A 288,358-nucleotide genomic window follows, 5' to 3' on the forward strand; every position below is an offset into this window, starting at 1 on the left:
GCCACTAGAGATTCTCCCGCGACCGAGAGACCCATTGACCCAGTGTCCTCCGGGTCAGGGGAGGGTTTGGCCGGCAGGGATGTCCTTGTCCCATCGCGCTTTAGCAACTCCTGTGTTGGGCCGGGCGCAGTGCACGCTGACACGGTTGCCAGGTGTACGGTGTTTCCTCCGACACATTGGTGCGGCTGGCTTCTGGGATAAGTGGGCATTGTGCCAAGAAGCAATGCGGCTTGGTTGGGTTGTGTTTCGGAGGACGCATGGCTTGACCTTCGCCTCTCAATTGGATACCACGAAATTGGGGAGAAAAAGGGGTAAAAGTAAAAAAATAATAATAATAATTTAAAAAGTGCATATTTTCAGATTTTTTTCCTTCCACCCACAGACCATTAAATCGAGAAAAGGAGGAAACCCGACGCCGTTGCAGCCTGAATGGAGGATGTGTTTCTGTACGAACCTGTCGCTAGGGGACACGAGTATATCACCGTCTGGGCACATTAAGTCTAGATGATAGTGGACAATAGCACCCACTAGCGGCTGTCCAGGCTACTTTTCCACCTGCAGTTATACTCCGCTTTCTTCTCTCTCCAGTATGGCTCCAGTTGTAGTACTGGTTTTGCTTGGGACAATGATCAGTGGATCCTGGGTGAGGTCTTCATGAGGCAATTTTCCACAATCTTTAACAGAGACCAGAACTGTGTGGGCTTGGCCCAGGCTGAATTGTTCTGATATTTCTTCATTTCTTTATTTTTGGGGATTTGTGTGTATTGTTTTGTATTGTTAGATATTACTGCACTGTTGGAGCTAGAAACACAAGCATTTCGCTGCACCTGCGATAACATCTGCTAAATATGTGGATGCTGACAACCACGCTGGTGCCCCAACACCACACTGAGACCATGCCTGTCTGCATCTGACTCTGAAAGATTCACCAGGACCGACCATCATTATTCCAGTTCTGTTTACATCTGAAGTGAACTGTAGACAGGTAATGAAAAGTGAACAAGCTCCACTACTGTGCGATTATTCCAATTATGCAAATAAAACAAAGTTAACCTGTATCAGATTTGTGATTTATTAAGTCTATTGTGCTGTTGTGAAAATGTGGTAGTTTGACTATTGACATGGGTTCTCGTTCAGATTAACCAGGTTGATTATGGGCCCATTCACAGTGTTAGACTGCATGTTCAGCTAAATCATTCACAATTACAGTCCACTAGATGGCATGAAAACCCATAGACTCACAAATACACTATATTATCGGCAGTCATTTCATTAAATCAGGAGGGGGCTTACAGAGAAAGGATGAGTCATCTTCTGAATTCAGTCTACATACACACACACAACTACATGCCAATCATTGAGCATCAGCAGGCACTGACTGCATGCACCATGCCATCTGTGCCTGCTCTAAATACAGTCATCTTAGATTCAGGTCGTTCTTACATTTCTGCTGCGGGTTGATTGGTTCTAATTATAAACTATGCTTGAATATCTACTAGCTGGAAATGTGTCATTACCACACCTCAATACTTCCTATTACTTAACTAATTGTGACAATACATATTGTACAGTATGTTACTGCAAGGCCGTAGACCTAGTTGAAGTAAAAATGTGCAGGGATCTTTACATTTGTCATACACTCTCATCCAGAGCGACTTACTGTAGTACATTTTCATACTGGTCCCCCATTGGATTTGAACCCACAACCCTGGCATTGAAAGAGCCATGCTCTACCAACTGAACCACATGGGACCTAAGCATCTAGCATCTGCTGACATATCACCCAGTTTAATCAAACCTGTCACTTCATTACAAAACCTGGATGATTTTGCTTTTGGTCAGCGTTGCTAAATCAGGGATTATGTCCCAAATGGCACCCTATTCCCTAACCAGAGGCAAATGGGCCCTCGTCAAAGGTAGTGCACTATATAGCCTTTTGGAATGAACCCAGGGTCTTTAGACTTCCCTCTCCAGTCCTCTTGAATCATTAATATAGTAGAAGTCTTCATTTACACTTTAGCAGTATTACATTAGCGGGTTCTGGCACACATGCCTTCATATTATAGAATCTAGATGGAAATATACCTTTACTTCCGCAGATATTGACACTTAATCCATAATGACATCGAGTACAGTAATTCAGATTGGTGATAAACACAAACCCACACAGAAAAACACTGTCCTTCCCTCAGTTTACCTGTAATTAAGTTACCTGTAAATGGCAAAAGGGATGTGATGGTGTGCACCTACAGCTACAAGACAGTGCCAAAGGTAAATGGTCCAAAAGAGGGAGAATAAAAAGCCTGCATCAAATGGTGCCTGAAGAAAGTAAACTGACTACTTCTCCAGTGAGCTGAGTTTTCACCTCAGTGATCCTGTGAGTTCTAACATTTCACCCCCTAGTGATCACAGTACATGTCATTAGGGTAATTTGCTGTAGAAAAAGAAGCCAGTGGAGTAGCATGCCATTTGGCCCCGTGAGCAGGCCTGAATATCATGCTTCACTAACACTGGACACTCGCGTCACAATATCGCAAGGAGGGCTGTAATAAAGCATCAATTCTAGGCGATCAGATATTGACAGTAGTGGGAAAAGTACCCATTTGTCATACTTGAGTAAAAGTAAAGATACCTTAATTAGAAAAGGACTCAAGTAAAAGTTAGTCACACAGTAAAATACTTGAGTAAGTTTTTGGTTTAAAAGTACATCTAATTGCTAAAATATACTTAAATATAAAAAGTAAAAGTAAATACTATAAATAATTTCAAATATTATATTAAGCAAACCTGAAAACATGATTTTCTTGATTTTTATTTGCGGATTGCCAGGGGCTCATTCATAAATTAAGAATTTTTATATGGGAGTAAAAAGTAGATATTTTCTTTATGAATGTAGTGGAGTCAAAGTAATCAAAAATATACATAGTAAAGTAGTAAAGTACAATAGTAAATAGTAAAGTACAGATAAACTACTTACCAAAAACACTCCATACACAGTCGCTAGTGAAAGTCTACACAACCCTTGCACAGTCTTCACATGTTGCTGCATGTTGCCCTAAGAGTTGTGCAAAATTGGAAGAATATGATTCCAAATTATTCACAGCTGTAAAGGCTGCTATAGGTGCTTCCACCAAGTATTACCTCTGGGGTGTTAGGACATACGCAATCAATACAACATTTTGTATTTCTTAGTCATTTGGAAAATGTTCTATAAATGTTCTATAATGTGGAGCACATTGTATAGATCGATAGGAAAAAAAATCACATTTAATCTGTTTTTTTTAATACAATTTTAAGGCAGAAAAATGTGAAGACTGTGCAAGGGGTGTGTAGACTTCAACTAGGCACTGTAATAAGTAATTCAAAGTATTTTTACTTAGTTATGTGTCTCTTGAGTGCTTCTTTCCAAGAAAAACACAGTATCATCACACTTCATGTTTTGGAAGTTTGAGGTTGTGAATACAGTTGACAGGTACAGTGGATGAACAGGAAGGCATTTGAGAGCATAGCAGAGAGATTCTGACAAAAGTCTGTCATTACAGATTAATGTCTTTGTACTTGACCCAACAATTCATAAGCAGTAAGTAGTAAGTAACACAGACGTACAGTAGGCAAACGCAGAACATCACAAGAAATGGCTACCACAAAGACACATAATACTTTTACATACGTATATAAACAGATAACAATTACTCAGCTGATTCCCTTTGTGAGTGTACAAGAGATTACACACCGGTTACGCTTTAAATATTTTAACCAATCATTGCTTGGTCAGAGATGATACATTTTTCTTCAGGAGATTATAATGCAGTCTTTATACAGAAGAGCCAGAGGTCCAATAGCTTCTACCAGAAATGACCATGTCAATTGTCAAATGTAAGGGTCTTCAAAGCATAACAAGATTATAGGTTATGATAATATTCTCATATAACATTATCTGTCTTTAATTTACAACTCCTCTGCTAGTATGCAAAAGCACATACAGTATCTTGCAACATCTTTATATAATAATGTATACTGTAGGGATACATACTATTAAACATCTGATTAATAGATAGTTAGATAATGTATATACACATACATATGAAACTATATGACCCTGAGCAGGCAGAAACATAGACATGAATGGATAGCTTAAGAAAGTCTTGCTTCTGAAAATGTTAGTGGCACATGTTTTGTTGTGTGTGTTCAGTAACTGCTTTACTGTGAGTTAATAATGGGCCTTTCAGCTTATACTATAGGTTTGAGTATTTGGTCTTAAGAGGTGGGAGTCTGTCTTCAGAGATGTCCCTCTATAACAGCAGCGCAGTAAGTTCCTCCATCAAGGTACTGAAATTACGATGGCACATGGTTTCATGTTAAGAGGGCCAGAGATTCTCAGGTTGAAAAGCAGTTAGTCAAGGTTAGGTAATATCTAATGAAGTGTGTTAAGAAACCCCCATAGCATACAACTGGACTGAGTGACTAAACAGAGGTTCAGGTACAAAACAAGAGCTCAAACTTCATTGAGCTCAAACCTGATTTTCAGCTGGGTAACATTAGCATCTGACTGCTTCTTGACCATTTTTTCTGAGCTCATGGTGCTGGCATAATATCAATGACTTTTGTTTATATTATACCTCCTACATCAGTCCTAAATCTTAGTTGTGTCTGTTTAGCAATACAAGAATGACAGCAGAATATCTGTTGTTCCAGTGCTAAGAGTTGTGTTTCCATCCCATGCTCAATTGTGGCAGGGGTGCTAGGTAAGCTAGCATATTAGCTGTACTACTGGCTGCTATTTCTACCATGTTTATAAGACAATCGCCCAGTCTGCATTTGTCCGTTTGCTTAGGGACTTGAACCCATGCCCAGAAGTACTCAGTGGATTTTCACAGCAACTCCCTTTGGTAGGACTAGGCCTGGCTGCTAACAAATATCCTTTCTGTCCCATTAGCATCCCCCCCAATAATGACTAAGTGACAGAGACTATTATTAGCCTGGTGATCCAGGCGTCACACACAGATGTATTGGAGCAATGTTGAGTCTATTCAATGCTGCTTCTGTTGGTTGCATAAATTCAGCTACAACTCATAACGTATTTGTGCCCCTTGTCACTGGAAAGAATCAACAATATTGGTATTCTAACACAAAGGGATGAAGCATTTGATGAACACATAGATTGCTACAGAATCAATTAGTGAGAATTAATCCTCATTTGGTTGAAAGTTATTGTTTTATAAAAAGACAAGATAGTGTAATCCCACTACGTAAAGCTACTTACCCTATTGAATTTCTACATATGGAAAATGGATAGCCTCCTCCTGCTTCATGAGCAAGTTACAGTCCTACTGAGGCAGCTGAGTCACCCATCCTCCACCCTCCCACCAGTGTTTTTATGTGGAAGATCCTCCAGTTGAACCGAAACACCATCTCACACAACAATAGGGGTGTCCGAGTACACAGAGCTCAGAGACCCTGCGTCTGACTTCCTTCTCTGTTCCTGCCTCCCTCTGTCCTCCTCCTGCCACTCCTCATCCTCCTCCCCACATGGGCTCAGTCGCCCATTCTGCTCCAGCAGGCCCTTTGGGTCCAGGTAGGTGACATGCCTGTTAAAGGGAGGCTTGTCAAAGGCACCCCCTTCACCTCCGCCCCCCTCCGGGCCTGTGTCCTCATGGGTGGGAGAGACGCTAAGGATGGAGGAGTGAAGGCTGTCCCCCGGGGCTCTCTTGTCCAGGCCCTGGCCCGGGCAGCAGATGCAGCTGCAGGGTGTGAGGTAGAGGTAGATGAGCACCATCATCGCACTGGCCAGACAGCCCACCAATGTGGTGTAGGCCGTCTTCATGCCCTCCTGCCCTCCAGCCTGAGTGGCGTTGTGCACTAACACAGTCACATACAGGGTCTCGTTGAAGGATTCCCCCACTGCGTAACAGGTGTAGATCCCAGAGTCCTCTAGTGTGATGGGGCCGACCTGCAGGCTTCCGTCGCTGAGGACCCTGGAACTCTGGTTACCAGAAGACAACTGCACATTGCCTGGAAGGACCCAGCTCTTCAGCATGTACCTCTGCCTAGTGTCACAGCCCAGTCTTATGAACTGCTCAAGGTAGGCCTCCTCGTCTAAAATGGTCACTGCGCTGCAATTCAGATGGACCTTGTTCAGCTCCAGGGTGAGTGCCTTCTCCTTCTGTGTGCCTGGGAGGAGGCAGGTGTGGTCGTCTCTGAAATCAGTGGCAGAGCTGAGCTCCTGGCGGTGCCAGCGGGCCAGCATGCTGTACAGCTCACAGCTGCAGGGCAGCGGGTTGTTGTGGAAGTAGAGGCCATTCTTTATCCAGGCAGGCAGGACCTGGAGCTCCTGTATGGGCAGCAGTTTGAGCCGATTGGTGGACACGTCCAACAGAGTGAGCTTCTCCAGCCGATTCCTCTCTTTGACCAGCTCCAGGGGGAAGCGTTGGATCTGGTTCTGACTGAGGTAGAGCTTTTGCAGGCTGTTGAGGCTGGAGAAGGCAGTGCGGTCAATCTGGGAGATGTAGTTGTTGTAAAGCAGAAGCACCTCCAGGTGCTCCAGGGGCTCGAAGATGAACTCCTCCAGAATTTTCAGGCCATTTGAGGAAAGGTCAAGGTACCGCAACCGTGTGACATATAGGAAGGCCTCGGAAGAGAGGAAGGTGAGGCCGTTGTGGCTGAGCAGGAGGCTGTGCAGCATGCTGAGCTTGACAGGGGTCCATTCAGCTTTCAGTTTACTGATTTGGTTGAAGCTAAGGTCCAGCACAGCAGTGTAGCGAGGAAAAGCCATGGGGATGCTGGTCAGGTTCATCTTGGAGCAGCTAACGATGTTGCTGGCGCACAAACAGGTTTTGTGGCAGGTGACAGATTTTGAGCTCGTTGTTGCTCCTGAAGGCAGTAGGAGACTCAGGACCAGAAAGGCAAAGAGCCCCTTAATAGACACTCCTTCTATGGCACAGCGGGAACCAAAGAGTTTGCCATCCACCATGTCAGGTGCAGGCATGGTAGAGGATGTTGAATGTATTTTTAGATAGGGAATCTTAGTCTTCACAATGCAGAATTTAGACTTCATATGACATACATCCTCAATCGGCCATGTGCTGAAAGAAAATATATTGGAGGTCAGCAGCACATTGCTTCCGTTTACCTTGATATTTGTAGTGTCCCCTGGCTAAAATTATGCCAACACCTAGCAATAACATAAAACAACCACATGACAGTCATAACTCACACACGTGGTCTGTCAAGCATAGTAAATGCGCTACTAAACAGTAATAGATGAGCAGAATATCTTCCATGCACTTTAACCATACGCACATGGTAGACTTACCAGGGTGCATTGCACCACAGGACCGCTACAAGTTCCCATAATGAGTTGAACTTCATGCGTCTCAGAACAGATCTCTAATTTCTACGCTTGTTTCATTCACTAACTCATGTTCGACATTGAATACACTGCCTACATTACATCCTACATGTCTAGCCACATTAGCCACAAAAAGCACTGCCGATATCCTATTGCTAAAGAGGAGAGTAGGCTATCTATTATTAATAAATCCAAAACAATTGAAATACTTTTCTATTAGCTGATGCCATGCAACATAGTTTTATTTTCAAAACCTATAGAAACGTTCAACATCCAGGTGACCTCTGCCTAAAATAAATGATCCACAAGCATTCTTTTACCTTCCGCTCCCTCTCAAGGCGTAAACTGAAGAAGATCAAAGGCGATATTAAGAAATGTCGCAGGTTTGTACAGCAAGTGGACCCAGGACGTCGATGCAAAATAGTAGCCTACCAATTGGCTATACTTCATATAATAAGAAAATGCAATTCGAAGTGATTCTTTAAGAGCGGAGTAGACCACAGCCTATGATGTCAAGCCTTCTATGTCGTATCAGAGAGAGCGAAGCAGCAGCCTTCTGCCGGATGAAGAGCCTTCTGATTGATTACTGGGAGGGCGCTCACGCGATGCACTATTACAAACACAGCACCGACCTCGAGTCAAGTCCGTTAGTTTCCACTCCAGTAGCTCAATGCAACATTTGTACGGATTATTATCATGGAAGGTAGAATAAAACGATTAAATACAGATTAGGATAAAGGGGTATTAAATTATATTTATTTTAGGTTATTTAATTCCCTTCAGACTGTAGGTCTAATAACAGGTACAACATTTACACAGGTGTGTATAAATGTGGCCCCATTGTACTATACCAGTCAGCCTATTTTGGCTTCTTAACTTCGAAAATAGGTATTGCAATATGATGAGAAAAAAAGGAATGTCAACTGAATCAGAATGATAATCTGAGCTAACCTATAGGCCAGGGATGGGCAACTGGCGGCCCGTGGGGTTGCATGCAATGCTTCATTTGTAAATTGGGAGGTGCCTGAACAAAACGTGAGCTGACCTGGGGGGCTCTGAGGTATCCGAACGAATGAAAAAAACACACAAAAAACATTTATAATAAAGCATTGCATGCATGTCATTGCTTTTGCGTGCTGACATAGAGCAGAAGAGTAGAATGGCTTGCAGGAGATGCACACATGGGGATGATTAATTTTGGCCTAGGGTCCTGGAAAATGTTTGCCTTATATAAACGCATTAAATGCAATTCTACACCATTTTAGATTACTGGAGACTTTGGCAGAATGTTTTTTAATACCTCACAAATTGAGAATCTGAGATGAATAAAAACGACCTTGTCTTGACTCCATCAATAGCCTTTGCCTAGGTGTGTGGAGACACATATTGTACAATATGAGGAGGAAATATAGTCCACTCATCCGCGATGGCCGATGCGCTCGTGCCAAAACCTTATCTCTCTCTTGTTTTACTTTGTAACGCATCGTTTTACTTTTCCAGATTAGTCTTCTCTTTTCAGCAGAATCCATTTGCTTTCAAACCTGTGTTTTCCGCGATGTTTGGCTATTTTAAATATTGCAAAAGGCCTGTTTTGGCTACATGCTGTTCACTGACAGATTTGCCGCGCGTTCCAGGCTGTAGGCATGCCTTGTGATTGGGCTACACACAATCTGCAGCTAGGTTATTTTAAAATAATATAAGCTATTGCTCCTCTGTAGCTAAATTATAGACCTACTCCTGGTGTAGTATTCTACATGATTTCATTTCTCAACAGACAGCAGTAATTCTATAACTTTGGCAAATATATTTCAATTTATCAAGGGTGCTGCGGAACCTCCAGCCCCCTTCCCGCATCTACACTCAGAAAAAAAGGTTACTGTGGCTGTCCCCATAAAATAACCCTTTTTGGTTCCAGGTAGAACCTTTTTTTGGTTCCAGGTAGAACCCTCTTTGGTTCCAGGTAGAACTTTTTGGGGTTTCATGTAGAACCCTCTGTGGAAAAGGTTCTACCTGGAACTAAAGGGGTTCTTCTATGGGGGCAGCTGAATAACCCTTTTTGGTTCTAGATAGAATCATACACTCTTAGAAAAAGGGTGCTAAGGAATAAATGACGAAGTGCAGCGCTGGAGAGAAGAGAATTACAGGAGCATGACTATCAAAGCAGAGAGATGGAGAGCGATCACAGAAAGCGAATCTCATACTAGTTCTGTGAGATACAGGCGCGCTTCTCTCTCTCACCACAGCATTGGCAACGCATTGATCTATACAGGCTAATGTTGCGCAAACCATAAAACCAGGCCGGCCCAGGACGAATCAAGTCTTAGAATATCAGGCACATTTTCACATTACGTTTTTTAGGGGGAAGGAGAATAACAGAGAAGGCAACTTGAATTAACTTTGATTTTATTATATATTTTACATTGCAAACAGGGACAATTATTTTTAATGCCAAAAGAGGTACTGATCCTGGCACATGGGTTCCGGAACAAAATGTGCCGGATCCTGTTCAGGCCGGATGTTGCTCGAATTAAGCACTAGCTGCATGTACCACCGTTTGAAGACCCTCGGATAAAAAAAAATAAAAAAATAGAAACCGAATAGTAGAATAAGGTGCAATTTCGAAATGTGGTTGTGCATCAGCAGTTTTTCTCTTATGTCAGTCACTAAACTATCCCATGTCAGCTAACAGTTTTATGATTGGTAAATTAGTCTAGCTGCCAGCTATTTCAATTGAGTAATTATCGTTGAATTACTGCTTGGGTGGCCCCCATTTATTTATGCAGCTAGTCTCATTTCAGACATCATATTAAAAACTGGGTACAGAGGCCCATCAAAGTTAATATTTCATATCTTCTCCCTCCTTTTGCTGTATGGATGTGAGAATCTTATATTTCCATAAATTGATGTCATTGTGGTGTTGTTCTATTGCTAACAGTGAAGGCTTCTGCATAAACCTTGTTAGATGAGTTGTCCTCATTAAAACTGAGGAAGCGCATTAGTAAGAGGATTGTGCTGCTCAGTTCAAAGCCTGAAGGATAACTACTGTTATATCTGTCCTCAGACCAGTGCTAATTTGATTATCAAATGACGCTTTTTCACATTCTGTGAGGTTCATAGCCAAAATGGGTCCTTGGAGGAGGTTTATCTCCATTGTACAGTGGGACATGCCCGTTTGTCTTAAGTGAAGAACACCTCAAAAAGAGTCCAATAAAAAAAGAGTTGTGCTTCCATTGCCTTTGAGATGAGACCTCCTCATTGTTAAATCCCCCTGAGCTCTCGCTGTCTGTATAGGAGCTGTCAAAGAGCAAGGTTATCACTATTATGATCCATTTGAACTGTAGATGCCCTGTATCAGGGGGAGTGATGTGTGTTGGTGAAGCAATATGTTGATTTAGGATTGCAAGGAGTGGAGTGTTTCACACAGAGGAATTACGGAGATTCACTGTTCATTGTTTAGCAGATTCAGAAGTGTGACATTAACCAAAGAGCCCTGGTTTAGACTGCATGCAGTTGGCACTCTACGTAGGATTATCCAGTACATTGCCCTGACTTTGGTAATTTACTATAGTGGGGATTTTTTTTATTTCATGTTGCTGAGAAAAAAGGTCTCACTTGAGATGAGTTGACCCTACCTCTCTGTTAACTCTCAGCTCACATGGCACAAAAGATGTCACTTGAGCTTTCAGAGTGAAGAATGATGGGAACAGTCTACAGGGCCGGTTGCCATGGAAGCCAAGGTCAGTGATGACTTTCTGCTGCAGAGGCATTGAGGAGTGAGAGCAGAAAGGTGTGTGTGTCATAGCGTGGAAAAGTGACAGATTCTAGGGTCTGGGCAGGAATAGTGAAGTAGAGGCAGACAACAAAAAACATAATTTATTTTTCCTTTATTTAACTAAGCAAGTCACTTAAGAACAAATTCTTATTTTCAATGATGGCCTAGCAACAGTGGGTTAACTTCCTTGTTCAGGAGCAGAACAACAGATTTGTACCTTGTCAGCTCGGGGATTCGATCTTGCAACCTTTCGGTTAATAGTCCAATGCTCTAACCACTAGGTTACGCTGCCGCCCCAAGGCATGATTTTCAATAGTCAAGTTTCAACACATCTTAATTCGTTTTCACAATTCAGTTAGAATGCTTCATTTCCATATACAATTTTCTCTTTACTTTTAACTCCATCGTTTCTCAGACTTAGTCATACAGCAAAATGTCCATTTGCTATGTGCTCTCATCAGACATTTCCCCATCATGCCTCTGGACTGCATCACTTCCTGTGAGAGGCCGACCTGGAACACAAAAACAGGGGGGTTTAAATACACAATTCAAAATCACATGATGCGTTAATCATCCAGTAGGAAGGCTTGACTGTTACACATGCAAAATAGTCACACCAATGACGTGTGTGTGTTTACTTGTGTGTAGCGCAGCGCAGTGCATCCACATGATATCTGTGTATATGTGGGTAATACTTATGTTATTGATTGTTAAAGGGAAGTATAATGCCAGGTGATGGGGATGTATCCAACAATAGACCATGGTGCTTCTTCTTCTTTCTCCTTCCTCTGTGAAACACATGTGGATTTGTGTATTGTTTCTCTCTTTGTGAATGCATACTACACATAGAAAGAGAGAAACTTGTGTGTACAATATCCACCATCCTGGTGCAGACTCACTCCCTCCCCCTACATGAAGCTTGATTCCTCCTCATCTCCAGTCACACATTACAGTACTCATCACATTATCCAAATATGACTCATGTATTATAGGGTGCATTCTAAATGATTAGTGTATTTCAGTCACCTCAATTTGATAATGGAAGTGGAGTAGTTGTCCATGTATATCACATTGACATTCTGGCTCAGAAAGGCTTTGAGGAGATGGCTGACATTTTCTTGGAGAACATGCTGAACTGTCAGTTCATCAGGACATTGCTAAGACACTTGAGTCTCTAGCCTTGTCATGGCCTGAAAGAAATGATTGGCTGGAAAAAGCCAACAGAGAGCGGTGGTTATTGATTACCTATGGTCACTTTGGATCACCTCAGTTAGGGTGTCTGTCTCTGCTCTTGAGTGAAGACTGTGGGTGGGTTAGTATGTTACATTGGACATACTACTGCACTCTATGGATGCCACGCCCAATAATAACCTGCTGTCGGTCCTTATAAGCTAAATAACACACACATTTTCAGTATGAGAATAGTAGAGATGTGCATCTTTCCTTTTCAAGACAATTTGATACATACACTATATATACACAAAGTATGTGGACACCCCTTCAAATTAGTGGATTTGGCTATTTCAGCCACACCCGTTGCTGACAGGTGTAAAAAAAAAAAAAATCAAGCACACAGCCATGCAATCTCCACAGACAAACATTGCAGCGATTTGGTTGAAAAAAGTTTCTTAAACTGAACGAAACAGGGATAAACATACCTGAATTTGTCCAATAGAAACTAACATTTGATTGTCTGTCACCTTGATTACTCAAAATTCTCTCGACCTGTACACCTACATTGTAAACTTAGGCTAGGGTGTAGCAACCTCATGATGGGTACAGGAAAAAATTGAGTATTGTGTAGTAGCCTAAACATATCTATGTTACATTGAGCTTAATGAATGGAAAATGAATGACAGTAAACCAATATGCTGTAATAGAAATTAGGCCATGTTCATAAAACATTTGTATCATCCTTCCTCATCTTAAACGGCACTGACCGCCACTGGGCTACAGATATTTCCTGGGGTTGTCGGCATGCAGAATTACTTGTAGATCAATGACTGTCAACTCAGTTACATGTAGTTCGACATTGAAGGAGAGTACACATCAGTGGTCACAAAAGATGAGAGGTATTTTCGGAAGATAGAAAGAATGTAATGAGCAAAACAAATTTTGTGAACCGGTGATTCTTAACGTTTGAATTGATTTTCTGACCGATGCATCGGTGCGGACTGATACACTTGTATCTTAAACATTTGAATCAGGGACTGATGAGTATCAGTGATTTGTTACATCCCTAGAATTGTATTGATTACTTGTCTTCCTAGCATCACACCCAAAGTGTTTATATGTGTGTGATGGAGTCATGATATGAATCAATCTGATATTATTGAATTTACCATTTGTCTGTTCCTGTTGACAAGGACTCTGCCAAGGCCAGTGGTTCCTGCTGCTCTGTTCTTGTCCCTTCAGTGAACCCTCAGAGTGGAGTGAGGTAAGACAGAGGAGGTATCAATCCATTCTGTGCCAAGCACCTATGCTTACACAAATATAGAATATATTGCAAGAGAATTCAACGATAAATTGGTTCACATGGAAAACTAAAGGCATAGAACCCATAAATTACTAAATAGGAAATACATGTATTTCCATGACAGCATTACAAATCAATGTTGGATTGACCAGTTTAGATATTTTCAAATACATGCAATTTAACAGTTTTATATCACAAAATGTTGATTTGAAATCTTTTGGGCATCAGATTAATCTCTATGGAATCCTATTTGAGTCAGAAAATGATATTCATATGGTAGGTTAGCTATACAAAACCTTGCAGAGAGCCTATGCATCTGACATGAATATATTCCCCTGTAATAATGGTATTTTTTGAATGATAATTATTGTGTTTTTTTCTGTTGTCTAATCTTGGTTTGTATGTGTTTGCATGCCCACATTGTGTGTGCTTTGTGAGTCTTCACATGTGGGAGGTATGTCTGTGTTGAGTACACACTGTTCTGAGCTTTAGGAGGAATCATTTATCACCCTCACTCTCATTACACAAGGTCCGCATTGCATTGTGGGAAGGAGTAGTGCCACATTTATTATAATTGAAAAGGAAGGGTTGGATCTCCTTGGGTTTACAAGTCTATGGAGTAGCCTAGGTTCTAACACATATCTGATTATAACACACATATGAGTATGTCAGGTACTGTGAAAGGTTTATACTCCTGTCTCATTGCGATATAATGTGTGCAGCGTATCCATTTTACATGAAACCCTGACCATCCCCCACTAACTGAGACACAACTCGGATGCAGCTGCAGCTCCCTGAGTATTAGCGTAAGATGTATGGCTCTTCTAATAGCAGTAATGAACCCTGACTGACTGTCAGTGGGGTAATACTAGGACTAGAGACCGGGACACAAAATGACCCTCTCTCTCTCCCTGTGTCACTGTCACATGGCAGTCACAATACATTGAGTTATTATACGGATAATGGTCATTAACAGGCTGACAAGGGAAAGGTAAATCTATCAATAACCTTTGGGACCTCTAGGAACCTCTACGCTGCTCATGACATACTCTGAAGTGGTTCATTAAACACAATACATTTTAATAGAACTTCCAAAATTAAAAAAATGCTGTGTAGAATGAATAAGATTGGGCATCAGTTTAGTCATCGGCTGGCCAGTTAGAGGAATCTGTGACCAAGGCTGTGGTTTGGAACAAAGAGTTACCCTAGTAATGGGATTCACCTCTTACTGTCACAACAACAGCCTGACAGCCAATGGGACATGGTGGTGTGTTATTTTGGAGGGGTATCAGGGAGAGGTGTCAGAGTGTTGATCCCATCCCATGGTTGGTTTTGGCAGCAGCCTTGAAGATCTAACGTTCTCTGGTAAGTGATGGATGAGACTGGCTGGGCTGGGGTGGTGGCGGTGAAGGAGGCAGGTGAACAGGGTGGTAATACATCTCCCTGCCTAGCACTCCATCAGCCAAATGAGAAGTGACTCAGATAACGGTGCTCTGCTGCTCACACACACATCCCTATTCAAAGGTATCAAGGTGTTTTAGCAGGAGATGGTATAAATGTTTGATTTAGGTACTATTATAGATGTAGATACTATTTCTGCAGTACCCTATCCATTATAAAATGGTATACAAAAAAGTTATGATTTATGGTTTTATATAATTGTATTACATTATAAAAATCAAATCAAATGTATTTATATAGCCCTTCGTACATCAGCTGATATCTCAAAGTGCTGTACAGAAACCCAGCCTAAAACCCCAAACAGCAAGCAATGCAGGTGTTGAAGCATGTTGGCTAGGAAAAACTCCATAGAAAGGCCAAAACCTAGGAAGAAACCTAGAGAGGAACCAGGCTATGAGGGGTGGCCAGTTCTCTTCTGGCTGTGCCGGGTGGAGATTATAACAGAACATGGCCAAGATGTTCAAATGTTCATAAATGACCAGCATGGTCAAATAATAGGTCTGGGACAGGCAGTACGTCCGGTGAACAGGTCAGGATTCCATATCCGCAGACAGAACAGTTGAAACTGGAGCAGCAGCACGGCCAGGTGGACTGGGGACAGCAAGGAGACATCATGCCAGGTAGTCCTGAGGCATGGTCCTAGGGCTCAGGTCCTCCGAGAGAGAGAAAGAAAGAGAGAAATAGAGAATTAGAGAGAGCATACTTTAATTCACACAGGACACCGGATAAGACAGGAGAAGTACTCCAGATATAACAAACTGACCCTAGCCCCCCGACACAAACTACTGCAGCATAAATACTGGAGGCTGAGACAGGAGGTTTCAGGATACACTATGGCCCCATCCGAGGATACCCCGGACAGGGCCAAACAGGAAGGATATAGCCCCACCCACTTTGCCAAAGCACAGCTCCCACACCACTAGAGGGATATCTTCAACCACCAACTTACCATCCTGAGACAAGGCCGAGTATAGCCCACAAAGATCTCTGCCACGGCACAACCCAGACAGGAAGATCACATCAGTGATCAGTGATTATATGCAATTACATCATATTTACAGTTGAAAGAAAGATGCATATGCAGAAACAAACCCCATACCTACTGTAAAATATGGTGGTGGAGTTTTGATGTTATGGGGCTATTTTGCTTCCACTGGTCCTGGGCCCTTGTTAAGGTCAACGTCATCATCAACTTTACCCAGTACCCAGACATTTTAGCCCAAAACTTGGTTGCCTCTAGCAGAAGGCTTTAAACTTGGCCGCAATTGGATCTTCCAGCAAGACAATTAACCTAAATGGTTAATTGACCCCAAAATCAACACCACTGACGGTCTGCGCTGGTCTTTTGGCATAGCGCGGCTCGCTGGACGTAAACATGGGCGGCCTCCCATGTCTCCTCCGCGCGCCTGAACCAGTCATCCACCGCAGGAGCCTCGGTCTGACCATGATGCCACGGTGCCAGAACCGGCTGGTACCCCAATACGCAATGAAACGGGGAGAGGTTAATGGAGGAATGATGAAGCAAATTCTGCACCATCTCGGCCCAGGGCACGAACGCCCCCCACTCCCCCAGCCGGTCTTGGCAATAGGACCGCAGAAACCTGCCCGCATCCTGGTTGCCTCTCTCTACCTACCCATTACTGTCGTGGGTGAAATCCCGAGGTGAGGCTGATCGAGACCCCCAGATGTTCCATGAACGCCTTCCAGACTCTCGACGTGAACTGGGGAACCCGATCAGACACTATATCCTCAATCACCCCGTAGTGCTTGAGGATATAGTGAGTAAACAGGGCTTCCACAGTCTGTAGGGCCGTAGGAAGACCGGGCAGAGGGAGGAGACGGCAGGACTTAGAGAAACGATCCACAAGACCAGGATCGTAGTGGTTCCCTGTGAAAGAGGAAGATCGGTTAAAAAATGCACTGACAAGTGTGAGCAAGGTCGTTGTGGAATGGGTAAGGGGTGTAGCTTACCTCTGGGCAGGTGTCTCGGAGCCTTACACACCGAGCAGGAGGGGAGCGGGCTCTGTACGCAATGCCTGCTCAATGTCCGCGTCCAGCTCACACACGACCGGCGCTCCCCGGCAAGATCCCGGGATTATGGCTCTGTTCGATGGCTCTGAACGAACTTTATTTAACTCTCTGCAAACTGGAAACGATTTATCCGGAGGCTGCATTCATTGTAGCTGGGGATTTTAACAAGGCTAATCTGAAAACAAGACTCCCTAAATTTTATCAGCATATCGATTGCGCAACCAGGGGTGGAAAGACCCTGGATCATTGTTACTCTAACTTCCGCGACGCATATAAGGCCCTGCCCCGCCCCCTTTCGGAAAAGCTGACCACGACTCCATTTTGTTGATCCCTGCCTACAGACAGAAACTAAAACAAGAAGCTCCCACGCTGAGGTCTGTCCAACGCTGGTCCGACCAAGCTGACTCCACACTCCAAGACTGCTTCCATCACGTGGACTGGGAGATGTTTCGTATTGCGTCAGACAACAGCATTGATGAATACGCTGATTCGGTGTGCGAGTTCATTAGAACGTGCGTTGAAGATGTCGTTCCCATAGCAACGATTAAAACATTCCCTAACCAGAAACCGTGGATTGATGGCAGCATTCGTGTGAAACTGAAGGCACGAACCACTGCTTTTAATCAGGGCAAGGTGTCTGGTAACCTGGCTGAATACAAACAGTGCAGCTATTCCCTCCGCAAGGCTATCAAACAAGCTAAGCGCCAGTACAGAGACAAAGTAGAATCTCAATTCAACGGCTCAGACACAAGAGGTATGTGGCAGGGTCTACAGTCAATCACGGACTACAGGAAGAAACCCAGCCCAGTCACGGACCAGGATGTCTTGCTCCCAGGCAGACTAAATAACTTTTTGCCCGCTTTGAGGACAATACAGTGCCACTGACACGGCCTGCAACGGAAACATGCGGTCTCTCCTTCACTGCAGCCGAAGTGAGTAAGACATTTAAACGTGTTAACCCTCGCAAGGCTGCAGGCCCAGACGGCATCCCCAGCCGCGCCTCAGAGCATGCGCAGACCAGCTGGCCGGTGTGTTTACGGACATATTCAATCAATCCCTATACCAGTCTGCTGTTCCCACATGCTTCAAGAGGGCCACCATTGTTCCTGTTCCCAAGAAAGCTAAGGTAACTGAGCTAAACGACTACCGCCCCGTAGCACTCACATCCGTCATCATGAAGTGCTTTGAGAGACTAGTCAAGGACCATATCACCTCCACCCTACCTGACACCCTTGACCCACTCCAATTTGCTTACCGCCCAAATAGGTCCACAGACGATGCAATCTCAACCACACTGCACACTGCCCTAACCCATCTGGACAAGAGGAATACCTATGTGAGAATGCTGTTCATCGACTACAGCTCGGCATTCAACACCATAGTACCCTCCAAGCTCGTCATCAAGCTCGAGACCCTGGGTCTCGACCCCGCCCTGTGCAACTGGGTACTGGACTTCCTGACGGGCCGCCCCCAGGTGGTGAGGGTAGGCAACAACATCTCCTCCCCGCTGATCCTCAACACTGGGGCCCCACAAGGGTGCGTTCTGAGCCCTCTCCTGTACTCCCTGTTCACCCACGACTGCGTGGCCATGCACGCCTCCAACTCAATCATCAAGTTTGCGGACGACACAACAGTGGTAGGCTTGATTACCAACAACGACGAGACGGCCTACAGGGAGGAGGTGAGGGCCCTCGGAGTGTGGTGTCAGGAAAATAACCTCACACTCAACGTCAACAAAACTAAGGAGATGATTGTGGACTTCAGGAAACAGCAGAGGGAACACCCCCATCCACATCGATGGAACAGTAGTGGAGAGGGTAGCAAGTTTTAAGTTCCTCGGCATACACATCACAGACAAACTGAATTGGTCCACTCACACAGACAGCATCGTGAGGAAGGCGCAGCAGCGCCTCTTCAACCTCAGGAGGCTGAAGAAATTCGGCTTGTCACCAAAAGCTTCTTCTAAACTTCTACAGATGCACAATCGAGAGCATCCTGGCGGGCTGTATCACCGCCTGGTATGGCAACTGCACCGCCCTCAACCGTAAGGCTCTCCAGAGGGTAGTGAGGTCTGCACAACGCATCACCGGGGGCAAACTACCTGCCCTCCAGGACACCTACACCACCCGATGCTACAGGAAGGCCATAAAGATCATCAAGGACATCAACCACCCGAGCCACTGCCTGTTCACCCCGCTGCCATCCAGAAGGCGAGGTCAGTACAGGTGCATCAAAGCTGGGACCGAGAGACTGAAAAACAGCTTCTATCTCAAGGCCATCAGACTGTTAAACAGCCACCACTAACATTGAGTGGCTACTGCCAACACACTGTCAATGACACTGACTCTACTCCAGCCACTTTAATCATGGGAATTGATGGGAAATGATGTAAATATATCACTAGCCACTTTAAACAATGCTACCTTATATAATGTTACTTACCCTACATTGTTCATCTCATATGCATACGTTGATACTGTACTCTATATCATCGACTGCATCCTTATGTAATACATGTATCACTAGCCACTTTAACTATGCCACTTGGTTTACATACTTATCTCATATGTATATACTGTACTCGATATCATCTACTGTATCTTGCCTATGCTGCTCTGTACCATCACTCATTCATATATCCTTATGTACATATTCTTTATCCCCTTACACTGTGTATGACAGTAGTTTTTTTTTTTGGAATTGTTAGTTAGATTACTTGCTCGTTATTACTGCATTGTCGGAACTAGAAGCACAAGCATTTCGCTACACTCGCATTAACATCTGCTAACCATGTGTATGTGACAAATAAAATTTGATTTGATTTGATTTGATTTGGTAGCCTGATCCATGGGCCACTCCTCTGTGTCATACAGCCGGGACAGTGCGTCTGCCTTCATATTCTGGGAACCTGGTCTGTAGGGCAAGGTAAACACAAAACGGGTAAAGAACGTGGCCCACCTTGCCCGACGAGGATTCAGTCTCCTCGCTGCCCGGATGTACTCCAGGTTGTGGTGGTCAGCCCAGATGAGGAAAGGGTGTTTAGCCCCCTCAAGCCAATGTCTCCATGCCTCCACGCTTTAACCACAGCCAACAGCTCCCGGTCCCCTACATCATAATTACGCTCCGCTGGGCTGAGCTTCTTCAAGAAGAAAGCACAGGGGCAGAGTTTACCTGCACTGCATGGCTCTTATCCCAGCCTCGGATGCGTCCACCTCCACTATGAACGGCCAAAGAGGGATCCGGATGGGCCAGCACGGGAGCCGAAGTAAACAGAGCTCTTAGCTGCTCAAAAGTCCTGTCCGCCTCAGCCTACCACTGCAAACATACAGGACCCCCCTTCAGCAGTGAGGTAATGGGAGCAGCCACCTGGCCAAAACCCCAAATGAATCTCCGGTAGTAATTGGCAAACCCTAAAAATTGCTGCACCTCCTTTACCGCGGTGGGAGTCGGCCAATTACGCACAGCTACAATGCGGTCACTCTCCATCTCCACCCCTGATGTGGAAATGCGATACTCTAGGAAGGAGACGCAAGGTCATGCTCCAACAGTCATCCAAGTACCCTGCGCACCAGGGACACATGCTTGGCGCCTGTAGCGGAGTATATCAGAATGTCATCGATATACACCACTACACCCTGCCCGTGCAGGTCCCTGAAAATCTTGTCTACAAAGGATTGGAAAACTGATGGAGCATTCATCAACCCGTACGGCATGAAGAGGTATTCATAATGCCCTGAGGTGGTACTAAACGCTGTCTTCCACTCGTCTCCCCCCCGGATACGCACCAGGTTATACGCACTCCTGAGATCCAGTTTCGTGAAGAAGCTCGCCCCATGCATTGACTCAATCGCCGTGGTGATAGAGGTAGCGGGTAACTATACCTCACTGTGATTTGATTGAGACCTCTATAGTCAATGCACGGGCGCAGACCTCCATCCTTCTTCTTCACAAAAAAGAAACTCGAGGAGGCGGGTGAAGTGGAGGACCAAATGTATGTAGGGTTTCAGAGACATATGTCTCCATAGCCACCGTCTCCGCTTGCGACAGGGGATACACGTGACTCCTGGGAAGCGCAGCGTCTGCCAGGAGATTTATCGCACAATCCCCCTATCAATGAGGTGGTAATTGAGTCGCAGAAGGCGAAAGCCAAATCGGCATATTCTGGGGGGAAGCGCACGGTGGAGACATGGTCTGGACTTTCCACCGTGGTTGCACCAATGGAAATCCCTACACACCTCCCCGAGCACTCTCGTGACCACCCCGTGAGAGCCCTCTGTTGCCAGGAAATGGTGGGGTTATGATGAGCCAACCAGGGAAGGCCTAGTACCATGGGAAACGCAGGACAGTCAATGAGGAAGAGACTGATTTTCTCCTCGTGACTCCCCTGCGTCTCCATGACCAGGGAGATGGAGGACTCCCTGATTACCCCGGACCCTAGTGGTCGACTATCCAGAGCGTGAACCGGGAAGGGTCTAACTACAGGAATGATGGGGATCCCTAAACCAAGGACTAACGCTCTGTCGATAAAATTCCCAGCTGTGCCTGAATCAATGAGCACCTTATGCTGGGAATGCGGGGAAAACTCAGGGAAACAAACATGTACAAACAGGTGGTCAAACAGAGGACTCTGGATGAGTGTGGTGCAGACTCACCTGGGGTGACGCCAGAGTGCCCTGCCTGTTGCCTCGACTCCCAGAGGGACCAACACGGCACCGACCGGCAGTATGCCCTCTGCGGCCACAGATGGTGCACGTGATGGCCCCTCCTCCAGCCTCCCTACGTGCAGCCCCCGACGGGTGAACTCCTTGAAGTGGTCCCCCTTCTGCCGACATGGCGTTTGCCCACTCCAGAGCTCTCCCCGAGAGGCATGAGACGAGGGCGGACACTTTCTCCCTTCCCGAGGGAGCTGGGTGAACAGTGGCCAGGTAGAGGTCCAGTTGTAACAGGAATCCCTGGCACTGTGCTGCCATCCTATCATACTCCCTGGGAAGGGAGAGACGCATCCCATTGGGACTGGCTCCAAATGGTACGGGTAGAGGTAACCCCGGTTGCGTTGGTCGAGACAGCCCATCTGATATAATAGAAATTCATATGATTTATATGATTAAGATAATGACTAAATTATTTATATGTTAAAGGTAATGTTAAGATAATGACAAAAAATATTCCACCCGGAAACCATATAATTGTATGAAATTTATTAGAATCATAAAACTATAATCTGATGATGTGTGTAGTTTTAGTCAGAATGAGAACAAGGACCTTTTGTTCCTTTTTAGTATGTAAGCAGGGTGCAAGTGGGAAACAAATGATAAGCTATCGACAGACATGTTGTACTACTGTGTTCCTTACAGGACATTCTGTCTCCACCCGTGGAGGGGAGAAACTGTTAGGCTTGCAGAAAATTATGAAACATTTAGCAGACTAAACAATGTATCTGTGTAGTGGAAAAACGCCGACTGTCTGAGCAAGGTGTAGCTTAAGATTTGAACTTGTTTGTGTGTGTTATAAAGACTATGTTTGCATTTTTGATTTTAGAGTTCTCTCGTGAATAAACATTTTGACTATTGTAAGCTGGGACTCTTGTTTGTTTCATTCAACCAGAATCTTACAAACTCTGGGTTGCAGACTGAGTAGATTAATTGAAGTTGATGAACATTGATAAAGAAATTCTCATAACACCATCTCAGTATGGAGCTCGGTTCACAATGCATGTAGACCTATCATCTCATCATGGTAAATGTTTTTCTTGTGACAGCTAGGCCTACATTTGCTACAGTAATATAAGGACTGAATGCGTGTCTAATTTACCCGTCTCCATCTGGGTTTCGGGGTCACCGTATTTTTTAAATTTACTGCGGCTGCAGAGCTTTAAAAACAGCTGATCACTCGAATATCATTGCTTTAAATTGGTGCATGTGCACTCTCGCAGTCTCTCTCTCCATCAACTCCAGTCAATTTGCATCCAAAATACGTAGATAATCCTGTTCTAGTTTGATATATAGCCCTATATATAGATGTCCTAGTCTACCTCTTTCAGGTAATAAATTCAATGCAGTATTAGCCTTATATTTAGCTAATTAATGGTTATGTATAATAAGCTTCTAATTTATAGCCTCCATCTCTTGCGCAATAAGCACACACCTGTGCTCCACTACCCTCTCTCCTTAAAAAAAAACACTTCTTAACTCTTGGAGTCCCATGCACAAAAAGCTAGACTAGAATAGCTTGCTGGACATTATTTTGTTTTGCATTTCTTATACCAAAAGATTAGTCAAAGAGGGATGCAAGCTCTTGTTTGCTGAACGTTAAATACAGCAGCCAATATAACTCACGGGTAGTTTGAAAGAAGAGCAAACGTGCGATGCCGGTAGGCTATAGCAGTTATTTATGTAGACCTATAACCATTCAATCTTTGTGAGGAGAAGTGAAAGCCTTGTGCATTTAATTCTATTCCTATATTATTCAATGATGTCATTAGAATGATGAAGATAAGGACAACAAAACTTATTTCATTTAACTGTTGAAAGCGAGGAAGGAATGAAGCAACAATAGCGATTGAAAGCGGAGGTAGGCTAACATATTCTGAAAAGGTGTATATATACACTGCTCAAAAGAATAAAGGGAACACTTAAACAACACAATGTAACTCCAAGTCAATCACACTTCTGTGAAATCAAACTGTCCACTTTGGAAGCAACACTGATTAACAATAAATGCCACATGCTGTTGTGCAAATGGAATAGGCAACAGGTGGAAATTATAGGCAATTAGCAAGACACCCCCAATAAAGGAGTGGTTCTGCAGGTGGTGACCACAGACCACTTCTCAGTTCCTATGCTTCCTGGCTGATGTTTTGGTCACTTTTGAATGCTGGCGGTGCTTTCACTCTAGTGGTAGCATGAGATGGAGTCTACAACCCACACAAGTGGCTCAGGTAGTGCAGCTCATCCAGGATGGCACATCAATGCGAGCTGTGGCAAGAAGGTTTGCTGTGTCTGTCAGCGTAGCGTCCAGAGCATGGAGGCGCTACCAGGAGACAGGTCAATACATCAGGAGACGTGGAGGAGGCCGTAGGAGGGCAACAACCCAGCAGCTGGACCGCTACCTCCGCCTTTGTGCAAGGAGGAGCAGGAGAAGCACTGCCAGAGCCCTGCAAAATGACCTCCAGCAGGCCACAAATGTGCATGTGTCTGCTCAAATGGTCAGAAACAGACTCCATGAGGGTGGTATGAAGCTAGCCAGCTAACTAGCTACTAGCTAGTAGTCAGCTAACCACTGCTAGCGGTCATCAGCTAACCTCTAGCTCTGAAACACTTGCCAGTTTGCACATCTCGATTCAAACCAGAGCATACCGGAATTATTTTCTCTCCATATCCCCGGATTCCTACCGCAAGCTCTGAACCTTTTCACCTGGATCATTGCAGCTAGCTAGCTGCAATCCGAGTTCCCACTCCTGGCTAACATCTCTGTTCTGAAGCAAGCACCAATTAGCCTGGAGCTATCCCATGCTAGGTCCATGCCAGCTTAACTACTCAGTGGACCCCTATGATCACTCGACTACGCATGCCTCTCCCTAATGCCAATATGCCTTGTCCATTGCTGTTCTGGTTAGTGATTATTGTCTTATTTCACTGTAGAGCCTCTAGCTCTGCTCAATATGCCTTAGCTAACCCTTCAGTTCCACCTCCCACACTGCGGTGACATCACCTGGTTTAAATGATGTTTCTAGAGACAATATCTCTCTCATCGTCACGTTATGCCTAGGTTTACCTCCACTGTATTCACATCCTACCATACCTTTGTCTGTACATTATGCCTTGAATCTATTCTATCGCGCCCAGAAACCTGCTCTTTTTACTGTCTGTTCTGAAGTTAATGGCCTTTAGCTGTATCCTTATCCTACTCCTCCTCTGTTCCTCTGGTGATGTTGAGGTTAATCCAGGCCCAGCAGTGCCTAGCTCCACTCCCATTCCCCAGGCGCTAATTTGTTGACTTCTGTAACCGTTAAAAGCCTTGGTTTCATGCATGTTACCATTAGAAGCCTCCTCCCTAAGTTTGTTTTATTCACTGCCTTAGCACACTCTGCCAACCCGGATGTCCTATCCGTGAATCCTGGCTTAGGAAAGCCGCCAAAAACCCAGAAATTTCCATCCCAAACTACAACATTTCCCGACAAGATAGAACTGACAAAGGGGGCGGAGTGGCAATCTACTGCAGAGATAGCCTGCAGAGTTCTGTCATACTATCCAGGTCTGTGCCCAAACAACTCGAGCTTCTACGTCTAAAAATCCACCTGTCCAGAAACAAGTCTCTCACCGTTGCCGCTTGCTACAGACCACCCTCTGCCCCCAGCTGTGCCCTGGACACCATATGCAAATTGATTGCCCCCCCCATCTATCTTCAGAGCTCGTGCTGCTAGGTGACCTAAACGCAAATCAAATCAAATCAAATCAAATTTTATTTGTCACATACACATGGTTAACAGATGTTAATGCGAGTGTAGCGAAATGCTTGTGCTTTTAGTTCCGACAATGCAGTAATAACCAACAAGTAATCTAACTAACAATTCCAAAACTACTGTCTTATACACAGTGTAAGGGGATAAAGAATATGTACATAAGGATATATGAATGAGTGATGGTACAGAGCAGCATAGGCAAGATACAGTAGATGGTATCGAGTACAGTATATACATATGAGATGAGTATGTAAACAAAGTGGCATAGTTAAAGTGGCTAGTGATACATGTATTACATAAGGATGCAGTCGATGATATAGAGTACAGTATTTACGTATGCGTATGAGATGAATAATGTAGGGTAAGTAACATTATATAAGGTAGCATTGTTTAAAGTGGCTAGTGATATATTTACATCATTTCCCATCAATTCCCATTATTAAAGTGGCTGGAGTTGAGTCAGTGTCAGTGTCAGTGTGTTGGCAGCAGCCACTCAATGTTAGTGGTGGCTGTTTAACAGTCTGATGGCCTTGAGATAGAAGCTGTTTTTCAGTCTCTCGGTCCCAGCTTTGATGCACCTGTACTGACCTCGCCTTCTGGATGATAGCGGGGTGAACAGGCAGTGGCTCGGGTGGTTGATGTCCTTGATGATCTTTGTGGCCTTCCTGTAACATCGGGTGGTGTAGGTGTCCTGGAGTGCAGGTAGTTTGCCCCCGGTGATGCGTTGTGCAGACCTCACTACCCTCTGGAGAGCCTTACGGTTGAGGGCGGAGCAGTTGCCGTACCAGGCGGTGATACAGCCCGCCAGGATGCTCTCGATTGTGCATCTGTAGAAGTTTGTGAGTGCTTTTGGTGACAAGCCGAATTTCTTCAGCCTCCTGAGGTTGAAGAGGCGCTGCTGCGCCTTTTTCACGATGCTGTCTGTGTGAGTGGACCAATTCAGTTTGTCTGTGATGTGTATGCCGAGGAACTTAAAACTTGCTACCCTCTCCACTACTGTTCCATCGATGTGGATGGGGGTGTTCCCTCTGCTGTTTCCTGAAGTCCACAATCATCTCCTTAGTTTTGTTGACGTTGAGTGTGAGGTTATTTTCCTGACACCACACTCCGAGGGCCCTCACCTCCTCCCTGTAGGCCGTCTCGTCGTTGTTGGTAATCAAGCCTACCACTGTTGTGTCGTCCGCAAACTTGATGATTGAGTTGGAGGCGTGCGTGGCCACGCAGTCGTGGATGAACAGGGAGTACAGGAGAGGGCTCAGAACGCACCCTTGTGGGGCCCCAGTGTTGAGGATCAGCGGGGAGGAGATGTTGTTGCCTACCCTCACCACCTGGGGGCGGCCCGTCAGGAAGTCCAGTACCCAGTTGCACAGGGCAGGGTCGAGACCCAGGGTCTCGAGCTTGATGACGAGCTTGGAGGGTACTATGGTGTTGAATGCCGAGCTGTAGTCGATGAACAGCATTCTCACATAGGTATTCCTCTTGTCCAGATGGGTTAGGGCAGTGTGCAGTGTGGCTGAGATTGCATCGTCTGTGGACCTATTTGGGCGGTAAGCAAATTGGAGTGGGTCTAGGGTGTCAGGTAGGGTGCAGGTGATATGGTCCTTGACTAGTCTCTCAAAGCACTTCATGATGACGGAAGTGAGTGCTACGGGGCGGTAGTCGTTTAGCTCAGTTACCTTAGCTTTCTTGGGAACAGGAACAATGGTGGCCCTCTTGAAGCATGTGGGAACAGCAGACTGGTATAGGGATTGATTGAATATGTCCGTAAACACACCGGCCAGCTGGTCTGCGCATGCTCTGAGGGCGCGGCTGGGGATGCCGTCTGGGCCTGCAGCCTTGCGAGGGTTAACACGTTTAAATGTCTTACTCACCTCGGCTGAGTAACTGGGACATGCTTAACACCCCGGCCATCCTACAATCTAAGATTGATTCCCTCAATCTCACACAAATGATCAATGAACCTACCAGGTACAACCCCAAATCCGAAAACACGGGCACCCTCATAGATATCATCCTAACCAACTTGCCCTCCAAATACACCTCTGCTGTCTTCAACCAAGATCTCAGCGATCACTGCCTCATTGCCTGCATTCGTAATGGGTCTGCGGTCAAACGACCACCCCTCATCACTGTCAAACGCTCCCTAAAACACTTCAGCGAGCAGGCCTTTCTAATCGAACTGGCCTGGGTATCCTGGGAGGATATTGACCTCATCCGGTCAGTAGAGGATGCCTGGTTAATCTTTAAAAGTGCCTTCCTCACCATCTTAAATAAGCATGCTCCATTCAATTTTTTTTTAAACAGGAACAGATATAGCCCTTGGTTCACTCCAGACCTGACTGCCCTTGACCAGCACAAAAACATCCTGTGGCGTACTGCATTACCATCAAATAGCCCCCGTGATATGCAACTTTTCAGGGAAGTTAGGAACCAATATACACAGGCAGTTAGGAAAGCAAAGGCTAGCTTTTTCAAATGGAAATTTGCATCCTGTAGCACAAACTCCAAAAAGTTCTGGGACACTGTAAAGTCCATGGAGAATAAGAGCACCTCCTCGCAGCTGCCCACTGCACTGAGGCTAGGAAACACTGTCACCACCGATAAATCCACGATAATTGAACATTTCAATAAGCATTTTTCTACGGCTGGCCATGCTTTCACCTGGCTACCCCTACCCCGGGCAACTGCCCTGCACCCCCCACAGCAACTCGCCCAAGCCTCGCCATTTCTCCTTCACCCAAATCCAGATAGCTGATGTTCTTAAAGAGCTGCAAAATCAGGACCACTACAAATCAGCAGGACTAGACAATCTGGAACCTCTCTTTCTAAAATGATCTGCCGAAATTGTTACAAACCCTATTACTAGCCCGTTCAACCTCCCTTTGTATCGTCTGAGATCCCCAAAGATTGGAAAGCTGCTGCGGTCATCCCCCTCTTCAAAGGGGGAGACACTCTAGACCCAAACTGCTACAGACCCATATCTATCCTACCCTGCCATTCTAAGGTCTTTGAAAGCCAAGTTAACAAACAGATCACTGACCACATTGAATCCCACCGTACCTTCTCCGCTATGCAATCTGGATTCCGAGCAGGTCATGGGTGCACCTCAGTCACGCTCAAGGTCCTAAGCGATATTATAACCGCCATAGATAAGAGCCAATACTGTGCAACTGTATTCATCGACCTGGCCAAGGCTTCTGACTCTGTCAAGCACCACATTCTTATTTGGCAGACTCAACAGCCTTGGTTTCTCGAATGACTGCATCGCCTGGTTCACCAACTACTCCTCTGATAGAGTTGTGTTAGTGTGTCAAATCTGAGGGCCTGTTGTCCGGACCTCTGGCAGTCTCTATGGGGGTGCCACAGGGTTCAATTCTCAGGCCGTCTCTCTTCTCTGTATACATCAATGATGTCGCTCTTGTTGCTGGTGATTCCCTGATCCACCTCTACGCAGACGACACCATTCTGTATACTTCTGGCCCTTCTTTGGACACTGTGCTAACTAACCCCCAGACGAGCTTCAATGCCATACAACTCTCCTTTCATGGCCTCCAACAGCTCTTAAATGCAAGTAAAACTAAATGCATGTCTTCAACCGATCGCTGCCTGCACCTGCGCGCCTGTCCAGCATCACTACTCTGGACGGTTCTGACCTAGAATATGTGGACAACTACAAATACTTAGGTGTCTGGTTAGACTATAAACTCTCCTTCCAGACCCACATTAGCATCTCCAATCCAAAATTAAATCTAGAACTGGCTTCCTATTTCACAACAAAGCATCCTTCACTCATGCTGCCAAACATACCCTCGTAAAACTTGACCATCCTACCGATCCTCGACTTCGGCGATGTCATTTCCAAAATAGCTTCCAACACTCTACTCAACAAATTGGATGCAATCTATCACAGTGCAGTCCATTTTGTCACCAAAGTCCCATATACTACCCACCACTGCGACCTGTACGCTCTCGTTGGCTGGCCCTCGCTTCATACTCGTCACCAAACCCACTGGCTCCAGGTCATCTACAAGTCTTTGCTAGGTAAAGCAGTTCACTGGTCACCATAGCAGCACCCACCCGTAGCACGCGCTCCAGCAGGTATCTTTCACGGGTCACCCCCAAAGCCAATTCTTCCTTTGGCTGCCTTTCCTTCCAGTTCTCTGCTGCCAATGACTGGAACGAACTACAAAAATCGCTGGAGCTGGAGACTCATATCTCCCTCACTAACTACAAGCACCACCTGTCAGAGCAGCTCACATATCATTGCAACTGTACATAGCCCATCTGTAAATAGCACATCCAACTACCTCATCCTCATACTGTATTTATTTATTTATATAGCTCCTTTGCACCCCAGTATCTCTACTTGCACATTCATCTTCTGCACATCTATCACTCCAGTGTTTAATTGCTATATAGTAATTACCTCGCCGCTATGGCCTATTTTATTGCCTACCTCCCTTTTCTTACCTCATTTGCACACACTGTATATATACTTTTTTTTCCTACTGCATTATTGACTGTATGTTTGTTTATTCCATGTGTAACTCTGTGTTGTTGTATTTGTCCAACTGCTTTGCTTTATTTTGGCCAGGTCACCGTTGTAAATGAGAACTTGATCTCAACTAGCCTACCTGGTTAAATAAAGGTGAAATAAAATTAAATTAAACAGCTTGGAAAATTCCAGAAAATTATGTCATGGCTTTAGAAGCTTCTGATAGATTTACATTCTGTAAATACAGATTAAGTATAGAACCATGCATTTCAATAAAGTGGAATATTTTGATGATGGTGGATTTATGGCTGGAAACCTGTGCTGTTTTAGGTGAACAGAACATTGAGCCAAATCCAAACCAGTATGTATGATAAGTCTATACTGTAGTCACATCATTTGAGTTAATTGGAGGTGTAATTGTGGATATATTTCAAAGCCTACCTTGAAACTCAGTGCATCTTTGCTTGACATCATGGGAAATTCCAAAGAAATCAGCCATGACCACAGAAAAAAAATTGTAGACCTCCACAAGTCTGGTTCATCCTTGGGAGCAATTTCCAAACACCTGAAGGTACCACGTTCATCTGTACAAACAATATTACGCAAGTATAAACACCATGGGACCATGCAGCCGTCATACCGCTCAGGAAGGAGACGCGTTCTGTTTCTTAGAGATGAATGTGCTTTGGTGCCAAAGGTCCCAGAACAACAGCAAACAACCTTGTGAAGATGCTGGAGGAAACAAGTACAAAAGTATCTATATCCACAGTAAAACAAGTCCTATATCGACATAACCTGAAAGGCTGCTCAGCAAGGAAGAAGCCACGGCTCCAAAACCGCCATGAAAAGCCAGACTACGGTTTGCAACTGCACATGGGGACAAAGATTGTACTTTTTGGAGAAATGTTCTCTGGTCTGATGAAACAAAAATAGAACTGTTTGGCCATAATGAACATCGTTATGCTTGGAGGAAAAATGGTTAGGCTTGCAAGCCCAAGAACACCATCCCAACCGTGAAGCACAGGGGTGGCAGCATCATGTTGTGGGGGTGCTTTGCTGCAGGAGGGACTGGTGCACTTCACAAAATAGATGGCATCATGAGGGAGTTAAATGATATGTATATTGAAGCAACATCTCAAGACATCAGTCAGGAAGTTAAAGCTTGGTCACAAATGGGTCTTCTAAATGGACAATGACCCCAAGCATACTTCCAAAGTTGTGGCAAAATGGCTTAAGGACAACAAAGACAAGGTATTGGAGTGGCCATCACAAAGCCCTGACCTCAATCCTATAGAAAATTTGTGGGCAGAACTGACAAAGCATTGGCGAGCAAGGAGGCCTGTAAACCTGCTTCAGTTACACCAGCTCTGTCATGAGGAACATGCCAAAATTCACCCAACTTATTGTGGGAAGCTTGTGGAAGGCTACCCGAAACGTTTCACCCAAGTTAAACAATTTAAAGGCAATACTACCAAATACTAATTGAGGGTATTTAAACTTCTGACTCACTGTGATGAAATAAATAATTCTCTCTACTACGATTCTGACATTTCACATTCTTAAAATAAAGTGGTGACCCTAACTGACCTAAGACAAGGAATTTTTACTAGGATTAAATGTCAAGAATTGTGAAAAACTGAGTTTAAATGTATTTGGCTAAGGTGTATGTACTGTATTTGTTGAAGCAGCACCCATCATTACTGTAGTACGGTCTGTAAAGATGAGGCAGCTGTTTATCGTTGTCTCTGATTGGGGACCATATTTAGGTAGCCATATTCCATGGGTATTTCGTGGGTTATTATCTGTGTAGTTGCCTGTTTCAGCACTCGTTGTATGTAGCGGCACATTCGCTTTGTTGTTTTGTATAGTTTGTGAAATGTTCTTTGTTCATTAAAAGAAGAATGTATTCTAATCACGCTGCACTTTGGTCTCCTCTATACAATGAACGTGACACAGGTAGCTGTTACTCTTTCCAAGGTCAAGACCGAACTTAATTTATTGATAAATCACAGAGCAGAATTTGCCACCCATCGAGTTAGACTCGACCATTATTTTCAGCAAGCTATGTAGTAATAATGATAAATTAGCTCATATAGCAACTATTGAATTTGAATCAGGGGAATTACTATCAGAACCCAAATGTCTCAAATTCTCCCGCTTCTATAAAGAACTGTACACCTCCAGTGCTTAATCCGTATATTGGGAGATGCGGGAACAAAAAAGTGAGCCGAGAGGGGGCTGACCTGGGGGGCTCTGAGGTACCGGAACACATGTAAAAAATTAAATCACCTTTATTATAAAGCAATGCATGCTTATCATCGCTTTGCGTGCTGGAGAGTAGTTGAGAGCCTCTTGCAGAAGATGCACACATAGGAGAAAAAAAATTAAGCCTAGGATCTGGGAGAAATGTTACCTTTTATAAACGCATTTCATGCAATTCTACATAATTTTAGATGACTGGAGACTTCAGCATAATCTTTTTTAATACCTCACAAATTGGAGAATCTGAGATCAATAAAAACGACATTGTCTTGAATCCATCAATAGCCTAGGCCTAGGTTTGTGGAGTCACACATCAAATCAAATCAAATCAAATTTTATTTGTAGAATTATAAGGAGGAAATTATAGTCCTAATAAAGCTTTCCAGTTTCACTGACTCACCCAATGATGTGCAGCTCACTCACCCTCGATGGCCGATGTGCTTGTGCCAAAAGAAAATGCTCTCTTGTTTTACTTTGTAAAACAATTCTCCTTGTGATTGGGCTTCACACAATTTGCAGCTAGGCTATTCAAAAATGAAATAAGCTATTGATCCTCTGTAGCTAAATTATAGACCTACTCCTGGTGTAGTATTCTGAATTACTTAATTTCTTTCTGAACAGACAGCAGTAATTTGATAACTTTGGCAAATGTATTTCAATTTATCAGAGGTGCTGCGGCACCTCTAGCATCCTTCCGCTTGCTACACTCAGAAAAAAGGGTTCCAAAAAGGTTCTTCATTTGTCCCCAATGGAGAACATTTCTGGATTCCATGTAGAACCCTCTTTGGAAAGGGTTCTACCTGGAACCAAAAAAGGGTTCTCCTATGGGGACAACCGAACAATGCTTTTTGGTTCTAGATAGCACCTTTTTTTTTATCTAAGTATGAATCTAAAGGAAATAAATTATGAAGTGCATGCAGGAGAGATGAGAATTGCAGGAGCATGTCCATCAGAGCAGAGAGAGAGATCATATAAAGTGACTCTCATTCTAGTTCTGTGAGAGATACAGGCGCACACTTCTCTTTCTCGCCACAGCAATGGTCACAAATTGGCTCTATACAGGCTATAATGTTGAACAAACCATAAACCCGGGCCGGCCCAACACGAATCAATTTTTAGAACATCAGGCACGTTTTCACATTACGTTTATTAGGGGGCAGGATAATTAGAGAAGGAAACTTGAATTAGCTATGATTTTATTATAATGTTACATTGAAAATGTTGACAATTATTTTTCATGCCAAGAGGTACTGATCCTGGCAAATGGGTTCCCGAAAAAAACAGTCTGAAATTGTACGGTGCCGGATCCTGTTCCGGCAGGATCAGGCTCAAATTAAACACTGTACCCTCTGATTGTAAATCCACCACAAGCCAGACTAAGTCCTTTCTAAAATAATTAAGAACTCTTCTCTCAACAAAGATGCTACCTCGCTGGGAGCCCAAATCTCTCTCAATGAACTCAAATGGGCATTGGATTGCATGAATAAAGGCAAATCACCTGTATGGGATGGTATTCCTCATGTTTCATGAACTGAAATAAAAAATCCACTAAATTTTCCATACGCCCAAGAAGCTTTTCTCTAAAATGTTGTGCATTTTTCAATTGCCAAGATAATACATCCACCTGAAAAGTGTGGCATGTCAAGAAGCTGATAAAACAGCATGATCATTACACAGGTGCACCTTGTGCTAAGGACAATAAAAGGCCACTCTAAAATGTGTAGTTTTGTCACACAACACAACCACAGATGTCTCAAGTTGAGGGAGCGTGCAATTGGCATGCTGACTGCAGGATTGTTGCCAGAGAATTGAATGTTCTCTACCAATGTTTTTGAGAATTTGGCAGTACGTCCAATCGGCCTCACAACCGCAGACCACGTGTAACCACACCAGCCCAGGACCTCCACATCCGACCTCTTCACCTGCGGGATTGTCACCCGGACAGCTGATGAAACTGAGGAGTATTTCTGTCTGTAATAAAGCCCTTTGTGGGGAAAAACTAATTCTGATTGTCTGTGCCTGGCTCCCCAGTAGTCGGGGCCTGGCTCACAAGTGGGTGGGCCTAAAAGCCCTCCCAGGCCCACCCATGGCTGCAACCCTGCCCAGTCATGTCAAATCCATAGATTAGGGACTAATTAATTAATTTAAATTGACTGATTTCCTTATATGAACTGCAACTCAGTAAAATCTTTTAAATTATTGGTTCTTGCATTTATTTTTGTTCAGTACAAAATGTTGGAATCATTTAAGTCAACTATTACTCTAAATTATTAACACAGCCATTCACAAAGTTTCATTGTAGAGAGATGTGAATAAGGCAACTGTAACGGTTTTCTTCCGTCGAAGGAGAGGCGGACCAAAATGCAGCGTGATTGTTATTCATGTTTTTTAATGAAGAAAACTATACATGAATAAACTAACAAAAACAATAAATGTGAGGAAACCTAAACAGCCTATCTGGTGACAACAAACACAAAGACAGGAACAATCACCCACAAAACACTCAAAGAATATGGCTGCCTAAATATGGTTCCCAATCAGAGACAACGATAAACACCTGCCTCTGATTGAGAGCCACTCCAGACAGCCATAAACTATGCTAGATACCCCCACTAAGCCACAAACCCAATACCTAACAAAACCCCAAGACAAAACACACCACAATAAACCCATGTCACACCCTGGCCTGACCAAAATAATAAAGAAAACACAAAATACTAAGACCAGGGCGTGACAGCAACTCATTTCACTTTTATTAAAATAAGGTCAGGATGCCACCTAGTGTTCTCACTCTTTGATAAACATATGTTAAACTGTTTTCCAAAATGTTGTCATCCTGTCTCGAAACTTACTTACCCAAATTAGTCTACTCTGGACAAAAGCAGGTTTGTTCAAAAACCTTTATCCTCAGATAACCTCCGACTATTACATATCTTAAATGCTTCATCAGAACCAACAGCTCATTGGGCTCTTATCTCTCAGTGCAGAAAAGGTTTTGGTAGACCAGAATGGACATATCTCTGGTCTGTCTTGGAACGTATGAGAATTGGCTCCAATTTCATTAATATGATTAAAATGCTATATGCCAATCCCTCAGCCAAAATTATAACAGGCAATATCTGCTCTGTTCCCTTCAGAATCACTAGAAGCAGAAGACAAGGCGATCCAATTTCGCCTTTGCTATTTTATTATCCATAGATCCCCTGGTCCAGGCAATTCGTCAATCGATTTCCCTACTGAGCACTTCATCTCATTATACGCAGACAATATTTTACAATATCTATACAATTAATCTCAAACGCATTGAAGATCATAGATAGATTCAGCTTCATCACAAATTACAGCCCTACTGCCTCTCACTACCCTGGTGGAGGACTCCATCTCTACTTATGGAATCCCAATTGTAAATACTGTGGAGTAAATATGTTTCCTTCCTTAGATAAAACCATTGACCGAAACTTTAATAGAACACTGAAATCAATGCAAACCGACCTCAGATGGAATAATATCCCAGTTGCTTTAACAGGCATATCTTTTGTCAAAATGAATATGTAGTTCAATGCTTCCCATGGCTCCCCCCATCTGGCTATCGGGATAAGATTCACAGTGTTGTTTAAAAATGTAAACTCAGCAAAAAAAGAAACATCCCTTTTTCAGGACCTTCTTTCAAAGATAATTAATAAAAATACAAATAACTTCACAGATCTCACTGTAAAGGGTTTAAAGTCGGTTTTCCATGCTTGTTCAATGAACCATAAACAATTAATGAACATGCACCTGTGGAACGGTCGAAGATAGGGCTGACTACTGCCCCCTTTGGAGGAATTGCGTGCCCATAGTAAACAGAAAAAAAATCTATCAAAAATTGCTAATATATGCATATAATAATTATTATTGAATATAAAACACTCTAAAGCTTCTAAAACCGTTCAAATTATGTCTCTATGTAAAGCAGAACTCTCAGGGCAGCCATTCTCCCAAATTCTCTCTTGGCAACAGAAAAGTTGCGACAACTTGGACGTCATCGCCCCCACCCTTCCCAACCAGCTACAGATCTGGGAACAGTTTCTATCTCTTCAGCGCGATGTCCCCTTTCAGTGGGGCCTGCCATTGTGAGAATCGCCCGCTCCCTCGAGTTTTGGCGGGCTGAAACCTCCGGGTCACGCGAAAATACATGCACTTTCATGCGCACGTCGTGTCCGGAGCTCTCTTTGTTCCAAGATTCACCAAACGATGTAGGTTTGTCTGTTCACGCTAAGGATTGTTTTCTATGTTTAAAACATGCTAAAGCTCGATTCTGCACTTAGTTTGACCAGTTTAGTCGACATATAATATGTAATTTTGAAGTTTTGATGCGCATCCACTAGAATTTTGCCTGCATTTCGACCGGAATTTGTCGTGTTTGATAACCTAAAGACACAGACTTGAAAACCAAACGCAGTTTTGGTAAGTATAACTCCTTCCACGTCTTCTGATCGAAGAACATCAAAGGTAAGGGAATATTTATGTGTTAATTATGGGTTTCTGTGGACTCCGAGATAGAGGAGACATAATGCTAATTTCTGAGCGCCGTCTCATATTATAGCCTAGTGAACGAATTCTGTAACGTTAAAAATAAATGTAACACAGCGGTTGCATTAAGAAGAAGTGTATCTTTCTAACTATATGTAGAACATGTATATTTAGTCAAAGTTTATGATGTGTATTGCTTGTTATCTGACGTTAGCTCCGGCAGATATCATCATTTCTCCGGACATTTGAGTAGCATTTTTTGAACATGGCGTCATTGTAAACAGAGATTTATGGATATAAATTGCATATTATTGAAAAGAACATAAATGTACTGTGTAACATGTCCTATTACTGTCAACTGATGAAGATTTTCAAAAGGTTAGTGAATTATTTTTCTTTTAATCCTGCGGTTGTTGATTGCATATTTTGTTCAACGTGGCTAATTCAAATTAGCTGTGTCTTTGGTGGTGGTTTGACATAAATATGTGCTATGTTTTCGCCGTAAAACATTTTAGAAATCTGACTTGCTGGCTAGATGAACAAGGTGTTTATCTTTCATTTGAGCTATTGGACTTGTTAATGTGTGGAGGTTAAATATTTCTAAGAATATTTTTGCGTTCCATGCGCCACGTCCCAGTTAACGTCGGAAGGGATCGTTCCCAAATGGGAACCCTAACCCGTTCGTTAAGACACTAACAGCTTACAGACGGTAGGCAATTAAGGTCACAGTTATGGAAACTTAGGACACTTAGGACATGAAAGAGGCCTTTCTACTGACTCTGAAAAACACCAACGGAAAAGTGCCCAGGGTCCCTGCTCATCTGCGTGAAAGTGCCTTAAGCATGCTGCAAGGAAGCATGAGGACTTGCAATAAATTGCAATGTCCACACTGTGACGCCTAAGACAGCGCTACAGGGAGACAGGACGGACAGCTTATCATCCTCGCAGTGGCAGACAACGTGTAACAACAGCTGCACAGGATCGGTACATCCGAACGTCACACCTGCGGGACAGGTACAGGATGGGAACAACAACTGCTCTAGTTACACCAGGAATGCACAATCCCTCCATCAGTGCTCAAGACTGTCCGCAATAGGTTGAGAGATTCTGGATTGAGGGCTTGTAGGCCTGTTGTAAGGCAGGTCCTCACCAGACATCACCGGCAACAACGTCGCCTATGGGAACAAACCCACCGTCGCTGGACCAGACAGGACTTGCAAAAGGTGCATTTCACTGACGAGTCGTGGTTTTGTCTCACAGGGGGTGATGGTCGGATTCGCGTTTATCGTTGAAGGAATGAGCGTTACACCGAGGCCTGTACTCTGGAGCGGGATCGAGGTGGAGGGTCCAGCATCATCTGACTGAGCTTGTTGTCATTGCAGGCAATCTCAGCGCTGTGCGTTACAGGGAAGACATCCTCCTCCCTCATGTGGTCCCCTTCCTGCAGGCTCATCCTGACATGACCCTCCAGCATGACAATGCCACCAGCCATACTGCTCGTTCTGTGCATGATTTCCTGCAAGACAGGAATGTCAGTGTTCTACCATGGCCAGCACAGAGCCCGGATCTCAATCCCATTGAGCACAACTGGGACCTGTTGGATCAGAGGGTGAGGTCTAGGGCCATTCCTCCCAGAAATGTCAAGGGAACTTGCAGGTGCCTTGGTGGAAGAGTGGGGTAACATCTCACAGCAAGAACTGGCAAATCTGTTGCAGTCCATGAGGAGATGCACTGCAGTACTTAATGCAGCTGGTGGCCACACCAGATAAAAAAAAAAAACATTACCTTATTTTACTAGGCAAGTCAGTTAAGAACAAATTCTTATTTTCAATGACGGCCTAGGAACAGTGGGTTAACTGCCTTTTCAGGGGCAGAACGACAGATTTGTACTTTGTCAGCTCTGGGATTCGAACTTGCAACCTTTCGGTTACTAGTCCAACGCTCTAACCACTAGGCTACCCTGCCACCCCATCCTGGCTGTTACTTGTGATTTTGACCCCCCTTTGTTCAGGGACACATTATTCCATTTCTGTTAGTCACATGTCTGTGGAACTTGTTCAGTTTATGTTTCAGTTGTTGAATCTTGTTATGTTCATACAAATATTTACACATGTTAAGTTTGCTGAAAATAAATGCAGTTGACAGTGAGAGAACGTTTCTTTTTTTTTGCTGAGTTCATATGACAAGTTAAACGATCCTGGATAAAATGAGTGGGAAAGACGTAAGAGGGCTATCCACACCAAACTTTAAATTGGCATTAGCATTTCGCCCCATCCTAAATTGGTTTAGACGTTATTCTTCTGCCACCTGGCTGAGTAGAGAGGGAAATATAATCTTCACTGATATCCCTTAAACAATGTATACTTACTAGTAGAAGTTATGACAGAATTATCAACAGTGAGAATGAATGGTGCTAGTCATGGAACAATTGAGGCGTGGACAAATATACAGTGCCTTCATAGTATTCACACCCCTTGACTTCTTCTACATTTTGTTGCATTGGAGTGTATTCGTCGTCAGAAGAAGAGGAATCATCGGACCAAAGGACTTTCCTAAGTGGGCATCCTTTCTATTGGAACTGAACACTATAACAAAAATAACAAAGCGAATATCGGAAACTGAAACAGTTCTGTAAGGTACTAAACATAAATTAACTACCCACAAAACATAGATGGGAAAAAGCTACCTAAGTATAGTTCCCAATCAGAGACAACGATAGTCAGCTGTCCCTGATTGAGAACCATATCCAGCCAATGCAAAAAAAATACAAAACATAGAAAAAGGAACATAGAATGCCCACCCAAATCACACCCTGACCAAACCAAAATAGAGACATAAAAAGCTCTCTAAGGTCAGGGCGTGACAGTACCCACAACATATAGGCTTGTCCACGAGCACGATATTGAATATTTTGGCTAAGGTCTTATCAAAAATATTTTATTTACACCATCCCAGCAGCTCAAAAGACTCAGGATGGAAGTACATTTTCTTAGAAATATAACTTTGCTCTGTGCTTCTCCGAGCATGCAATTCGTAGCCTATAGCCTATGGATGAATTGATTGAGACCACACTATATAGCCTACAAGCGCACTTGATATTGCGCGTCCAGCGGAGAAGATGAGGGGCGGAAACAAATTTTAAAACACAAAAAAATATTGAATTTCATCAGTTACATGACCCTCCCCTGGACTAGATTAAACATTTCTAAAACCTCCCCCTGACTGAAATGTAAAAAACATGACCCTCCCCCATTTTCCTCCTTATCCCCGTTATGTAAATTTCGAACCATCCCTAATGAGCCGCCTTAAGTCTCTGTCATGCTCTCTTTGTTATCGAATGGACCCACGCACCCAAGTCAACATGGGAATGAGATTCCATTTAGGGCAACCAGACACCCAAACTGCCAGCTACACATAGACATTTGGATTGGCCAATTATGGGACAACTTAATTGGGATGCCCACTTAGGAAAGTCCTCGCCAATGACTGCCTTTGATATAGGAGAGATCAGGTAACACTCAAGGAATGAATCTGTCAATCATTTGTTTACCCAGTAGAATACAAAGCCTGCTGCTTGCAATTCTCTTATGACATAGTCAAACATACTGGTTGTACAACAGCCTTTTTTCTTGGACAACATATGTATGATAAGTGTACTAGAACTGACTTTGTCTGACCTCATCTGTGTTAAAATAAGAGACCTAATTATAAACACAGTGGTAAAACCAGCTCATAAAACATAAGTAGCTGTTGAAAGGCAAGAAAATGGTTTGATTATATGGCCACACAGTCTTCATGCTCTGACCTAACCCTTTTGAATGCTGTTTTACATTTGTTCAGAATACATCATATTCTGTCATCAGACACTGTATGGAACCTTCTATGGAAGTTGATATGTGATATGTAAGAGCCAGACTCTGATTTCCTTCCTCCTTGACCTTCTCCTCCTCTTTCTCCCAGAGAGAGAGAGTAGATCCATTCTAACTATATTAGTTTGTCAATTAGGATAAATGCAACACTTATTTCCTTTCCTGCCTCTTGTTATAGTGCTCTTGAGTCTTGTGTCCGGAAATTCTTTATTGTCCTGTTTGGTCACACTGAAGAAAGAGCATCTGTTCTTTTCATGGGAATTCAAAATGTTTCTAAGAAAAATATCTGAGAAGAGATCAAAGCATCTCTCTCTCGATTAGCTTTATTGGCATGACGTAACAATATACATATTGCCAAAGCTCTCTCTCTCTCTCTCAACAAAACAAATACTCTTGTATTACAATGCACTTTTTCAATTGTTTAGTAATTCATAAATCACATCTTACAGTCTAAACAAGCCAGGAAGCTGTCACTGGCCCCTTTGTGTGCGTGTTGTTCACAGCATCCCGGTAATGTTATTGGAAAACACAAAAGAGAGTTTATGGAGGAAATGACTCCTTGAGTGCTTTTTGTTAATTTGTAAGGTTATGTTCAGTGCAGTAATTGGTCTTCCTGGCAGATTTTTGCTGTGTGTGAGAGAAAGGGAGAGCATTCTTAGGTGAGTTTGTGTGTTGGGCTTTTGAGGGCGGCAGGTAGGCAAAGAGCATTGGGCCAGTAGAGGGTTGGGCGGTTAGCATTGGGCCAGTAACCAAAAGATTGCTGGTTCGAATACACCAGCTGACAAGGTGAAAATCTGTTGATGTGCCCTTTAAAAAATAAAAAAAAGATTTAACTAGGCAAGAACAAATTCTTATTACAATGACAGCCTACCCCAGCCAACACTCACCCAATTATGTGCCACCCTATGAGAATCCCAATCACAGCCAGATGTGATGCAACTTGGATTTGAACCAGGTACTGTTGTGACACCTCTTGCACTGAGATGCAATGCCTTAGACCGCTGAACCACTCAGGTACCCTTAAGCAAGGCACTTAACCATAATTTGACCCAGGGGCGCCGTACTACTATGGCTGACCCTGTAAAACAACACATTTCACTGTACCAGAATGTGACAAAAAAAAAAATGAAACATCTAAGACTGTAATACCATTCTCCTGTAATAGGCAAAGTTAACAGCTTCTGTAGAGTTATAAGACACTGCCACCCCCTGGTCATTCACATGAAGACTTGAAGTGTAACAATCTACATCTAGGCGAATTTAATGAATAAGGATTTTATCAGTCAATTATTGTTATTTCAGTAGGCCACAAAGGCCACGGCAATGGAACACAAAGGCCACGGCAATGGAACACAAAGGGCAAGGCAATGGAACACAAAGGCCACGGCAATGGAACACAAAGGCCACGGCAATGGGACAGGACACAAAGGCCACGGCAATGGGACACAAAGGCCAATGGAACACAAAGGCAATGGAACACAAAGGGCAAGGCAATGGAACACAAAGGGCAAGGCAATGAAACACAAAGGGCAAGGCAATGGAACACAAAGGTCAAGGCAATGGAACACAAAGGGCAAGGCAATGGAACACAAAGGCAAGGCAAGGCAATGGAACACAAAGGGCAAGGCAATGAAACACAAAGGGCAAGGCAATGGAACACAAAGGTCAAGGCAATGGAACACAAAGGGCAAGGCAATGGAACACAAAGGGCAAGGCAATGAAACACAAAGGTCAAGGCAATGGAACACAAAGGCCAAGGCAATGGAACACAAAGGGCAAGGCAATGGAACACAAAGGGCAAGGCAATGGAACACAAAGGGCAAGGCAATGGAACACAAAGGGCAAGGCAATGGAACACAAAGGGCAAGGCAATGGAACACAAAGGGCAAGGCAATGGAACACAAAGGGCAAGGCAATGGAACACAAGGCACCTCGATGCGACACTTTAGCCATCCATCCTTTGAGCATTTCAGCATGCAATCATTCTCTCAGTGAATGTTGCTCAATAGCATGTCTATAGGCTAACCATTCCCATAGCACCACCACTACTAAACACTACCACATTATTCTAAATATTTAATTCTTGCCAGATTGATGAATACAGCCATAGCAAAACGGCTGTCAGCTCAAGAGGTTTTAACAGTTCAGGTGTCTAGTATCCACCCAGGCTGAATATCAGCTCTGCCTTTAACACTTTCATCAACCCTCATTTGGTATTAGTGCTTGGTTGATGGTTTGAAGGGTTGTGTGTGTGTGGTGACAAAGTCTTGGTCAACAGTGAGGTAAGACCCCCTTTGTCCCTGACTCCCTGGCAATTCACATCACAGAGCCTTTATCTTTAACTACTTCAAAGGACCACCATTTTATTTGTGGTCTACCATGGGGGTGGTGGAACAGGTCAAGTGATATGTGTACATGTTGGTGTGCAAGAAAAAGTATCTGTTCATGTGTCTCTGTCCATATAGTGTTTCTGTATGTTTCACCAGTACAGTTTATACACTGAGTGTACAAAATATAAGGAACACCTGCCTGTTCTATAACAGACTGACCAGGTGAAAGCTATGATCCCTTACTGATGTCACCTCTTAAATCCACTTCAAATCAGTGTAGATGAAGGGAAGGAGACCGGTTAAAGAAGGATTTTTAAGCCTTGAGAAAATTGAGACGTGGAATGTGTATAGTGTGCCATTCAGAGGGTGAATGGGCAAGGCAAAAGATTGAAGTGCCTTTTGAAAGAGGTATTGTGGTAGATGCGAGGCACACTGGTTTGAGTGTGTCAAGAACTGCAGCGCTGCTGGGTTTTTCACACTCAACAGTTTCCTGTGTGTATGAAGAATGTTCCACCAACCAAAGGACATCCAGATAACTTGAAACAACTGTGGGACGCATTGGAGTCAACATGGACCAGCATCTCTATGGAATGTTGTTGACACCAGTAATTATGCTGCAATAGTTCATGTGTCGGTGGGCTAGGGTCAGTCTGTTGTATCTGGAGAATTTCTCCTGTCTAATCCGGTGTCCTGTGTGAATTTAAGTATGCTCCATCTAATTCTCTCTCTCTCTTCTCTCAGAGGACATGCGCCCTAGGACCATACCCATGCCTGATGACTCCTTGCTGTCCCCAGTCCACCTGGTCATGCTGCTCCTCCAGTTTCAACTGTTCTGCCTGCGGCTATGGAACCCTGACCTGTTCACCGGACGTGTTACCTTGTCCCAGACCTACTGTTTTCGACTCTCTCACTACCGTGCCTGCTGTCTGAATGATCGGCTGTGAAAAGTCAACTGACATTTACTCCTGAGGTGCTGACCTGTTGCACCCTCTACAACCACTGTGATTATTATTATTATTTGACCCGAACGTTTGAACATCTTGGCCATGTACTGTTATAATCTCCACCAGACACAGCCAGAAGAGGACTGGCCACCCCTCAGAGCCTGGTTCCTCTCTAGGTTTCTTCCTAGGTTCCTGCCTTTCTAGGGAGTTTTTCCTAGCAACCGTGTTTCTACATCTGCATTGCTTGCTGTTTGGGGTTTTAGGCTGAGTTTCTGTATAACACTTTGTGACAGGGCTTGATAAATTCATTTGATTGACTGATTGACCTTGTAGTGTGTCCATGCCCCAACAAATTAAGGGGGCAACCCAATATTAGGAAGGGGTTCCTAATGTTTTGTACACTAAATGTGTATACACTGTCATGACGTTGGCCTCTTTGGGTATAGCAAGCCCCATCCCCCTCTCCCTGCCTCCCCCTTTCCTCCTTCAACCAGGTTGCTGTGGTCAGAAAGACGTTGTAAATTCCTGAGGATAGCCTCATGTACACACAGTATAGAGAGAGTAAATTTTCATAGAGAACAAAGCAATTCCTTCCACCTCACATAATTTGGGTTATGAACAAATTTCATGTTCCGGAGAAAGTATAAAAGATCGGTAAAGAATCCAGCTACGAACTGGTTCGTTTGACACAACTTGGGGAAGCTCATGGGAGACGGTGTGGCCACATTACCATAACTCCGTTTATATAATAGCCTCTGATATGAGGTTTACATCTAATTGTTGTATAAGATGAATGAGTGAGTATGATACCGTTTGTAAAATTGTGTAATATGATTTTGGACTGTTTAATGAAGGAAAACTCCAATCCCCTTTTTGAGTTAACTAAATCAGAGGACCGCCCCAGTTAGGGTCAGACATCCTGGGACAGCCCTTTTCTGCCTTCCGAATAAAACCACCAGTCGGGTTTTCGATCAGCAGACCGAGCTTACCTCAATTACGAGATGGCTAAAGGTTGCAGACCATGTTTCTCTCAATCACGGGAGTACAAAGGTTGTAGACCATTGCTGAATCTTTTAACCATACCATGTGGTTAAACTCTTACACTATCGATACTGACAGAATAAGAACAAGTCTTTGATATGAATTACTAGTCTGCAGCTAGGAATTCGGTATCATTGAACGCGAAGAACGACAACTGCCAAAACATTCATTCTATAACAAATGAATGAATGTCACGCTGAACTATCCCCTATAACCACGACGGAGAGAGACAGACAATTCTACAAAAGAAACACAAACTTTTCACCAGGGATCAAGACGACACACTGAGCGTAAATATTTATATATATATTGATTGCAATTGTTCCGGAATGAGTGAGCGTTCATGTGTAAAGGATTAGCATTTCAATTGATAAAATTATCACTCTGTAGTGACTTCTTAGTTGACCCCAACTTCCCCTTTTGTCTAACAAGCCGCCATGCCGGTTTAGCCCACTAGGGCACATTCTCCTATCATTACATTTAACTTGTTTGTTTATGCATTTCTGTGAATTACTTAGTTAGTAATAAATAAATGATTTAAGACAATTAATGTATGGATGACTCATAGTGAAGACTGGGTTAGTGCAGATAACCAACAATTTACGACGTTTGGAATGAGACTAACGTGAGGTAAAGTAAAAAAATCATTAATTCGAAGACTAATTGATCAGATAAAATATCTGAAAAGTTCTTTTAGGAAATAATAACTTTAATCTGAATATTTTTCCTTGGTGCCCCAACTTCCAAGTAATTACGGTTACATGATTAATCAGTATAATCGCACGGTTACATGATTAATCAGTATAATCACATAATACTAATTACAGAGAATCTTTGATAAAAACTATAAGTCTTCAGTTAATGATAGTAAAGACACACACACACACACAGGGTATTCGGAAACTATTCAGACCCGTTGACTTTTTCCACATTTTTTTACGTTTCAGCCTTATTCTAAAATTCATAAAATTGTTTTATTTCACTCTTCAATCTACACACAATACCCCATAATGACGAAGCAAAAACGTATTTTTATTTATAAAAATGTAAAACAAAAATATCAGATTTCATAAGTATTCAGACACTTCACTCAGTACTTTGCTGAAGCACCTTTGACAGCAATTACAGCCTTGAGTCTTCTTAGGTATAACACTACCAGCCTGATACACCTGTATTTGGGGCGTTTCTCCTATTCTTCTCTGCAGATCCTCTCAAACTCTGTCAGGTTGGAGGGGGAGCATCGCTGCACAGCTATTTTCAGGTCTCTCCAGAGATTCTGGCTAAGCCACTCATGGATGTTCAGAGACATGTCCCAAAGCCACTCCTGCGTTGTCTTGGCTTTGTGCTTAGGGTCGGTGTCCTGTTGCAAGGTGAACTTTTGCTCCAGTCTGAGGTCCTGAACACTCTGGAACAGGTTTTCATCAAGGATCTTCTCTGTTCATCTTTCCCTTGATCCTGACTAGTCTCCCAGTCCCTGCTGCTGAACAACATCCCCACAGCATGATGCTGACACCACCATGCTTCACTGTAGGGATGGTGCCAGGTTTCCTCCAGAAGTGACGCTTGGCATTCAGGCCAAAGAGTTCAATCTTGGTTTCATCTTGTTTCTCATGGTCAGAGAGTCCTTTAGATGCCTTTTGGCAAATTCCAAGCGGTCTGTCATGTGCCTTTTACTGAGGAGTGGCTTCTGTCTGGCCACTCTACCATAAAGGCCTGATTGGTGGAGTGCTGCTGAGATGGTTGTCCTTCTGGAATGCTCTCCCATCTCCAGAGAGGAACTCTAGAGCTCTATCAGAGGGACCATCGGGTTGTTGGTCACCTACCTGACGAAGGGCCTTCTCCCCCGATTGCTCAGTTTGGCCGGGCGGCTAGCTCTAGGAAGAGTCTTGGTGGTTCCAAACTTCTTCCATTTAATAATGATGAATTCCACTGTGTTCTTGGGAACCTTCAATGCTGCAGACATGTTTTGGTATCCTTCCCCAGATCTGTGCCTCAACACAATCCTGTCTCTGAGCTCTACGAACAATTAATTTGACCTCATGTCTTGGTTTTTGCTCTGACATTTACTGTCAACTGTGGGAACTTATATAGACAGGTGTCTGCCTTTCCAAATAATTTCCATTCAATTGAATTTACCAAAGGTGGACTCCAATCAAGTTGTAGAAACATCTCAAGGATGATCAGTGGAAACCGGATGCACCTGAGCTCAATTTCGAGTGTCTTAGCAAAGGGTCTGAATACCTATGTAAATAAGGTACTTTTGTTTTTTATTGTTAAGCCCTATTTGGTAAAAGCCCAAGTCCGTATTATTGGAAGAACAGATCAAATAAGCAAAGATAAATGACAGTCCATCATTACTTTTAAGACATGAAGGTCAGTCAATACGGAAAATGTAAAGAACTTTTGAAGTTTCTTCAAGTGCAGTCTCAAAAACCAACAAACGCTATGATGAAACTGGGTCTCATGAGGACCACCACAGGAAAGGAAGACCCAGAGTTACCTCTGCTGCAGAGGATACGTTAATTTAGAGTTAACTGCACCTCAGATTGCAGCCCCAAATAAATGCTCCACAGAGTTCAAGTAACAGACACATCTCAACATCAACTGTTCAGAGGAGACTACATGAATCAGGCATTCATGGTCGAATTGCTGCAAAGAAACCACCACTAATGGACACTAATAAGAAGAAGAGACTTTCTTGGGCCATGAAACATGAGCAATGGACATTAGAACGGTGGAAATCTGTGCTTTAGTCTGATGAGTCCAAAATTGAGATTTTTGGTTCCAACCTCTGTGTCTTCGTGAGACGCAGAGTAGGTGAACGGATGATCTCCACATGTGTGGTTCCCACCGTGAAGCATGGAGGAGGAGTTGTGATGGTGTGGGGCTGCTTTGCTGGTGATACTGTCTGTGATTTATTTAGAATTCAAGGCACTGTCTAGTATGCTTCAAAGCCCTTTTGAGATCATCAAACAATGTTTGAGAGATGAGCGATTATTGTTGGACCTGAATCAATTAGCGCATGACAAGTTAAGTAGTCTTCCAGGACTGTTTCCAGGTATGGGCGTTTAGATTTGTGTTTAGTGGACATATTCCCCACGAAGTGGAGTGGTCGTTCGACGTGATGTGTCATTTCTGTTCGAGGTGAAAGCAGATCGACTTTTAGGGATTTTGAGTGGCTTGGCTTTAGCGAAGCGTTTGACCTTTTTCTTCGCAACCTTTGTATAAGAATCTATAGATAAAGCTTGTGGGCTTGTTTCTTGATCAAGCAGGCCCTGGATAGGGTCTCGAGTGAGAGCGGGAGAAATTAGAATTTTAACGTCCTTGCTATGGATGTTACTTCCTGCAGACCTGGTGTCGGGTAATTCCCCGTCTAGTTATCTTTTACCCTTCTCTCCAAAATTTCTCTCTTTAGTTCTTCACGTAGTGGAACTTCTGGAGAACATTGGTCTATGTTTTGATCGTCCTTCAACCCTTTGTTACCCTTGTGACCTGACTTTTTGTGGGTTGGGTGAAGGAACGTAGCGAACAGGTCGATGGTAGCAGTAATCATTTTGATGGCGACGTACTTTACAGTTATTTAGACCGTGGAGGTTATTGGAATCGTGGTTTCGTGGTAGAAACCATTGTTGTGAGTCATCTCTCAACTCTCCAATACCTGATAATGCACCCTCTAACTGGAGTGAGTGCTCCTGGTCAAACTTCAAAACCGAGTGGCCAGGGCTCTTAGCGTTGTCAACGTTTGATGCCTCAAAAGCTGTGCTTGCAAGCTCTCTGAGTTGTAAGATAGGCAAGTCAACATGGCTGCAGGGCCCAAGTAGGTAATGAAGGTGGGATACTTGTTCGACAGAAACATTTGTTTAAATGGTAACAGCTCTTCCATTCCTGTTTCAGTGAGTAGGCCAAAGTAACCTGAACGAAGCCTATAATAGTAAGCTTGTGGGTGTTCGTTCAAAGTATTCCGCGCCAAGCAGGCGGAGAGCATGAGCTTCCTCCTGTGGGGAAATTGGGGCCGAAAGGCCAAGAGGAGAAGCCAAGCTTTGGCTTTGTTGGTCACGAGGCACCATATTACTCAGTGCCAAATGGCCAAGAGGAGAAGACTGAGGGACACATGAGGGAGGCAAAGTCTGAAACCTATTGTCTTCACTCCTTTGAGTGCCGGGCTCTGGTTGCTTGGTTGGGTAGTCACGCTGTAGCACGTGATCGTTCTGTAATTCCACCAGATTGTACATAAGGGTGGTCTTCTGCTGTATTGCAGAGTCCACTGGACACGTGAGTGTCGCACTCGCTTCTTTCGGTCTCAAACTTATCTATCATTGTCACGACTTCCACCGAAGGTGGCTCCTCTCCCTGTTCGGGCGGTGCTCGGCGGTCGTCGTCACCGGTCTACTAGCTGCCACCGATTCCTTTTCCCTTTTCTGTTGGTTTTGTCTTGATTGTTTTCACGTGTACATTATTTGTTGTTAATTCGGGGCTATTTAAGCCTTCAGGGCCCGCCTGCTTTTGTGTGGGCTTATTTCCTTTCTGTCAGTGGATGTTTGTTTTGTTCCTATACGGATTGTTTACTGTCCCGTTTTTGTGGTCATTGTGCCTGTTGTTTTGGCTTGACCCAGCTTGGAATAAATACGTCTCATTTGGAAACTTTGCTCTCTGCGCCTGACTCCACACCCACCACTCCTAGCTATCATGACAATCATGGTTTGCAGGTAGAGGTCTTGAGAGATTCAGTGATGAGATTTCCTCCGCTTGCTTAGAAATCAATATTTCCATCTTCATCACTTGAGTTCTTGAGTTCTGCTGGTCTGTCATCCAACTTAGTCATTGTGTTCATTAACTGATCGTTTTTGGTCTGCAGCATGTTGAGTAGAACATTGTTACTTTGAGTAGTGTTCAACAAAACTGCATGCATGTTATCAAGTTGAGCGCACCTGTTTGTAGATAACTCGTCAGATTTATCTAGTTTGGCGTGGACATCATCATATTTAGTTTTGGCTAAATTGAGTTGTTCCTGCAGCATACGATTTTGTTCCTGTAGAAGATGATTTTGTTGAAGAGTTTGTGTTTGTTCATCGTCATAAGTTTTTGCAATTACATTTAATTGTTCAGCTTTCAAATGCAGTTCCATAGCTAGCAGAATTTTTCCCTTTTCTGCATTTGTCTTTGGTTTCCTGGTTCTCTCCACCTGTTCCTTTCTGTCTACCGTTACCTGCTCGTGCTTCAGCTGTGCACTGCGGTATTGGACCAATGCCAATCTCGGATGGTAAGACATCAGGGCTAGACTGGAGAGAACCTTTACGAGGCCTGCACCCTATGGTTGATTTTGGAGAGCGTTGCTGCCTTCTTTTATTCCACTAATGGCATAATTAAGGTTGGTATTGCTGCTGAGGTCAGAGATCAATCCATTTATGGGTGGAGGTTCACTAATTAGCGGGAGAGTGGGAACTACCCCCTCTGATAGCTTGCACATTATTAGAACATTTGAAAGGAAAAATGTTTTTCCTAATTTTCCAAAGTTTGGTTTTGGAATGTGTTGGAAGCTGCAAAGACGATTTTAATCTATTTATAAACATTAAATGAATCCTCAATACTGTACCAGTAATGTGGGAGTTGGACATGAATGAATTTGCAAAAGCAAATGATAATGATTAATCATAACTGGATAGGCTATCTGGGAATTAAACTTTACTTAACCTGGGAAGTTGGTTCATCTAGGTTACTATAGCAAAGTTTAAAATGTCTCATTTAACTGGAAGAACCTAGAAAGATATGTTCGACAATTTAACTTATTCATTTGAATGAGACGATGATATCCAAGCAATTGGGATTGTTTGGATTATCATACAAGTAGTTTAAATGTTAGAGTACATTCACCACTAGGTTCACTTCTCCCTAAGGCCGAAGCCACATGGGATTCCAGCTAGAAGCGGGACTTCCGTCATTACTGGGGTTTACTGAATGTGCTTTGCAAAAGTAGATTTTACTGATTTGATATATTTTAATGATAAATCAAACCTGTATAGGCTGTTTGGGAATTCAACTTTAAATGAACCTGAACCTTGTTGATCTAGGTTAATGTGAAAAGTTTAAATTGTCACAATGTATAAAACCAAATCAATTTGGATATTATTTAAAAGATCCACTTGAAAGGTAAATCTGGCAATTTCATTTGTTAGTTCAATTGAATGAGACATCGATATCCAATCAATTGATTGGCTGGATATCCTAAATAAACCTTGTTGAACGTGATCCACATTTGTGTGGCACCTAATTCTTTTTTTTCAGGAAATGTACTGGCGATTCTTCACCACGAGGGGGTCACTGATAGCAGAAAGCTGAAATCAAATGGAAGTGCAAAGGGCAGGACATCCGTTGCACAAGGCGGAGGAATTTCAACGTAACACAGGAAAAAGAAAATGCAGTTTTCCCATTGTTAGCTGTAGCATCTAGTGCTAAGCTAGTCCTACTTTGTACAGATATCTCCCTTCCAAGCACAAAATAGGGTCCCCTTCACCATGGAAAGGAGGGTTTTACCAGTGACGTCTCACATTAACCCATTCGGCATACTTTGCTAGCATTATGTTGACCGGAGCGACACGGTACATAAATACAGATACTCCTGTGGCCTACGCACACTGGCTTAGCGTGGTAGGCACACAGAACTTTGGCTCGGTCACCGAAGAGATCTCTTTCATTTCTAAAATTACTGGCTCTATGCCCTTGCTCTAGAAATGCATATTGACCGACAGAAATAGTACCGTTTGGCCTAACGGACTAAATCTGGAATTTACAACTCATTGCTCTGAAGCTAACAACACATTACTGGAAGCTTGCTCAAATGGAAACACACACAACCAATATCTATATACAATGCAGTCTGTTTTGTTTGTACAATACTGTTATTCCAAACGTCACAAATGGTTGGTTATCTGCACGAACCCAGCCTTTACTATGAATCATCCATACACCAATTGTCTTAATAATTTATTTACTAACTAAATCAATAATCACAGAAATGCATGAACAAACAACAGTAGATATTGTTACAAGGAAATGATATGGGAGGTTCCCTAGTGGGCTAAGCCGATATGACAGCTTGGTGAACAAAGGGAAGTGGATGTGGACTGAGAAGGGCGGGAAAGACGAAAGGAGTCACTACACAGTTGATAATTATATTAATTGAAATGCTAATCCTTTGCACATGAACGCTCACTCATTCGGGAATAATTGCAATCAATATATATTTATGCCCAGTGTGTTGTCGTGATCTTTGTTGGAATCGTCAGTCCTTCTGTTGGAGAGTCAATTCATCATAGTCTCTCTCTCTGCTTCCCTGAAGATCAAATTATTTTGTGGTTAGAATGGATACTTCAGAGGACCATTCCGAAATGTTCTCATAAAATAAATGTTTCGGCGGTTGTCGGTCTTCGCATGCCAGGTTGACATCATTTCTAGCCGTAGACTAGTGATTCGTATCTAAGATTTGCTCTTATTCTGTAGGGATCGATAGTCTGAGTTTAACCATTTCCAGCCGTGTAACCAATGCTCCACGTGGTATGGTTAGGAATTCAACAACCATTACAACCTTAGCTTATACTGAGGTTTTTGTGGTGCAAACTCAACCTGTGCCCCTTCGGTGTCCATCGAGGAACGTGTGGTCTAAAGAGGATTTCCTCAGGAGGGGCTTTTATTCGTAAAGATCATGTCTGTGCTCACGGGGGCAGGCCCATGACTCAGTTAAACTTTAAAGGGAATACAATTCTCTTAAGGGTTTAACATCACCTTACATCACCTTACATAATTTCACAAATAGTTTCATCTTTACTCATTCATTTTATACAAGAATTAGATGCAAAGCCCATAATTTAGAAATGTACATATTCAGAGATATAGTTTGTGTGTGTTTCCTGTTCTCTCTGAGGTCACAAAATGAAACCCACTCGTCATACCCATCCCTTAAGTGTCCACGAACAAATCCCACCTTCTCACAAGTTAACCTTTTGTATCAAATTTATATTTGGGGGATTTAGGAGTTCGCCATGTGAAATCCTTTGTTCTCTCTAAGTGTCTCTCTTTCTGTATGGCCAGAGGGAGAGAGTCTCTGCCCGGAATTTACGACCTGAGATAACAGAACCTGGGTGTAGGAGAGAGAGAGAGGTGGATGCCACGATCTATACCCAGAAAGGGCCACGTCATGACAGCACACTTAACCAGCATGGCTACCACAGCATTCTGCAGCGATACCCCATCCCATCTGGTTTGCACTTCGTGGGACTATCATTTGTTTTTCAACAAGACAATGATACAACACACCTCCAGGGTGTGTAAGGGCTTTTTGACCAAGAAGGAGAGTGATGGAGTGCTGCATCAGATGATCTGGCCTCCACAATAACCTGAACTCTACCCAAATGAGATGGTTTGGGATGAGTTGGACTGCAGAGTGAAGGAAAAGCAGCCAACAAGTGCTCAGAACATGTGGGAACTCCTTCAAGACTGTTGGAAAAGCATTCCAGTTGAAGCTGGTTGAGAGAATTCCAAGAGTGTGCAAAGCTGTCATCAAGGCAAAGGGTGGCTACTTTGAAGAACCTCAAATATATTTAGATTTAACACTTTTTTGGTTACTACATGACTCCATATGTGTTATTTCATACTTTTGATGTCTTCTCTATTATTCTACAATGTAGAAAATAGTAAAAATAAAGAAAAACCAAACTTTTGACTGGTACTGTATATATACACACTACCGTTCAAAAGTTTGGGGACACTTAGAAATGTCCTTGTTTTTTAAAGAAAAGCAAATGTTTTGTCCATTAAAATAACATCAAATTGATCAGAAATACAGTGTAGACATTGTTAATTTTGTAAATTACTATTGTAGCTGGAAACGACTGATTTTTAATGGAATATCTACATAGGCGTACAGAGGCCCATTATCAGCAACCATATCTCCTGTGTTCCAATGGCACGTTGTGTTAGCCTTTTAAAATTATTAACTTGGATTAGCTAATTGATCATTAGAAACAGCTGACAACTGTTCTGATTAAATAAGAAATAAAACTGGCCTTGAGACTAGTTGAGCATCTGGAGCATCAGCATTTGTGGGTTCGATTACAGGCTCAAAATGGCCAGAAACATGTAACTTTCTTCTAAAACTCATCAGTCTATTCTTGTTCTGAGAAATGAAGGCTATTGCATGCGAGAAATTGACAAGAAACTGAAGATTTCGTACAACGCGCTGTACTCCCTTCACAGAACAGCGCAAACTGGCCCTAACCAGAATAGAAAGAGGAGTGTGAGGCCCTGGTGCACAACTGAGCAAGAGGACAAGTACATTAGAGTGTCTAGTTTGAGAACAGACGCCTCACAAGTCCTCAACTGGCAGCTTCATTAAATAGTACCCGCAAAACACCAGTCTCAACATCAACAGTGAAGAGGCGACTCCAGGATGCTGGCCTGTTGTTTTAAATGGACCAACAAAAAAAGCTTTTCTTTCAAAAACAAGGACATTTCTAAGTGACCCCAAACTTTTGAATGGTAGTATATATATATGCTTGCGTGAACAAAAAGCTGGTTCACGTTTTTTTGCATGCATGAGTAGCCCTGTATGTTACATTCATGTTTGAATGTGTTTTTTTGTTTGTGCAAGTAATTGTGTTTTGGTATAAGTAATTGTGTTTTGGTATAAGTAATTGTGTTTTGGTATAAGTAATTGTGTTTTGGTATAAGTAATTGTGTTTTGGTATAAGTAATTGTGTTTTGGTATAAGTAATTGTGTTTTGGTATAAGTAATTGCAAGATTGTATTTATGAACGCAGTTGATATTTGTGTGTGCGTATTTATGGCTGGTTATTATTGTCTGTGGGGGCAGTGGGGTTAGCACGCTGGCCGTAGCTATTTCTGACTGGGAATGTGAAGTCTATTTTCAAGGTTGTCATGGAAACCATTGTATTTGCAGTGGCAGTGATTGGTGCTGCCAGGCGAGCAAGAATCTGCTATTTCTGTCATGAGTCAACACCTGACACACACACGCGCATGTACAAATGTGCACACTCATGTGCATGTACACGCATGCACGCATGCACACATGCACAGACACACACAATCACACACACACACTTTATCTTCCTCACACACCTTTCTAGAACAGCCTTATTTTTTAAATCTCTCTCTCCATCTTCTCTTCCAATAGTATTAGAAATGGCCATAAAGCCTGTGTCACTACTGTGAAACCGTATCTCTGCAGCATAGTGCTGTTGGTGTGGTGAGAGGACACAGTGTCTGTATCTGTGCTCTGGTCCAGCCTGGCTTGTTTTGTGTTTAGAGTGATGACATGATGAAAGTCGTTCAACAGGAAGAGAGACGGGTGCAACCATCATCAGATGATTAGATCACATAATTATGTTAGCATCGGGTTATGATGACAATGCAGAACATTATGATGCATTTCCATTCTGTTGTCATCAGAGGATACAAGGCTGAGCATTATCTGGCCTTTCAAGTATTCCCATATGAAATGTAAAAGTAATATCAATTGATTTCAATATGATCCGACCTTTGCTAGCAATAGACTGGTGTCATCAGTGCCATGATTGTACCAGCCAGAGAACAAATTCAAATTTAGGGGAGTTGAAAACTGGGGTGCGAATTATATAAATGCTAATGTGCATGAATGACCATCTGCATCCTTTAAACGCAAATGAAAAGCACTTAAAACCCAGCAGCAGCTGTAGACATAGCATTGAGAAATATTGCCTGGCAGGGTCTCCATTTCATTGTCTCCCATAGACAGTGGAGTGGAGATGATCTGGCAGTGCAATGAGAGGGAGTGTTTATGAAAACGTCCATCAGCCACTGTCTTCCTCATTTCAGCGAAGATCACCGTGGCAACTTGAGACTAATGCTGCTGTGTTATCCCAGTATGATGGTCTGGGTGGAATGGGTGCTGATGCCTTAACTGAGGACCTGAGCTAATTAATGCCTCTTTGTCTCAGTTGAAACCAGCATGTGAGAGGAATCAGAGATTGTTATTGGTAGATGGAGTACAACATTTAACTTATTTATTTCCTTTCTGGCTTCTGACTTGTTTATTGATTGGTTTAACAAATAAATGTATATGTTATTGTGTGCTGGTCTCCTGTTAACCTTGCTCTCTCCATTAGGAAAGTTATTTGTGATGGCTCATCTCTACTTCCATTAGCTTGTAAGAAAGCGTAGATTTGCTCAAATGTGAAGAAATGCTGGATGACAGACAAGGCGAAGACAACTGTAATTTGAGGATTTAACAGACAGAAACCTGTGCACAAGTGAGAGTGGTGTTATACTCAGAAGAGTTTGCAACAATCTGCCCCTCCAAGGCTAGGAAGCTTATTAAATACCATCCTATCACTGTTCGTTCTCCAAGTACCTGGGCACTGGTCAAAACATTAATCGTGGTTGTTGTCGAGACTACTTGGGTCAGTGTGAATCGTATATATTAGCCATATCTACCATTTCAAACCACAAGTGGCTAAATGTACAGACTTGGGGGGGGGTCATTGGACTTGGGGGGAGTACCAGGTTCCACTTTATGGTGATCTTCACACTGATTCCTTTTCCCTCTGTAATTATTGAAACATTTATTCACAAGACAGGTTGAGTAAATGTTTATGGGGCATGTGGGTATGTGCCATAGAGGTGTGTTTGAATGGGATTGACAACCCATGAGAGAGGTGACACAACAAAGGGTCACCTGGAGGTCAAGAGGTCAAAGACTCTGGGCTAAGTTTTCTTTCCATTCTTTGTGTAATGGAGCGTTTATGGAAAAAAAAAAATCACATTTTTATTTTGTCCTGAGAAACAAAACAAAAAACCCAACATCTACATAAGCCATTCTGTTTTTCTCTATTTATCTCCATTAATTTAACATTTAACCCTCTGTATGCAAAATAAAAATGATAGCCAAACATCAGGGGCAGTAAGACCCAGCAGAGAGAGTGGCTCTGGTCCTATGCCTGTGCCTCTGCCTCCCTCTCCATCTCTGCAGTCACTGTGTGTGAGTGTGCAAGAGAGAGGGAGAGAGTGAGTTTATATGTGTGTGAGTGTGCGGTTTACATTAGCAAGTAGAGGGAGACAACATTTGCTCCTTTTCTTTTTTCTCTCTCTCATCCCCTTAAATCTATCACTGTCAACACAGCTGCCCTCATCCGGAAAATAACCGAAAGACGAGGCAAAGGCAGAGGAGGAGAAGAAGAGCAGTCTGATAAAGAAGGGGAGTGCCATAGCAGCAGTCAGCACCATACACAACGCATGCGGCTGACTGATGTCTATCCTGCATCCCAGCACTGGGAGCTAACCAACCAGCTTAATATCCTTAAAGAGCAGAGCAGAACAGACAGCAGACTACATCATCTCAAAACCTGCCCTGATCCAGGTACACTGTGGGTTTCTGTCTCTCTCTCTGTCTCTCTCTCCGTCCCTCTCTCTCTTTATTTGTAGTTCTATCTTCCTCCTCTAGTCCTCCTTGAATGTAGAATATATTATGTGATCCAGTCTTGATACTGTAACATGGTGTTGTAATGTTGGGCATGGGTTGGTCCCTTTAGACTGGGAATGTAATAGATGTGTTGTCCCAATATGCACTTGCAGAGTACACAGCACTGGAAAAGGGTGCCTTTAGAATGACACTCAATCCTATGTATTCCTGCCCTTTCCCTTCTTCTTCCTCCTCCTCTTTATCCTCGTCCTTCCCATCCTCCTCATCCCCCACTCCAATACAATGATAATTGATTTTCTTCCATACTCTGGGACTCTTTTTTTCTCAACAATATCACATACAGTTTAGGCCTATGTCTGGTCTTGATATGTGCTGTAGGTCTGGTCTTGATATGTGCTATAGGTCTGGTCTTGATATGTGCTGTAGTTCTGGTCTTGATATGTGCTGTAGGTCTGGTCTTGATATGTGCTGTAGGTCTGCTAGCACATATCAAGACCAGACCTAGGCCTAAACTGTATGTGATATTGTTAAGAAAAAAGAGCCCCAGGGTACGGAAGAAAAGCAATTATCATTGTATTGGAGTGGGGGATGAGGAGGATGGGAAGGAAGAGGATAAAGAGGAGGAGGAAGAAGATGAGATACATGAGATACTGTGTCAGGAAGTACGACTGTGCTAAATGGATACAATCAGAATTATTAGGCTACAACTCAACGTAACCACAAACTTAGAAGACAACCAGAATAACAAGAATATTAAATTCATGAATCAAATCAAAGTGTATTGGTCGGTTTTAGTAGCAGGTTTCATAGATGAGGGCTGTGGGTGTGGCCAAAGTTGACAGGTGTGCTTGAGTTGAGTCTGTCACTCAACAGTCAAAGTGGGGGTATTGCACAATGAGGGACTTCAATTAAGTGCACCGGGCTATGGCCCGTGACGTGAATGGGCTAAAGCGGTGAGGGAGGAATGCCCTTCTCAAATCTAACAGTAATCTGTGCTGCTCTGCTATGTTGGCAACAAGGCAGGCAGCACGCTGCATCATTCAGAAACATTTTCAATTAAATGTATGTTTTAAAATTCAAACAAATTTTCATTGGGAAAGCTGATAAAGCTTTATTATCAAAGCAATCACCCTTGCATGTGAAAACACAGAATCCTATTAATTACTCCACATGCTTAACCTAGGCCTACATCACTTTTGTTTTGAGCCAACTTCGCCGTCGGCCCACACGGGGCACCTGACTCAAGCCCAGGAGGCAGCCCGGTTCCAAAATGAATGCAATTAACGCTAACCCGGTTCAACCGGGGCAGGCCTGGGGCATTAATCAAATAAAAATAGTGCACTTTTCTGACAATGGAAGACTCTAATGCACCATCATATGTTGCTGTATAAATCGATTGGAACTCCCACTGGGAGGTTTATTTGGGGAAAATAGTGTTCATAAAACACTACAGGGACAATGTGGCTTGACACTAAACAGGAGCCATAAAGCCATGGGTGTGGTTTACTCTCTTATTCAATCTCAAAATGTTGCATAGTGGTTCAATTTACACAATACACACAGTCCTCAACATGTTGAAAACACATTGCAAAATGTCCTCTCCTTTCATCAGGAATTAATTAGGAATTAGTCCCTTCAAACACTGGTTATGGATTAATGTATTGCCTTTGGATTAGTTTCCCACAGATTTGAGTTGATAAGAATTTTACAAACTGTCACCCTAATGAATTAATCTTAAAATAATACTGGTTGCCATAGAGCTCTGACAGAGTTTGTGTTAGGATTATCTCATAAAACCATGTCCATCTGCAGAAAAACAGTGACATTGTTCTATTGTCCGGTGTCAGCCATTGTGAATTGCAGTAGCTAATGTCCTTCATCCTACTTCTCTGTTCCTAGGAGAAGGCCTGCATTTCTGAGGAGGTTATTAAGGGAGGTTGAGCATTCCCAGGATGACCCAGGCTCACAGGCCCCTTTTACAGAGCTGCTGTTATCTGACCTCCTCCCAGACTGGGCCTCTGGTTCCTGGCCCTGCTCCCTGGCTGTGAAGGATGGGTGATGGGCCTGTGATTGACACCCTCTGTCTACCTTGTCCCGCCATCCGATGGAGCCGTTGTGGAACTCCTCCCTCCCCTTCTCACAGCCCATGCCCAACACCTCAGCCTCTGAGTCACCTGAGAGCGGGGCTTTGTCCCAGTCACTAGCACTGCTCGCCATGCTGCTCATGGACCTGCTGGCCGTGGTGGGCAACGGGGCCGTAATGGCTGTCATCGCCAAGGCCCCACAGCTCCGTAAGTTTGCCTTTGTCTTCCACCTGTGCCTGGTGGACCTGCTGGCAGCCCTGGTGCTGATGCCCCTGGGCATGCTCTCAGGCAGGGCCTTCTTTGGCGAAGCCCTGTGCCGGAGCTACCTCTTCCTCAGTGTGTGCCTGGTCACCGCCGCCATCCTCTCCATCTCAGCCATCAACGTGGAGCGCTACTACTACATCATCCACCCCATGCGCTACGAGGTGAAGATGACCCTGGGCCTGGTGGCCTCAGTCCTGGTGGGGATATGGGTCAAAGCCCTGGCCATGTCAGCCCTGCCGCTGCTGGCCTGGGCCTTACAGGGCGGGAGGACTCCTTTTCTGGAAGGTGTTGGAGTTGGGGGAGGGGGTGAGGGTGTCCCCTCACCCCCAGCTCAGAGTCACAGGCGCTGCTCCTTGCACTGGACGGGGGGTGGGTCGAACCGCATGGCCTTCATGGTCCTGTTCACGTTGGTGTACTTTCTGTGCCCGCTGCTGGTCATCCTGGTGGTGTACTGCAGTATGTTCAAGGTGGCGCGGGTTGCGGCAATGCATCATGGGCCTCTGCCCACCTGGATGGACACGCCCCGCCGCCGGCGCTCCGAGTCGCTCAGCAGCCGCTCCACCATGGTGACCAGCTCAGGAACAGGCACGGGGACAGGGGTGGGGCGCGACACCCCTCACCGCACATTCGGAGGGGGCAAGGCGGCAGCAGTTTTAGCAGCAGTGGGAGGACAGTTCCTGTGCTGCTGGTTGCCCTACTTCTCCTTCCATCTGTACTCAGCTCTGGCCTCTAGCCCTCCAGCCACGCTGGGCCCCCTGGAGGAGGTCGTCACGTGGATCGGCTACTTCTGCTTCACCTCCAACCCTTTCTTCTATGGTTGTCTGAACCGGCAGATCCGTGAGGAGCTTGGCAAGCATGTGCCTTGCCTGTTCCGCCGGGCGACAGAAGAGGAGGACCGACTGCCCAGCCGTGAGGGATCCATAGAGGAGAATTTCCTGCAGTTCCTCCAGGGCACTGGCTGCAACCTAGATCCCCAGGACTCCCACAGCACCTCCAGCCCCAAGGGAGAGACCTGCCGGCCCCTGGCCCAGCCCCCTCAACCCATTCCCATCGACTTCCGCATCCCAGGACAGATTGCAGAGGAGACCTCAGAATTCCTTGAGCATCACCAGATTAAAAACAACCATATCCTATCAGACAGTTAGGTTTTTGTATTTATTTGATGTAAAAACCAACACAAAAAGTTACTTGGATAACAATTACCACAGTAACATAACCACTCTGGTTTACGTCACAGAGTATTACTATACAATGTTTTGATATTTTCTTTTTGATTATATTATTCTTAAAACTCAAAAGTTGTGCAATGGGAAATTGACTGAGATTTTTGTGGAGTCTGTATTGTCCTGGATCACTTTTTGCAGCTTCACTTTCCATTCTGTAAATGCTGTAATGTTATGGAATTGATCTTCTTTGAGTAATGTTTCCATTGGAATCATTTGCTGGGAAAGGGTCGAGGCATTTTTGGGAGAAAGACAAAATGGCACAGCTGTAGCTGCAGGGAACAGGCTAATATTGCCAGTGATGCCAATATTGGTGTTGTTTGTTAGAATGAGTTTTAAAGATGTAATTCTTTACATACATTTTTTCCCTCACAACGCATTGATAGGGCCAGTATGTTATTAATACAGATATCTCAGTAACACTTTATTTGGATAGTCCATTTGTAGCTCTACAGACTATATACAGACTATCAGTAACATTTAAAGTAGCTATCTACTAACCCTAACTCTTATCCTAACCCTTAGCCTAACCTTAAACCTTATTCTACACCTAACCCTAACCATATCCTTAGCAAGCAGTTGCTTATCAACAGATAGTTTGTTGATAGTGTGACCAGACTATCCAAATAAAGTGTGACCATTATCTCTTCTGAGAATTTCCTTTTGGATTTCAAACCAAACAAGCCCTTGAGCAAAGAGGATATAGATTACTTTCCTTCTATTAGCATACCTTAAACCATATCAGGATCTATGACTTTCAGAAGGCATCCACAAATAATGTATCTAATATTTAATACTGGCAGATCAATTACTTTTTGAGGAACTGATTTATGACAGCTTATTTATGTAAGCTGCAGAACAAAGACACCAATGTTGGAGTGCAGGAAGTCATGTTTGAAAATATGAAGTTTTCCTAATCCCTTTACCTCTGTAAAATATCATGACACGGATGTATAGTAGACAGTGAGTGAGTGGTCACCATGTCTCTACGATAAAGATAAGTTGTGCCTTTTAGAGATGATGACAGAGCTACTGTACCGTAATTGTGCCCTGGTTCTGAAGAGGATGGTAGGGTAGGGTATGAAGTAAGAAGTACCATGGATCAGCCACCTGTTGTTGATAGGTAAACCTCTGGGCAGATACCCCCTCTATCTGGTGCTTTTCCTGAACACATCATCTGTGTTTTCCCATAAGCAGACCAGGTTTGTTGTGACCACAGTGAGGATGTAGGCAATCTTTTCTTAACTCCTCCTAAACTACTTCTGGTCTGTCAGAAAAGTACATTTATGTATCATCTATCTACCATTTAGATAGTACAGTACCCCTCAAATTGACATGGGAAGGTGTTCAGTACATTGGCAGACATTCAGTTAAGGCAGGAGTATTTTTGTTAACTGATGCACTACATTACATTTCTATACAATTAAGATTTTGACAGATGTCGTTCTACAAATGTAGCTGTGTTTTATGTTTGACTTAAAAAACTAATAGTGAGTTCAACTTAAGCATTTAATTATTGCAAATTATTTATTATTATTAGGTATTATTGATTACTGTATCTTTTGTGATTAATTAACAAAAGACAATGGTGTATTCAAATGGTATACAGTAACTGTCTTTTCAGTGTGTGTTGATTAGCTGTGGAGCAACAGTTTGGAGAATGTAATAAACCTAATTATATTTAACAGTCCTGCTCCTCAGGGTTCTCTACCTCAGATACAAGATTGATTTCATTTGAAGGTCAGCACGCAATGTACCGATAGAAAAGATATTGTGTAAGTCATGCCACATATTTTTTACTCTATGCTCCCTGGGTTGCTTTCCTTCTGCAGCTGGACAAGGCTTTGTCTGAGAGGCTTGATATGACGCCTGCTTTACGTCTGCTCTCTCTGGTGTCACATTGTGAGGGAATTTAGAGTCGTTTGAGTTGTCCAGAACAGTACTGGACACTTTGAGGTATCATCAGCCCTGTGAAACCATAGATGGTTAACGCAAGAGTACAAAATTAAACATTTTCTTTCTGGCTTCTGACTCATTTATAGATTGTTTTAACAAATAAATGTATGACATCTTTCTATTTGGTACTTTATGTTTGAATGTGTGCAGGTCTACTGTTAACCTCATCTCTATTTTCATTAGCTTGTTAGGAATCATAGATCTATGTGATGAAATGCTGGATGAAAGACAAGATGAAGATGATTGTAATTTTAGAGGATTTAACAGACCTGTGCACAAGTGAGAGTGGTGTGATACATAGAAGAGCTCACAACAATCTGCCCCTCCAAGGCCAGGAAGCTTATTAAATACCATCCTATCTCTGTTCGTTCTCTAAACATTGATCAAGGTTGCTGTTGAGACTACTTGGGTCAGTGTGAATTGTATATAAGCCATCTCTGTCATTTGGGAGTCACCTGCAGTACCGGGATTTACTTTATGGTAACTCCTAACCTCAGAGAGGTCACTAAGGGGCTGAGTTCAGACTTAAAGTGGGCCCAGGAATGTCATTCTTAACAAGCTGCTGGGTGGAGGGATACTTGGATCGCTCTGTTCCACCCACTCGCTCATCTTTTTCTATACTGTATATGGTTGGTGCCCCTCATTGCTTTGATATACCATTGAAAGAGGGGGAGATATGCAGTTAAAATACTCTAACCTCGGGGCAACATTTCAACTTCAAAGCCAGTAATCTGACCTTCAGGTAAAAGAAAACAGAAAAACAGTCACAAAGGGCACGACGGATACGTTCACATTTCACTCATTATATTTTGAGAGTGATGGATAGACAGTGTGGAGGACAGGGTTTACCAGCATCAAATAAAGAGTAGAGTGAACTTCAATGGATAAATCTGATTCTATTGGAAGAAGTGTAATACTATGCATGAGATGCCCTGGAGTTTTTTTTTACCACTGTCTTGCTGCTGTGTGAACATACTACATTTATGTTGAAAGGCCTCGCATCACACCTCATCCTCAGCAAAGGGCCTCAGTCAACCCACCCCCAGCTTCTCCTGGCTCTGCCATTCCCATGGCAACATATAACCACTGACATTTCTCAGTAGTGGGGGTGGTGGGAGGAGCTTCTCCTGTTGGAATCGTTCACAAGACCTGATCTTTTCACAACCACCAATGGCTAGAGTTCTACATGAAAGCACATTCAGGTTTTGTTGGTTACAATTGTCATTAGTTGTTTGCACTGTACGCACAGTAGTAAGCATAATGAATGTTCAAAAAATAGTAAACGAGTCCAGCTACCCACATGAAAAAATGCTACAGTTTACTACAGAATTCTATAGTAAACTGTAGTATACTATACTACTTACTATAGAATATCGTAGAACAGTTGAAGTCGGAAGTTTACATACACTTATGTCATGACGTTGGCCTGGGGAAAGGGTTATGACAGTCATAAATACCTCTTCCCCTCTTTTTCCTCTCTCTAACCTACTGATGTTACATTTGCAAAACCCTTGGTTAACATAGAGATTCTGGGAACATCAGAAGCTGGGGGGAAATGAACTATATTCTGGTAATCCGACCAACTGAACATATGCGGTGGTACTTAATGAATATGATGTCAGTTCGGTTGTCATCTGAGACATTGTCATCAATGATAAGATGACATAAAATTGGAACGGAAATGGCACCACACCAAACTGGAAGTCTTCCGACTGGCTTGGAAAGACAGTACCTTGCAGTATCGAAGAGCCCTTACTGCTGCTCGATCATCCTATTTTTCCAACTTAATTGAGGAAAATAAGAACAATCCAAAATGTATTTTTGATACTGTCACAAAGCTAACTAAAAAGCAGCATTCCCCAAGTGAGGATGGCTTTCTCTTCAGCAGTAATACATTAATGAACTTCTTTGAGGAAAAGATCATGATTATTAGAAAGCAAATTACGGACTCCTCTTTAAATCTGCGTATTCTTTCAAAGCTCAGCTGTCCTGAGTCTGCACAACTCTACCAGGACCTAGGATCAAGAGAGACACTCAAGTGTCTTAGTACTATATCCCTTGACACAATGATGAAAATAATCATGGCCTCTAAACCTTCAAGCTGCATACTGGACCGTATTACAACTAAACTACTAAAAGAGCTGCTTCCTGTGCTTGACCCTCAAATGTTGAACATAATAAACGTCTCTCTATCCACCGGATGTGTACCAAACTCACTAAAAGTGGCAGTAATAAAGCCTCTCTTGAAAAAGCCTAACCATGACCCAGAAAATATAAAACACTATTGGCCTATATCGAATCTTCCATTCCTAGAAAAGGCTGTTGCGCAGCAACTCACTGCCTTCTTGAAGACAAACAACATATACGAAATGCTTCAGTCTGGTTTTAGACCCCATCATAGCACTGAGACTGCACTTGTGAAGGTGGTAAATGACCTTTTAATGGCATCAGACCGAGGCTCTGCATTTGTCCTCGTGCTCCTAGACCTTAGTGCTGCTTTTGACACCATCGATCACCACATTCTTTTGGACAGATTGGAAAACTTCTGGCCTGGTTTAGATCTTATCTGTTGGAAAGATATCAGTTTGTCTCTGTGAACGGCTTGTCCTCTGACAAATCAAATGTAAATTTCGATGTTCCTCAAGGTTCCGTTTTAGGACCACTATTGTTTTCACTATCTATTTTACCTCTTGGGGATGTCATTCAAAAACATAACGTTAACTTTCACTGTTATGCGGATGACACACAGCTGTACATTTCAATGAAACATGGTGAAGCCCAAAAATTGCCCTCACTAGAAGCCTGTGTTTCAGACATAAGGAAGTGGATGGCTGCAAACGTTCTACTTTTAAACTCGGACAAAACAGAGATGATTGTTCTAGGTCCCAAGAAACAAAGAGATCTTCTGTTGAATCTGACAATTAATCTTAATGGTTGTACAGTCGTCTCAAATAAAACTGTGAAAGACCTCGGCGTTACTTTGGACCCTGATCTCTCTTTTGACGAACATATCAAGACTGTTTCAAGGACAGCTTTTTTCCATCTACGTAACATTGCAAAAATCTGAAACTTTCTGTCCAAAAATGACGCAGAAAAATTAAGCCATGCTTTTGTTACTTCTAGGTTAGACTACTGCAATGCTCTACTTTCCGGCTACCCGGATAATGCACTAAATAAACTTCAGTTAGTGCTAAATACGGCTGCTAGAATCCTGACTAGAGCCAAAAAATTTGATAATATTACTCCAGTGCTAGCCTCCCTACACTGGCTTCCTGTCAAGGCAAGGCCTGATTTCAAGGTTTTACTGCTAACCTACAAAGCATTACATGAGCTTGCTCCTACCTATCTCTCTGATTTGGTCCTACCATACATACCTACACGTACACTACGGTCACAAGACGCAGGCCTCCTAATTGTCCCTCGAATTTCTAAGCAAACAGCTGGAGGCAGGGCTTTCTCCTATAGAGCTACATTTTTATGGAATGGTCTGCCTACCCATGTGAGAGACGCAAACTCGGTCTCAACCTTTAAGTCTTTACTGAAGACTCATCTCATCAGTGGGTCATTTGATTGACTGTAGTCTGGCCCAGGAGTGTGAAGGTGAACAGAAAGCCTCTGGAGCCACGAACCGCCCTTGCGGTCTTTGCCTGGCCGGTTCCCCTCTCTCCACTGGGATTCTCTGCCTTAAACCCTATTACAGGGGCTGAGTCACTGGCTTACCGGTGCTCTTTCATGCCGTCCCTAGGAGGGGTGCGTCACTTGAGTGGGTTGAGTCTCTGACGTGATCTTCCTGTCTGGGTTGACGCCCCCCCTTGGGTTGTGCCGTGGCGGAGATCTTTGTGGGCTATACTCTGCCTTGTCTCAGGATGGTAAGTTGGTGGTTGAAGATATCCCTCTAGTGGTGTGGGGGCTGTGATTTGGCAAAGTGGGTGGGGTTATGTCCTTTCTGTTTGGCCCTGTCCGGGGGTATTATCGGATGGGGCCACAGTGTCTCCTGACCCATGATGACTCCTTGCTGTCCCCAGTCCACCTGGCCGTGCTGCTGCTCCAGTTTCAACTGTTCTGCCTGCGGCTATGGAATCCTGACCTGTTCACCGGACGTGCTACCTGTCCCAGACCTATTATTTGACCATGCTGGTCATTTATGAACATTTGAACATCTTGGCCATGTTCTGTTACAGCCAGAAGAGGACTGGCCACCCCTCATAGCCTAGTTCCTCTCTAGGTTTCTTCCTAGGTTTTGGCCTTTCTAGGGAGTTTTTCCTAGCCAACGTGCTTCAACACCTGCATTGCTTGCTGTTTGGGGTTTTAGGCTGGGTTTCTGTACAGCACTTTGAGATATCAGCTGATGTACGAAGGGCTATATCAATAAATTTGATTTGATCAACTCTACAGTGGAAAGTCTACACATCAGAGTTATCGGATTCACATGGAATTGTTGTTTAATTTAATTGTTTGAATATGAAATTATTTTTGATGGGATGAAATGTGACTTTAGCTTCTAAAATGTGAGATTTGGGTTTTCATAAGATAGGGCTCTGCTCAATCAGTGGCCTGCCCCTGTGAAGGGACATGGGCTATTAAACTTTTCAAACACGCCCTCCTATATAAGCCCTTGACGACAATATAACCTCCTGTTCCAAGGACGAAAGGACGACGGTCCAATGTCAGAATGGTTCAGATAATAACTACAGAACGAAGCCTACATCAGCGTGAGCTTTGGTTGCGAATGGTATGAACTTTGAACTCTTATTCACTACAGAAGTGATACCTCCTAGCCGTTGATTTAGCAACAGCCGCTGCAAATGAGGGTTAGGAAGGAACAGACAGAGTATCCCGTCTACCACACAACGACGTAACTACAACGTATTCAATTTACCAGCAGAGACATTCTTCAAAGGACAAAGGACTCGGTTGGGCAACACGGCCTTCCGTCTACCTTCCGTCTAACCTACCGAAGCGTAGGTCAGAGTAAATATTTATTGCATTTTCCTTTTCCAAATGGGCAGTAATTTTGAATGCATAAGATACTGTATTTACGATAGCACAGCTTCGCCCTTTGTTCCTCAGTCTTCCCGCTCTTTCACTCAAACCCAGCCCTTTTTCTTTTGTGTAACCAGCTGTCATATCCGTTCCACCCGCAAGGGACATTTACCTTTATGACGTAATTTGTAATCAAGTTATGATTTAAATATGTGTATGTGTAATTCTGTGTGATTAGTTAGGTATTTAGTAAATAAATAATTAAACCCAATTTTGTATTGCTGATTCAACTTGTTAGCCAGGGTTCGTGCAGATAACTAAGAATTTACAACTTTCAGATGAGACTGAATTAAGAGGACGATTAATATTGACTGCTATTGATGTAAAATATTACTAGGTCTTTAAGAGTTTATTTGGAAGATAACAGCTCTATAAATATTATTTTGTGGTGCCCAACTCTCTAGTTAATTACATTTACATGATTAGCTCAATGAGGTAATATTAATTACAGAGAAATTATTTTATAGAATAGCATGTCATATCACTTAATCCGGCATAGCCAAAGACACGACATTTAGGTTGGAGTCATTAAAACTTGTTTTTCAACCACTCCACAAACTTCTTTTTAACAAACTATAGTTTTGGCAAGTCGGTTAGGACATCTAGTTTTTGCAATTGTTTACAGAGATGATTTCACTTACAATTCACTGTATCACAATTCCAGTGGGTCAGAAGTTTACATACACTAAGTTGACTGTACCTTTAAACAGCTTGGAAAAATCCAGAAAATTATGTCATGGCTTTAGAAGCTTCTGATAGGCTAATTGACATAATTTGAGTCAATTGGAGGTGTACCTGTGGATGTATTACAAGGCCTACCTTCAAACTCAGTGCCTCTTTGCTTGACATCATGGGAAAATCAAAAGATATCAGCCAAGACCTCAGAAAAAAAATTGTAGACCTCCACAAGTCTGGTTCATTCTTTAGAACAATTTCCAAATACCTTAAGGTACCACGTTCATCTGTACAAACAATAGTAAGTATAAACACCATGGGACCGCGCAGCAGTCATACCACTCAGAAATGAGACACGTTCTGTCTCCTAGAGATGAACGTACTTTGGTGCAAAAAGTGCAAATCAATCCCAGAACAACAGCAAAGGACCTTGTGAAGATGCTGGAGGAAACAGGTACAAAAGCATCAATATCCACAGTAAAACGAGTTCTATATTGACATAACCTGAAAGGCCGCTCAGCAAGGAAGAAGCCATTGCTCCAAAACTTCACCAAATAGATGGTGTCATGAGGAAGTAAAATTATGTGGATATATTGAAGCAACATCTCAAGACACCAGTCAGGAAGTTAAAGCTTGGTCACAAATGAGTCTTCCAAATGGACAATGACCCCAAGCATACTTCCAAAGCTGTGGAAAAATGGCTTAAGGACAACAAAGTCAAGGTATTGGAGTGGTTATCACAAAGCCCTGACCTCAATCCTATAGAAAATGTGTGGGCAGAACTGAAAAAGCGTGGGCGAGCAAGGAGGCCTACAAACCTGACTCAGTTACACCAGCTTTGTCAGGTGGAATGGACTAAAATTCACCCAACTTATTATGGGAAGCTTGTGGAAGGCTACCCGAAACATTTGACCCAAGTTAAACAATGGAAAGGCAATGCTACCTAATGCTAATTGAGTGTATGTAAACTTCTGACCCACTGGGAATGTGATGAAATAAATAAAAGCTGAAATAAATAATTCTCTCTACTATGATTCTGACATTTCACATTCTTAAAATAAAGTGGTGATCCTAACTGACCTAAGACAGGGGATTTGTACTAGGATTAAATGTCAGGAATTGTGAAAAACTGAGTTTAAATGTAGTTGGCTAAGGTGTATGTAAACTTCTGACTTCAACTGTATACTGTAGAATACTATAGTAAATACTACAGCATTATCCGCACAAAAAACACTGTAGTAAATACTACAGTAATATATAAAAAACACTAATGTCCACAAACACCACGCTTTTTAAACTATAATAAAATCTACAGTATTTAGTTTTCATATGCCCTACCCAATCTCCTCCCCCAAATCACAGTTTGTTCCACCCATAAGTGAGAAACCTACATGCCAAGTATACACCATTTATTGTGTTCCCTACAGGTTATAGAAAAGAGTAGATCTGAACTATCCATTCAGACCCCAGTCCTACCTACAGGTTATGGAAAATGTGCTCTTTTAGTATTTCTACAGAATGTTCCGTGAAAGAGAAAGCCTCCACTTCTATGTCAAGGATTAGAAAACAAAAACACTATAGTAAATACTACAGTAATGTCTGCAAAAAACACTACAGTAAATACTACAGTATACTACAGTGCTCAGAAAAACTACAGTAAATACTACAGTAAACTACAGTCCTCAAAAAACACTACAGTAAATACTACAGTATAGTACAGTCTGCAAAAACACTATACTAATTACTATAGTATATACTACAGTTCTTTTACTACATTATTTCTACTATAGTTAACTGTAAATACTGCATTATATACTACAGAGGGGTTGGGTGCTATGTGTTAGTTTTAAGCGTTTTTTTAGGGACCCCTGAAAACTCGAAATTCTCCTAGACCCCCTGGTTGAGAATCACTATAATCAATTACTGATAGATATTAACTTCATTTCCCATTAGCCCGGCAATTATTTTCCTCAATTTCCGCGTCACGTGTCTCTGAAAGTAAACATATTTTGCTCTTCTGCGTTATTGTAGGACCAGACAAGTTAGAACAGTTAACAGACAATAGTATTTAGAAGTGTGTGAGTATTTTGAGTCACTGTCAAGGGTGTTTAGATTGTAGCTATTTATTTTTAGTGAAGTTATAACTCAGCTCTCTAGCTCAATTTTTACACAGCCAACGCAACGCGGAAATAACATACAGGTAGTAACGTTATAAAGTGAAGTTTCTAGCTAGCCAATTAAGTTAATATAGTAACTAATGTTAACTACTTAATTTCTTCGTATCAATTTCTTGCTCTTCTATCAAAAGTATTCGGCTTCCTCCATGTGCATAGAAAAAGCTAACAAATATTTGTATGGTTAATGTGCTAGTTTCCCGGCCAACGCCTTTCTCCCTTCCTTTTTTCTCATGCTCGTCGTCGCACACATTTCGTTTGAAAATGTGTCGTAGTTGACAGAATTCTGCGTCAAGCGCTTGACAGACACAGCAATACAATTTTGTAGAATTAGGGATGACATTCATTCTTTTTACTGAACACCTTCGTTTTTTCCATTTGGTCGGCTTGTCAAAAGCCAGGTAGATTATAAGAGACATTTTCATAGGTTTTACCTGCTGGGATCAAAATGGGTTGCACACTAAGTGCCGAAGATAAAGCTGCCATGGAGAGGAGTAAAAATATTGATCGGAATCTGAGAGAAGCTGGCGAAAAGGCATCAAGTGAAGTCAAACTGTTGCTTCTAGGTGAGTGTTCATATGTGACTGACATTCGCAGCTAGTATATCAATTATATGAGATCTGGAGAGTGTCTGTCTAACTGATCGAATTACTGTTATGTATGGCTCATGACTAGCTTTCGAAAACTCTTCTGTATTTAGGGTTTGAGGTTACATTCGGCCACATTTGGCTCCGTGTGAACTACAATTCCGACGCTATGTTTTAACATGTTGAAAAGTCAATCATCGGTTTTCGAGACATATGCTTTGCCCCTTATCGTTCATATCAGCGAGATCAGCACACATTTGTTTGAGCTAATTATCGCAGGTGGCCACCTATGGCTTTCATAAACAAGAGATGTAACATGTAGATATGGCCGTGTGGGAACACATTGTTTTAAACTTTTTTTCCCCTGGTTTTTGAAAATTATTTCTCGCTAATTAATAAAAATATACTCCTTATGTTTCCAAAAACATACTGCAAGTGTTAATGTTTAGAGCAAGCGTCTCGCTAATTTTAAAAATATGTTCCTTATGTTTCCAAAAACATACCGCAAGTGTTAATGTTTAGAGCAAGCGTCTGGGCTCTTAACAAAACACCCCCAGTCAGAAGATACTATGGTCAATAGGCGCTAAAGCAGTTAGTCATGAGCCTACCCTGTTCATAGATGCTACCTGGCAATGGTTATGGTGGAACCTACTTTACTCAAATGAAAGCTGTCATTACAATTCAGTCTTCCACAGACTGCATTAAAAAAACACTTTAGCGTTCATGCTTATGATGTAGCCTGATGTTTTCCCCTAGATTCTCAGGGCAGGTGCAAAGGCCCCAAAACAGTAGGGGGTTGTAGAACTGTCACAGATGGAATCAGCTGGTTCTGAGCTCTGACTGTGCATGTTTGTTGTTGTAAATCTACACATTTTAGTAGAGCTAAGGATTTGAAACTTCTCCTGATCTTATGTCTCCTTTCTTTGCCTCTAAACATTCCACTTCAAGGTGCTGGAGAGTCTGGGAAAAGCACAATTGTAAAGCAGATGAAGTGAGTACACGTTTCAACCGTTTTGTGCACACCCAAAAGAAAATAAGAAACTAGCATTCTGTTTACACCTTTTGACCGATTTAGGAACCCATGTGAAGTGCTGTATCAGCTATGAGCCTTTGCGATATGTTATCTATGTCACGAGGCCTAGATTAGATGTTGACCGCAAGCACCAGTAAGATGCGCATGTTAACCTTCTCTTCCTGCCCCCAGAATTATCCATGAGGACGGGTACACACAGGAGGAGTGCAGCCAGTACAGAGTGGTGGTTTACAGCAACACCATCCAGTCCATCATCGCCATCATCAGAGCTATGGGCAGGCTGGGCATAGACTTTGGGGACACAGCACGATCAGTGAGTCAGCTTGAAGATTATTTTACATTCCAGTGCTCTTAATTAGTTTAGTAGATTATGTTAGATTCATTTACTATTGTTTCCTTGTAAAATGCCATAGTAAGTGTTGTTTCTATTTATGTTGTTATGACTACAAGGAAGTACATATTTCACAAGAACAGTGTACAGAATTATCTACTGGCTGCAGTGACATTTTGTTCCAAATTGTATTCATCACATGCGTCGTAAAAAAATCAGGCGTGGACTAACACTGAAATGCTTACTTACAGGCCCTTCCAAACAATGCAGAGAGAAACAATAGAAAAGTAAAACGCGTAATAATACATACACAGTGAGTAATGGCTATATACAATGAGTACCAGTACCGAGTCGATATGTAGGGGTACGAGGTAATCGAAGTGTGTGTGTGTGTGTGTGTGTGTACATATATGTGTGTGTATGTATGTGTACTAGGCATATAATGACAGATGGTAAACAGTTAGCAGTAGTGTATGTGATGAGTCCCAAAAAATTGTGCAAAAAAGGCTCAATGCCGATTGTCCGGGTAGCTATTTGGTTAACTATTTAGCAGTCTTATGGCTTTGGGGTAGAAGCTTTTCAGGATCCTGTTTGTTCTAAACATGGGGCATTGGTACCGCTTACCATGCGGTAGCAGAGGACAACAGTCTAGGAACAACATCTATGGTCAGCATGTGAAGTAAATCACTTGAAACCTGACTGCACCGAACATGTTGATTTGGGAATAGGGTTGGGCAGTATACAGTATCCCGGTGTATTTTGAAATGCCATCAGTAAAAGAAAAATGTATATACATTTGAAAATTAGTACTTTGTTCAATAAATACCTTCTGTCAACTTGTGCACTAGGTAATGAATAAAGCAGACCGTGTTAATAATTTTGCCTGTTAGATTATTTTTCATTATTAAGTTTACTGGTACTAGTTTCACAAAACATATGTTTGAGCCAGTTACATGTGTTTGTTTACAAAGAAACACAACTCGCAAAATGGGCGCTTCACAAGGGTACTGTCACTCTGGTAGTGCATCTTAAGTGAGGTGATCAAGTTGCAATTGTGTGAAATTCACTACTGTTGTTTCCCAGCTATATATCGTATAACTATTAAGTTAACTATCAAATTGTGCCAAATAAATTGTCCCCAGTTGGGTTTAGCTAAGTGGCTAATGTTAGCTTGCAAGCTCAAGCTTCTTGGTAGCTGCAGCAGAGACAATCCCCTCCTGGATTAAGATCCCTGCTGTTTAATATTTATTTTGTGCGTGCTGCAAACTATGTTTTGAGAGGCTTTGAGATACTGGGTTTTCTTGGTAGTAAATGTTTCCATGAGCTTGTTAGCATTTACCAAGCATCCACTATGGGGATTCCTTAGTACTTGTTAGCATTCTGGTAAATTATGATTTTTGTGGGGGGGATAGCACCCCCTGTGTGCACTACCAGTAATACCATATATTCCAGGACAGCGCAGGCACAGTATGGAAAACTGGATTCTGCCCAACCCTATTTGGGATTGACGTTTTTCTGTTGTCATACTGTGTTTCCACGATAGACGAGCGTTGTTGTTTCCTGTTGGTAACTGTGGTTTTATTTGTTTTGCTGTGTCTCCAGGATGATGCCCGCCAGCTTTTTGCCTTGGCCAGCTCTGCAGAGGAAGGGGTCATGACCCCTGAACTGGCTGGGGTCATCAAGAGGTTATGGCAGGACGGAGGGGTCCAGATCTGCTTTGGCAGGTCTAGAGAATACCAGCTTAACGACTCCGCCTCATAGTAAGAGCATTACAAATCTCTGCTCTAACACAACTTGAATCAAATATTATAACGACTAGAGAACCATTATGACTGATTGGAGGAATATTGGTTATCCTCAAACATGAGAAGCGAGACTGTAATCCAAGTGACTGTAATTCATCCAAGGTTAGGGAAATCCTGATCTGAAAATAATATTTGAGTTCTAGAAAATCATTGGAAATAGGGAGAAGTGTAATGAACTTGTACCTAAGGTCTTATGTGACATGTTAATCAGGAGGCTGCGGCCTGGACTAATTTCGTATACATTGAACTGTTTTTCTGTTTTCCACTGCCTCTGTTGGGAGCTTGCTTTTCAAAAAAATGCACTGTACTATCAACAGGCTACAGATTGAGTATTTATTAGATTCCCCATTAGCTGCTGACTCTTCCTGGGGTCCAAACAGGAATTAAACAATAGCCTACATCATAAATAAAATAGTACATCAAACTAGACATTGCATTATACATACAGTATGTACATTGCTCCATTACTTCAAATTTACATTATAAAATGTACAATACAACAATACACTATTACAGTGTGTGGGTGTGTGAAGAGTAAGGCTGGCACAATGACCGTATTATGGATGAAGACCGTAATGAAAATATAAACGCCAGAACTGTTTAACACTTGAATCTCTGGTGTTAGAATCGAGGCTAACGAGCAGTCATTACAGTGTAATAAATACATTTAATATACAGTGCATTCCGAAAGTACCCCTTGACTTTTTCCACATTTTGTTACGGCCTTATTCTAAGAAAGCCGTTCGGCATGTACTTGGTGTCCACGTCAAACCAAAACTTAATTCCAAACTTGTCGGGTTTACTCGCAATGTATTGCGCAAAGCAACAAGCCTTTGTTGTGAACAATTGTTAATCAACAGGGATCTTCTCTCCTGGTTTGCAATGCTGTTCTATACAAACGTCAGATACCATGTCAAATTTGTCTGTTTTCAGATTTCTCGTTTCTGTGTCATCAAAACGGAGGTAACGCATGATCTCTCTGAAGCGATCATGTTACATGATTTGCTGATGTTTTTGCTTGAGCTGTATGGCCTGCTCTCTGATGACATTTTGTGCTGATAATCGGCCCGTAGCTTGTTCTTCCAATGTTGGGAGAATGGGTGGGGGAGGAGGGTCAATGGGGGGGGGCCATAAAACAAATTACATGCCCTCCGAAAACTTGTTATAGCTCCAGTTCTGTATGTGATATTATGATTCTAACAACGGCAGTGTGTTATTTAGGAAAAGTGAAGGATGGAGGCTTGACTGAGTGATTTAATTTAATTAATAAGCAGTCAAAATGACTGCTTTAGCAGATCTAGTGTTAAGTATAATTTAGATTTTTTTTTTTTTTTTAAACGAACAGCTGACTGAAAAGAGGGTGGCCGGGCATTCGTGTGGTTGAGTCCGTTTCTGCGGTAACGTGGACTCTAACAACGTGACTAAACTTTGTTGCTCCTTGCTGAAACAAGCAAGATGTAGAACACTAAGGTAACCTGCCTAAATTGTAGAACACTAAGGCAACCCGTAGAACTCATGTCCGTAGCCATGGAGTACCTTGAAAGGCTGGTAATGGCTCACATTAATACCATTATCCCAGAAACCCTAGACACACTCACTCCAATTTGCATACTTCCCAAACAGATCCACAGATGATGCAATCTCTATTGCACTCCACACTGCCCTTTCCCACCTGGACAAAAGGAACACCTACGTGAGAATACTATTCATTGACTACAGCTCCGTGTTCAACACCTTAGTGCCCTCAAAGCTCATCACTAAGCTAAAGATCCTGGGACTAAACACCAACTGGATCCTGGACTTCCTGACAGACCGCATCTAGGTGGTAAGGGTAGTTAACAACACATCCTTGATTCAAGTTCCTTGGTGTCCACATCACCAACAAGTTCTCTTGATCCAAACACATCAAGACAGTTGTGAAGACAAAGGCTATTCCCCCTGAGGAATCTAAAAAGATTTGGCATGGGTCCTCAGATCCTCAAAAGTTCTACAGCTGCAACATCAAGAGCATCCTGATGGGTTGCATCACTGCCTGGTATGGCAGCAACTGCTTGGCCTCCGACCAGAGGGTAGTGCGTACGGCAGGTACATCACTTTGGCTAATCTGCCTGCCATCCAGGACCTCTACACCAGATGATGTCAGAGGAAGGCCCTAAAAATTGTCAAAGACCCCAGCCACCCCAGTCAGACTGTTCTCTCTACTACCGCATGGCAAGCCATAACGGAGCGCCAAGTCTAGGACCAAAAGGCTTCTCAACAGCTTTTACCCCCAAGTCATAAGACTCCTGAACTTCTAATAAGATGGCTACCCAGACTATTTGCATTGTTACCCTATGCATTGCTACCCTATGTTTATCATATATGCATAGTCACTTTAACCATACATTCATGTACGTACTACCTCAATTAGCCTGACTAACTGGTGACCCCGCACATTGACTACCCAGACTATCTGCATTGTGCACCACCACCCACCAACCCCTCTTTTACGCTACTGCTACTCTCTGCTCAATTAGCCCGACTAACCGGTGCCTGTATATAGCCTCGCTACTATTATAGCCTCACTACTGCTATTTTTCACTCTTTTTACTATTGTTTTTTTATTTCTTTACTTATCTATTGTTCACCTAATACCTTTTTTTTTTTTTTTTAACGTAAATGTCATTGTTGGTTAGAGCCTGTAAGTAAGCATTTCACTGTAAGGTCTACTACACCTGTAGAATTTTGCGCATGTCAGCATCAGCACATGTAACGGATGTGAAACGCTAGCTTAGTTAGCGGTGGTGCGCGCTAAATAGTGTTTCAATCGGTGATGTCACTTGCTCTGAGACCTTGAAGTAGTAGTTCCCCTTGCTCTGCAAGGCTTTTGTGGAGCGATGAGTAACGATGCTTCGAGGGTGACTGTTGTTGATATGTGCAGAGGGTCCCTGGTTCGCGCCCGGGTATGGACGAGGAGACGGTCTAAAGTTATACTGTTACACACACATAGAAATAGAATGATGGCAGCACATGCATATTTTTTGCTTTTATATACAGTACCAGTCAAAGTTTGGACACCTACTCATTCAAGGGTTTTTCTTTTCTTTTTACTATTTTCAACATTGTAGAGTAATAGTGAAGACATCAAAACCTTGAACGAACACATATGGAATCATGTAGTAAGCAAAAAAAGTGTTAAACAAATCAAAATACATTTTATTTTTGAGATGCTTCTAAGTAGCCACACTTGGCCTTGATGACAGCTATGCACACTCTTGGCATTCTCTCAACCAGCTTTTTTGGAACCAAAAATCTCAAATTTGGACTCCTCAGACCAAAGGGCAGATTTCCACTGGTCTAATGTCCGTTGTTCATGTTTCTTGGCCCAAGCAAATCTCTTCTTCTTATTGGTGTCGTTTAGTAGTTTTTTGTTGTTGCAGTAATTCGGCCATGAAGGCCTGACTCACGCAGTCTTGAGCTGTTCTTGCCATAATATGGACTTGGACTATTACCACCCCTACCTTGTCACAAATGTGTTATTTTTATAGCGTTGATGTCTTCACTATTCTATAATGTAGAAAATCTGTAAAAAATAAAGAAAAACCATTGAATGAGTAGGTGTGTCTAAGCTTTTGACTGGTACTGTGTGTAATATATAGATATATTATTTAAAACATATTTTATTGCACAGGAGACACCTGTCTGAATTGTGCCCGTCTCAGTGGACTAATCCATTGAGGAGGCTGCTGGAATGCCATGGTCCAAGAAGGGAGTGTGGCTAAGATGCACAAGGAACGTCTCTCTCCATAATGCTCTCTGTCCCGCCATTTCGTGTGCATTCGTTGTTTTGTAACTTCATTGTGTGAATTGTTTGCCCTTTGATTGTTGCTGTCTATCAATTCCCCATTTACATATATCACCAGTAGTAGCCTACATTTACCGTTAATTTTGATAATTTCTAATCTACAATGTTTGTTTGGTTATGGTCACTTCTGTTTAATGCATTCAATATTATTAATTGTTTACCGTTCATTGTCAGAGTGGACACGATTGCAGAGCACACACGTGTGAGAAAGTTTGTTTATTTCATTCTATTTACGAGTTTTGACTTATTTAAATCAAATTATTTTGGTTATTTAGCATACTTTTATATATTTGTATTTATTTTTTGTGAATGACTATTTCCTCAATGTATTTAAAATATTTCCCGCTCTCTCTCCCTTTCGATAACCACTCGGCATGAAAGGGAAAGGTTTTAATGATCTGATCCAGTGGAAATATAATAAATACTTGATTACTTCTTATTTGCACAAATAGCACTACAGTTTGGTCTGTCCTGAACTCACTGGCACCTGAATTTTGTACATTTTCACCCCAAATTCTCATTACCGAAATGCCTCTCAGGTCATTTGAATAGGTTTTTCTAAGTAAAATGTAATTTATTTCTATAAAATGCAAAATGTCCATAAATCAAAACATTTATACCAATTGAAGTTTACATTAAACTATAATATTTATTACGTTAAGTGTCTAACACACTTCTCATTACCGCATATTTTTTTTGGTCCGTTTCAGTGATGATATCTTTCATTTCAGCAAATTATAATAAGCTAATTCTAACATATAGTCAATGGGTTTGCTGTGCTGGTAACTTTATTTACTAGTACCACTCCTTAATCTATTGTATAGCATTTTTGTTAAACATCCGTTATTTGATTTAAATAGGGGTTGTCAAGAAATATGAGTGTATAAACACCATTTTTAATTAAGGCCACAATCTGGAGTTTGATTCAGCAAAGCGCAACCCGCCATCCAGGCTGTATCACATCCTCGCTGTGATTGAGAATCCCATAGGGCAGCGCACAATTGGCCCAGCCTCGTCTGGGGTAGGTCGTCATTGTAAATAAGAATTTGTTCTTAACTGACCAGCCGAGTTAACTAAAAAATGAATGTACTTTAAAGGAGGTCAAAATGGGGGATGTCGTGTACCTGTACCTTTTGTTATGACAAGCCTAAGTAAGTTTAGGAGTAAAAATTTGCATAACAAGTCACATAAGTTGCATGGACTCTGTGCGCAATAGTGTTCAACATGACTACCTCATCTCTGTACCCAACATATACAATTATCTCTAAGGTCCCTCAGTTGAGGAGTGAATTTCAAGTACAGATTCAACCAAAAAAGACCAGGGAGGTTTTCCAATGCCTTGCAAAGAAGGGCACCTATTGGTAGATGGGTAAAAATAAAAAAGCAGACATTGAATATCCCTTTGAGTATGGTGAAGTTATTAATTACACTTTGGATGGTGTATCAATACATCCAGTCACTACAAAAATACAGGCATCCGGAGAGGAAGGAAATAACCCCGGGATTTCACCATGAGACCAATTGTGACTTTAAAACAGAGTTTAATGGCAGTGATTGGAGAATTGAGAATAGATCAACAACATTGTAGTTACTCCACAATACGAACCTAATTGTCAGTGAAAATAATTTAAGGCTGTACAAAATAAAAATATTTCAAAACATTCATCCTGTTTGCAACAAGGCACTAAAGTAATACTGCAAAAATGTGGCAACGCAATTCACTTTTTTTCTTGAATAATAACTGAATGGAGCTAAGCACAGACAAAATCCTAGAGGAAAACATTTCCACTAGAAACTGGGAGATGAATTCACCTTTCAGCAGGACAATAGTCTAAAACACAAGGCCATATCTACACTGAAGTTGCTTACCAAGAAGACAGTGAATGTTACTGAGTGGCAGAGTTACAATGACTTAAATCTTCTTGAAATCCATGGTAAGACCTGAAAAATGCTTATCTCGCAATGATGAAAACAACCAATTTGACAGAGCTTGAATAATTTTGAAAAGAATAATGGGCAAATGTTGCCCAATCCAGGTGTGGAAAGCTCTTAGAGACTTACCCAGAAAGAATCACAGCTGTAATCACTGCTAACGGTGATTCTAACAAGTATTGACTCAGGGGGTTGAATACTTTCTAATCAAGATAGTTCCTTTCGCAAGTGTTCAGACCCCTTGACTTTTTCCACATTTAGTTACGTTACAGCCTTATTCTAAAATGTGTGATTTAAAAATAAAAAAAATCCATCCACATACAATACCCCATAATGACAAAGCAAAAACAGGTTTCTAGAAATCTCTATTAAAAATGAACAGAAATACCTTATTTACTTAAGTATTCAGACCCTTTTCTGTGAGATTTGACATTGCGCTCAGATGCATCCTGTTTCCATTGATTATCCTTGATGTTTCTACAACTTATATTGATTGGACATGATTTGAAAGGCACACACCTGTCTATTATAAGGTCCCACAGTTGACCGTGCATGTCGGAACAAAAACCAAGCCATGGAAGTGGAAGGAAGTGTCCGTAGAGCTACGAGACAGGATTGTGTCAACGGATCTGGGGAAGCGTACCAAAACATTTCTGCAGGCACCTAAAGGGCTCTGACCATGAGAAACAAGATCCTCTGGTCTGATGAAACCAAGATTGAACTCTTTGGGCTGAATGCCAAGTGTCACGCCTGGAGGAAACCTGGCACCATCCCTACGGTGAAGCATGGTGGTGGCAGCATCATGCTGTGGGGATTTTCTTTAGCAGCAGGGACTGGGATTCTAGTCAGGATCGAGGGAAAGATGAATGGAGCAAAGTACAGAGATCCTTGACGAAAACCTGCTCCAGTGCTTAGGACCTCAGACTGGGGTGAAGGTTTACCTTCCAACAGGACAACAACCCTAAGCATACAGCCAAGACAACGCAGGAGAGGCTTCGGGACGTCTCTGAATGTACTTGAGTGGCCCAGCCAGATCCAGGAAATTAACCCGATCGAACATCTTTGGAGAGACTTGAAAATAGCTGTGCAGCACCGCTCCCCATCCAACCTGACAGAGCTTCAGAGGATCTGCAGAGAATAACTGGAGAAACTCCCCAAATACAGGTGTGCCAAGCTTGTAGCATCATACTCAAGGCTGTAATTGCTGAGTAAAGGGTCTGAATAGTTATGTCATATTTCAGTTATTTAATACATTTCAACATTTTTCTAAAAACCTGTTTTTCTTTGTCATTATGTGGTATTCTGTGTAAATTAATGATCTTTATTTATTTAAAAAAAACATTTTTTAGAATAAGGCTGTAATGTAACAGTGGAAATAGTTAAGGGGTCTGAATACTTTTCAAATGCACTGTGTTCGTGTTTTATTTTACAAATGTTAGATTTTTTTTCTTCCACTTTGACATGAGAGTATTTGGTGTAAACAATAAAAAAAAAAAAAAATTAAATTCATTTTCATCCCAGTTTGTAACACAACAAAATGTGGAAAAAGACAAGGGGTGTGAATACTTTCTGAAGAAACTGTATTTAGAAGTTTTAGGCATATCATGTTGTGCCATTTGCCTGTAGAATCCCATTCAATTTAGAAATGCATCTAAAATACATTAGAACCGCACATCCATGTCCTAATACATCAATATTACCTGTAAATTCCTAAATTCCTTTTTTTAAAAGTCACATTTTTATGTTGAAGTGACTTGTGAAAATACATGCACGTAATTACAGTACTTATCCTAAAATAATGGTTTATGCAAGTCATTTGGGATTGACAAATGAAAGTTTGATGTTTTGGAATACTGAATCTCTAATAGAGCTCAGTACAGTTTTTGAATGGTAAACTAGGAAACACTCATTACCCAAACATGCATTCTCCCAAACCTGCTTTTCTGTAATGCACCAATATTTTGGAAATATTAGGAAAAATAAAATGTTTGCGTTTTGTAATTTTTGCTTAATCTGAGAGTGTGCCTTTTTTGTTATTTTATCCAAATATGTGTACATAAAAATAACACAAGTAATTATTACCAAAAAACAATATTCAGGAAAGGTTGTATTATGAGAAATTACTAAGTACATGTTAAGTGTCATGTTTAACTCAGGCCTTTTCATTAAGTTAGCGATGTTAAAACGTATTAGAAAGAGATTTGTTTTACCTTTTTGAACTTAACGATAATTCTTGCTAGGGTAGTTGTGGAAATTGTGGTAAAATGCATAATACATGTGCAATAAACATAACAATGATTATGAAATAGATACATACAGATCCTAATCTTAGTGATCCAAGAGGAATTATGGTGGAAAATATTTTGTCAATTTCTTTTGGGTCAAGTGTCAGTTTTGTGAGAATTGCCCATATGATTACTCTGAGTTTGTTTTGGGAATAGTTTTCTTTGTTTACTTTGTATTCCTCCCATATTGGCTTAATTTGTTCACTTGCATTGTTGTTCACATCCATGGTTGATCCAAAACCAGAACTTCTATTACATGTGTTAGCTCATCAATTTGAAATGGCATTATCCAACAATTGGTAACTAGTAGTGTATGTAAGTCATTTATGTTAAGTCAGTTTCCTTTTCTTTCTCTTCAGTTACCTGAATGACCTGGACAGGATATCCCAGCAGAACTACGTGCCCACGCAGCAGGATGTCCTGCGCACCAGAGTCAAGACCACCGGCATTGTGGAGACACACTTCACATTCAAGGACCTCTACTTCAAGTCAGTAAGCTGTTAACACAGCACTCCGTGCGCCGACTTATACTAATAATACCTGAGGACCATTGTCCCTACAGTTAGTGATTCACTAATGTAGAAAATCGCAAAGCTGTCTGTACAACACCCTAGTGACCACAATTTACTGAAAAAGTGTTGTCTTTCTCTCTCCCACTCATTCCTTTTTTTATGTCCTCTTCTCTCAATTCCTCATGTTATTTCTCTCTGTCTGAATCTCCGTGGCTGCAGGATGTTTGATGTGGGGGGTCAGAGGTCCGAGAGGAAGAAGTGGATCCACTGCTTCGAGGGAGTCACAGCCATCATCTTCTGTGTTGCGCTCAGTGACTATGACCTGGTGTTGGCTGAGGATGAGGAGATGGTGAGTGGGACAGGGCATAAACTCTAGATCTATAGTCCTGTGGTAATGACATGATACTCTTTATCAAAAGAGATTGCCCACACGCTGACCCTAACACTGCTCATCTCTCCACAGAACCGTATGCATGAGAGCATGAAGCTGTTTGACTCCATCTGCAACAACAAGTGGTTCACGGGCACCTCAGTCATCCTCTTTCTCAACAAGAAGGATCTGTTTGAGGACAAGATCCAGAAGAGCCCCCTCACTATCTGCTACCCAGAGTACTCCGGTACATCTTTAACTCTTTACACTCATTGGAATTGGCCTGTATGGATAGGGATACATTTAAATGTTTCTTACAGAAGAAATATGAAAAGCCTATGCACAACCATTTAAACAATTGAAAGGAAACAGTTTGTAGATTATGGAAAAATTATTAGACTAAAGGTAGGGACACAACAGTTTACCTGACACAAGACTGAATTCTAACAAGCCGCTGTTGATTTGATGTGCGTTATACATTTTCTGTACTTTTCGCCACATTTGTGGATAAGAAATCTGAAAATACTCTGGGTACATTCAGTAACATGATAAGAATATTCCTGGAAAATGTGGGGTAGATGCAACACAAAACAAAAATACAATTGTTTGAGTGAGAGGACTAACTGGTGACTCCAAGTGGCTACACAACTCTCCAGAGTGTGCACAGTTAAGTAATTCGAGTTGTGGCTGAAAGACGACATGAATAACATACAGCTGGCGGGTTATACACTGTATCGGCAGGATAGAACCACATCCTCTGATAAGGCAGGTGGTGACAGTCTATGTATATTTGTAAACAACAGCTGGTGCATGATATCTAAGGAAGTCTCGGTTTTGCTCACCTGAGGTAGAGTGTCTTATGATAAGCTGTAGACCACACTATCTACCTAGAGTTTTCATCTATATTCTTCGTAGCTATCTATGTACCACCACAAACCGATGCTGGCAATAAGATTGCACTCAATGAGCTGTATACGGCCATAAGCTAACAGGAAATGCTCATCCAGAGGCGGCGCTCCTAGTGGCCAGGGACTTTAACGCAGGGAAACTTTTATATCCGTTTTACCTCATTTCTACCAGCATGTTAAATGTGCAACCAGAGGGGAAAAAACTCTAGACCACCTTTACTGAACACACAGGGATGCTTACAAAGCTCTCCCTCACCCTCCATTTGGCAAATCTGACCATAATTCTATCCTCCAGGTTCTTGCTTACAAGCAAAAGCTGAAGCACTAGTGACTCGGTCAATAAAAAAGTGGTCAGATGCTAAGCTACAGGACTATTTTGCTAGCACAGACTGTAATAGGTTCCTGGATTCTTCAGATGGCATTGAGGAGTACACCACATCATTCACTGGCTTTGTCAATAAGGGCATCGATGACATTGTCCCCACAGTGACTGTACGTACATACCCCAACCAGAATCCATGGATTACAGGCAACATCCGCACTGAGCTAAAGGGTAGATCTGCCGCTTTCCAGGAGCAGGACTCGAACCAGGAAGCTTATAAGAAATCCCGCTATGCCCTTCGACGAACCATCAAGCAGGCAAAGCATAAATACAGGACTACGATCGAATCAAACGACACCGGTTCCGACTCTCATCGGGTGTGTCAGGGCTTGCAAACTATTAGACTACAAAGGGAAGCACAGCCACGAGCTTCCCAGTGACACGAGCCTACCAGACAAGCTAAATGACTTCTATGCTCGCTTTGTGGCAAGTAACACTGAAACATGCATGAGCACATCAGCTGTTCTGGACGACGTGAGTAAGACCTTCAAACACGTCAACATTCACAAGGCCTGATGGATTACTAGGACGTGTACTCCGAGCATGCGCTGACCAACTGACAAGTGTCTTCACTGACATTTTCAACCTCTCCCTGTCTGAGTCTGTAATTCCAACATGTTTCAAGCAGACCACCATAGTCCTTGTGCCGAAGATCACTAAGGTAACCTGCCTAAATGACTATCTACCTGTAGCACTCATGTCTGTAGCCATGAGTGCTTTGAAAGGCTGGTCATAGCTCACATCAACACCATCATCCCAGAAACCCTAGACTCACTCCAATTTGCATACCGCCCCAACAGATCTACAGGTGACGCAATCTCTATTGCACTCTACACTGCTCTTTCCCACCTGGACAAAAGGAACACCTATGTGAGAATGCTGTTCTTTGACTACAGCTCAGCGTTCAACACCATAGTGCCCTCAAAGCTCATCACAAAGCTTAACACCCTGGGACTAAACACCGGGCTGCTCCCAGGTGGTACGGGTAGGTAACAACACATCCGCCACGCTGATCCTCAACATGGGGGCCCCTCATGGGTGCGTGCTCAGTTCCCTCCTGTACTCCATATTTACTCATGACTGCATGGCCAGGCACAACTCCCAACACCAGCATTAAGTTTGCCGATGACACAGCAGTGGTAGGCCTGATCACTGACGACGACGAGACAGCTTATAGAGAGGAGGTCAAAGACCTGGCCGTGTGGTGCCAGGACAACAACCTCTCTCTCAAGGTGATCAAGACAAAGGAGATAATTGTGGACTACAGGAAAAGGAGGACCCGAGCATGCCCCGATTCTCATTAACGGGGCTGTAGTGGAGCAGTTTGAGCACTTCAAGTACCTTGGTGTCCACATCAACAAGCTATCTTGGTCCAAGCACGCCAAGACAGTTGTGAAGAGGGCACGACAAAGCCTTTTCCCCCTCGGGAAACTAAAGAAATTTGGCATGGGTCCTCAAATCCTCAAAAGGTTCTACAGCTGCTCCATCAAGAGCATCCTAACTGGTTGCATCACTGCCTGGTATGGCAACTGCTCGGGCTCCAACTGCAATGCACTACAGAGGGGAGTGCGTACGGCCCAGTACGTCACTGGGGCTAAGCTTCCTGCCATCCAGGACCTCTGTACCAGGCGGTGTCAGAGGGAGGCCCTAAAAATTTCCAAAGACTCCAGGCACCCTAGTCATGGACTGTTCTCTCTGCTACCGCACGGCAAGCGGTACCGGAGCACCAAGTCTATTTACAAAATGCTTCTTAACAGCTTCTACCCCAAGCCAGAAGACTCCTGAACAGCTAATCAAATGGCTACCCAGACTATTTGCCTTGCACCCCCCTCTTTTACACTGATGTAACTCCCTTTTTATTATCCATGCACATTCACATCAACTGTTTGTACATGTCGGTAGAGTTAGTCAGAAGTTTACATACACCTTAGTCAAATACATTTAAACTCAGTTTTTCACAATTCCTGACATTTACTCCTAGTAAAAATTCTTAGGTCTTAGGTCAGTTAGGATCACCACTTTATTTTAAGAATGTAAAATATCAGAATAGAGAATGTTTTATTTCGCTCATCACATTCCCAGTGGGTCAGAAGTTTACATACACTCAATTAGTATTTGGCAGCATTGCCTTGGGTCAAACGTTTTGGGGAGCATTCCACATGTTTCCCACAATATGTTGGATAATTCTGTCCCATTCCTCTTGACAGAGCTGGTGTAACGGAGTCAGGTTTGTAGGCCTCCTTGCTCGCCCATGCTTTTTCAGTTCTGCCCACACATTTTCTATAGGATTGAGGTCAGGACTTTGATGGCCACTCCTATACCTTGACTTTGTTGTCCTTAAGCCATTTTGTCACAACTTTGGAAGTATGCTTGGGGTCATTGTCCATTTGGAAGACCCATTTGTGACCAAGCTGTAACTTCCTGACTGACTGTTGCTTCAATATAGCCACATCATTTTTACCTCTTCATGATGCCATCTATTTTGTGAAGTGCACCAGTCCCTCCTGCAGCAAAGCACCCCCACAACATGATGCTGCCACCCCCGTGCTTTACGGTTGGGATGGTGTTCTTCGGCTTGCAAGCCTCCCCCTTTTTCCCCCAAACATAACGATGGTCATTATGGCCAAACAGTTCTATTTTTGTTTCAACAGACCAGAGGACATTTCTCTAAAAAGTACAATATTTGTTCCCATGTGCAGTTGCAAACCGTAGTCTGGCTTTTATATGGCTGGTTTGCAGCAGTGGCTTCTTCCTTGCTGAGCGGCCTTTCACTTTATGTCAATATAGGACTAGTTTTGCTGTGGATATAGTGTAGCGAATTGCTTGTGCTTCTAGTTCCGACAATGCAGTAATAACCAACGAGTAACCTAACAATTCCACAACTACTTCCTTATCCACACAAGTGTAAGGGGATAAAGAATATGTTTATAAAGATATATTTATGAGTGATGGCACGGCATAGGCAAGATGCAGTAGATGGTATCAAGTACAGTATATACATATGAGATGAGTAATATAGGGTATGTAAACATTTATATTATATTAAGTGGCATTGTTTAAAGTGGCTAGTGATACATTTTGAATTGATACATCAATTCCCTTATTAAAGTGGCTGGAGTTGAGTCAGTATGTTGGCAGCAGCCACTCAATGTTAGTGGTGGCTGTTTAACAGTCTGATGGCCTTGCGATAGATGCTGTTTTTCAGTCTCTCGGTCCCTGCTTTGATGCACCTGTACTGACCTCGCCTTCTGGATGATAGCGGGGTGAACAGGCAGTGGCTCGGGTGGTTGTTGTCCTTGATGATCTTTATGGCCTTCCTGTGACATCGGGTGGTGTAGGTGTCCTGGAGGTCCAGTAGTTTGCCCCTGGTGATGCATTGTGCAGACCTCACTACCCTCTGGAGAGCCTTACGGTGTGGGCGGAGCAGTTGCTGTACCAGGCGGTGATACAGCTTGACAGGATGCTCTCGATTGTGCATCTGTAGAAGTTTGTGAGTGCTTTTTGGACAAGCCAAATTTCTTCAGCCTCCTGAGGTTGAAGAGGCGCTGCTGCGCCTTCTTCACCACGCTGCCTGTGTGGGTGGACCAATTCAGTTTGTCCGTGATGTGTACGCCGAGGAACTTAACTTACAAACCTCTCCACTACTGTCCCGTCGATGTGGATAGGGGGGTGCTCCCTCTGCTGTTTCCTGAAGTCCACTATCATCTCCTTTGTTTTGTTGACGTTGAGTGTGAGGTTATTTTCCTGACACCACACTCCGAGGGCCCTCACCTACTCCCTGTAGGCCGTCTCGTCGTTGTTGGTAATCAAGCCTACCAATGTAGTGTCGTCCACAAACTTGATGATTTGAGTTGGAGGCGTGCATGGCCACGCAGTCGTGGGTGAACAGGGAGTACAGGAGAGGGCTCAGAACGCACCCTTGTGGGGCCGCAGTGTTGAGGATCAGCGGGGTGGAGATGTTGTTACCTACCCTCACCACCTGGGGGCGGCCCGTCAGGAAGTCCAGTACCCAGTTGCACAGGGTGGGGTCGAGACCCAGGGTCTCGAGCTCGATGACGAGTTTGGAGGGTAATATGGTGTTAAATGCTGAGCTGTAGTCGATGAACAGCATTCTCACATAGGTATTCCTCTTGTCCAGATGGGTTAGGGCAGTGTGCAGTGTGGTTGCGATGGCCTCGTCTGTGGACCTATTGGGGCGGTAAGCAAATTGGAGTGGGTCTAGGGTGTCCGGTAGGGTGGAGGTGATATGGTCCTTGACTAGTCTCTGAAAGCACTTCATGATGATGGAAGTGAGTGCTACGGGGCGGTAGTCATTTAGCTCAGTTACCTTAGCTTTCTTTGGAACAGGAACAATGGTGGCCCTCTTGAAGCATGTGGGAACAGCAGACTGGGATAAGGATTGATTGAATATGTCCGTAAACACACCAGCCAGCTGGTTTGCGCGTGCTCTGAGGACGCGGCTGGGGATGCCGTCTGTGCCTGCAGCCTTGCGAGGGTTAACGCGTTTAAATGTTTTACTCATGTCGGTTGCAGTGAAGGAGAGTCCGCATGTTTTGGTAGCGGGCCGTGTCAGTGGCACTGTATTGTCCTCAAAGCGAGCAGAAAAGTTATTTAGTCTGTCTGGGAGCAAGACATCCTGGTCCGTGACAGGGCTGGTTTTCTTTTTGTGATCCATGATTGACTGTAGACCCTGCCACATACCTCTTGTACTTCCGGCGCCGACAGAGATGGCCACCTCGCTTCGCGTTTTTTTTTTTACGTGTTATTTCTTACATTGGTACCCCAGGTAATCTTCGGTTTCATTACATACAGTCGGGAGGAACTACTGAATATAAGAGCAACGTCAACTCACCATCATTACGTCCAGAAATATAACTTCCCCGAAGCGGATCCTGTGTTCTGCCTTCAACCCAGGACAATGGATCGGATCCCAGCCGGCGACCCAAAACAACGACGTCGTAAAAGGGGCAAACGAAGCTGTCTTCTGGTCAGGCCCCGGAGACGGGCACATCGCACACCTCTCCCTAGCATACTACTCGCCAATGTCCAGTCTCTTGACAACAAGGTTGATGAAATCTGAGCAAGGGTAGCATTCCAGAGAGAGATCTGAGACTAACGTTCTTTGCTTCACGGAAACATGGCTCACTCGAGAGACCCTATCGGAGTCGGTGCAGCCAGCTGGTTTCTTCACGCATCGCGCCGACAGAAACAAGCATCTTTCTGGTATGCCTTATGATTAACGAGACATGGTGTGAACATAACTATATACAGGAAATCAAGTCCTTCTGTTCACCTGACTTCGAATTCCTCACAATCAAATGTCAACCGCATTATCTACCAAGGGAATTCTCTTAGATTATAATCACAGCCGTATATATTCCCCCCCAAGCAGACACATTGATGACCCTGAACAAACTTTATTTGACACTATGTAAACTGGAAACCACATATCCTGAGGCTGCATTCATTGTAGCTGGGGATTTTATCAAGGCTAATCTGAAAACAAGACTCCCTAAATTCTATCAGCATATCGATTGCGCAACCAGAGCTGGTAAAACCCTGGATCATTGTTATTCTAACTTCCGCGGCGCATATAAGGCCCTCCCGCGCCCCCCTTTCGGAAAAGCTGACCACGACTCCATTTTGTAGCGTCCAGCCTACAGACAGAGACTAAAACAAGAAGCTCCCGCGCTCAGGTCTGTTCAACGTTGGTCCGACCAATCTGAATCCACGCTTCAAGACTGCTTCGATCACGTGGATTGGGATATGTTCCGCATTGCGTCCAACAACAACATTGACGAATACGCTGATTCGGTGAGCGAGTTCATTAGAAAGTGCATTGACGATGTTCTACCCACAGCAACGATTAAAACGTTCTCAAACCAGAAATCGTGGATTGATGGCAGCATCCGCGCGAAACTGAAACTGCTTTTAACCAGGGCAAGGTGACCGGAAACATGACCGAATACAAACAGTGTAGCTATTCCCTCCGCAAGGCAATCAAACAAGCTAAGCGTCAGTATAGAGACAAAGTAGAGTCACAATTCAATCAGAGGCACTGAGTTTGAAGGTAGGCCTTGAAATGCATCCACAGGTACACCTCAAATTATGTCAATTAGCCTATCAGAATCTTCTAAAGCCATGACATAATTTCCTGACATTTTTCCTAGCTGTTTAAAGTCAACTTGTATGTGAACTTCTGACCCACTGGAATTGTGATACATTGAATTATAAGTGAAATAATCTGTCTGTAAACAATTGTAGGAAAAATGATGTGTCAATCACAAAGTAGATGTCCTAACCGACTTACCAAAAACTATAGTTTGTTAACAAGAACTTTGGAGTGGTTGAAAAACGAGTTTTATTGACACCAACCTAAGTGAATGTAAACTTCTGACTTCAACTGTTTTACCTCAATTACCCCCGACTAACTGTTGCCCCCTGCACATTGACTCTGTACCGGTTCCCCCTTTATATAGCCTCGCTATTGCTATTTTACTGCTGCTCATTAAATATTTTATACTTATTTTTATTTATCTATTTTTTTTACTTACCACGCATTTTTCTTAAGTACATTGTTGGTTAAAGGCTTGTAAGTAAGCATTTCACTGTAAGGTCTACACTTGTTGTATTTGGTGCATGTGACAAGTAACATTTGATTTTCAAAGCACTTTTATGACTCAAAGAAGAGTTCAACTAAGGTGTTTTTTTAAATTTTAGATATCCTAGCTATGCAGTTGAGGAACTAGAGCAAGCACACTTGTAGTTTTTATTTGGAACACATCCCTGCATCCCCGCCATAACACAATTACTGTTGTTTATGCAACCCAAAAACGGTCCATTATGAATCACAACGGTGCTCAAGTTCACAACGGCTGTCAGTCAAAACCTATACAGCACTGTGAAGCACAGTCTGAGCTCTGACGTCATGTTTAGCCTGTTACTGTGCAGCCACTGCGTACCAATTTTAAGACACTTATCAGTACCAAAATCTTCCATTTTCCATTTGTGTACGAGTGTAAAGGGCTCCTAATACAGACTTTGACATTTCAGAGATATAGAGGTGGATATTTAGGAATCAGCATCCTATAAAACAGCACAAAGCACAATTTCCTGTGGGATTGTTATAGTAACCGCAGTGCATTTGCACACAGTGGATTCTTGTTTGGGATGTCTGAGTAATGAGTTCTACCTCTATTATGAAATATTAGCTTGTGCAATATGGGAGGAGCTTCATGGCACACTTTGCTGAAGCAGAATATTTGAGTTTAGCAAGTTTAGTCTATAGTAGGAAATGACTAGTTTGTTCAAAGCAATGTATAAATTAAGTCACACATATATTGCATGTCCTTGTGAGAATAATTGCATAAATTATATTGAATACATATTCCCCTCTGCTCTAGGTTCAAACGTATTCAAAGAGGCGTCAACCTACATTCAGTGTCAGTTTGAGGACTTGAACAAGCGTAAGGATACAAAGGAGATCTACACCCATTTCACTTGTGCTACTGACACTAAGAACGTGCAGTTTGTCTTTGACTCTGTCACTGACGTCATCATTAAAGCCAACCTGAAGGAGGTCGGCTTGTACTGAGACTCCTGCACCATCATCTGTCTTGTCATCATCGGGGCTGGAGTGTTTAGGAATCACACATTTACAGGTGTAAATCAATCATTGCCTTATTGACAGTTAGACCATATACAGGATGGGTTTTTAGACCATAAACTGTTACCATAATGTATGAATCCTTGGATATTTCAAAACAAGATTACATGGAGCACTTATGTGGTTTTGGTTTTCTATCTTTTTGCTGTTATGGATGCCTTAGCTATGGACTGATTTCAAATGTATTAATTACATTGTAAATGTTGAATAAGGGATCACAACTATTATGCATTTTCTGAGTTTTGACAACTTATCTTTATAACTGTATACACTGAGGGTACAAAACATTAGGAGCACCTTCCTAATATTGAGGTGCACCCCCTTTTGAGTGTCATCCCAAGCGGGGTATTGGGTTAAGTTTTCAACCAGCAATAATCACACCTCAGATGGACTTCATAGGGGATGTCCTTTAAGTGATGGACCATTCTTGATACACACAGGAAACTGTTGAGTGTGAAAAACCCAGCAGTGTTGCAGTTCTTGGCACACTACTACCATACCCTGTTCAAAGGCACTTAAATATTTTGTCTTGCCCATTCACCCTCTGAATGGCACACATACACAATCCATTTCTCAATTGTCTCAAGGCTTAAAAATCCTTCTCTAACCTGTCTCCTCACCTTCATCTACACTGATTTGAAGTGGATTAAACAAGTGATCAATAAGCGATCATAGCATTCACCTGGTCAGTCTGTCATGGAAAGAGTGGATGTTCCTAGTGTTTTGTACACTTAGTGTAAATGGTCATTGCTCAACCTAAATTGTTGTTGTGGAATTGTGTCCACAAGTGTTAATCAGTATTCTCGTGGGGATTTTAATGTGCTGAATTCTGATTGTTTTAATATATCACCATTCAGATTGTTACATAACACTGAAGTATTATACTAGCTCTTAGCGGACAGTAAGACATCACTTGATGTTTTAAAACCACTTTGAAAGAAAAAGCGTTTTTTAATGGTTGCCTTAACTTGTATTATGTTATTTTGGATAGAACTATTTTGTATAAAGATAATTATGGCCTTTAGCTGAAGACAATGACCTTAATATAAGCTAAAAGTATTTGCCTGGAAGCCATTTTAAATGTTCCTCCTTTTGAAAACATGCTTTTTTTTATTTTACCAGGTGAGTTGACTGAAAATATCTTCTTATTTATAGCAAAGGCCTGGGGAAAGTTACAGAAGTCCAGAGGACATATGAATATTTAAAAAAAAATCCCTCATTATGTCGATCGCAAAAGTTGTTTTGTTGAGATCACGAGAAACTATATAAATAGGAGTAGACGTATTGAATAACAGTATGACTGGGGTGGCAGAGCCCACAGTGGATCAGCGCATACGTTTTTATTGATTGCTACGCTAAGGGATGGTACATTTAATACTAACCTCATGCTTTCATTTGTGTTTTGAGCTCATTATCCGTTTATAAGTTAGCTTGATAACATTCTATGTTACCTTGAGCTAAAAGCTCATGTGGCAGCTAAGCCCTCATGGTGCGTTTAAGCCCTGAACGATGCCTGACGGGCACCTCTGTCTCCCAGGTTGTATGCCACATCAAAGACCACAGCCAATCGCATGCAAGCAACAACGCAGCGAATTTGGCTAGTCTTGTGAGCGAGTTAGCTAGGTAGTCTTGTTATCTATGCTGGTTGTTAGCTTGCATAACTGATGTGTATTGTAAGGGCCACTTTGTTTTATGGGTAATATTTACATTTACAGAGTGGGTGAGCTCTAATCCTGACAGGCTGATCAGATTAAAAAGTAGCCTCAGTCTGAAACATCAGGATGCTGCCTTGTAGGTTGTTTCATAGGTAAAACTCCTTCTGTTTCATAGGTGAAGCTCCTTGCCGGCAGATTAGCAATTGGTGCATTATGCATATGATCAAGAGTGGGTGCACTCTATTCCTGGCCAGCCGATAAAATTCAGTAGTAGTGTCTGAGGCTGATCAGTCAGGATGCTGCCTTGTAGGCTGTCTGCAAGGAACCATACATATGAAACCGCCTACAAGGCAGCATCCTGATTTATCAGCCTCTAAGGCTGAAATTGAATATGATCAGCCTGTCATGAATAGACATCACTCACTGTAAATGTTATATTAATTTACCTTTTTATAATTATACACATCAGTTATGCGATATAACAAGTTAGCTAGCTAGCTAATAGGACTACCTAGCTACCTAGCTAACTAGCGAGCTCACAAGACTAGCCTAGTTAGTTGCGTTGTTCCTTGCATGAGATTGGCTGTGGTCTTCGGGGCAGCGCGCAGCCTGGGAGCTTAAATGCCCCGCATTACCTTCAACCCAGACACAGGGCTCCTTGATTAGGGGGCTATCGTGCATCTGCACATATGAATGGATGATGTGTGCTACTTTTGGTGATCTCGACAAAACAACTTTTGTTATGTAGAAATCATGAGATAAATACATAAGTCATGATCTCGGCATAAGGATGGAATTGTATTTTTATTCATATGTCCTCTGGGCTTCTGTAGAAAGTTACAAAAAACATTAATAAAAATACATAGTTAACCTACAAAATATATAAGCAAGCAAAAAACAATTGCTAAATGGACGTTTGAACAGTTGTCTAAATTGAACACACTGAATGTTCCTTCTTGCATTAAAATGGAATGTGGCCCAAACTTGTCTTTTAATTATTCAATAGTGTCAATTACAATCAAGATTGTAAAAGACTTGACTTATTATACCAGTAATTATCATATAGTGTCATAGAAATGTTTGTTTGCATTGTATATCTCCACAAGGTTATATGAGTCAGTGGTTGACAACACTACCTGCAATGGGGGTTATGTCATACAACACACATTTAAGTCTTAGGCCTAACAAAGTTAATTTATTGTTTAACAGATGCCCTGTTTCACATTTCATCCCCAAACATTTTTTTGATGGGACAATTGAGCTCCCGAGTGCTGCAGCGGTCTAAGGCACTGTATCTCAGTGCTAAATGCATCACTACAGTCCCTGGTTCGAATCCAGGCTGTATCACATCCGGCCGTGATTGGGAGTCCCACAGGGTGGCGCACAATTAGCCCAGCGTCGTCCGGGTTTGGCCGGGGTAGGGGAGGGTTTGGCCGGGGTAGGCCGTCGTTGTAAATAATAATTTCTTAACTGACTTGCCTAGTTAAATAAAGGTTAAATACATTTAAAATTGTGATTTCATATGAATTTAATATTTTAAATTATTCACTTTGCCCTTGTAGTATTCGGTTCGGTTGAATTCGGTTGAAGCGTGGTTAATCAAAGTAATCATTTGTAAATCGCAAACAGTTCCTTTTGGATTATGTGCTTGACTTGGACAGGAGCTCACCGGAGCTGAGCTGAGTACCAGCACCTCAAATGTTCTAATGCTTGAGCTCTTGTTCGTCTTTATAGAATTTTAGTTCAAAAGTATTGTAGGTATCCTGCACCTAAATGGTAACAGTCCAAGTCGAGTATTCATTATGTGGCTACAAAACTTAACATCAATGTAGTTCAATAGAGGGGGACCCTAACCAGGACTCAAACTGTGGTCCCTGTGAGTGTGAATTTCAAAACCATTATACAAAAAGGCAAAAATGTCTTGGTAAGGTGTTTGTATTAATGTTGTTTAGTTTTTTTTTACAAGGGGTTGAAATTTTATTTTACATGTTCATATTTTTATTTGCTCGCTCACCTCACATTTAAAAAAAAAAGTATTCCTTTAAACAGTAAATCAACTTTGTATGACCTAAAGGTCACATCACATATCTTTGTAAAAAAAAATACAAAGAATGATGACATGCGGAAATGGCAGTTGCTATGTATACATTTTTATTTTGAATGTTTATCTTTCACAAGACCGGTCAGTTACAGGTTCATTTGTCAGTAGTCAAAATGGAATATACATGCACATCACTAAACATGTCACTGATGTTGAACATTTTCATAACGTATTCGAATATTAATGTTTAAGGTCCCCTATTTACAAAATACATTGCTAACTTGTTTTGATGGTACTTTTTTCTTAAATTTCAGCTATTTGAACTCGCTGATTGAAATTAGCTGAATAACTTTTTACTGTGTTACATCTGGTGCGAAACAGTAAGCATATCCAAACAGAACTAGATATAAACATTAAAAATCATTGGGCAAGAACAGTGTAATTGGAAAGGACTTCACTCTGACCATGTTGAGTAAGATGGATCACTTCAAAATGTATCCTTTCGTAAGTTTATCAATTGGATTCCATGAGCAGCTTTCTACACTTTCTTCAACACAAACCATTTAAGAGCCAGAAATAACCCCAGAATATCTAATAAAGTACCTATATCAAACGTGTTCATTCGGTTGTTCTGACTTCTGATCCACATTTCCATCTAAAGGACATCATCCACATTGTCTCCGTGAGGAACATGTTGCCATCTTTGTTCGATTTGTTGGACATGTATGTTGACTCCCTTTGGAGTAAGTTTGGGGCTGTTTTCTTAGTATTTGCCTTCATTACCCATAATTTAGGGTGTTAGGAATGAAGGGATAGTGTAGAATTGAAGAGTCTTATGACATTACAAAGTCTTCTGTTGTGCCTTCTGTTCCTACTGCTCAACTTCAACATGAATCCAAGTGAAGGGAAGAGGGGAAAAATACAATCTGTGAGGAAGAAAGTTTTTTTTAATTAGGCAAAAAAAAGAACATAAAAGAATAAGATGCTGAATTCCAAATTGAACCTACCCTTGAGGCACTTTAAATCTGAAAAGATTGGATGGGTGTATCCATCATGGTGAAAATTTCACCTAGTCTGAGGCAAGTCTATTATCTGATTTGTCCAAATCTAGTAGAAGTGTCTGTACAGGCTAGGCGTCGATTTGGAATTCAAGAACCAACGCAATAACTACTGTACCTCTTTGTGTATCTGCTTAGAACAGACCGCAAGATTTTAGGTTCTCTTTGATAATGATGTCTGTCACAGCTCCGAACACAATCTCCACGTTCTTTGTATCCGTGGCGCAGGTCAAGTGGGAATAGATTTCTTTGACACCCTTCTTCATGTTCAGCTCCTCAAACTGCTTCTTGATGTAGTCACTGGCATCATCATATGTGTTGGGGCCTAGTGGTAGAGAAAGCGGGCAGCTTATAAAGTGGTTCTCATTTGTTTAAAATTGTAGGTGATGAAATTGACAGTACCTATTCTGTTTATCTTGCTGCTACATCATATTGCAGTAGAAGAGACAGAACGTTTCCATCATTCCTGCTCGTGGGAAATCGTACTATGCTGTTTTTACTTGTGGTTACTCTTACCATCGTAGTCTGGGAAGCAGATGCTGAGGTGGACCTTTTTGATCTTCTCTTCAAAAAGATCCTTCTTGTTGAGGAAGAGCACAATGGAGGTGGTGGCGAAGAACCTGTGGTTGCAGATACTGTTGAACAAGTGGAGAGACTCATGCATACGGTTCTGTGGAGAAGTGTACGAAAGTTAGGTTAAGTGCCAACAATCTCTGTTTCATCAATCCTCCCTCAGGCTGGATTAGTATAATAACTACTCTAAACCAAAGACATGATCTTGCTTCCTATTTTGGGCCTTTGACTATCACACAAACACAACTCTACATGTCTTCTGTGCTTGAACTGGGGTGGTGGTATCAGGCATAGGACTGTGACGCAATCATAATGTTCAGTCATCTGAGCTATGTCCTTAGGGACTTTAACATGTGATGGGATAGTAGAGTTATGTAACCTTGTGACTGAATAATCCATTGTTTACTTCAAAGTCAGACTGGAGAAAATACTCTTCAGTTAGAATCAGAAATCATGATGCTCTTTCAATCTTACCAAATGCATCACAGCATAAAAAAGAGAACTGGAAGTAAACAGTACAAAAGTACAGAATTTGGGCATAAAAGGCCACAACTGTTACAAACTAATGGACCTTTCAGAGGTCAACTGTAGAACCAAACCCACCACTTCATCGTCCTCTACGAGCACCATGTCATAAGCACTGAGGGCTCCGCAGAAGATGATGCAGGTTACACCCTCGAAACAATGGATCCACTTCTTTCTCTCCGACCGCTGGCCGCCCACATCAAACATCCTATCAGAAGAGAGGTTAAAGAAGTGAGATGTTAACATCTGACTGTACAGACTTAACCGGTGATTGTGCAAAATCAAACCCAAGATCAAAGGGAATTAACACACTACAAGGATGTATGGGAGATCCACTATTGGCCGCTTGTGGTCTCCCATGCTTGGCAAACCTTCCCTCACCTGAAATGCAGCTCTTTGCAGGAGAACTGCTCCTCGATGATACCGGTTGTCTTGACTCGAGAACGCAGCACGTCCTGCTCATTGGGCAGGTAATCAGACTTTGTGATTCTGTCCAATTCTCCAAGGTAGCTGTTTAGCGAGATTTCAGTTTAGCATACATCCACACCCCCAGACCCACATAATCACTCTCACACGTACCAGCAAAGATATGACTGTCATAACAGACTATAACAGTTGCTGTGACACTCACTAGCCAGCAGAGTCATTGAGCTGATACTCGGCTGCTCTCTCGAAGGAGGCCTGGACACCACTGTCACTCCACAGCCTCTTGATGACATCAGCCAGCTCAGGGGGCATGGAGCCCTCTTCAATGGAGTCTGACAGGTTGGACAGCTTCTGCCCGTCTTCCTGCACCATGAAGTCAAATGGTGAGTTTTACCGCTACTAAAACTTAAATTTCCTTCCATTCTAAAGTAGCTAATTCACTAAGCTAACAATGTATTGTTGTTCTTTCTATTGGAATAACATGCAATTACCAAAACTTCTGCTGGTGTGTCAATGTCTATCAGTGTGTGTCATTGTCTGTTTGGAGGATCAGAAGAGGTTAAAGATGCAGAGTGGGACTCACACTTCCTTTTGGTGATCCAAAGTCAATGGACAGCATCTCCATGCCTCTGATGATGGCCAGAGCAGACTGCAGGATGTTACCATAGATGATCGCCCTGAACTCCAATTGTTCTTCTTTGGTATAACCACCTTGATGGAGAATTCTACCCAACATAAGAGGAAGAAAACAGTTGGGTTGTAATTACAGTTTCAAATACAACTGACATTATGCACTCCCCTACGTATTTATTTGGATAGTGAAGATAACTTTTCATTTGGCTCTACTCCAGCATTTTGGATTTGATATCAAATGTTTTATATGAGGTGACAGTACAGAATGTCACTTTTTAATTGAGAGTATATTCATACATATCTGGTTTACAGTAAAGAAATGAAAGCATGTTATGTATCTAGTCCTTCCATTTGATGGTATTTGGACAAATTCACTTATATTGACCACATGAAACTTGTGACTTTACAAACTTGTTGGATACATTTGCAGTTTGTTTTGGTTGTGTTTTGGATTGTTGTGCCCAAAAGCAATGAATGGTAAATAATGTATCGTGTCATTTTGGAGTCACTTTTATTGTAAATAAGAATATAATATGTTTCTAAACACTTCTACATTAATGTGATTGCTACTATGATTACGCACAATCATGAATGATGAGTGAATAATGATGAGTGAAAAAGAAGCATAAATATTATTCCCCACCAAAAATATGAACCTTACCTGTTATTGGTAATGGCAAGAGGTATGTTTTGGTGGCATGATATTTGTGCATCTGTAACTCTGACACACAACCAAAACAACCAAACTGCAAATGCAAGTTTGTAGTCACAAGCTTAATGTAGTCATTGCGTGCTAGGAATATGGGACCAAATGCTAAACTTTTGACTAAATGCGATACACTATAAGTGAATTTGTCCAAATACACTACATGACCAAAGCTGGTCAAACATCTCATTCCAAAATCATGGGCATTAATATGGAGTTGGTCCCCCTCCCCTTTGCTGCCACAACAGCATCCACTCTTCTGGGAAGGTTTTTCCACTAGATGTTGGAACATTGCTGCGGGGACTTCAATTCAGCCACAAGAGCATTAGTGAGGTCAGGCACTGATATGGGGGGATTAGGCCTGGCTTGCAGTTGGCATTCCAATTCATCCCAAAGGTGTTCAATGAGGTTGAGGTCAGGGCTCTGTGCAGGCCAGTCAAGTTTTTCCACACCGATCTTGACAAACCATTTCTGTATGGACCTCGCCTTGTGCACAGGGGCATTGTCATGCTGAAAGACGAAAGGGCCTTCCCCAACTGTTGCCTCAAAGTTGGAAGCACAAAATCGTCTAGAATGTCATTGTATGCTACAGCGTTAAGATTTTCCTTCACTGGATCTAAAGGGCCTACCCCAAACCATAAAAAACAGCCTCAGACCATTATTCCTCCTCCACCAAACTTTACAGTTGGCACTATGCATTCGGACAGGTAGCGTCTCCTGGCATCTGCCAAACCAAGATCTGTTTGCCGGACTGCAAGATGGTGACGCGGGATTCATCACTCCAGAGAACGCGTATCCACCATTCCCCAGACCTGAATCCAATTGAGCACATCTGGGACATCATGTCTCGCTCCATCCACCAACGCCACGTTGCACCACAGACTATCCAGGAGTTGGCGGATGCTTTAGTCCAGGTCTGGGAGGAGATCCCTCAGGAGACCATCCGCCACCTCATCAGGAGCATGCCCAGGCGTTGTAGGGAGGGCATACAGGCACGTGGAGGCCACACACACTACTGAGCCTTATTTTGACTTGTTTTAAGGACATTACATCAAAGTTGGATCAGACTGTAGTGTGGTTTTCCACTTTAATTTTGAGTGTGACTCCAAATCCAGACCTCCATGGGTTGATAAATTTGATTTCCATTGAGAATTTTTGTGTGATTTTGTTGTCAGCACATTCAACTATGTAAAGAAAAAAGTATTTAATAAGAATATTTCATTCATTCAGATCTAGGATGTGTTATTTTAGTGTTCCCTTTATTTTTTTGAGCAGTGTTCTGTAAGGGTACATGTCAATTGCAGCCACCACAATCTATTATATTATGGTTAATTCTGTTGTGATTATGAGCTATTAACTTAGTCCATCTTGTTGAACACCCAGTTTACACCTTTTAGAATGATGTTACAGTATTTGGACAAGGTTGCCTGCATGTGATTGAGGAGGAATGAGAGATACAATGCATTTGTTTTGTTATACTCACTTCATCTGCTTAACAATTGTGCTCTTCCCAGACTCACCAGCACCTGGTGAAACAAATGAAGAAGTAGATATGTTACAAGGGCTTTCCCATGTTGGGGCGGCAGGGTAGCCTAGTGGTTAGAGCGTTGGACTAGTAACCGGAAGGTTGCAAGTTCAAACCCCCAAGCACAATCTGTTGTTCTGCCCCTGAACAGGCAGTTAACCCACTGTTCCTAAGCCGTCATTGAAAATAAGAATTTGTTCTTAAATGACTTGCCTAGTTAAATAAAGGTTTAAAAAAATAAAAAAACATACAAACACATCATCATCATTCACCCTGTAGTTGGTTAAAGGGAACCCAAGGGCCGAAACATAGCATGAGCATAATGATGGCACATAGTGAAAGAGGAACGTCAGCAGTTGCCCCTCCCCTCCACTGCCACAGATCCAGTGCTTTTAGACACACGACATGACAAGCATTCAGTGGTGTTGCAAAAGTGACAGTTACAGTTCTTTCACATCCGTTCTATCATGATCTTCTGTTTTGTGTTTAGCTTTGTTTCTGCATGTTGTTGTTGCATTTGTACCATTGCATATCCTATAGGACATTTCCCATCACACACTACACTAACAGCTTAGCCCATTTCTCTGCATGAACTGTAACAACACACTTAGTTGGGGGGGAATAGGAACAGAGTAAACAAGTTCTGGGCCGTAGGGCAGACTTAGATGAGCAGTGAATTTTAATGTAATAATACCAGTAAGCAAATTTCACTCTGGGTTTTTAACAAACGAGATTGTCACCACATGCTGATTTGTTGTTCCACACGCCACCACAAGGGGGCCATCTAAGATTCCTGACTATTTTGAATTGGGCGTATGAAAGGGTTTATGGCTAATGTGATTGACATCTGTCCCAATGGTTTAGCAGAGGCCAGTGACCTTATTAGCTCAGGCCTAAATGGAGGGATTTGAGAGGCCTTGGGTAAGGAGGCCTGAGGTTGAAAAGCCTCTCAGAGGATTGTCCGATAAGCGAAGACGTCACTGCTCTGTCTTCTTGACCTCATGTCAGTTATCACAACTGTTTAATTTCTGCAGGATGGTTGGTTTTCCTCTACACTCTGTTGCTGATTCTTCTAAGACTTATATGTAGGTAAAGGTTTAAGGTATTAACCAGATGTCTCCCAGTAGGCAAAATTATGTTGAAAAGACGTATTCTCCAGACGTTGAAGTTTGGTACATTTTAGGTTCTGAACAAAGGATAGGCAACTTTGATGGGGGTGGGGGACGCCAGGAAAACTCCTCATGAGGAGCCGCAGTGGCTCGCGGGTCTGTGTACCAGCATTCATACCCACACATGCAGTCAGAGCCAGCCCTATAGCCTTTTGGGGGCACTAAGTGGAATTTTGTTCCCTCTCCACCTTGTGAGCAAAACATTTTAGTGGACCCCCTCTTGACAGTGTAGGGACAAAACTGAGTTAATTTCCTGCAATTCTACACATTTTGCCATGGGGCATTGAACATGTTACAATTTTAAAGCAAGTTTGCTGCAATTCTACACAGTTTGCCATGGGGTGGAGATATATTTTTGCAGTTTTACAGCATTTATTTTGCAATTATACATGTTGCCATAGGGTGGAGAGCCATTTTTCCATTTTTTAAAATATTATATCTGAGTGAAAGTGACTAACAAAATCAATGAGGCCCCGTCGGTCGGTAATTCGACTGAGTGACTCTCCGTGACTGACATAACAATAGGAAGACTGATGCACAACCAAATTTTGAAATTGCATCTGTATTCTACTATTAGGGCGCCAGGTAGCCTAGCGGTTAGAGAGTTGGGACAGTAACAGAAAGGTCGCTGGTTTGAATACGAGAGGTGAAAAATCTATGTGCCTTTGAGCAATGCTCCAGGGGTGCAGTACTACTATGGCTGACCCTTTAAAACAACGCATTTTACTGCACCTATCCAATATATGTGACAATAAAACAGCCGGTTGCCCATCCTTTAAATAAAAGGTGAAAATATGTTTTTTCCTGATGTTGAAATCAGGTTAATTTTCGGTTCTTAATGAAAAGTTGAAAAGTTTAGACACACCGATTCATTCTAGGGTTTTTCTTTATTTGTACTATTTTCTACATTGTAGAATAATAGTGAAGACATTAAAACTATGAAATAACACATATGGAATCATGTGGTAACCAAAAAAGTGTTAAACAAATAAAAATATATCTTATATTTGAGAGTCTTCAAAGTAGCCACCCTTTGCCTTGATGACAGCTTTGCAACACTCTTGGCATTCTCTCAACCAGCTTCATGAGGTAGTCACTTGGAATGCATTTCAATTAACAGGTGTGCCTTGTTGAAATTTTATTTGTGGAATTTCTTTCTTTCTTATTGCATTTGAGCCAATCAGTTGTGTTGTGCCAATGTAGGGGTGGTATACGGAAGATAGCCCTATTTGGTAAAAGACCAAGTCCATATTATGGCAAGAACAGCTCAAAAAAATCAAAGAGAAACGACAGACCATCATTACTTTAAAAGTTGAAGTTCAGTCAATCCGGAAAATGTCCAAAACTTTGCAGTCGCAAAAACCATAAAGTGCTGTGATGAAACTGGATCTCATGAGGACCACCACAGGAAAGGAAGACCCAGAGTTACCTCTGCTGCAGAGGATAAGTTAATTAGAGTTACCAGCCTCAGAAATTGCAGACCAAATAAATGTTTCACAGAGTTCAAGTAACAGACACATCTCAACATCAACTGTTCAGAGGAGACTGCGTGAATCAGGCCTTCATGGTCGAATTGCTGCAATGAAACCACTACTAAAGGGCAATGGACATTAAACCGGTGGAAATCTGTCCTTTTGGTCTGATGAGTCCAAATTTGAGATTTTTGGTTCCAACCGCCGTGTCTTTGTGAGACGCAGAGTAGGTGAATAGATGATCTCCACATGTGTGGTTCCCACTGTGAAGCATGGAGGAGGAGGTGTGATGGTGTGGAGGTGCTTTTCTGGTGACACTGTCTGTGATTTATTTAGAATTCAAGGCACACTTAACCACCATGGCTGCGACAGCATTCTGCTGCGATACGCCATGCCATCTGGTTTACACTTATTGGGACAATCATTTATTTTTCAACAGGACAGTGACCCAACACACTCCTCCAGGCTGTGTAAGGGCTATTTGACCAAGAAGGAGAGTGATGGAGTGCTGCATCAGATGACCTGGCCTCCACAATCACCCAACCTCAACCCAATTGAGATGGTTTGGTATGAGTTGCACCGCAGAGTGAAGGAACAAGTGCTCACCATATGTGGGAACTCCTTCAAGACTGTTGGAAATGCATTCTTCATGAAGCTGGTTGAGAGAATGTCAATAATGTGCAAAGCTGTCATCAAGGCAAAGGGTGGCTACTTTGAAGAATCTAAAATCTAAAATATATTTTGATTTGTTGAACACTTTTTTGGTTACTACATGAATGTTATTTCATAGTTTTGATGTCTTCACTATTATTTACAATGTAGGAAATTTACAATGACAAATGTCCACTGCACAATGAAGTAAGCATTACATCACAATAATTATTTTAAAATCCATAAAGGAAAGAGGAGCCAACTGAAGATCAAAAGCTTTAAAACTGGCAACGACGATGTTCAAAGTTAGTCTGGCTAAGACCTAACTCTCAAGTCCTCCTGTATGGTTCTTTTGATGTTGTCAGCACAATGTGTCGATAATGAAAGGTGGCTGTACTTTTACTGATTGGCTCTCCTTTGTGTCTTTCTCACAAACAACCACAGTCACACACTGCCCCTGAGCTCCACCCCCTTCTATTACAACATTTGGATTTTCAACAAAAAAACATTCGAGAGAACCAATCAAACCCGGCACAGATTTTCTGAACAAATATTGCATTAACAAATATTAATGTGTGTCACAACTCTTCCTGCGCTGTGAGTGACATGGGTCAAGTCAGCCAGGCTAGTTCAAAGTAGTCCAAACTATGGAATTATCCAACAGACCACTTCAACTACAATAACATTCTTAGCAACAGTTACAGATATTTTTTTGTTGTCGTTATGATTGTGATATGTTGTTGTTTATCTACCTTGGTTGAATGCACTCTGCATATGAGCGTCTGCTGAATGGCCAAAATGTAAAAACAAACACTTGCAGACATTGCTGGGTATTATTCTAATAAACTCTGCACCCAAACAAATACAAATGTGAAATCTGAACAGATAGATGTTTAGGTTATGTTTCAGAAGCTTGAACAGCCCAGTACAGCAAAGTAGCGTACAGTATGGTACAGGACAGTCGTTTTATTCAGTAGAGTACGGTAAAGTAGGGCACAATGCAGTACAGTTTAATTCAGTATAGTACAGTTTAGTTCAGTAGAGTACATTAGAGTAGAGCGCATTATACTGTATTTTGCTGTTCTGAACTTTACTGAACTTTACTGTACTTCACTCTACTGTGCTCTTCTGTACTGAACTTTTATTTTCTGTTCTGTAATGTACTGTGCTCTACTGTACTGTGTTGTCCAAACTTGTGAAATTTGGTTAAGATTCAGTCCAGTCCGACGTTGAAATCAAGGCTGTTCGGACCACACAAAGTAAAAGACTGCCGGTCCGGACAGGACCAAAACAAGATGTTCCAAAAACGTGTGTCGGTCCGTGCTTAAGGGGCTGTCTCTGCAACACGTCTCCACTAATCCATGCTTTATTTGTGCCAAATGGCTGTAAGCAATTGCCTCTCTGATTTCATAGTTGTTTTGATGGTCTCTTGAGGTTCCATGTTTCCCAAAAAGCCAAATATATTTTCGTCCTGTAAAAACACTTCACCACCAATTACGTTTTAAAACTGCTTTAGATAAACAGAGACCTAGTTTAAACTCATACCTAACTCTTGAATCCCTACCTCCCGATGAAAGAAAAGACTATAATGAGCTGACACAGAAATAAACTGTTGGCCTAATAATACTGTAAATACTAATCTGTCATTGATACCTGAAGCATCTCTCAACTTCAGCTTAGAACCAGAAGATGGCACCGTGTATCAGATAAAGTGGCTCACCCATGAAGCTACAGAAAATGTCCTTCTGCCAAGGCAATGTTCAATTGCTTATTTATTTTTAAGCAAGAGTTGAGTAGTCACTGTTCTTGCACCCAAGACACACATCATACACTAAGCTCTGACAGCAAATGTTGTTGAATATGACAAAAGTAATACAGATGTTTCACATTTCATTCAAAATACAGAACAACTCTGTGTTTAGTAATTGTTACTCCATAGTTCTGCCAGAGAGTTGGCTGTGTTGCATCTGTGTTGTGTTCTGCAGGAGCAACAGGAGACATGAGTTTTGATGGCATTAAATTGCTGTTTTTCATCCACAGAACCTCAACTCACAATGTTATGGTTGCAGTACTGCCACCTGGATTGTGGGTCAGTCACTTCACAGGACTTCACTTTTGCAATGTGTCAATATTTGACCAATTGCTTCAGCTGCCACTGTATCTCATTTGTTTACTTTAAAATGTGGACCATGGCCCCTATTTACTGTTAGTGAGGGGTGTAGACAGGGGTTATGGTGTATAGGATGTAACATCTGCATCTTTGATCTGTTGTAAACTCAGGTGGATGTTCTGGCTCCATTATTGTAAATGCATGATCTATGGCCCAGATAGTAATTGGCTCTTGTAATTTATCCTAATGAGCTTTGTTGCTGCTAGCTCTGGTTACTCTGATGGTTGACCCAACTGAGTTTCTATGGAAGTCCTCTGTTGACTCTATAGTCTGCAACCTTTTAGTGGCTTGGTACTTGTTGTATTTGGCTCCTCAGAATTGCAGTATTGATCTTTTTGGCCCTTGTCAATTAGCTTGGCCCTTACTTTTTTGTCTCTGTGACATTATTAATTAGCATTTGATTATGCATTTTGCATGGTGGGGCCATGTTGTAACCCAGTGCTAGAGAAATGATTACAGGGAGTCTAAGTGGCAGGAAAGAAAGCATAATTGGGTTACCATGATCCTATGAGAAAAGCTTACTAAATCCTGCCCCTGAACTCTCACAAAGCTTTTTATAACCAGAGCTCATGACACGTATCTACGGCTCATTGTTTTACATACTCTATTGAAAAAATGCATCTGATATGTCAACATTCATAACCTTGGCCACTTATACAGAAATATATAAATATATAAGCCTGGTTTCATAACCTATGAAGACAACATAGGGCTCTTCCAATCCTTTCAGAACCAAACATTAACACTAATCTGATTCCCTGCTAGGTAGTGCTCCATATTTTACACTTTCCAGACCTTTCTCAGAATCAAAATGTATTTTGATGTCACTAATATAGAAATATACTTACAACTTCCCTTCTAGTAGCCTAGTTATGAATCAACACGTTCCATTTCAGGGGAACTTACTCACCTATTAACTTTATTGCTGCTGAGAAACATTAAATTATCCCATACACCCTATACCACAGTAACGACTGTCATACAGATTATGTCGGTATGAGAGAACTTGTTGTTTCAGTCAATAGAAATGGTATTGCCTTTTACTATGTTGTTTTTTTTACACCTCTGACCTCACAAGCTCATGATTTCTCATCTCAGTCTTGAGGTAACAGCAGCAGCCACTCTGGGCTTATCTGACTTAATGTAAGCTACTTTCAGCTTGACATGTTTATCTGTTTGCATCCATTATAGTGACATGGGTCATGTTGAATGTGCAAATATAGTAAATGTGCAAAGACAGAACACCAATACAGTATATAACAGATTATGAACTACTCTAATAACTTTTACTGTTAAACTCTTTTCATATATACCGGAGACTTAGATACAATGTCAGGATCAAATGCTAGAGTCCTGATTGAATAGCCCGTTTTTGAATGTACCATTTCAGCATTGGCAAGTTTCCACAAGTCTGGAAGTGTTACACAAATGGAAACGCGTATTACATTTATCCAAATTCTGATCATTTCAGAGGTGCTTCCACAAGAGCCTCTATTTAGCTACTGAAAATGTTCCAGAATGTCCTTGAGAAAAGAGCTCCACCGATCAAGTGACCATATCAAAGTGTTAAAGACTTCACAACAACTATGTCAACTTCACCAGTGAATATTCACAACTGTTGTCATTAGTGTAACCTACCAATGCCAATCTTATATTATGCTTATGCTCATAAAGGTTTGCTATGGCTGATGCTTAAGCTACAGGTTGGTATGGCTGCCTCATCGCAAAAACTCAAATGTTTACATAATGTAAACTTAAACTTATTTGTAACTTTTATTGCTGTGAAATTTCCAATACAATGCCCCCCAACTCCGACAAGAAAAAAAAAGGTGTGACTATTTCTCCAAAAACAGGGCACATACTGTAGTTGCAGACTTTCTCATCTCCAACCAATATCTTTTTTTCCCAGTTTTTTAAAGAAGATTATGCTTATCCTAAGCGTTTGCATCAGACACTGTTCAGGTTTATATGCTAACAGACCATAAGCCAGTTGAGTGTTCCATTCTACTTTTCTGCACTTTCAGACGAAGCCCCACAAGCACAACAGCTCCTTACCAAGCAGCAGAAGCTTGACTGTCTTGGCTTCTTTGTCCGCATCCTCCGCCAGCTGCTTTTCCAGCTCCTTGGACTTTGCGGCTAATGCCTTGTCTTCGACACTTCCTCCGGCTCCCATTTTTTACTTTTTTTTATCACTCTTTCAAGCCAAGATCCTGTGTGGTACGGAAATGCGGCCGGCCGCTCCCGGCGTCTGAGGGGTGCACTGGGAGACCGGGACAGAGGGAGGCAGAGGTGGGGGCTGGGAACAGGGGATCCTGGCCTCAGTCCGTGGTTGGTGACTGGAGGAAGAGGGCACCGGAGATGTATACTGACACACAGTCAGACAATCACTGCTTGGGGACTAAGGGAAGCTGTCCTCTCTGGTGTTAGCCCTCCCTAATTCCCCTACGCTAAACCTGACATCTTGCCGTCAGGTTGGGATTGGGTAGGGCTTTTTCTGGCGTTCCCATGGGAACCGTTAGATCCAATTAGGATGAAGCAGAGGGCAAAAGTGAAGGTTAAAAATGGCAAACTCCATTGGATTTAGAAAGAGATGGGTGGATTAGAAATAGAGAACATATGGATGTTCCAAGTTGACTTCCTCTTGCACAATTTAGCTCGCCCAGCTTCTGTCAAGTATGACTCAAAAATAGATGGTGTCAGGTGTTCTTTTTGTTCCATGGCCAGTGACAATTGGCATGCAAATCTGAGCCATGAAAATACGTTATTTGTCACTTTGTGATTTGACTGTGAAGGCCGTGTGATCATAAGGCATTTCTACAATGTGAGACCTTAGCTTTGTGACTATGCTGGTTAAGGATGGAGAGTTTAACAGGCATCAGGTCTCGTTTCCTGGCACGGGTTGAGTGATCCGTTGAGGATAGAACGCATTAAACAACAGTGTTGCCTTTCTGGTCAAGCTCTACCACTTACAATAAATCATACGTCACTGGCCTTTTGCACTCAGATGAGGAGAGAGACAATGTGAACAGAGGGAGATTTCACTCATCTCAGAAAACTGTGTCATGGGTCAGCACAGAGATTTACTGTACTCAGCAGTGTGTCTTCTGTGCACAGTGCCTTCTGTGCTTGCATGTGCCTAATTGATAGATCTGTTCTTTATAGATCTATTTTGTCAGGAATTTTCATCTCCAATAACTTTGCATGTAGTGAACTCCAAAGTGGATTACCTCTGCGACAAAACAAAAGAGCCATGAACAGCTAGCTACTGTTTGACTGGGCTTGGTTGTAACAGAGTAACAAAGGCCATTCTAATGTAAAAATGCTTCATACACCTGATATAGCGTTTCATACTTTATGTGAACAAACTCAAATGGAGTGGCGCTGTAGTTGTGGTTAACCAACTAGGTAGGTGGCTCTAACTGTGCTGAATATAGACAAAAATCCAGACATTGGCCCTTCCACCTGCAGATACTATGAGATTGCTCAACGTGCAGTGAAAGAGAGAAAAAGAAAGAAAGAGAGATTGGTCTCATGGCTAGAACCGGGTTGCTAATTAGGGCATCCTCCAATTCCGTTGTCCCTTTCTAATTCTGACCCTTCGATCTTTGACTATATGCTACCTACTTTATCATGGGATTGGCCTGGTGTAGCTGATCTGTTGACAAGATTATCCAGAGGCCCCTGTTAAATCTTGGGCCACAGCTTAGGCCAGCAGATGGCCACTTACTGTGAGAGGGGCGCTGGTTGAGAGATGCTGGGGTGTGCAGTGCAGTGCTGGTGGTACAGTAGCAGGGAACAAGTGTAATGATACTAGTCCACCCCTCTTTCAGAATAGCTCTTCCCTCTCTGCTCACCTGAGTGACTAGTCGGCCAGTCAGACCCTTGAAAGTAAGTAGGAAGTAAGAGGGTGATTGGATAAATGCACATCCAACTGTCCCCAGAACACTGTTCAGTATGAACTACTTGAGTTAATCTGAGAGTGACTGAGGTTGACACCCTAGACAAGTTTTAAATATGTTCATTCACATCTCATCCAACTCTTGGATGAAAAAAGTGTGTCACTATGTGCAGGCTACAACATATATAGACTATAAATAGACAATATTTTGTGTGTGTCTTTCTGCCCTACTTGTCTGAGTGGGAGAAATGCCTGGGAAAGTATTACAGAGCCTTTAAGTGAGTGAAGAAGTGTGGATGAATAAACTTTCTTACTATTCTAGCCTCAGGATTCTGGCCTCATTCTGTGCAATATGAATTACTGTTCATCTGAGGGCGTTTGAGGTGGATTGAGGTGCAGCGATGTCATCCATTGGCAGCTTTATATCTGGCACACCTGACTTGTGGTTGTGTATTCTACATCACTATGAACTTTTTTTTTTCTTCTCGTAAGTTTTTCTTCTTCTTTTTTTTTTACCCCGTTGTCTCCCCAATTTCATGGTATCCAATTGGTAGTTACAGTCTTGTCTCATTGCTGCAACTCCCGTACAGACTCGTGAGAGGAGAAGGTTGAGTGTCTTGCGTCCTCCGAAACGCAACCCAACCAAGAAGCACTGCTTCTTGACACAATGCCCACTTAACCAGGAAGCCAGCCACACCACTGTGTCAGAGGAAACACCGTACACCTGGCGACCGTGTCAGCGTGCACTGCACCCGGCCCGCAACAGGAGTCGCTAGTGCGCGATGGGACAAGGACATCTATGCCGGCCAAACCCTCCCCTAACCCGGACGACGCTGGGTTAATTGTGCGCCGCCCCATGGGTCTCCCGGTCGCGGCCGGCTGCGACAGAGCCTGGACTCAAACCAAGAATCTCTAGTGGCACAGCTAGCACTGTGATGCAGTGCCTTAGACCACTGTGCCACTCGGGAGGCCCACTATGAACATTTTAAGATATTTTGGGGCATACTGCAATTATATTTTATCCAGGTATGGTCATGCGAAATTGTCCAAGACCCCATTGAGGTGTTTGGCAGGCATATTGGGAAAGTCTTCTGTGGGTTAATGAGTGAATTCTGTGATGACCCTGTATCTACAATTTTTTTTAAAGCCCTGTTCTAGCTGTTTGTGTGAAATCTGGTGCCTCTATCATCAAAGTTACAATCCAAAAACAGCTGCCCCATGACATGGAATTTTATGGCTAAGCTTCCAACATTCTAATGTCAATGGCACAATATGGATAATTTTTAAACAATAGTTGTAGCTGATGCTTTGAAAATTGATTATACATTTGGAAAGTATTCAAACCACTTCACTTTTTCCACATGTTGTTACATTACAGCCTTATTCTTTTTTTATTTTTTACCCCTTTTCTCTCCAATTTCGATCTTGTCTCATCGCTGCAACTACTCAACGGCCTCAGGATGCGGAGGTCGAGTTAATCGATATGAGACATGACCCGCAAAACCGCGCTTCTTAACACCTGCCCGCTTAACCCGGAAGCCAGCCGTACCAATATGTCGGAGGAAACACTGTTCAACTTACAACACAGGTCAGCCTGCAGGCGCCCGGCCCGCCACAAGCAGTCGCTAGAGCACGATGATCCAAGTAAAGCCCCCCCAGCCAACGCAGGAGTGGCTTCGGGACAAGTCTCTGAATGTCCTTGAGTGGCCCAGCCAGAGCCCGGATTTGAACCCGATCAAACATCTCTGGAGAGACCTGACAGAGCTTGAGAGGATCTGCAGAGAAGAATGGGAGAAACCCCCCAAATACAGGTGTGCCAAGCTAGTAGCGTCATACCCAAGAAGACTCATGGGTGTAATCGCTGCCAAAGGTGCTTCAACAAATTACTGAGTAAAGAGTCAGAATACTTATGTAAATGTGATATTTCCTTTTTTATTTTCTTTATATAAATTGAGGGAAAAAACGATTGAATCTATTTTAGAATAAGGCTGTAATTTAACAAAATGTGGAAAATGTATAGGTGTCTGAAAACTTTCCGAATGCACTGTATTATATATAACATGAAAACTAATGTCATAACCTTTCAGAACCACTTGTCAAACAAAGTTTAAAATGTATCAGCATTTTTGTTTTAAAGCCACGGACTACTAGTAGGACTACTTGACTTCTGACCTGTGCACAACTAATTAACACGGCCCCTTTAAAACTTTCTCCACTTTTTTCTGTATGTGATTTATTTTATTTTATTTTACATGACGTCAAAACCGCTAATACATTTGCCAGTCAAAAGTGCAGCCAAATGGTAATGTGTGCAGTCTTCAGTCACACACGAAACAAACAAAAACACACATCTTATTGTTTAGTTAACATAGCTATCTGATATGAGATATACATTCGGTGGGGGAAATATATTTACTCAAGAAAATAGATGTGTCTATAGCTAGACAATAAATTCACATTTCTGGATATTTCCACATTCTCTTATGACTGGTCAGTTGGAGCTAACAAAACTAGCTCGCTAGCAAGCTAAGTTAGTTACCAGTGAGAAGTTGTTAGAAGGCTGTACTTCGGACGTCTGAGAAAAACAACAACTGTCAGCTACAGTAAGGTTACCAGTTGTTTCCTAGGGCAAGGCAAGCTACAGCGACTATCTGTATCACCTCTTCGAGCTAAGACTGGGGTCGCAACAATGGCAGGTGGTAAGTAGATAGCTAGCTAAACCAGTGTTTTTCTAACCACGTGTTGATGTCAGAACTTTCATGACCAATCCTCTTGAGTTATTTGGTATGTGACTTAATGTATTGTGGCTAGCTAAACAATGTAAAATACACAGTTCGTTATTTTCATGAGTACAGTAGTAGCTAAGTTAGCTTATAAATGTAAAAGATCTAGAGAGCCACATTGGACAGAACATAAGCTGTGAACGTTATTTGTTAATCAAATGTGTGGCACACTTAGCTACCTGGACAGCGCAGGACAGTTGGTTTATTACATGATTGTAGCGTTTCTATACTGTCAGTATTTGACTTCAGCAGTACCAAGCCATCACATATTGAAGTTGCATTGTTTCAGTAAAAGCGTTAATGCAGTGCACCCATATCAGTAATTGAGGATTTTTATGAGAGTTGATTTTTATGTAGTGACTAGACTGTTATGCATGGATATGTACACTGATACACAATGACAGTAGCAACTCATATTGAACGTTTAGCTACAAACGCTAGTGTAACAGTGGAAAAACACTGCCGACTTTGCACTCAGTCTGTCTATCATCTCTAGGCCTCAGTGTTATGTCACTGGTACAAGGGAGGTGAAATTCACTTATTTTCAGGAAAAGGGGGGCCGTAATTTTACATGACTGACTCAGGGTGAGGAGGATCATTTTCGGGGAGGAGTGATTGAAGGGTGAAGGGGTGTGCAGCTTTGCAAACAAATCTGCAATACCCTGAGCTTTGCAGAAAAAAAAACAAGAAGAGCCAGCAGTCTGGTCTCATTTTTAGTACTAGGGTGTCCAGGAAGGAAGCCTGACAGGCAGAGCCTGAAACAAAAGCACAGAAGAATGAGTAAGAACCTGAGGAATTTCCCAACAACAATCCTGCCATTCTTGGGGTAAGGGCTGTAAGATTGCGTTGCCATCATTTGTCTTGGTTGCCTGTCATAGACTTGGGGCTTTTTGGTAAAGTTTTGTTTTCCCTGGGAAAAAATATGTAGGCCTCAATTTTTAGTGGTGCAGCTGCACCACAGGGAAGGCAAGAAGTCAGTCCTTAAACTTCTTATGGCTGGAGGCAGTATTGAGTAGCTTGGATGAATAAGGTGCCCAGAGTAAACTGCCTGCTACTCAGTCCCAGTTGCTAATATATGCATATTATTAGTATATTAAAAACATACAGAAAACATTCTGGAGTTTCTAAAACTGTTTGAATGCTGTCTGTGAGTATAACAGAACTCATATGGTAGGCAAAAACCTGAGAAAAAAAATCCAACCAGGAAGTGGGAAGGAATTCTCTGGTTGGAACATTATTGAAGATTTATGTTAAAAACATCCTAAAGATTGATTCTATACATCGTTTGACATGTTTCTACAGACTGTAACGGAACTTTTTGACATTTCGTCTGCTCCTAGTGAACGCACTTCGTGAGTTTAGATTTGTTTATTAATTAAGAGTATTTCTGTAAATTTATGTGGCTCTCTGTAAAATCACCGGATGTTTTTGGAACTACTGGACATAACGTGCCAATGACTTGACTTCCGGCGCCGACAGAGATGGCCGCCTCGCTTCGCGTTCCTAGGAAACTATGCAGTTTTTTGTTTTTTTACGTGTTATTTCTTACACTAGTACCCCAGGTCATCTTAGGTTTCTTTACATACAGCCGACAAGAACTACTGAATATAAGATCAGCGTCAACTCGCCATCAGTACGACCAAGAATATGTTTTTCGCGATGCGGATCCTGAGTTCTGCCTTACAACCAGTGTAACCGAGTGGATCACATGCAGCGACCAAAAAAAAAAAACGACTCAGAAAAAGAGGGAAACGAAGCGGTCTTCTGGTCAGACTCCGGAGACGGGCACATCGTGCACCACTCCCCAGCATTCTTCTTGCCAATGTCCAGTCTCTTGACAACAAGGTTGATGAAATCCGAGCAAGGGTAGCATTCCAGAGGGACATCAGAGACTGTAACGTTCTCTGCTTCACGGAAACATGGCTCACTGGAGAGACGCAATCCGAAGCGGTGCAGCCAGCGGGTTTCTCCACGCATCGCGCCGACAGAAACAAACATCTCTCTGGTAAGAAGACGGGCGGGGGCGTATGCCTTATGGCCAACGTGACATGGTGTGATGAAGGAAACATACAGGAACTCAAATCCTTCTGTTCACCTGATTTAGAATTCCTCACAATCAAATGTAGACCGCATTATCTACCAAGAGAATTCTCTTCGATTATAATCACAGCCGTATATATCCCCCAAGCAGACACATCGATGGCTCTGAACGAACTTTATTTAACTCTCTGCAAACTGGAAACGATTTATCCGGAGGCTGCATTCATTGTAGCTGGGGATTTTAACAAGGCTAATCTGAAAACAAGACTCCCTAAATTTTATCAGCATATTGATTGCGCAACCAGGGGTGGAAAGACCCTGGATCATTGTTACTCTAACTTCCGCGACGCATATAAGGCCCTGCCCCGCCCCCTTTCGGAAAAGCTGACCACGACTCCATTTTGTTGATCCCTGCCTACAGACAGAAACTAAAACAAGAAGCTCCCACGCTGAGGTCTGTCCAACGCTGGTCCGACCAAGCTGACTCCACACTCCAAGACTGCTTCCATCACGTGGACTGGGAGATGTTTCGTATTGCGTCAGACAACAACATTGACGAATACGCTGATACGGTGTGCGAGTTCATTAGAACGTGCGTTGAAGATGTCGTTCCCATAGCAACGATTAAAACATTCCCTAACCAGAAACCGTGGATTGATGGCAGCATTCGTGTGAAACTGAAGGCACAAACCACTGCTTTTAATCAGGGCAAGGTGTCTGGTAACATGACTGAATACAAACAGTGCAGCTATTCCCTCCGCAAGGCTATCAAACAAGCTAAGCGCCAGTACAGAGACAAAGTAGAATCTTAATTCAACGGCTCAGACACAAGAGGTATGTGGCAGGGTCTACAATCAATCACGGACTACAGGAAGAAACCCAGCCCAGTCACGGACCAGGATGTCTTGCTCCCAGGCAGACTAAATAACTTTTTGCCCGCTTTGAGGACAATACAGTGCCACTGACACGGCCTGCAACGGAATCATGCGGTCTCTCCTTCACTGCAGCCGAAGTGAGTAAGACATTTAAACGTGTTAACCCTCGCAAGGCTGCAGGCCCAGACGGCATCCCCAGCCGCGCCCTCAGAGCATGCGCAGACCAGCTGGCCGGTGTGTTTACGGACATATTCAACCAATCCCTATACCAGTCTGCTGTTCCCACATGCTTCAAGAGGGCCACCATTGTTCCTGTTCCCAAGAAAGCTAAGGTAACTGAGCTAAACGACTACCGCCCGTAGCACTCACATCCGTCATCATGAAGTGCTTTGAGAGACTAGTCAAGGACCATATCACCTCCACCCTACCTGACACCCTTGACCCACTCCAATTTGCTTACCGCCCAAATAGGTCCACAGACGATGCAATCTCAACCACACTGCACACTGCCCTAACCCATCTGGACAAGAGGAATACCTATGTGAGAATGCTGTTCATCGACTACAGCTCGGCATTCAACACCATAGTACCCTCCAAGCTCGTCATCAAGCTCGAGACCCTGGGTCTCGACCCCGCCCTGTGCAACTGGGTACTGGACTTCCTGACGGGCCGCCCCCAGGTGGTGAGGGTAGGCAACAACATCTCCTCCCCGCTGATCCTCAACACTGGGGCCCCACAAGGGTGCGTTCTGAGCCCCTCCTGTACTCCCTGTTCACCCACGACTGCGTGGCCATGCACGCCTCCAACTCAATCATCAAGTTTGCGGACGACACAACAGTGGTAGGCTTGATTACCAACAACGACGAGACGGCCTACAGGGAGGAGGTGAGGGCCCTCGGAGTGTGGTGTCAGGAAAATAACCTCACACTCAACGTCAACAAAACTAAGGAGATGATTGTGGACTTCAGGAAACAGCAGAGGGAACACCCCCCATCCACATCGATGGAACAGTAGTGGAGAGGGTAGCAAGTTTTAAGTTCCTCGGCATACACATCACAGACAAACTGAATTGGTCCACTCACACAGACAGCATCGTGAGGAAGGCGCAGCAGCGCCTCTTCAACCTCAGGAGGCTGAAGAAATTCGGCTTGTCACCAAAAGCACTCACAAACTTCTACAGATGCACAATCGAGAGCATCCTGGCGGGCTGTATCACCGCCTGGTATGGCAACTGCACCGCCCTCAACCGTAAGGCTCTCCAGAGGGTAGTGAGGTCTGCACAACGCATCACCGGGGGCAAACTACCTGCCCTCCAGGACACCTACACCACCCGATGCTACAGGAAGGCCATAAAGATCATCAAGGACATCAACCACCCGAGCCACTGCCTGTTCACCCCGCTGTCATCCAGAAGGCGAGGTCAGTACAGGTGCATCAAAGCTGGGACCGAGAGACTGAAAAACAGCTTCTATCTCAAGGCCATCAGACTGTTAAACAGCCACCACTAACATTGAGTGGCTACTGCCAACACACTGTCAATGACACTGACTCTACTCCAGCCACTTTAATCATGGGAATTGATGGGAAATTATGTAAATATATCACTAGCCACTTTAAACAATGCTACCTTATATAATGTTACTTACCCTACATTGTTCATCTCATATGCATACGTTGATACTGTACTCTATATCATCGACTGCATCCTTATGTAATACATGTATCACTAGCCACTTTAACTATGCCACTTGGTTTACATACTTATCTCATATGTATATACTGTACTCGATATCATCTACTGTATCTTGCCTATGCTGCTCTGTACCATCACTCATTCATATATCCTTATGTACATATTCTTTATCCCCTTACACTGTGTATAAGACAGTAGTTTTTTTTTGGAATTGTTAGTTAGATTACTTGCTCGTTATTACTGCATTGTCGGAACTAGAAGCACAAGCATTTCGCTACACTCGCATTAACATCTGCTAACCATGTGTATGTGACAAATAAAATTTGATTTGATTTGATTTGATTTTGAATGTATACTGAGATTTTTTTATATAAATATGAACTTTATCGAACAAAACATACATGTATTGTGTAACATGAAGTCCTATGAGTGTCATCTGATAAAGATCATCAAAGGTTAGTGGTTTATTTTATCTCTATTTCTGATTTTTGTGACTCCTCTCTTTGGCTGGAAAAATGGCTATGTTTTTCTGTGACTTGGGTCTGACCTAGCATAATAGTTTGTGGTGCTTTCGACCGTAAAGCCTATTTGAGATCGGACACTGTGGTGGGATTAACAAGAAGTGTATCTTTAAAGTGGTGTGAAATACTTCGATGTTTGAGGAATTTTAATTTTGGATTTCTGTTGTTCTGAATTTGGCGCCCTGCACTTTCACTGGCTGTTGTCATATCAATCCCGGTAGCGGGAGCTCAGCCCTAAGAAGTAAAACAGTTTTTTAAAAATGGGTCAGATTTATTGGAATTTTGCAGACAGCCTGCAGTAGTTGTTTTTGTCTTCCACTGAAACTAACCTTTTTGCCACACAGTCTGAATGATATTTTTATATATATTTTACAGTTGTATTGACAAGTGACTGTAAAATTATAGATTGTCACATACATTTATACAAACCTGATGAATTTTGTGTATTAGTTTAGGTGTCAGCAATTGCGTGTCAAGTCCAAAATGTCTATCAGAGGTAAAGCTTGCATCAAAGTTGGTAAAGATGTGGGATACTGATATTCACTGAAGAACGTTATGTCCTTTGATGTAGTTGTGTCTTCATACCACTAGATGGTGGTCTTTACTTAGTATTCCCTCAGTGTCTCATTACCTCAGTTCCAGTGAAATGCTTACCTACGGTCCTTTCCCAACAATGCAGAGTTAAAGATCAAATATATAAATAAATTGTGACACGAGGAATAAATAATTAGGCTGTCAAACAATTAAAACAATGAATATTTAATGGCATGGCTGACCTTGTAAAACAACACATTTCACTGCACCTATCCGGTGTATGTGACAGTAAAACATGATTATTAATCCCCCAAAAATAGTTGCTCAAATGTTGCCCTAAAGAAAGATTTTTCAATATAAAAAGCAGTACATTGAGTTACAGGTATATTATGCTTTGACTGTAAGGGCCAAAAACACAAAATGATTTACATCAGAATGTTTTAATAGCATTTTCACCATAAACAACACAAAAGTCACTATAACATACAGCTGTAAATGCTCCTAATGTTTAAGTAGGCCTACTCCCTCCTATCAATGTTCTTAAGTTTAACACTTGTACACACACACACACACACACACACACACACACACACACACACACACACACACACACACACACACACACACACACACACACACACACACACACACACACACACACACACACACACACACACACACACACACACACACACACACACACACACACTTTAAGTACTGTTAAAGCTTCAGGTGTTCTAGATGAGTGTGCAAAGAGCTAGCTCTATGGATACAAATAACTTTTAAACTTGTCCAACAATGTTATGAAAACACTGTAACTATATGTGCTGTTCAGATAACTTTATACACATAGGCTTACACACTCTCCCTCCCTCCCACACCCTCTCTCTCTCTCACTTACACCCGCTCTCACACACACACACACAATCATACACACCCCACTCTTTTATTTGTATTTTTTAGGGGATAGATCAGCTTTAATATTGCAGATAGATTGTAGCTTCCATCATAAACACCCCACTCTTGCATATGCAGCCTACATTTGAAGCATCTTTGAGTAGCCTATTCCATTTCAGCATCTTTGAGTAGCCTATTCCAAACACTTGTCAAGTTACCAGGTTGCTAGCTAGCTATAACTTTGACATCCCTAGTGAATACACAATGAATAAATAATAACAATAACGAGTAAAAAGTACATAGTCGATGGAGTACCAGTAACGAGTCGATGTACAGGGGTACGAGGTAATTGAGGTATCTATCAAATTGTATACAATTTTATGTCATATTTTTGGGGCCTTCCTCTGACACTGAGCTAAACGACTACCGCCCCGTAGCACTCACTTCCGTCATCATGAAGTGCTTTGAGAGACTAGTCAAGGACCATATCACCTCCACCCTACCTGACACCCTAGACCCACCTCAATTTGCTTACCGCCCAAATAGGTCCACAGACGATGCAATCTCAACCACACTGCACACTGCACTAACCCATCTGGACAAGAGGAATACCTATGTGAGAATGCTGTTCATCGACTACAGCTCGGCATTTAACACCATAGTACCCTCCAAGCTCGTCATCAAGCTCGAGACCCTGGGTCTCGACCCCGCCCTGTGCAACTGGGTACTGGACTTCCTGACGGGCCGCCCCCAGGTGGTGAGGGTAGGCAACAACATCTCCACCCCGCTGATCCTCAACACTGGGGCCCCACAAGGGTGCTTTCGGAGCCCTCTCCTGTACTCCCTGTTCACCCACGACTGCATGGCCACGCACGCCTCCAACTCAATCATCAAGTTTGCGGACGACACAACAGTGGTAGGCTTGATTACCAACAACGACGAGACGGCCTACAGGGAGGAGGTGAGGGCCCTCGGAGTGTGGTGTCAGGAAAATAACCTCACACTCAACGTCAACAAAACTAAGGAGATGATTGTGGACTTCAGGAAACAGCAGAGGGAACACCCCCCTATCCACAGCGATGGAACAGTAGTGGAGAGGGTAGCAAGTTTTAAGTTCCTCGGCATACACATCACAGACAAACTGAATTGGTCCACCCACACAGACAGCATCGTGAAGAAGGCGCAGCAGCGCCTCTTCAACCTCAGGAGGCTGAAGAAATTTGGCTTGTCACCAAAAGCACTCACAAACTTCTACAGATGCACAATCGAGAGCATCCTGGCGGGCTGTATCACTGCCTGGTACGGCAACTGCTCCTCCCACAACCATAAGGCTCTCCAGAGGGTAGTGAGGTCTGCACAACGCATCACCGGGGGCAAACTACCTGCCCTCCAGGACACCTACACCACCCGATGTTACAGGAAGGCCATAAAGATCATCAAGGACAATAACCACCCGAGCCACTGCCTGTTCACCCCGCTATCATCCAGAAGGCGAGGTCAGTACAGGTGCATCAAAGCTGGGACCGAGAGACTGAAAAACAGCTTCTATCTCAAGGCCATCAGACTGTTAAACAGCCACCACTAACATTGAGTGGCTGCTGCCAACACACTGACTCCACTCCAGCCACTTTAATAATGGGAATTGATGGGAAATTATGAAAAATATATCACTAGCCACTTTAAACAATGCTACCTAATATAATGTTTACATACCCTACATTATTCATCTCATATGTATACGTATATACTGTACTCTATATCATCTCCTGCATCTTTATGTAATACATGTATCACTAGCCACTTTAACTATGCCACTTTGTTTACATACTCATCTCATATGTATATACTGTACTCGATACCATCTACTGTATCTTGCCTATGCCGCTCTGTACCATCACTCATTCATATATCTTTATGTACATATTCTTTATCCCCTTACACTTGTGTGTATAAGACAGTAGTTTTGGAATTGTTAGTTAGATTACTTGTTGGTTATTACTGCATTGTCGGAACTAGAAGCACAAGCATTTCGCTACACTCACATTAACATCTGCTTACCATGTGTATGTGACAAATAAAATTTGATTTGATTTGACACCACATGGTATAGAGATCCTGGATGGCAGGGAGCTCGTTCGCACTACCCTCTATAACGCCTTGCGGTCGGATGTCAAGCAGTTGCCATACCAAGCGTTGATGCAGCCCGTCAAGATGCTCTCAATGGTTCAGCTGTATAACGTTTTTGAGCATCTGAGGGCCCATGCCAAATCTTTTAAGCCTCCTGAGGGGGAAGAGGCGTTGTCGTGCCTTCTTCACGACTGTGTTGATGTGTCTGGACCATGTTGATTCCTAAGTGATGTGGACACCAAGGTACTTGAAGCTCTCGATCCGCTCCATTACAGCCCTGTCGAGGTGGATGGGGGTGTGCCCTCCATTTCCTGTAGTCCACAATCAGCTTCTATGTCTTGTTGAGGGAGAGTTGCGAGGTTAACAAAAGACTCCACTATGCAAGTTACCATTTGAATAGAATGTTAATGATGTCACTGTGACAACTGTTGATAGATGTAGCTGCTAAATTTTCTCTGGCTATCTACTCCAATTATAGAGCACTCTCGTCTGCGTGTGCCAGAGCGCAGAATAACTGACAAATTTACGAACACTCAACACCCGTTGAATATGGCCGGTGTCAGTAAACATTGACATTTAAAAAAAGAATTGTTGCCAGCAGCACAGTTGCAGTCACCAACACTCTAGATAAAATAAAAAAACAGCCTAACCAGCTCTGTTAGGGCGAGTACAATGTTCAGAGTAAGCTGTTCTCTCATTTGTGTCTGGAAGTAAGCTAGGCAATGTTAGCCAGTTAGCTTGGGTGCTTGACTGCTGTTAGGACAGAACGCTCAGATCAACCCTTAGAGATAGGTGGAGCTAATGCTTAAGAGGGTGTGAATGATGCTGAAGGGGTATAGGCAAAGAAGAGCTCTCCAGTAGGTGTACCAAAAAATTCAAAAGCCATTTTCTCAAAAGTGAGGTTACAAGTTTATCAACTTTCAAAGTATAATTACTTTCCCATTGTTCCTCAACTCTAGTGTATGATATGCCGTTTTCTTCTGTCTCAACTTTTATCCAATGTAAAAAACACAATTTCAAATTTTGCTACATATGACCGTATCGAGCTGGTCGGTCACATACAGTGGGGCAAAAGAGTATTTAGTCAGCCACCAATTGTGCAAGTTCTCCCACTTAAAAAGATGAGAGAGGCCTGTAATTTTCATCATAGGTACACTTCAACTATGACAGACAAAATTAGAAAAAAAAATCCAGAAAATCACATTGTAGGATTTTTAATGAATTTATTTGCAAATTATGGTGGAAAATAAGCATTTGGTCAATAACAAAAGTTTCTCAATACTTTGTTATATACCCTTTGTTGGCAATGACAGAGGTCAAACGTTTTCTGTAAGTCTTCACAAGGTTTTCACACACTGTTGCTGGTATTTTGGCCCATTCCTCCATGTAGATCTCCTCTAAAGCAGTGATGTTTTGGGGCTGTTGCTGGGCAACACGGACTTTCAACTCCTTCCAAAGATTTTCTATGGTTTTTTAAAAATATATTTTTTATTTCACCTTTATTTAACCAGGTAGGCTAGTTGAGAACAAGTTCTCATTTGCAACTGCGACCTGGCCAAGATAAAGCATAGCAGTGTGAACAGACAACAACACAGAGTTACACATGGAGTAAACAATTAACAAGTCAATAACACAAAACATTGTGTGCAAAAGGCATGAGGAGGTAGGCGAATAATTACAATTTTGCAGATTAACACTGGAGTGATAAATGATCAGATGGTCATGTACAGGTAGAGATATTGGTGTGCAAAAGAGCAGAAAAGTAAATAAATATAAACAGTATGGGGAATAGGTAGGTAAAATTGGGTGGGCTATTTACCGATAGACTATGTACAGCTGCAGCGATCGGTTAGCTGCTCAGATAGCAGATGTTTGAAGTTGGTGAGGGAGATAAAAGTCTCCAACTTCAGCGATTTTTGCAATTCGTTACAGTCACAGGCAGCAGAGAACTGGAACGAAAGGCGGCCAAATGAGGTGTTGGCTTTAGGGATGATCAGTGAGATACACCTGCTGGAGCGCGTGCTACGGGTGGGTGTTGCCATCGTGACCAGGGAACTGAGATAAGGTGGAGCTTTACCTAGCATGGACTTGTGCCAGTGGGTCTGGCGACTAATATGTAGCGAGGGCCAGCCTACTAGAGCATACAGGTCGCAGTGGTGGGTGGTATAAGGTGCTTTAGTAACAAAACGGATGGCACTGTGATAAACTGCATCCAGTTTGCTGAGTAGAGTGTTGGAAGCTATTTTATAGATGACATCGCCGAAGTCGAGGATCGGAAGGATAGTCAGTTTTACAAGGGTAAGTTTGGCGGCGTGAGAGAAGGAGGCTTTGTTGCGGAATAGAAAGCTGACTCTAGATTTGATTTTAGATTGGAGATGTTTGATATGAGTCTGGAAGGAGAGTTTACAGTCTAGCCAGACACCTAGGTACTTATAGATGTCCACATATTCTAGGTTGGAACCATCTAGGGTGGAGATGCTAGTCGGGCGTGCGGGTGCAGGCAGCGAACGGTTGAAAAGTATGCATTTGGTTTTACTAGCGTTTAAGAGCAGTTGGAGGCCACGGAAGGACTGTTGTATGGCATTGAAGCTCGTTTGGAGGTTAGATAGCACAGTGTCCAAGGACGGGCCGGAAGTATACAGAATGGTGTCGTCTGCGTAGAGGTGGATCAGGGAATCGCCCGCAGCAAGAGCAACATCATTGATATATACAGAGAAAAGAGTCGGCCTGAGAATTGAACCCTGTGGCACCCCCATAGGTTGAGATCTGGAGACTGGCTAGGCCACTCCAGGACCTTGAAATGCTTCTTACGAAGCCACTCCTTCATTGCTTCACATACACATGGTTAGCAGATGTTAATGCGAGTGTAGCGAAATGCTTGTGCTTCTAGTTCCGACAATGCAGTAATAACGAACAAGTAATCTAACTAACAATTCCAAAAAAAAAAAAAACTACTGTCTTATACACAGTGTAAGGGGATAAAGAATATGTACATAAGGATATATGAATGAGTGATGGTACAGAGCAGCATAGGCAAGATACAGTAGATGATATCGAGTACAGTATATACATATGAGATGAGTATGTAAACCAAGTGGCATAGTTAAAGTGGCTAGTGATACATGTATTACATAAGGATGCAGTCGATGATATAGAGTACAGTATCTACGTATGCATATGAGATTAATAATGTAGGGTAAGTAACATTATATAAGGTAGCATTGTTTAAAGTGGCTAGTGATATATTTACATCATTTCCCATCAATTCCCATGATTAAAGTGGCTGGAGTAGAGTCAGTTTCATTGACAGTGTGTTGGCAGCAGCCACTCAATGTTAGTGGTGGCTGTTTAACAGTCTGATGGCCTTGAGATAGAAGCTGTTTTTCAGTCTCTCGGTCCCAGCTTTGATGCACCTGTACTGACCTCGCCTTCTGGATGACAGCGGGGTGAACAGGCAGTGGCTCGGGTGGTTGATGTCCTTGATGATCTTTATGGCCTTCCTGTAGCATCGGGTGGTGTAGGTGTCCTGGAGGGCAGGTAGTTTGCCCCCGGTGATGCGTTGTGCAGACCTCACTACCCTCTGGAGAGCCTTACGGTTGAGGGCGGTGCAGTTGCCATACCAGGCGGTGATACAGCCCGCCAGGATGCTCTCGATTGTGCATCTGTAGAAGTTTGTGAGTGCTTTTGGTGACAAGCCGAATTTCTTCAGCCTCCTGAGGTTGAAGAGGCGCTGCTGCGCCTTCCTCACGATGCTGTCTGTGTGGGTGGACCAATTCAGTTTGTCTGTGATGTGTATGCCGAGGAACTTAAAACTTGCTACCCTCTCCACTACTGTTCCATCGATGTGGATGGGGGTGTTCCCTCTGCTGTTTCCTGAAGTCCACAATCATCTCCTTAGTTTTGTTGACGTTGAGTGTGAGGTTATTTTCCTGACACCACACTCCGAGGGCCCTCACCTCCTCCCTGTAGGCCGTCTCGTCGTTGTTGGTAATCAAGCCTACCACTGTTGTGTCGTCCGCAAACTTGATGATTGAGTTGGAGGCGTGCGTGGCCACGCAGTCGTGGGTGAACAGGGAGTACAGGAGAGGGCTCAGAACGCACCCTTGTGGGGCCCCAGTGTTGAGGATCAGCGGGGAGGAGATGTTGTTGCCTACCCTCACCACCTGGGGGCGGCCCGTCAGGAAGTCCAGTACCCAGTTGCACAGGGCGGGGTTGAGACCCAGGGTCTCGAGCTTGATGACGAGCTTGGAGGGTACTATGGTGTTGAATGCCGAGCTGTAGTCGATGAACAGCATTCTCACATAGGTATTCCTCTTGTCCAGATGGGTTAGGGCAGTGTGCAGTGTGGTTGAGATTGCATCGTCTGTGGACCTATTTGGGCGGTAAGCAAATTGAAGTGGGTCAAGGGTGTCAGGTAGGGTGGAGGTTATATGGTCCTTGACTAGTCTCTCAAAGCACTTCATGATGACGGATGTGAGTGCTACGGGGCGGTAGTCGTTTAGCTCAGTTACCTTAGCTTTCTTGGGAACAGGAACAATGGTGGCCCTCTTGAAGCATGTGGGAACAGCAGACTGGTATAGGGATTGGTTGAATATGTCCGTAAACACACCGGCCAGCTGGTCTGCGCATGCTCTGAGGGCGCGGCTGGGGATGCCGTCTGGGCCTGCAGCCTTGCGAGGGTTAACACGTTTAAATGTCTTACTCACCTCGGCTGCAGTGAAGGAGAGACCGCATGTTTTCGTTGCAGGCCGTGTCAGTGGCACTGTATTGTCCTCAAAGCGGGCAAAAAGTTATTTAGTCTGCCTGGGAGCAAGACATCCTGGTCCGTGACTGGGCTGGGTTTCTTCCTGTAGTCCGTGATTGACTGTAGACCCTGCCACATGCCTCTTGTGTCTGAGCCGTTGAATTGAGATTCTACTTTGTCTCTGTACTGGCGCTTAGCTTGTTTGATAGCCTTGCGGAGGGAATAGCTGCACTGTTTGTATTCAGTCATGTTACCAGACACCTTGCCCTGATTAAAAGCAGTGGTTCGCGCCTTCAGTTCCACACGAATGCTGCCATCAATCCACGGTTTCTGGTTAGGGAATGTTTTAATCGTTGCTATGGGAACGACATCTTCAACGCACGTTCTAATGAACTCGCACACCGAATCAGCGTATTTGTCAATGTTGTTGTCTGACGCAATACGAAACATCTCCCAGTCCACGTGATGGAAGCAGTCTTGGAGTGTGGAGTCAGCTTGGTCGGACCAGCGTTAGACAGACCTCAGCGTGGGAGCTTCTTGTTTTAGTTTCTGTCTGTAGGCAGGGATCAACAAAATGGAGTCGTGGTCAGCTTTTCCGAAAGGGGGGCGGGGCAGGGCCTTATATGCGTCGCGGAAGTTAGAGTAACAATGATCCAGGGTCTTTCCACCCCTGGTTGCGCAATCGATATGCTGATAAAATTTAGGGAGTCTTGTTTTCAGATTAGCCTTGTTAAAATCCCCAGCTACAATGAATGCAGCCTCCGGATAAATCGTTTCCAGTTTGCAGAGAGTTAAATAAAGTTCGTTCAGAGCCATCGATGTGTCTGCTTGGGGGGGGATATATACGGCTGTGATTATAATCGAAGAGAATTCTCTTGGTAGATAATGCGGTCTACATTTGATTGTGAGGAATTCTAAATCAGGTGAACAGAAGGATTTGAGTTCCTGTATGTTTCTTTCATCACACCATGTCACGTTGGCCATAAGGCATACGCCCCCGCCCCTCTCATTTTGTCTGTCATAGTTGAAGTGTACCTATGATGACAATTACAGGCCTCTCTCATCTTTTTAAGTGGGAGAACTTGCACAATTGGTGGCTGACTAAATACTTTTTGCCCCACTGTATGGCCCTGCTGACAGCTGGTGATTTATGACCTTGTGTTGAAGGGGAGAGAGGCTGATAAGATCTCAACTGGGGATTTGGCTGACTGAGGGCCCGTTTGACATAGAAACATCAAAATATTAATAACCTTCCACCTATGAGGCCACTAGAGGGTACTTTTGGTCACTGAATGCAGGAAAATACAAGGTCGTGCACGACCTTGGCTACAAATAGCCAATGTCGTGCACGAGCAATGAGGATGATTTCAATTGGTATTTATGGTGTGCTTTTTCTGCAAAGTTTTTTTGAAATCTGACACAGCGTTTGCATTAAGGAGAAGTCTCTTTAATTCTGTGAATAACACTTGTTTCTTTATCAGTGTTTATTTTGAGTATTTCTGTAAATTGATGTGGCTCTCTGCAAAATCACCGGATGTTTTGGAAGCAAAACATTACTGAACGTAACGCGCCAATGTAAACTGAGATTTTTGGATATAAATATGCACTTTATCGAACAAAACATACATGTAATGTGTAACATGATGTCCCTTGAGTGTCATCTGATGAAGATCATAAAAGGTTAGTGATTAATTTTATCTATATTTCTGCTTTTTGTGAAGCTCCTCTCTTTGGCTGGAAAAATGGCTGTGTGTGTTTTTGTGACTTGGCTCTGACCTAACATAATCATATGTTGTGCTTTCGCTGTAAAGCATTTTTGAAATCGGACACGATGGGTAGATTAACAAGAAGTGTATTTTTAATTTGGTGTATTGCAGTTGTTAATGTGTGAAAGTTACATATTTCTAAAAAATATTTTTGAATTTTGGGCGCTGCCTTTTCAGCGGAATGTTGTCCGAGGGGTGCAGCTAGCGGAACCCCTAGCCATAAGAAGTGTTTAATTAACAGGTCAACATTCACAAAGCCATGGGGCCAGACGGATTACCAGGATGTGTACTCAAAGCATGCGTGGACCAACTGGCAAGTGTCATTCTCAAAACCTTTGGCCACACCTGTATATACAGTGTATGTGGATACCCCTTCAAATGAGTGGATTTGGCTATTTCAGCCACACCTGTTGCTGACAGGTGTATACAATTGAGCACACAGCCATTCAATCTCCATAGACAAATATTGGCAGTAGAACAGTAGAATGGCCTTACTGAAGAGCTCAGTTACTTTCAATGTGGCACTTCCATAGGATGCCAACTTTCCAACAAGTCAGTTTGTAAAATTTCTTCCCAAATTTTTGCAACTGAAAGTGCTATTATTGTGAAGTGGAAAAGTTTAGGAGCAACAACGGCTCAGCCGCGAAGTGGTAGGCCACACAAGCTTACAGAACTGAACCGCAGAGTGCTGAAGCCCGTAGTGCGTAAAAATCGTCTGTCCTCGGTTGCAACACTACTGAGTTCCAAACTGCCTCTGGAAGCAACGTCAGCAGAAGAACTGTTCATCCGGAGCTTCGTGAAATGGGTTTCCATGGCCGAGCAGCTGCACACAAGCCTAAGATCACCATACCCAATGCCAAGCTTAGGCTGGAGTAGTGTAAAACTCGCCACCGTTGGACTCTGGAGCAGTGGAAACGCATTCTCTGGAGTGACGAATGTGACGACCCTCCCACTCTGTCTGCCGTATTCTCCCTTTGTTCTTGTTTCCTTATTAGGATGCCGGTGGGCGGGGTTGGGAGGGTCGTCGGCTACATGGGAAACACCTGGGCCCGTTGTGTCCCAGGATAAATACACCACTTCCCCATTCATGGAAGATACTCTCTCCATGCAGACACCTTTATAGATTTTGTTGTGTATCTTGGTGGTTTTTGGTTGTTTGCTTTGGCACCGTTCAACACCCTGCATTATCACATTCATGCATGCAAAACACTCACTTACACTACTGATTACACACACACACCATTGTATATTGTACTTTACTTTATTTAATAAATATATGTTTTATTACTCCTTATCTCCACGTTGTCTCCCTTTTGTTACGGGCTTTGAGCCGGTTCGTGACAAGTTGGGGCTCATCCGGGATCTTTGAACATATTGGTTTGGGAGAACGTGGAGGTGATGTTAAATTCTGTACGTGTTTGGTTTGCATATTTTGTTTGTTTGAGTTTGATAGGCCCAGTATTGGTTGCCTTTGTTGTTTGGTTTGTGTGTTGCATTGGAGAGAGTATAATGGTTAGTTTCCAGGCCCTGCCCAGCCTGGAAACTCTTGTTCTACTTGCTGTTGGGACATTGGTCTGAGGATGTGAGTAAATCGGCTGTGTACCTTGGTGGGAGATTTGGGTAGGGTAGTAGAACTTGTTACCCAGAGCTATAGCCTTTTTCCCCTGATAGGCTTAGCGACGTGTTTCATTTTTGGAATACAGTGGGGAGAACAAGTATTTGATACACTGCCGATTCTGCAGGTTTTCCTACTTATAAAGCATGTAGAGGTCTGTCATTTTTATCATAGGTACACTTCAACTGTGAGAGACGGAATCTAAAACAAAAATCCAGAAAATCACATTGTATGATTTTTAAGTAATTAATTTGCATTTTATTGCATGACATAAGTATTTGATCACCTACCAACCAGTAACAATTCCGGCTCTCACAGACCTGTTAGTTTGTCTTTAAGAAGCCCTCCTGTTCTCCACTCATTACCTGTATTAACTGCATCTGTGACTATGTGACTATGAATCGTTGGGAAGTGACTATGAATCGTTGGGAGTTGTTGTAAAAATTAAGAAGGACCCTGATGTTCTTTTCGTTGGAGTTTGTAGCTGATGCGGTCTCTTTTGTGCCCTGTTCCTGAATGTTTACGTGACTGACCATTGTTTGGTGTTGTCATGTCCTATCTTTCCTGTCTGTTCCCTCCTACACTACTGATTACTGATTATACACACACCATTGTATATTGTACTTAGTTTACTTATTTAATAAATATATGTTTTGTTACTCCTTATCTCCACGTTGTCTCCCTTTTGTTACGGGCTTTGAGCCGGTTCGTGACATGAATCACTCTTCTCCATCTGGCAGTTCGATGGACGAATAATGGTCTGGGGCTGTTTTTCATAGTTCGGGCTAGGCCCCTTAGTTCCAGTGAAGGGAAATCTTAATACAATGACATTCTAGACTATTCTGTGCTTCCAACTTTTTGGCAACAGTTTGAGGAAGACCCTTCCCTGTTTCTGCAAGACAATGCCCCCGTGCACAAAGCGAGGTCCATACAGAAATAGTTTGTCTAGATCGGTGTGGAAGAACTTGACTGGCCTGCACAGATTCCTGACCTCAACTCCATTGAACACCTTTGGCATGAAATGGAACACCGACTGCGAGTCAGGCCAATCGCCGAACATCAGTGCCAACCTCACTAATGCTTTTGTGGTTGAATGTAAGCATGTCCCCGCAGCAATGCACTGACATGGAAAAATTCTGTTCCCAAAGTAAACAGCCTATTTCTCAGGACCAGATGCTAGAATACGCATATAATTGACAGATTAGGATAGACAACATCTAAAGTTTCCAAAACTGTCAAAATATTGTCTGTGAGTATAACAGAACTGATATTGCAGGCAAAACCCTGAGGAAAATCCAATCAGGAAGTGCCTCTTATTTTGAAACCCTTCTGTTCCTATGCACGCCTATCCTCCATTTAAAGGGATGTCAACCAGATTCCTTTTTCTATGGCTTCCCTAAGGTGTCAACAGTCTTTAGACATAGTTTCAGGCTTTTATTTTGAAAAATGAGCGTGAAAGATCACATTGCGTAAGTGGATAGGTGGGGGCTCTCAGAGAGATTTTTTGCACTACAGAGTAAAGCGGCCATGGTTCCTCCCGCTGTTATTGGAAAAACCTACACACTCGTTGATATATTATCGAATATTTATTTTAAAAACTACCAGAGGAATGATTATAAAAAACGTTTGACATGTTTCTGTGGACATTATGGAGACTATTTGGAATTTCCGTCTGCGTTGTCGTGACCGCTCTTTCCTGTGGATTTCTGAACATAACGCGACAAACAAACGGAGGTATTTTGGGTATAAAAATAATCTTTATGGAACAAAAGGAACATTTCTTGTGTAACTGGGAGTCTCGTGAGTGAAAACATCCAAAGATCATCAAAGGTAAACGGTTCATTTGATTGCTTTTCTGATTTTCGTGACCAAGCTTCCTGATGCTAAGTGTACATAATGCTATGCTGGGCTATCGATAAACTTACACAAACGCTTGGATTGCTTTCACTGTAAAGCATAATTTCAAAATCTGAGACGACAGGTGGATTAACAAAAGGCTAAGCTGTGTTTTGCAATATTGCACTTGTGATTTCATGAATATGAATATTTTTTAGTCATATTATTTGACTGTTGCGCTATTCAGCGGTTTCTGACGAAAATGATCCCGCGACAGGGATGGGTAGCGTCAAGAAGTTTTAAAGATGTGTGGGTTTTTGGTAACGGAATTACAAGGCACAGGGCAATATTTCTTAAATTTACAGAAGGAATATAATTTGATATTATTGGCACCTGTCTTTTCTTCAACGTTATAGTTTAATGTATTTCTAATACCTTTTAAGATTTTTTCTGGTAGATGTTGTCTAAGATTCCTTTTCTATCTGTTTGACCAGAAATCAAAGCCTTTGTTTATTCCTCATTTTTAGGATATAAAATGATTGAAAGATTTATATCAGTACCAAAGAAAGTTTGGATTCATCTACTCATTCTAGGGGTTTTCTTTATTTTTTACTATTTTCTACATTGTAGAATAATAGTGAAGACATCAAAACTATGAAATAACACATTAATCCTGTGTTAAACAAATTAAAATAATATTTTATATTTGAAATTCTTCAAAGTAGCCACCCGTTGACGACATATTTGCACACTCTTGGCATTCTCTCAACCATCTTCACCTGGAATGCTTTTCCAACAGTCTTGAAGGAGTTCCCACATATGCTGAGCTCTTGTTGGCTGCTTTTCCTTCACTCTGCGGTCCAACTCATCCCAAACCATCTCAATTGGGTTGAGGTCGGGTGATTGTGGACGCAGGTCATCTGATGCAGAACTCCATCACTCTCAATCTTGGTCAAATAGGTCTTACACAGCCTGGAGTGTGTTGGGTAATTGTCCTGTTGAAAAACAAATGACAGTCCCACTAAGCGCAAACCAGCTGGGATGGCGTATCGCTTTGGTAGCCATACTGGTTGTATGGGCCTTGAATTCTAAATAAATCACAGTGTCACCAGCAAAGCACCATCACACCTTCTCCTCCATGCTTCACGGTGGGAACCACACATGCAGAGATCATCTGTTCACCTACTCTACATCTCACAAAGACACAGCGGTTGGAACCAAAAATCTCAAATTTGGACTCACCGGACCGAAGGACAGATTTCCACTGGTCTAATGTCCATTGTTCATGTTTCTTGACCCAAGCAAGTCTCTTCTTCTTATTGGTGTGCTTTAGTAGTGGTTTCTTTACATCAGTTCGACCATGAAGTCCTGACTCACGCAGTCTCTTCTGAACAGTTGATGTTGAGATATGTCTGTGACTTGAACTCTGTGAAGCATTTATTTGGGCTGCAATTTCTGAGGCTCATAAGTCCAATGAACTTATCCTCTGCAGCAGAGGTAACTCTGGGTCTTCCTTTCCTGTGGTGGTCCTCATGAGAGCCAGTTTCATCATAGCGCTTGATGCGACTGCACTTTAAGAAACTTTCAAAGTTCTTGAAATGTTCCGTATTGACTGACCTTGATGTCTTAAAATAATGATGGACTGTCGTTACTCTTTGTTTATTTGAGCTGTTCTTTCCATAATATGGACTTTGTCTTTTACCAAATAGGGCTATCTTCTGTATACCACCCCTACCTTGTCACAACACAACTGATTGGATCAAACGCATGAAGAAGGAAAGAAATGCTACAAATGAACTTTTAACAAGGCACACCTGTTAATTGAAATTCATTCCAGGTAACTACCTCATGAAGCTGGTTGAGAGAATGCCAAGCGTGTGCAAAGTTGTCATTAAGGCACAGGTTGGCTACTTTGATTTGTTTAACACTTTTTTTGTTTCTACGTGATTCCATATGTGTTATTTCATAGTTTTGATGTCTTCACTGTTATTTTACAATGTAGAAAATTGGAATGCTAGCGGAACCCCTCCACAAGATTCCGCTGAAAAGGCACCGCGCGAAATTCCCAAAAATATTTTTCAGAAATATGTAACTTTCACACATTAACAAATGCAATAGAGCAAATGAAAGATAAACATCTTGTTAATCTACCCATCGTTTCCGATTTAAAAAATGCTTTACAGCGAAAGCACAACATATGATTATGTTAGGTCAGAGCCAAGTCACAAAAACACACACAGCCATTTTTCCAGCCACAGAGAGGAGTCACAAACAGCAGAAATATAGATCAAATTAATCACTAACCTTTGATGATCTTCATCAGATGACACTCATAGGACATCATGTTACACAATACATGTATGTTTTGTTCGGTAATGTGCATATTTATATCCAAAAATCTCAGTTTACATTGGCACGTTACGTGCAGTAATGTTTTAATTCCAAAACATCTGGTGATTTTGCAGATGCAACTGTTATTCACAGAATTAAAGATAGACTTCTCCTCAATGCAACCGCTGTGTCAGATTTCAAAAAAACTTTACTGAAAAAGCATAATCTGAGAACGGCGCTCAGAACCCAAAACAGCCAGAGGAATATCTGCCATTTTGGAGTCAACAGAAGTTAGAAATTACACCATAAATATTCACTTACCTTTGATGATCTTCATCAGAAGGCACTCCCAGGAATCCCAGTTCGACAATAAATGACTGATTTGTTCCAGAAAGTCCATCATTTATGTCCAAATAGCCACTTGTTGTTAGCGTGTTCAGCCCAGTAATCCATCTTCATGAGGCGCAGGCACTTCGTCCAGACAAAAAATCTAAAAGTTCCGTTACAGACCTTTAGAAACATGTCAAACTATGTAATCAATCTTTAGGATGTTTTTAACATAAAACATCAATAATGTTCCAAGAAAAGCACTGGAACGAGAGGTGACTCTGTCGGGAGCGAGCGTTATGAGACCAAGGCACTCTGCTAGACCACTGACTCAAAGAGGTCTCATGAGCCCCACCTTTATAGTAGAATCCTCATTCAAGTTTTTAAAGATGGTTGACATCTAGTGGAAGCCGTAGGAAGTGCAACTTGATCCATATCTCAATGTGTATTCGGTAGGCCAAGCTTTGAAAAACTACAAACCTCAGATGTCCCACTTCCTGGTTGGAATTGTCTCAGGTTTTCGCCTGCCATATGAGTTCTGTTATACTCACAGACATCATTCAAACAGTTATTTTCTATCCAATACTAAGAATAATATGCATATATTGGCATCTGGGACAGAGTAGGAGGCAGTTCACTCTGGGCCCCTATCCCAAAAGAGTTTACCAGGTAGGCCAGTTGAGAACATGTTCTCATATACAACTGCAACCTGGCCAAGATAAAGCAAAGCAGTGCGACACGAACAACGCAGAGTTACACATGGGATAAACAAATGTACCATCAATAACACAATAGACAAATCTACATACAGTGTGTGCAAATGTAGTAAGATTAGCGAGGTACAGTAAGGCAATAAATAGGCCATTGTGGCAAAATAATTACAATTTAGCATTAACACTGGAGTGATAGATGTGTAAGTAGAGATACTGGGGTGCAAAGGAGCAAAAAAATAAATAACAATATGGGGATGAGGTAGTTGGGTGGGCTATTTACACATGGGTTGTGTACAGGTGCAATGATCGGTAAGCTGCTCTGACAGCTGATGCTTGAAGTTAGTGAGAGAGATAAGTCTCCAACTTCAGTGATTTTTGCAATTCGTTCCAGTCATTGGCAGCAGAGAACTGGAAGGAAAGGCGGCCAAAGTAGGAGTTGGCTTTGGGGATGACCATTGAAATATACCTGCTGGAGCACGTGCCACGGGTGGGTATTGCTATGGTGACCAGTGAGCTGAGATAAGGTGGGGCTTTACCTAGCAAAGGCTTATAGATGACCTGGAACCAGTGGGTTTGGTGACGAATATGAAGCGAGGGCCAGCCAACGAGAGCATACAGGTTGCAGTGGTGGGTAGTATATGGGGCTTTGGTGACAAAACGGATGGCACTGTGATAGACTACATCCAGTGTTGGAGGCTATTTTATAAATTACATCGCCGAAGTCAAGGAGGGGTAGGATAGTCAGTTTTACGAGGGTATGTTTGGCAGCATGAGTGAAGGATGCTTTGTTGCGAAATATGAAGCTGATTCTAGATTCCATTTTGGATTGGAGATGCTTAATGTGAGTCTGGAAGGAGAGGTTACAGTCTAACCAGACACCTACTGATTTGTAGTTGTGTGAATTCAGACACGTAGGTATTTGTATCTGTGTGAATTACTCAGTCTTGTGTATCTTATTGCTGATAGTTATTTGGTTACAATATTGGTTGATGTTGACATCAACATTTTCTGTAAACTACATTACATTATCCATTTTTCTCTGGCACTGGAATGAGGTAATACGTCTTTCATTGCTTGCACGTCTCAGTAGCTTGCAGGACACGGGACATGAGGGTGATTTGGTACTAGATCACAGTTTGTTGACATGGCAGGAAGTTTGGAGCATGTCATGGACTGCTGAGTTGGCCTGCCTGCCTGGGAAAGGTATCTGGCTTCTGCTCTGTTGTCACAGGATATTTATAATCCATAATTTTGGGCATGCAGAATTTTCCAGGAAAGCAGCTTGTGAGCCCACTAGTCTGCTTATAAGCACTCTGTGCTGGATGCTCCTACATCACCTTTAATGATCTAATTTGTCTTCCAGCTGTGTCCTCCATTAATTTTTGGGGTGATTTGTTAACAACTGATCTACAGTGCTTGACTTGGGATGAAAGAAGTGCAGCAGTTGTCTTTTTCCAAGTCTGTCCATTAGACTATGTTCACTGAAATTCATGAATGACATTATTCTTTAAAGACAAGGGCTGGTCGGTATTACGAATTTTAGAATATACTGGTATAGATGCACGGACCAGTTTGGGTTTTTACTTTATCTTCTGTAACAGTATTTGAATGTTTGGTTTGTTGAATGTGATATGGCGTCTGTAATGTCCATTTTTATCGTGTCATTTTGTGTTTCTTACGTCTGCAAACAGCTAGTTTTTCTTTTCTTAGGGCGTAAATTGGGTGTAAATCTTGTTAGCCGCTAATGGTTAGCCGTTGGTGCTAATTACTAATGAGGCTGCAATGAAAACTAATGGGACTGTAGCAACTGTGTTGGAATCAAAATCTGGGGTGTGAATTACATTCTATTCAAGCGTTGATTGACATGGTAATGGCCCGATAGTATTGGAGAAAAGTTGAAAACACGGATTCTGTTAAATTGTGACGTGTCATGACGTAACGTACAGTACGCATAGTGCAACTCATTCTGTGTCCTACAGCCTTTCTCCACCAGGTGTGCACTTCTCTCGCAGATTATAAACAAGAAAGGGACAGGGTAAGGGGGGGATATCTAGTCAATTGTACAACTGAATGCATTCATCACTGCAAGCCATCATGACTGTCAAAAGCCGTGACAGCCGCTGTTTACTTTTGAAGATAACTTTAGCTCCGCCCTAAAAAACTGATTTCAAATTCAACACAAACCTTCAAATAGGAATGTAATGACACATTATATAAACTCAATATAGTGTTTTTTTAAAACATTTTATAGTGTGACGACCCTCCCACTCTGTCTGCCGTATTCTCTCTCTGTTATTTCCTTATTAGGATGCTGGTGGGCGGAGTTGGGAGGGTCGTCAGCTACATGGGAAACACCTGGGCCCGGTGTCTCCCAGGATAAATACACCACTTCCCCATTCATGGAGGAGACTCTCTCCATGCAGACACCTTTATGGATTTTGTTATGTTCTTGGTGGTTTTTGAGTTGTTTTGTTACGGGCTTTGAGCCGGTTCGTGACAATAGGTGATAAGTTGGACAGGTCGGGTGAAAAAATCTGTTTCCCACATGGTTTATCTCCCCTTTCTCTATCACGCAGCAGGTTTTTTTTTCCCACCCGCCATTTTTAAAAAGCCCAGACGGAGCTCATTGCCTTCTTGACTCATGCAGAGACGGGCAGCATGAATGTCTCGTCATTGATTTTGCTGGAAAGGGGAGACATTGTGCTTTACAATCAGAGGTTGACCGATAAATCGGAATGGCCGATTAATTAGGACCGATTTCAAGTTTTCATAACAATCGGAAATCTGTATATTTGGGACACCGAGTTGGCCGATTAAAACAAAATAAGTTTTTTTTACACCTTTATTTATCCTTTATTTAACTTGGCAAGTCAGTTAAGAACACATTCTTATTTTCAATGACGGCCTAGGAACGGGGTTAACTGCCTTGTTCAGGGGCAGAATGACAGATTTTTACCTTGTCAGCTTGGGGATTCAATCTTGCAACCTTACAGTTAACTTTTCCAACGCTCTAACCACCTGATTACATTGCACTCCACGAGGAGACTGCCTGTTACGCGAATGCAGTAAGCCAAGGTAAGTTGCTAGCTAGCATTAAACTTATCTTATAAAAAAACAACCAATCAATCATAATCACTAGTTAACTACACATGGTTGATGATATTACTAGTTTATATGCAATGCATGTCCTGCGTTGCATATAATCGATGCGGTGCGTATTCTCGATAAAGGACTGTCTTGCTCCAATGTGTACCTAACCATAAACATCAATGCCTTTCTTAAAATCAATACACAGAAGTATGTATTTTTAAACCTGCATATTTTGCTAAAAGAAATCCATGTTAGCAGGCAATATTAACCAGGTGAAATTGTGTCACTTCTCTTGCGTTCATTGCATGCAGAGTCAGTGAGTGTATATGCAACAGTTTGGGCTGCCTAATTTGCCAGAACTTTATGTAATTATGACATAACATTGAAGGTTGTGCAATGTAACAGGAATATTTAGACTTATGGATGCCACCCGTTAGATAAAATACGGAAAGGTTCCGTATTTCACTGAAAGAATAAACATCTTGTTTTCGAGATGATAGTTTCCGGATTCGACCATGTTAATGACCTAAGGCTCGTATTTCCGTGTGTTATTATGTTATAACTAAGTCTATGATTTGATAGAGCAGTCTGACTGAGCGATGGTAGGCACCAGCAGGCTCGTAAGCATTCATTCAAACAGCACTTTCATGCGTTTTGCCAGCAGATCTTCGCTGTGCTTCAAGCATTGAGCTGTTTATGACTTCAAGACTATCAACTCCCGAGATTAGGCCCGAGATTAACCGATTTGAAATGGCTAGCTAGCGGGGTGCACACTAATAGCGTTTCAAACGTCTCTCGCTCTGAGACTTGGAGTGGTTGTTCCCCTTGCACTGCAAGGGCCGTGGCTCTTGTGGAGCGATGGGTAACGCTGCTTTGAGGGTGGTTGTTGTCAATGTGTTCCTGGTTCGAGCCCAGGTAGGGGCGAGGAGAGGGACGGAAGCTATACTGTGCCTATAAGAACATCCAATAGTCAAAGGTATATGAAATACAAATCGTATAGAGAGAAATTGTCCTATAATTCCTATAATAACTACAACCTAAAACTTCTTACCTGGGAATATTGAAGACTCCTGTTAAAAGGAACCACCAGCTTACATATGTTCTCATGTTCTGAGCAAGGAACTTAAACGTTAGCTTTTTTACATGGCACATATTTCACTTTTACTTTCTTCTCCAACACTTTGTTTTTGCATTATTTAAACCAAATCGAACATTTATTTGAGGCTAAATTGATTTTATTGATGTATTATATTAAGTTAAAATAAGTGTTCATTCAGTATTGTTGTAATTGCCATTATTACAAATATATCGTTTTTTTGTATCGGCTGATTAATCGGTAGCAGATTTTTTTGGCCCTCCAATAATCGGTATCGGCGTTGAAAAATCATAATCGGTCGACCTCTATTTACAATGGTATTCATATTACAGTTGACCTGGAAATATTACGTTTTTTGGACGCTAACATAAGGTCAATTGTATTTTACAGCGCAATGTACATAAGTGCATTAGCTAACTATAGCTAGCTAATAAATGTACTGAGTCAGAGCAAACGTAATTAGCTATACAGCCTGATAATACCAGTGATGGTGTAGACCTAAATCAGCATGTTGTTTGTGCAATAGTATCTTCTAAATCAGTATGTGAAGCAAGAATATGTTAGCTACATGAAGATGTTAAGAGAACATTCAATGTAGCCAAAGATTATAGGGTCGCCTAGGAATCCGTTATCAACACTTTGGTTTTTACACTGCCACAATAACTCCTCCCTGGCATTTTTATTAATTGTCATGTCAAACAACAATGTATTCAAAGTGCCCACTATTATATTCTAACTATAGAATTAGAATAATAATTATATTTCCATGATTCCAACAGTTCACCCAAGTGTTTTGCTCTAAATCGCAAGTCAAATCGCAATTGCAACAGTTGGTTAAAAATAAGGCCTAGATTATTTGCCCATATCGTGCAGCCCAATGTGGAAGTGTGGAAATGATCTGAAATGAGTGCAAGAAATGCAGAAATGTATAAAAATACTGAAAATGATTTTGGGTTGAATTGAACAATATAAAATTCAGAATGGAGAAAGACCAGTTGAAATCACTTAGAATGTACAGTGCATTAGGAAAGTATTCAGAGTCCTTTAATTTTTTCCACATGTTGTTACTTTACAGCCTAATTCAAAAAATGTATAATTGTTTTTTCCCCTCATCAATCTACACACAATACTCAATGGTGATATATTACATTTACATATGTATGCAGACCCTTCACACAGTACTTTGTTGAAGCACCTTTGGTAGCGATTTCTGCCTCGAATCTTCTTCGGTATGACTCTACAAGCTTGGCACACCTGTATTTGGGGAGTTTCTCAGATTCTTTTCTGCAGATCCTCTCAAGCTCTGCCAGGTTTGATGGGGAGCGTTGCTGTACAGCTATTTTCTGGTCTCTCCAGAAATGTTTGATCTGGTTCAAGTCCAGGCTCTGGCTGGGCCGCTCAAGGACATTCAGAGACTTGTCCCAAAGCCACTCCTGCGTTGTCTTGGCTGTGTGCTTATGGTCGTTGTCCTGTTGGAAGGTGAACGTTCCACCCCAGTCTGAGGTCCTGAGCACTCTGGAGCAGGTTTTCATCAAGGATCTATCTGTACTTTGCACTGTTCATCTTTCCCTTGATTCAAACTAGTCTCCCAGTCCCTGTCGCTGAAAAACATCCCCACAACATGATGCTGCCAACACCATGCTTCACCGTAGGGATGGTGCCAGGTTTTCTCTAGACGTGACACTTAGCATTCAGGCCAAAAAGTCCTTTAGGTGCCTTTTGGCAAACTCAAATCAAAATCAAATCAAATCAAATTTTATTTGTCACATACACATGGTTAGCAGATGTTAATGCGAGTGTAGCGAAATGCTTGTGCTTCTAGTTCCGACAATGCAGTAATAACGAGCAAGTAATCTAACTAACAATTCCAAAAAAAAAAAAACTACTGTCTTATACACAGTGTAAGGGGATAAAGAATATGTACATAAGGATATATGAATGAGTGATGGTACAGAGCAGCATAGGCAAGATACAGTAGATGATATCGAGTACAGTATATACATATGAGATAAGTATGTAAACCAAGTGGCATAGTTAAAGTGGCTAGTGATACATGTATTACATAAGGATGCAGTCGATGATATAGAGTACAGTATCAACGTATGCATATGAGATGAACAATGTAGGGTAAGTAACATTATATAAGGTAGCATTGTTTAAAGTGGCTAGTGATATATTTACATAATTTCCCATCAATTCCCATGATTAAAGTGGCTGGAGTAGAGTCAGTGTCATTGACAGTGTGTTGGCAGTAGCCACTCAATGTTTGTGGTGGCTGTTTAACAGTCTGATGGCCTTGAGATAGAAGCTGTTTTTCAGTCTCTCGGTCCCAGCTTTGATGCACCTGTACTGACCTCGCCTTCTGGATGACAGCGGGGTGAACAGGCAGTGGCTCGGGTGGTTGATGTCCTTGATGATCTTTATGGCCTTCCTGTAGCATCGGGTGGTGTAGGTGTCCTGGAGGGCAGGTAGTTTGCCCCCGGTGATGCGTTGTGCAGACCTCACTACCCTCTGGAGAGCCTTACGGTTGAGGGCGGTGCAGTTGCCATACCAGGCGGTGATACAGCCCGCCAGGATGCTCTCGATTGTGCATCTGTAGAAGTTTGTGAGTGCTTTTGGTGACAAGCCGAATTTCTTCAGCCTCCTGAGGTTGAAGAGGCGCTGCTGCGCCTTCCTCACGATGCTGTCTGTGTGAGTGGACCAATTCAGTTTGTCTGTGATGTGTATGCCGAGGAACTTAAAACTTGCTACCCTCTCCACTACTGTTCCATCGATGTGGATGGGGGTGTTCCCTCTGCTGTTTCCTGAAGTCCACAATCATCTCCTTAGTTTTGTTGACGTTGAGTGTGAGGTTATTTTCCTGACACCACACTCCGAGGGCCCTCACCTCCTCCCTGTAGGCCGTCTCGTCGTTGTTGGTAATCAAGCCTACCACTGTTGTGTCGTCCGCAAACTTGATGATTGAGTTGGAGGCGTGCGTGGCCACGCAGTCGTGGGTGAACAGGGAGTACAGGAGGGGGCTCAGAACGCACCCTTGTGGGGCCCCAGTGTTGAGGATCAGCGGGGAGGAGATGTTGTTGCCTACCCTCACCACCTGGGGGCGGCCCGTCAGGAAGTCCAGTACCCAGTTGCACAGGGCGGGGTCGAGACCCAGGGTCTCGAGCTTGATGACGAGCTTGGAGGGTACTATGGTGTTGAATGCCGAGCTGTAGTCGATGAACAGCATTCTCACATAGGTATTCCTCTTGTCCAGATGGGTTAGGGCAGTGTGCAGTGTGGTTGAGATTGCATCGTCTGTGGACCTATTTGGGCGGTAAGCAAATTGGAGTGGGTCAAGGGTGTCAGGTAGGGTGGAGGTGATATGGTCCTTGACTAGTCTCTCAAAGCACTTCATGATGACGGATGTGAGTGCTACGGGCGGTAGTCGTTTAGCTCAGTTACCTTAGCTTTCTTGGGAACAGGAACAATGGTGGCCCTCTTGAAGCATGTGGGAACAGCAGACTGGTATAGGGATTGGTTGAATATGTCCGTAAACACACCGGCCAGCTGGTCTGCGCATGCTCTGAGGGCGCGGCTGGGGATGCCGTCTGGGCCTGCAGCCTTGCGAGGGTTAACACGTTTAAATGTCTTACTCACTTCGGCTGCAGTGAAGGAGAGACCGCATGATTCCGTTGCAGGCCGTGTCAGTGGCACTGTATTGTCCTCAAAGCGGGCAAAAAAGTTATTTAGTCTGCCTGGGAGCAAGACATCCTGGTCCGAGACTGGGCTGGGTTTCTTCCTGTAGTCCGTGATTGACTGTAGACCCTGCCACATACCTCTTGTGTCTGAGCCGTTGAATTGAGATTCTACTTTGTCTCTGTACTGGCGCTTAGCTTGTTTGATAGCCTTGCGGAGGGAATAGCTGCACTGTTTGTATTCAGTCATGTTACCAGACACCTTGCCCTGATTAAAAGCAGTGGTTCGTGCCTTCAGTTTCACACGAATGCTGCCATCAATCCACGGTTTCTGGTTAGGGAATGTTTTAATCGTTGCTATGGGAACGACATCTTCAACGCACGTTCTAATGAACTCGCACACCGTATCAGCGTATTCGTCAATGTTGTTGTCTGACGCAATACGAAACATCTCCCAGTCCACGTGATGGAAGCAGTCTTGGAGTGTGGAGTCAGCTTGGTCGGACCAGCGTTGGACAGACCTCAGCGTGGGAGCTTCTTGTTTTAGTTTCTGTCTGTAGGCAGGGATCAACAAAATGGAGTCGTGGTCAGCTTTTCCGAAAGGGGGCGGGGCAGGGCCTTATATGCGTCGCGGAAGTTAGAGTAACAATGATCCAGGGTCTTTCCACCCCTGGTTGCGCAATCAATATGCTGATAAAATTTAGGGAGTCTTGTTTTCAGATTAGCCTTGTTAAAATCCCCAGCTACAATGAATGCAGCCTCCGGATAAATCGTTTCCAGTTTGCAGAGAGTTAAATAAAGTTCGTTCAGAGCCATCGATGTGTCTGCTTGGGGGATATATACGGCTGTGATTATAATCGAAGAGAATTCTCTTGGTAGATAATGCGGTCTACATTTGATTGTGAGGAATTCTAAATCAGGTGAACAGAAGGATTTGAGTTCCTGTATGTTTCCTTCATCACACCATGTCACGTTGGCCATAAGGCATACGCCCCCGCCCGTCTTCTTACCAGAGAGATGTTTGTTTCTGTCGGCGCGATGCGTGGAGAAACCCGCTGGCTGCACCGCTTCGGATTGCGTCTCTCCAGTGAGCCATGTTTCCGTGAAGCAGAGAACGTTACAGTCTCTGATGTCCCTCTGGAATGCTACCCTTGCTTGGATTTCATCAACCTTGTTGTCAAGAGACTGGACATTGGCAAGAAGAAACTCCAAGCCGGCTGTCATGTATCTTTTACTGAGAAGTGGCTTGTGTCTGGCCACTCTACCATACATGCCTGATTGGTGGAGTGCTGCAGAGATGGTTGTCCTTCTGGAAAGTTCTCCCATCTCCCCAGAGGAACTCTGGAGCTCTGTCAGAGTGACCATCGGGTCCTTGGTCACCTCCCTGACCAAGGCCCTTCTCCCCCGATTGCGCAGTTTGGGCTGGTGGCAAATTCTAGGAAGAGTTTTGGTGGTTCCAGATCTCTTCAATTTAAGAATGATGGAGGCCACTGTGTTCTTGGGGACTTTCAATGCTGTAGACATTTTTTGGTACCCTTCCCCAGATCTGTGCCTCGACACAATCCTGTCTCAGAGCTCTACGGACAATTTTTTTCTACCTCATGGCTTGGTTTTTGCTCTGACGTGCACTGTCAACCGTGGGACCTTATATAAACAGGTGTGTGCCTTTCCAAATCATATCCAATCAATTGAATTTACCACAGGTGGACTCCGATCAAGTTGAAGAAACATCTCAAGGATGATCAGTGGAAACAGGATGTATCTGAGCTCAATCTTGAGTCTCATAGCAAAGGGTCTGAATACTTGTAAATAAGGTATTTCTGTTTTAAGTTGGTAATAAATGTGCAAAGATTTCTAAAAGCTTGTTTTCGCTTCGTCATTATGGAATATTGTGTGCAGATTGCGGAAAAACATTTATTTAATCCATTTCAGAATCAGTCTGTAATGTAACAACGTGGAGAAAAGGGAAGCGGTCTGAATACTTTCTGATATCACTGTTTGTGTTGCCACCCTAGAGTCCCACACTACTCATAAATCAAATTTATAACTATTTTTATTATTCAAAAACATAAATACCGTCATACCATCCAATTGTTTTAAAATACTGTGATATTTTGGCCATATTGCCCATCCCTAATAGAGACCTTTTAAGGGTTCATACACATTTTCAATGACTTTTCTATGACTTTTAACCACATTTTCATTACTATTATTATAACCTACATGACAAGGTAAGTATTATTGACACTGCGAGGCTGCTGTATGGTCCTATTTAGGCTGCTGTCTGGACCTACCATCTGCTGTTGTGCCCTTGACCCAACACAAAGTAGACCGCACTGTTCATCACATGTTGTTAACATGTGGTCAACCCTCCATCTGGAGAGCTCCTGGGTGTCCAGACTTGGCTTTTGAAGCACCTAAGTCTGCTTATAAAGGTCCTGATGAGCACCTGATGTTTAGGCTACAATGTGGTTAGACCAGGGCTTGAACAAAAGCCTGCACAACCTGTAGCTATCTTGGAGGATGGTTGCTAGACTTGATATGAAAGCTTGCACAATTACAACCAATTACTTTTGGTTTTATGAAATGATTCCCTCTTTCAATAAATCAGGGATCAAATGGACAAGGAAAGGTAGGTTACTTCAAAGCAAGGTATCTAACCAGACATGTTTATATATTAGGCTCAAATAATCATATTTCAGCGGAGATCTATGCACAGCAAGTTATTTGTCGATTAGGCTATTCTTAGAATATTTTTTACGTTGTCGCAAATGCAGGGCTACTGTTTAATAGTGGGTAATCCCAGTTTTCCAACGATGCATATGTATTTAGGCTATCTACAGTGCCGGTGAAAAGGCGACAACAACATTAATGCTTAGTTAGATAGTTAACTTGTGTCAGTTATCTTGCAAGCAGTTGTGTAAAAATACTTGAAAGTACACTTTAAGTAGTTTTTTGGGGTGTCTGTAATTTACTTTACTATGGGGCCTCCCGAATGGTGCAGTGGTCTAAGGCACTTCAACGCTGTGCCACGAGTGATTCTGGGTTTGAGCCCAGGATCTGTCGCAGCCAGCCACGACCGGGAGAAAGACCCATGGGCCGGCACACAATTGGCCCAGCGTCGTCCGGGTTAGGGGAGGGTTTAGCCGGTAGGGATGTCCTTGGCCCATCGTACTGAAGCAACTCCTGTGGTAAGCCGGGCACAGTGCACGCTGACACAGTCGCCAGGTGTACAGTACTCCGACACATTGATGTGGCTGTCTTCCTGGTTAAATAGGCATTGTGTCCCGAGTCCATACGGGACTTGCAGCAATGAGACAAGACTGTAACTACCAATCGGATACCACGAAAAAGGGGGTAAAAAAATTATATAATAATTTACTATAAATATTTTTGTTGTTGAAAATGATCAGGTCTTGTTTGCTTAATATAAAGAATTTTTAATTGTTTATACTTGTACTTTTACTTTTGAAACTTAATTATATTTTAGCAATAACATTTACTTATGATACTTAAGTATATTTAAAACCAAATGCTTTTAGACTTTTACTCAAGTAGAATTTTACTGGGTGACTTTCACTTTTACTTTAGTCATTTTCTATTAAGGTATATTTACTTTTGCTCATGACAGTTGGGTACTTTTTCCACCACTGCTCGCAAGTTTTATTTTGAATTGGTGATCTAGTTCGTCTGTCTGTCATTATCTTATACCTGCTGCTGAAATGTCACGCTCTCTCTCCTCAGGCAACGGCCCACTGGCACACACGCAGCACACACAGACACACACTGAAGTGTCATTCCGATGATGGCTGATATGTAGATTTTTAAGTGATTGATAATATTTAAGTGTGCCTTCATGAATTACATTGACCAAAAATATGAAACTAATTTCCATAACTTTTCATGACCTTTACAAACCCTCACTTGACCACTTGGAACAGCGCATCATGCTTATTCAGACTGATGAATGTCCACTCTTTATTGCTATTCAATGCAGATTCCGCCTTCATTCCGCTTTGATCAAACTTTATTACCTCGGTGTGTGAAAACTAGGACAGCGATAGGCTACTTTGTTTTATAGATGAGCCAGTACGCAATTCCCCAAAAATTAGAAGTGCCTGAACTCCGCTTCGGCCCAAGTCGAGCACTGCCGATCTAAGATATTTGTCATCGATTTCTATTTTTAGAAGACCGGAAAAACGTTCTGTCGTGTGCTCTCGTTGGTGCTGCTGTCCTGTACTATGTTTGCTGTGGTGTAGTTGTGTGTCTCACTCAGGGCCTGCTGCCTATCACACTTACTGCGCTGAAAACTGAACTGCAATGCCCTCCTCCACTGTTGTCTTTCTCCGCATTGGCTCTCGGCAGCTCGTTCCACGGTTGCTGAGGCAACCGAGGAGGATGCGGCCCAGCATGGCAGGGCGAAGCCTTGGGCTACTTTGTGTCCGGGCCCCGTGTTGCCTGACCTGGGGCTAGGTGGGGGGAGGAGCCAGCCATGCAGATGGGTTTCCACAGGCCCTGCATGGGCCTTGCCGTCCAGCTGCAACAAAAGCCCCCCCTAATGTTAAAGCTAGCGCCAGCGTCACAGCTGCGCCTCTCTGCCTCTGCCGGCTGTTCTGCAGCTCTGCCTCACTCTGCTTTGGCTGTCACAGGAGCACAGGCAGCAAGATGTCATCCTCCTCCAGCGAGGGCCAAGGGAAGCCCAAATCCCCACTGCGCAAGAGGGGGAGTCTGCAAAGCACCACCAGCCCTGGTGAGTGGAGGGGTGAGGGTGCAGTGTGGTCCCAGAGAGGGGAGTAAGGGAAAGCGGGGGTTAAACAGGAGGAGTTGGAGGTGTGGATTCGCATTTGGAGTCGAACGGACACATATGCTAGTGCAGTGGTGTGAAGGCACTCAATGTTATTACAGTAGAATGGGAAAGATAAAGAAAAACTGTGGAAATATGAATTTTCCTTCTCTGGTAGTCCAGTTTTTGGGGGGATTAATTTGTTGATTAGGCCTATTACCTAATGGGAGTTTTGCATGCACTTTCAATTGTCCTTTATTTCACTGACTGTGTGAAGAGGATGTTGGACTGTAAAAGGGATTTTTTTCTTTCTACATTTTTCTCCCATTTGAAAGCAACCATGCTTAGTAAATGCATGGTTAATCATGGAATATGGTTTGTTTGATTGTTTCTAATAGTCCAATCAAGGTTGTTAATTCACCAACAGCTAATCATTTTGATCTACAGCAGGAGGTCAACAACATTTTCTTTTATCAGAGCTTTAAAGCCAGAATCCTTATTGATGAAACTGCCATGCAATATTACAACAACAAAGAAGTTACTGCAAACGACAAACTCTGTTTTTTCCCCTCAGACATCATTGCTTGTGCTATCGAACAGCAGAAAATGTACTGCACAGTGGAGGCTGCTGAGGGGAGAATGGCTCATAATAATGGCTAGAACGGAGTGAATGGAATGGCATCAAACACATGTATTTGATACCATTCCACTAGTTCCGTTCCAGCCATTACCACGAGCCCGTTCTCCCTAATTAAGGAGCCACTAACATCCTGTGGCACTGCCATTTTTTTTACCATGAAGCTCCTCATCTCTGCTTCTTCAACAAAACAAAAACAATATATTTGAGATATTCGACAAATCAAATCAAATCAAATCAAATTTTATTTGTCACATACACATGGTTAGCAGATGTTAATGCGAGTGTAGCGAAATGCTTGTGCTTCTAGTTCCGACAATGCAGTAATAACGAGCAAGTAATCTAACTAACAATTCCAAAAAAAACTACTGTCATACACAGTGTAAGGGGATAAAGAATATGTACATAAGGATATATGAATGAGTGATGGTACAGAGCAGCATAGGCAAGATACAGTAGATGATATCGAGTACAGTATATACATATGAGATAAGTATGTAAACCAAGTGGCATAGTTAAAGTGGCTAGTGATACATGTATTACATAAGGATGCAGTCGATGATATAGAGTACAGTATCAACGTATGCATATGAGATGAACAATGTAGGGTAAGTAACATTATATAAGGTAGCATTGTTTAAAGTGGCTAGTGATATATTTACATAATTTCCCATCGATTCCCATGATTAAAGTGGCTGGAGTAGAGTCAGTGTCATTGACAGTGTGTTGGCAGTAGCCACTCAATGTTAGTGGTGGCTGTTTAACAGTCTGATGGCCTTGAGATAGAAGCTGTTTTTCAGTCTCTCGGTCCTAGCTTTGATGCACCTGTACTGACCTCGCCTTCTGGATGGCAGCGGGGTGAACAGGCAGTGGCTCGGGTGGTTGATGTCCTTGATGATCTTTATGGCCTTCCTGTAGCATCGGGTGGTGTAGGTGTCCTGGAGGGCAGGTAGTTTGCCCCCGGTGATGCGTTGTGCAGACCTCACTACCCTCTGGAGAGCCTTACGGTTGAGGGCGGTGCAGTTGCCATACCAGGCGGTGATACAGCCCGCCAGGATGCTCTCGATTGTGCATCTGTAGAAGTTTGTGAGTGCTTTTGGTGACAAGCCGAATTTCTTCAGCCTCCTGAGGTTGAAGAGGCGCTGCTGCGCCTTCCTCACGATGCTGTCTGTGTGAGTGGACCAATTCAGTTTGTCTGTGATGTGTATGCCGAGGAACTTAAAACTTGCTACCCTCTCCACTACTGTTCCATCGATGTGGATGGGGGTGTTCCCTCTGCTGTTTCCTGAAGTCCACAATCATCTCCTTAGTTTTGTTGACGTTGAGTGTGAGGTTATTTTCCTGACACCACACTCCGAGGGCCCTCACCTCCTCCCTGTAGGCCGTCTCGTCGTTGTTGGTAATCAAGCCTACCACTGTTGTGTCGTCCGCAAACTTGATGATTGAGTTGGAGGCGTGCATGGCCACGCAGTCGTGGGTGAACAGGGAGTACAGGAGAGGGCTCAGAACGCACCCTTGTGGGGCCCCAGTGTTGAGGATCAGCGGGGAGGAGATGTTGTTGCCTACCCTCACCACCTGGGGGCGGCCCGTCAGGAAGTCCAGTACCCAGTTGCACAGGGCGGGGTCGAGACCCAGGGTCTCGAGCTTGATGACGAGCTTGGAGGGTACTATGGTGTTGAATGCCGAGCTGTAGTCGATGAACAGCATTCTCACATAGGTATTCCTCTTGTCCAGATGGGTTAGGGCAGTGTGCAGTGTGGTTGAGATTGCATCGTCTGTGGACCTATTTGGGCGGTAAGCAAATTGGAGTGGGTCAAGGGTGTCAGGTAGGGTGGAGGTGATATGGTCCTTGACTAGTCTCTCAAAGCACTTCATGATGACGGATGTGAGTGCTACGGGCGGTAGTCGTTTAGCTCAGTTACCTTAGCTTTCTTGGGAACAGGAACAATGGTGGCCCTCTTGAAGCATGTGGGAACAGCAGACTGGTATAGGGATTGATTGAATATGTCCGTAAACACACCGGCCAGCTGGTCTGCGCATGCTCTGAGGGCGCGGCTGGGGATGCCGTCTGGGCCTGCAGCCTTGCGAGGGTTAACACGTTTAAATGTCTTACTCACTTCGGCTGCAGTGAAGGAGAGACCGCATGTTTCCGTTGCAGGCCGTGTCAGTGGCACTGTATTGTCCTCAAAGCGGGCAAAAAAGTTATTTAGTCTGCCTGGGAGCAAGACATCCTGGTCCGTGACTGGGCTGGGTTTCTTCCTGTAGTCCGTGATTGACTGTAGACCCTGCCACATACCTCTTGTGTCTGAGCCGTTGAATTGAGATTCTACTTTGTCTCTGTACTGGCGCTTAGCTTGTTTGATAGCCTTGCGGAGGGAATAGCTGCACTGTTTGTATTCAGCCATGTTACCAGACACCTTGCCCTGATTAAAAGCAGTGGTTCGTGCCTTCAGTTTCACACGAATGCTGCCATCAATCCACGGTTTCTGGTTAGGGAATGTTTTAATCGTTGCTATGGGAACGACATCTTCAACGCACGTTCTAATGAACTCGCACACCGTATCAGCGTATTCGTCAATGTTGTTGTCTGACGCAATACGAAACATCTCCCAGTCCACGTGATGGAAGCAGTCTTGGAGTGTGGAGTCAGCTTGGTCGGACCAGCGTTGGACAGACCTCAGCGTGGGAGCTTCTTGTTTTAGTTTCTGTCTGTAGGCAGGGATCAACAAAATGGAGTCGTGGTCAGCTTTTCCGAAAGGGGGCGGGGCAGGGCCTTATATGCGTCGCGGAAGTTAGAGTAACAATGATCCAGGGTCTTTCCACCCCTGGTTGCGCAATCGATATGCTGATAAAATTTAGGGAGTCTTGTTTTCAGATTAGCCTTGTTAAAATCCCCAGCTACAATGAATGCAGCCTCCGGATAAATCGTTTCCAGTTTGCAGAGAGTTAAATAAAGTTTGTTCAGAGCCATCGATGTGTCTGCTTGGGGGGATATATACGGCTGTGATTATAATCGAAGAGAATTCTCTTGGTAGATAATGCGGTCTACATTTGATTGTGAGGAATTCTAAATCAGGTGAACAGAAGGATTTGAGTTCCTGTATGTTTCTTTCATCACACCATGTCACGTTGGCCATAAGACATACGCCCCCGCCCCTCTTCTTACCAGAAAGATGTTTGTTTCTGTCGGCGCGATGCGTGGAGAAACCCGCTGGCTGCACCGCTACGGATTGCGTCTCTCCAGTTAGCCATGTTTCCGTGAAGCAGAGAACGTTACAGTCTCTGATGTCCCTCTGGAATGCTACCCTTGCTCGGATTTCATCAACCTTGTTGTCAAGAGACTGGACATTGGCAAGAAGAATGCTAGGGAGTGGTGCACGGTGTGCCCGTCTCCGGAGTCTGACCAGAAGACCGCTTCGTTTCCCTCTTTTTCTGAGTCGTTTTTTTTTTTTTCCGCTGCATGTGATCCACTCGGTTACACTGGTTGTAAGGCAGAACACAGGATCCGCGTCGCGAAAAACATATTCTTGGTCGTACTGATGGTGAGTTGACGCTGATCTTATATTCAGTAGTTCTTGTCGGCTGTATGTAAAGAAACCTAAGATGACCTGGGGTACTAGTGTAAGAAATAACACGTAAAAAAACAAAAAACTGCATAGTTTCCTAGGAACGCGAAGCGAGGCGGCCATCTCTGTCGGCGCCGGAAGTAGCATGTGTCCACAAGCATGTGTCCATATGCTTTTGATCGTATAGTGTATTTTTCCCATTTCAGTTTTGGCCTTTGGAACTGTGAAAGATAGTATCAGCTGAGAACGTTTGAGGAGCACGTTTGAGAAGCACAGATAAGTAAGCAATAGTCAAGTTTTGCATCGGTCAAAACTCATGTCAAATTGAATCACTCACTCCTCTCTGTGTGGCCAGTATGGTTTATTAGAGGACAGCCTGGCTGGAAATGGGACAGAACAACTTCCAGCCTCTCCATATCTCCCCCAGTGGGCTTGGATAGGGCACAGCAACAGGGCCCATTTATTTCCTATGGCCAAGCCATGCTATGTCACACATACAGGGGAATTTTTATGTAGAAGAACTGAGAAGCGCAGACATTCTACTCCAAAATGAATGGAAAATATAGCTGCAAGCAGCCATGCTGAGCTTCAAGCGTTGGCCCCATAGCGCCACCATCAGGACAAATTCCACACATTTCCCTAGGATGAGCTACTTCTGTACTACTTGCCAAATATCAGAACTCCACATCGAACAGATCATGCAATATGCTTTTAATGTATTTTGGACCAATCTTGACAGTGTTTGGAACATGTGTACCAAGTAGGGTTTGGTGATATTACGATAGTATTGGATATCGAAGATGATTGGCAGCCATCGTCAATGGTGACGACATCGTGATGTGACAGACGATGTATAGCCTATTTCAATGTGCCTGGCACATTGCAGTAAAGAGCTGACTGGGCATCCCACAGCAGGGCCATGCCAAGTGGCCTATTCCTTTGCTTTAGCCTACAAAACCTATTTCAATACATATGTTGTAACCAATTTGCAGAATGTGTGACGATGTAGACAGAGCTAAGATTTTCACCAAAGAAGCGCAAAATATCCAGTGAGGAAATATGTTAGATTCCCCCTCAATGTCAACAGAATCTGGGCCATATAGCCAAAGCCCATTTAGATGTTTTTTAGACCGGACACTCCGGTGTCTAATTATTTTTAAAAAACAAATGTTGTATTTTCTCTCCATTTTATATGAATACGACTTCAGTTTTTATACATGCTGGCTTTCTCCCACCGCACTACTTCCTGATCAAACAATGAATTCATCTAACAGAGTTCTCAGAATGTTTTAAGTTGTTTGTGAATAACCTAAAAACATGATAGGCCTAAGTTAATAATGACAAAGGTAGAACAAACAATAGCAAGATATGAAAATATAACGAGTAGTGAGATGTTAGCTTTCAAAGTTTGCATTTTCAATCACTTGTTATTGCGCCACCATATGGCCAATTGGCATGGCATTGCATGAAAGGGTGTGGCCACAGAGTTTCTAAACCGAGAGGGGCAACATCACAAGACTTCCAGGAACGCTTGCGAAACAGACAAAGCAGACCAGTTTGGGGTTTGAGAAGTCAATGAGAGAAGTGAAAGTAATTCCTTAGTTGTTAATTTTCTCAGAATCTGAAGGCACAACCTAGATTCAAACCAGTGTCTTAAGTAGTTGAACATGTTATTACTCCAACTTTGTGAAAGTGACAAACTGACACATTTTCGTCAAAAACACCATTAGATCGAATGAGTGCCTTTGATGGCCTACACATGCGCAGTTCGGAGCAAGACGTCTGTTAGACCTGATGACCACAAGCTTATCTAGTTATCGCTTACGAGTGTGATCGGGATTTCTATTGGAGAAGTGGTTTCTCCCTATCTTCATACTGTACTGTCTTTGGTGTGGCCCTTGGCCCTTGCACCCTCCTACGCCTTACCATCTCATTGGAATTTGCATATAAAAAAGAACATTGGCGGAACCGGAATAATAATAACCAATGCCAACAAATACATAGATGGGAACCAATATACACAGGCAGTTAGGAAAGCAACTTGCCCAAACCTCCCCCATTTCTCCTTCACCAAAATCCAGATAGCTGATGTTCTGAAAGAGTAGCAAAATCTGAACCACTACAAATCAGCTGGGCTAGACAATCTGGACCCTCTCTTTCTAAAAGTATCCGCCGCAATTGTTGCAACCCCTATTACTATCCAGTTCAACCTCTCTTTCGTATCGTCTGAGATCCCCAAAGATTGGAAAGCTGCCACGGTCATCCCCCTCTTCAAAGGGAGAGACACTCTAGATCCACACTGCTACAGACCTATATCTATCCTACCCTGCCTTTCTAAGGTCTTCGAAAGCCAAGTTAACAAACAGATCACTGACCATTTAGAATCCCACTGTACCTTCTCCGCTATGCAATCTGGTTTCCAAGCTGGTCATGGGTGCACCTCAGCCACGCTCAAGGTCCTAAACGATATTATAACCTCCATCGATAAAAGACAATACTGTGCAGCCGTATTCATCGACCTGGCCAAGGCTTTCGACACTGTCAATCACCACATTCTTATCGGCAGACTCAACAGCCTTGGTTTCTCAAATGACTGCCTTGCCTGGTTCACCAACTACTTCTCAGAGTTCAGTGTGTCAAATCGGAGGGCCTATTGCTGGACCTCTGGCAGTCTCCATGGGGGTGCCACAGGGTTCAATTCTCGGGCCGACTCTCTTCTCTGTATACATCAATGATGTCGCTCTTGCTGCTGGTGATTCTCTGATCCACCTCTACGCAGACGACATCATTCTGTATACTTCTGGCCTTTCTTTGGACACTGTATTAACTAACCTCCATATGAGCGTCAATGCCATACAACACTCCTTCCGTTGCCTCCAACTGCTCTTAAATGATCACTGCCCGCCTGTCCAGCATCACTACTCTGGACGGTTCTGACTTATGTGGACAATTACAAATAGCTAGGTGTCTGGTTAGACTGTAAACTCTCCTTCCAGACTCACATTAAGCATCTCCAATCCAAAATGTAATCTAGAATTGGCTTCCTATTTCGCAACAAAGCATCCTTCACTCATGCTGCCAAACATACCCTCGTAAAACTAACTATCCAACCGATCTTTGACTTCGGCGATGTCATTTACAAAATAGCCTCCAACACTCTAGTCAGCAAATTGGATGCAGTCTATCCGTTTTGTCACCAAAGCCCCAATCACTGCGACCTGTATGCTCTCGTTGGCTGGCCCTCGCTTCATATTCGCCGCCAAACCCACTGGCTCCAGGTCATCTATAAGTCTTTGCTAGGCCTTATCTCAGCTCACTGGTCACCATAACAGCACCCACCCGTGGCACTCGCTCCAGCAGGTATATTTCACTGGTCACCCCCAAAGCCTATTCCTCATTTGGCTGCCTTTCCTTCCAGTTCTCTGTTGCCAATGACTGGAACGAATGGCAAAAATCACTGAAGCTGGAGACTCATATCTCCCTCGCTAACTTTAAGCATCAGCTGTCAGAGCAGCTCACAGATCACTGCACCTGTACTTAGCCCATCTTTAAATAGCCCATCCAACTACCTCATCCCCATATTGTTATTATAAAAAATAAAAAATCCTTTGCACCCCAGTATCTCTAGTTGCACATTCCTCTTCTGCACATATTTCACTCCAGTGTTAAATTGCTAAATCGTAATTACTTCGCCACTATGGCCTATTTATTGCCTTACCTCCCTAATCTTAACTCATTTGCACACACTCTATATAGATTTTTTTCAATTGTGTTATTGACTGTACGTTTATTTATTCCATGTGTAACTCTGTGTTGCTGTGTGTGTCGCACTGCTTTGCTTTATCATGGCCAGGTCGCAGTTGTAAATGAGAACTTGTTCTCAACTGGCCTACCTGGTTAAATAAAGGTGAAATTAAAAAATAAAATAAAAAATACAATAGGTTTTCACCCAGCTTGGCTGCTTGAACCTCTAATAAAATTAAGCTGGCGCCATCTAAAATATAATTTTCACCTCCAGAAATGAGCCCAATGACATATTGGTCAAATTATTTGTAAAATGTATTTTAACATATTGGACCATGCATATAGCCTATGCATGGTCCATATTATCAGGTACACTATTATCAATAAGCATTCTCACTTGTAGCCCAACTGATGCAGCATAGTCACTATAAATAAATACACTGAAGCATGGGGTTGTCCATTTGCATGTAGCCTATTGGGCTAATCATTATCTAGATCCCAAATGTGATCTTTTAACTAGTGAGCATCCTATTGGTACATTTTATGTCCACCAAAAAACACAGTGAATATAATGTTGGCCTACCTGTTAGGGTAACTTGGGGTAAACCGCCACCTGGGTAACACACCCCCTGCCTGTACTTCTCACAGTAACCACTTCATGTCACCATTTCCCCCCCAACATTTTGGTTAACACTAATCTTGCTCAACTAAAAATATCCAAGAAATGTAAGTCACTACCCTAAAAAGATTCTGAAGTATGGTCGTGTTTTAACGTAAGTTACCCTACAATTGACGTGTTAGATTTAGCTCCACCCTCCGCTAGGCACTCACAGCGAATTGCAAAGCGGTAAAGTAACTAACCATGCCACTGGTAAAAACTCAGGGTTTCAAAATCGTGCAGTTTACGCATATTTAGGAGTTTAGAAATAAATAATGGAAAGCTGGGATCCCCCTCTTTTTAACAAAGACCATTAAAACTGCTGTTGTCCCCATGAATGCAATAATTTCTGTGCATTAACTGCTTGTCAGAATGCATGTTTCCCTCCCTATGGCACTCTTTACTTGAATGCGCCTCGAGAGGAATATTTTAGATAAAGTATTCTACTATGGGGTTGTCTGATTTTTCTAGTCATTACTTGTTTTGTTTGCAGAGGAAAAGTAAATGTGGACTGTTGTAGCATCTTGAAAATGTGCCTCGGTTGAAATATTTGTTAATGTTCCATATTGTGGGTGCGTGGCGGCAAGAATTTGTTCTTAACTGACTTGCCTAGTTACTATACCGGAGTATGCAGTGTACACAAGGGGTGCTATTTAAAAAAAAAAAAGTTTTAAAAAAGGATTTAAAAAAAGTTGAGTATGTAGAAGGGTTCTTGATCCAGGAGGGGATTGATTGTCTCTGCTGTAACCAAGAAGCTTAATCTTAAAAGCTATCTACTTAGTTAGCAAGTAATCAAACCAAATGCATTGCTGGAGCCCTGAGCTGGAGATAATTTATTTGGCGCATCACAGATAGTTAACTAATCTACGATAAGTTAGCTTTATGGTGCCCCAAACTAAAAATGTATAGTTTTATTTTTTGTTGTTGACAGTATTGAAAATCATACTGTCGGTAATTCAAAATTCCCCAGGATACAGTATATGTTATACCGCCTAAGCCTACAGTACATGACACCAACTTCATTGTTATTGAGTGAAATTGAGTTAAATTTCATATGTTAAGTTTCAAATTGATCAGTACTTGGTAGGCATTTTAAAGCAGTGAAGCATGGTTATCTACACACAACATAAAGAGTGAAGTCAGCACTAAGCCAGCACTTACAGTAGCCTACACAGAATCTCTGTGCCAAGAACCCTGGCCAGTTAAACAATTAACAACTCATACTGCTGTGTGTGTGCTGTTGTCACCAGAGCATCTATTTTCCCCAGCCTCTGAATGTACCATCCTATTAGCCAGCATGAATGTTGGATGGCTGGAGAGATGCAGCCAGGTCAGTGGATCACAGAGGCAGTAACTCACAAGGAAACTCAGGCTGTGGTGTGTGCGCACTGTGCTGAGGTAGCCTGTCTCTGCTGCAGTAATAAATAACTTAGAGCTCTCTCCTCCAGTGCAGTCATTTAAGTCCCCTTGATTAGCCGCTTGGCTGAGCCCTTTCCCACCCTCTGCCATAGGAGGCACATCCACCCATTTTAGAGCTTCACACACCAAATAACTGTCATGGTGAAGGGAGGTACACACAGCATCTAGTGAGGGAGATCTTAACTGCCAAATTACTACAATAAAGGATGCACACATGCAGTTGGATCTTAAACAGTTTTAGGTGCCAATTGATTGTTGTGGAAAACACACAGAATGTTACTTTATAGGCCACACTCTGGCCCCCCTATTATGCTTTGCAAGATGTCATTATTTAAGTGCTTTTTTGTTTGATACAAATATTCACAGGCGTACTCATGTTTTTTTTGTAGCTAGGCTGAAATTATTGGATAAGATTTGTTCTGATGGTAAAGCCCTTCTGCTGTTTACATGTAGTTTTTCTATGTCTCATGAATCCCTAGCCTACATACTGCCTTAATGCAGCTGCCTTCTACTGGGGCCTCATCAGACCACTGCAGCACATGACGCCAGCAGATTTCTGCATTCAACCAATAAATATACTGTATGAAATGATTTACAGTGCATTCGAAGAGTATTCAGACCCTTTTTCCACATATTGTTTAGTTATAGCCTTATTCTAAAATTGACTAAATTGCTTTTTTCCCTTAGCAATCTACACACAGTACCCCATAATGACAATGCAAATACAGGTTTTTAGAGATGATTGCACATGTATTAAAAATGAAACTGATATCACATTTACATTTGCTCTGTTCATCTTTCCCTCGATCCTGAGTAGTCTCCCAATCCCTGCCACTGAAAAACATCCCCACAGCATGATGCTGCCAACACTATGCTTCACCATAGGGATGGGGCCAGGTTTCCTCACAATCCAGCTATTTTCGGGTCTCTCCAGAAATGTTTGATCTGGTTCAAGTCCAGGCTCTGGCTGGGCCACTCAAGGACATTCAGAGACGTCGTTGTCCTTTTGGAAGGTGAACCTTCACCCCAGTCTGAGGTCCTGAGCGCTCTGGAGCAGGTTTTCATCAAGGATCTATCTGTACTTTTCACTGTTCATCTTTCCCTTGATTCTAACTAGTCTCCCAGTCCCTGCCGCTGAAAAACATCCCCATAACATGATGCTGCCAACACCATGCTTCACCGTAGGGATGGTGCCAGGTTTTCTCTAGACGTGAAGCTTGGCATTCAGGCCAAAAAGACCTTTAGTTGCCTTTTGGCAAACTCCAAGCCGGCTGTCATGTACCTTTTACTGAGAAGTGGCTTGTGTCTGGCCACTCTACCATAAATGCCTGATTGGTGGAGTGCTGCAGAGATGGTTGTCCTTCTGGAAAGTTCTCCCATCTCCCCAGAGGAACTCTGGAGCTCTGTCAGAGTGACCATCGGGTCCTTGTTCACCTCCCTGACCAAGGCCCTTCTACCCCGATTGCTCCGTTTGGCTGGCGGCAAATTCTAGGAAGAGTTTTGGTGGTTCCAGACCTCTTCAATTTTAGAGTGATGGAGGCCACTGTGTTATTGGGGACCTTCAATGCTGCAGAAATGTTTTGGTACCCTTCCCCAGATCTGTGCCTTAACACAATCCTGTCTCGGAGTTCTACAGACAATTCTTTTGAACTCATGGCTTGGTTTTTTGCTCTGACATGCACTGTCAACTGTGGGACCTTATATAGACAGGTGTGTGCTTTTACAAATCATGTACAATCAATTGAATTTACCACAGGTAGACTCCAATCAAGTTGTAGAAACTTCTCAAAGATGATCAATGGAAACAGGATGTATCTGAGCTCAATTTTGAGTCTCATAGCAAAGGGTCTGAATACTTATGTAAATAAGGTAATACATTTGCAAAGATTTCTAAAAACCTATTTTGTCATTATGGGCTATTGTGTGCAGATTGATGAGGAATAAGGCTGTAACGTAACAAAATGTAGAAAATTGGAAGGGGTCTGAATACTTTCCGAATGCGCTGTGTATAATGTCCTACCGTATTTCCCCAGGGGGCTGGGGGAAAAACACTCCAGCATATCATTACTCTCCCCCTGTTGTCATACACTTCCAGCTTTTTAAAAGCAGTTGTGGGATCGAATTAGGATTTTTATTTGGATGGTTTTTGCTTTTGTCATCTCCGGTTCCATTGTTTTAATGTTCACATTAAAAACACACTAGCCTAATTCTCATCGTACTATGGTTTTAAATATTAAAATCTGTTGTTGTTACATAACGTCCCAACACCTCATTTTTGTTAGGCTTATAGTGACCAGTTTATGGTAGGTTTTAATGATTAGTGTTAGCCTAACTAACCATCACTAAGCAAACCCTTGGTTATTAGTAGAGCTGTTGGTGTCCCTTTCTCCTCTCCCTGGCCCTCTGGTCTCCATACTGTAGTGTACCGTACAGTATAACAGCTTGTTTTTCACCCCATGGACTTTAACCTACTACAAGGATGTGCCCCTCTCTCCTATCTCAGTAAGAAAGGAAGGATAGAAACGTGATTGGAGAATCAGGGAGTGACTCCCACTTTTAACTCCTCTGCATATATGCCAGTGTGTGTTTGTGTAACTGCACGCACATGTTTTCCACTCCTGTTGAAAAGTGACATAGTAAGTGACAGTTTTTTATTGCCACGGAGAGGCACTGTAGCGCAGTCTTCGTTGTGACTTAACAGTTTAGTTTGTGCAGTTTCTTACCCTAGCTATCGAGAACTTTCTGTCTCTCACGATTGGAGCAGTGCTGTTGTGACAAAGGGTCTTCCACAAAGAGATAAGGTAGGACAAACATTATTATATATTTTTCCTAACAAAGCAACACATAGGCTATCTATGATACGTTAATTCATGATGGAATCTTGAACTGTAATATAGTTTGCCCTGGCTTGACATCATCAATGTGTTTGCTGTCATGGGACTGATCCTTTGTGCATGTTCAAATCATCTATAAGTGGCTTTGTTAAGCTTCACAATCAATTGTATAGACTTATGGATGATATGGACATGATGTGCGAAAAATGCTTATCAGTCCAATGACTTGAATGGTATTGTGGCACAAATATTCATGAACCCCTTGAGTGATTGGTTGAGCCTTCTTTAGTGTGTGACGTCGCTCTGAGCCCTTACCAAAACACAAAACATGGCAGACAATTTCTCTTGCCTAGTCGGTTCTGAAACCCCCTTTTGCCGTCAGAAAAGCCACAATTCGTCAGGGCATGGACTCTACAAGGTGTCGAAAGCGCTCCACAGGGATGCTGGCAAATGTTAACAGCTAATGCTTCCCACAGTTGGCTGGATGTCCTTTGGGTGGTGGACCATTCTTGATCACACAGGAAACTGTTGAGCGTGAAAAACCCAGCAGCAATGCAGTTCTTGACACAAACCGGTGTGCCTGGCACTTACTACCATACCCCATTTAAAGGTATTTTGTCTTGCCCAGTCACCCTCTGAATGGGACACATACACAATCCATGTCTCAATTGTCTCAAGGCTTAAAAATCATTCTTTAACCTGTCTCCTCCCTTTCATCTACACTGATTGAAGTGGATTAAACAAGTGACATCAATAAGGGGACATAGCTTTCACCTGGAATCACCTGGTCAGTCTATGTCATGGAAAGAGGTGTCCTTAATGTTTTGTAATCTTCAGAAATGACTTTGTCCAAACAACAAAATAACTAGATCTTTACAATTATGGTGAAACTTCGAGGATTTATTTGAATAAGTTGGTTGAAATCTTCCTAGAGTTGACACAGTGTTGACGAAATGCTGAATTTTGGCACTTTAGCAAGCCTTTATTTATATTTAAAAAATCAGATTTATTGAATTATTGATGTGGTATAAATTAAAAGGCACTTAATTTAATTAAAATTCAATATTGGTGCATAATTTCCACTTAAAATATCAAAGGGACACAAAAGACACCCTTTTCGTGGAATGACCCATTTACCCCCTCACAATAGAAGTGTACAATAGAATTGGGACATTTGTTAACTTACAATGTCCTGTACATCAACTCACTTACTCAATCACTTTTCCACCTATTCACTCACTCTTGCACACTGGCTCACACAGGGGTGAGATATCACGTTTACTGCTCCTCACTCAGCTCACTGAGTAAACTGAACATTCCTGCAAGCCAAGGGCAGTTGTGGTCAGGGTCATATATCAGATACCCACTGTGTGGAGAGTCAGATTCTCTATAATACAGGTCAGGACTCTGTGAATGTGTATATTTACGGTACATGAGTGACAATTAAAAGCATTAGGTGTTGTTTCCTGTTTGTGTCGCCTTCCAATGTGTGTTTGTGTCCCTATACTGCTGTACTGTGCTATCTGCCAACAGCACAGCCTCTAAATCAGTGCCCAGCCAGTGCTGCCAAGACTGAGCTGCCTCATAAACACCATCCATCATTGGAGAGGCTCTGAAAGACCGCAGATGAGTGAGTTGGGGGGTTAGACGGGGGTCAAGGGACACCTCTCTAGGCCCTCCTAGTCGAGATAAGGAGTTGTTTACAGCCCCTCTCTCTGATCTCAGACACACTCAGGAATGACCCTGCCGCCAGCTCAAGGTGGCCGGCTGAGCTGAATGGTTTAATATCCTGAGTTAAGAGCTATGGCGCAGTGTACGTTATGTGTAATGCGACACTGGGCTGGGTTCTCTCTTTGCTATATTCAGATGCTGTGAGAGCTGGGCTAATTAGCATTAGTGGCTGGTGAGTGGTGGAGTGAGGGCTGGATCATAAGAGATGGGAGGGAGAAGAGGAGCAGGGACTCTTGGGTAGCCTGGGACAGTAAGCGTGTGATTTTAGGGGAAGCGTAGACGGTAGGGGTGTAACGGTTCACCAAACCCATGGTTTGCTATGTATTGCGGTTTTGGGTTCACAGTTCGGTTTCGGTACAGCGGGAAAATTAAATGCCATTCCAATGTTCAGCATTCACATTGTTCAGCATTGTCTTTTGTAACCGGATTCTTATGTTGGGGCTCTCAAGTTTCCCCTCTAATGCTGCGTTTGTAACCATGTGGGAGGTGGGAATTTACCGGTTGTGAAGTCGTAAATACCAGTTCAAAGGAAATTTTATTGGTCACATATAGAGGTCGACCGATTATGATTTTTAACACCGATACCGATTATTGGAGGACCAAAAAAAAGCCGATACCGATTAATTGCCCAATTTACAATTAAAATAAATGTATTTGTAAAATGACCATTACAACAATAATGAATGAACACTTATTTTAACTTAATATAATACATCAATAAAATCAATTTAGCCTCAAATAAATAATGAAACATGTTCAATTTGGTTTAAATAATGCAAAAACAAAGTGTTGGAGAAGAAAGTAAAAGTGCAATATGTGCCATGTAAGAAAGCTAATGTTTAAGTTCCTTGCTCAGAACATGAGAACATATGAAAGCTGGTGGTTCCTTTTAACATGAGTCTTCAATATTCCCAGGTAAGAAGTTTTAGGTTGTAGTTATTATAGGAATTATTGGACTATTTCTCTCTATACCATTTGTATTTCATTAACCTTTGACTATTGGATGTTCTTATAGGCACTTTAGTATTGCCAGTGTAACAGTATAGGTTCCGTCCCTCTCCTCGCTCCTCCCTGGGTTCGAAATGTAAAGAAATCGGCTGATTAATTGGTATCGGCTTTTTTGGTCCTCCAATAATTGGTATCGGTGTTGAAAAATCATAATCGGTCGACCTATAATTCTTAATATAATCTTGTCTTTACATATACTAAATAATGTGTTGAATTTGTTTTGATTTAGAATAGACCATTATCATGCACCTGTCTCGAAACGGGGAAAAAAATATATGTCATCTATGCACTTAAATAGCAAATGGAGGACGCTTTTCCTGTGGTTCATTTTCATGCCAGCCAGGTAAGCTATACTCCTGTTGTAATGCGAAGCAATGTGCTTAATATTAGGAATGTTGAGATATAAATATAATAGGCCTAGCCTATAGAAAGCTGATAGGATCCTCCTCTTTTTAATAGAAGCCAACACTCTGTTTTCTCATGCAATTGCATAGCCTATAGAAATGTTGCGCAACATGAGCTCATGGCTCTCATTAAGTGTTTGATTCGATTTTCAATTACATTTGCATTGATGTCAGAGTGATTAGAGGGACAATAGAGTGCAGATTACCAGGGAGTTAGCAAATTTGGCCATCTGCAGCATCAGAGCTTGGAGAAGCCTTATTACCGTAACTAAACGGCCATGTGGAATTTGACTGCCTTCATGACTCGTGACCGCCCGTGTGGCGGGAATACAGTCACCGTAAGAGCCCCAATCACATACATATATTTAGCAGATGTTATTGTGGGTGAAGTGAAATGCTTGTGCTTAAGAGCTAGAAGCAGAGCTGTCATGTCTGTGGGCACCATCTTGCTCAAACCCAGGATGCATTGATGTGATTTGAAATCGTTTAGAAATGCTGATTGGCTAATGGTGAACAATATGTAAACTAAAAGTACAGCTATCATGCTTGTAAGCAAATTATAGAGCTAAAAAAACACGTGAATAGATCATCTTTTGTTTTTGCATTTAACTGCCGAAAATGCTGTTGTACAAGCCATTTCCATAATAGGGGATGTCAGAGGTCACCATGTGGGAGAAGTGGGTGCTCAGGATGAGAGACGAGTTTCCCACTAGTAATTACAAGTTTGAGGTAGGGCTGGGCGATATGGCCTAAAAGTAATATATTTTTTAATATCCATTTTTTCAGAGGTTTGGACAATTCACAATATATATTAAAGTTAGTGAGGGAGATTACATACACTTAGGTTGGAGTCATTAAAACTTGTTTTTCAACCACTCCACAAATTTCTTGTTAACAAACAATAGTTTTGGTAAGTTGGTTAGGACATCTACTTCGTGCATGACACAAGTCATTTTTCCAACAATTGTTTACAGACAGATTATTTCACTTATAATTCACTGTATCATGGCTGTTGACCGGGTATGGGTAGCCAGGTGGAAAGCATGGCCAGCCATAGAAAAATGCTTATTGAAATTGTCAATTATCGTGGATTTATCGGTGGTGAAAGTGTTTCCTAGCCTCAGTGCAGTGGGTAGCTGGGAGGAGGTGCTCTTATTCTCCATGGACTTTACAGTGTCCCAGAACTTTTTGGAGTTTTTGCTACAGGATGCACATTTCTGTTGAAAAAGCTAGCCTTAGCTTTCCTAACTGCCTGTGTATATTGGTTCCTAACTTCCCTGAAAAGTTTCATATCGCGGGGGCTATTCGATGCTAATGCAGTACTCCACAGGATGTTTTTGTGCTGGTGAAGGGCAATCAGGTCTGGAGTGAACCAAGGGCTATATCTGTTCCTGTTTCAAATGGTTTTTTTAACGGGGCATGCTTATTTAAGATGGTGAGCAAAGCACTTTTAAAGAATAACCAGGCATCCTCTCCTGACAGAATGATAAGGCTGTAACGTAACAAAATGTGATGAATATTCTTTCGAACGCACTGTACGCAAGAATCGGAATGCATGATTTGCCATCAGTACTTGAAAACTTGTGAATAAAACAGTAAATACATTATGCTCTGTACATGCATACGATATGCTACAATAGAAACGACAACACAATATACAGAAAATAAGGCAGGCACTTAATAGGAATGCACAAGTTAATATTTGTTAGGAGAACAATAATGAAGGCAATGCGAGCGCCAGCCAGAAAATGTGCCAGGGAGAAAAGTTTGTGCAAGAGTGTGCAAATGCTTGGGCTCTCGTCGGAGAGAGAAGTTTTGTCCTGCTCAGTAAAGCCTTGAACATAAATTGTCCGCAACAGTGGTATGGGCTACTTCTATGTGAATTAATGAGGAGGTGGAACATACCTCAATTCAAACTGTTGTTAGAAAATAGAACTTGTTAGAAAATAATTTGAATATTGACAAGTTGAAACATAGCCTATAGATAATCAGCAGGCAATATACTGTACACAGACACCATTTTTGATTCCACTAAATTATGCAAAATTATCTTATGGACCGATAAGCATGACCAGTCAAATGTATTTACATCCACTGGTGTTTCCATCAATGAATAGGCTAGAAAGCATTATTTTGCAATGGGAGTTTTTTGTCTTCTGGACAATTGGATCACGTCAATTTTATTTATCGGCTTTCCTATTTATTTATTTTCGGACAAAAGCCAGGTATTACCGGCTAACGGAAACCCTTTGTCAAATATGTCAAATATACACTGGAGTTGCTTACCAAGACGACATTGAATGTTCCCGAGGGGCCTAGTTACAGTTTTGACCTATATCAGCTTGAAAGTATATGGCAAGACTTGAAAATGGCTGTCTAGCAATGATCACCAACCAACTTGACAGATCTTGAAGAATTGTATATATTATACAATCCATGTGTGCAAAACTCTTAGACTTACCCAGAAAGACTCACAGCTATAATCGCTGCCAATGGTGATTCTGACAATGTATCGACTCAGGCGGTTGATACTTATCTAATCAAGACATAGTGTTTTATTTTTTATGAATTTTGTACAAAATGTTCTTCCACTTGGACATTAGAGTATTTTGTGTAGATTGTTGACAAAAAAATTACAATTAAATCAATTTTAAATGACACTTTGTAACACAACAAAATGTAGAAAAAGATCAAGGGTTGTGAATACTTTCTGAAGGCAATGTACAGTGCCTTGCGAAAGTATTCGGCCCCCTTGAACTTTGCGACCTTTTGCCACGTCAGGCTTCAAACATAAAGATATAAAACTGTATTTTTTGTGAAGAATCAACAACAAGTGGGACACAATCATGAAGTGGAACGACATTTATTGGATATTTCAAAAAAAATTAACAAAACAAAAACTGAAAAATTGGGCGTGCAAAATTATTCAGCCCCTTTACTTTCAGTGCAGCAAACTCTCTCCAGAAGTTCAGTGAGGATCTCTGAATGATCCAATGTTGACCTAAATGACTAATGATGATAAATACAATCCACCTGTGTGTAATCAAGTCTCCGTATAAATGCACCTGCACTGTGATAGTCTCAGAGGTCCGTTAAAAGCGCAGAGAGCATCATGAAGAACAAGGAACACACCAGGCAGGTCTGAGATACTGTTGCGAAGGAGTTTAAAGCTGGATTTGGATACAAAAAGATTTCCCAAGCTTTAAACATCCCAAGGAGCACTGTGCAAGCGATAATATTGAAATGGAAGGAGTATCAGACCACTGCAAATCTACCAAGACCTGGCCGTCCCTCTAAACTTTCAGCTCATACAAGGAGAAGACTGATCAGAGATGCAGCCAAGAGGCCCATGATCACTCTGGATGAACTGCAGAGATCTACAGCTGAGGTGGGAGACTCTGTCCATAGGACAACAATCAGTCATATATTGCACAAATCTGGCCTTTATGGAAGAGTGGCAAGAAGAAAGCCATTTCTTAAAGATATCCATAAAAAGTGTAGTTTAAAGTTTGCCACAAGCCACCTGGGAGACACACCAAACATGTGGAAGAAGGTGCTCTGGTCAGATGAAACCAAAATTGAACTTTTTGGCAACAATGCAAAATGTTATGTTTGGCGTAAAAGCAACACAGCTCATCACCCTGAACACACCATCCCCACTGTCAAACATGGTGGTGGCAGCATCATGGTTTGTGCCTGCTTTTCTTCAGCAGGGACAGGGAAGATGGTTAAAATTGATGGGAAGATGGATGGAGCCAAATACAGGACCATTCTGGAAGAAAACCTGATGGAGTCTGCAAAAGACCTGAGACTGGGACGGAGATTTGTCTTCCAACAAGACAATGATCCAAAACATAAAGCAAAATCTACAATGGAATGGTTCAAAAATAAACATATCCAGGTGTTAGAATGGCCAAGTCAAAGTCCAGACCTGAATCCAATCGAGAATCTGTGGAAAGAACTGAAAACTGCTGTTCACAAATGCTCTCCATCCAACCTCACTGAGCTCGAGCTGTTTTGCAAGGAGGAATGGGAAAAAATTTCAGTCTCTCGATGTGCAAAACTGATAGAGACATACCCCAAGCGACTTACAGCTGTAATCGCAGCAAAAGGTGGCGCTACAAAGTATTAACTTAAGGGGGCTGAATAATTTTGCACGCCCAATTTTTCAGTTTTTGATTTGTTAAAAAAGTTTGAAATATCCAATAAATGTCGTTCCACTTCATGATTGTGTCCCACTTGTTGTTGATTCTTCACAAAAAAATACAGTTTTATATCTTTATGTTTGAAGCCTGAAATGTGGCAAAAGGTCGCAAAGTTCAAGGGGGCCGAATACTTTCGCAAGGCACTGTATGTACACTACATGAACAAAAGTATGTGGACACTTGCTAGTCGAACATCTCATTCCAAAGTCATGTGCATGAATATGGAGTTGGTCCCCCCCTTTGCTGCCATAACAGCCTCCACTCTTCTAGGAAGGCTTTCCACTAGATATATGTTGGAACATTGCTGCGGGGACTTGCTTCCATTCAGCCACAAGAGTATTAGTGAGGTCAGGCACTAATGTTGGGGAGCGATTAGGCCTGACTCGTAGTCAGCGTTCCAATTCATCCCAAAGGTGTTCAATGAGGTTGAGGTCAGGGCTCTGCAGACCAGTCAAGTTCTTCCACACTGATCCCGACAAACCATTTTCCTTGCTTCCTCGCTTTGTGCACGAGGAGGCTGAAGAAATTCGGCTTGTCACCAAAAGCACTCACAAACTTCTACAGATGCACAATCGAGAGCATCCTGGCGGGCTGTATCACCGCCTGGTATGGCAACTGCACCGCCCTCAACCGTAAGGCTCTCCAGAGGGTAGTGAGGTCTGCACAACGCATCACCGGGGGCAAACTACCTGCCCTCCAGGACACCTACACCACCCGATGCTACAGGAAGGCCATAAAGATCATCAAGGACATCAACCACCCGAGCCACTGCCTGTTCACCCCGCTGTCATCCAGAAGGCGAGGTCAGTACAGGTGCATCAAAGCTGGGACCGAGAGACTGAAAAACAGCTTCTATCTCAAGGCCATCAGACTGTTAAACAGCCACCACTAACATTGAGTGGCTACTGCCAACACACTGTCAATGACACTGACTCTACTCCAGCCACTTTAATCATGGGAATTGATAGGAAATGATGTAAATATATCACTAGCCACTTTAAACAATGCTACCTTATATAATGTTACTTACCCTACATTATTCATCTCTATGCATACGTAGATACTGTACTCTATATCATCGACTGCATCCTTATGTAATACATGTATCACTAGCCACTTTAACTATGCCACTTGGTTTACATACTCATCTCATATGTATATACTGTACTCGATATCATCTACTGTATCTTGCCTATGCTGCTCTGTACCATCACTCATTCATATATCCTTATGTACATATTCTTTATCCCCTTACACTGTGTATAAGACAGTAGTTTTTTTTTTTGGAATTGTTAGTTAGATTACTTGTTCGTTATTACTGCATTGTCGGAACTAGAAGCACAAGCATTTCGCTACACTCGCATTAACATCTGCTAACCATGTGTATGTGACAAATAAAATTTGATTTGATTTGATTTGAGGGAATTGTCATGCTGAAACAGCGAAGGGCCTTTCCCAAACTGTTGCCACAAAGTTGGAAGGACAGAATAGTCTAGAATGTCATTGTATTCTGTAGCATTTAGATTTCCCAAACTGGAATTAAGGGGCCTAGTCCAAACCATGAAAAACAACCCCAGACCATTAATTCCTCCACACAAATTTACTCTTGGCACTACGCATTTGGGTAGGTAGCGTTCTCTTGGCATCCGCCAAACCCAGATTCGTCCATCGGCCTGCCAGATGGTGAAGCGCGATTCATCATTCCAGAGAATGCGTTTCCACTGCTCCATAGTCCAATGGCGGTGAGCTTTACACTACTCCAGCTGACGCTTTGCATTGCGCATTGTGATCTTAGGCTTGTGTGCTGCTGCTCGGCCATGGAAACCCATTTCATGACGCTCCTAATGAACAGTTCCTGTGCTGACGTTGCTTCCAGAGGTAGTTTGGAGTGTTGCAACCGAGGACAGACCATTTTTTATGCTACGCACTTCAGCATTCGGCGATCCCGTTCTGTGAGCTTGTGTGGCCTACCACTACGAGGCTGAGCCGTTGTTGTTCCTAGAAGTTTCCAATTCACAATAACAGCACTTACAGTTGACCAGGGCAGCTCTAGCAGGGCAGAAATTTGACAAACGGACTTGTTTGAAAGGTGGCATCCTATGACGGTGCCACGTTAAAAGTTACTGAGCTCTTCCGTGAGGCCATTCTACTGTCAGTGTTTGTCTATAGAGATTGCATGAATGTGTGCTAGATTATATACACCTATCAGCAACGGGTGTGGCTTAAGCCAAATCCACTCATTTGAAGGGGTGTCCACATACTTTTTGTGTGTATATACAGTAACAGTCAAAAGTTTGGACCCACCTACTCATTCAAGGGTTTTTCTTTATTTTTACTATTTTCGACATTGTAGAATAATAGTTGACGACATCAAAACTATGAAATAACATATGGAATAATGTAGTAAGCTAAAATATGTTAAACAAATCAATATATACAGTTGAAGTCGGAAGTTTACATACACTTTTGCCAAATACAGTTAAACTCAGTTTTTCACAATTCCGGACATTTAATCCTAGGAAAAATTCCCTGTTTTAGGTCAATTAGGAATGGAATCATGTAGTCACCAAAAAAGTGTTAAACATATTTTAGATTCTTCAAAGTAGCCACCCTTTGCCTCAATGACAGCTTTGCACACTCTTGGTATTCTCTCAACCAGCTTCATGAGGAATGCTTTTCCAACAGTCTTGAAGGTGTTTCCACATATGCTGAGCACTCGTTGGCTGTCTTTCCTTCACTCTGGGGTCCAGGTCATCTGATGCAGCACTCCATCACTCTCCTTCTTGGTCAAATAACCCTTACACAGCCTCGAGGTGTGTGTCGGTTCATTGTCCTGTTGAATAATAAATGATAGTCTCACTAAGCGCAAACCAGATGGATTGGCGTATCGATGCAGAATGCTGTGATAGCCATGCTGGTTAAGTGCCTTGAATTCTAAATAAATCCCAGACAGTGTCACCAGCAAAGCACCATCACACCTCCTCCTCAATTCTTCACGGTGGGAACCACACATGCGGAGATCATCCGTTCACCTACTCTGCGTCTCACAAAGACACGGCGGTTGGAACCAAAAATCCAAAGGACAGTTTTCCACCGGTCTAATGTCCATTGTTTGTGTTTCTTGGCCCAAGGAAGTCTTTTCTTATTTTTTTTGTCCTTTAGTAGTGGTTTCTTTGCAGCAATTCAACCATGAAGGCCTGATTCACGCAGTCTTCTCTGAACAGTTGATGCATCTGTGACTTGAACTCTATGAAGCATTGGTGACGCGCCACCTGGATTTGGACTTATGTAGCAAAATTTGACATTGTGTTTTTTACATTGGATAGATGTAGAGAATTAGATCTACAAAATGGTATATTATACACTGCATTTTTGAGGAACAATGGGAAAGTAAATTCTGATTTGGTAGTTGATGAACTTGTAAACTCAATTATTGAGAAAATAGCCTTTGAATGTTTTGCTATCTAGTGAAGAGCTCCTCTTTGTCTACACCCATTCAGCATCATTCACAACCTCTTAAGCTTTAGCCCCACCCATCTCGTTTTGAGCGCACACTTGACACTCTGGCCGATGATTTGCTTACCTTTGGATAACATGAAAACTGCCTTACAGCTCTGCTGGCAACAATTTCATTGCACTTTTTTGCCGATGTTTACTGACACCACCATATTCAACGGGTGTTGTACACTAGCTTAAGACATGTAGCTAGCTAGATAGATAAACAATTAACCTAGCTAGGTAAACAACGTGTAAGGTCACCCACGTCAGGTAACGTTAGTTAAAGAGCCAGCCAGCTAACGTTAGCTAGTTAAACAACAATGAACATAGTACCAAATCATGTCGTTACTACCCTGCATGAATCTGCTGGGAGCTAACCAACCAGATTCAATGTTAGCTAGCTAACATTAGGCTCTAACTAGCAATGCAAACGGCACTGGGATACGAATAATAACGTCATACACGTAACGTTATCCAGGGAGCCAGCCAGCTAATGTTAGCTAGCTAGCTAACGATACACTTTAGCTTGAAATGAAACCACTTTCTTTCAAAATTAGAAATGTGTAATATCTGAAAATGTAGCTAGCTAGACTATCTTATGTTTATACGTCATCATGCTTGATGGACGCATCTCCCTGTTACAGATGCCATGCCACGGTTGTCCTTAGTTTAAAGATGTAATCCAGAGACAGATGTTTTCTCCATCTCTTTAGCTATCATACTCTAATTCCACTGATTTCAAAACTCTATCCTCCAGAAAGTGGAGAGTAACACTTATGCAGCTCCACTACACGATACATAAAAAAAACTGCATTCGAATTGATTACCAACACAGACTGACCAGCTCAAATAGTCAGAAGCCGTCTATATGGCGGATCAATCCAAACTCCTCTCTCGGCATGTCCAGCCCATCCATTATTTCAGCCAAACATGTCTAGTGGAAATGTTGCTGTCTTTTTCTGAGGCTAAACCAACTAGGCTTGTAATTTAACAATTTGTGTTGTATTTACAGACAATAACAAACGTGTATGCTAAGGCACATGAAAGTTCACATGTTCCAGAAGTCATTTCTGCCAAAAAAACAAATTTTGATGCAAATTTTTTTTAATGTACAAATACCTCTCCTGTGAAGTAGTGACGCATGACATATGCCTAGTTTCCTGAAACGAGTCACAAATATGATCACATGAACAGCATGTGGGGTGGCAGGTAGCCTAGTGGTTAGAGCGTTGGGCCAGTAACTGAAGGGTTGCTGGATCGTAATCCCCGAGCTGACAAGGCAAAAAAAATCTGTCGTTCTGCCCCTGAACAAGGCAGTTAACTCTACAGGATTGGTTGGTCCCCTACGGGACGGTTGAGCTAACATAGGCTAATGCGATTAGCATGAGGTTGTAAGTAACAGAACATTTCCTAGGACATAGACATATCTGATATTGGCAGAAAGCTTAAATTTTTGTTAATCTAACTGCTCTGCCCAATTTACAGTAGCTATTACAGTAAAATAATACAATGCTATTGTTTGAGGGGAATGCACAGTTATGAACTTGACAAGTTATTAATAAACCAATTAGGCACTTTTGGGTAGTCTTGATACAAAATGTTGAACATAAATGCAATGGTTCATTGGATCAGTCCAACACTTTGCATTGCACATACCCAGCTGCCATCTAGACCTGACCTAAAATAAATAATGGATTTATTGTGATGTTGTATATTCAATTAATTTAGACTTTTAAAAAATGTAGATGTTTCAAAGGTGCGCATCAGCGGCTTGTATATGTGGAGGCCTGGAGATGCTAAACGTGTTCATGTAAATTGCAGTCAATTATTGTGAGACTGACAATCTTTTGCATGACAATAACTGGCTGTCAAAATGTCATGATCGCCACAGCCCTACTCACGACTTGCTTTAATTTCAGGTTTGATCATAGAAGCATTGGGAGTAACATAAGACCATAGTAGCCTATACAGTTTTATATATTTTATGATGCCTCTTGCACTGAGATGCAGTGTCATAGACCACTCCTGCCACTCGGGAGCCCACAGTTGGATGCTACTATTAAATGTTTTGAAATCCTGTCTTCGAAAAAGCTGAAGGATCTTGACAGGCACACCTTGGCAAGGAGTCATTTCAATATTTCATGTGTAGGACAGAAGTGAAGATTTTCTGTCAGGCAAGCCCTCCGTCATTCCTTTGTTGCGCAAGCCCCCATCCCCCCTGTCCATACTGATTGGCTCATCAATAAGTGAACAAGCCCCAGAGCAGGAGGTTTTCTCCTCTGTGTCTCACTCTTCCTTTCTTTCATTTCACTCACTCTCTTTCCATTTTTCTTAATGATATTGCCTTTGCTATCCTCCTCACTGTTATTTTTGCTTATTCTCTCTTTGTACTCTGTTCCTTGTCTCTGCCGCTCTCTTTTGAGTTATTACTCTCAGTAATGTGACATTATGTAGGCCTATTGTCAACAGTGACAGTAAAACTAACAACTAACATGCCCTGTGTATACTATCTTCATGAAATCCAGCCACTAAAGGCCTGCCCTATCACTCAACCATCATGAAGCTACTTTCTTTGACCATGTTTATTTTCAGTGGGATGAGATGGGATGCTTTGCTTGCTAGTGCTTACTCTCTTTTTGCATAAATACTGTGTTTCCTTCTGCTATGGCGCATTTTCTGCACCAATAATTAACAAGGATTTATGGAGATGTGGTTTTGTTGGCCCAGCTCTATTGCATCACAAGCTACGCCCTCTAACCACACAGCGAGAGGGGCGTATTGTATCCCCGTATCCTGTGGGCTCCCAATGTCACGTGCCGAGGATGTACGTCATAGGAAAGTTTGGAAGACCAGTACTGTGTGTGTGTGTGTGTGTGTGTGTCTGAAAGTTTGAGGAAAGGCATATCTAGGTCAGCTTTCCTTTTCACACTTTGCACATCTGGTGCATTCTGGAGTAGGGATTTCAGTGGAGGGTTGTGAAGGGGTTGGGTGAAGAATCCTGTTTTAGTTTAGAAAAAGGACAATTTCTAGTATTGTCAACTTTGTCAGATCTTCACACAGATGACAATCATCAAGCCCTCAATGTCCTATCTCGTAGTGTGTCATAGCTCTTAAAATGGGTTTCTCAGACAATGTTTTTCTCTTGTATCAAGAGTAATTTAATAAAATTGAGTAATCGGTTGACTTAGCAACCTGTGTGAAACCAATCTCCCAGTAATCAGATTTATATTGCATTACAGAACACAAGCCAGATTAGGGTCACCCTACCTGTGTTACCCCCATAAGAACTGAAAAAACAGTACCTTGTAATGCTATGATTTCACTTGGAAAGGCCCATCACTGCCTTTTAGGGATGTCGTTTTACGACGACATGATTCAGTGCTTCAGTGTGTGTCAGTGTGACATAGACCTGGAGGAAACAGTAAGAGTTTGGGTTCTGGCAGGACAGAACATGACTCAAGCCAGTTATTGTAGGTTAGCTCAACTTTTGTGCAATTATATGTATTTATACTTGCAGGTTTTGCACAAAAAACAGGAACTGTCCGGAACCCCAGACCCTTGTCTAGACGTGTTGTTTGTCTGGTCTGTGCCTGTGTCTCTCTGCTTAGGTCTATATGCTTATCTGTGGGGATTGTGTGTGTGTGTAGGGCAGGGGGGTCAAACTCATTCCCTGGAGGGCATAGTGTCTGCAGGTTTTCTATTCAATTAAGCCCTAGACAACCAGGTGTGGGGGAGTTCCTTACTAATTAGTGACCTTAATTCATCAATCAAGTACAAGGGAGGAGCAAAAACCTGCAGACACTCGGCCCTCTTTGGAATGAGCTTGACACACGTGCATTAGGAGGCCCACCCACGGTGCTCAGAATGACAGGAATCACATTTAGATTGTGATAATGCATCTTAACAGATCATGTAACTCATGTAATGAAGCAGCCAATAAAACTTCATTTTCAAACATTTGCCAAAATGCAATACCTGGGAAAACACCATTCAAAACAGCGCACCTGATAGTGGTTCCATATGTGGCAGAGATGAAAATCTCTGGTAGAAACTTAGAAAGAAGGGAATCTAAAGATGCAACAACTATTATCGGTTTCAAAATGGATGTTTTCAGAATGGATACTGCCTCATGCTCACATTGTAAAGTGATGGGTGACACACTGATAGCCTGTTGCCTGCACTTGAATAGGGAATAGGAAGTGAGCTTCAATTACCAGTTGAGAAGAAAAAAAAATAGCAGCTCTTTTCAATCGTGCACCAAAATAGTTAACATGCGATTGCATTTCGAATCCTTATGAATGGGCTTATAAAAGCACGTTTTACTCCAGCAGCAACCAGCTGAGGAGCTGCAGGAGAACTCCTGATCAAAATTGTCTATGTATGCTGTGCGCGTGTGATAGTTGTGTTGGATAAATAAGATACATGATGACTAATGAAAATACACACAGGCCATTTTAATTTCACTAAATTCAGCCAATTAACCTATGGACCGATTAGCATGACAGTCAGATATATTTACATCGACTGGTATTTCCATCAATGAATAAAAAGCATTCTTTTGCGATCAGATTTTGGCCTGCTACAGTTTTATTTATCGGCTTTTCATTTTTTAATCGGCCAAAAGCCGTTAAATAGAATCCCTGGTGTGTGTGTGACCTTGTGTCTTCCTTCTCTGCTATGAGTGGAATTTCCCTCTGTTGTCATTTTCACTCCCGTCACTTAGTCCTTAGCTTCTCATTATAACAAGATTCACTACATGCTTATACTCTTAGCCTTGCCTAAAGACAGGTCAGATAATAAAGGGGTGAGAATAGAAAGACTCCTACAGAGTTCCAGCAGTGTTCTAGGGAGGGATGACCCAGCCTGAAACAGGCTTCCCTTTAACAGCAGTCATGTGAGGAAGGAAGCAAGAAATACCCACTTCCCCCTGCCTGCTGGCCTGCCTGGCTCCTTACAGGCTGCATTAGAGCAGAGGGCTGTCTGCTGTCATGGATGACAGGTTACATACTGGTGTACTAGTGTACTCACTCCTATCCCATCATATATACTGTAGACCACTGTGTAGAGTAAGCTACAGTACCAGTCAAAGTTTTGGACACACCTACTCATTCAAGGGTTTTTCTTTATTTGTACTATTTTTGACATTGTAGAATAATAGTGACAACATCAAAACTATGAAATACCACATATGGAATCATGTAGTAACCAAAAATATGTTAAACAACTCAATATATATATTAGATTTTAGATTCTTCTAAGTAGCCACCCTTTGCCTTTTGAGTTCCCACCTATGCTGAGCAGTTGTTGGCTGCTTTTCCTTCACTCTGCGGTCCAACTCATCCCAAACCATCTCATTTGGGTTGAGGTCAGGTGATTGTAGAGGCCAGGTCATCTGATGCATCACTCTCCTTGGTCAAATAGCCCTTACACACCCTGGAGTTGTGTTTTGGATCATTATCCTGATTTAAATAAATGATAGTCCCACTAAACACAAACCAGGTGGGATGGCATATCGCTGCAGAATGCTTTGGTAGCCATGCTGGTTAAGTGTGCCTTGAATTCTAAATACATCATTGACAGTGTCACCATCACACCTCCTCCTCCTCCATGCTTCACGGTGGGAACCACATATGCAGAGATAATCTGTTCACTTACTCTGCGTCTCAGAAAGACACGGCGGACTCAGACATTTGGACTCATCAGACCAAAGGATAGATTTCCACCGGTCTAATGTCCATTGTCCGTGTTTCATGGCCCGAGCAAGGCTCTTCATCTTATTGGTGTCCTTTAGTAGTGGTTTCTTTTCAGCAATTCGACCATGAAGTCCTGATTCACGCAGTCTCCTCTGAACAGTTGATGTTGAGATGTGTCTGTTACTTGAACTAATTTATTGAAGCATTTATTTGGGCTGCAATCTGAGGTGCATTTAACTCTAATGAACTTATCCTCTGCAGCAGAGGTAACTCTGGGTCTTCCTTTCTTGTGGTAGTCGTTGTGAGAGCCAGTTTCATCATAGCGCTTGATGGTTTTTGCGACTGCACTTGAAGAAACTTTCAAAGTTCTTCAAATGTTCCATATTGACTGACCTTCATGTCTTAAAGTAATGATGGTCTGTCTTTTCTCTTTGCTTATTTCAGCTGTTCTTGCCATAATATGTTTTTTTACCAAAGAGGGCTATCTTCTGTATACCGCCTCTACCTTGTCACAGCACATCTAATTGGCTCAGACGCATTCAGAAGGAAAAAAAGCTGTCATCAAGGCAAAGGGTAGCTACTTTGACGAATCTCAAATATAAAACATATTTTGATTTGGTTAACACTTTTTTGGTTACCACATTATTCCATGTATTCCATGTGTGCTAACAAATCTAAATTGTATCCGTAAAGTTCATAAAAACATGTCAAACAATGTAGATATAGTGTAGATATCTTTACTATTATTCTGCAATGTAGAAAATAGTAAAAAATAAAGAAAACCCTTGAATTAGTAGGTGTGTCCAAACTTTTGACTGGTACTGTATATAGAAATTCTAAAAGGTGTTCACTGTTCACATTTGCAGAATCTTAAATATAAGCTATGTACACATTCTGGCACTATAGGCTACTTTCTATTCATGCAGACTAAACCAAATACTCATGAATGTAAAGAACACAAAAAAACAAACTACGTTCATATAATTTAGGCTACATATGAACACACAGCATGCGGTAATGCTGTGATGAGTATGGGGAGGGAGATAAACTGAAGAGGAGGAGAGAAGGAGTGGTGAGAGAAACCCATCCTTCTCCATTTTACAGCACAATGAAGTGGTGCAGCCCGTCTCCCACCCCTTTACGCCACGTGGTACGATCCAGACCAGTGTCGGAGGTATTTAAATCCTGGAGCCTGAAGCTTGTGCTGTTCGTGTACAGAAAACCGGCCTAATCCAGGAAGCAGCACAGACACAGAGAGGGGGGGAAGCAGAGGAAAAACATACTCAGTGCAAAACGTGACCGAGTGGGAAAAAGAGACCGTGATAAGAGGATCAGAGAGCGAGAGAAGACACAGTGAATCCCGCTGCTGCAGCATATGTGAGGGTGAGGGCACTCTGTCGCTCTCTGTCATCACTCTCTCTCCACGTCTTCTGTGTCGGCGGGGGAGGGAGCAGCGGCCGTCCTGTCCCGGGCCTGGTGGCATGTCCCAGCATCCCACAGGAGCTCACGCAAGCCCACCACACGCACCTCCACCACGACCGTGAGGTACTGTAACCGCAACCAGTCTTGTGTTCATGTTCCCTCAGAGTGATGATGTAGCCAGCTATGTTATCCTTAGTGGATAACATGGCCATGTTGTTAGTGTGCTAGTTGTGTGTTGGAGTCAGTTTCTATATTGTACCTTGCTCCACTACTTCTGAGACAGGAGCGGGATATACACACATACACATTGAAAACACAACACACATGGAGGCACCATCAGTCGATAGAGCAGGAAACTGCCCGGCCGGTCTATCGCTAGTATTGCCGGTCTCAGTCTCTCGACTGGGGTGACGCTGTGTGTGACTCCACAGGGCTGTATGTGTTTTGGTGAGGGGGTAGATCTCCTAAGAGAGAATTTTGCCTGTGTGTGATGACAGCTGATATTCTTTGACGTGAGTAAAGTTGCAATGACCTTTCAAAAGTCCTCCATTCATGTAACGCTCGTCGTTGGTGGAAGGAAGAGTGGACCAAAGCACAGCGTGGAAAGTGTTCATTATATTTACTTTCAAGAAACACTTAAACAAAAATAACAAATTCGAAAACGAAAGCGAACAGTTCCTTCAGGCACAGACACTAAACAGAAAATAACACCCCACAAAACCCAAATGGAAAATCACAACTTATATATGATCCCCAATCAGAGACAACGATAGACAGCTGCCTCTGATTGGGAACCACAGTCGAAAAAAACAACAAAGAAATAGAAAACACAGATTTTCCCACCCGAGTAACATCCTGACCTAACCAAACATAGAGAATAAATAAGGATCTCTAAGGTCAGGGCGTGACAATTCAGCACAGTTTAAAACGTTCACTTTTACAGGCAGTTCAAACTCAGTGTGTGTGATGTCACAGCCTATGGCTAGCGATGTAGCCCTAAACTTGAATAGCAAGAAATGTAAATGACAAAACATTTGATGTTTGTTTACCACAATCTTCCTAGTTATGATTGTCTTCCTTGCACGGGTTTGAATCCAGCCCATTGGTCTTTCAGCACACTTTTCGTCTCTATACCTCTCTATATCCTATCCAATGAAGAAAAAATACATAAAGAGAGGACATGTTGGTGGCATGTGCAGAAACGTGAGAGGGCCAATGGTGGCTAACTCAGGCATTCATCACTGGTCCTTTTTACCTGAACAGCCTTCAGGGTCTTTCCTAACGCTGTAGAAAATAGTCCATACTGTAGCAGGAAAGCTTGAGGAATTCTGGTGACTTTGGTGCGAATCAGATTGCCATGTTTTGTTTTCCAGCTGAGATAATATGCACTATATATACAAAAGTATGTGTACTCTCTTTCAAATTAGTGGATTTGGCTATTTCAGCCACACCCGTTGCTGACAAGTGTATAAAACTGAGCAAACAGCCAAGCAATATCCATAGACAAACATTGGAGGTTTGAGCTCAGTGACTTTCAATGTGGCAGCGAAATAACAGCGCAATGTCAAATACAGCCTAGTCAAATAATTAACATCCAATCACATTAACCGTTACTCTCTCGCGGGAATTCCACCAACGATCCGTATGTAGCCAAACGTAGCTGCTGCTCATTCTGTTTGCTCGAAAATTGATAAATGGTTAAAAAAAAGTAAGGCCCGCGTCCATAGAAACACTTACCAGTTCTACTGGTAATACTGCTACTTCCAGCAGTACTATACCTGCACCTGTCGACGACACAAGTTGTTCTGCTTCCACGAGCACATCCAATGCTAGCATCAGTAATTATACATTTATTGTTAGTCCAGCTAGCATGGACACTGACAGTTGTGAATCTGGTGCTGCCGATGAGCTACTGCCCTTACCCGTGAAAGCACCGAACAACAGACAGGGACTTTGGACCATCAAAGAGGCGCAAATATAATGAGAACTACATTGATTTGGGGTTCACTTATATTGGGAGTTGTGCCTTTCCTCAGCCACAGTGTGTTACATGTGCAAAAGTACTATCTCACAACTTGATGAAACCTTCACTCTTGCACATACAGTACATTTAGAAACTAAACATGCCAATTTGAAAAATAAGCCACAGGAGTTTTTTGAGCGAGAATTAAGACGACTTACGAGTAGTAAGACACGTTTAAAAGCAACAGATACCATTAATACGAAGGGGCTAGAAGAGTCTTATATGGTGAGCTACCGAGTGGCTAGGACAGGCAAGCCCTATACTATTGTGGAGGACTTCATTCTTCCTGCTACCGCAGATATGGCTGGCGCAATGCTGGGGGAAAAAGCCCCAAAAACTATACAGACAATGCCTCCATCAAACAACACTGTTTCACGACGCTTCATTGACATCAATCAAATGTATTTATAAAGCCCTTTTACATCAGCCGATGTCACGAAGTGCTATACAGAAAGCCAGCCTAAAACCCCAAACAGCAAGCAAGGCAGATGTAGAAGCATGGTGGCTAGGAAAAACTCCCTAGAAAGGCAGGAACCTTGGAAGAAACCTAGAGAGGAACCAAGCTCTGAGGGGTGGCCAGTCCTCTTCTGGCTGTGCTGGGTGGAGATTATAACTTTAAATGGCCAAGATGTTCAAACATTCATAGATGACCAGCAGGGTCAAATAATAATAATCACAGTGGTTGTAGAAGTTGCAACCTCAGGAGTCAGTTGGCTTTTCATAGCATTCAGAGTTAGAGACAGCAGGTGCGGTAGAGAGAGAGAGAGAGAGAGAGAGAGAGTCGAAAACTGCATGTCCGGGACAAGGTAGCACATCCGTTGAACAGGTCAGGGTTCCATAGCCGCAAGCAGAACAGTTGAATCTGGAGCAGCAGCACGACCAGGTGGACTGGAGACAGCAAGGAGTCATCAAGCCAGGTAGTCCTGACGCATGGTCCTAGGGCTCAGGTCCACCGAGAGAAGCGAGAGAGAGAATTAGATAGAGCATACTTAAATTCACCCAGGACACCGGATAAGACAGGAGAAATGCTCCAGATATAACAAACTGACCCTAGCCTCCCGACACATTAAACTATTGCAGCATAATTACTGGAGGCTGAGACAGGAGGGGTCTTGGGACACTGTGGCCCTGTCCGACTATTTCCCTGAACAGGGCCAACCAGGCAGGATATAACCCCACCCACTTTGCCAAAGCACAGCCCCCACACCACTAGAGGGATATCTTCAACCACCAACTTACTACCCTGAGACAAAGATTTCCCCCACGGCACGACCCCGAGCGGGGCGCCAACCCGGACAGGAAGATTATGTCAGAGACTCAACTAGACGTCGACCGATTTATGATGTTTCAACGCCATGCTTCACAGTAGGTATGGTGTTCTTTGGATGCAACTCAGCATTCTTTGTCCTCCAAACACGACGAGTTGAGTTTTTACCAAAAAGTTATATATTTTTTTCATCTGACCATATGACATTCTCCCAATCTTCTTCTGGATCATCCAAATGCTCTCAAGCAAACTTCAGATGGGCCTGGACACGTACTGGCTTAAGCAGGGGGATAAGTTTGGCACTGCAGGATTTGAGTCCCTGGCGGCGTAGTGTGTTACTGATGGTAGGCTTTGTTACTTTGGTCCCAGCTCTCTGCAGGTCATTCACTAGGTCCCCCAGTGTGGTTCTGGGATTTTTGCTCACCGTTCTTGTGATCATTTTGACCCCATGGGGTGAGATCTTGCGTGGAGCACCAGATCGAGGGAGATTATCAGTGGTCTTGTACATCTTCCATTTCCTAATAATTGCTCCCACAGTTGATTTCTTCAAACCAAGCTGCTTACCTATTGCAGATTCAGTCTTCCCAGCCTGGTGCAGGTCTACAATTTTGTTTCTGCTGTCCTTTGACAGCTCTTTGATCTTGGCCATAGTGGAGTTTGGAGTGTGACTGTTTGTGGACAGGTGTCTTTTATACTGATAACAAGTTCAAACAGGTGCCATTAATACAGGTAACGAGTGGAGGACAGAGGAGCCTCTTAAAGAAGAAGTTACAGGTCTGTGAGAGCCAGAAATCTTGCTTGTTTGTAGGTGACCAAATACTTATTTTCCACCATAATTTGCAAATAAATTCATTAAAAATCCTACAATGTGATTTTCTGGATTTTTTTCTAATTTTGTCTGTCATAGTTGAAGTGTACCTATGATGAAAATTACAGGCCTTTCTCATCTTTTTAAGTGGGAGAACTTGCACAATTGGTGGCTGACTAAATACCTTTTTGCCCCACTGTATATCCACATAATTTTCCTCCCTCACGATGCCATCTATTTTATGTAGTGCACCAGACCCTCCTGCAGCAAAGCACCACCACAACATGATGCTGCCACCATGTGCTTCACGGTTGGGATGGTGTTCTTTGGCTTGCAAGCCTCCCCCTTTTTCCTCCAAACATAACAATGGTCATTATGGCCAAACAGTTTGATTTCTGTTTCATCAGACCAGAGGACATTTCTCCAAAAAGTACGATCTTTGTCCCCATGTGCAGTTGCAAACAGTAGTCTGGCTTTTTTATGGTGGTTTGGAGCAGAAGCTTCTTCCTTGCTGAGTAGCCTTCAGGTTATGTCGATATAGGACTCGTTTTACTGTGGATATAGATACCTTTGTACTGGTTTATTCCAGCATCTTCACAAGGTCCTTTGCTGTTGTTCTGGGATTGATTTGCACTTTTCCCACCGAAGTGCGTTCATCTCTAGGAGACAGAATGTGTCTCCTTCCTGAGCGGTATGACGGCTGCGCGGTTCCATGGTGTGTATATTTGCTTGTTAGGTCTGTATTGTTTGTACAGATGAGCATGGTACCTTCAGGCATTTGGAAATGTGTATTTCAAGGTACACCTTGAAAAGGTACACCTTGAAATACATCCACAGGTAAACCTCCAATTGACTCAAATTATGTCAATTAGCCTATCGGAAGCTTCTAATGCCATGACATAATTTTCTGGAATTTTCCAAGCAGATTAAAAGCACAGTCAACTTAGTGTATGTAAACTGCTGACCCGCTGGTATTGTGATACAGTGAATTATAAGTGAAATAATCTGTCTATAAACAATTGCTGTAAAAATGACATGCACAAAGTAAATGTTGTTACCGACTTGCCAAAGCTATAGTTTGTTTACAAGAAATGTGTGGAGTGGTTGAAAAATGAGTTTTACTGACTCCAACTTAAGTGTATTTACATGTCTGACTTCAACTGTATGTCAAGTAGAGGCACTATGGGCTCAAGTACATCTGCCTCTCCAGGCACCCATATTGGTAGGATATGTGTATATACCTCCTAGTTCTAAGGTGTCCTATCTGGATGACTTATGCACAGGGTTTGACCAGGCCACAGATAGTAACAAGAGATCTATTTATCTTGGGTGATTTTAATATAAATTGGAAGGATCATAATAATTCAAGTAGAACTAAATTAATGAGATATGCCGAGAGCTGTGGTTTGAAACAAATGGTTAAGGACACTAGTAGATCATCAACTAAGTTCGGTCACCGTTCGGATACAGTGGTTTGCGAAAGTATTCACCTCGCTTGACATTTTTCCTATTTTGTTACCTTACAACCTGGAATTAAAATACATTTTTGGGGGGGTTGGATCATTTGATTTACACAGCATGCCTACCACTTTGAAGATGAAAAATATTGTTTTTATTGTGAAACAAACTCGAAATAAGACAAAAAAAACTGAACTTGAGCTTGCATAACTATTCACCCCCTCAAAATCAATACTTTGTAGAGCCACCTTTTGCAGCAATTACAGCTGCAAGTCTCTTTGGGTATGTCTCTATAAGCTTGGCACATCTAGCCACTGGGATCTTTGCCCATTCTTCAAGGCAAAACTTCTCCAGCTCCTTTAAGTTGGATGGGTTCTGCTGGTGTACAGCAATCTTTAAGTCATACCACAGATTCTCAATTGGATTGAGGTCTGGGCTTTGACTAGGTCATTCAAAGACATTTAAATGTTTCCCCTTAACCACTCGAGTTTTGCTTTAGCAGTATGCTTAGGGTCATTGTCCTGCTGAACCTCCGTCCCAGTCTCAAATCTCTGGAAGACTGAAACAGGTTTACCTGAAGAATTTCCCTGTATTTCGCGCAATCATTCATTCCTTCAATTCTGACCAGTGTCCCAGTCCCTGCCAATGGAAAAACATCTCCACAGGATGATGCTGCCACCACCATGCTTCACTGTGGGGATGGTGTTCTTGGGGTGATGAGAGGTGTTGGGTTTGCGCCAGACATAGCGTTTTCCTTGATGGCCAAAAAGCTCAATTTTAGTCTCATCTGACCAGAGTACCTTCTTCCATATGTTTGGGGAGTCTCTCGTATGCCTTTTGGTGAACACCAAACATGTTTGCTTATTTTTTTCTGGACACTCTTCTGTAAAGCCCAGCTCTGTGGAGTGTACGTCTTCAAGTGGTCCTATGGTCAGATACTCCAATAGCCGCGGTGGAGCTTTGCAGCTCCTTCAGTGTTATCTTTGGTCTCTTTGTTGCCTCTCTGATTAAATGCCCTCTTTGCCTGGTCCATGAGTTTTGGTGGTCGGCCCTCTCTTGGCAGGTTTGCTGTGGTGCCATATTCTTTCCATTTTTTAATAAGGATTTAGTGGTGCTCCGTGGGACGTTCAAAGTTTCAGATATTTTTTTGTAACCTGTTTGGAGAGCTCCTTGGCCTTTATAGTGCCACTTGCTTGGTGGTGCCCCTTGCTTAGTGGTGTTGCAGACTCTAGGGCCTTTCAGAAGAGGTGTGTGTGTGTGTGTGTATATATATATATGTATATACATACTGAGATCATGTGACAGATCATGTGACACTTAGATTGCACACAGCTGGATTTATTTAACTAATTATGTGACTTCTGAAGGTAATTGGTTGCACCAGATCTTATTTAGGGGCTTCATAGCAGGGGGGGTGAATAGATTTGCACACACCACTTTTCCGTTTTTTATTTAGTATAATTTTTTGAAACAAGTAATTTCCACTTCACCAATTTTGACTTTTTAGTGTATGTCCATTACATGAAATCCAAATAAAAATCCATTTAAATGGCAGGTTGTAATGCAACAAAATAGGAAAAACGCCAAGGGAGATGAATACTTTTGCAAGGCACTGTACGTGCATTGATCTGATCTCCTGTAATATACCATTGTAATGCTTAAAAGCCAGATCAATGCTAGTGGGCTGGACAGACCATAGTATTGTGACCATAACCATGAACACTAAGGTTACAAAGAAACCCCCAAGGATTGTGGTCAAGAGACATTTTAAAACATTTAATCATAAGCAGTTTCAAAATTATTTGGCTGTTGTACCCTGGGAGCTGATTTATCTAGAGGATGATTTAAATCACGCTACAGAATGTTTTATTGATTTACTCACTGGGGTAATGGACCATCATGCCCCAGCAAGAAAGAGTACAGGTGGGGCTTGTCCATCACCATGGATTGATGATGAACTGGGTGAGGCATTTTCTCAAAGAAATATGTCAAAAGTCTTAGCAGCCAAATATGAACTAGAAATTGATTAACAGAATTATAGAACACTATGTAATTATGCAGTTAAATCAAATCGTAAGAAGAAAATTATTTTACAAAAATGCTTTTATTGATTGTAACAATGATTCAATAAATTTATGGAATAGTGTACATCTATCTTGGTACATCTATCTCATCATGCCCATCTAGTGTGGAGGTTGATGGGAGAACAATAACAAAACCAGCTGATATTGCCTTTTTTTTACGAAGAAAAGTATTTTACTGAGAGATCATGTAAACACCCATTCTTCCAAACAAGCTAATTGTCCAATGGATTGATGATTATATTATGAGCAAAATAAACTGGTGTCAGTAGAGGTGTTAAACCTATTGAAGTCATTACCCAATGGCAAATCTAAATGTTATGAGCTAATGGACAATTTTTTACTTCACTATGCTGCTCCCCAGATTGCAGCTCCTCTGAAATACATATTTAATTGGTCACTGGAAAAGGGAAAATTTCCAAATGTATGGAAGCATGGGTTGGAGTCATTAAAACTTGTTTTTCAACCTCTCTACAAATTTCTTGGTAACAAACTATAGTTTTGGCAAGTCTGTTAGGACATCTGCTTTGTGCATGACACAAGTAATTTTTCAAACAATTGTTTACAGACAGATTATTTCACTTATAATTCACTGTATCACAATTCCAGTGGGTCAGAAGTTGACATACACTAAGTTGACTGTGCCTTTTAAACAGCTTGGAATATTCCAGGAAATGTCATGGCTTTAGAAGCTTCCGATAGGCTAATTGATATCATTTGAGTCATTTGGAGGTGTACCTGTGGATGTATTTCAAGACCTACCTTCAAACTCAGTGCCTCTTGGCTTCACATTATGGGAAAATCTAAATAAATCAGCCAAGACCTCGGAAAATTGTAGACCTCCACAAGTCTGGTTCATCCTTGGGAGCAATTTCCAAACGCCTGAAGGTACCACGTTTATCTGTACAAACAATGATACGCAAGTATAAACACCATGGGACCACGCAGCCATCATGCTGCTCAGGAAGGAGACGCGTTCTGTCTCCTGGAGATTTTCTTTTCTTTATTTAACCAGTTAGGCTAGTTGAGAACAAGTTCTCATTTGCAACTGCGACCTGGCCAAGATAAAGCGTATCAATTCGACACATACAACAACCCGGAGTTACACATGGAATAAACAAAACATACAGTCAATAATACAGTAGAATAAAATAAAAGGTCTATATACAGTGAGTGCAAATGAGGTAAGTTTAAGGAAATAAATAGGCCATGGTGGCGAAGTAATTACAATATAGCAATTAAACACTGGAATGGTAGATCGGCAGAAGATGAATGTGCAGGTAGAGATACTGGGGTGCAAAGGAGCAAAATAAATAAATACCAGTATGGGGATGAGGTAGGTAGATAGATGGGCTATGTACAGGTGCAGTGATCTGTAAGCTGCTCTGACAGCTGGTGCTTAAAGCTAGTGAGGGAGATGTGAGTCTCCAGCTTCAGAGATTTTTGCAATTCGTTCCAGTCATGGGCAGCAGAGAACTGGAAATGAATGAGATGAAAGTGCTTTGGTGCGAAAAGTGCAAATCAATCCTAGAACAACAGCAAAGGACCTTGAGAAGATGCTGGAGGAAACAGGTACAAAGGTATCTATATCCACAGTAAAACGAGTCCTATATCGACATAACCTGAAAGGCCGCTCAGCAAGGAAGAAGCCACTGCTCCAAAAGCGCCATAAAAAAGCAAGACTACTGTTTGCAACTGCACAATGGGGACAAAGATCATATTTTTTGGAAAAATGTCCTCTGGTCTGATGAAACAGAAATAGAACTGTTTGGCCATAATGACCATCGTTATGTTTGGAGGAAAAAGGGGGAGGCTTGCAATCCGAAGAATACCATCCCAACTGTGAAGTACGGGGGTGGCATCATGTTGTGGGGGTGCTTTGCTGCAGGAGGGACTGGTGCACTTCATAAAATAGATGGCGTCATGAGGGAGGAAAATTATGTGGATATGTTGAAGCAACATCTTAAGTCATGAGTCAGAAAGTTAAAGCTTGGTCACAAATGGGTCTTCCAAATGGACAATGACCCCAAACATACTTCCAAAGTTGTGCAAAATGGCTTAAGGACAACAAAGTCAAGGTATTGAAGTGGCCATCACACAGCCCTGACCTCAATCATATAGAAGATTTGTGGGCAGAACTGAAAAGTGTGTGCGAGCAAAGAGGCTTACAAACCTGACTCAGTTACACCAGCTCTGTCAGGAGGAATGGGCCAAAATTCACCCAACTTATTGTGGGAAGCTTGTGGAAGGCTACTCAAAATGTTTGACCCGAGTTAAACAATTTAAAGGCAATGCTGCCAAATATTAATTGAGTGTATGTAAACTTCTGACCCACTGGGAATGTGATGAAAGAAATTAAATCTTAAATAAATCTTTCTCTCTACTATTATTCTGACATTTCACATTTTTAAAATAAAGTGGTGATCCTAACTGACCTAAGACAGGGAATATTTACTCAGATTAAATGTCAGGAATTGTGAAAAACTTCCGACTTCAACTGTATATCAATTGGTCGTTTTCTTTCACTCATGCTTTAAACTGTGGAATATCAACAGTTACAGCAAACTCTATAAGTAGATCTGGGAAATATCAGGGAGTGGGTTTTCAGGAACAAACTTGTTTTGAACGCCAAGAAAATCAAGGTTATGTTGGTCTGTTCCACCAGGAAAAGGCCAACACAGCATGGGGATGCAATTAAGTATGGGGGGGAGTACAAATTGAGGAAGTGGCAGAAACCAAACTACTTGGGGTTACACCTAGACAATTGTTTATCATGGTCATTTCAAATAACTCATCTATGTAAAAAAAAAAAAAAAAAAAAAAAAAAAAATTAAATGCATGCATGATCAGAAGGATAGCTAAATATTTACTGGGAAAGCATTAATTGAGAGTCAGGGGAAATACTGTTCTGTGGTCTGGGGACATGCATCAGCAAGGGAAATTAGGAGGCTGCAGATTGCACAGAACAAAGCAGCAATGATTGTTTTAAGGTGATGTGATTATTATGTTGTAGTCATGCACACTGCTCTTAGTTGGTCATCATTCATCATTCAAAGACAATTGAAAAAATATGCTTATTTTATTTCACAATGTACACCATTTAAAACGGCTTAACTCCATTCACATCAGTATTCAGTTGGTAAGAGACAGACATCCAGTCAATAGTAGGAATAGATTGTTCACCATCTGTGTTATCCCAGCAGAAAAGAGAAATAGGCAAAATAACATTTTGATTCAGAGCAATAAAGAAATAGAATCATTTTTCTGAGCAAACCAGAAACCTTTCAATATATACATTCAATCAATACTTTAGAACCTTTTAAATATAAAAAATTGGAAGTTGTGCAGGACTATGGCAGATGAAGGAAGTAAACTATCATTTCAGATTGTTAAAGTATTTATCTGGTCAATATGTCAGTGTATTATGCCTGTTGTGTGTAACAGTGTTATATGTGATTTGTATTATAAATTGGATTTTAATGTTTAAGGACATTTGGAAGATTAGTCCAAATGAGGACTAAAAGAGATCCTAATAAAATAAAATCCTCTTGCGTTGTGAATGAATTAGATGAGGGTATCTGAATTTACAGTCATATCACTGTTTATTCTGTGCATCATACTTTTTACTAGGACTATATCGTAGTTTGCATGAAGCACAGTAGTCTATTTTTCTGCTTTCTGAGATCACTATAGCTCCTTTAAAACTAGCCCCTCTCTGTTCTTATCCAGAACAACCACTAACTAGGCTTTAAGCTGCTGTATAGTGTTGTAATATGGGTGACCCTGATTTAGAACACACAACTCCTATCCTCTGGGCCACTGTGTCTGCAGTCTGCACTAGTTTTATTACACCATTACTTTGTAGTAGCCCACCACCCCAGTGATGTACAGTGCATTCGGAATGTATTCAGACCCCTTGACTTTTTCCACATTTTGTTACATTATAGCTATCACGAGTTACTAAGAGTGGAAGGTAGGAGTCAGGCGCAGAGAGCAGAGGGTTCAATAATAGATTATTTATTTCTCTGGCACAAAAAAGGGTCACGCCAAACACACAGGGCAAAAACGATCCGGAGAAAAAATACATCCACAACCGACAGCGAACACAAAATAATCACCCACAAACCTAAGCGGGCCTAACAGGCTTAAATAGACCAGAAATCAAGAAACACAAAAGAAACAGGTGCAACTAATAAGACTTAACCAACAGACAAGGGAAAAGGGATCGGTGGCGGCTAGTAGACCGGCGACGACGACCGCCGAGCGCCGCCCGAACAGGCAGGGGAGCCACCTTCGGCGGGAGTCGTGACAACAGCCTTATTCTAAAATGGATAAAATAAAATAAAAATCCCAATCTACACGCAATACCCCATAATGACGAAGCGAAAATAAGTTGAGATTTTTTTCTGAGGTCTTGGCTGATTTATTTGGATTTTCTCATGAAGTCAAGCAAAGAGGCACTGAGTTTGAAGGTAGGCCTTGAAATACATCCACAGGTACACCTCCAATTGACTCAAATGATGTCAATTAGCCTATCAGAAGCTTCTAAAGCCATGGCATGATTTTCTGGAATTTTCCAAGCTGGTTAAAGGCACAGTCAACATAGTGTATGTAAACTTCTGACTCACTGGAATTGTGATACAGTGAATTATAAGTGAAATAATCTGTCTGTAAACAATTGTTGGAAAAAGTTACTTGTCATGCACAAAGTAGATGTCCTAACCGACGTTCCAAAACTAGTTTGTTAACAAGAAATTTGTGGAGTTGTTGAAAAACAAGTTTTAATGACTCCAACCTAAGTGTATGTAAACTTCCGACTTCAACTGTATATATACCTTATTTACATAAGTATTCAGACCCTTTGCTATGAGACTCGAAATTTAGCTTATGTGCATCCTGTTTCCGTTGATCATCCTTGAGATGGTTCTACAACTTGAGTCCACCTGCGGCTCACACCTTTCTAAATGAGGTCCCACAGTTGACAGTGCATGTCAGAGCAGCAACTAAGCCATGAGGTCGAAGGAATTGTCCGTAGAGCTCTGAGACAGGATTGTGTAGAGGCACAGATCTGGGGAAGGGTACCAAAAATTGTCTGCAGCATTGAAGATCCCAAAGAACACAGTGGCCTCCATAATTCTTTAATGGAAGAGGTTTGGAACCATCAAGACTCTTCCCAGAGCTGGCCGGCTGGCCAAACTGAGCAATCGGGGGAGAAGGGCCTTGGTCACGGATGTGACCAAGAATCCAATGGTCACTCTGACAGCGCTCCAGAGTTTCTCTTTGGAGATGGAAGAACCTTCCAGTAGGTCAACCATCTCTGCAGCACTCTACCAATCAGGCTTTCATGGTAGAGTGGCCTGATGGAAGCCACTCCTCAGTTAAAGGCACATGACAGCCCGCTCGGAGTTTGCCAAAAGGCACCTAAAGGACTCTCTGACCATGAGAAACAAGATTATCTGGTCTGATGAAACCAATATGTAATTATTTGGCCTGAATGGCAAGCGTCACGTCTGGAGGAAACATTGCACTATCCCTACAGTGAAGGATGGTGTTGGCAGCGTCATGTGGTGGGGATGTTTTTCAGCGGCAGGGACTGGGAGACTAATCAGGATCGAGGGAAAGATTAACAGAGCAAAGTACAGAGAGATCCTTGATGAAAACCTGGTCCAGAGCGCTCCGGACAACGTCCAAGATAAAGTAGGAATGGCTTCGGGACAAGTCTCTGAATGTCCTTGAGTGGCCCAGCCAGAGCCCGGACTTGAACCGATCAAACATCTCTGGAGAGACCTGAAAATATCTGTGCAGCAACGCTCCCCATTAAACCTGACAGAGCTTGAGAGGATCTGCAGGAAAGAATACCTATGTACATTTTATATTTCCGTCTTTTGTATTTAATACATGTATTAAATGTATTAAAAATAGTTTTAACTTTGTCAGTATGGGGTACTGTGTGCAGATTGATGAGGGCATTTTTTTTAACATCTATTTTAGAATAAGGCTATAACAACAATAAAACAACTTTTATTATTTTTCTTAATCTTTTATTTTAACTGTATTTTTAAAAAATGTATTATTATATATTTTAACTTATTTTTTTAAGCCTGTCACATCTGTGAATGTGGAATGTGTTTTGTTGGTTGATTGAAAAACAAGAAAACTTAATAAAACTTAAACTTTAAAAAAAGAATAAGGCTATAACGTAGCAAAATATGGAAAAACTAAAGGGGTCTGAATACTTTCCGAATGCACTGCCGACCTAGTGTTGTTCGTATGAGAGAGCCTACAGTAAACACTTACAATGGGCCTGTCTGCCTGTGGTGTTGTGAAGTGTTGCGTTTCCCCTCTGATATAAAATATAATAAATAAAGTCCCATAAATTACAAATATAATACCAAATCCCGTTTAGGGGACGTAGTACAATCAAGTGTGCTGAGGTGGTAGTACCATCAACCACTGCAGTCCTTTCTAAATCTGCCTACTTAGACATGTTGCTTTACCCCAGAAGTCTAGCAGCATAGTTGAAGGCTTTCAGTTCCTGTAGATGTCAGTGGGTTGCTTTGCTTTAGTCTCCCAGTAGGCCTAGTTCTGTGATGAGATGCATGTGATGACATGTATTATCTGAAATAGTCCCATAGAATTATACCTGCGGAGGAGCGGTTTCTATGGATAAACTTTGAATGTCTTTGAACGTCAGAGTTGGCTTAACGTTGGACCAGGGAAGCTAGCTAGCTGACAAGCTTGTGTGTGCAGAACGGCACCAGAATTAAAAACACGTCTTACCTTTTTGTATTTAATAAATCCAATGTGAAATGTGATAACTATAGTATGCCTAACTAGCATTGAAAAAGTGAATCCATTCTTCTCGAATTAAAAATCTCACTCTCTATCTTCTGAATCACACTTGTAGCGTCAGTAGGCCACAGCTATGCTTCACTGTGGGAAATCCATTGGAGAGAACATCATGATGATACTAGTATTTTGATAGAATATAGTTTATTATCATTGAATAAATGTAATGTGCATAGGGTGAATCTGGCTGTGCTGATGATGACATAGTGGCCATGCTTAGCACTACTGAATGAGCCCGTTGTATTAATATGATACATGGAGGAATGGTACTGTTTGTGTTTAGCCTTATTCAATAATACTGTGTATTACAGAGCACATATGACTGTAGTGTGGTGGTGATGATACTGACATGAATGGACAGTCACTGTAATGGAGGCCAGAGTCTGTATGTCTGTGTTAGTGATGAGTCCAGTTGCTCTGGCATCTTTCATGGGGTGATTAGGTGTAGCAGAGCATGCTGTGGGACACACTCATTTACAGGGCTTGTCTGTCTTAAAATGTAACCCTCTGTATCTCAGGAGTCCCCTCCAGTATAAAGGCCTTATGGGATCATCATGCCAAAGTAGCATTCTCTGAAAACACACACACACAGTTTAGCAAACTATCACGTGGCTCTTGAGCTCATCGCTCATCTTTTGGTTACTAATCCCCCATCTCTCTCTCTCTCTCTCTGTTTTCAATGGGACATACACAGTGGGGTCTTTGTTCTCTGCCTGCCTGCCTGCCAGTGTAGTGTGTACTCTCTCACCCAGCAGCGTCCGTCTCAGGGGAAGGTTCTGTTATTGTGCTCCTCCCCTCAACCTCTCCTCCCCTCTCTCCAGACCAGGTCTCCATGGCAACGGGTGTCTGGCATCTGACAACATTTATCTTGTTATTGAGCATCCATCTGAATGACCCTTAGGGTGGGCTATATACCACAGAGTCTACTGCCACACACACAGACACCACTCCTCCTGCTGCTGCCTGACACACAATGCAGTGGGCAGCCAACAGAGACACAGCTCAAAGGGCCAGCAGTGCTGTGGAGAGACTAACACACCACTGAAGCTGTCATACTGTAGGGAAGCTCCTCTGTGCTGTATACAGAGCACAACACTGCTGCTGAGAGACAAGGCTGTAGTTGAGAGAGAAGAGGGCCGGAGTGGAGTATACTAGTGTAGTCCTATGTTGGAGGTGATGGCACAAGAGTTGTGGCTGTGAAATATCAGACAGTGTTTAAATGTTGCAAATCCATGCAATAACAACTCACTCCGTCTGCCTCTCCCTCCCTGTTGTTTAACTTTGTTTTTTTCTTTTTTGTTGTCTTTTTTGGAATGTTTATTATTTGTTGTTTAACACTGCCTCTCTCTATCTTCCTCTCCACCGCTCTCCCTCCATCTAGATCTGCGTGGTGTAGCAGGGCAGGCCAAGCCCCTGAATCCTCAGCGCTCCCTCCCTGGGACACCCATCAGTCACACACTCAAACACTTCCCCATCAACCTGCGTACATCCATGGACGGAAAGTACAAGGAGATTGCTGAGGTGAGAGCACAGTGACTGTGTTGTCAACAGTGGTGTAAAGTACTTCAGTAAAAATACTTTGATGGTGTATCTGTACTTTACTTTAGTATTTACAGTGGGGCAAAAAAGTATTTAGTCAGCCACCAATTGTGCAAGTTCTCCCACTTAAAAAGATGAGAGAGGCCTGTACTTTTCATCATAGGTACACTTCAACAATGACAGACAAAATGAGAAAAAAAATCACATTGTAGGATTTTTAATTTATTTATTTGCAAATTATGGTGGAAAATATGTATTTGGTCAATAACAAAAGTTTATCTCAATACTTTGTTATATACCCTTTGTTGGCAATGACAGAGGTCAAACGTTTTCTGTAAGTCTTCACAAGGTTTTCACACACTGTTGCTGGTATTTTGTCCCATTCCTCCATGCAGATCTCCTCTAGAGCAGTGATGTTTTGGGGCTGTTGCTGGGCAACACGGACTTTCAACTCCCTCCAAAGATTTTCTATGGGGTTGAGATCTGGAGACTGACTAGGCCACTCCAGGACCTTGAAATGCTTCTTACGAAGCTACTCCTTCATTGCCCGGGCGGTGTGTTTGGGATCATTGTCATGCTGAAAGACCCAGCCACGTTTCATCTTCAATGCCCTTGCTGATGGATGGAGGTTTTCACTCAAAATCTCACGATACATGGCCCCATTTATTCTTTCCTTTACACGGATCAGTCGTCCTGGTCCCTTTGCAGAAAAACAGCCCCAAAAGCATGATGTTTCCACCCCCATGCTTCACAGTAGGTATGGTGTTCTTTGGATGCAACTCAGCATTCTTTGTCCTCCAAACACGACGAGTTAAGTTTTTACCAAAAAGTTATATTTTGGTTTCATCTGACCATATGACATTCTCCCAGTCTTCTTCTGGATCATCCAAATGCTCTCTAGCAAACTTCAGACGGGCCTGGACATGTACTGGCTTAAGCAGGGGGACACGTCTGGCACTCCAGGATTTGTGTCCCTGGCGGCGTAGTGTGTTACTGATGGTAGGCTTTGTTACTTTGTTCCCAGCTCCCTGCAGGTCATTCACTAGGTCCCCCCGTGTGGTTCTGGGATTTTTGCTCACCGTTCTTGTGATCATTTTGACCCCATGGGGTGAGATCTTGCGTGGAGCCCCAGATCGAGGGAAATTATCAGTGGTTTTGTACATCTTCCATTTCCTAATAATTGCTCCCACAGTTGATTTCTTCAAACCAAGCTGCTTACCTATTGCAGATTCAGTCTTCCCAGCCTGGTGCAGGTCTACAATTTTGTTTCTGGTGTCCTTTGACAGCTCTTTGATCTTGGCCATAGTGGAGTTTGGAGTGTGACTGTTTGAGATTGTGGACAGGTGTCTTTTATACTGATAACAAGTTCAAACAGGTGCCATTAATACAGGTAACGAGTGGAGGACAGAGGAGCCTCTTAAAGAAGAAGTTACAGGTCTGTGAGAGCCAGAAATCTTTCTTGTTTGTTGGTGACCAAATACTTATTTTCCACCATAATTTGCAAATAAATTCATTAAAAATACTACAATGTGATTTTCTGGATTTTTTTTCTTCTCATTTTGTCTGTCATAGTTGACGTGTGCCTATGATGAAAATTACAGGCCTCTATCATCTTCTTAAGTGGGAGAACTTGCACAATTGGTGGCTGACTAAATACTTTTTTGCCCCACTGTATATTTTTGACAACGTTTACTTAACTACATTCCTAAAGAAAATGATGTACTTTTTACTCCATACATTTTCCCTGACACCCAAAAGTATTCATTTCATTTTGAATGCTTAGCAGGACAGGAAAATGGTGCAATTCACACACTTATCAAAAGAACATCCCTGGTCATCCCTACTGGCTCTGATCTGGCGGACTTACTAAACACATGCTTCGTTCGTAAATTATGTCTGAGTGTTGGAGTGTGCCGCTGGCTATCCGTGATTTTGAAAAACAAGAAAATGGTGCTGTTTGAATTTGAAGTTATTTGTACTTTTACTATTACATTTCCTTTTGATACTTAAGTATATTTAAAACCGAATACTTTTAGAATTTTACTCAAGTAGAGTTTTACTGGGTGTCATTTACTTTTACTTGAGTCATTTTCTATTAAGGTATCTTTCCTTTTACTAAAGTATGACAATTGAGTACTTTTTCCACCACTGTCAAGCACTTTCCAAATACGTGTGTGTGTGTGTGTGTGTTCTAATGTTAAGTAAACTCTTCTTGTGTGTGTAATGTGTGTGTGTGTTCTAATGTTAAGTAAACTCTTCTTGTGTGTGTAATGTGTGTGTGTGTTCTAATGTTAAGTAAACTCTTCTTGTGTGTGTAATGTGTGTGTGTTCTAATGTTAAGTAAACTCTTCTTGTGTGTGTAATGTGTGTGTGTTCTAATGTTAAGTAAACTCTTCCTGTGTATGTAATGAATGTGTGTGTTCTAATGTTAAGTAAACTCTTCCTGTGTGTGTAATGTGTGTGTGTTCTAATGTTAAGTAAACTCTTCCTGTGTATGTAATGAGTGTGTGTGTTCTAATGTTAAGTAAACTCTTCCTGTGTGTGTAATGTGTGTGTGTTCTAATGTTAAGTAAACTCTTCCTGTGTGTGTAATGTGTGTGTGTGTGTGTGTGTGTTCTAATGTTTATTGGACTCTGTGTATCTCTCAGGAGCTGTTCACTCGTAGCCTGACGGAGAGTGAGATGCGCACCGCTCCTTATGAGTTCCCTGAGGACAGCCCCATCGAGCAGCTGGAGGAGAGACGCCAACGCCTGGAGAGGCAGATCAGCCAGGACATCAAGTAGGGACACACACAGCAGCAGACATGCACACTCACATACACACCAACACAACTCCCTATACCCACAGGCACACAAGCACCCTCAACAGCTTCCATCATGTCACTTTTAAGCAGGCCAGCTGACTAACATAAGTAAACAGCTAATGGAGTCAGTCAGTAGCATTCACATCCTGGTGTTCCAGCCTGTTCCACCCACAGGAGAAGGGGGGTTCTGTCTGGGTTGATGGGGTGTGATGGCCTGTTCCACTGAGCCAATCTCAGGGGGGATCTGACACACTTAGGAATCCTTGCTCCACTCACCGCAGCAGGGTCATGTGACCAAGGTATACCAAGGTATACTGTCTGTTCCACTGCTAACTGATCATGTTTCTCTGTTTGTCCCATTTCATCTGACCACCCTTCACACCCTGATCCCCTTTGTGTGTGTCATGTGCGTTACTGTTGTTCTCTTGTGTGTTTTGTTTGTGTAACTGTATTTGCATCCTCTCTGTCTTTCTTTCTGTGCTTGTGTGTTTAAATGTGTGTATGTGCCCCCCCCTCCCCCCTCTCCCCCTTCCTTGTGCTTTGTCTTACCTGTACCCCTCTGACCTGGCCTTGCCGCCATGCACTCCGCACCACGCCAGGCTTGAGCCAGAGATCCTGCTCCGCATCAAACAGGAGTTCATGAAAATTGACAGCGCTGCCGACCTAGAGTGAGTGAGCTATACTTTGTCTCTCTCTATCTTTTGCCTTTTCCTAACAATCTTGTGAATGCATAAGGTCAAGTTTTTACCTGTACGTATGTACAGTCCTTGGCGCTCATTTGCTGAAGAGTTTAATTTTAAATGTATAATTTTGTTATATATTGAGAATGTTCCACTCCAACTCCATTTGCAAAATATGAGTTCCCTGTGTGCTGCCCCCTACAGATGATGTATTGTCATCACAGGTGATGTTGAGTCATTTTATTTATTTAACCTTTATTTGACTAGGCAAGTCAGTTTAGAACAAATTCTTATTTACAATGACGGCCTACCCCGGACGAGGCTGTGCCAATTGTTTGCCGCCCTATGGGACTCCCAATCAAGGCTGGATGTGATGCAGCCTGGATTCAAACCAGGTACTGTAGTGACACCTCTTGCACTGAGATGCAGTGTCATAGACCACTGCGCCACTCGGGAATCCCTCTGAGGTGCAGGGCTGATATTCAGTCCAAAAAGATCATGAAACAACTTATTTCTTCCATAAAGTCTCAGTAGTCTGTTACACTTTAATAAAGTACTGCGAATTACTTTAGAAGGTAATCTTTCAAAATTCTATTGAGTGATGCCGCGTAAAACAATTGGTGAATTAGCCGCCTCCTGTAAGGCTGTATCTGTATAGCAAACGTAGCCTTCTGACAAGGATGTCGGTGTTGTAGCATGCCACCAGCATATCTCCTTCTCTCTCTCTCTCTGGTGCTAGGCCAAAGGTTATCTTCCTTTATACAGTACCATTCAAATGTTTGGAGACCTACTCATTCAAGGGTTTTTCTTTATTTTACTATTTTCTACATTGTTGAATAATAGTGAAGACATCAAAACTATGAAGTATCACATATGGAATCATGTAGTAATCAAAAAAGTGTTAAATATATTTTTGATTTTAGATTCTTCAAAGTAGCCACCCTTTGCCTTGATGACAGCTTTGCGCACTATTGGCATTCTTTCAACCAGCTTCATGAGGAATACTTTTCCAACAGTCTTGAAGGAGTTCCCACATATGCTGAGCACTTGTTGGCTGCTTTTCCTTCACTCTGCAGTCTAACTCATCCCATACCATCTAAATTAGGTTGAGGTCAGGTGATTGTGGAGGCCAGGTCATCTGATGCAGCACTCCATCACTCTCTTTCTTGGTCAAATAGCCCTTACACACCTTGGAGGTGTGTTGGGTCATTGGGGTGGCAGGTAGCCTAGTGGTTAGAGCTTTGGACTAGTAACCGAAAGGTTGCAAGATTGAATCTCCAAGCTGTAGTTCTGCCCCTGAACAAGGCAGTTAACCCACTGTTCCTAGGCTGTCATCGAAAATAAGAATTTGTTCTTAACTGACTTGCCTAGTTAAATGAAGGTTTAACATTTTTTTTTTTAATTGTCCTGTTGAAAAACAAATGATAATCCCACTAAGCGCAAACCAGATGGGATGGTGTATTGCTGCAGAATGCTTTGGTAGCCATCAAGTGTGCCTTGAATTCTAAATATATCACAGACAGTGTCACCAGTCACTGTGGGAACCACACATGCATAGATCATCTAGGGTTTTCACCTACTCTGTGTTTCACAAAGACATTGGTCACATTTGGACTCAAGGACAGATTTTCACCGGTCTAATGTCCATTGCTCGTGTTTCTTGAACCAGCAAGTCTCTTCTTATTGGTGTCCTTTAGTAGTGGTTTCTTTGCAGCATTTTGACCATGAAGTCCTGATTCATGCAGTCTCCTCTGAACAGTTGATGTTGAGATGTGTCTGTTACTTGAACCCTTTGAAGCATTTATTTGGGTTGCAATCTGAGGTGCAGTTAATTCTGATGAATTTATCCTCTGCAGCAGAGGTAACTCTGGATCTTCATTTTCTATGGTGATCCTCGTGAGAGCTAGTTACATCATAGCGCTTGATGGTTTTTGCGACTGCATTTGAAGAAACTTTCAAAGTTCTTGACATTTTCTGGATTGACTGACCTTCATGTCATAAAGTAATGATGGACTGTCGTTTCTCTTTGCTTATTTGAGCTGTTCTTGCCATAATATCGACTAGGTCTTTTACCAAATAGGGCTATCTTCTGAATACCAACCCTGCCTTGACACAACACAATTGGCTCAAAAGCATTCAGAAGGAAAGAAATTCCACAAATTAACTTTTAACAAGGCACACCTGTATATTGAAATGCATTCCAGGTGACAACCTCGTGAAGCTGGTTGAGAGAATGCCAAGAGTATGCAAAGCTGTCATCAAGGCAAAGGGTGGCTACTTTGAAGAATCTCAAATGTAAAATATGTTTTGATTTGTTTAACACTTTTTTGATTCCATATGTGTTATTTCATAGTTTTGATGTCTTCACTATTATTCTACAATTATTCTTGAACCCGGAAGCTTATAAGAAATCCCGCCATGCCCGCCGACGAACCATCAAACAGGTAAAGCGTCAATACAGGACTAAGATTGAATTGTACTACACCGGCTCCAATGCTCATTGGATGTGGCAGAGCTTACAAACTAGTACAAACTACAAAGGGAAGCACAGCCGCGAGCTCCCCAGTGACACGAGCCTACCAGACAAGCTAAATTACTTCTATGCTCACTTCGAGGCAAGTAACACTGAACCATGCATGAGAGCATCAGCTGTTCCGGACGACTGTGTGATCACACTCTCCTTAGCCGATGTGAGTAAGACCTTTAAACAGGTCAACATGGATTACCAGGACGTGTAGTCCGAGCATGCGCTAACGAACTGGCAAGTGTCTCACTGACATTTTTAACCTGTCTATATCTGAGTCTGTAATACCAACATATTTCAAGCAGACCAACTTAGTCCCTGTGCCCAAGAACACTAAGGTAACCTTCTCAATGACTACCGACCCGTAACACTCTGTAGCCATGAAGTGCTTTGAAAGGCTGGTCATGGCTCACATGAACACCATTATCCAAGAAACCCAAGACCCACTCCAATTTGCATACAGCCCCAACAGATCCACAGATGATGCAATCTCTATTGCACTCAACACTGCCCTTTCCACCTGGACAAAAGGAACACCCTTGTGAGAATGCTATTCTTTGACTACAGCTCAGTGTTCAACACCATAGTGCCCTCAAAGCTCATCACTAAGCTAAGGACCTTAGGAATAAAACACTTCGCTCTGCAACTGGATCCTGGACTTCCTGGCAGGCTGCCCCCAGGTGGTAAGGGTAGGTAACAACACATCCGCCACGCTGATCCTCAACACTTGGGCCCCTCAGGTGCGTGCTCAGTCCCCTCCTGTACTCCCTGTTCACTCATGACTGCATGGCCAGGCACGACTCTTAACACCATCATCAAGTTTGCCGATGATACAACAATGGTAGGCCTGATCACTAACAACAATGAGACAGCCTATAGGGAGGAGGTCAGAGACCTGGCCGTGTGGTGCCAGGACAACAACCTCTCCCTCTATGTGATCAAGAAAAAGGAGATGATTGTGGACTACAGGAAAAGGAGGACCAAGCACGCCCCCATTCTCATCGACGGGGCTGCAGTGGAGCAGGTTGAGAGCTTCAAGTTCGTTGGCATCCACATCACCAACAAACTATCATGGTCCAAACACACTAAGACAGTAGTGAAGAGGGCACGACAAAGCCTATTCCCCCTCAGGAGACTGAAAAGATTTGGCATGGGTCCTCAGATCCTCAAAAGGTTCTACAGCTGCACCATCGTGAGCATCCTGGTTGCATCACTGCCAGGTATGGCAACTGCTTGGCCACTTCAGAGGGTAGTGCGTACAGCCCAGTACATCACTGGGGCCAAGCTCCCTGCCATCCAGGACCTCTATACCATGCTGTGTCAGAGGAAGGCCCTAAAAAATGTCAAAGACTCCAGCCACCCTAGTCATGGACTGTTCTTTCTGCTACCGCACGGCAAGCAGTACCGGAGTGCCAAGTCTAGGTCCAAGAGGCTTCTTAACAGGGCTACCCAGACTCCTCTTTTACGCTGCTGCTACTCTCTGTTTATTATCTATGCATAGTCACTTTAACTCTACCTACATGTGCATATTACCTCAATTACCTCAACTAACCGGTGTCCCCACACATTGACTCCGTACCTCCTGTATATAGCCTTGCTATTGTTATTTTCCTGCTGCTGTTTAGTTCTTTGTTAGTTTTGTTTTCTCTTTTTTTCTGAAAACTTCTTAAAGCATTGTTGGTTAAGGGCTTGTAAGTAAGCATTTCACTGTAACCTGTTGTATTTGGCGCATGTGACACATTTGATTTGATTTGACAATGTAGAAAATATTAAAAATAAAGAAAACTCTTGAGTAAGTGACAAAATGAGTAAGTGAGAAAAAATGAGTAAGTGAGTCCAAACCTTTGACTGGTACTCTATGTATATTTGTTATATTAATACCATGCAGTGGACACCTAACCCTGTAGGTCTATGCATGCAATGCCCTAATGCATTTAGTGCTCAAATCTCTGACAGCTGAACTGTGGGGAGGACAATTATTGTTTTCGGGAATTTAAAACCAATAGGCTATAAATGGAAACACAAGGAATAGCGTTTTTATCATTTGTTATAGGCTGTTTTTAAGGAATGAAAATGTGGCTCATTTGGCCAATATCCCTGGTTTATTGATGGCGCTAGCTGCGTGGGTGGACGCCTTATTAGGTTACGCACCCAATGCATATGGATGACCAGAACATTTCTCAAATGTCAGATAAATTAAAATATTTCCTCTTACTTGTCCAGCGCCTGATTTTCCTAATGGAAATCCTGCACCACGATTCCACTACATTGGTACAGCCCTGGTCTTTTAATGTTCATCTTAAATATCTTAAAAACAAATCTTAGACATGCCTTGGTATTCATGACCGAAATAATCCTTCCGTCTAACTGCAAATATTCAACAGCTCAGGCGCAATTCACAGAGAGACATAAAGACAGTGAGACTAGAGGTCGACCGGTTGTGATTTTTCAACTCTGATACCGATTTATTGGAGGACCAAAAAAAGCCGATACCGATTTTTATAATATATATTTGTAATAATGACAATTACAACAATACTGAATGAACAATGAACATTTTTATTTTAACTTAATATAATACATCAATAACATCAATTTAGTCACAAATAAATAATGAAACATGTTCAATTTGGTTTAAATAATGCAAAAACAAAGTGTTGGAGAAGAAAGTAAAAGTGCAATATGTGCCATGTAAAAAAGCTAACATATAAGTTCCTTGCTCAGAACATGAGAACAAATGAAAGCTGGTGGTTCCTTTTAACATGAGTCTTCAATAGTCCCAGTTAAGAAGTTTTAGGTTGTAGTTATTATAGGACTATTTCTCTCTATACCATTTGTATTTCATATCCCTTTGACTATTTTATGTTCTAATAGGCACTATAATATTGCTAGCCTAATCTCGGGAGTTGATAGGCTTAAAGTCATAAACAGCGCAATGCTTCAAGCAAAGCGACGAGCTCCTGGCAAACGCAGTGAAGTGCTGTTTGAATGAATGCTTACGAGCCTGCTGCTGCCTACCACCGCCCAGTCAGACTGCTCTATCAAATCATAGACTTAATTATAATATAATAACACACAGAAATACCAGCCGTAGGTCATTAATACGGTAAAATCTGTAAACTATCATTTTGAAAACAAAACGTTTATTCTTTCAGTGAAATACGGAACCGTTCCGTATTTTATCTAATGGGTGGCATCCATATGTCTAAATATTGCTGTTACATTGCACAATGTTCAATGTTATGTCATAATTACGTAAAATTCTGGCAAATTAGTTTGCAACGAGCCAGGCGGCCCAAACTGTTGCATATACCCATATACCTACTCTGCGTGCAATGAACGCAAGAGAAGTGACACAATTTCCCTAGTTTAATATTGCCTGCTAACATTTATTTTAACTAAATATGCAGGTTTAAAAATTGTAAAAAATAATTCCAAACTGCTGCATATACCCTGACTCTGTTGCACAGAACGCAAGAGAAGTGACACAATTTCCCTAGTTAAAAGAAATTCATGTTAGCAGGCAATATTAACTAAATATGCAGGTTTAAAAAAATATATACTTGTGTATTGATTTTAAGAAAAGCATGGATGTTTATGGTTAGGTACACATTGGTGCATGCGCGAATGCGCTTGTTAAATCACCCGTTTGGCGAAGTAGGCTGTGATTCAATTATAAATTAGCAGGCACCGCATCGATTATATGCAATGCAGGACAAGCTAGATAAACGAGTATCATCAACCATGTGTAGTTAACTAGTGATTATGTTAAGATTGATTGTTTTTTATAAGATACGTTTAATGCTAGCTAGCAACTTACCTTGGCTCCTTGCTGCACTCCTTCCTGTAATGTAATCGGCCATGATTGGTGTCCAAAAATTCAGATTACCGATTGTTATGAAAACTTGAAATCGGCCCTAATTAATCGGTCGACCTCTAAGTGAGACATATGTCCAACTAAACCTGCCAATAAAGTATTGATTCATATATTTTCATAGGTGCTTTGCAAAACTATTTACATGAGATTTCTATTTCCCTACGTCATACCTAAACCCCATGCTCTCTCCTATCCTAATCTTTTCTTTACCCTTTCTCTCTCCCTGTAGGTTTATGAATGAGCTGGGTGGTGTGGACAGGACAGATGATGGCTGGATGAAGGAGAGAGTATTACCGATGGAGCGAGAGTACCAGCGTGTCTCAATATCAGGGGAGGAGAAGTGTGGGGTGAGAGCCGCTGACTAAACAACTTGATAGAATAAATCCAGTCATAGTCCATCCTGATCAGTGTTTTATCATGCAGTGGTTTCTCATTCCAAGTACTAGTTGGTGTGCCACATGCTTACTATGAAAGGTAAACCAATTCAGTCAACAAGTCTATTGAGGTGGGTTTGGTAGTGCTTGGACTTAGACAGTTGGATATACAGAGGAAGTAGTTCAGAAATGAGAGCCTGGACCGGGTAGTGAACCCCAGTCTCCAGTGGGGACAGCATGTTGTCTAGAATTGTGAAATTGTTACCCACTCAGCCACACTCTTAATCACTGTAGACTATGCCTGACTTGTACCGTTCTGCCCTGACCAGGTGCCCTTCACAGACCTGGTGGATGCAGCTAAATGTGTGGTAAAGGCCCTGTTCATCAGGGAGAAGTACATTGCTCTGTCCATTCAGAACTTCTGTAAGACCACTGCCCACGAGCTGGGAGAGCTGGGAGAGAAGCCCCTGGACCTACGCATTTATGAGGAGATCCCTGAGACCCCCGTTGATGCAGGTATGACATACTCACACACCTGACACATTTGGTATGACACACAGGGCATAGCTGTAGGGTTTCTTTAGCAAATGAGTTACTTTGTGAAATTGTGAATGAAAATGAAGTTGTGATGTATAATAGTATGGTGAACTTTTCTCCCTTCCCCGCTGTCTCCCACAGATGCTCCAGTCCACCCCCCTGTCTCAGAGACTCACCCCTATGAAAACCAGGACACCAAGAACATGCCTGCAGACACAGGGTACAGCTGTAAGATGGTGGATGGGGTCATGCATGTTTACACCAAGAAGAGCCCCATGGAGAAGTGGGTTTGTGTTTGAGTCTGCTTGTTTTCAGTTTTTGGTGTGAAGTGTGTGATGGGCTAGTCTGCTTCTACGTGTGTGTAAGAGAGAGTGTGTAACCGAAATTCTCCATCCTAATTTCCAGGAGTACAGAGTTGGACCTGCCTTACCCAGACCTGAAGGAGTACATCGCTGACATGAATGTCATGATGGCTCTCATCATTAACGGACCAGTGTGAGTGTTACTGGTCACTGGCCTTACAGTTAACATTAGTCACATCTGTTGTCTCATTAGTACTGTGTGTGTGTGTGTGTATGTGTATGTGTATGTGTATGTGTGTGTGTGTGTGTGTGTGTGTGTGTGTGTGTGTGTGTGTGTGTGTGTGTGTGTGTGTGTGTGTGTGTGTGTGTGTGTGTGTGTGTGTGTGTGTGTGTGTGTGTGTGTGTGTGTGTGTGTGTGTGTAGAAAGTCGTTCTGCTACCGCCGGCTGCAATACCTGAGCTCTAAGTTCCAGATGCACATCCTGCTGAACGAGATGAAGGAGCTGGCAGCCCAGAAGAAGGTTCCTCACCGCGACTTCTACAACATCCGCAAGGTGACACACAACAACACTGACACAACAACCGTTCACAACACTACAGCATCCAACAGCTTCTTGATCTACAACATCTCTATAAAACCTGCAAAGTGTTCAATATCAGTTCGTCACTCCACATTGTTGGAGTGAAATATATCTGGAAGTAGTCTCCCACTTTTTCCTTGGTATAGTGACCAATGAAGATACACCACTGCTAAGTGCTAACTAACTCAGGCTTTTTGTATTGTCTTTCTGGCATCCATCCTCAACATCTCATTGTTGTTGACCCTGTCTCTCCCTCTGCCCCCAGGTGGACACCCACATCCATGCCTCATCTTGTATGAACCAGAAGCACCTGCTGCGCTTTATCAAACGAGCCATGAAGAAGTATCCTGGGGAGATAGTCCACATGGAGCACGGGCGGGGACAGACCCTCATGGAGGTGTTTGAGAGCATGAACCTGACTGCCTTTGACCTGAGTGTGGACACACTGGACATGCACGCGGTGAGGAGCAGGGGGAGAGGGGAGGGGGAAAGAGAATTGTTAGAGAGGGAGGGGTAGGAGAATTGTTTAAAGAGAGAGGGGTAGGAGAATTGGGGGAAGAAGAGTGGCATCGTAAGTGTCCCCTGTCTATTCTCAGGACCGCAACACGTTCCATCGCTTCGACAAGTTCAATGCCAAATACAACCCCATCGGAGAATCCATCCTGAGAGAGATCTTCATCAAGACAGACAACCACATCGAGGGCAAATACTTTGGCCACATGATCAAGGTCTGAAACCATCCCATGCTACCTTAAACAGCCATACAAACAGTGGTGTTTGAGTTAGTTCACCCCACATAGTTATGCACATTGATATTAAGAGAAAATGTGGCCCTGAAGTCTTAATTCACAGACATTAATACAATGACATTGATGTCTCTAATGCGTTGTTGGTGTTCCATCAGGAGGTGATGGCTGACCTAGAGGAGAGTAAGTACCAGAATGTGGAGCTGCGTCTGTCCATCTACGGCCGCTCCCGGGACGAGTGGGACAAGCTGGCCCAGTGGGCCGTCAAACACCAAGTCTACTCTGACAACGTGCGCTGGCTCATCCAAGTGCCCCGCCTTTTGTGAGTAGTACCTCTACCTACTACAGCATCAACAAAGCAGTTATACTCATCTACCTTTTATCAGCTTTTCTTGGATGTAAACCTCTCCTTGTATTTGTGACAAGTATTATCTTTGAATGAATACTATGAATGAATGTGAACGATAATAATCTTCCATATGATTAACACTCCTCTGACTGCAGTGATGTGTACCGCACCAAGAAGCAACTGGCTAACTTCCAGGAGATGATGGAGAACATCTTCATGCCACTGTTTGAGGTCACCATTAACCCACGCAGCCACCCTGAGCTGCACCTCTTCCTACAGCATGTGAGTCGCTCACACAGCACTACAGTCAACAAAGTAGGATTCTCCCTTTCCCTACACCTAACATATCCAGACACTTGAGATGCATTTTCTTCCGGTCAGAAAGAACTTAGGGCCCCACCTCATTCATACACTCCAGGTACTGTTTTACCATAACTTATTGTTGTATAACTGTATGTTGTCAGGTGGTGGGCTTTGACAGTGTGGATGACGAGTCCAAGCCGGAGCACCACATCTTCAACATGGACAGCCCCCTGCCAGCCGACTGGACAGAGGAGGACAACCCTCCCTACTCCTACTACCTCTACTACACCTATGCCAACATGGCCGTGCTCAACCACCTGCGCAGGTACCAGGCTGCTTAACGAACCTCAGCACAAAGACGACTATAAAAAATAAATAAAGGCCCAGTGCAGTCAAAAACTAGATTTTCATGTGTTTTGTATATACACTACTGTTCAAAGGTTTGGGATCACTTAGAAATGTCCTTGTTTTGTCAATTAAAATAACATCAAATTGATCAGAAATACAGTATAGACATTGTTAATGTTGTAAATGACTGTTGTAGCTGGAAACGGCTGATTCTTTAATGGAATATCTACATAGGCGTACAGAGGCCCATTATCAGCAACCATCACTCCTGTGTTCCAATGGCACATTGTGTTAGCTAATCCAAGGATGCTGGCCTTGTAGGAAGAGTTGCAAAGAAAAGGCCATATCTCAGACTGGCCAACAAAAATAAAAGATTAAGATGGGCAAAAGAACACAGACACTAGACAGAGGAACTCTGCCTAGAAGGCCAGCATCCCGGATTCGCCACTTCACTGTTGACGTTGAGACTGATGTTTTGCGAGTACTATTTAATGAAGCTGCCAGTTGAGGACTTGTGAGGCTTCTGTTTCTCAAACTAGACACTAATGTACTTGTCCTCTTGCTCAGTTGTGCACCGGGTCCTCCCACTCCTCTTTCTATTCTGGTTAGTGCCCGTTTGCGCTGTTCTGTGAAGGGAGTAGTACACAGCGTTGTACCAGATCTTCAGTTTCTTGGCAATTTCTCGCATGGAATAGCCTTCATTTCTCAGAACAAGAATAGACTGAAGAGTTTCAGAAGAAAGGTCTTTGTTTCTGGCCATTTTGAGCCTGTAATCGAACCCACAAATGCTGATGCTCCAGATACTCAACTAGTCTAAAGGCCAGTTTTATTGCTTCTTTAATGAGGACAACAGTTTTCAGCTGTGCTAACATAATTGCAAAAGGGTTTTCTAATGATCAATTAGCCTTTTAAAATGATAAACTTGGATTAGCTAACACAACGTGCCATTGGAACACAGGAGTGATGGATGTTCAAATAAAATGTATTTGTCACATACACATGGTTAGCAGATGTTAATGCGAGTGTAGCGAAATGCTTGTGCTTCTAGTTCCGACAAAGCCGTAATAACCAACGAGTAATCTAACCTAACAATTCCAAAACTACTACCTTATACACACAAGTGTAAAGGGATAAAGAATATGTACATAAAAATATATGAATGAGTGATGGTACAGAACGGCATAGGCAAGATGCAGTAGATGGTATCGAGTACAGTATATACATATGAGATGAGTAACATGAGCTGTTTAACAGTCTGATGGCCTTGAGATAGAAGCTCTTTTTCAGTCTCTCGGTCCCTGCTTTGATGCACCTGTACTGACCTCGCCTTCTGGATGATAGCGGGGTGAACAGGCAGTGGCTCGGGTGGTTGTGGGTGCTTTTGGTGACAAGCCGAATTTCTTCAGCCTCCTGAGGATGAAGAGGCGCTGCTGAGCCTTCTTCACGACGCTGTCTGTGTGGGTGGACCAATTCAGTTTGTCCGTGATGTGTACGCCGAGGAACTTAAAACTTACTACCCTCTCCACTACTGTCCCATCGATGTGGTTAGTGGGGTGCTCCCTCTGCTGTTTCCTGAAGTCCACAATCATCTCTTTTGTTTTGTTGACGTTGAGTGTGAGGTTATTTTCCTGACACCACACTCCGAGGGCCCTCACCTCCTCCCTGTAGGCCATCTCGTCGTTGTTGGTAATCAAGCCTACCACTGTAGTGTCGTCCGCAAACTTGATGATTGAGTTGGAGGCGTGCATGGCCACGGAGTCATGGGTGAACAGGGAGTACAGGAGAGGGCTCAAAACGCACCCTTGTGGGGCCCCAGTGTTGAGGATCAGCGGGGTGGAGATGTTGTTACCTACCCTCACCACCTGGGGGCGGCCCGTCAGGAAGTCCAGTACCCAGTTGCACAGGGTGGGGTCGAGACCCAGGGTCTCGAGCTTGATGACGAGTTTGGAGGGTACTATGGTGTTAAATGCTGAGCTGTAGTCGATGAACAGCATTCTCACATAGGTATTCCTCTTGTCCAGATGGGTTAGGGCAGTGTGCAGTGTGGTTGAGATTACATCGTCTGTGGACCTATTTGGGCGGTAAGCAAATTGGAGTGGGTCTAGGGCGTCAGGTAGGGGGGAGGTGATATGGTCCTTGACTAGTCTCTCAAAGCACTTCATGATGACGGAAGTGAGTGCTACGGGGCGGTAGTTGTTTAGCTCAGTTACCTTAGCTTTCTTGGGAACAGGGACAATGGTGGCCCTCTTGAAGCATGTGGGAACAGCAGACTGGGATAAGGATTGATTGAATATGTCCGTAAACACACCAGTCAGCTGGTCTGCGCATGCTCTGAGGACGTGGCTGGGGATGCCGTCTGGGCCTGCAGCCTTGCGAGGGTTAACACGTTTAAATGTTTTCCTCACGTCGGCTGCAGTGAAGGAGAGTCCGCAGGTTGTGGTTGCGGGCCGTGTCAGTGGCACTGTATTGTCTTCAAAGCAGGCAAAAAAGTTATTTAGTCTGCCTGGGAGCAAGACATCCTGGTCCGTGACGGGGCTGGATTTCTTTTTGTAATCCGTGATTGACTGTAGACTCTGCCACATACCTCTCGTGTCTGAGCCGTTGAATTGACTCTACTTTGTCTCTATACTGACGCTTAGCTTGTTTGATTGCCTTGCGGAGGGAATAGCTACACTGTTTGTATTCGGCCATGTTTCCGGTCACCTTTCCCTTGTTAAAAGCAGTGGTTCGCGCTTTCAGTTTCACGCGAATGCTGCCATCAATCCACGGTTTCTGGGTTGGGAATGTTTTAATCGTTGCTATGGGAACGACATCATCAATGCACTTTCTAATGAACACGCTCACCGAATCAGCGTATTCGTCAATGTTGTTGTTGGACACAATGCGGAACATATCCCAGTCCGCGTGATCGAAGCAGTCTTGAAGCGTGGAATCAGATTGGTCGGACCAGCGTTGAACAGAACTGAGCGCGGGAGCTTCTTGTTTTAGTTTCTGTCTGTAGGCAGGAAGCAACAAAATGGAGTCGTGGTCAGCTTTTCCAAAAGGAGGGCGGGGGAGGGCCTTATATGCGTCGCGGAAGTTAGAATAGCAATGATCCAAGGTTTTACCAGCCCTGGTTGCGCAATCGATATGTTGATACAATTTAGGGAGTCTTGTTTTCAGATTAGCCTTGTTAAAATCCCCAGCTACAATGAATGCAGCCTCATGATATGTGGTTTCCAGTTTGCAAAGAGTCAAATAAAGTTTGTTCAGGGCCATCGATGTGTCTGCTTGGGGGGGAATATATACGGCTGTGATTATAATCGAAGAGAATGGTAGATAATGCGGACGACATTTGATTGTGAGGAATTCTAAGTCAGGTGAAGAGAATGACTTGCGTTCCTGTATGTTGTTGTGGTCACACCATGTCTCGTTAATCATAAGGCATACGCCCCCGCCCCTTTTCTTACCAGAAAGATGTTTGTTGATGTTTGTACGCCTATGTAGATATTCCATAAAAAATCTGCCGTTTCCAGCTACAATAGTCATTTACAACATTAACAATGTCTACACTGTATTTCTGAACAATTTGATGTTATTTTAATGCACAAAAAAAGGTGTTTTTCTTTCAAAACAAGGACATTTCTAAGTGACCCCAAACTTTTGAACGGTAGTGTATACTGAACAAAAATTTAAACATGTAAAGTGTTGGTCCCATGTTTCATGAGCTGAAATAAAAGATCACAGAAATGTTCCATATGCACAAAAAGCTTATTTCTCTCAAATTTTGTGCACAAATTTGGTTACATCCCTGTTAGTGAGATTTTCCCCTTTGCCAAGATAATCCATCCACCTGACAGGTGTGGCATATCAAGAAGCTGAACAAACAGCGTAATCATTACACAGGTGCACATTGTGCTGGGGACAATAAAAGGCCACTCTAAAATGTGCAGCTTTGTCACACAACACAATGCCACAGATATCTTAAGTTTTTGGGGAGTGTGCAATTGGCATGCTGACTGCAGGAATGTCCACCAGAGCTTTAGCCAGAGAATTTAATGTTCATTTCCCTACCATAAGCCGCCTCCAACGTCGTTTTGAAGAATTTGGCAGTACGCCCAACTGGCCTCACAACCGCAGAGCACATGTAACCACGTCAGCCAGGGACCTCCACATCCGGCTTCTTCTCCAGCGGGATCGTCTGAGATCAGCAACCCGGACAGAAGATGAAACTGCGGAGTATTTCTGTCTGTAATAAAGCCTTTTTGTGGGGAAAAAGTCATTCTAATGGCTGGGCCTGGCTCCCCAGTGGGTGGGCCTATGCCCTCCCAGGTCCACGCATGGCTGCACCCCTGCCCAGTCATGTGAAATCCATAGATTAGGACCTAATTAATTAATTTAAATTGACTGATTTCCTTATATGAACTGTAACTGTAAAATCATAAAAATTGTTACATGTTGTGTTTATATTTTTGTTCAGTATATATACACGTTATGAGGTTGGAATAATACTGTACAATTGTGGAAATTATGATAATGCCCTTTTATTGTAAGAGCTGCTTGAAAAGGCTGCCTGAAATTTCAGCTTGTTTGGTGTGATAGAGTTTTGATCTGCCTGGTGACATCACCAGGCAGTAAATTAATTAATAGACCAATAAGAAACAGAGTTCCTAACCTCTCTGCCAATAACAATAACAGCTAGCTTTCAGTGTTCTTCTCCCCACTCCCAGACAGCCCTAGCAAGATTCTTGCTTGAGAAATTGCTCTTTGCTAAAAAGCTATTTTGGTTTCTTTTTTACCGTGAAAATAATCACAGTGAGGTTCTTAATTGTTACCCAGAAATGATTTGATATTGAGATAAAACGGCTGCATTGGACCTTTAATAACATAAATGATGAATGAATCGCATGAAAACATAAGGATTGTTAATGAATATACTTTATGAAGCTAATATGTGTTTGCTTGTGACATGCAGGAGGCGTGGCTTCCACACGTTTGTGCTGCGCCCTCACTGCGGGGAGGCGGGGCCTGTCCACCACCTGGTGTCGGGTTTCATGCTTTCAGAGAACATCTCCCACGGGCTGCTGCTCAGGAAGGTCAGTCAGCACACACGTCGTCTCCCATAGCGGCGCCACACTACCATGGCAACCACGCGACTGACAGATAGTAGAGTTCAGTTCATAGGTGACCTCTGAAGGTTTGATTGATTTATTAAATGATGTCTTGGTTTTGGGACTTTGCTCACCAGGTTACTTCAGCAAATTTAAGAGAATTCAGATGAACAATCATATACTTTCCCCTTGAATACTGCAGTTGTGCATTTAACAAGATAGACTATATCATATGGCATCTCTTTCCTCTTCATGTCCCCAGGCACCAGTGCTGCAGTACCTGTACTACCTGGCTCAGATTGGCATTGCCATGTCCCCCCTGAGCAACAACAGCCTGTTCCTCAGCTACCACCGCAACCCCCTGCCTGAGTATCTGTCCAGAGGCCTCATGGTCTCTCTGTCCACTGACGACCCCCTACAGTTCCACTTCACCAAGGTCAGTGCACAGGGGAGTGGTGTCAAGACACACACACACACATACACAAACACACACAGAGGCAAAACAATTCACACTACAACGTCAATGGTGAGTCAGTACAGTCAATCAGTACAATTCATTGAATGTTTCTTTGTCTTTTGTGTGTGTTTGTCCTCAGGAGCCTCTGATGGAGGAGTACAGCATCGCCACACAGGTGTGGAAGCTCAGCTCCTGTGACATGTGTGAGCTGGCCAGGAACAGCGTCCTTATGAGCGGCTTCTCCCACAAGGTATCTGCTTCCTCTCCTCTCATCCACAGCCATTTTGTGCCAAGTGCTCTGCTCTGATGTTCTTTCTTGTCTCCAGGCAAAGAGCTACTGGCTTGGGCCCAAATACAGCAAAGAGGGCCCAGAGAGCAACGACATCCGTCGCACCAACGTCCCGGACATCCGCGTGGCATACCGCAGTGAGACCCTGCTGGAGGAGCTCAACCTCATCACCCACGCTGTGCGCACCAAGGAGCTGGACAACATCGACGAGGAGGACACCCTCTCCATGGCTCCCATCGGGGCAGAAGGACGCTAAATCAACAACTCCTCTCTATTGCTCCCTGGATAGGTTTTATTTCATATTGGAGGAGATTTTCTGATCTTCGATCTGTTCCTGGGTCACTTCCTCTGTCACTTTTATCCACTGACCCTCCATACATTCACACCCCAAGTGATTTCCTTTGTCATGTGACCCTGCATGGGAAGGAAGATCCCACAGTTTGCCTGTGATTTAATGACATGTTTGTACCCATCACTGATATATCACACACACACACTTATTGCAGTTTTCCTGTCCTAAAAGCTGCTTATCTTCCATCACACAGTGATGCTGCTTTAACCTTAACATCTAGTGTAATATTAACATCTAGTGTAATATTAACATCTAGTGTAATATTATCATCTAGACATCTAGTGTAATATTAACATCTAGTGTAATATTATCATCTAGACATCTAATGTAATATTAACATCTAGTGTAATATTATCATCTAGACATCTAGTGTAATATTATCATCTAGTGTAATATTAACATCTAGTGTAATATTAACATCTAGTGTAATATTATCATCTCGTGTAGTATTAACATCTAGTGTAATATTTTCATAATGGTTATAACTTTTGAAGTAGGAAAACAGATACAACTTAGCAGCAATATTATGAGTGTATTATCCATGGGTCATCTTACCTCACTATACAATGCATAGGTTCCACACTACATTGTTCCAACAACACCTGTTCCGCACTGAGATGAACAGTCGCATGTAACTTAGAGATGCATGGAAACCATGGTAACACTTTTCTAAAGTACGGACGTACTGAGTTTAAAAAACAAACAAAGGACCAAATCTGTGTGGTCTAGAAACAGAAGTTGTGCACAATTCCAGTTTGTGTGCGCTGCTGGGTATCTGCTGGCTTTCATCTGTTTCTGGCTTCAGGAAGTTTCTAGTGCTTTAATAGCTAAAGGAGTCCTCTCAGCTAGTCTCTGTGATCTAAATCAGCTCTAACTAAAAAGCAAGCAGGACATCCAGCAGAGACACTGCAACAGCCCTCAGGACATGGAGCTGTGCTGTGACTGTGGTCTACTGCAAACATTCCATTCAATTAACTTTAAGATAGATGTTATTTTCACATTAGTTATAGAATATGCAGCCAAAAAGAGTAGATGTATACTATTCCAGTACAGATGCATGATGTGTACAGGATATATATATATATCTGTCTGTGGTAGAGTGGATGCTGAGAGATGTGAATGATGGAGCCAATCAACCACAACTTGTTTTCCAAGCACAAGTCAAGAAGAATGAATACAGCACCCCCCCCTACCATTACCTCAACAGTCTCAATGTTCTTGGATATGGATCCTCCAAACCCCATTGCGTGTGTATATCCAACTCCCACCCCTCACACACCTCTTGGTCCTCTAAAGAGACCAGGACAGACCCCAGGGACTGGTCTCTGGACCCACTATGTCAGTTATTAGTTCATTGTATGCAGTGCCCTGTATGCTCCATACCAGACTTACCAGTGCCTTTTGATTTTAGGCACTAGCTAGCCTGTCACAGTCCAAGCTGTTCTCATGTTCTGCTGCAACGCCTCAGTCCTCATCACCAACAACAACAACCGCAGCATCTGTTCTCTTCATGCATTAGCATTTTTGCTGAACTAACATCAAGATGATGCCATTGGGACTGAAACCATGCAGCATGTTAAAGTACCTTCTCCCTTACCTACCCAGACCTTCCAGTGAAATGGAAGAAACCGTTTTACCAATGCTCTGCTTTGGCTGCATTTCCACCGTGCATCTTATGTTGTGAATGCCTGCATGGAGCCCTGCAACAGGAGTGGCTGAAAAGCTGTTTAAAGTGAGATGTAACGTGAAAAAGCAACACATGAGAATCCAAGTAAGCTGAACGACTGTCATGTATGAAGTATGTGTGCAGTCAATGATTGTTGGTAGTTTGAGTTCTGCAAAACAAACTCATTCAGCTTGTCATCCCTATGGCAATGCTCAAACCGTGCAGGGCCACGTTTGCATGGTTGTCATCGGGAACAAATGAGCTCATCCCCACCACCATGGTTGTCATGGTCACCAAAACAAGTACACACCTATCCCCATTATCTTGCCCAAAGACAAAGAGCCTCTTCTATGCCCGATTAAAACTGTGGGCATTCATCTTGGATATTGTTATAACTGTTCTAATTGTACACTCCCATTAGATGCCAAGACTGTTCCAGTGGAATAAGTGGGCCCAAGTTGTAAATGTTCACCATGCATTGCATACCATATCTACCAGGCCATTTTAAAAACTTAAGATCGAAGCATGATATATACAGTAAGGCCTAGATTCAAGCAGATCAAGTATTAACCGGCGACAGCCGACACCCACATAGCTGATGTTTTGGCATCAGAAGTGGAACTGCGTTGGAGCTGTCAAATCGGAGAGCAGCTGCTCTTTATCATTGTCACGAAGCCACACCCGTCCCACTCTCGTTAAGTTCAGAACGAGAAAGTGTAGTCTATATAGAAATAATGACGCACAAATAGAAAATCATCATCAAGGTGTAGATTACATCTCACATTCCAGTGTTCTAACTTATAAACAAGGCTGCATGGGATTTCTCTTAATGTGACTCCATGCAGCCAATGGCAATGTCCGCTTTAGCAATAATGCCAAGAGCCGCTTGTGGATTTGACAGCTCTAACGCAGTTCCGACACCGGTCAAACAACAGCTATGCGGATGTCGGCTAAAGCGGATGTGATTGAATAGACCCTAAATATTTGAGAAACCAGATATTTTAGGAGAAATTGTATGCATTAATCTCAATCCTGGAATGCTGATCTGTAGCGCCTCAACAGTGAGGTGTTTCACTGTGAAGGGGTGGCATGTGTTGGACATAGGGTGAGCCTCAGAGTTGAATTTAATATATAAAGTGTATTTTTCTTAAAGGCTATAGCGATAAACTGTTTATATAAAGAGTATATCAATATTTAGATTGCAAACGTTGTTTTGTTGCTGTAGATCATTATAAACTGGGGTTATTAAAGCTGAAAGATTTATTTTGTTATCATAATTATTGGCCTTGACTTTCACAGAATTTTACAATTGGACTTTTATCCAAAGTGACTCACATTTTACATATGTGTGGTCACAGGAATCAGACCCACTACCTTGGCCTTACATGCGCCATTCTCTACCAACTGAGCTACAAAGAACCATGTATATTCTTTTCTTATTTGATATTTTCATTGTTTGTTTTTCTGGTTGATTGTTGTGTTAGGACTGTTGAACTCGGTTTAATTTAGCATGTAGCTCTCTCTCAATAGAGTATCGAGTGAAGGTGATCAAGTTAACCAGGGTAATTTGGAAGGGTCTTCAGAAATGGTAGTACCAAGAGCTATATTGGGTATCCATCCCTGCCATTTATCTCAACCAGAGCTGCCTATGTAATCTGGCTATACACCCACTCAGACATTGTAATCCTTCCCACAAACATACAGCCATAGACTGGACCGTTGTTACTCTTTGATTGATACAAACAAGGCTTTTAAAACAGCAACAATCATTTACTATAGCTTTTGATTTGATTCTTTAAAATAGTATTTTGCAGGGAATTAGAGGATGCATGTATAATTTAAGGGTTTATGTCTCTGTGTGTAGAGTAGGATGTGTGTAATTGTTGATAAAGGATCAGACATCCATTTTCAGGTCCAGGTATGGCTCACTAAGGGACTCATCGACACAGTTTCCAGTTCAGTTGACCTTACCTTTTCATTTCCATCCATCCATTAAAGATTGTCCATCAGAGTTCACATATCTGTTCTGTCAAACCTCACCTACTCCTGTTGTTTGTCTCAATCTGTACAATCAGTTTAGTTCTTTTGTTTGTTTATAAAATACAATGCTAGGGAACCTATTGGTTCTACTGTAGCATACCATAACTCAGAGACCATACGTTGTATTCTCAAACTTCACTAAAGACAGACATATGTAATTCTGTCCCAATCGAAAGAGACACAAAGTTCAATGCCGTTTTGAGTCCAAAATGCTGTTCTCTTGCAACGGGTTTCAGTAGTGCAAAGAGTCATGGGTAATAGTAATAGACACTGTGTTGTCATCACAGAACACAAACCAGTTAATCGGTCAATCATCACACTGCGAGTTTAGTTCTTTGTTCAATCGATTTTCTCATTGAAGAATTGCCTAGTATTCTTTTCACTTCATAATGTTGAATTCAAACAATTAGATTTTCACTTGTGATTATTTTGTGCTCAATTCATGTTTTCCTTATTAGACATTTTCATGTTTTTACATGAAAGGTTCTCTGCACGTTTTTTATATTGACATGGTTTTCATTGTCTTTTTGTTTGTTGGATTTAGGGCTCTGTTCAATCTGTGTTGCTGAAGTGTTACAGATTGCGCGATAGCAATTTAAAGGTCATATCTGATTGAGCTGACATATGCAGTGTTTACTGTGAATGCAGTCTCCGCTTACGCAGGAACATTACCTTTACATTTCAATCATGCTGTAACGCTGAACTTCTGCAACGTGGATTGAATAGAGCCCTTAGTGTATTGTAGTCACTATCATGGCTTTAAATGAATTCCAATGTTTTACAGACTATGGTATAATGTCTGATGATTGAAATAAAGCATGTTTATTCATCTAATGTGTTGTCTTGTGTCATACATTTTTTTCTTTAAGGAGTCAGCTTATTGACTCATTTAGTCAACTAATATAGTTGATTTACAGTCAAAAGTTTGGACACCTACTCATTCAAGGGTTTTTGTTTATTTTTACTATGTTCTACATTGTTGAATAATAAGACATCAAAACGATGAAATAACACATATGGAATCATGTAGCAACCTAAAAAAGTGTTAAACAAATCAAAATATATTTTAGATTCTTCAAAGTAGCTACCCTTTGCCTTGATGACAGCTTTGCATACTTTTGAAATTGTCTCAACCAGCTTCATAAGGAATGCTTTTCCAACAGTCTTGAAGGAGTTCCCACATATGCTGAGCACTTGTTGGCTGCTTATCCTTCACTCTGCGGTCCAACTCATCCCAAACCATCTCAATTGGGTTGAGGTCGGGTGATTGTGGAGGCTAAGTTATCTAATGCAGCACTCCATCACTATCCTTGGTCAAATAGCCCTTACACAACCTGGAGGTGTGTTGGGTCATTGTCCTGTTGAAAAACAAATGATTGTCCCACTAAGCGCAAACTAGATGGGATGCCGTATCGCTGCAGAATGCTGTGGTAGCCATGCTGGTTAAATGTGCCTTGAATTCTAAATAAATCACAGACAGTCACCAGCAAAGCACTCCCACACCATCACACCTCCTCCATGCTTCATGGTGGGAACCACACATGCAGAGATCATCTGTTCACCTACTCTGCGTCTCGTAAAGACACAGTGGTTGGAACCAAAAATCTCAAATTTGGACTAGTCTAATGTCCATTGCTCATGTTTCTCGGCCTAAGCAATTCTTATTATTGGTGTCCTTTAGTAGTGGTTTCTTTGCAGCAATTTGACCATGAAGGCCTGATTCAATCAGTCTCCTCTCAACAGCTGATGTTGAGATGTGTCTGTTACTTGCACTCTGTGAAGAATTTATTTGGACTGCAATCTGGACTGCAACCTTCTAATGAAGGTATCCTCTGCAGCAGAAGTAATTCTGGGTCTTCTTTTCCTGTGGCGGTCCTCTTGATAGCCAATTTCATCATAGCGCTTGATGGATTTTGCTACTGCCCTTTATGTCTTAAAGTAATGATGGACTGTCATTTCTCTTTGCTTATTTGAGCTGTTCTTGCCATAATATGTACTTGGTCTTTTACCAAATAGGGTTATCATCTGTATATCACCCCTACCTTGCTCAAACGCATGAAGAAGGAAAGAAATTCCACAAACTCACTTTTGAACATATTTTGATTTGTTTAACACTTTTTTGGTTACTACATGATTCCATATGTGTTATTTAATACAGTGCCTTGCGAAAGTATTCGGCCCCCTTGAACTTTGCGACCTTTTGCCACATTTCAGGCTTCAAACATAAAGATATAAAACTGTATTTTTTTGTGAAGAATCAACAACAAGTGGGACACAATCATGAAGTGGAACAACATTTATTGGATATTTCAAACTTTTTTAACAAATCAAAAACTGAAAAATTGGGCGTGCAAAATTATTCAGCCCCCTTAAGTTAATACTTTGTAGCGCCACCTTTTGCTGCGATTACAGCTGTAAGTCGCTTGGGGTATGTCTCTATCAGTTTTGCACATCGAGAGACTGAAATCTTTTCCCATTCCTCCTTGCAAAACAGCTCGAGCTCAGTGAGGTTGGATGGAGAGCATTTGTGAACAGCAGTTTTCAGTTCTTTCCACAGATTCTCGATTGGATTCAGGTCTGGACTTTGACTTGGCCATTCTAACACCTGGATATGTTTATTTTTTAACCATTCCATTGTAGATTTTGCTTTATGTTTTGGATCATTGTCTTGTTGGAAGACAAATCTCCGTCCCAGTCTCAGGTCTTTTGCAGACCCCATCAGGTTTTCTTCCAGAATGGTCCTGTATTTGGCTCCATCCATCTTCCCATCAATTTTAACCATCTTCCCTGTCCCTGCTGAAGAAAAGCAGGCCCAAACCATGATGCTGCCACCACCATGTTTGACAGTGGGGATGGTGTGTTCAGGGTGATGAGCTGTGTTGCTTTTACGCCAAACACAACGTTTTGCATTGTTGCCAAAAAGTTCTGACCAGAGCACCTTCTTCCACATGTTTGGTGTGTCTCCCAGGTGGCTTGTGGCAAACTTTAAACAACACTTTTTATGGATATCTTTAAGAAATGGCTTTCTTCTTGCCACTCTTCCATAAAGGCCAGATTTGTGCAATATACGACTGATTGTTGTCCTATGGACAGAGTCTCCCACCTCAGCTGTAGATCTCTGCAGTTCATCCAGAGTGATCATGGGCCTCTTGGCTGCATCTCTGATCAGTCTTCTCCTTGTATGAGCTGAAAGTTTAGAGGGACGGCCAGGTCTTGGTAGATTTGCAGTGGTCTGATACTCCTTCCATTTCAATATTATCGCTTGCACAGTGCTCCTTGGGATGTTTAAAGCTTGGGAAGTCTTTTTGTATCCAAATCCGGCTTTAAACTTCTTCATAACAGTATCTCGGACCTGCCTGGTGTGTTCCTTGTTCTTCATGATGCTCTCTGCGCTTTTAACGGACCTCTGAGACTATCACAGTGCAGGTGCATTTATACAGAGACTTGATTACACACAGGTGGATTGTATTTATCATCATTAGTCATTTAGGTCAACATTGGATCATTCAGAGATCCACACTGAACTTCTGGAGAGAGTTTGCTGCACTGAAAGTAAAGGGGCTGAATAATTTTGCACGCCCAATTTTTCAGTTTTTGATTTGTTAAAAAAGTTTGAAATATCCAATAAATGTCGTTCCACTTCATGATTGTGTCCCACTTGTTGTTGATTCTTCACAAAAAAATACAGTTTTATATCTTTATGTTTGAAGCAAGAAATGTGGCAAAAGGTCGCAAAGTTCAAGGAGGCCGAATACTTTCGCAAGGCACTGTAGTTTTGATGTCTTCACTGTTATTCTACAATGTAGAAAATGGTAAAAACAAAGAAAAACCCTGGAATGAGTAGGTGTGTCCAAACCTTTGACTGGTACTGTACTGTATGGGGATAGACAGTTCCAACATTGAGATACATGCTTAGATTATAGAGACTGACTTGATTTGATATAATGTGATTTACTCATTGAAGTGTACATACATAGCACTACCGAAGTAAATATATGTCAGTTGATTACATTACATCAACAACACGATACTATACAGAAAAAGTATTGTAACACTTAACATTAATTTATGCATGTAGAAATGGTGACTAATAAAATCCTCAAGATCAATCATAGAATCAAGTGGCATCAACACTGGTTTTATAGAATACATATGGTTAAATATAGTACTGAAGTTAACAGCTGACAGAGAATATATATATATATATATATATATATATAGAGAGAGAGAGAGACTCTTTCTTTAAATATTGGATTATTAAATGGAACAAAAAAATATAGAGTTTTGAGACTTCCACACTACATACTTTTAAATAAACTCAGCTTACTCAGTGTTTTTAGTAGTTATAATCTGAATTTTTCTATTGCACAGCGAAAAGGGATAAAACTTAAAAGTCCCGACACATTTGTGACTCTCTGGTCCGACCCGTCTCCTCCCCTCCTAAGGCTCTATGGACCTTACCTCACTGGCAAGCTGGAGTGGAAAGAAAAAAACAAAGGTCAGGAATAGGACTGGGATTTAGAAATCAGCATGTTACCTGTCATGTACAAGAATATAAATCAACAGTTAAAGCCAGGGTTGTGTGGGACCTACAGCCATGGCAGACTTGATGTTCTGGAGCTGGAAGAAGACCCGCCCCCCCTCCTCAGGACACACTATCTTCAGCTCTTCTCTCGTCATCCCCAGGAGCATAGAGCCACTCAGCACACCCAGACAGCGCACCGTGCTGATAGACAGAGAGAGGGAGGGAAGGGGAGAAAGTGAAGGAGACTTTTTTACAAATCTGGGAAAAGAGAATACTTATCCTGTCATTTCTCATACTCACTTGTGATTGACTACAGTCGTTGTAAATTACATGTATGCCTACAGTGATCACTAAGCTATAACTATTGTGATTGGGAGTTTGAGTGGTCTTACATTTTACTGAAGCCCTTATACTCCAGCCAGGCCTTCACTTGGTCAGGCTTGGACCTCTTGGTTAGGGAGGGAGGACCACTGGTTTCCTGACAGGGGGGATAAGGTCTCTATAATGACATACTCATACAGTAAACGCCATACACATGGAGCATACACAGCAGGCTTTCCAGTATGAAGTTTTGCTGAGTGTTAGGGTATCTTGCCTGCTTTTCCTGCTCCTTGTCCTGTGACTCCAGTACATTGTTGGGTATGAAGCCCTCCTCTCCTCTGTCGCTCCTTACTCGCCACCATTTCTTTGACATGTCCAGTAGCTGTGGATGCACAGAGCACATACTGTACACACTCTTGTGTCAAAACCTCCTATTGGGCGGGCAGACAGACTTCAGAGTGCTGTTTTTAACATGTAGTAGTGTTGAGTAGGCTCACCTGAACCACCTCTCCCTTGGAGATGCTCAGCTCTCTGTTGTTCCTTGCCGTGAAGTCATACATCACACGCATGTAATTGGGATTTGGCTCATCTGGACTGAAAACACATACATAGATCTATAGACGCACACAGACCAGCATGTATCCATAATCATTTCATGGCTTTTAAATTGTATATAATACTTTGATAATGCATACCGTGATGGTGGAGGCTTGAATGGGGCCGACCTCTACAGGGGAAAAGTTTGGAAGAACTTATTGAAAAAAACCTTATTGGAATTACCCAGCCGGTACAGAACTATAAGATGCAGCTCACTGGGCAAATACCTTTTCAGGGGTGGAGCGCGGACTATGACTCTGACTCTGTTTCTGACTCGGCTGCCTTCTCTCAGGCTCTCTCCCTGGGAGAGAGTGGGTCAACTCCAGGGGCTGCCAACCATCATAGAACTCCAGAGTGTAGGTAGGGATGTCCTCATCATCCTCTAGCCATTTTGTACTGTTAAGACATCAGGGATACAGGGAGCCCTTGTCAAAATGTATGGAAGTACACAGAGCACCACTGACTAACAGTAACTCCCCATTCCCAGATACCCATTGGTGAGTGGTGTGATGCATGTGTCCCACCTGGGGACGTTCCAGGCGTCTCCCAGCGACTGCCACAGCTGGTCCTCCTCAGGAGTGGCCTCCTCACTCAGCAGACGGATACACTCAGGCTTCAGCAGGGGCGCCACGATGGTGGGGGGCAGCTCCTCAGGGCTGTGGGACACCACCTGGAGAAGGGAGGGGGGTAGGGGTAGGCGGTCAGGTAACTGGGTTTTAACTGTTTTAGCAGTTGATTCTACAGCAGCACTTGCCACGAAGGGTGGAAACAAGCCTTCTGAACTCATTGATAGGAAGATGTATCATGTACTGTCAATTATTTTAGGCTGGTTCAAAACACTACTTTGAAAATGGTTCATGGGTGGGTCAAGAGCTGCGTAGAAAACAAAGATGGAGTAAGCAGTAGGAGTAACTTACAAATGCCAGGGTGGAGAAGAGGCAGTGGACAAATTCCGGAGCACTGGGATGACTAATCTTTCCATTGAGCTCCCCCTGTCACAGTGAACAGACCAAAGGTACTTGATTAAGCTCTCAGATTAAATGACTAGCATGTATTACATCATGAGTGTGCAACACAACAAGCAAAATAGCTGGAATATTTTGATACACACCAGAAGGTTGAACCCGCATTTGATTTTCTGGAGACAGGTTTCAAATTCCTCTGCTGGTGGCATGCCTTTAATGCCTTGGAAATTAAAAAAACAAAAAACAAATGGCATCAAAATACAAAAACCTCAGATCAGTTTCCCCACTGCCACTGCCATGTTGCACCTGAATATGGGATATCCCCAGGGGTTCAGGTGGGGGAGCCAAGATAAATGTTAAGGTTATTCCAAATTAAAGGCTCTGCATGGTCAATCCGGTGTCTGCAGAAATCAGTGTATTCATACCTCTTGTGCTTCACAGAGCAGAGCAGTTGAGTTTGTGTTTATACAGGACCTCCCGCCCCCAACATACCGCCCCCACCTACCGTCAACCAATCATGTCATTGCAGAGCTATACGGAGCCCTCTGCTTTGTTACAAAATGTGGGAGATCCTTACTTTGGTTTATCATACCTTTAAATGTATACCCACACGGTAGCTCTGGCTCCACTGGTGTAGCCTTCTTTGGAATAAGGAGAAACACACACCTTTATCCTTATTCTTCTTCTTTCTCTTTTTCTTCTTCTCAGCTTTGGCTGCTGCAGCAGCGACTTGGCCCATAAAGATCTCAATGTCATTGAAAATATGATTCACGATGTCCTGTAGAAAAACAAAGAACATGTTATACAATATCCATATGCAAACCACTACATTCACCTTAAAGGGCAAATCTGCAGTTGCTACATCAATTTCTGGACTTATGATATATATATCTATTGATTCTTGAAGAATATCATTTACAAATGCCTCATGAGCTTAGTTCAACTGCCGCACCCCTTCAGGACCCACAATATAAGCTTGTTACGCCAATGTTTTTAAACAAAATAAATGTAAACAAACACTGTATAGCCTCAAAACATGCTTAAAACTATTATTTTGATATCACGGATGGACAGTCCTTGCATCCATAGCTCTATCTATGAATTTGAGAGTGGTTACTTTTCTCCCACCCCATCCATCAGCTTTTTACAGGAACAGTGGCAGGACAAATGCATTGTTATTGTTTCAACTGCTGATTGCCCCTTTAAGCTATCATCCACAGTACTGCTAACATCAATAATATAATGATAGAGGCAGAGCACTGACCACATTCCTATTAGTCTCTGTGTATGGGCGTGGAGGAGAGACAAGGGCTGGCTCAGGCTCAGGCTCCTCCTCCATAAAGAGGTGTTGAACTGGGGTTTCCTTCCTAGGAGGGAGGGGCTCTTCTCTGGGCATGGGCGGTGTAGGCGTAGGTACAGGTGTAGGATCTTCATCTATTGAACACATAGGAGTGAAACAGGTTGGTTTCCCACTTCCCATAGATTTAGAAATACAGTATTTATTGTTTTCAAGATATTTGACCAAACCTTGACTAAAGCTATTTATCTGTCATTAACACAGGAAACAAACCCTTGAGCTAGTAGTCTTAATCTTTTTTTACAGTGATCTAGGCAAGCCCTTCTGACCTCACAAGTTACAACCTTAGTCCTCTTGATCAATGGTTTCCTATAACTGCTTTGGGTTGGAGTATGCCATTGTTTTACCATAGTCCGGAGCGCTCCATTGAGCTGAGGGATCTTCGGGAGGAGTCCATTCTCTCTGCTCAGTTGGTGGGTCAGCATTCTGAAGATTCCTAACAATTTGATGGCCAGCCATAACTTCCAGATTGCTCCTGCTAGAGATAAAAAAGAGGGTTACCCAAAGAAAATGAGCACATACTAAGGTAAGCTACACCGTTTTAAACGCACTGTTGTTCTTTTGGACTGTTTTGTTGTTACCTGTTGTTGCTGTGATTGTTAACGTCATCTCTCTGGTGAGGGAGCACTCTCTCTAGGTCCCGTTTTATGAAATCGGCCTGAAATAAATCACAAACATCCATTTGCACAGCCATTTTGAAACATGAGAGAAACATAATGGTCCTAATACAGTCTGGAGACAAGTTCAGGGATGCATAACATTCTCCTCACCCTGAGGTCCTCACACTGGAAAATGAAGACACTGGTGGTCCTCTTGCTGTGGTCCTTGACAGTCGCAGTCAGCAGGGAGTTGTACACACAGCTGTCCATCACAGCCTTTAGCTCCATGATGCTGCTCAGAGCCAGGGACTCCAGCTCCTCCTGAACCCCACACAGGAAGAGGGGAGAGGGGGAGAGGGAGAGAAAATAGTAGGTCAGGAATCAAAAACCCCTTGGATTTCTTCACATTTTGTTGCGTTATAAAGTGGGATTGAAATTGATTTGCTGTGATTTTTTTGTCATTGATCTACGCAAAATACTCCATAATGTCCAAGTGAAAAGAAAGTTACACATACTTGTACAAATGTACAATAACTAAATAACTCAAATATAGTAGTTGCATAAGCATTCCCCTGTTTGTTTAGGCAAGACTAAATTAGGGCTTTATTCAATACACATCGCGGAAGTTCAGCGTTACAGCATGAGTGAAATTGAAAGGCTTTAGAGTAGACTACATTTACAGTAAAAGCTGCATGTCGGCTCTAACCTAAAATGACCTTTTCATATCTATTGCGGGATCTGTAATGGTTCAGCACTACAGATTAAATACAGCGCTTAGTTCAGGAGTAAAATGTTCCTTAACAAATCACATAAGTTACATGGAGTCACTGTGTGAAATAATAGGGGTTGACATGATTTTTGAATGACTACCCCTGCCTCTGTCCCCCATACATACAGCATCTGTAAGGTCCCTCATTCAAATATTGAATATAAAGCACAGATTCAACTACAAAGACCAGGGTGATTTTCAAAGCCTCATAAAGAAGGGCAGTGATTGGTAGATGGGTAACAATAAATATATCAGACATTGAATATCACTTTAAGCATGGTCAAGTTAATAATTATGCTGTGGAGGATGTATTAAACCCCCCAGACACATCAAAGATACAGTCAACCTTCTGAACTGAGCTGCAGGACAAGAAGGAACCTGTTCAGGGATGTCACCATGAGGCCATTGGTGATTTTAAAACAGCTACAGAGTTCATTGGCTGTAATGGGAGGAAATGATGACCTAAATGGCAGAGTGGAAAGATTCAAGAATAATGCAAATATACAGAATAAAACTGTTCCAAAATATGCCACAAGGCACTAGAGTAATACTGCAAAAAAATCCAACACAATCCAACACAAATCCAACACAACAAACACATCACTGAGTAACTGCCTCAGTGATGGTGGCTACATCATGGTATGGATATGCTTGACATTGGCAAAGACTGGGGATAAAAAATAAATGGGATAAAATAAATGGCATGGAGCTAAATGTAAAGGGCTTAATATGGTTTTATTCCAGCCACTAGGGGGTACTCGGATGAAGCCCATGGGGAAATAAAGAAGACAATATTATAATCTCATAGAAAGGGAATACATTTGGAGGCACTGCTGAGATGTATTTTCATGTTAGCACCGGCCCATATTCTTTGAACGGACAACGAGTGAGAGACGTTGGGAGAGTAGCTAGCCAGCTAACGTTAGCGGGCTGACCACCAAACGGATTGGAGCTATCTTACCATTGCCTGCATTGTTGTTGTTGCCACGTGAGTAGGACAATATGAGTTGAGAGGGAAACGTTGTTGGATAAAATCGAACAGAGTGGACTTTAAGTGAAGACAATTGTTGTTGTCGAATAGGAGGTGTAGATGACTGAAGTAAAAGGAAAGAGCCATTGCACATTACTGCGCAAATTGATTGAGGATTACTGTGATAATGAGGATTTAATGGAATCAGAGGATGAGGGAATGTCTTGGTAGCTTCAACCGAAATAATAAATCAAAAGAATATCGGACTCGGAGGATGCTGCGAAAGGTCTGCCAACAAGTTCCAGCCATTCAGTGCCAATGACGCAAATGGACAGTGAACCCAGCGGAGAGAAAGGAGCTGCGGCAGGACGAAAAGAGGTGGGAGGGCCTCCTCAACTCAGCTTCAACAGCCTAGAACATCAGATTGAAAATGGACTGAGAAAAGGATACAGTGAATTAGAAATGATAGAAGCAGTAATCAAAGCTGTAAGCCCAGGGCTTAAGATGAGGAGTTATCTGGAGGGAAAAACAGACATGACACTCTACACTCTAGGGCACATCTTGAGGACACATTACGCAGAGAAGGATGCTACTCAAATGTATCACAAGTTGACTAAAGCAACACAAGAGCCGGGAAAGTCTGCCTTGGACTTCCTAGTCCGAGTCTTCAACCTGAGACAGAAAGTGTTATCAGCCTCAGCTCGTGCCCAATCAGGACTGAAATATGGCACAGTTAGTCAAGAGCCAATGCCTGCAGGCCATTGTTATTGGATTAACAAATGGTAACATCAGGGCAGAGATGAGCATCTCCAGAATATTAACACCAGTGATGAACTGTTGCTTGAGAAAATGCAAATGGCCAAGGGCAATGAAACCGAACGCATGCAAAAGGCCAGGATTTCACGTAAGTTCACACCCATATGAGTTAATGCAGCACAGAGTGAGGATAACGGGGAGGAATGTGCACAGGCAGAGCCCCCACAGACCACTGTCCAAAAACAAAATGAATACAATCCCCTCCTGAGTAACATTGATGCGAGCAATGAAGCAATCAAAGAACTGACCTGTCAGGTAGCATCATTAGCACAGTCAGTACAGGGACAGGGTGACAGTTCAACAGAAATCACTCCAATAGAAAATCAAATGCAACCAACAGAGAGAAAAAAAAATGCAAAAGTTGTTATGGACTGGTCAACAGACTTGCCAGCATTGCTACAAAGACTATTCAATCTGCATCAGCACTCAGAGTACACAGAGGAATGCTTGCTTACAGCATGCAGACGTGACATTGTCAAACAAAATGGATTCGTCCCTGTATCCCAAGAGAGGCCCCCTTCAATGATGAAATTGTGTTATTTGAACCGGACGTGAGAGTGATCTGGGGCCTGGACCTACAAAGTCAAGTCATGAAAACATCAAATTGCCCATCTTGAAAAGTTGACATTGCAGTAGTGAATACTACCAAACATGACAAACAGGGATAGGAACCTTACAGAGAGTGGTAGCGTGTCACCCAGTTCCTGTGCCCAGTGGAGAAAAGGTAACTGTAGCACAGACTAATGACAGATCCCCACTGGAGCCTGGCCCTGACACCAGTCACATAGAGTGGTGGGACACACCTGTAAATGCACAGCACTTGAGCCAAGAACAACAAGAATTAGTCAAACAGACGCTCAGATAGGAATCAGCCATTTTTGCCTAAGATGACATGGACATATGGTGCATTGAAAATCTCCAAATGCCGATAACCTTGACTGATAACATACCAGTGGCAGAGGTTCAATGGTGTGCCACGCCCCTTGTATGCTGAGGTGAAAAGCCAACTCCAGGGGCTCCTGAATAAAAACTTCATCAGGATGTCAACATCATCATTACCATCACCTCTGGTCTGTGTACGGAAAAGGATGGGTGTTTAAGACGTTGTGTTGATTACAGGGGATTGAAAAAGAAGACTGTTCCGGACAGGCATTCCATACCCCGTATACAGGAAATACTTGATGGTTTACGAGGAAACTCATGGTTTACAGTTTTAAAGGATAGGCATACCACCAAGGCCTTGTGGGAGAGGAGTCCAGAAGATACACTGCTCCTTGGGCCTTATGTCAATGGAACATAATTCCCTTTGGCTTATCAAACAGTCTCTCTGTCTTCCAATGAAGCATGGAGGAAAGTTTAGAGGGTATAAGAGATCTGTATACCATATTTGGATGATGTGCTTATTTTTAGTTATTTTCTTCAACATTTGGAAGATTTTCCTTTACGTACTCAGGCAGCAAAATCAATGGGGTATTAAACTCAGGGCTGATACGTGTGACCTATTCAAGAATGAGGTCCATTATTTAGGAAAAATAATTTATACTAATGGTTACAGAATGGATACTAAATCAATTGTAGCAGTGCAAGAACTGGGAAACATGTGAGAGAGCTTGGGAAACTACTGGGATTTCTAGGGTACTACATGGGCTAAAAGTAAGAACTTCTCACAACATGCAAAATGTCTCTATGACTTACTAGCAGTGAAGTTGGAGACCGCAGCATCTGGGAAGTGAAGGACCTAGATAGCTATGCAGTCGGGACAGGCTCTGCCCCCACCAGAAAGTTATATGGGAGGATGCCCACCAGAGAGCATTAGAACACTTGGTGAGTGTGTTGACTAATCCACCTGTGCTTGCTTACCCAGATTTCAAGGACCCTTTTATCCTGCACGTTGATGACTCTGAAGAGGGATTGGGAGGTGTGTTATACCAACGACAAAGTGGCAAACTGATTCATTGGATATTGCTCCTGCACTATCACACAAGCAGAGAGAAACCATCACTGGAATTCTTGGCGCTAAAATGGGCAGCGACAGAGCAGTTCCGAGATGACCTATTTTATGCTCGCTCTGTGACAGTGTACAGGGATAATAGCCCCATGACATAGGTACTAACTACAGCGAGACTGAATGCCACCGGTCATCACTGGGTGGCGGAGCTGTCAGACTTCAATCGCACACTGAAGTAGTGTCCTGAAAGGTAAACATTGACGCAGACTTTCTGTCACGCTCTCCTTTGCATGCTGAACATTACATGGAAGAATGCACCGAGAGACACTCACCTGAGATGGTAAAAGCAACACTCAGTAATGTTCAGCCACAACAGCATGACTGTTAAACTTGGATATCCGCGGTCACACTAAGGCCATCAGTGCAAGAGGAGCTGTCATGGTGGTGGGGAACAGTTACAGACCGTCAGTCTCCACACCATCTCATGCAGGCTCAGTTAAAGGATGCGGCTGTATCTGGAACCTTGGAACGATAAAGGCAAAGGACTAAGCCTAAACCAACAGAATGACAACAAGAGTGATGCGAAATCACAGTTACTGCAAGAGTGGAACAGGCTACATATCTCACCAGAGGGATTACTACAAAGGAAAACAACAAAAAGGACACAAATTGTTGTACCAAGTCAATACATAACACTAATTTAACGAGTACTTTCACACTAAAATGGCCCATCTAGGAACAGAAAGAGTGTTGAACTTAGCACGAGAACGCTTTTATTGGCCATGTGTTCAACATGACATTGAACACTTTATCACAAGTGTGTAAATGTATCAAACACAAGAAACCCAGTGTAATAACTAGGGCCCCAATGTAACATGTACAGTCTACAGCTCCTTTCCAGATGACTTCAATTGACTATGAGCATGAGGAGAAAAGTAGAGAGGGCTATGAGTACATTTGAGTTATTTTAGATAACTTTAGAAAATGTGCACAAGCCTACCCCACCAGAAATAAGTCAAGGAAAACTGCACCAAAAAACCTTGAGAACTTTTCCCCACAGTTTGGCTTCAGAATTTTGAAAAGAATAATGGGCAAATGTTGCACAATCCAGGTGTGTAAAGCTCTTAGAGACTTACCCAAGAAGACTCACAGCTGTAATCGCTGCCAAAGGTGATTCTAACATGTATTGACTCGGGGGTGAATCCTGAATTCATTTTATTTTTTATATATATAGAATATTTCTTCCACTTTGACATTACAGAGTGTTTTAGGTAAAAAATGAAAATGAAATCCATTTTAATCCCACTTCGTAACACAATCAAATGTAATGAAATCCAAGGGTAGTAAATACCTGTGACACCTCCTGTATGATCTTTCTCTAATCTACAACACTCAATGTCTGTTAAAGCTATGCTCACCCAATGTTTTATTGTCAAGTATAAAGTGTGTGCACCAACCTTAGTCTCGATGTCTGTTAGCAGCAGGTTCCCATCCCGCACCTCCAGGACCATGTCCTGCCCCCAGACCTGGCCCATCCCATCCAGCAGCTTTAGCCTCTCAACACAGTCATTCACATCACGCACCTCCCTACCATCCAGGTCACAGGTGAACAGATGCTGGAGAACAGACACACACAGGGGTTATACATGCATTTGGAATCACAGAAATAGCTGCATAGCTATTGTGATCAAACGCAGACCATTATCAATGCTAAATTATTAGCATAGTACAATCATTATATTGGATTAACCAAAACAATACCTCTACTCTGTACTGGAATTTGTTCATCATCTTGGTGATAGAGTCCGCATACTCCTTCCTCTGCACTGATGGGGCACATGGGATGATTAACATCTTATGCATAGTTGCGTTTCACAAAACATTCACCTATAATAAACAATGCTTTAGGTAATCAGTTTCAACTGCTCAAGGTCAATATTATGGTTTTCTCTTTACTTACTGTATATTGACTTGGCACTTGGTCTGGACAAATTTGATATCTGTGATAACCGATCATCCACTGAATTACCACTGCCACAAGAAAATTGAGAAAATAGCATAATAGAGATTTGATTTCAGAGGCTAAATATTCAAGAGTAAACAAGAAATAAACACATAAAAATAGGTTATAACTACAGTGCAAGCTCCAGAGAACACCTACTTGGACTGGACGGACTGGACAGATCCTGCGTAACTGCTAGAGTCCAAGCCATAGGGACTGTACATCCTGGAATCCCTGGGTCACACACCTGTAACATGAGGAGACAGAGATACAGAAAACACACACAAACATTTCGGCACAAATATCAACCACAAGAGCATAATACAGTGATAACTACTGCTGCCAACATAACTGGTACTTCACCTACCTTCACCTACCAGTGATACAGTAACATAATAACAATCACCTACCATTGTTGTTATTATCATGAGTTATTATACAGGATGTGTTATGAATAGGGTTGCAAAGCTACCGTTTAATTGACAGGAATCTTCAGTTATTTTAGCAAATAACAGGTAATATATGGCAATCGATGGTAACTTTGGTCATTTATACTTGAATAACTTTTAAAAATCTATTCATACATAGTATTATTTTATTTATATCTGTGTCCATACTGTCCTAGAGTTTCTAGTGGATAGACCATATGGTTAAAGAGGAAATTAGGAAGCCTAATTAATGAAAAAAGCATCTAATCAACAATGGCATTATTAACTCTCCAATGATTGACTTTTTTTCACAACTGCCATCAGTTTGGCGCTAAAATATTTACAACAAAGACATACTAACGTAGCAACAACAGCAAAAAAGTGTGGAAAAATATATATAATGAATATTTCATGCTGAAACCCTCATATTAAACACCAATGTTATTCACTAATTTGATGGTTTATATTTTGGATGTTTGACAGCTTTCTCATTCTATTATTATACCTTTATCATATTATTTGATATATTTTACATGTGATGAGACCACACCGAGGGCCAGAGATAATTGCAGACGCCTGTAATAATCTGAAGTACCCAAAAAGGCCACTAGGTGTCATCTGATAAAATAAAAACCTTGAAAGTTACCAAAGTTTGGTAATAATAGGTTTCCAGTAATATACCCTCCCTTTGCAAACCTAGCTATGAATGAGTAACATTAGTGTCCAGAGCTGAGCTGAACCTTGATGACAAACCTCTTAGTCATCACACCTCAGAAACCCTGTGCTTAGTCAGTCATTATGTTATAAAAGGCTGTATAGTGGACTGTAGTCAAACACAATGCAAATAGCCCGGGTAGTGTTGGGGTTCGTTCCTTGTTCCTTGTCAATCATTGGCTCATGGGGAAATTAGCATTCAGACAATATCTTTAATTAAACCAATCAAAAACCTTTATTAATGCAATTGCAAACAGAAAACAGGAACATAGCATGCATGTTTCCGAGTAAGTTCTGCAAAATAGTTAAAGGTCCAAGTTATTTTATTAAGCCCGAAGTCCAGCAATAGTGATGTCACGGCCTATGTCATTACCTTCTACTCATGAGACCAAGCCCATGCATACACAGCAATACAAACAAGAGTTTTAGTGCTATCTAAAGGCTCAGCAGTAAATGTCCATTCTCCAAGTTGATTTATAGTGGAATGTCTGACTAGTCTCTTATCTCTTTCACTCCCCTGCAGGGTTCTTTCTCAGTCACACATCTCTCAGTTTCTTTATAAGAGGCAGAGACTAGAAAAGACTGTGGAACAATATTGAACCTTATAATGAATATATATATTGTTAATCTGTAGTCTAGGACCCTATACATGTAAGGAGGGAGGGGTCTTATGACCCTTCCCCTTCTATTAATACAACATAAGCATAACCAATTATTATAATACATCAAACATTCGGTACAGCCCCTATCATGACCCCAAGGTGAACCCGACAGTAGCCATTTGACTACCTGTTCAGGAGTCTTATGGCTTGAGGGTAAAAGCTGTTGCGGTAGCAGAGAGGGCAGTCTGTGACTGGGGTGACTGGGGTCTTTGACAATTTTTAGGGCCTTCCTCTGACACCGCCTGGTATAGAGGTCCTGAATGGCAGGCAGTTTAGCCCCAGTGATGTACTGGGCCATACGCACAACCTCTGTAGCGCCTTGCGGTCGGAGGCCGAGCAGTTGCCGTTCCAGGCAGTGATGCAACCAGTCAGGATGCTCTCGATGTTGCAGCTGTGGAACCTTCTGAGGATCTGAGGACCCATGCCAAATATTTTCAGTCTCCTGAGGGGGAATAGGTTTTGACGTGTGATGAGAATGGGGGTGAGAATGGGGGCGTGCTCAGTCCTCCTTTTCCTGTAGTCCACAATCATCTCCTTTGTCTTGATTACGTTGAGGGATAGGTTGTTATTCTGGCACCACCCGGCCAGGTCCCTGACCTCCTCCCTATAGGCTGTCTTGTCGTTGATCAGGCCTACCACTGTTGTGTCATCTGCAAACTTAATGATGGTGTTGGAGTCGTCGCTGGCCATGCAGTCGTGGGTGAACAGGGAGTACAAGAGGGGACAGAGCACGCATCCCTGAGGGGCTCCATTGTTGAGGATCAGAGTGGCAGATGTGTTGTTACCTACCCTCATCACCTGGGGGCAGCCCGTCAGGAAGTCCAGGATCCAGTTGCAGAGGGAGGTGTTCAGTCCCAGGATCCTTAGCTTAGTGATGAGCTTTTAGGGCACTATGGTGTTGAACACTGAGCCGTAGTCAATGAATAGCATTCTCACATAGCTGTTCCTTTTGTCCAGGTGGGAAAGGGCAGTGTACAGTGCAATAGAGATTGCGTCATCTGTGGATCTGTTTGAGCGGTATGCAAATTGGAGTGGGTCTAGGGTTTCTGGGATAATGGTGTTGAAGTGAGCCATGACCAGCCTTTCAAAGCACTTCATGGCTACGGGTCTGTAGTCATTTAGGCAGGTTAACTTAGTGTTCTTGGGTACAGGGACTATGGTGGTCTGCTTAAAACATGTTGGTATTACAGACTCAATCAGGGACATGTTGAAAATGTCAGTGAAGACACCTGCCAGTTTGTCAGCACATGCCTGGAGCACACGTCCTGGTAATCCGTCTGGCCCAGCGGCCTTGTGAATGTTGACCTGTTTAAAGGTCTTACTCATGTCGGCTACAGAGAGCGTGATCACAGTCATCCAGATCAGCTGATGCTCTCATGTATGCCTCAGTGTTGCTTGTCTCGAAGCGAGCATAGAAGTGATTTAGCTCATCTGGTAGGCTCGTGTCACTGGGCAGCTCGCGACTGTGCTTCCCTTTGTAGTCTAATAGTTTGCAGGCCCTTCAATATCCGACAAGTGTCGGAGCCGGTGTAGAATCTTAGTCCTGTATTGATGCTTTGCCTGTTTGATGGTTCGTCGGAGGGCATAGCAGGATTTGTTATAAGCTTCCAGGTTAGAGTCCCGCACCTTACAGGGGGCAGCTCTACCCATTAGCTCATTTCGAATGTTGCCTGTAATCCATGGCTTTTGGTTGGGGTATGTATGTACAGTCACTGTGGGGACAACATCCTTGATGCACTTATTGATAAAGCCAGTGACTGATGTGGTGTACTTCTCAATGCCATCGGAAGAATCCCGGAACATGTTCCAGTCTGTGATAGCAAAACAGTCCTGTAGTTTAGCATCTGCTTCATCTGACCACTTTTTTACACTGGTGATTCCTGCTTTAATTTTTGCTTGTAAGCAGGAATCAGGAGGATAGAATTATGGTCAGATTTGCCCAATTGAGGGCGAGGGAGAGCTTTGTAAGCGTCTCTGTGTGTGGAGTAAAGGTGATCTAGAAAATTTTTCCCTCTGGTTGCACATTTAACATGCTGATAGAAATGAGGCAAAACTGATTTAAGTTTCCCTCCATTAAAGTCCCCGGCCACTAGGAGCGCCGCCTCTGGGTGAGAGGTTTCCTGTTTGCTTATTTCCTTAGTCATAGCCTAAATCATGTTTAGTCATTTACAGTATATTAGTTGTGCCCTATTGCAATTTTTCCCAATGGACAACAACTTGAAACCAAAAACCTCAATCTTCTTTGAACTTCTGTGATACCTTCATTTATATGATTGAGATGTGCAAACACACAGTGTAAACAACAAAACTCCATTACATTTCCCATCTGCCCCACCGGTTGAAACAAGAGCAACGCAAGCAGCTGAAAATGTTGCTATTGTTTTAAGTAAAGTCAATGATTGAACAATTAATCCGTGACAAATGTCAGAGGATGGTTTATCATGGTTAAACTATGGATTAACAGCAAGCAACACATATTTTTCAGTCATCAATTTCAATCTTTATTAGGGCTAGCTACATAGTTTTGAAATAATTCAACTTACAGCAGGGGAAAGGACCCTATACGCAGTAGAAATAAGTATTTGAGATACTCATACCCTAGTTCAGCTAAAATAAAACAAAATGTTTCAATCAGCACCATATATTTAATAGAAATGTACAGCTCTGTATCTTATTTGTCGGGTTAACCAGTGTCTCCCTCTAATGAATTACACACAATAATAACAAAAGTCAGTCTTGTAATAAAGTCGGTAATAGAATTCTAAATTCAGCTCGAAGACTTTACTTTTCAGACTAATTGCTTTTATGTAACACTGGAAAACACTCATTGCCCTTTTCATCATGTAAACATTAGCTGATCAACCCCTCAGCAGGAAGTACACTGAAAAAACATAGGCCTACCTATGGTTTATCGATGTTCGAGGTACCTTCCCTGTTGTGTCCGGCAATGTATTTTCTGTGTTATTTATGGTAAATCTATTTCTCTCTTCTCCAGATACCGTTCATATTCCAGGCCTGGGGTTTATATTGCGGAACTCTGAACAAATACTACCAAGACTTCGTCATAAAAGACAGGGGCAAAGTCCAGATTCAAAAGTGCATTGATCCATAGAACTGAAAGCATCCAATAAGGGTGTTACTGTTCAACTGAGTGTCAAATTCCTTATGGGAGAAGATGCCAAAATCGTAGTCATTTATACTCAGGTCCAGGGCAAGGGTTGTGGGTGTGCCTGGTACTCAGGATGGCATCCCCACAGAGCAAAGGTCTCTGTCAAGGAGGGATCCTGGACCCTCCCATACAAAGTCCTGTAAATCACTCCTGTTATCAATCTGTTGTCAGTATGATAGCTACAAGTTTTTCAGACCCATTAACTTTTTCCACATTTTGTTACGTTTACAGCCCTATTCTAAAATGTATTAAATAAAAATGTTGCCTCGTCGATCTACGCACAATACCCCATAATGACAAAGCAAAAACAGGTTTGTATAACTGTTTACATATTTATTACAAATAAAAAACTGAAATACCTTATTTACATAAGTATTTAGACCCTTTGCTATGAGACTGGAAATTGAGGTCAGGAGAATCCTGTTTCCATTGATCATCCTTGAGATGTTTCTACAACTTGATTGGAGTCCACCTGCGACAAATTCAATTGATTGGACATGATTTGGAAAGGCACACATCTGTCTATATAAGGTCCCATGGTTGACAGGACATGTCAGAGCAAAAACCAAGCCATGAAGTCAAGGGAATTGTCCGTAGAGCTCTGAGAAAGGATTGTGTCAAGCAACAGATCTGGGGAAGGGTAACAAAATATTTCTGCAGCATTGAAGGTCCCCAAGAACACAGTGGCCTCCAACATTCTTAAATGGAAGAAGTTTGGAACCATCAAAACTCTTCCTGGAGCAGGCCGCCCATCCAAACAATCGGGACAGAGCTCCAGAGTTCCTCTGTGGAGAAGTTTGGAACCATCAAAACTCTTCCTGGAGCAGGCCGCCCATCCAAACAATCGGAACAGAGTTCTAGAGTTCCTCTGTGGAGAAGTGAGAACCTTTCAAAAGGACAACCATCTCTGCAGCACTCTACCAATCAGGCCTTTATGGTAGAGTGGCCAGATGGAGGTCACTCCTCAGTAAAAGGCACATGACAGCCCACTTGGAGTATGACAAAAGGCACCTAAAGAACTCAGACCATGAAAAACAAGATGAAACCAAGATTGAACGCCTGAATGCCAATTGTCATGTTTGGAGGAAACCTGGCACCATCCCTACGGTGAAGTATGGTGTTGGCAGAATCATGCTGTGGGGATGTTTTTCAGCGGCAGGGACCGAGAGACTAGTCAGGATCGAGGGAAAGATGAACGGAGCAAAGTACAGAGAGATCCTTGATGAAAACCTGCTCCAGAGCGCTCAGGACCTCAGACTGGGACATCAGACTGAGGGGAAGGTTAATCATAAGCACACAGCCAAGACAACACAGGAGTGGCTTCGGGACAGATTTTCAGTTTTCAATTTTTTATCTATTTGCAAATATTTCTAAAACCTCTTTTTGCTTTGCCATTATGGGGTATTCTGTGTAGATTAATGAGGATTATTTTGTTTTTTTAATCGATTTTACAATAAATAATAATAATAAATGTGGAAAAAGTCAAAAGAAAAGGTCTGAATACTTTCTAAATGCACTGTACATCAGAGTCAGTTGAGAACAACCTGGAATTGGGAAATGTGGCTCAAAGTTTGTATATATTCTAAACAAATACCTTCAAATGAAATTAAATTTGTCACATACACATGGTTAGCAGAAGTTAATGCAAGTGTAGTGAAATGCTTGTGCTTCTAGTTCCGACAATGCAGTAATAACCAACGAGTAATCTAACCTAACAATTTCACAACAACTACCTTATACACACAAGTGTAAAGGGATGAAGAATATGTACATAAAAATATATGAATGAGTGATGGTACAGAACAGCATAGGCAAGATGCAGTAGATGGTATAGAGTACAGTATATACATATGAGATGAGTAATGTAGGGTATGTAAACATATAAAGTGGCATTGTTTAAAGTGGCTAGTGATACATGTATTACATAAAGATGGCAAGATGCAGTAGATGGTATAGAGTACAGTATATACATATGAGATGAGTAATGTAGGGTATGTAAACATTGTATTAAGTGGCATTGTTTAAAGTGGCTAGTGATACATTGTTTACATACATTTTCCAATTATTAAAGTGGCTGGATTTGAGTCAGTATGTTGGCAGCAGCCACTCAATGTTAGTGGGGGCTGTTCAACAGTCTGGTGGCCTTGAGATAGAAGCTGTTTTTCAGTCTCTCGGCCCCTGCTTTGATGCACCTGTACTGACCTCGCCTTCTGGATGATAGCGGGTTGAACAGGCAGTGGCTCGGGTGGTTGTTGTCCTTGATGATCTTTATGGCCTTTCTGTGACATCGGGTGGTGTAGTTGTCCTGGAGGGCAGGTAGTTTGCCCCCGGTGATCCGTTGTGCAGACCTCACTACCCTCTGGAGAGCCTTATGGTTGTGGGCGGAGCGGTTGCCGTACCAGGCAGTGATACAGCCCGACAGGATGCTCTCGATTGTGCATCTGTAAAAGTTTGTGAGTGCATTTGGTGACAAGCCGAATTTCTTCAGCCTCCTGAGGTTGAAGAGGCGCTGCTGTGCCTTCTTCACCACGCTGTCTGTGTGGGTGGACCAATTCAGTTAGTCCGTGATGTGTACGCCGAGGAACTTAAAACTTACTACCCTCTCCACTACTGTCCCGTCGATGTGGATAGGGGGGTGCTCCCTCTGTTTCCTGAAGTCCACAATCATCTCTTTTGTTTTGTTGACGTTGAGTGTGAGGTTATTTTCCTGACACCACACTCCGAGGGCCCTCACCTCCTCCCTGTAGGCCATCTCGTCGTTGTTGGTAATCAAGCCTACCACTGTAGTGTCGTCCGCAAACTTGATGATTGAGTTGGAGGCGTGCATGGCCACGGAGTCATGGGTGAACAGGGAGTACAGGAGAGGGCTCAAAACACACCCTTGTGGGGCCCCAGTGTTGAGGATCAGCGGGGTGGAGATGTGGTTACCTACCCTCACCACCTGGGGGCGGCCGTCAGGAAGTCCAGTACCCAGTTGCACAGGGCGGGGTCGACACCCAGGGTCTCAAGCTTGATGACGAGTTTGGAGAGTGCTATGGTGTTAAATGCTAAGCTGTAATCAATGAACATCATTCGCACATAGGTATTCCTCTTGTCCAGATGGGTTAGGGCAGTGTGCAGCGTGGTTGCGATTGCGTCGTCTGTGGACCTATTGGGGCGGTAAGCAAATTGGAGTGGGTCTAGGGTTTCAGGTAGGGTGGAGGTGATGTGGTCCTTGACTAGTCTCTCAAAGCACTTCATGATGATGGAAGTGAGTCCTACGGGGAAGTGAGTCCTAAGTGAGTCCTACGGGGCGGTAGTTGTTTAGCTCAGTTACCTTAGCTTTCTTGGGAACAGGAACAATGGTGGCCCTCTTGAGGTGGCCCTCTCAGACTGGGATAAGGATTGATTGAATATGTCCATAAACACACCAGCCAGCTGGTCTGCGCATGCTCTGAGGACGCGGTTGGGGATGCCGTCTGGGCCTGCAGCCTTGCGAGGGTTAACACGTTTAAATGTTTTCCTCACGTCGGCTGCAGTGAAGGAGAGTCTGCAGGTTTTGGTAGCGGGCCGTGTCAGTGGCACTGTATTGTCCTCAAAGCGAGCAAAGAAGTTGTTTAGTCTGTCTGTGGTTTTCTTTTTGTAATCCGTGATTGACTGTAGACCCTGCCACATACCTCTTGTGTCTGAGCCGTTGTATTGCGACTCTACTTTGTCTCTATACTGATGCTTAGCTTGTTTGATTGCCTTGTGGAGGGAATCGCTACACTGTTTGTATTCGGCCATGTTTCTGGTCACTTTGCCCTGGTTAAATGCAGTGGTTCGTGCTTTCAGTTTTGCGCGAATGCTGCCATCAATCCACGGTTTCTGGTTTGGGAATGTTTTAATAGTTGCTGTGGGTACGACATCGCCGATGCACTTGCTAATAAACTCGCTCACCGAATCAGCGTATTCGTCAATGTTGTTGTTGGACGCAGTGCGGAACATATCCCAATCCACGTGATCGAAGCAATCTTGAAGCGTGGAATCAGATTGGTCGGACCAGCGTTGAACAGACCTGAGCGAGGGAGCTTCCTGTTTTAGTTTCTGTCGATAGGCAGGGGCAACAAAATGGAGTCATGGTCAGCTTTTCCGAAAGGAGGGCGGGGGAGGGCCTTATATGCGTCGTGGAAGTTCGAATAACAATGATTCAGGGTTTTACCAGCCCTGGTAGCACAATCGATATGCTGATAGATTTAGGGAGTCTTGTTTTCAGATTATCCTTGTTAAAATTCCCAGCTACAATGAATGCAGCCTCAGGATATGTGGTTTCCATTTTGCATAGAGTCAAATAAAGTTTGTTCAGGGCCATCGATGTGTCTGCTTGGGGGGGAATATATGCGGCTGTGATTATAATCAAAGAGAATTCTCTTGGTAGATAATGCGGTCGACATTTGATTGTGAGGAATTCTAAGTCAGGTGAACAGAAGGACTTGAGTTGCTGTATGTTGTTATGATCACACCACGTCTCGTTAATCATAAGGCCTCCTGGTGTTTCTTATGTTGTTAGTGATCCGTCTCTCAGCTTTGAGTCAGCAGGCTTCTCAGCAGCCTTCTCGTACACTTCAGCTAGTTTCTGATTATGGCGAAGCTTCACATACATAAAGTAGGACTTTATACCGCAGGTGTTTGAATGTCACGCTTCATTCTTTAATTTAATTCATACCGAAAGTCATGCTTTCTTTCTTAATTTATCTCAGCTCAAAGCTGAATGCACTGCATATATGAGAACCATAAATACACATTATCCATGTGACATAATAATACACATGACCTGTGTGACATAATAATACACATGACCTGTATGAAATAATAATACACATGACCTTTATGACATAATAATGCACATGACCTGTATGACATAATAATGCACATGACCTGTATGACATAATAATGCACATGACCTGTATGACATAATAATACACATGACCTGTATGACATAATAATGCACATTACCTGTATGACATAATAATGCACATTACCTGTATGACATAATAATACACATTACCTGTATCGCATAATAATACACATTACCTGTCTGACAAAGTAATACACATTACCTGTATGACATAATAATAATACACATTACCTGTATGACATAATAATAATACACATTACCTGTATGACATTGTGTTATTGTATGTCTGTTATACACAAATACTGGAATATTCGGTTTTGTAAAAACACAAAAAAGGTGTGTCACAGTTGGAAAACGGTTTCATCAGGCATCGTGGATCACCTCACCACCACAACCGAGAGGAGGGCAAAACAAAACAGGGCATCATCACTCTGGCTTCTGAATCCTGGCTTAGGAAGACCACCAACAATTCAGAAATTTTAATTCCAAACTACAACATTTTCAGACAAGATAGAACTGCCAAAGGGGGCGGTGTTGCAATCTACTGCAAAGATAGCCTGCAGAGTTCTGTCCTATTATCCAGGTCTGTACCCAAACAATTTGAACTTCTACTTTTAAAAATCCACCTCTCTAAAAACAAGTCTCTCACCGTTGCCGCCTGCTATAGACCACCCTCTGCCCCGAGCTGTGCTCTGGACACAATATGTGAACTGATTGCCCCCCATCTATCTTCAGAGCTCGTGCTGCTAGGCGACCTAAACTGGAACATGCTTAACACCCCAGCCATCCTACAATCTAAACTTGATGCCCTCAATCTCACACAAATTATCAATGAACCTACCAGGTACCTCCCCAAAGCCTTAAACACAGGCACCCTCATAGATATCATCCTAACCAACTTCCCCTCTAAATACACCTCTGCTGTCTTCAACCAAGATCTCAGCGATCACTGCCTCATTGCCTGCATCCGTAATGGGTCAGCGGTCAAACGACCTCCACTCATCACTGTAAAACGCTCCCTGAAACACTTCAGCGAGCAGGCCTTTCTAATCGACCTGGCCGGGGTATCCTGGAAGGATATTGATCTCATCCCGTCAGTAGAGGATGCCTGGATATTTTTTTAAAATGCCTTCCTAACCATCTTAAATAAACATGCCCCATTCAAGAAATATAGAACCAGGAACAGATATAGCCCTTGGTTCTCCCCAGACCTGACTGCCCTTAACCAACACAAAAACATCCTATGGCGTTCTGCATTAGCATCGAACAGCCCCGTGATATGCAGCTGTTCAGGGAAGCTAGAAACCATTATACACAGGCAGTTAGAAAAGCCAAGGCTAGCTTTTTCAAGCAGAAATTTGCTTCCTGCAACACTAACTCAAAAAAGTTCTGGGACACTGTAAAGTCCATGGAGAATAAGAACACCTCCTCCCAGCTGCCCACTGCACTGAAGATAGGAAACACTGTCACCACTGATAAATCCACCATAATTGAGAATTTCAATAAGCATTTTTCTACGGCTGGCCATGCTTTCCACCTGGCTACTCCTACCCCGGTCAACAGCACTGCACCCCCAACAGCAACTCGCCCAAGCCTTCCCCATTTCTCCTTCTCCCAAATCCATTCAGCTGATGTTCTGAAAGAGCTGCAAAATCTGGACCCCTACAAATCAGCCGGGCTAGACAATCTGGACCCTTTCTTTCTAAAATTATCTGCCGAAATTGTTGCCACCCTTATTACTAGCCTGTTCAACCTCTCTTTCGTGTCATCTGAGATTCCCAAAGATTGGAAAGCAGCTGCGGTCATCCCCCTCTTTCAAAGGGGGGACACTCTTGACCCAAACTGCTACAGACCTATATCTATCCTACCATGCCTTTCTAAGGTCTTCAAAAGCCAAGTCAACAAACAGATTACCGACCATTTCGAATCTCACCATACCTTCTCTGCTATGCAATCTGGTTTCAGAGCTGGTCATGGGTGCACCTCAGCCACGCTCAAGGTCCTAAACGATATCTTAACCGCCATCGATAAGAAACATTACTGTGCAGCCGTATTCATTGATCTGGCCAAGGCTTTCGACTCTGTCAATCACCACATCCTCATCGGCAGACTCGACAGCCTTGGTTTCTCAAATGAGTGCCTCGCCTGGTTCACCAACTACTTCTCTGATAGAGTTCAGTGTGTCAAATCGGAGGGTCTGCTGTCCGGACCTCTGGCAGTCTCTATGGGGGTGCCACAGGGTTCAATTCTTGGACCGACTCTCTTCTCTGTATACATCAATGAGGTCGCTCTTGCTGCTGGTGAGTCTCTGATCCACCTCTACGCAGACGACACCATTCTGTATACTTCCGGCCCTTCTTTGGACACTGTGTTAACAACCCTCCAGGCAAGCTTCAATGCCATACAACTCTCCTTCCGTGGCCTCCAATTGCTCTTAAATACAAGTAAAACTAAATGCATGCTCTTCAACCGATCGCTACCTGCACCTACCCGCCTGTCCAACATCACTACTCTGGACGGCTCTGACTTAGAATACGTGGACAACTACAAATACTTAGGTGTCTGGTTAGACTGTAAACTCTCCTTCCAGACCCATATCAAACATCTCCAATCCAAAGTTAAATCTAGAATTGGCTTCCTATTTCGCAACAAAGCATCCTTCACTCATGCTGCCAAACATACCCTTGTAAAACTGACCATCCTACCAATCCTCGACTTTGGCGATGTCATTTACAAAATAGCCTCCAATACCCTACTCAACAAATTGGATGCAGTCTATCACAGTGCAATCCGTTTTGTCACCAAAGCCCCATATACTACCCACCATTGCGACCTGTACGCTCTCGTTGGCTGGCCCTCGCTTCATACTCGTCGCCAAACCCACTGGCTCCATGTCATCTACAAGACCCTGCTAGGTAAAGTCCCCCTTATCTCAGCTCGCTGGTCACCATAGCATCTCCCACCTGTAGCACACGCTCCAGCAGGTATATCTCTCTAGTCACCCCCAAAACCAATTCTTTCTTTGGCCGCCTCTCCTTCCAGTTCTCTGCTGCCAATGACTGGAACGAACTACAAAAATCTCTGAAACTGGAAACACTTATCTCCCTCACTAGCTTTAAGCACCAACTGTCAGAGCAGCTCACAGATTACTGCACCTGTACATAGCCCACCTATAATTTAGCCGAAACAACTACCTCTTTCCCAACTGTATTTAATTAATTAATTTATTTTGCTCCTTTGCACCCCATTATTTTTATTTCTACTTTGCACATTCTTCCATTGCAAAACTACCATTCCAGTGTTTTACTTGCTATATTGTATTTACTTTGCCACCATGGCCTTTTTGCCTTTACCTCCCTTCTCACCTCATTTGCTCACATTGTATATAGACTTGTTTATACTGTATTATTGACTGTATGTTTGTTTTACTCCATGTGTAACTCTGTGTCGTTGTATCTGTCGAACTGCTTTGCTTTATCTTGGCCAGGTCGCAATTGTAAATGAGAACTTGTTCTCAACTTGCCTACCTGGTTAAATAAAGGTAAAATAAAATAAAATAAATATTCTCACAGACATTCTCTCCCACTTCACAGAAACCAACACTAAGGAAGTGTTCTGTGTTTTTCACCTTGTATACCAAGAATGTTGGGCTAAATATCTCTTTTTCTTTTGTTAGTTTTTTTGTTTTGTGTACTAATAAGAAGGATTACTGTATAGAGGTCAAATATAGAACTCTTATTTTGGTATTTCAATTTCAACATACGTTTTTGGCTTTGAGTTTGTTGGTGAACTTCATCGTCTTCCTCTCTCCCTGTCAGTAGTTCAACAGGAGAAGAGTGGCCTAGTAAGCAATCAGCTCCACCAAAGGAATGCTTTCTGTCAGACAGAGTAAGCACAGTAAGCGACTGACCTTTACATGAAGACACTAATCTGTTGAACTGCTTATCTGTCATGTATAACACTTTGACCTCTGACCCCCACTCCCTATCATTCACAGGCATGGCTATATCACCGTGAATGGGGCAGTAAGTAACTCTGATGTACTAGATCTCTGTACTAGATTTCAATGTATTTTTCTCATTCAAATATGAGCCACAGCAATGAGTCACAGTTTCCATCTACATTATCATTCATCATTCTGACAAAACACATCACTATCAGTTGTGTTGCATAGCAACGTACAGTTGATGTTATGATATTTTAACTCTTGTGGGTGTATGAGACATACATGGTTCACCACCCATAATAACAATATACTGTATATGATCTCCCTCCTTGCTCCACGTTGGGAATATACTTTCTGCTTATTGTGAAAACGCCCCCCTATCTAGGACCTCCTTCAACTTGCAGAGTATCTACAGGTGTGGAATCCTGCTCTGCTGACTCCTTACTAATGCAAAAAAGCTAACATATTTGAATCTAGAATGACAATCCATATAATTGAGACATACCTTTTAGTCTGAACCTCAACCTCACTTGTATTATGGTGTATCTCTTTCCATAGGAAGCTCTGTGGCAAGAGGATTCTCTGAAACAGAAGCTGTCTCTACTGCAGCACACCACCTCTACTATACTGCTCTCACAGGACAATGTCTGGAAGGTTAGGACCTGGATCTCTTATACACTGATGTGATGTCCACAAATGTCCCTCTACCTTTGCCCATGTCACAATCATACTCATGTATGCACATTGAATTACTGTATTTCTGTACCATATTCTGTTTCATGAAGGGACTGCCATAAAGTTTGGACAGTAGGTTAATGTTCTGGGCAACTGTTGTGTTGTGACATAGGGTCCTTATTAAGGTGTCTGGTCCATCACTTCTCTAAATTAGGTAATACTGTGTTTGGTTCAGTGATCTAGTTTAAGACAGGCTGTGGTTTCAGAGACGAGTTCACAGCGTTTCCACCATTATTCTACTGGAGGAGCTGTGGTCTACCCTGCATTGTGTCACTGAGAAGCTGATAGAGAAACACGAGAAATGTACAGAGAGAAATTAAATGGCACAGGAGGCGTTTGCCACCGTCTACTAGATGTTATCTGCTTTTCTGTCTTTCTACATGACTGTCAGTATGTTTCATCTCTCTCACATGTCTCATCTTTCTCTACCCTCACAGATCTGTTGTAAAGAGGACAAGATGAAGGGAAAGATTTGGGCACTAGAGTCACAGCTGAGGATCTGTGGACAGGTGTGTTAGGAACACCGTCTGTACCTATTACTTACAGTATATGGCTCATACAAAATCACCACCAGGCTGAAATCACAAAGAGCAATCATCATTTTGCTGACTCATCCTCTGTTTCTCTCAGAGGCTGTCTAGGGATGGAGCCAAGATGCTGCTGCTACAGTCAGAGCAGCAGAGGCAGGAGGTGGAGGAGATGGCTGTAGCCGCGCTCCAGAGGGTCACTGACCATGAACAAGGCCCAGGACAGGGCTCACAGCCTGGAGGTAAGGGGTCAGACAGGGCTGCATTCTGGATCACGCAAAATAGCACTGTGTTCTATTACAGTCAATGATTAATTACATTTTTGTGACTCAATTTGAGAAATAAGAGATTCTTAGAGTTTCGAATTAATAAGAAGGGACATCTTAGGACAGTTTCACCGCGTGTGTATTTTATGTGTCCCCAGATGGCACTGCAGACAGCACAGGTTCAGTCATCACAGTGGAGAGAGAGATTTGAGGAGGAGAGGATCAAATGCACCCAGATGAGGAAGTCTCTGGTGCAGAACATAGACAATATAAACATATTACAGAGCCAGCTCGAGGTACACACACACACACACACACACATATATATATATTTACATGTATTTCTGGATTGAATGGGCAAATGACATAACACAATATATGCCTATAAAGTATCTAAAAGCTGTCTTCGGATATCAAACACCATTACAGATAAGTGTGAAAACAGTTACACATGTCAAAATGGGGGATATCCTCCTTTAAATGGCAGGGTTGCTCTTTGCTGAAACAAACTCCAAATTATGGCTTTACAGTGCCTTGCGAAAGTATTCGGCCCCCTTGAACTTTGCGACCTTTTGCCACATTTCAGGCTTCAAACATAAAGATATAAAACTGTATTTTTTTTGTGAAGAATCAACAACAAGTGGGACACAATCATGAAGTGGAACGACATTTATTGGATATTTCAAACTTTTTTAACAAATCAAAAACTGAAAAATTGGGCGTGCAAAATTATTCAGCCCCTTTACTTTCAGTGCAGCAAACTCTCTCCAGAAGTTCAGTGAGAATCTCTGAATGATCCAATGTTGACCTAAATGACTAATGATGATAAATACAATCCACCTGTGTGTAATCAAGTCTCCGTATAAAGGCATCTGCACTGTTATAGTCTCAGAGGTCCGTTAAAAGCGCAGAGAGCATCATGAAGAACAAGGAACACACCAGGCAGGTCCGAGATACTGTTGTGAAGAAGTTTAAAGCCGGATTTGGATACAAAAAGATTTCCCAAGCTTTAAACATCCCAAAGAGCACTGTGCAAGCGATAATATTGAAATGGAAGGAGTATCAGACCACTGCAAATCTACCAAGACCTGGCCGTCCCTCTAAACTTTCAGGTCATACAAGGAGAAGACTGATCAGAGATGCAGCCAAGAGGCCCATGATCACTCTGGATGAACTGCAGAGATCTACAGCTGAGGTGAGAGACTCTGTCCATAGGACAACAATCAGTCGTATATTGCACAAATCTGGCCTTTATGGAAGAGTGGCAAGAAGAAAGCCATTTCTTAAAGATATCCATAAAAAGTGTCGTTTAAAGTTTGCCACAAGCCACCTGGGAGACACACCAAACATGTGGAAGAAGGTGCTCTGGTCAGATGAAACCAAAATTGAACTTTTTGGCAACAATGCAAAACGTTATGTTTGGCGTAAAAGCAACACAGCTCATCACCCTGAACACACAATCCCCACTGTCAAACATGGTGGTGGCAAGCATCATGGTTTGGGCCTGTTTTTCTTCAGCAGGGACAGGGAAGATGGTTAAAATTGATGGGAAGATGGATGGAGCCAAATACAGGACCATTCTGGAAGAAAACCTGATGGAGTCTGCAAAAGACCTGAGACTGGGACGGAGATTTGTCTTCCAACAAGACAATGATCCAAAACATAAAGCAAAATCTACAATGGAATGGTTCAAAAATAAACATATCCAGGTGTTAGAATGGCCAAGTCAAAGTCCAGACCTGAATCCAATCGAGAATCTGTGGAAAGAACTGAAAACTGCTGTTCACAAATGCTCTCCATCCAACCTCACTGAGCTCGAGCTGTTTTGCAAGGAGGAATGGGAAAAACTTTCAGTCTCTCGATGTGCAAAACTGATAGAGACATACCCCCAGCGACTTACAGCTGTAATCGCAGCAAAAGATGGCGCTACAAAGTATTAACTTAAGGGGGCTGAATAATTTTGCACGCCCAATTTTTCAGTTTTTGATTTGTTAAAAAAGTTTGAAATATCCAATAAATGTCGTTCCACTTCATGATTGTGTCCCACTTGTTGTTGATTCTTCACAAAAAAATACAGTTTTGTATCTTTATGTTTGAAGCCTGAAATGTGGCAAAAGGTCGCAAAGTTCAAGGGGGCCGAATACTTTCGCAAGGCACTGTAAGTAAATTAAATGGGGTTTATTATTTCTTGACAAATCTTTCTTAATCAAATAACTGGTGTTTAAAAAGTCATAGATTACTTATCCTAGTAAATAAGTTCCCAGCATAGCACAACCATTCATACATTAGAATGACCGTATTATCATTACCGATATTATGGTTCTCATTACCGAAATGGACCTGAAAATAACATGGTATTGAGAAATTGGTGTTTTAGTAATGAGACGCCCTTAGTTTAATCTGCAAATAATATGAGACAGACATTATGAGTCAGCAAAAAATTGACCCCACCACTGAAGCCTATTCATGCTACTACCATGGTTGTAAGGTTATGGTCCTCTGACTTTTTTCCAATTTGGGGTTTTTAGCCGTTTCGGTAATGAGAAGGTCAAATGGGGTAACGGGGGTGTTTGAGTATAAGAACCTCATTCTGAATGCATATAAGGGAATATATTAAATTATCTTGTGCTCATCTAATAACTACTCCTCTAGATCAGTGGTACCCAAACTGTGGGATGCGCCATGTTGTATTAGCAAAAAGGCACAAGCCCATAGTTTGTGTTATACAATGTTTGAGTCACTCAAATATCACATAAATACACATTAGACATGGCAAAAGGCATGGCAAAATGTATAGAATTGCAAAAGAATTAGCTTTATAATTGCAAAATGTTCTCATAACAAAATATGGAAATAAGCTTTAAAACCTGGAAAAACATTGCTTGTGCCCATGGAAATAGACGTGGGGGGCGCGGGATGTTCCCATTGCCTGATTGAAAATGTTTGGGAACCCCATGGGTGAATTTATAAACTATTTGGAGTTTTTACAGGAACTTGAAAAAGTGTTATGGTGATGACAAATGTTCACAAACACTGTGTTTTTACATAATAAATATTCCAGTTTAATGTTATTATAGTTAAAACTACTATATAATAGTTTAATATTAAAGTTAAATTAGTATAGCCTTATTATGATTTATGGACACACTTTTTGTGTTTTATTCAAATAAGCTGGGTTTCTCTAAAGTAAAATTGTATAAAATTACACGAGAATTGAATCCGGACGCATTTTGGTAATGATAATTTGGAGTGAAAATGTACAAACTTTAGGCGAAAATGTACCACATATTTAAAATAAGACACCATGCCATAAACTAGGCATCTTAGTCTTTAGAATGTTAGTTAATTTTTGCAGATGCATCATTGTTCAACTCAATTTGATACCCCCCCCCCCCACACACACACACAGAGCACTGACCTGTTGTTAGAGTGACATAAGATATCTACATACAGTACCATCATGTATTTCCCTGTGCATCCATCCAGGGAGTGATAGGACAGGAGGCCCCTGAAGAGCCAGCTGCTGCAGCACCAACACACTGAGGCTGAGCTCCATCTCAACATCAGCCTTCTAGAGCACAACCTGCACACCTGCAGGACACAAGACACATGGAAGACAGAAGCAGGAAGACACCAAGAAACAGCAGGAGATTGTCAAAGGACGGCAACAGGACTCCATAGGTGTAGTATATTACACACCCACTTGCAGAAAAAAACAGCTGGATTGTGTTACTGTAGTAGTAGGTAAAGGAGTTTTATTGGTCCATAAATGTGTTATAAACTCATCACTAGAGCATCCTTAGATGAGCAGATTCATCCAGCTATGTCACACCACAGCAACATAAAGCAAAGCATGATGGAAACCAACATCCATAGGAGAGGTCCGAATGTCTACAATTCACTTTCTCAAATTAGTCATGTCAAACCCAGAGCACCAGCATAGCAAATCAAATCAATTTATATAGCCCTTCTTACATCAGCTGATATCTCAAAGTGCCGTACAGAAACCCAGCCTAAAACCCCAAACAGCAAGCAATGCAGGTGTAGAAGCACGGTGGCTAGGAAAAACTCCCTTGAAAGGCCAAAACCTAGGAAGAAACATTTATGTCAATGTTTGTCCCCACTGTCTTCATGCTGTATGTCTCCAACATGTTTATTGGCTCCGCTTGCTTTTAGTCCTATATTATATCTTGATACTGATGGAATCATTCTTTTTTTTCCAACAAGAGACGCTATTGTCCCTGGTTTATCCTGCTGTCTCCGTTCCTGGTAGTCACTTGGCAGCCATTTTGACGTTGTTATTGGCCGATATCCCCACAAGAAGGAAACAGCTGTGGGACCTTTACCAAGTACTACAAGAACGCACAGAGAAGTATGTCTATGACATTACCTCAGCATTGCTATAGGCCCATATGACAAAACCTGGGAACTGGACAAAACTCTGAAGAACTTGCTCTGAGGGTTTTGGGAAATATGTTTATTGCATTTTACATTTAAATGTTTTCTGTATAGCTCAGTCAACATTATAGCGAAGGATATTTATCATCCATTGAAAATGTAATCTTGAAGTAAATTTGTATTTCTAATGCATTTTATGGTTACTGCATCATGTTTATGCATACGCGTTTCGTCCTTTTATAATAATCAAATACATATGGTGTCAGTATATTTGACACACAACCACTGTAATAACTAGACAGTAAAACTGGCATAAAATACCTGTGAATAAAACACTTGCAGGTATAACTTTGTCAATTTGAATTAAACCCTTTTTCATTACTGAATACATTTCATTGCGGATTCCCTTCATTTAATTTTTTTTTTTTTAAACGGATCACTTGCCTAGTTATGGCCATTTTTCAACAAAAACAATACAAATCATTAGGATAAAAGTTATTGAAAAATGAAATGCTATCTAAGCATTAAGACTCCATTTACTCCCAAAAGTGCAGCGACACCACTTATACTAATTTCATGGACCAAAACAAATGGTTTAAATTCCATAAAATTATAAATGGAGGCTATACATGGTGATAAGGTCTATCAGAAAATAAACAATCCATTTGGTTCACCGAATCCTCTACCTTGACCTGATCTTATCTACTAGTATTAGCATAAACAAACCAGTAAAGGGTATAGGATATATCTTGCAGGAACCGTTAGAATGGATCTCAGCAGTCATGATTGGATACAAATGTATAATAACCAATAGAAAGGAAAGAAAACTATTAAAGTGTGTATCATAAAAGTTCACATAATGGATTAACCACTTGCATGTTTTTTCTCCAAAAGAAAAAAATATATATAAATATCTAGCTTTAGCACTCAAACATATTCTTCATGGGTTAAAAACAGGTAGTAGACAAAATGACATGAGCAACAAGGACCAGGACACAGCTTGATAACTGACTGGTATTTTGTAACATGGGGTCAAGGGTTATGCCTGTAACTCATTGACTATGTTCAATGTTGCCTTGCAGCTGACAGGACTTTTTCCCATAATGCCATCCAATGCTCCTCTAGTTCTGCCCATATTGAGTACAAGGCCACTGGGCTTTACAACTGCAGACAGACACTATCCATGTTTTACTGACTGCCACAGTAGTAGTCTTACAGTGCCTGTTTAGCAGCATTTACCACAATATATACATGGCTCCTCTCAGAGAACATAATAGCAAAAGAAAGGGAAAAGGCTAAATTGAAGCAATCCCTCTCCCTTTTCCTATTCGGATTAACACGCCTCTATAAACATAAGTACTAGCTTGCTGACGACAGGTCTCCACATAACCCAGCAGTAGAGGCAGCAGTAAGGAGACAGTGTCCAGACAGAGCTGTGTATGAGACTGACTGGCCTGGTAGGGCCATGGTTGACTGGGTAGCTTCACTGGGCATGCAGGGCCTGGGGCAGGCTCATGCCAGCCCCCAGGGGCAGAGCCTGAGGCCAGCCCTCCTGGCCCTGGTGGGTCTGCAGCAGGCGGTACAGCTGCTTCAGGTGGGTAACGATGTTGTCCTTGATGTCTGGGATGGAGATCTGCAGGCGCACGCTGCCGCTGTCGAAGGAGCGCATGCAGTCACCTGAGAACATCTCAGTGATCATACGTGCTACCACAGGGATGATCTGGGTGGGAGCAGAGGGCCAAAGACGAGTCAGTTACAGTGAAGGGACTCAACAGCAAAACACACATTTTAAAATAATGAAAAACAAATGTTTCATTCGTTTTCTATGAATCATTGCCTGCACTGTCTCATACCTGCACCATGATGAGCTTCCTCTCCCTGGGTCTGCTGTCAGGCCACTCCTCTCCAAAGCACAGGTTGATATCGAACTGAGGAAGGCTGGCCGACTGGCCCCTCTGATGGGCTATTACACCTGCACACATCAAACAATCACAATCATATCACATAGCAAATCAGTCTCACAGCATACACTGAGTGTGCAAAACTTTAAGAACACCTTCCTAATATTGAGTTGCATCCCCTTTTGCCCTCAGAACAGCCTCAATTCGTCAGGGCATGGACTCTACAAGGTGTCGAAAGCATTCCACAGGGATGCTGGCCCTTGTTGACTCCAATGCTTCCCACAGTTGTGTCAAGTTGGCTGGATGTCCTTTAGATGGTGGACCATTCTTGATACACACAGGAAACTGTTGAGCATGAAAAAACCAGCAGAGTTGCAGTTCTTGACATACTCCAACCATTGTGCCTGGCACCTAATACCATACCCTGTTCAAAGGCACTTCAATATTTTGTCTTGCCCATTTACCCTCTAAATGACACACATACACAATCTTTGTCTCAATTGTCTCAAGGTTTAAAAATACTTCTTTAACCTGTCTCCTCCCCTTCATCTACACTGATTGACGTGGTTTTAACAAGTGACATCAATAAGGGATCATAGCTTTCACCTGGTAAGTCTGTCAGGGAAAGTACAGGTGTTCCTAATGTTTTGTCCACTCAGTGCATGCCCTACTATTACACTACCTCCTAAGGGCCCAGCCTAATAGAATATATAAATATCGATAAGCAAGAAGCTTTGAGAAGAGTGGTATAAAACATTGTTGCTGTAGGAAGGTTAGAGTCCATCTATGCTAAAATGGTCAGTAGGATCGGAGTCAGTACTTACCGCTGAGAAACGACTCCAGACAGAACAGCTTAACCTTCCTCTGCCTCTCTATGAGGTTGGGTGCATTGGGGTTGGGTGCACAGGGGCCTGACCAGTACACCTTGCACTGGCAGAGGCGGACGGCATAGATGTCATGGCCACTGACCTCCAGGATGAGGCCTCGGTCCATGACGTCCAGCAGGCGGTTGGTGAAGACCCTCTGCTTGTCGTTGGCGATGTGCTCGGTAGAGGGGAACCTCAGCTGCTCCAGGCTGATAGGGCCAAACAGCTCTTCCTGGTTGACCATGGGGCCCAGGTCCCCGTAAAACAGCCTGCAGCCCTGGGGATTACTGACTGTCATGGCTGGACACACCTCCTTACCCCGGTACTGGAACTGCACCTCCAGGTCTGTCACTGAGGGAGAAAGAGACAAAAAAACACATGAAGATTCAATAAGAGTGGTACTCTTATTAGTTGGTCTGTATTGGTAAACTCCTGTGATACTATATACAATCAATGTATGCAGTCCTATATTTATCTAATGGAGGAGTTTGTGAGTAGTAGTGTACTCACTGGGCAAGGAGCTGATCCACATCTCTGGGGAGGCGAACATCATGTCAGGCATGGAAGGGGAAGGCATGTCAAGTGGCGGAGGGGGCCCCATCTCCTCAGGGGAGGGCTGCATCTCCACATCCAAAGGCTCCTCTTTTGGCCACGGCTTAACCTCCTCTTTGGGCCACACTTCAACTGATGGAGGGCAGCTGGGGGGGTGGAGGGGCGATACTGACCCCGGAGGAGACCACATTAGAGTGGGGCTGGTGCCTGGTCGTTACAGGGGAAAACAAAGCATGATTAGATGACATGCCAAAAACACTACAGGGATATTGATATCAAAACAGGGGGTAAGACAGACAAAAGGGCACTAGGCAGTTGTTTTTGGACCAAGCAAACTGGAAAACATTATCTGGATGCTAGATCTGAACTGATGTGTGGTTTAGAACAAATGACATGGTAAACATCACAGAAAAACAGTATTAGTGAGGGAAAAATAAGAGAGATAAGAGATAATTGACATGACTAACCATTGGATGTTGGATAAGGAGGAAGGGGCTCTGGAGTATCTGGTTCATCTTCATCACAGTCATTTGGCGTCCAGGACCCAGAGTCTGAGGATCCTGATGTGAGAGAGATGAAGAGAAAATGAAAAGAGAGCAAGGGATTCCAAATCCCAAACTAAGCTTCAAAGCTGCTACCATTGGCCATCATTTTAAATAATAATTTGTTCTTAACTGACTTGCCTAGTTAAATAAAATGTTTTAAAAAAGAACATCATTGTTGTTAAACTGTACTTAAAAAAAGGTAAATTAAAGTCCAAATTTGGACATACCTACTCATTCAAGGGTTTTTCTCCATTTTTTACTATTTTCTACATTGTAGAATAATATTGAAGACATCAAAAGTATGAAATAACACATATGGAATCATGTAGTAACCTAAAAAGTGTTAAACAAATCAAAATCTATTTTATATTTGAGATTCTTCAAAGTAGCCAACCTTTGCATTCTATCAAGGAGCTTCATGAGGTAGCAGAGGTAACTCTGGGACTTCCTTTCTTGTGGCGGTCCTCATGAGAGCCAGTTTCATCATAGGGCTTGATGATTTTTGCTACTGCACTTGAAGAAACTTTCAAAAGTTCTTGACATTTTCCAGATTGTTACCTTCATGTCTTAAAGTAATGATGGACTGTCGTTTTTATTTGCTTATTTGAGCTGTTCTAACCATAATATGGACTTGGTATTTTACCAAATAGGGCTATCTTCTGTATAACAACCCTACCTTGTCACAACACAACTGATTGGCTCAAACGCATTAAGAAGGAAATAAATTCCACAAATGAACTTTTAAGAAGGCACACCTGTTAATTGGAATGCATTCCAGGTGACTACCTCATGAATTTGGTTGAGAGAATGCCAAGAGTGTGCAAAGCTGTCATCAAGGCAAAGGGGTGGCTACTTTGAAGAATGTCAAATCTAAAATATATGTTGATTTGTTTAACACTTTTTAGGTTACTACATGATTCCATGCATGTTATTTCATAGTTTTGATGTCTTCACTATTATTGTACAATGTAGAAAATAGTACAAATAAAGAAAAACCCTGGAATGAGTCGGTGTGTCCAAACTTTTGACTGCTACTGTATTTGTATGTCATCCATGGACATTTACCTGGGTTACTGAGGGGCTGTGGGATGTCACAGACATCGTAGATCTTCAGGGGGTTCATGGGAACTTCTTTGGTGCCATCGTAGACAAGGTTGAACTCTCTGCTCTTGTTGAGGGCACAGCGGAGCTGGGCTTTCCACTTGGCAGGGTCAGGGTCATCAATACCCTCCTGGAACTTTCCTGTCTCCACTGCCCAGGCCTGATACAAGGAGAGAGGGGACAGACGAAGAATACATTAAGCAATGTTTTACATTTTTTATTATTCTGAGCAGTAGATCTCAGCCTGCATTTTGACTCAAAGTGATCTCAGCTCAGAAAAGGTTGGTGACCACTGACCTACATGTATTGTTTCCGAAGCTGTAACAGATATCTGCTTTACTAACCTTAAAGATTGTGTTCTCTTCCTCATGCTGGGGGGTGTGGCGCGTAGCGTGTTTCCAGGGGACCCTGAAGCGCTTGTTGTCTCGATCGATCCACACCAGACCTGGGTAGAGCCCACTGTCCACCTGGGCCACTAGCCAGGGCTTGAGCCGAACACGCCGTGGGGTCACCGCCATGCTTTCAATCTGGGGAGGAGGCCACCATGGGAGGGTTAGATATTTACTATCCATATGGTATACTTATATGGATATCCTGACCAAGATATTTAAAAACGTAAACAGTTCTAATAAAAGCACTGTACTAAGAAAACAGTGAGCTGTACGGTCATGATTTAGCTGGCACATCTTGATTGAGGCAGACACTCACATGATGACCAAGATTACATGGCTATCAAGATTCCAAACAGACTTGGGCCACTAAGTACATAATTATGGTTGGTTTTATGATACTCCTGGTGTGTCTGCAGGACATGTTTCACAGGTCTGTTGAGTATGGAAATAAAGCCATGTCCAATGTTGCTACATTAATTTACCCAAAAATCATAACCATAAAATGACATTTTCCCCACCAAGCAATGACTTTACTGGCTTTTGTTGTGATAAACCTTTGACTTTTGTTGATGCTTAGTTGCAACCCTTCGCTCGCTCTTACTGTAAATTTGAGCACCATATGAAAGACCAGTAAATAGGCTACTTTTCACGGATAAATTGTTAGTAATGATTTCTAATAACCATCTAGTTACGAACTTGAAACTATTTCAATGTAGCAAACTAACTAAATGTAGGCGACCGCTGCGAAACGTACCTGCAGTTGAACGTGACCAGGAAGTAGGCTACTTTCAATCCGGGAGAAAGTAGAACCTCAATCAATTTCAGGGAAATATTATTCTCCAAAACGTTGGAATTTGTATGCCCTTAGCAATCCAGGTAAAAGTAGACTGTATGACTCACGTATACTTCTTATCATGCGAGAACAATTCTGATAATCTTGTCCCCATTAGTTCAGGCCACCCCTTTTCGACTCCCTTCCCGAAACTCAGGTAGAGCTGTGACGTCATAGACGTTTCATTCTTGGCACCCGGCACACCTTCCCAGCTGGTGAAAAAACCCAGCTTACTTTCGGTGGAGCCTTCTTGTGACCATGATGACCAAATGACTCACAATATTTGTTAGAATGTTGTTGCCATAGGTTCTTTAAATTAGCCATATAAAAACCATGAAGACTATTATGCTGTAAAATGATGTAATTATGTTTGTTGTTTTCAAAAGCAATTTGAAATAAGCAGTTTGGTGCGCAGTCATTTTATTATAGCCTAATTAAAATATGTTAATTTAGCACACGCCGTGCGTGTTTTACGCATTTACACTGTCACTGTAACAAGTACATTATGATAATTTCTACGAAACACACTTGTTAATGGTGCAGTCACACCCAGAAACTGCCCACGGGCCTTTTCCCAATGTATGCGTGCGAGCAGTCTTCACCGCACGAGGCGCTCTTGTCTTGAGGACTTCCCTGAAGTTTCCCAGTTTCCTTACGTGTGCATATATTTATAGGCCAGTGAGATCAGATAGCCTAAGTGTGTGTGTGTGTGTGAGAGAGAGTTTTCAAGATTAAGGATTTAAGACTGATGGTCAATTGAAAATACAACTGAAAAAGCATTATTAGCAAAGAACACATTTTGCCATTCAATTGAAAATACGTGTTATTTACTTTATTCAAACATGTGAAGTCTATACAATACATTTTTTGTGGTATTTTGCAATTTAGCTTTAGATGTCATTACAGTGGTCTCAACCAATGACTGATAGGCTACATTTCTTCATATGTCAGGGTTGGTGGCAGGTGAGAGACATCCCATGTTTTTGATGTTGCTCTGTACATAGTCTCAAAGCTGAAATGGCCAAACAAGGAACAGATTGTTCAGGGCCAAAACATTTCACTGACATCATAGGCAATTGAGGTTGGCCTTCAAACCAAGTCTATTGTGTACTTTAGAATTTGAGATGGTGATACAGAAAGGGCAATCTCACCGAAAAACGGGCAAAGTGAAGCACGGGAACCAAATATTGGATTGTGTCTCTATTAAGAAATAGGCTACTTAAAACATGAAAACCATCTACAGACTATGCAAACACATTTGATCTAGATTCATGATGAAGTCAAGTCACTGAAGCCACTCACACAGTGTGTCTGTTTAATTTCAGAGGTACAATCAGAGAATTCCTCATGAATGCAATCACTCCAGACAACAGAATTGTACAAACAGATGTATCATACACACATATGATATGCTTGTTCATAGACAAAATGTAATATTAGTTATTTACTTCTGATTGGTAAAGCAGTGCTACACATACTAACCATATATACAAGCAAGGGCACTTTGATTGGACATGGATGAGTACCCCACTTTTACAAAAGGTGTGTAGGTGACAACTGAGGCAGTCATTACTGTATGCAACATTTGGATACGCCCATGTAGGATAACGGGTTCAGCTCACGAAACAGACAAAAATGTTCAAATATACTAATATTATTGGTATACATTTTGGTTATCCCTCGCTCTCTCTGGGCCAAGTTTTTAACATTGCAACAAGGCCTAAAGAAAGAACCAGACCCCTAATGCTTTGCTTTACTTGCTGTAGGTAATCTTTGTCTAATCAATGGATCCTCTCTCTCTATTCAATTAAAGCTTTATTGGCAAGGGAAACATATGTTTACATTGCCAAAGCAAGTGAAATAGATAAAACAAAAGTGAAATAAACAATAAAAAATGTACAGTAAACATTACACTTACAAAAGCTCCAAAAGAATAACGACATTTAAAATGTCATAAATGTCTATATACAGTGTTGTAATGATATGCAAATAGTTCAAGTACAAAAGGGAAAATAAATAAACATCTCTCTCTCTCTCGTTAATACTTGACATAAGTCTGGATGCCCTCCATGAACTCCTCCAGGGACAGCTCACCTGACAGACACACACACACCTTATTGATAGGCACATATACCATATCTACATGAAAGTCATGAAAAGTAAACACTGTGGCACTAATAGAATGTGGTACCTGTACATTGAGGCGAATAATCTTACCATCTCCATTGATGTCGATCTTGTCAAACACCATGTTGGTAAATGTCCTCGGCTGTCATCTCATACTTTACTTCATTGATGGCACGGATGGACTAGTATGGAAGCAGGATACTCACACAAAAAAATGAAACACCTTTCTACAAAAAGGCTCCAAAACATTTATCAATGGCTAATAGGTTCACATGTACTGTATATGGCAACATGTATACCTTTAACATTATATACTATACTCTAGTCTAGTTAAAATACTTGTGCTAAAAGAGGGAGGCTTGCTCGCCTGGTGCTATGTGCAGATCAAATGCACCGCTGGAACACCGATTAAGGTGTTCTAATAATTCTGAAGATTGCTCAGAAAACCAGCTGTTTTAATCTTGATTAAGATCAGCAGAGTAAGGTGTTGGCATGACTATTGCATAATCTGCCTATTGCCATAATCAGTTTAATATCAAATTATTTGTGTGCATGTAAACATACTCAATGTGTCAGTTGAGTTTGGCTCCTTACATCCATACATTTTGGGGGATTGTGAATGGATTTTCCCAAATATATTCTGATATCCATAGAACACAGGTATTGTCGCCTGTCTGTGTAAAAGGACTGTACTCAAGCATTGGCAAGATGGTGATCCCTGGCTTTCCTTTCAGGTGGGATACGCCTGGGCAGAGTCCATCGAGGGAACTGGTTCAAACAGACGCCTCCTTGACAGGCTGGGGAGCAGTATTGTGGGGGAGGGCGGCCAGTGGGACATGGAGCCCCAGCTGGTCCAAACTCCACATCAACATGCTGGAGTTGAGAGCAGTTCAACTAACTCTGTTCAACTTTCTCCCACAACTGTGGGACAAACATGTGCTGGTACAGACAGCACCACAGTGGTAGAGTACATAATCCACCAAGGGGTTCTGGGTTCCATCCACTGCCACCAGATGGCACATACCCTTCTGCTGTGTCTACAGAATCTGGCCTCACTAAGAGTTGTACACCTCCCAGGGATTCTGAACACATTAAGGCGGACATGCTGTCCAAGGAAGGCCCTCCGGAAGGAGAGTGGCGCCTACATCCCAGAATAGTGAGTTGCATGTGGGGAATCTTTGGGGAAGCGGAGGTGGATCCGTTTGGCTCAGAGAGGAACCCACAGTGCCCCCTCTGGTTCTTGATATCCAACACCCCCGGACCACTCAGTCTAGACGTCTTTGCCAACGAGTGGCTGAGAAAGAGGCTACACGCCTTCCCCCGGATCCCACTGATTCCAGCAACTTTGGACAGAATCAGGGAAGCGAGCCACATGGTCCTTCTGATTGCCCCGAGATGCCACTGGTTCAGCACAATACTGTCATTCCTAGTGGGGACAGCATTGGAACTACCTCGGAGGCCGGGCCTATTGTCACAGGCGGAGGGCACATTGTGGCATCCGAATCCCTCCGCCTGCAGCTGTGGGCTTGGCTGCTGAACAGCGAAAACGGTCTAATTTAGATCTTGAGCCCTCTGTTGTTAACATCTTACAGAGTGACAGGGCCCCCTCCACCACGTCAACCTATGACACGAGGTGACGGGTTCCGCCAGCGGTGTGCGGAGCAGGGGGTTGCGGCAGAATCTTGCGGCATAGGATCTTTGTTCCAGCTCTTGAGGTCTTTGTTTGATGCTGGCAGGGCTTTATCCACACTTAAGGTATATGTAGCAGCCATATCAGCATGTCATGATGAAGAGTAGGATGGGCCGCTTGGCAGCCACCCGCTCATGGCCAGGTTTCTTAAGGTAGTCCGTCGATTACGCCCCTCAAGAGCCCCCTCAGTTCCCAAATGTGATTTGAATCTGGTTCTTGGAGTACTAGCCAGACCTCCCTTCCAACCAAAAGACTTGAAACATCTCTCTTACGACAGCATTTCTGGTGGCCATCGCCTCTACCAAGAGGGTTGGCGAGCTCCATGCTTTGCCTATTAATAATGAGTGTTAATAATGAGTGTTATCGGCTAGGGCCGGGTAAGGCGAGCGTTACCCTGTGGCCTAATCCCGCCTTCCTACCATGTGAACAGGGAAATGGTGCTAACAGCCTTATCCACCTCCATGCCCCCTGGGGCTCATGTTGATGTACGCGCTCTGTGTCCTGTACTTAGATCCCTAAACAAGTACATGGAGTGGAATCAGGTGATCCGTCACTCTGATCAGCTGTTTGTGTGCTTTGTAGATACAGGGAAAGCCTCTCTCAAAGTGGATTCTAGAAATTATCCTGCAAGTTGTAGTTTTGCAAACCGTTGCTATAGTTCAGGTATTGCATGACCTATAATCAGCTTTTGAAATAACAATAACAAAACTATTAACTCGCTAGCCAGCTTGCAGGCTCTCTGTTTTCCCACTCTGCTCTCCAACTTAAGCCACCCTCCCGTTAGTTCCTTGAACCAACATTTCTTAGCACTACCATAACATACTTGATTGATTACATATGTCCTGAGACCTAAACTAAGTAAGAGATGGTTTACTGTGTCATGATACTGAGAATCAAACTGAATAATAGCACTATTTTGCCACATAAATTACCCCTTTCTTTTCTATAGGTATGTTGGATGCTGCACTGGATTGAATCAAGGAGCTAGAGCCCCAAGTCCAACAGCTCTCTGTTCACCATCTCCAGCTCCAAAGATTCTGTGCACCCAATGAGGACTTCAGGTTCTATACCCGGTTCCACTCAGAGGTCTTCATGGGGTTCTGGGAGTCCATTGCCCCCTCTGCCTCCAGGTTAATCTAGGCCCAGAAGGCTGGAATGGGAAGCACATCACCAAGCCCCAACAGAAAGCTGCCACTCATTGACAAGTTTTTTTCTTTACTGCTGTCGAGTAGAAGCTGGGCTGAAGGAGGTGTTGGCGGACATCTTTGGTGTGAGTGTCCCTACAGTGCTTTACTGCCGTCGAGTAGCAGCTGGGCTGAAGGAGGTGTTGGCGGACATCTTTGGTGTGAGTGTCCCTACAGTGAGCTGCGTTAAAATAACCTGGACCAACTACCTATATCTTGTCTTGGGCTCTGTGCCCATTTGGATGTCCAGGAAGCAGGTACAGGATACCATGCCTGACAAGTACAAGGTGTTCTGTCCAGAGGTCAGAGTTATCATGGACTGCACAGAGCTGAGATGTGCCAACCTCTCCTCTCTGACATTACAGTCAGAGACTTTTTCATCTTACAAAAACCACACCACCTTTATTAAGGGCCTGATTTGGATTGCACCAAGCTTATCACTGGATCCATCTCTGATCAGATCAGGTGTCTCTCTGGAATCCCCAAGTTGTTTGAGCCTGGTGATAGATGCATGGCAGACAAGGGGTACATCATAGATAGGATGCAGTCAGATGTGGGGTCAACACTCATCATTCCCCCAATCAAAAGAGCAACTGCTAACATGGAAGGACACTGAGTGAACGCAAGCTATTTCGCATCTGAGAGTGCTAGTGGAGAGTCATTAGGAGGGTGAAGAAGTACCATATCTGGGGCATGATTATCACACTCATTCTGGCAGGCTCTGTCAACTGTGGACGAACTGCTGCTTAATGAACTACCAGGGCCCTCTGGATCTCAAGGGTGATAAGCAAGTGTGAAAATATGCTCAAGCAAGGCAGTGCGAACACACAATACAAATCAATGATTGATTTAAGTTAAATGAATTAGGTCATTATAAATAACAGCTTTATACCTACATGTACATGTGTTTTTTTGTGATTATTATAAATTGATCTATTAGACAAGACATGAATTTGGGAAATTGAATATTTGAATATTCATTGAATATATCATTTTTATGAATAAGATGGGTGTTTTTGGATTTAGTGTTTGCATAATTCATTAATCTATTAGAGAACATCCTTTTTTAATTTAAAGATTTTATTCAATAAATACATTTGATTATTCATTCAGTGACATGTTATGTTAAGCCGGTCATAAAATAACAAATATCAAACAATTCAATTAGTTGAATAATTGCTTACATTTACATTTTAGTCATTTAGCAGATGCTCTTATCCAGTGACTTCCAGTAGTGAGTGCATACATTTCCATTCTTTCACGACGTACTGGTCCCCTGGGGAATCAAACCCACAACCCTAGCATTGCAAACGTCATGTTCAACCAACTGAGCCACACGTGATAGACAAACAAGATCACACAATTAATTCATTCAAATAATTTACTCTACATACAATTTTGATTAGTTAAATACATTACATGTACATTGCCTTGGGCAACAATGTTACAGTGGCCTGCCAAGTGGGATTGGCTCACCTGCTACACTACATCTTAAAGTACACATCCATGTAGGTGTAGAAGTAGTCAAGTTTCTCTCATCTCTGCTATCAAAGCATCATCTCTCAACTCTCTCTACTGTAATATCACTTCTAGTGCTTGTAACAAAGTCACATCAATCTAAACCGGTTACAGCCAGTTGGTCCTGGACTTGCCAGTGATATTTGTGGCTGTGATTGAGCTTGGCCAGGCCATTGACAAACTTAATGTGCTTCGCATCAGTTACACTCAACATTAGGGCACTTGATCTAGGCTAGCCCGAAGGGTGGCGCTGCAGAAGGGTCATAAACTTTCCCGTCAGGGCATGCCCCAAGATGGGGTGCATCTGGGTTCACAACGAAATCACAAGGTTTGGCCGAGACATTAAACAATTCAGAGTAGTTCTATAGAACCTCTGGCTCAAACCCCTTTCTCATAGCTTCGGTTTGCCGCTGACTTTTAAGCATTCTCATGGCTAGGGCATGGCGAGATGACACCCCACGCAAGTGGCATGCCTCACTAAACCGGGTAGCAGTCACACGTGGTTTCCTAATTTCTTCCATAGTGGATGGGCAGACTGTTCGACGGTGCCATTCTCAATAGTAGATGACAATGATGGTGGCTCCTTTAAGCTCTCCATGTGGTAAAACTGAGTGCAAGTAGGGACAAAGTTTAAATGACTGTTTATTTTACTGGGAGTTGGGGGAAAGCAGGAGCATCTGAAGGCATTATAATCTCTGGTGACAGTAAGGGGACACTGATATGACAGCACTGGACCAAATTTAGAGTAATTTCTTCCAATCCATGCAACACCTTGGCAATGGCAGGCTGTGGTCTCATGCTCCTCAAACTTGGTCCAGCAGACAGCACTGTCATGTCAGGAAGGGTCCCTGAAACACAAAAAATAAGCATAGACAAGAAATGAATGTCAGCCAAGATTGTAAACTTCAGCCAATGTGTGAGAGTAAGACAATTGTAACTCACCAGGGATTGCTTGGTAAAGAGTGGATTTTATGCCACTCCTGCCTGATGTCCTTGGCTTCCTCACAAGCATTTCATCAGTGGGCTCTGGTCAAAAAAAATAAAGATTCAGGATGAATGTAAAAACAACGTGCAGTAATATGAGTTTACAAAAATGCTAAATGTGTCTTCTCTATGACAACATGAAAAATGATCTCAATTTCAAAACTTGGCCTGTGCCACTACTGCAGTACCCCTGTGCAAGGCAATGGTGGTGGCACGGTCTTCAACCCCATTGTGGTGTAATGTGCAGTCTGGAAGAGTAGAGGCACCAGATTGCACAAAGCTCTCCCAGCTGCACATGAACAGAAGTGGTTTACAATGACGGGCTCCTTGGGTGCTTGCAATGTAGGGAAAAAATGTATCACATAGGTTGTTCAAGAACAGTGTATGACATCTGCAGCAGCAAGGTCATGGTTCCTTCTCTTCAATTCTCACATTAAAATGGAACTGACCAACTGTAAAAACAAGTTTACTATACTACATTTGAATGTTATGTTGACAACAATCAATTGATGTATACTAGTAAGTTAACATTGCTACTCTTAACGTTACTGAGATTTGTCTAGCTAGCTAGCGAGCTACATTGCTAGCTAGAAACAAATAATAGATTACAGTGGCTGGACAAATAGTTAACGTTAATTAGTTAGATAGCTAAGTGTGACAAATATAAAGGCGTTGCAGTTGACGTATGACGCCTCCTGGTGGCCATGTTGCATTAATTCTTCCGACAAATACAGCCGTGTGGATACCCCAAACTACATGATAACAGCAAAGATGTTTTAATTCTATCTGTGATAACAGTGCCTAAAACGAGTTGATTCATCACCACGGTCATTTTCCGTGGAGTATCTGGCTGCTCTAACAAGGCAGGAAAGACAACGGGAAAAAATATGTTTACAGATTCCCTGCAATCATGAAACATTATAGGTGATATGAGAAGACTCAAGAACTGTCAGAAAAGAAGAAGAAACAAGTTTGCCAGTCAAGATCTGAACCCAGACAGCTGTCAGTACAGGGTCTGCTACAATCATTTCATCACTGATAAGTCAAGTCTGATCGATTTCGAGTTTAGTTTAGCTATTATGCTAACCAGGTGTTAACAACAACAGTAACCTAACCAGAATTTGCTAGCTAGAGATAGCTTGTAGACCAGCTAATGTTAATAGCATGTGTCACGAGATTATATTTTTTTACCATAGAAATGGATTGCATGCCTATCATCGCATGTGCAGACTAATGTAAGGCTACTATTCCTAATGTGATGAGTACATTGGATAGTGATAATTTAGGCTATCAATAAGCAAGTAATGGCATAGGCTATATCAGAGATGTTTATTTGCTTTGCACAGGAAAAATGTGGCCTTTGATAAACATTTCATGCAAATCTACTACACTTTATATGACCGGAGACATTAACATATGCTTTCTTTTAATACGATAGTAGCCTAGACCTACTCTACTGACACTGACAACAGATCAATAAAAACAACCTTCCCTTGAATGCAACCAATCTAGGCCGAAAAGTGGACCTGGCTAGAAGGGATCCCGTTTGTGTTAAATTAAGATCAAAAGTCTTTCTGGGGGTGCATTTTAGCTAACCTAACCCTTTTCCAAACCTAATTGAATCTCTTGAAAAAGCCAAACCTTGACCCAGACAATATTAAAAACTATCGGCCTATATCGAATCTTCCATTCCTCTCAAAAATTTTAGAGAAGGCTGTTGCTCAGCAACTCACTGCCTTCCTGAAGACAAACAATGTATACGAAATGCTTCAGTCTGGTTTTAGACCCCATCATAGCACTGAGACGGCACTTGTGAAGGTGGTAAATGACATTTTAATGGCATCGGACCGAGGCTCTGCATCTGTCCTCGTGCTCCTAGACCTTAGTGCCGCTTTTGATACCATCGATCACCACATTCTTTTGGAGAGATTGGAAACCCAAATTGGTCTACACGGACAAGTTCTGGCCTGGTTTAGATCTTATCTGTCGGAAAGATATCAGTTTGTCTCTGTGAATGGTTTGTCCTCTGACAAATCAACTGTAAATTTCGGTGTTCCTCAAGGTTCCGTTTTAGGACCACTATTGTTCTCACTATATATTTTACCTCTTGGGGATGTTATTCGAAAACATAATGTAAACTTTCACTGCTATGCGGATGACACACAGCTGTACATTTCAATGAAACATGGTGAAGCCCCAAAATTGCCCTCGCTAGAAGCATGTGTTTCAGACATAAGGAAGTGGATGGCTGCAAACTTTCTACTATTAAACTCGGACAAAACAGAGATGCTTGTTCTAGGTCCCAAGAAACAAAGAGATATTCTGTTGAATCTGACAATTAATCTTAATGGTTGTACAGTCGTCTCAAATAAAACTGTGAAGGACCTCGGCGTTACTCTGGACCCTGATCTCTCTTTTGAAGAACATATCAAGACCATTTCAAGGACATCTTTTTTCCATCTACGTAACATTGCAAAAATCAGAAACTTTCTGTCCAAAAATGATGCAGAAAAATTAATCCATGCTTTTGTCACTTCTAGGTTAGACTACTGCAATGCTCTATTTTCCGGCTACCCGGATAAAGCACTAAATAAACTTCAGTTAGTGCTAAATACGGCTGCTAGAATCCTGACTAGAACCAAAAAATTTGATCATATTACTCCAGTGCTAGCCTCTCTACACTGGCTTCCTGTCAAAGCAAGGGCTGATTTCAAGGTTTTACTGCTAACCTACAAAGCATTACATGGGCTTGCTCCTACCTATCTCTCTGATTTGGTCCTGCCGTACATACCTACACGTACGCTACGGTCACAAGACGCAGGCCTCCTAATTGTCCCTAGAATTTCTAAGCAAACAGCTGGAGGCAGGGCTTTCTCCTATAGAGCTCCATTTTTATGGAACGGTCTGCCTACCCATGTCAGAGACGCAAACTCGGTCTCAACCTTTAAGTCTTTACTGAAGACTCATCTCTTCAGTGGGTCATATGATTGAGTGTAGTCTGGTCCAGGAGTGGGAAGGTGAACGGAAAGGCTCTGGAGCAACGAACCGCCCTTGCTGTCTCTGCCTGGCCGGTTCCCCTCTTTCCACTGGGATTCTCTGCCTCTAACCCTATTACAGGGGCTGGGTCACTGGCTTACTGGGGCTCTCTCATGCCGTCCCTGGAGGGGGTGCGTCACCTGAGTGGGTTGATTCACTGTTGTGGTCATCCTGTCTGGGTTGGCGCCCCCCTTGGGTTGTGCCGTGGCGGAGATCTTTGTGGGCTATACTCAGCCTTGTCTCAGGATGGTAAGTTGGTGGTTGAAGATATCCCTCTAGTGGTGTGGGGGCTGTGCTTTGGCAAAGTGGGTGGGGTTATATCCTTCCTGTTTGGCCCTGTCCGGGGTGACCTCGGATGGGGCCACAGTGTCTCCTGACCCCTCCTGTCTCAGCCTCCAGTATTTATGCTGCAGTAGTTTATGTGTCGGGGGCTGGGGTCAGTTTGTTATATCTGGAGTACTTCTCCTGTCCTATTCGGTGTCCTGTGTGAATCTAAGTGTGCGTTCTCTAATTCTCTCCTTCTCTCTTTCTTTCTCTCTCTCGGAGGACCTGAGCCCTAGGACCTGAGCTCCAGGACTACCTGACATGATGACTCCTTGCTGTCCCCAGTCCACCTGGCCATGCTGCTGTTCCAGTTTCAACTGACCTGAGCCCTAGGACCATGCCCCAGGACTACCTGACATGATGACTCCTTGCTGTCCCCAGTCCACCTGGCCATGCTGCTGCTCCAGTTTCAACTTCCACCTGACTGTTCTGCCTTATTATTATTCGACCATGCTGGTCATTTATGAACATTTGAACATCTTGGCCATGTTCTGTTATAATCTCCACCCGGCACAGCCAGAAGAGGACTGGCCACCCCACATAGCCTGGTTCCTCTCTAGGTTTCTTCCTAGGTTTTGGCCTTTCTAGGGAGTTTTTCCTAGCCACCGTGCTTCTACACCTGCATTGCTTGCTGTTTGGGGTTTTAGGCTGGGTTTCTGTACAGCACTTTGAGATATCAGCTGATGTACGAAGGGCTATATAAATAAATTTGATTTGATTTGATTTAATTATCCTAACCAGCAATGTTAATTCTCCTAATCTGCTACGAAATGTCAAATATTACTTAATTTGACAAAAGCTGGATCCCTTCTAGCCATAACAATGAAAATGGGAGACGCAAATTGTACAATATGACATCCATATAGCCTGGAGAACATTATTGTCCAAAAAACTCCAGTGGTTATCATATATTCACATAATAACCCATTGAGAATTTGTTGAACATTTTACTCAAAAGAGGGAAAATATATGGACATAGGACAAACTGCTGTGTTGACTATTGGCTGTTCCAGCCCAACAGTAGATTTAATCTTTATATGATACTAAAACACCTGTATGAATTAAACACAACCAAACACTTAAGTGATGGTACAGGTGCCCTGAAGAAGTGATATTTTAACATCAGGAGTGCTTTTCATTTGTTTATGTACTAATTGAGGTTCACCAGCTGACCTATCAAGTAGAGGTCGACCGATTATGATTTTTCAAAGCCGATACCGATTATTGAAGGACAAAAAAAAAGCCTATACCGATTAATCGGGAGATTTACATTTAATTGTAACAATGACAATTACAACAATACTGAATGAACACTTATTTTAACATAATATAATACATCAATAAAATCAATTTAGCCTCAAATAAATAATGAAACATGTTCAATTTGGATTAAATAATGCATAAACAAAGTGTTGGAGAAGAAAGTAAAAGTGTAATATGTAACAAAGCTAATGTTTAAGTTCCTTGCTCAGAACATGAGAACATATGAAAGCTGGTGGTTCCTTTTAACACGAGTCTTCAATATTCCCAGGTAAGAAGTTCTAGGTTGTAGTTGTTATAGGAATTATAGGACTATTTCGCTCTATACGATCTGCATTTCATATACCTTTGACTATTGGATGTTCTTATAGGCACTTTAGTATTGCCAGTGTAACAGTATAGCTTCCGTCCCTCTCCTCACCCCTACCTGGGCTCGAACCAGGAACACATCGACAACAGCCACCCTCGAAGCAGCGTTACCCATGCAGAGCAAGGGGAACAACCACTCCAAGTCTCAGAGCGAGTGACGTTTGAAATGCTATTAGCGCACACCCCGCTAACTAGCTAGCCATTTCACATCGGTTACACCAGCCTAGTCTCGGGAGTTGACAGGCTTGAAGTCATAAACAGCTCAATGCTTGAATCACAGCGAAGAGCTGCTGGCAAAACGCACAAAAGTGCTGTTTGAAAGAATGCTTACGAGCCTGCTGGTGCCTACCACCGCTCAGTCAGACTGCTCTATCAAATCATAGACTTAATTCTAACATAATAACGCACAGAAATACGAGCCTTAGGTCATTAATATGGTTGAATCCGGAAACTATCATCTCGAAAACAAGACGTTTAATTCTTTCAGTGAAATACGGAACCATTCCGTATTTTATCTAACGGGTGGCATCCAAAAGTCTAAATATTCCTGTTACATTGCACAACCTTCAATCTTATGTCATAATTACGTAAAATTCTGTCAAATTAGACGGCCCAAACTGTTGCATATACACTGACTCTGCGTGCAATGAACGCAAGAGAAGTGACACAATTTCACCTGGTTAATATTGCCTGCTAACGTGGATTTCTTTTAGCTAAATAGGCAGGTTTAAAAATATATACTTGTGTGTATTGATTGTAAGAAATGCATTGATGTTTATGGTTAAGTACAGTCGTGCAACGATTGTGCTTTTTTCGCAAATGCGCTTTTGTTAAATCATCCCCCGTTTGGCGAAGTTGGCTGTCTTTGTTAGGAAGAAATAGTCTTCACAGTTCGCAACGAGTCATGTTAGCAGGCAATATTAACTAAATATGCAGGTTTAAAAATATGTACTTGTGTATTGATTTTAAGAAAGGCATTGATGTTCATGGTTAGGTACACATTGGAGCAACGACAGTCCTTTTTCGCAAATATGAACCGCATCAATTATATGCAACGCAGGACACGCTAGATAAACTAGTAATATCAACCATGTGTATTTAACTAGTGATTATGATTTATTGCTTGTTTTTTATAAGATAAGTTTAATGCTAGCTAGCAACTTACCTTGGCTTCTTACTGCATTTGCGTAACAGGCAGTCTCCTCGTGGAGTGAAATGTAATCAGGTGGTTAGAGCGTTGGACTATTAACCGAAAGGTTGCAAGATCGAATCCCAGAGCGGACAAGGTCAAAATCTGTCATTCTGCCCCTGAACAAGGCAGTTAACCCACCGTTCCTAGGCCGTCATTGAAAATAAGAATGTGCTGTTCTAAACTGACTTGCCTGGTGTCCAAAAATACAGATTTCCGATGAAAACTTGAAATCAGCCCTAATTAAATCGGCCATTACAATTAATCGGTCCACCTCTACTATCAAGACACCCATGTCGACTGGAATCCCACTTGAAAATGAGCAATGCTGCAGAATCATCAGCTTCTACTTCTACTACTTCGTCCTTTTCCAGAAATTAAAGGAGGCATCCCTCAGTTTTACAAGATGGTTGTCATATGCTGTGCTTTGAACTTCCTGAATGATTATGTTGTGCCATTTGAGTAGAGCACCTTGTTGTCATGACAAAAGTGCCCCCTTAAACCGTATATATAAAATGTAATTTGGAACGTGTAAACAACCATTGTTTATGATATGGTAAACATACTGTACTTTAATAAATTGGCTATATTGTTGTATGGGTGAAATTAAAAGTATGTTGTAATCTCTGCTTTGCCTAGCCCCATTGAATAAAAAGTAGTTCTTATAGCCCAACTATTTTATTTATTTTACAGTTTAAACACATTTAGCATAGACAATGTAATTGTTGTGGTAGTCTTAGGCAAACCATCTTCATTATCACATTAGCACCTCCAAGTGCCACTCAGACCTGGTAGAAATGTATCTGACATTGACCTTTGTGGTAGTAGTTGTGTTCATGTTTTAAGATAATGATCCCATAATTTCCTGCTTCCAGACATTTCACCACCTAGATTACAAGGGTTGGATTTGCACTGAACTATTTCATGTCAGCACAAGGCATGTACAAAATCCAGTATATTAATTTGCCCCAAATACATTGTCTACTGGTATTGTTTTTACAGTGTTGGCCTGCTCCAGTTGTAATAGGTTTATACATTGTGTGTGACTTTTAAACTGTATTTTTGTTCACAAAATATGCTTACATAGGTACACTTATAATCCATGGTATAGAAGGATGTACCTTCATTCTCTCGGACAGTCATTGGGACCTCTTCATCTGCAGACAGGGTTTTTTAAGTCTCTGTACCGGAGGACAGAAAACATCACAAAGAAACAGGCTACATTATACTCTACTTAGAAAGCACTGAATATTATGTTGCTATATATCTCTGTCCTTATAGTTTTTCTCCCTAGGGTCTGTAACTGGAGAATATTTTCTTAATGTCCTCCCACAAAGGTACCTGCCCTATCCAGAGTAGCCTACTCTCCCTTCTCCGACAGCTGGAACTGCTAGCGAATCCTTTCACCCTCTTCCATTGGCTGTTACTGTTAGCTAGGTATCTAGCCACAATTGCATTTAGAGTTACAACCATAAATACTTAAGATAGCTGGCTAACTAGATACTACGAAACTAGCAAGCTGGTGATATTTAATTAATTTAGCTAGTTATACAGTATGTAAAGACGAACAATACGTTACGTAGCAGCTCATTTTAGTTAGCCTGAGGCAGCACACTAAGTTTCTGTAGCAAGTTAGCTAGCTAATAATACATATTTTTGATCATTTTCAAAATATATTTACTCACTAGAATAGGTTCTCCCACTGCCTCCGTTTTCTGGGTCCTTAGAAAAATGAATTACTATAACGGTCAATGTTTCCAGTGGTAGCACAACCCAGCCAGCCATGTGAACAGTTGAACGGCTTCCAACAGACTGACTTTGGTCTTCCAACATGGCGTCTGATGCGGTTGCTAGGTGATTTGTTACACAAAAGCAAGCCCTCTAACAAGTAACGTTAGCGCTAACCAATTTGGTAATGTCTTAGCTACTGTTAGCTTGCAAGCAAAGTTGGCTAGTTAGCTATCTATCTCAACTGGTCGCTTCAAGTACTAACTTACATTGATAGTTGAATATATATTGTTTGTGGAAGAACTTGTATCCTTATCAAGTATAGATCTCTTCACCTGGGAATGTTCGTAAACGATATTAGCCACATCACTCATGGCAAATTGAGCAGTGACTGGGTAAACTCGATGTTCGAATTTCGAGACTACAGACGACAAGCGGATATCGTCATACACCACTTGTCGTGGGAGGACGTTTTCTATTGGGGGCGTGAAAAAAAGCCTCTGGATGTTGGCGGGAACTGAAACACGCAGTCGTACACGGCAACCCAGAGCATCCCAAACATGCTCAATGGGTGGCATGTCTGGTGAGTATGCAGGCCATGGAAGAACTGGGACATTTTCAGCTTACATGAATTGTGTACCGATCCTTGCGGGATTCATCAGTGAAGAGATCACTTCTCCCGTGTGCCAGTCATTGAAGGTGAGCAGACCCTGGTGATGACAACGAGCATGCAGATGACCTTCTCTGAGACGGTTTCTGACAGTTTGTGCAGAAATTCTTTAGTTGTGAAAATCCACATCTTCATCAGTTGCCCGATGGCTGGACTCAGACGATCCCGCTGGTGCCAGATCTGGAGGTCCGGGTTAGTGTGGTTACATGTGGTCTGCGGTTGTGAAGGTTTGACGTAGTGCAAAATTCTCTAAAATTACTTTGGAGGTGGCTTATGGTACAGAAATTAACATTAAATTATCTGGCAACAGCTCTATTGGACATTGCTGCAGTCAGCATGCCAATTGCATGTTCCCTCAAAACATGAGACATCCGTGGCATTGTGTTGTGTGACAAAACAAATGCCTGTGTGAACAGAGGATAAGCTACCCCAGGGCCAGTCTTAACCTGGGGCTAAGATAGCCTGGGGATAAGAACAATGCAGTGTGAAAAGGCCTTTTGGGAATGGGAATGTGGGAACTGCCAAATGAGATCTGTTTCGACCAACCTGGTCTCAGAGGATTTCATATTATTCTGTAAGTAAATCTGAGACACACCATAAAATGTTACGTTCCATATAGTATGCATTAATTTGTAGATGTACATCACCAATTTCGTATGATATGTTCCGAATTACAATTCATAATATATATGACGAATTTGCAAAACATATAATATGTTACGAATTTACAAAACATATATGATATGTTACGAATTCTAGCTAGGTAGCTAACGTTAGCTAGGTGGCTAACGTTAGCTAGGCTATGAGTTAGGGTTAAGGTTAGGTGAAGAAGCTAAAAAGTACTAAATTCTAAAGTTATCCGTGATGAGATTAAAACTCACAACCTTTGGGTTGCTAGACATTCGTGTTATATGCCCACTCACCCACCCCGACCAACAACTCTACTTTCATTTTTGAATTAAAATTAAGTAACCATACCAAATGTAACATAATGGTTTTACGTTTACTAGTCTATGAGACCAGGCTATTTAAACACACTGCCCAAATGTCACTATGACAGAGCATCAAGGGGTTGTATAAGGTCTTGTATGCTACATTTTAATATCAGTCATAACAATGAATATTCTTATCACTCATGATATAAATGTTTAACTTTGTTAGTCTATACAGGGCAGCTTTAGGCTACTGCATGTTTATTGTGAGGCCAATGCATAGCAGCTCCTCCACATGACTGGGCTGCTGGCAGGGATGCCGATGTGCCGGCGCTTGTGGTCCGTCTCCCTGGAGAAGTGGTAGCCGCAGGTGGGCTTCACCACTGTGTAAAAGGGCATCATGGAGTTCGAGCCCACGTTGAGCTGAGGCAGGGGATCCGGGCTGCAGCGGGGACCACTGAATGGTTTGGTGGCATGGCTTGGGTGGGTCATGGGGGGCAGCAGAGCCCTCCCATGCTGTCGTTGCCGCCAGGAGAAGACCAGGAGCTCCATCTGCTTAACCACCACTCTGCTCGTGATGGCGTTGACAGGCACCAGGGTCTTCAGTGGGTTCCTCAGGACCTGAGGGGATAAAAGGCACAACTATTTTTTTTTAAATAGCTACATATCCAGTATGAATTTATATTGATCAGAATGTGGGGAGGGTATGGCTATCCTAAAATATTTCAGGATATGATCCATTATTGCTGTGAAATGCTGATAAGAATGTAGTTAAGATACAGTACATTTGACATTTTAGATGGGTGTCCAACTGTTGACAGACAACATTAGTCAACATTAGTCTTCTACATAATACAGAATACGTCAGTGAGACGACTGACCAGCCCAGTATTTCAATAAGCCTTAAAGTGTTTGTGTTATTGGTCCGTCTCCCCCACAAATCCCCCTCTCTCAAGATCCTCTCAATCAGCCCTAATTGAACCATTCAGCTGTAAGTCTACAACAGTTGTTGAGTTACCTGAGACCTCTTTAAGGCTCCTCCATCTGGTGTCAGCTCCATCACGGTGGGAGAAAGTGGCTGAACGTTGACTGGACTGAGCAGAGACCGTGATGGGCGTCTAGCCTCAACTTCCCCTTCTTCTTTCCCCCACAAACAGAGACTGCCTCCTGGTGGCCCTGCATAGAGCTAATGAGGCCTCAGAGTCAACCTCCAACGGACTTGTTGTTCTTGGGCCCATGATATCACAATGCAGTGTGGTGGCATCATCACAGACAGAAAGCCTTGGCATCAATCCAACTCCCTTTATGCATAGAATTAGTATGACTATAATTGACTAATCATTACCTAGTTTTATGGCCACAATGTTCTATACATTGAGTCAAACCACAATCCAATCTCTGTGGCCAAGTTTAAACTCCCCTACTGTGATAGTGCTTCGTTTAATCACTGGATATGTTCATTTATAGGATTATTAAATCAGACTTTTAATGTTTTGGCCACCATATACTAATTGAATTATGAGTAATCAGTAAGCTGGCTCATTCACAATTTTTACATGTCAGGAGGACACTTATAAAACAATCAGGGTATAAATAATCAGTAAGTATGCAGAAGTTATGCAGAAGTCATCATGCCATATCACAAACTGCCTTCCGTCATCACAGATAGGGATGTATTGTGTTATGACCAATATAAACAGGCTTTATAGGTGCGGCAAATTTCAACCATAACACAGAGATTTTAATAATGTCTCTGGTGTTCATATAATTTATTATTTCAATGAATTCCACTTAGCTGTATCCAGAAGATTCTATAAGATCTGACGTCCACAAAGACCATTACTCACAATTGTCAAACTATACTGTTCTGCAATCTGTCAGAATCTGATTTATAGAATCTGACTTCATTATAGGCATACATCTGTCATATTGTTTGGCTTTGTTTTGTTTCTGGGAAAATGTCCTTTGCATTGAGCAGTGGAGGAAAAAGTGCTAAATAAACAGTAAAGTAAAGTACAGAAAAAAACGACTTCAGTAGTACTTCAAAGTCATTTTAATTCGTTACTTTACACCACTAGGATTAAGTAATTCAAAGTATGTCCAGAAACACTGCTGCTGGCGCTGCAGCTGATCCAGTGTTTCATGTCTTCCTGGATAGACTACACATAGCTGTGCTCTCAGAGCTGGGGGAGCATGGGTAGAGCCTTCCAGCACATTCTAAAAAATGTCTCAGCATCGGTCGACATGGTGACTTCCCATTGCGGACATAGAAACAGGACGTACCAGTCCAGTACTTGTCTCCAAGACAACCATAAGAAGGTGCTGCAGACAGTCCCTACTAATTGACTGCACTGTTTTACAAGAGAGATTAAGTTTACCTAGAGGGCCAAAAATACACTGCTCAAAAAAATAAAGGGAACACTAAAATAACACATCTTAGATCTGAATGAATTAAATATTCGTATTAAATACTTTTTTCTTTACATAGTTGAATGTGCTGACAACAAAATTATCAATGGAAATCAAATTTATCAACCCATGGAGGTCTGGATTTGGAGTCACACTCAAAATTAAAGTGGAAAACCACACTACAGGCTGATCCAACTTTGATGTAATGTCTTTAAAACAAGTCAAAATGAGGCTCAGTAGTGTGTGTGGCCTCCACGTGCCTGTATGACCTCCCTACAACGCCTGGGCATGCTCCTGATGAGGTGGCGGATGGTCTCGTGAGGGATCTCCTCCCAGACCTGGACTAAAGCGTCTGCCAACTCCTGGACAGTCTGTGGTGCAACGTGGCGTTGGTGGATGGAGCGAGACATGATGTCCCAGATGTGCTCAATTGGATTCAGGTCTGGGGAACGGGCGGGCCAGTCCATAGCATCAATGCCTTCCTCTTGCAGGAACTGCTGACACACTACAGCCACATGAGGTCTAGCATTGTCTTGCATTAGGAGGAACCCAGGGCCAACCGCACCAGCATATAGTCTCACAAGGGGTCTGAGGATCTCATCTCGGTACCTAATGGCAGTCAGGCTACCTCTGGCAAGCACATGGAGGGCTGTGCAGCCCCCAAAAGAAATGCCACCCCACACCATGACTGACCCACCGCCAAACTGGTCATACTGGAGGATGTTGCAGGCAGCAGAAGGTTCTCCATGGCGTCTCCAGACTCTGTCACGTCTGTCACATGTGCTCAGTGTGAACCTGCTTTCATCTGTGAAGAGCACAGGGCGCCAGTGGCGAATTTGCCAATCTTGGTGTTCTCTGGCAAATGCCAAACGTCCTGCACGGTGTTGGGCTGTAAGCACAACCCCCACCTGTGGACGTCGGGCCCTCTACCACCCTCATGGAGTCTGTTTCTGACTGTTTGAGCAGACACATGCACATTTGTGGCCTGCTGGAGGTCATTTTGCAGGGCTCTGGCAGTGCTCCTCCTGCTCCTCCTTGCACAAAGGTGGAGGTAGCGGTCCTGCTGCTGGGTTGTTGCCCTCCTACGGCCTCCTCCATGTCTCCTGATGTACTGGCCTGTCACCTGGTAGCGCCTCCATGCTCTGGACACTACGCTGACAGACACAGCAAACCTTCTTGCCACAGCTCGCATTGATGTGCCATCCTGGATGAGCTGCACTACCTGAGCCACTTGTGTGGGTTGTAGACTCCGTCTCATGCTACCACCAGAGAGAAAGCACCGCCAGCATTCAATAGTGACCAAAACATCAGCCAGGAAGCATAGGAACTGAGAAGTGGTCTGTGGTCACCACCTGCAGAACCACTCCTTTATTGGGGGTGTCTTGCTAATTGCCTATAATTTCCACCTGTTGTCTATTCCATTTGCACAACAGCATGTGAAATGTGTTGTCAATCAGTGTTGCTTCCTAAGTGGACAGTTTGATTTCACAGAAGTGTGATTGACTTGGAGTTACATTGTGTTGTTTAAGTGTTTCCTTTATTTTTTTGAGCAGTGTATATATAATGTGTTTCTGCACATTCCTGAGATTCTCAGGAGTCTTGCAAGTAGGGTTGCAAAGGGGGGGGTATTTTACAGGAAACATTCCAAGTTTACTAGTAAAATACCAGAACTTTGGTAAACCTCAAGGTTTTTGGGGAATTTTATCAGATGACATCTGTAATTTTCTCTGGCGCTCTGTGTGGCCTCATCATATGTCATATATATACACAATAATCAAATGAGATGGTTTTAAAATAAACAATATAATGATAAAGCTGTAAAACATCATCCTAAATATAAACCATCAACGTAATAAATACAATTGGTGTTTAATAGAAGGGTTTCAGCATGAATGCCATTATTGGGCTCCCGAGTGGCGCAGCGGTCTAAGGCACTGCATCTCAGTGCTAGAGACGTCACTACAGACCCTGGTTTGATTCCAGGCTGTATCACAACCGGCCATGATTGGGAGTCCCATGGGGTGGTCCAGCGTCGTTAGGGTTTGGCCTGGGTAGGCAGTCATTGTAAATAAGAATTTGTTCTTAAGTGACTTGCCTGGTTAAATAAAAATAAATTAAATTGATTCGATGCATTTTTCATTAATTAGGCTATTATATCTTGAACCATATAATCTATCCATTCGAAACTCGTGGTCAAAATATACAGATGTAAAAAATGAATACTATACACTAATACATTTTTTAATAGTTATTCAAGTATGAATTACCAAAGTTGTCATATATTACAGTACCTGTTATTTCCTAAAATTACTGAAGATTCTGGTAACACTGGTAAATTACTGGTAGCTTTGTAACCCTACTTACAAGTGATCAGGCAACATCCTATTGGTTGTAAATTCATAAATTGATGTTTAGAATTCATACCCATGTGTGTCTCTAGACACTGATCATCTACTTTACCAGTTTTCATATACATGTGTTTGTGCATTAGTCTACTTACCTGGGCCACATGTCTCTGCAGGCTTAGGTACAGTAATTGCCATAACGGGATTTATGGAAATAACCAAACAATCAAACAATGTTACCGATTCACTGGACTGAATGTAATCTATCTTGGTGTATGTCTGACTGTCTGTCGGTCTGTCTGTGTGTCTGTTTACCTGTCTACTTGCCTGTCTGCCTGATCTAAAAATGGGAAGTGGGAGACCCTCTGGTGGAATGGTATAACCCTCCCCATACTCAACTGCCGGACCGCGGACCAGATCTGGACACAGGACAGGGTCAATACTAACCGTTGTTCTGACCCGACATTCCATAGTGGTTGCTACTAGCTAGCCAGCACCTAAGGTGTCTTATTACATTCATGGTCCTTCGATTCTACAATGTATGTTCTTAACCCTGGGAAACATGGGCCTGGGCTCATAGGGATATTGGTACTCACAGTACTCCACCAATTATCCAGTTATCAACTCAATACTTATTGTATTCCCCATTTTTAAACATAAATGCACTGTAATTTAAAGGTAAATACAAATCAAATATTTTTTGACAGCACCCCTTTTGATTGAAACAAAACATTCCATACATGCAGTATTTGCCGACTGTACAGGTGACAGTGACTTAAAGTGAGATAAAGGTGCTCAATGTTGACCCACTTTGCATACCCTACCATGAGACATCCATGTCTTAATCACTGGAAAAGATAAATGTTTGAGATTAATATAATTTAAAAGCTTACACACAGGGTTCTCAAACTATTTGATAATTTCTGAAAAAAAAGACATTTTTTCACCTACCTCAAATTTCACCCACATCAAATTACCTAAAAACGCGTAACTCCAATTTGTTTCATATGCACATATTTTGTAGCTTAGCGCCTATTTGACATCGTCTAAGTTTTTTTTGTTGTGCCCGCCCTTGGTTGAGATACAACACACCCTTGAATACAGGGTGGGTGTCATGTTTTGGCTGATAAATGAACTAAAATGGAAATAAAATTGAAAATTCTACTTTCAAATGGTACTACAAAATGGTTGGAGGTTCACAAATCAGAGAATGTTTACTTGAATAGGAATTTCTGTTGTTTTAGATTATACTGTCAATCCTCCATAAAAAAAACATATTCAAATCCTAGAAACATAGATGATAGAATAGACATGATCATTTAAGTTGACATTCGACAGTGGGTGGACCCACGGCCATCTTTGTGGTAGTAATTAGAAGTTAATGTTTCAATTAAATTAAAATGTCAATGGTGTACCAGCTAAATTGGGGATATGCAAATATGAAAAACTCAAGAATTTACACATTTTTAGATCATTTTTGTAAAATGGTTAAAAATGACTATTTTAATTAAAACTTTTTTTTCAAGTTATAATCAAATATTTTCACAACACTAAGATTTAAAGTGATTTCAAACCGTTTATCGTTTCCAGTGACGAATGCATGGATGTCTCTGGTCTGCAAAATGCATAAACTTCAAGGACTTTTATCACCTGATAAAGGTGCTAAAAGTTTACTCATTTTGCATTCCCCACCATACCAGAGAAAAAACATTCAGGTCCAAAAAGTTACTTTTCTGACCACTTCTTCTATGGGCGTTTTGTTTAAAATGTTGTTTAAATCAGAAGGGATGCTGTCAAAAAGTTATTGAATTCAAATGAGTTTACACCTGAGCTTTAAAACAGCAAACCTTTATCTCTGCCTCATGACAAAATGTGTAGAATTGCAAGATATTAGCTTTAAAGCTGCAACAACAAATAATATCTCTGTCCCATGACAAAATGTGTAAAATTTCAGGACATTAGCTTGTTAACTGCAAAATGTTATTTCTGATGCCAAGAGGCAGGCCTTTCAAATGTTCCTTTCCAGAGCAGGTTGGCTATGCACTGCGAAGTCACAGTAAAACTCTCCCTAACCTGCTGCCACTCCCCCAGTGCTCTCTCCCTCGATCTCTGTGTGTATGTGATTGTGTGAGTGGAGACAGGTGTGCTGGAGGCAGAGAAGATCCCCACCAGCTGCAACCTGTTCCATAATCACGGCCTCTACAAATACTCAGCCCTGCCACTTCCATGCTGCCAGTTCGTAGCCTCTGCTCAGTCAGTCTTCGGGTCAAGTCGGTTGTGCATGCCCTGCTCTTGTTATCCTGTTGTGCCTGTTTTTCCCCTAGCCTGACGCTGCATTTCTCTCTGCTACAGTTTTATCTGCTCTGACTCTGGTCCCTGTCTCTAGTCCTTTGTCTTGTCAGTCCTGCTTCCCTGCCCTGGAACCCGCTCTACTGCTTCCTTGGATTCCACTCCAGACCTGCTTACCCTGCCCCTACTCCCCTTGCTGCCGCCTCAGGCCTGCACCCCAATTCCCCCCTGCTTTTCAATAAATACCTTAGTTACTTTATCCCTGTCTCCTCGTCTGAGTCTGCACTTGGGTTCACCTGCTCCGACCCACGTAACACTCGAGTTTGTTCTGATTATGAGCGGGTCCCTGATGAATTTGCTATCACGAAAGGGGTCCTGGGCCCCAAAATGTTTGAGAACCCCTGGCCTATGTTATACCATATATCCGAGGACAAATGTAGCAACAATTTTGTGCCATGGGGTGTAGCAGCTGCACAGTGCCAACTTTCCAAAAAAAGTATTCCTGGAAGAAAGAAACCTTGAGAGGAACCAGACAGAGGGGGGCCCATCCTCCATTGGCTCATCATCCTCCTCTGGCTACAAAACAACTGTGTTGTGGCAGTTACCAAGAGACCAAACCATGACCAATCATGCACTACTCTGATTCAGCAATGGGCCACGGGAGGGAAATCAAATCATGGAAAAAAAGAAAAGAAAAAAATCTTAGTAACCGACAGAACCTGTTCTACGGAGTTGAGCAGGAAACCAACAGGATCAGGTCAAGGAAAACCTCTTGCACTACACTAATTCTGGCCCTCAATTCACACACTCGCCTCTCACCATTGTAAAACATGTTGGGTTTTGGCTGCTAACGGCCAGCATAAATCAAATTTGATTTAGATTATAATGAAGAGCATGGTCCTTGTTACACAGCCAACTGTATCTCTATGGGGGTTTCACCTTCTCATCATGACCAGCCCTTGGCTTGAAGAGTGTAACTGACTCACACTGTTCTTTTAAAAGTAATAATCATACTATTGCTATATCGAACAAGCACATCAACACCCACAATGAGACATAACAGGGGGAAGTGAGAGGACAGTTGGAAAGATTTGTATGACATTGGAATGTTGCTGTCAAACATTGTTGGCGTGCTGGCTGGGAGGCACAGGGTTGGGGCATGATGTGTTTGTTCTCTCTCTGCCTTACCTGTCGGTTTACAAAATAGGGAGGCACAGGAGAGGGGGCGGTGGCCATTTTCTCTCCCTCTCGAAGTTGTCACAGAATCAGAGGATTCAGTAATACACCTGTCGTTAAGCCGAATTAATAGATTAATACGTTTTTGACGCCTGTCTATGGAAGATCCTGCTTAACATCATGTGTTAACGATTCGTTTGGATAATAGGCCTACCAATAGGACATAAAAATGAAAAAGTCAACGTTTTTTTTGGGTCGAAAGAACCAATCACTTTTCGACACCAATATTAAAATCAAGGAGATGGGTAAGTGTTTATTGTCATATTTTGAACAATTAAATACAACTAACAATTTAATTATTAATTTATCATGTGATCAACAGTCTTTCTTTGACGACTGTCCCGATCTTTGCTATTGTTATTGTGACAGATAAGTGAGTGAAAAGATGTGTCCTAAATGCACACATGAATAGGAATTACGTTTTTTCCTTGCGATTATGTCTGTATCAAAAATTATTACAACATTATACATATTATTACCAGTAGGTATGCTATTGAGATGTTAAAACAGACTGCTCCCTGATCAAATACCGTATAATTTTGAGCCAGAGTCGTTATATTGAAAGGAGAACACGACGACCTGACATAAGGGTTCCCCAGGCTTTGGGGAGTTGGGACTAATTAAAACATAAATATGAATAAACGCCATAGAGTTCTGAAAACTTTGCTGAACTGTTCATATGAGACCTCTAACAATGGAGAGGTGGTTGGTTGCGAAGTGCAAACATGGATGGGATATTTGTATTTTTACATTATGCAGGTGTTCAATAGGAAAATGCCTATTATGCCCCATTGGGAAATGTAACTGTGGATGCCAAAACACTTTATACACTGGCTGTTGTTTCCATACTTGTTTTTAAGGGCTGTATAATGTATTGTTCATAGTCATATCAGTCTGAGTCTCAGTGCTTGAAGTGAGTGCAGAGCATGACCAGTGTCTCACTGACTGCAGTCACTTTATGACATGTCTCTCATCAGTTAGTTATTTGACAGTGACATGCCTAACATTGGAATGGCTGACTGAGCCATACAGAATCACAAGAGTTACTCCACAGAAACCCATTTACCGCTAATGTGTTTTGTGTAGTTACAGATATGTTTTTTCCTTTATCTAGTAATGTCAAAGCCTGTTTATCTAGTAATGTCAAAGCCTGTTAACTTACAGACATTATAGACCACCTCTGGAAAAGTCACATTTCACTTGAAAATCAATCAGGTGGTGAGTGGCCTAATTTCCAAATGAGCCATCTTTAATTTAGACCCATTCTATATGCCTCAATCCCACCTCAGCCCAATAAGCATATCTTGAATAACCTGAGGTCAGTGTTGATGAACTGTAAACACTCATGACTCATGACCCCTGGGATTGTTATGAATGTTGCACCACACTTCTATGTCCTACCTGACATTCCATTGGTAAATAGGGATTCATGGATGCTGTGAGAAGCACTGTATTCTGTACTCTATGGAACTACATGATTTTAGGCTTCAGTGTTTGAGCAATAAGGTAACAACCTCTTCTGTTGATTAGAATCAATCATTGAACTGCTTTCAATAGTTGTAAGCTTGAATAGTTGTAACCTAAATGCTAATTTGCTGTCAACAAGAGAAATCCCCCTGACAGAGTAAACAGCATAACATTACATAATAGTTTGTCAGTAATTCTGAGAACTGCAGACAAAATGCCTTAAGCCTTAACTTGTTATTATGCACATGCCTAATTACTGAACTTTGCAGTCATCAGACTGCATCTCCTTCCAGAGCTGTGCTGATCAGCTGAATGGTAGACTGGTTGGTTTTTATCTATACTGTAGACTAAAGTGGTGGGTTGTGTGTTTGTTTTTCATCAGACAATGTTGAGCTGGTGTTGGATTCATCAGCCATTCCTGAATCAGGCACTGCCAAAGTGAGGAACAGACCCACAGTAAAGCACTTCACGGTAAGTTCCAGTAACTGCATGATGTGCGGAAATATTAATAGCTTTCAAATCTACATTTCTACACTCAAGACGGTGTTGCATCTTTTGTTGAGACTGATCAAGCTTTGTCAATCTTCTAGATATTGTTCTCTAACACTTCAAGATGATTATCACATGGAACTTGTTTCCGGGCTTGTCTTCTTGCGAATTCTTGCGAATGCAGAAGGCCCCATATTACGTCTCATTTGCATAACTGTCTGCTAAATTGTGAATTATTTCTTAACAAGGTCTTTGTGGTGCCTGAAAGAGAATCTGCATTGCCTCATGAAGGGTGTTCCTGTAATCATTAATCTCTGTGTGACCACTGCAGTCAGACCCATCCATCACTCACACCCTGTCACTTTGAAAGCATACTTTTCTAACCGGCAGGTTTCACTTGCACAGGCTATTCACATGTATGACAGAAGGAGTAACCCATATGTATTTGCAAGTGGGCTATCCATGTGACAAGGATGCATGCAATTTGTTTGGGTGTTGACCCAGTCCTCTCAAGTCATTTCTGTAGAGAGTTTGTCCTCAGAAATTCACACCCTATTTACTTAGACATTCTCATGGGGACACAGTTACTATAAGAATGTTACCTTTGATTTACACAATCTTGGGTATTGTACAGTCTGGGACCTGGCATATGGCGCCTAGCTCATGTGCCTTCTATTCAAGATGGTGTCCCTGTAGTAGATCCAGAAAAGACCAGCCGTATCTGAATTTTTTAGGTTGTATTACGTTGTCATTTTGTTGTAGGTATGAAAGCCTACCTCAGAAAGGGGAGTGTCCTATGTGACTGCTCCACAGGCATGTATTAGATGTGGCACACCCAGCAGCACAGGGGTTGGACTGCTCTAACTGACTGTTCGGATTGACTGCTTTGACTTTCACCCGTGAGTCACGGAAAGAAAGAAGAAATTAAGGCGGATCAGAAACCGCATTGAATGCCACACCCTTCACTTCTTGTCAAATGTTTGTGCTGTTGCAAGGAGCTGCCTGCCTGCCCCTATGAAGTGTGCATTCATGACATATTTAAGGCATTAAATAAGGCAGGCGTTCCGTTCACATGAGCTGTTTTAAAGATACAGTGTAACTGAGGGTTCTTGAGAATGGACCACACCTGAACCTTTTCCACGAATGACTTAATATTCCCACAGCTGAATGAAAGTTATTGATGTGTCCTCTGCATTTTGGATATAGCGTGTACCATGTGAAAGTTCTATATAAACAAACCAAGTGATTGCGGCCTGACCATAAGGCCAAGAGCAGTAAGTTGATTACAGTTTATAGTTACATGGGTGAACCGTACTTTGGATTGTTTTGCTAGATTGGAGGCCCTCGGGCCCAGTATTGGGTAATTACACTGGTCAAGGTGTGGTTAGGTCCTAAGGAGTGACTTTCAGTCCCTACTGTATGTAGGGTGATTCTGACCAGTCCTATCAGCTTTGGAAGGGCATATCTCTGTTCTGTCTGTAGGGCTTGTGTTGTGTCAAAACAGTCTGTGTTTATTTCTAGAGGTGTTTAGGCTGTGATGAGAACAGTCAGTCACACAAGCAGGCAGCAACATGACGGCACAGCCCTTTTTCTCAGAGGTAGTCATACCCACTTAATGTTTGCTTAGGTGAAACGATGGGAGTGTTGCATGTGCCTTGCCCACACTACGCTCTGTCTGTG

General features: G+C 42.5%; 8 protein-coding genes and 1 long non-coding RNA gene across 18 annotated transcripts in view; 4 read left to right on the plus strand and 5 right to left on the minus strand.

Moving 5' to 3' along the window:
- Positions 1-2,796: 2,796 nt before the first annotated feature.
- LOC112217776 (amphoterin-induced protein 1-like) lies at positions 2,797-7,912 on the minus strand. 2 transcript variants are annotated; one of them, XR_002948511.1, is made up of 3 exons: positions 7,669-7,912; positions 5,264-7,082; positions 2,797-4,329 (listed from the first exon to the last, which is right to left on the minus strand). XR_002948511.1 is itself a non-coding variant. In XM_024378303.2 (2 exons), exon 2 carries the CDS (start codon positions 7,052-7,054, stop codon positions 5,414-5,416), a length of 1,641 nt encoding a protein of 546 aa, XP_024234071.1. In that variant the 5' UTR covers positions 7,055-7,082; positions 7,669-7,912; the 3' UTR covers positions 4,946-5,413. The 2 variants fall into 2 exon arrangements, 1 of the variants encoding a protein (XP_024234071.1); XM_024378303.2 differs by lacking the exon at positions 2,797-4,329 and having other exon boundaries at positions 4,946-7,082.
- A 49,111-nt stretch (positions 7,913-57,023) lies between these two features.
- LOC112217767 (G-protein coupled receptor 61) lies at positions 57,024-63,066 on the plus strand. Its single transcript, XM_024378291.2, has 2 exons — positions 57,024-57,408; positions 59,371-63,066. The coding sequence occupies exon 2, from the start codon at positions 59,576-59,578 to the stop codon at positions 60,962-60,964; it is 1,389 nt and encodes a 462-aa protein (XP_024234059.1). The 5' UTR covers positions 57,024-57,408; positions 59,371-59,575; the 3' UTR covers positions 60,965-63,066.
- Positions 63,067-70,698: 7,632 nt separating this feature from the next.
- LOC112217755 (guanine nucleotide-binding protein G(i) subunit alpha-3) lies at positions 70,699-95,183 on the plus strand. Of its 2 annotated transcripts, none has more exons than XM_024378271.2 (9): positions 70,699-70,916; positions 71,288-71,456; positions 72,426-72,468; positions 72,682-72,823; positions 74,444-74,601; positions 83,067-83,195; positions 83,439-83,568; positions 83,683-83,836; positions 92,283-95,183. In XM_024378271.2, the coding sequence occupies exons 2-9, from the start codon at positions 71,339-71,341 to the stop codon at positions 92,471-92,473; spliced, it is 1,065 nt and encodes a 354-aa protein (XP_024234039.1). In that variant the 5' UTR covers positions 70,699-70,916; positions 71,288-71,338; the 3' UTR covers positions 92,474-95,183. The 2 variants fall into 2 exon arrangements, with proteins under 2 accessions (XP_024234039.1, XP_024234046.1); XM_024378278.2 differs by having other exon boundaries at positions 71,292-71,456.
- Positions 95,184-95,643: 460 nt separating this feature from the next.
- Positions 95,644-109,576, minus strand: LOC112217747 (guanine nucleotide-binding protein G(t) subunit alpha-2-like). Of its 2 annotated transcripts, none has more exons than XM_024378247.2 (9): positions 109,205-109,576; positions 101,646-101,688; positions 99,407-99,548; positions 99,029-99,186; positions 98,779-98,907; positions 98,476-98,605; positions 97,816-97,969; positions 97,418-97,624; positions 95,644-97,167 (listed from the first exon to the last, which is right to left on the minus strand). In XM_024378247.2, the coding sequence occupies exons 1-8, from the start codon at positions 109,320-109,322 to the stop codon at positions 97,434-97,436; spliced, it is 1,065 nt and encodes a 354-aa protein (XP_024234015.1). In that variant the 5' UTR covers positions 109,323-109,576; the 3' UTR covers positions 95,644-97,167; positions 97,418-97,433. The 2 variants fall into 2 exon arrangements, with proteins under 2 accessions (XP_024234015.1, XP_024234025.1); XM_024378257.2 differs by lacking the exon at positions 109,205-109,576 and adding an exon at positions 101,939-101,961.
- A 3,766-nt stretch (positions 109,577-113,342) lies between these two features.
- Positions 113,343-219,487, plus strand: LOC112217738 (AMP deaminase 2-like). Of its 4 annotated transcripts, none has more exons than XM_024378237.2 (18): positions 113,343-113,746; positions 195,179-195,318; positions 197,985-198,115; positions 198,739-198,807; positions 205,450-205,567; positions 205,924-206,110; positions 206,273-206,414; positions 206,537-206,626; positions 206,857-206,986; positions 207,279-207,473; positions 207,610-207,741; positions 207,918-208,081; positions 208,264-208,390; positions 208,573-208,736; positions 213,714-213,834; positions 214,112-214,285; positions 214,446-214,556; positions 214,633-219,487. In XM_024378237.2, exons 1-18 carry the CDS (start codon positions 113,737-113,739, stop codon positions 214,849-214,851), a joined length of 2,424 nt encoding a protein of 807 aa, XP_024234005.2. In that variant the 5' UTR covers positions 113,343-113,736; the 3' UTR covers positions 214,852-219,487. The 4 variants fall into 4 exon arrangements, with proteins under 4 accessions (XP_024234005.2, XP_042152776.1, XP_042152769.1 ...); XM_042296842.1 differs by lacking the exon at positions 113,343-113,746 and adding an exon at positions 114,500-114,656; XM_042296835.1 differs by lacking the exon at positions 113,343-113,746 and adding an exon at positions 161,241-161,317.
- Positions 219,488-222,464: 2,977 nt separating this feature from the next.
- eps8l3a (EPS8-like 3a) lies at positions 222,465-238,477 on the minus strand. 3 transcript variants are annotated; one of them, XM_024378217.2, is made up of 21 exons: positions 238,228-238,477; positions 237,870-237,933; positions 233,682-233,769; positions 233,481-233,551; positions 233,282-233,346; positions 232,978-233,136; positions 227,189-227,338; positions 227,000-227,076; positions 226,766-226,896; positions 226,326-226,495; positions 225,728-225,839; positions 225,208-225,281; positions 225,014-225,088; positions 224,621-224,766; positions 224,324-224,492; positions 224,195-224,226; positions 223,997-224,093; positions 223,774-223,881; positions 223,571-223,656; positions 223,247-223,379; positions 222,465-223,126 (listed from the first exon to the last, which is right to left on the minus strand). In XM_024378217.2, exons 3-21 carry the CDS (start codon positions 233,744-233,746, stop codon positions 223,094-223,096), a joined length of 1,953 nt encoding a protein of 650 aa, XP_024233985.1. In that variant the 5' UTR covers positions 233,747-233,769; positions 237,870-237,933; positions 238,228-238,477; the 3' UTR covers positions 222,465-223,093. The 3 variants fall into 3 exon arrangements, with proteins under 3 accessions (XP_024233985.1, XP_024233994.1, XP_024233977.1); XM_024378226.2 differs by lacking the exon at positions 237,870-237,933 and having other exon boundaries at positions 226,766-226,893; XM_024378209.2 differs by lacking the exon at positions 237,870-237,933.
- A 14,818-nt stretch (positions 238,478-253,295) lies between these two features.
- LOC112217713 (interferon regulatory factor 6) lies at positions 253,296-259,607 on the minus strand. Its single transcript, XM_024378196.2, has 8 exons — positions 259,355-259,607; positions 258,553-258,735; positions 258,173-258,368; positions 257,030-257,122; positions 256,521-256,769; positions 255,969-256,361; positions 255,097-255,215; positions 253,296-254,963 (listed from the first exon to the last, which is right to left on the minus strand). The coding sequence occupies exons 2-8, from the start codon at positions 258,724-258,726 to the stop codon at positions 254,727-254,729; spliced, it is 1,461 nt and encodes a 486-aa protein (XP_024233964.1). The 5' UTR covers positions 258,727-258,735; positions 259,355-259,607; the 3' UTR covers positions 253,296-254,726.
- A 5,904-nt stretch (positions 259,608-265,511) lies between these two features.
- On the minus strand, positions 265,512-275,104 carry LOC112217706. Of its 2 annotated transcripts, none has more exons than XR_002948498.2 (4): positions 274,799-275,104; positions 274,235-274,294; positions 266,894-266,977; positions 265,512-266,799 (listed from the first exon to the last, which is right to left on the minus strand). It is a non-coding gene; the product is annotated as an uncharacterized LOC112217706 (long non-coding RNA). The 2 variants fall into 2 exon arrangements; XR_002948499.2 differs by having other exon boundaries at positions 274,197-274,294.
- A 9,533-nt stretch (positions 275,105-284,637) lies between these two features.
- The window catches only part of LOC112217702 (uncharacterized protein C6orf132 homolog), an 8,004-nt gene continuing 4,283 nt past the window's right edge, over positions 284,638-288,358 (plus strand). The window contains exons 1-2 of the mRNA XM_024378171.2: positions 284,638-284,967; positions 286,572-286,660. Coding sequence (XP_024233939.2) covers positions 284,892-284,967; positions 286,572-286,660 — 165 coding nt within the window. The 5' untranslated portion in view covers positions 284,638-284,891. The remainder of the gene's footprint in view (positions 284,968-286,571; positions 286,661-288,358) is intronic.

The sequence above is a fragment of the Oncorhynchus tshawytscha genome, linkage group LG02, assembly GCF_018296145.1.
Source record: "Oncorhynchus tshawytscha isolate Ot180627B linkage group LG02, Otsh_v2.0, whole genome shotgun sequence".
Classification (NCBI taxonomy): Eukaryota; Metazoa; Chordata; class Actinopteri; order Salmoniformes; family Salmonidae; genus Oncorhynchus; species Oncorhynchus tshawytscha.

What these genes read in the sequence shown, in the direction of transcription:
- LOC112217776 (XM_024378303.2), bottom strand. Translation starts at nt 7,054, where the DNA reads ATGAAGTCTAAATTCTGCATTGTGAAGACTAAGATTCCCTATCTAAAA.
- LOC112217767 (XM_024378291.2), top strand. Translation starts at nt 59,576, where the DNA reads ATGGAGCCGTTGTGGAACTCCTCCCTCCCCTTCTCACAGCCCATGCCC.
- LOC112217755 (XM_024378271.2), top strand. Translation starts at nt 71,339, where the DNA reads ATGGGTTGCACACTAAGTGCCGAAGATAAAGCTGCCATGGAGAGGAGT. An exon ending in CTTAACGACTCCGCCTCATA is followed by an intron (nt 74,602 to 83,066) that starts GTAAGAGCATTA and finishes CTTTCTCTTCAG; the next exon opens with TTACCTGAATGACCTGGACA. An exon ending in CTGCTACCCAGAGTACTCCG is followed by an intron (nt 83,837 to 92,282) that starts GTACATCTTTAA and finishes CCTCTGCTCTAG; the next exon opens with GTTCAAACGTATTCAAAGAG.
- LOC112217747 (XM_024378247.2), bottom strand. Translation starts at nt 109,322, where the DNA reads ATGGGAGCCGGAGGAAGTGTCGAAGACAAGGCATTAGCCGCAAAGTCC. An exon ending in TTGGATCACCAAAAGGAAGT is followed by an intron (nt 99,187 to 99,406) that starts GTGAGTCCCACT and finishes TTCATGGTGCAG; the next exon opens with GAAGACGGGCAGAAGCTGTC. An exon ending in CTCAATGACTCTGCTGGCTA is followed by an intron (nt 98,908 to 99,028) that starts GTGAGTGTCACA and finishes CTCGCTAAACAG; the next exon opens with CTACCTTGGAGAATTGGACA.
- LOC112217738 (XM_024378237.2), top strand. An exon ending in AGTACAAGGAGATTGCTGAG is followed by an intron (nt 195,319 to 197,984) that starts GTGAGAGCACAG and finishes TGTATCTCTCAG; the next exon opens with GAGCTGTTCACTCGTAGCCT. An exon ending in TGAGCGGCTTCTCCCACAAG is followed by an intron (nt 214,557 to 214,632) that starts GTATCTGCTTCC and finishes TCTTGTCTCCAG; the next exon opens with GCAAAGAGCTACTGGCTTGG.
- eps8l3a (XM_024378209.2), bottom strand. Translation starts at nt 233,746, where the DNA reads ATGTACAGTCCCTATGGCTTGGACTCTAGCAGTTACGCAGGATCTGTC. An exon ending in AAGTGCCAAGTCAATATACA is followed by an intron (nt 233,347 to 233,480) that starts GTAAGTAAAGAG and finishes GTGCCCCATCAG; the next exon opens with TGCAGAGGAAGGAGTATGCG. An exon ending in TCTTCTCCACCCTGGCATTT is followed by an intron (nt 224,767 to 225,013) that starts GTAAGTTACTCC and finishes TCCCTTCTCCAG; the next exon opens with GTGGTGTCCCACAGCCCTGA.
- LOC112217713 (XM_024378196.2), bottom strand. Translation starts at nt 258,726, where the DNA reads ATGGCGGTGACCCCACGGCGTGTTCGGCTCAAGCCCTGGCTAGTGGCC. An exon ending in GTGGATCAGCTCCTTGCCCA is followed by an intron (nt 256,362 to 256,520) that starts GTGAGTACACTA and finishes TTTCTCCCTCAG; the next exon opens with TGACAGACCTGGAGGTGCAG. An exon ending in GGAAGCTCATCATGGTGCAG is followed by an intron (nt 254,964 to 255,096) that starts GTATGAGACAGT and finishes GCTCCCACCCAG; the next exon opens with ATCATCCCTGTGGTAGCACG.